Source organism: Hemiscyllium ocellatum, chromosome 4 (assembly GCF_020745735.1).
Source record: "Hemiscyllium ocellatum isolate sHemOce1 chromosome 4, sHemOce1.pat.X.cur, whole genome shotgun sequence".
Taxonomy (NCBI): Eukaryota; Metazoa; Chordata; class Chondrichthyes; order Orectolobiformes; family Hemiscylliidae; genus Hemiscyllium; species Hemiscyllium ocellatum.
The window spans coordinates 33,610,120-33,884,709 of NC_083404.1; the positions used below are offsets into that span (position 1 = coordinate 33,610,120).

Sequence of the window (274,590 nt, forward strand, 5' to 3'; positions counted from 1 at the left end):
ATCTGCCTCTTTCCCAATGTTCACATTCATAATTCATTATTGAGCAGACATATGTTAATACACAGATTCTCATTGAATACTCATTTCTCACAATGCTTATTAATTCTGTAAGAATATTTTTGTAATGTCCAATTATTGTTCAGATTTCAGTACTGATTTTAACATTAAATGGTATCGGTACGTTTAATCAATACATTAATTGATTGATATTACTAATTTGCTTCAATTTACAATGGAGTTTCATATTAAAATGTGCTTTTTCTTTATTATTAATGTAATGGATATTTTTGTGTAGTGGTGTGCAAATCCACATCTACCACTTTCCTTTATGGCAGTGTTGATTTTGCAAATCATCCTCATTTGTTGCTATAAGTACTGTGTTGTTGATGAATCTCCCTGCTTTCTTTATATCATCCATCTCTTCAAATCCTCCAAGAATCCATTCAGTGTCAGGGAGAAACAGCCCAGTGAGAAAGTACAACTGCGCCCCAATTCACCTTTTTGTTTGTGAGTTTGTTCTGGTATCCTTTTGTCACTGCCTGATTCTAGTAAATTTTCTTAATGAATCAAAGGTCTTTCCCTTTACCAAAATCAGAATTTGCCAGAAAAGCTCAGCAGGTCTGGCAGCATCTGTGGAGATAATTCAAAGTTGACGTTTCAGTTCTGATGACCCTTCCTCAGACCTGACTCAACGTTTCCAGCAACTTCAGCTTTTGTTTCTGATTTGCAGCATCCGCAGTTCTTTTGGTCTTTCCCTTTAATATTGATTTCTTTCATGCAGTGATTGTGTTGCACTTGTGTTTTAGCATAATTTGAAATACGTAGGTGGAAGTGGTTTTGCATTTCAATGGCATTTCCTGCCAAGGGTTTAAAAGATAGATTTCATTTAATGTCCTTTTATCTGCTTCAAAGCCAAACCGAGTGTCTGAAATCTCAGATTTTTTTTTCTCTCTCAAGCTAATCATTAAGTTTCTGAGAATAATCTTTATTACATGATTCATTAGGCTGATTGCTTGATGTATCTCATATTCTATTGCTTCAAGTTTTCTTGTCAAAGTGAAAAAGAAACAGATTTAGTTCAATCCTCAGGTTTAGAGACAGTTTATCAGTATTTTAAATCTTGTTGGTGAAAATCGTTATTTTAAAAAAATTCTTAGCATTTGTTATGGGCCTGGCCAGACCCCTCAAAACATGTCAAGAAGCTAGCCTAAACCCTCACTTTTCTAGTTGTTTTTAGCAGGTGAACAGTGAATATTCCAGGAGTGATGCAGTTAGACCAACCACTCGGTTTTAAACAGAACAAGAATTTATTTTACAGACTACTGAATGAAACATGAACAAAAGAGAACTGAATTTAGAATAACTTTATCTGAAAACCCAACTGACTATCACAACATAATGATGCTGTTCCATATATTTGCAACGTCACCATAAACACCTCCTTGGCTAAAAAAAGTAAAATCAACCACAACAGAGATGTCTTCTTTGGGTCCAGCAGCTTCTCTGGGTTCCCAGCTAAAACTTGACCAACAGCTGCAAACGAAACAGCTTGCTAAAGCCAAACCAAACCCTGGGAGAACTGGCCACTCTCTTTCATTGTACAAGTGTTTTAAAAGAAAGACTTAAAAGCTTTCTCAAGTAGATATTTCCAGACATAACGGAATCTCTGCCTTTACTACATCTTTTTAAAAAAACCAAACACAACATAGCTTTGCTAAAGGAGCAGCATTGTCAAACATTCAATAAACTCTTTTGTTACTTCACCAATCTCAGTGTTTTCCTATTCTTCATCTTCTTTAACATAAGTTTCACATTTCTTACAAAATTTCTGGGCCAATGTCTTCATTTTGAACTAGTAGACAAATTACAATGTCATTGCTATACAATTTTTCTCTGTACTTTATAGAATCTCTACAGTGTGGAAACAGGCCATTTGACCCAACAAGTCCATGCTGACCCTCTAAAGTGTAACCTCCCCAGAACCATGCCCCTGACTACTGCATCTAGTCTACACATTGCTGAACACTTTGGGCAATTGCCCAAGGCGAACCTGCACATCTTTGGACTGTGGGAGGAAACTGGAGCTCCCGGAAGGAATCCCACGCAGACATTGGGGGAATGTTGCCCAAGGTTTGAATCAAACCCGGGTCCCTGCCATTGTGAGGCAGCAGTGCTAACCACTGAGCCACTGTGCCACCAGTTTTCCTGGTTTTGTTCTATTCCATTGGAATTAAACATTTTTTTTGCTTTGAATTACCCACTGAAGCTATAAAATGTTCTCATTTCTGAAATATCATTAACAAGTTGGTGAACTTCCTTGAGAAGAAAATTTTCATGGTTTCGATTGAAATATATTTGTCATTTCATCAGTTTTCTTTTTCTTCTCTACCCTTGCTTTTCACTTTTCAGTTCAGTTTGTTGTAGCCTGATTCTGACCATTTTTGCTGCTCTCTTTTCTTCCATCAACTTCATGATTTCTTCTTTAATCCATTTTTGTTTTAAACATTTGTCCAATCTTAATTTCTGTTGAGACATCCTTGAAAATGTTGGACTATCGAATTTTCAGTTTGACATTCATCAGGGCAACAGTTGGTTTTGGATTACTGTCACAGGCTGCTCCAGGGTATGATTTTAATGGAATTTCTGAACCCAACATTTAATATAATATTTTGAAGTCGAGCTGATTTCTATCTTGGCCAACTGGACTTTTCCATGTCAGACTTTGCCTGTGGTGATACTTAAACAGCTTGTTTGTAATAATTTGATTGTTCTGTCAACAACAATCAATCCATATGTCACCTCTGTTACTATTTTTGAAATGGCGGCACAGTGGCACAGTGGTTAGCACTGCTGCCTCACAGCGCCAGAGACCTGGGTTCAATTCCCGCCTCAGGCGACTGACTGTATGGAGTTTGCACATTCTCCCTGTTGTCTGCCTGGGTTTCCTCCGGGTGCTCTGGTTTCCTCCCACGGTCCAAAGATGCCTGGGTCAGGTGAATTGGCCATGCTAAATTGCCCGTAGTGTTAGGTAAGGGGCAAATGTAGGGGTATGGGTGGGTTGCGCTTCGGCGGGTCAGTGTGGACTTGTTGGGCCGAAGGGCCTGTTTCCACACTGTAAGTAATCTAATCAAACAATATTGTGTGCATGAGCAATTCCCATTTTTGCATTGAGACCTCTCTTGATAGCTACATACGAACATACAATTCAAGAGCAGGAACTAGCAACTGAACCCATCAAGCTGCTCTGCAATCAGTAAGATACTGGCTAATCTGATTATAACATCAAATCCACACACCTGCCCACTCCTGATAACCTTTCACCCCTTTGCTTCACAATAATCTATTTAACTTTGCCTTAAAAATATTCAAAACACTCTGCCTTTCCAGGAAGATTGTCCCAAAGACTTGTAACATCTCGAGAGGATGTCACAAAAAGTACTTCCTTTCTGTTTTAAATGTGTGATTAAATGATTTTAAAAACACTGATCCTGAGTTCATAGAGTTATAGAGTCATAGAGATGTACAGCATGGAAACAGACCGTTCAGTCTAACCTGTCCAAGCCGACCAGATATCCCAACCCAATCTAGTCCCACCTGCCAGCACCGGCCCATATACCTCCAAACCCTTCCTATTCATATACCCATCCAAATGCCTCTTAAATGTTGCAATTGTACCAGCCTCCACCACTTCCTCTGGGAGCTCATTCCATTCACATACCACCCTCTGCGTGAAAGAGTTGCCCCTTATGTCTGTTTTATATTTTTCCCCTCTCACCTTAAACCTATGCCCTCTAGTTCTGGGCTCACCAACCCCAGGAAAAAGATTTTGCCTATTTACCCTATCCATGCCCCTCATAATTTTGTAAACCTCTATAAGGTCACCCCATAGCCTCCGACGCTCCAGGGAAAACAGCCCCAGCCTATTCAGCCTCTCCCTACAGCTCAAATCCTCCAATCCTGGCAATATCCTTGTAAATTTTTTCTGGGCCCTTTAAAGTTTCACAACATCTTTCCAATAGGAAAGAGACCAGAATTGCATGCAATATTCCAACAGTGGCCTAACCAATGTCCTGTACAGCCACAACATGACCTCCCAATTCCTGTACTCAATACTCTGACCAATAAAGGAAAGCATACCAAACGCCTTCTTCACTATCCTATCTACCTGCAACTCCACTTTCAAGGAACTAATAACCTGCACTCCAAGGTCTCTTTGTTCAGCAACACTCCCTAGGACCTTACCATTAAGTGTGTAAGTCCTGCTAAGATTTGCTTTCCCAAAATGCAGCACAACACATTTATCTGAATTAAATTCCATCTGCCACTTCTCAGCCCATTGGCCCATCTGGTCCAGATCCTGTTGTAATCTGAGGCAACCCTCTTCGCTGTCCACTACACCTCCAATTTTGGTGTCATCTGCAAACTTACTAACTGTACCTCTTATGCTCACATCCAAATCATTTATGTAAATGACAAAAAGTAGAGGACCTAGCACCAATCCTTGTGGCATTCCACTGATCACAGGCCTCCAGTCTGAAAAACAACCCTCCACCACCACCCTCTGTCTTCTACCTTTGAGCCAGTTCTGTATCCAAATGGCTAGTTCTCCCTGTATTCCATGAGATCTAACCTTGCTAATCAGTTTCCCATGGGGAACCTTGTCGAACGCCTTACTGAAGTCAGATCTACTGCTTTGCCCTCATCAATCTTCTTTGTTACTTGTTCAAAAAACTCAATCAAGTTTGTGAGACATCATTTCCCACGCACAAAGCCATGTTGACGATCCCTAATTAGTCCTTGCCTTTCCAAATACAATTTCATCCTGTCCCTCAGGATTCCCTCCAACAACTTGCCCACCACTGAGGTCAGTCTAGATTCTTCCATAAAAGGAAACATCTTCTCCACATCTCCCCAGTCAGATCCCTTCAGGATTGTATATGTTTCTGTCCTGTCACCTCTTACTGTTCCAAACTCTAATGGATACTAGCCTGGACTGTCCAATCTTTCTTCATAAGAGAACCTACCCATTCCAGTTATTAATCTAATAAACCTCTAAACTTAAGAAGTGGGTATGTTTCTGTATTGAGAGAGCACTGTACTGCCAAAGGGTAGTCTTTAGGCACATGGGTGCAATTTGTAATAGAGCACTAGAGTTAAGTGACCAAGGTATTTAAGAGAGGGAGGAAAAGAGATTTCCTTCCACCTTTTCGTAAACATTTTCCACCTCAGGACTGATTTTTACACTGCTACAAGAGAAGAAGTTGGTTATTTGGTGAGTATCTGGTAAGTGACTGGTTTATTCCATTCCTAAGATTCAATGCAATATAGGAACTACTAATAAACTTAACAGGATATATAAATGCACTAGGAGATATAGAATTAAGTATATGAATTATGTGGTTCCTCAGAATACATTAAAGATGGTGGGACAGGTGATGTGTCAGCGTTGCATCATGTGGGAGTTGCAATTGAAGGCAAACACATCTTCAATAAGCTTTTGAAGTTTGAGCAGAGTTCAGAGTTTATGAGTAGGGTATGAACTATAAACACTATCATGCATTAGAGAGAGGGAAAGTTACCAGGATTATTTGTAGCAAGAAGCAGTCAGAATTTTCAGAGTTGAATCAGCTGATTTGGTCAGTATTCAGGGAAGGAAGAGTGTAAGGTGAATGAGGCAGGTAAAGAGACACAGGGCAAGCAAACAGGAGTTTCAGCCTTTACAGTTGTCAAACAGATGCTTTCAGCTTGAATGGATGATAATGAAGTTTGCAGAGTGGATGTATTAACAGACCATGGCACTCTGGTAGAAGAAGCCATTCAAAAGGAATATGTTGGTAGTAAAGGATGGAACAGAAAGGGGATTGACAATGTTGTCTGTAACAAAAAGGAAGAGTCCAAAAAGTTGTTTTGCCTGCCAGGATTTGGGATATCTTCTCATACTTTGAGCAGAACTTGCAAAAGGAGCAGAAGAATTTCCAAAGACATAGACAGGGCAAAGAAGGAGGTTCTGTATAGTTACCATAAGGATGTAGGCACCAAATTAAGAAGAACTTCAAAGGTTATAACCTCTGAGCCACATGCTAATTGGCTTGGGTAGTTACATTAGAAAGACAAATGATGGCTCAAAGATGAGTGTAGGTTTCAGTTTGTGGGGCATCCAAGGAATAGGAAATTCGACGTTTCGGGCATAAGCCCTTCATTTCCTGATGAAGGGCTTATGCCCGAAACGTCGAATTTCCTATTCCTTGGATGCTAACCTGCTGTGCTTTAACCAGCAACACATTTTCAGCTGTGATCTCCAGCATCTGCAGACCTCATTTTTTACCCTTCAGTTTGTGGGGGACTGACACCAGCACCAGGAAAAGTGGAACAGTCTCTACTTGATACTTGATCTGGTATTCTTGTCAACCACATAACTAGGAAAGTAGAAAGGATTTTAAACTAAATAGGGGGGGGGAAATAGGATAACGTTTTGGAAGATGTGGTAAATCACCAAGTGGACAGAAGGCCAAAGAGAAAGATATTAATGCAGGACATTACAAACAAACCAAAACACAAAAGGATAGAGATTAGATATCTATGAATCAATCAACAGAAAGCATTAGAATTTATAAAAAAAAGTAAAAGAATAAAGCTGAAGATTCTTTATTTGAATGTACATTGCATTTGAAAAAAACAATAGATAAACTAGGAGCACAAATATAAATGAATTCAGGGGAACCTCGGTTATCCAGCATTCGATTATCCAAATATCGGATTATCCAGCAAGATCGCAAGATTCTGATGCTTGGTTAAACTACACTGTCTGGCATTCGATTATCCGGAATTTGATAAACCGAACCGAAATACTTCCCGACTGTGTCCTTCAGATAATCAAGGTTCCTCTGTAAATACAATGTGGAAGCTGCTACTGAGTCATGGCTGCACGATGAAATTGTTTGGAACCTAAAACTTAAAATGTACTGGACATTTAGGAATGGCAGAAAAGTAGAAAAAATTGGAGGAATAGTACTGTTTGTTAATGATGGTGTAGGTGACACGGTGGCTCAGTGGTTAGCACTGCTGTCTCACACCACCAGGGTCCCAGGTTTGATTCCAGCCTCGACTGTCTGTGTGGAGTTTGCACATTCTCCCGTGTCTGCATAGGTTTCCTCTGCGTGGTCCAGTTTCCTCCCACAATTCAATGATGTGCAGGTTAGGTAAATTGCCCACCGTGTTCAGGGATCTGTAGGCTAGGTGCATTAGTTAGGTGTAAAAATGTAGGAAAGGGGAATGGGGCCAGATGGGTTACTCTCTTTGTTCCTTCGAAAACAGACAGCAGATTTAGATGGAGGATATGGATCGGCACAGGTTTGGACGCCGAAGGGCCTGTTCCTGCGCCGTAATGAAATGTTCTTTGTCTGAGCACAATAGAGAGAGATTGCCTAAGTTCAGAAAACCAAGATGTGCAAACAGTTTGGGTAGAAATCAGAAATAATAAAGGTAAGAAGTCAATTGTGGGACTAGTGTACCATGCCACCCCCCAACCAGTAGCCATATGATAGGATGGGAAATAAAGGAAGAAATAATGAAAGTTTGTCAGAAAGGCACAGTGATAATCAAGGGAGATTCAAATGCATATATATCAAGTGGAAAATTCAGATGTGCAAAGGTAGCCCAAATGAGATGTAAATAGAATGCTTTTGGGGCATTTTTTCTTAAAATAGCATGTTCTGATGCTGACCAGAGATCAGGCTAAACTAGCCTTGGTATTATGCAACAGAATAGGATGCATTAACCATCTCATAGGGAAGGTGCTCTTAGGTAGCAGTGACATGGTGGCTCAGTGGTGAGCACTGCTGCCTTACAGCACCAGGGTCCTAGGTTTGAATCCAGCCTCAGGCAGATTGTCTGTGTGGAGTTTGTACATTCTCCTCCGGCTTCCTCCCACAGTCCAAAGATGTGCAGGTTAGGCAGATTGGCCATGCTAAATTGCCCATAGTGTTAGGTGCATCATTCAGAGTGTCTGGGTAGGTTACTCTTTGGAGGGTTGATGTGGACTTGTTGGGCCAAAGGGCCTGTTTCCACAATGTAGGGCATCTAATCATCATAATATGTTTCAATTTTATATTCAGTTTGAGAGAGAGAGGAGAGGGAATTTTTCAGGTGTAATGACTAGTGTGCTACAAAGTTTGATGCTGGGACCTGGACCACTGTCTTCTGTTCTGGTTACCACACTATGAGAAGGATGTGACTATGCTGGAGCTGGTGCAGAGGAGATTCACCAGATGCTGCCTGGAGCGAAGGATGAAGAGAGGCTGGATAAACTCAAGTTGATTTCTTTGGAGTAGAGAAGGTTGAGGAGGGACCTGACTAAGATGCGTACAATTATGAGCACCAATAACAGGGTGGATGGAAAGCAACTGAGCCCCCTTTGTCAAAAGGCCAATAACAAGGGGCACACTTTTAAAGTCAAAGGCAGGAGATTTAGAGGGGATTTGAGGAACTTGTTTCTCAGCTCAGAAGATGGTGGGGGTCTGGAATGTACTGCCTGGGAGAATAGTTGAGGCAGGTAACCTCACTACCATTTAAAAAGTACTTTGATGAACACTTGAACAGTTATAACATTCAAGGCTATGGGTCCAGTTCGGGAAAGTGGGACAAGTGTAGGTAGCAGTGCACTTTTTTTGGCGATGCAATTCGATTGGCCAAAAAGTCACTTCTGTACTGTATGATTCTTTGATTCAATGACCTCAGTTGTTTATAACCTAGATAAGTGACTTAGAGGAAGGGACGTAGTATGCCAAAATTACTGATGATACAAAGATAGGTAAGATGTTTAGCTGTGAGGAGGACTTAAGGAGGCTTCAAGAAGATATAGGTAGCTTAAGGGCATTGAAAAAGTTGCCTGAAATTGAGTATAATGAAGGAAAATGTGAAGTTGTCCATTCTGTCAGTAAGAATAAAAAAGAAGTAAGAGATTGCAGAGATCTATGATGCAGACGGATCTCAATATCTTCATGCTTGAATCACAAAAATTAGCATGCAAGTACATTTCTCTGTCAGAAGGTTGAGGGTGTTTGGAACTCTCTTCCTGAAGGGATGGTGGAAGTAGGCCTTGAATATTTTTTCAGGCAGAGGTGGATATAATCTTAAACAAAAACATGATTTGCTGGACAAACAGAGCAAATCCAGCAGCATGTGTGGAGAGCAAGTAGAGTTAACATTTTGAGTCCAGTGACCCCATTCAGAAGAATTTAGATAGATTCTCATTAAGCAAGAAGGCAAAAGGTTATCAGAAGCAGGTGCGAATGTGGATTTTAAGTTAGATTCAGATCAGCCATGACCTGACTGAATAGTAGTGCAAGTCTGAGGGGCAGAATGTCCTATTGCTGCTTCTAATTCATCTGTTCATATTTCAACCAGAGATGCTGGAGATAAAATTAAAAACTAAAAAGAGAGTGAAATGAGGCAGAAGGGATTAGTTACATTCCTGTGAAAAGATTGGATAAGGTTCTTGACATTGTGTCTACTACACTCAGAGTAGTCCGAAGAGAACAGAAGGAAGCCAGAAAGGTTTTGTCCAGCTGCAGAGAGGCGAAGAGATTCCAAGCATCATAAAGAGGATGAAAGAGCCTATAAACATGAAGAAAGTAGAAAGAAACCCACAGGAATGTATGTGTGCTAAGTCAGATCCTGCTGAATTAGAAAGGGTCATATAGAACTCATGGTAATTAAGTAGGTCCAGAAAAGTGTCAGGATAGAACTCACAGGTACTAGTAAGGTCAAAGAAACAGTCGAGTGAATCTAAATGGGTCAGGATGGTACCTGGAAAGAGTCTAGAGCAGATTTAGAAACTGAACAGATCCAGCCAGGTTTGTCAGGGTTACAGAAAGCTGGAAAACGTTCAGGGGCCCACAGGAGGATAAAGCTCCCATGAAAGCTATGCTGGCTCATTGGAAGCTAATTTGATTTAAAAACACAAAAATCAGCTCCATAAAGTTACAAAGTGTCAAGAAGAGATCTACAATATTAACAGAAAGGAAGGTAGTGAAAACTATAAATCAAACCAGTAAGCACTTTCTTTGCTGAATTATACCAGGACCAAAGCAGTTCCCATGCAGGTGAATGGACAGTGCGGGCAGTGGCTCAGTCAAGGAGCCATAGGGCAGAGCAGAAGCTGAGTAGACACTTCTGAGCCAGTGTTCCAAGGTACATGGGACAGAATAGGTACCAGCCTCTCCTGAGTTTCTGTACCTGAGGAAACCCTCGCTCTCTCAGCAAAACTCTTCTTGAAATCTCCCAAATGTCAGTGCAAATGTTGCTCATAACTTGTATGCATTTAAAGCTGATCGCACCGGTCAGCTGACAGACCACGGGGAATGAGAGGCACTGGGAGTATCAGAGGTTGGAGCACATACAGCCAAAGTGAGGCTAGCGGAACTCCTCTTCCCAGGGATAAATGGGTTACAAGAAGTTCCTGGACTCAGATGGAAAATCTGGAAGCAAGGGAGTCCACATCCGTGCTGGATGAGCAGAAAGCCTACCTAACTGAAACGTTTTTCTTAAATCTAGAAGGGGAGCATGGAACGTTCCCAAACAAATACCAAGTATGTGAAGAAGCTTACTCAGAATGAAAGAAAAAGCCAGAATCACAGAATTCTTATGATGTGGAAGGAGACCATTCTGTCCATCATGCTTTTGCTAGTTTTCTGAGTATTTTAATTTTGTGGCAATCTCCAGCCCGTTTCCCTTAAACCTACACATTGTTACTGTGAAATAATGATCTCATGGCTTCTAGAATGTTTCAATTGAACCTGAATTCACCAGGCTTCCAGAGATTGTATTTCAAACCCTAATTACTCACTGTGTGAAAAAGACCTTTCTCATTGCACATTTGCAAGATACTTTAAACCTATGCCCTCTGGTTCTCAGTCACTTCAAAAGTGGGAGCAGTTTCTCCCTTTCTACTCTGCCCAGATCTATCCGGATTTTGAAAACTTCTACCAAATCTCCTCAGCCTTCTCCTTTCAAAAATAAAGTGCCCCAACTTCTGCAAAGAACAAAGAAATGCAGGTGCTGGAGATCAAAAACAGAAATTGCTGAAGAAACACAGAGCTGTGGAGAGAAAGCATTTGTTTTGGGTCCAGTGATCTTTAAAGAGTTTCTCCAGTAATTTCTGTTTATATTCCCAACTTCTCCAATCTATTGCCATGACTGAAGTTTCTCGTCCTGGGAAACTTTCTCAAAAATGATTTCTGTACTTATTTCTATGAGTTCACATCCTTCCCATAATGTGGCCCTCAGAACTCTGCACAGTACTCCAGCTGAGGTTAAAATGGGGTCCTACAATTGTTCAGTGTAACCTCTTTGCTCTTCTACTCTATGCCTTTCTTAATATGCCTCGAATACTGTACGCTTTGTTCATAGTTCTCTCTAATTGACCCACCACATTTAATCACTTATGCATATATACACCCACATCTCTCTCCTCCTACACACCCTTTAGAATAGCACCCTTTAGTTTGTACAATCTCTCTAATTTCATTTTAAGAAAATGTATTATGCCACACTTTTCAATATTGAACTTCATCTGCCACCTATTAACCTCAGTCCAGGCTGCCTTGGAACTTGGGATGGCCTTTTGTTGCTGTAACTTACGAATCCCTTCTCTCATGGACACTCCTTTTAGCAGTCTGATACCTGACCCAAACACACACCCAGGCACTCCTAACCTACCTTAAGCACTCGATCGCTTAACTGGTACATTGGTGAGCAGTGTTCCTTCCAAGCTACATGGGCATACAGCTGCTCCAACGTTCCTCTGAGGTTCCATGCATGCCAACTGACGTGCCAACACATTGACGTCCAGTTCAGATGTTGCTGCTGCTCACAGAGCTTAGAGGTGTGTGCACCGATAAAGGTTTAGTGTGAGTATTGCTGGCAAACAAGCCACCTGGCAACAGGGTGGCACAGTGCCTCAGTGGTTAGTACTGCTGTCTTATAGTGCCAGGGACCCGGGTTCGATTCCAGTCTCAGGTGACTATCTGAGTGGAGTTTCCACACTCTCCCCAGGTATGGGTATCCTCCGGGTGCTCCAGTTTCCTCCCACGGTCCAAAGATGTACAGGTCAGGTGAATTGGGCATGCTAAAATTGCCCATAGTGTTCAGGGATATGTAGGTTTGGTGCATTGTTTAGGGGTAAATTGTAGAACAATAGGGTATGGAAATGGGTTACTCTTTGGAAGGCTGTTTCCAAATGGTCTGTTTCTACACTGTAGGGATTCTATGTTTCACACCCACCTAACAGCCTACAGGCCTAGCACACTGGCATCCTATCTTCCTGGCTCACCTGGCACCCTAAACCCTCAACCAATGGTGCCCTAGCCCCACACATATATTAAATAGCTACTCTTTCACAGCAGCTGCCAAGTGTCTGGTTGAGTTGCTGGATATTTAAATCTGAGGAGACAGTACACTGACTGCTACAACAGGGGTGTCATTTTGGCACCTATTCTCTTCACGGCCCTATTTATGGAATCCTGGACATAACAGGATACCCCTGAACAGGAATACCCAGTGCAGAAGGCATCCAGAGGTAAGTGGGTAAGGTTTCTTCCAATTGGGGTGGAAATTTGATTTCTTACATTCATTGGGATATTTGAACTATGATATTAAAGTAACCATAAATAAAAGTTACTGCTATTGTTATTGAAAACAAGCAATCGAGAATCAATACCATTTAGTTATGAGAACTCACTAAAAACATTTTTCTGCTAGTGATTAAAGTGGATATGAATCTCTTCTGTGTTAATGATCACCCTGTTGTTCTGCAAAATGTAAAAAATAATTTTATGCACCCAAACGTCTTGATCTCCACATAATTTAATCCAGCTGCAAGCTGTGTGACATGATTTAGACAAAGTGGCTGCTACTGATTTCTCCAGTGCTGAGAGTGGAAGACTTTAACCAAGAGTAAATGATTTAAATGAATTTGTGCTGTGAACGAGAACTAAACATTGTTCTGTGTTAATCAAATGACAGCTGCTTGGAGCAAGGAGTTTTGCGTTCACACCGATTTAATATCACAGGCACGGTTTACAAGAACATCCTCAGTTTTTAGCCACATATTCACAAATGACATGAAGGGGTTCTCTCTATAGCCCAAAACAGGGTTTTGGGTTTTTCTTTTACAGAGAGACAGAGTGGAAATTTAATTATCTGAAAAAAAACACAAATTGCTGGCGAAACTCAGCAAGTCAGGCAATACCCGTGAAGAGAGAAACGGAGTTAATAATTCATTTCTGATGACACTTCTGGACATTAACTCTGTTTCTCTCTCCACAGACACTGCCAGATTTGCTGAGTTTCTCCAGCAATTTCTGCTTTTGTTTCAGATTTCCAGCATCCGCAGTTCTTCGTTTTACTTAAAGTATCTAAACAAAGACTAGGATAATAGGAGTCTGAAGGGCAAAAAGAAATAGGACTTCCCAGTATACATTCAGGAAACCTTTCTACAGCACTTTGTTTCCAGTCCAACGAGAAAGGTGGCACTGCTAGATTTGGTTCTTTGGAATAATTCAGGCCAAGTAGATCAAGAATAAGATCAGAAATTGCTAGAGAAAAGCAGCAGGTCTGCCAGCAGCCATGGAAACAAAGCAGAGTTAATGTTTCTGACCCAGTGATCTCTCTTCAGAATTGATTGTAGCTCGGAAAAGGTTGGTATATATTAGATTATATTAGATTAGTTCCCTAAGTATGGAAACAGGTCCTACAGTCCAACAAGTCCACACTGACCTTCTGAAGAGTAACCCACCCAGACCTACTTCCCTACCCTATATTTACCCCTAACTACTGCACCTAACATTATGGGCAATTTAGCATGGTTGATTCACCTGACCTGCACATCTTTGGATGATGGAAGGAAACGGGACCACCTGGAGAAAACCCACGCAGACATGGGGAGAATGAAGATGGGACAGAGGAGAGGGGAAGAAATATATGGAAGGTGGAGATGGAGCCTAGAGAGAGAGCAACAGCTAGGCAGACGAAAGATGGATAATGGTGAGCCAGAGAAAAAGAAAAAGCTGCTCATGTGAACCATTATGAGTGAAAGTGGGTTGGCTGTGGTGAAAGCAACCCATGTGATGACTGAGTGGAGGGATGGGGAAAGGACATGGAAGAAGGTGTTCAGGCCCTAAAATTATTGACCTCGATTTTGATTCCTGAAGGCTGCAGGGTCCCGAAGGGGAGAGAGGATCAGGTGTTTATGGAGAAAAATTTAGGGTATAGTGGTCATTGTATCATAATGTATAAGACAAGGAAGGTCAGGAACAATCTAGAATAACTGTAATAAGTCAGTGAAAAGCCAATTTTAATGAGACAAGAATGAATCAGCCAGGATCAATTTGAATCAAAGGTTGACAGACAAAGGGGTATCTTGTCATTACAGAGAAAAGGTGGTCCCAGGATAGGCAAGGTGTTTTATGTGAGTGGAAAGTTAAGACAATATGACAATATGATCAAGGCCCACACTGACTATAGAATGGTCAGAAAGGGTATGAAAAGCCGGAAATGAGAAGCAAAGGAAAATGGTGAATAAAAAAAGGGCAGTTAACATAAAGGGCATATAAAAATCTAATGAATAGTGAAAGACCAGTAAAAAGAAGAGGAGGGCTCTGATTAGGTTCCAGAGGACTTACACATACAGGCAGGAGGCATGGCTGAGGTAATAAAATAATATTTTCCAGTATTTTTCCAAGGAACAAGGTGCTATGCAGATCATAGTGTTACGAGAGCCAATTAAGATACTGGAAGTACTTAAATTCAATAAGGAGGAGGGATTGAATGGTCTGATTTTACTTAGAATTGATATGTTACCAGAACCAGATGAGATGCTTCCAAGAATACTGAGAAAAGTGGAAGTGAAAATTGCAGAAGCACTGGCTGGAGTTCTCCAGTTTCCTTAAGTTTGGGGGTGGTGTCAGAAGACTAGAGACTTGCAAATGTTAAACCCTTGTTCAAAAAAGAATGTAAGCCCCAACAATGACAGGTCAGCCAGATTAGCCTTGGTGATGACGAAGATTCTAGAATCAACAATTCAGGACAAAATGAACAGGGCCTTGGTCCAATTGATAGTCAGCATAGATTTCTTAATGGCAAATGAGATGCATAGGGTGTACCTCAGTCACCTCATGGGTAAGGTCTGCCTGGTGTAATTGGCCTTTAAGTAAGTTCACTTCAGAGCTATCCAAAATGGACAGGAGACTACTAAGTATGAATCTTGAAGCCCTATACCAACTGTGGGACCTAGTTTGCAATTTTCACATATAAATGGTTAGAACATGCACTACTATACATGTTCCAAACCACTTGCTCTAGAAAGTGGGTATTCCAGTCAGACGCCTTTAAACAAGTTACTGAAAGGAGTTCCAGGAATTGTTTGCAACCTTGCTGGGAGCAGTCATATCATTTAACAAGAAGGCTTCACCTGACTCCACAGTTATGCTACAGCTCACTTTCATTACTGTCTTATGGTTTAACTTGGCTCATCTATTGAGCTGCTAAGTTTCAAGTTGTCTGAAACGATTCACTGGTATTCCTCAAATACTTGGTAACTTGTCAGCCTATACCTGTGATACCCAATGCTGATTCAAACCTCCCAGTGCTGGCTTTTGGAGGTGCCTGATTGCTCCATTGATTCCATTTTATGTGTATTTTAATTACTTATTCAGATCAGCACCTTTGCACACTAATAGCTTGAAATCTGGTTCTTCCAAAAATGAATGTATAAATGATTCCTGATACCAATTACAGTTAAAATCTGACCCTGAGAATAAACTGCAAAAATTAAGGGATAGAGAATTAGACAATAGTGAGGAATTGGTTACAGAGAGTGGAAAAAAAATGGGCAGAATCTTAAGACAGTGATCAGAGTCTCAGCCACTGGCTGAAGGGATGTGAGATCACTAATGTTTCTTCCTTTATTTGCTGCATCTTGATCCATTCAGGTATTTAACAGGCTAATGTCAAGCTTTCCCACAGGATCAAGGACCTTGGGCATAGAGGTCCCGCCTATCAACAGCTGCTGAATAATCAGAGGCCAGCACATCATCTATGCTCAGCAACACCATCAGTGAAGTGGTGGTTACTGCATTCATGCTTAAGCAACACCTCGAGTCAAGGTGGGACCTAGCCACAGGTGTGAAGAGAGATCACAGTGGAAGAGGGGGCAGCAGCCAGTGTAAAGGTGGCTCACGTTGACTGTGCTCTGTTGTAGTGTTAGGTCCCTTGATTAGGAATTGTATGTCTTTGATTCAGGAACACCTCCCTGGTTTGCTCATAAGTGATTCCATCAGGTTTGTTTATCGTGGTCCGACTTTACAAACCGCCCGCGACCATTGGCAGTGCCTGTGGGATGAGATGTTTATGAGGCCATTAGTTGCCAAATGGCTGTCCACCCATCATGCCCTGGGCTTATCAAATTGAAAGTATGGCAGAATCTCCTTTCTAATTATATGTCCCACCACTACACTTACTCAGAGGGAGGCCACAAAACTTTGCTCATTGTTAACTTTTTAGTTAGCAGGTAAATACTACAGAGACCTGGCTTTTCTTCATCCAAGAGTAAATTTATTAGCTTAGTCTTGGCGTAAATTTATGTGCCACAGAACATGTACCTTAAACATGCCAAGTGTCTGTCACCAATATGATAGCCTGGATTTGTGGGTAATAATGATAGCAAATAAAAGCAAATAATATTTGCTTTTACCTTTATTACTTTGTTTAACTGTTACTAATTTCCAGCTCACAGTGAAAAAGGGAAATCAAAGTATTTTCTGCTGCTGAGGCCCTCACAGATCTAATCTATTTATAGATCACAGAATTTGTGCAAAATTCCACTTTTTTATACTGTTCACCTAGTTGTAATATCCTTAAAAATGCTATATCATACTGAATGAGACACAATTAAATTTTTAACCAAATTAAAAGGCATGGTACTATGGCACCAGCTGATGTTATTACTGAACAAGTCAGATTCCAGACTGGTGTCTGAATTCATAGATCATATTTTGTTTTTTTTTATTATTTAACAAAGTAGTCTTTCACTAAAACATGAGCACTCAATGTTGTAGATTTAGTTTTAACTTTCTTTACTTTTGAACAATGAAAGAATATGAATAAACCAAGCTATTTATATTGAAGACAATTTGACAGAGTTTGAAAGACACAGTAAAAACAAAATCCTTACTTTCCAACATCATCATGTTAAAGAAGTCAAACACCAGAGAATTCACATCTCCATCACAGCTGGAGGTTTAACTTAACTATTTCTATCAATTCCTAATCTTGAGACTTTGATAGTCTTTCCTTGTTAGTCACATGCTAGGCATTGACTTTCTCAGCTCCAAATAATCCCTTCCAGATTATAGCCAAAAACTCTGGTCTGAAAATTTTGCACCAAATGCCTTAATCTGAGGTAATCTATATCCTAGCAATCCTAAACAATCTCCTTTCTTCCAGAAACACTATTTCATGCATCTAATTTCTACTAGGATTTCCGTGAACTGAAAAATACAAAAGCTTTCCAAGTTATGGGCTTTTCCTCAAGACAAACAAAATCCTGATCCTTCTAAACAGAAAGCAAACTACGATCCTCAAAGTCTATTCTGTCTGCTCATAAAGCTCTCCCAAGACAAACAAATTCCCATTGTCATCCAGGGATACCTGCTCTCTCAGCTGTTTTATAAACATCATGTTTCCTGATATAATGACAAGGTAACCATTAAGACTTATCATACTTATACATCAAGTTCCATATGCCACTAGTTCAAAATCCAAATTGTAAAATACATGAAATTTAAAATTATATAAATCATACACCCTACATTCTACGTCATCCCAAAGAAAAAATAATATGTATCTTTAAGGGCATTTTCATGAGCTGCAAATATTTCTATGTCATATCAAAAATGGTATTGATACTAAACATATGATAAGTTGCATAAACATATTTTATAGATATTCACAGTCACCACAGCACTCAATGTCTTTCATATGTGCCTTTGAAAAGCTTTTGCTATGATGTATACTATTCTAGATATTTGGACACATTTTAAATTATCTGGATGATGAATTAAACTCCACTGAACTAATTGTAATTTTTTTCAAAGAAAATCAAAGGATTTCGGTAATAACAGTATCTTGACATTGTTGATGATGTGTATTTCAAAATGATGTAGAGCCAACTCAAGACACAATGTCCCCACCTCAATCATTAAATATTTTTGCTAACATGTGGTTAGTTACTTTGAAAAATAATTCATAATTCATTCAATCCTTACCCATTATTTTGCAGTAAAATTGCACTCACGTCAATGTCATTGGCATCAAGAGTCAGTTAGAATGGTGTCTCATAATTCAGTGCAGCTAAAACATGTGCAGTCATCAGCAAAGCTTTCAAATTTTCAAAGGCATTTAAACACTCCTGCATCTAGTCAAATTTTGTGTCTTTTTTAACATATTTGTTAAAGGATCAAAAACAGGGCTGAAGTTTGGAACAAACTTGCACTAAAGCCCATTCATGCAAACATAATATAAAATTTCATATTTTATTCTCAACATAAGAAAATTCAAAATAGCCCTTATTTTCACTTCTCCAGCTGTTACTTGGCCTTGTCCCATATACAGCTCAACTAAATTACTTTGGATTTGGTAAATTCATTATTAGCCAGCTTTCTAACTAAATTGACTTTATGTAGACAATCAAACAGTTCAGTAAGATGATGTAAATGTTCTTCATGTACTTGACTAAAAACAACCAAATCACTGATACAAATAATCCAGTTCCATAATCAATAACTCTATTGGTACTTTTTCGATTCACTGATGGAATTTGAGCATTGCTGGCCAGCATTTATTGCATGCCCCGAGCTGTCCTTGAACTGTGTGTGGCTGCAAGAGCATTTCAGATGAATGGGCAGGTGAATGTCAAACATTTTGCTGTGGGTCTGGAGTCACATGTCGATAAGACCAGTTAACGATGGCAGATTTCCTTCCCTGAAGAATATTAGTGAGCTAAATGGTTTTTTTTCTGATAATTGACAATGGTTTCATGGTCATCAATAGATTCTTCCTTCCAGATTTCTTTATAAATTAATTTAATTTAGAAAAGTGAGTAGAATGCCAACTTTTGAATTTTCAATTTCTGATTTATTTTCCAAATATTCTGATATTTCTATTTCACTGTCTACTCATTTCACTATAGTAAATATTTTCTCTTATCCCTATTGTAATATATGTTTACATATCGACATGACACCATCGATGATTCTTAATCCTGTCTGGAGTACTCACTACACAGTTTACATAATTGCATTTCTGTTTGATTTGATAAGATCCAGTAAATCTTGCTTTTAATTGCTCCCACGGAGACAGATAAAAAAGTTACCACCTGGTGTCAACATTTCAAAAGTTGGCCTTTTTTATCTGCTCTGGCTTTCATTGTTTATTGAGCACCCTTCAAATGGTTTTCAACCAATTCACATGCTTTGGTCAGTTTCACTCTGAAATTCAAAACATGGATGGAAGTGTGGTCTCTGAGTTTTGATTGATCAATTTTTCTCCTAAAATGTTTGTGTGATACTCAGATGGAATGACTACCAGATTAATCACAAATTGTTCCTCATCACTTGCCTGGGTTCAAGGACATCCAACGTTGTTGCTGTCCTACATTCCAACCACTTTAATGGATACGCTGTGATGCTGCTGTGAATAGACAGCCACTGACCCTCTTTTAGTGATAAGACATTTTCTGATCAAGGGACATGAGTCCAACTGCAGCAAGTTGATTACCTACTGCAATTAAAATCAGGGACTGACCCCCCCCAAACTAGCCAAAGCACAACTGGTCCTAATTTTCTGACTGGTGAATGGGCCTCCTATATCACATGATATCTTAACCCTGATAGCAATTTTCATTTCCATCATGTAACTCCTTCTTTGAGGACACATTTGCAAGTATCAATAGTACAGTTTCACTGAGACAGCTGTTCCTTGAAATGCATTTTTCAAAGAATTTCTTCCCTCACAAGAATACAACGGAACATTGGTCTTTGTGTCATTTCATCAAGTATTAAGCATCTCATTAATCGCTCAGTCATACCTATGCTGGAACCTGGATGACAGCCGAATTCTTACAGATGGTACCATTTAGCAGCTGGGGTAATTTCATCATGTCTGAAGAGTACTTCAGATTGAACATCTGGGTACAATATTAGTACACTGAGACACCTCTCCTCTTGCAAAGAGCCTTAGGAGTTCTAGTTCAGGATTCTCTCAAGGCAAACTTGCAGGTTGAGTCTGTAGTTAGGAAGACAAATGCAATGATGGCATTTATTTTGAGAGGACTTGAATATAAAAGCAAGGATGTTCTTCTGAGTCTCTAGAACGCTCTGGTCAAACCACATTTGTAGTATTGTGCACAGTTTTGGGCACCATATCTCAGGAAGGATGTACTGGCCTTAGACCATGTTCAGAGGAAGTTCATGAGAATGATCCCAGGAATGAAAAGCTCAACGAATGAGGACTCTGGGTCTATACTCGATGGAGTTTATAAAGATGAGTGTGGATCTAATTGAAATTCACAGAATACTGAAAGGCCTGGATGGAGTGGATGTTGGGAAGATGTTTCCATTGGTAGAGAGACCAGGACCCAAAGGCACAGCCTTAGAGTAAAGGGAAGACCTTTTAGAAGAGAGATGAGGAGAAACCTCTTCAGCCAGAGTGTGGTGAATTTATGGAATTCATTGCCACACAAGGCTGTGGAGGCCAGGTTATTGAGTATATTTAAGATTGAGATAGATAGGTTCTTGAATGTCGAAGGGATCCCAGGGTTACAGGGAGAAAGTGAGAGAATGGAGTAGAGAAACCTAACAGCCATGGTTGAATAGCAGAGCAGACTTGATGGACTGAATGGCTTAGTTTCTGCTCCTATGTCTTATGGTGTTATGGTTATGGACAAGTGTTAGGCCCAGTGATAGCCTACACCCACTCTTTACATCTTCTAATCCCCATTGGCTAAGTAGACCTTTCTAAGAAGGCAATAAATCCACTCCAAGATCATATATCCTTCCGCAGCAAAGGCTTGGCGTTTTTAAGACTTTTAATGGGATTTACTCTGACTCAGCTGCTATAAAACACTTAACAATATTCTTGCAGAATTGCTAGAGCAGGCCAATAACTCCCACAGATAGGTTAACTTGACATGGAAAGTGGGTGAAAACACTGAAGACTCTCACTGTAACTGACTTCATCTAATTCCTGTCCTCCTCCCCCTCAGGGAAAGTCAGTTCACCACTGACTGCAATTCCAGGAACGGTATGCTCGAGGCATAATACCAGAAGATAATGAACATTAAGATTGGTACCTAGAACCAGATTTTCACAGAACTGGAAGAACTCTAAAGTCACCAGACTGGATTTTAGAATTACTGAGCCCCATTCTCCACGGTCCTAATTTTCACCGGTGAGGGGTAAGGATACAGATAGTGGGTCAGCTCCTCACCCTGGTTTCATTGCAGGGTTAGGTATCTCCTAATCCCCAACATTTTCACAGAAGCAGGCCAGTTTCTCCATGTGTTGGGGTGAACGGTGCCTCAGAAGTATGAATTCAGGCACCTTTCTAAAGGAAATTTCAAAAGCTGTTATGCATAGTGGTCTCTGTCTGTAAACATGAGTTGAATGAGACACAAAATGGAAGATAGTCAGTTTCTTGCCCCCAACCAAAACAGTTTTACTGAAAAATCCTTCAGTAAATACATTTTATTTTATGTACTGCAACTTATTTACTAGATCCATACCAAAGTAACCCAGCAACCTGAGCTCCAGGCACAATGCATCTTTTAAGCAGGAAATCAAATGTGACAAATTGTCCAGTCATATCAGGCTTAATCCAAATAATATAAAAGTAATTGGAATAATTAACAAATTTATCACTTTTAGTGAAGACATCAACCTTTCTATCTCTCACAGTACTGCTAACCTTAAACTCCAGTAGATCATATATTTCTGCTGAAATGTGAATGAAACATTGGGTTATGGCTATCAACTAATTTTGCATGTTCAGGACCCATGTGAAACAAAGTGCTTCTACAAAATTATCTGTTAATGGAAGAACATGGTGAAAGAGGTTTGCTTCATAGTACTCTTACATGGTGAATTGCAACTATGCAGTTCTCTATCTTCCTCACTGCAATACTCCACTCTATATTGCAAAGCTCCCCCTGGTGTATAGTTTCTCTACAGAATGAGGATTGTTCTACCACAGAGCCCGAACAAAGACCATCCCACCTTCTGTCATTCAGCTGGAGTATGCAGACCACACTCAGTATGTGCTCAAGAGGCGAAGCTCCAAACTAACGTCAATACTTTCGCAAAGGTACATGAGAGAACGAGCCTTAAGCTAAATATCTGGAACACAAATTTCCTGTCATGCAACACTGTCCCACCAGCTATCAAAATTCAGACCAAGCCAAATCACATGATCAATTCCCATAACTTAAGATCTCCTTTCAGTCAAGGCAGGAAATGACAATGAAATTCAACATTACTTCTGGTGTTCCAGCTCAGCCTTTCACTATCTGAGAAGCAGACCAATAACAAGCCCCAGGTCTACTGGGTGGTACTGTTACCTGTCCTTCTGTATGCATCAGAGACATGGACAATATAAAGCAGACAGCTCAAATCCTACAAAAATATCACCAGCAATGGCCTCACAAAACCCAGCAAAGCCTATGGTGGGAGAGGGTTAAGGTCCTCTCTGATGCCAACATTGCATTGACTGCCGTCAATCAGTTGTGCCGAGCAGGCTACATTGTCCATATGCCTGACTCTAAACATCCAAAACAAAGTCTCTACTCTAACCAAGACAAGCAGTTACCTGGAAGACAAAGAAAATGCTTGGAGAACATTCTCAAAACCTCCTAAAGAAATGTAATGTCCCCAGTGACTTATGGGAATCTCCTGCCCTGGATTGCCAAAACTGCTGAAGAAGTATTGACAAAGACACCAACCATCTCCAGCATCTGGAATGAATAGATTGCTTGTGAGGCTAAGTTAGACAGACTGGATTTGTTCCCATTGGAGTAGGAAGAGTACTGTGCGAATTTTAGAACTGCATAAGATTCTGAATGATCTTGACAAAATGGACACACATAGGATATTTCCTTCTATGGGTGAGTCCAAAATGAAGGGTCTAAAAATAGGGGTGACCCTCCTAAGAGAGAGATGAGGAGATTCTTTTTCTTCCTGAAGATTGTGCAACTTTGGAGCCCTCAGCCTGAGAAGATGGTAGAAATGAAATATTTTTAAGAGAGGTAAATAGATTCCTGTTTGACAAAGAAATCAAAGGTTATTGGTTGAGTTGGGTAGGTGGAATTTGAAACTCAAATAGATCAGCTCTGATATTATTGAATGGCAGAATAGGCTCGAAACGCCAGATCGTGTATTTCTGCTCCTATTTGGTATGTTTGTATGTATGTTCATTGATTCAACAAGCTCCGGCAGAGGCCAAGTGCAAACAGCAGAAGGATCTTGTGAAAGCCTAAGTATCTTACCCAGCCCTCTCTTCAAACATCACCTGCCTTACTATGACAAGATCGAGAGTGTGTTGCTGGGAAAGCACAGCAGGTCAGGCAGAATGCTCCTCGGATGCTGCCTGACCTGCTGTGCTTTCCCAGCAACACACTCTCGACTCTGATCTCCAGTATCTGCAGTACTCACTTTCTGCTTACCTATGACAGGGTATGCAGATCTGACATTGGACTATTTGGTCACCTCAGACATCACAACAACGTAGTGAAAAGTAATCTTCGGTCTCAAGGGTCTGATGAATCAAGTGATCAAGCTGAAGTCTTTGGTGGGATGGGAACCTGTGATGAATAAAATGACAGAGGACCCACTCCTGGCAACCTTCTGGTTCTGCCCTAGTGGCACATCACAAATAGGTACAGCACCAACACCCTGTGTCTTTGCCAGAAGGATGCATAGGTGAATCATTACGTCAGTCAGTGGACTATGCTATCTTTAAGGCAAACCAGCTACTTTTGCACTTACAGATTTTACCAAGAGGCTTCCTCTAACACCTCTTCACCAACATCACCACCGACCTCCATGCTCTCCCAACCCCACCAGCACTATTTAAATGAGTCACTGTTCACTGTTCGACTTCCAGTTGAGATGATTTTGACCATCTTATTTTTGCTACAGAGTTAGTGGAGATGCCATGTACCATGGAATTGATGGAAATTGCTTTCATCAAAAAGGAGTGATATTGGATCTCTGGAGGGAGAGATCTGAGTTTGAAAGGCCTCAGACATCACCACCTGCTCTCAGTCATATGCAGCTATCCACGTATTACCCCTGGATTGCGGCATTGCAGGAAGGCAGAGCACCGGTAGCAGAGAGAAGATGCTGGTCTACAACGTGTTATGTGCAATCATCTCATCTTTCCAGCTTTCCATTCTGCTAACAAGGCCTAGCACAGTGTTCTCTTGGCAAAAATCTTAAAATAAAAAGACACAATAAAAGAACCAATCAAAACTAATTTTATCAAATAACAAAACCAACCATCCAAAAGCCAATACTATGCATAATACTTAATGCTCCACCCTCAATCCTTTAGTACTAGTCTTGTGACACCAATGCCTATTGTCATGCTCAGATGCAGTGGTAACTCAGTAGTTGCAACATGGGCTGTGGAAGACTGGTGGTATTCATGGAGTAGGGACTACTGATGGCTTTATTTTGTATAAGTACACCAATCCATTATACTTCCTTTCATAGCTGTACATGTGTGGTATCTTTGCAGACTGACTTGTGTGCAGTTTGCACAGAATGTTCGGAGAAAACACTGATCTGCTCCCATCCCCTTCAGTGATTAGTATCACTGAAGTGCCTCCTACTAAACACACCCCTTTCTGCTCCCTTCCCATCACCTGCATTCATGCCTCCAGTGTTAATGCTGAAAACACAGAGCCCTTTTTTCTGGCTTGATGCTCAATTTCCTTCCTGTTTCTTCCCCTGTTTGATTATTTTTTCATGTTCACTTCAAACCCCAACTGTAGTGACCATGTTCCTCCAGTTCAAGAAATACAGGCTAGCTTTAATTGGTGTTAACAAAGCAAAAATGTGGACTCCCGATTGAGCATGCAACCACTCAGAAAACATGTTTAATGCTGGATTGCAATCATTGAAATAAAATTTGTTTGCTTCCTGCATCACTTCCACTGAGCCTAGAATAATCACACAGCCTGATCCCCACACCTCCAACAAGCTAATCCCCTCGCATTTATATAGCATCCTTATAAAGTTCCATTCATACTTGTGAAATGTCAACATTATCATTCAGAAAATGTAGCACTGAATTTGTACACAGCAAGGTGCCACAGATAGCAATGAAGTCAATGGCTAGAAAATCTATTTCTGCAGTGCGGCTTAATAAATATGCAAGCACATTTAAATAGTGTTGTGGGGTCTTTTGCATCCACCTGACAGGGCTTCTCATAGTTCATCTGAAGAACCACACTGCTCTCTGCACTGCACTCACCAATCAGGCGAGATTCTGTTCTCAAGTGACTAAGTGGTGCCATGAACCCACGACATTCTCACTCAGAGGTGCAAATGCTACTATAGAGCTGAGACTAAGTCCCTGATTTCCAGTGAGTGGTTGGTTTGACTACGAAAGATGGTGACACATGGGTACCTTCTGTGAGCTTTAAAAATAATTACAGCCGTTATTTTTAGAATTAAGATTGTCACAACCACATCAATTCTAACCTCCTTTGTAATGCTTTATTATTCAAAGTTTTTAAAGTTGGATTTATTCAAAATTACACACATTTATAATATGACGATCATTACTTTGCATGAAGCAATTATTCCTTTACAAAAATTAAAGGTTTAAAAATTAATTCTTCAGATCTTCCCTGTTTGTCAGCTTCAGACAGTAGAGTTCAATTTGTAGCCTGTGACACATAATAATTTTAAAATCTGTTCGAAGAATGCCATCCTTAAATCCTTAGTCAAGCAATAAATCAACAAAACATTATAATGCTCTTTAACTCATATATGGAGTACTCTTACTGTATTACTCTACTCCCTTTATAAAAGAAATTGCTCATGTAGAGTACAATCATCAATCTGACTCCACTGAACATTAGACTCAGACAGATCCTTCTGCAATTTACAATCTCAAATTAGTACAATTCCTAGTCCCACTCTTTTACCCCAGCTCAGCAATAAAATCTGATACAATTTCCATAGTGCTTGAAACCATTTACTTGTGAGCATAAGACCAGAAAATGGGACGGGGTTCCAGCCGATGTCCAACACACTACCTCATGACACATACCAAACTCGTGGTAAATTTATGATTGCTGGTTAAAATAACATCCAGGTTAATTAAGATTCACCCATAAATGCTTTTAAAATCTGTAATTTCAAAGGCTACTGCATTCCAGATCTGGATCTCCTCTTAATGGGCAAGCTGCAACATTAACAACATTATAGGCCTGCTTCTGTAACCTTCATTCACACCAACAAGGATTCATAAGAGGAACATATGGTTAATTAATGTATCTGTTACTTGATGCCAGCTTTTTCTCATTTACACAGAGAAGCTGACTAAATAAATAAATGAATTGCTACAGGTGGCATGGTGGCTCAGTGGTCAGTATTACTACCTCACAACCCAGGGACCTAGGTTCAATTCCACCCTTGGGTGACTCTCTGAGTGAAGTTTGCACATTCTCCTCTGGGTGCTCCAGTTTCCTCCCACAGTCCAAAGATGTGCAGGTTTGGTGGATTGGTCATGTGAAATTGCCCAGGGTGTGTAGATTAGTTGGATTGGTCATGGGAAATGTAAGGATACAGAGATGGGGTGGGTCTAAGTGGGATACTCTTTGGAGGGTTGGTGTAGGTCTTGATGGGCTGAATGGCCTGCTTCCACACTGTAGGGATTCTATGATGATGTTACCACATTCATAGTGAAGATATTTGTAATATATTAATATACAATGTTAAGATGTTAGAACACAATGAGTGTGCAATGACACATAAACTCAACATGAGAACTGACATTCTTCATGTCTGTCTTTTTTATTTGTGCCACCCAAATTGTGACAAGTTCTTAAGATAGTTTAAGGGATGAAAATTATATGGAGTACAAATGTGACTTTGCAATGTCTGCTCCCAGAAGGCAAGCCTCCATAGCAGATGCCCACTTTCCATTATAATGACAGCACTTTTATTATTATCAATCTAAGGCTATAGGCAGCGCTGGCAAGTTCATATTTATTCATTGTAGTGAACCTTCTTGAGCTACCAGGTGTTTGTGGAGATGGTATTCTAGCGTTGATGTGAGATATAAGATATAAAAATAGATATATTGCCATAACTTTCCATTAATGAGAGTTGAGAAGGTCCAAGTTACATGGTATCTTTATTGTGATTTGTTCAGAGGCTAGGCTTTGCTAGATTTTGTACAAGTAGTTTCACCAGCTAATTGTAATGGTGAACATGGTTTGTTATACCAAGTGGAAAATCCATAAGCCAGCTGCATTTAAAGAACTGCATTTCATTAAAGGAAAAATTGTGGAGGATGCAGGATAACAACCTCATTGTTCATAAAAGTACAAGCTGCATAGAAAGGGTTCACTGTAATTATGGACATTCCTCAGATCTGACTGCAGATGGAAAATATTTCCTTGGATTGGGATAATGTGAGGCTAAGTGTAACAATGAATGTAAAAGTAATATTTATTATTATTGTTGTTCAAGAAGGTGTGGAAGATCTGATGGAGGTGAGAGCAAGTCAGCAGTGTCCAGTTATGGGGTCAGAAAATGCACTCCTAGCACAGCTCTCCCCTTTGCTAAATTGTTCATAATTGCAAATGCTTTGGGCCTATAAAATGGACAGATCAGTATCATGTTGAGATCCTATTTCCTGTAACTGGAGTCAGCATTCCTATCAATTAATTTTTACAATGTTGTTCTAAAGGGGCTTCCTTCTCATTCTGTTTCCAATTCAATGAAGAAATGTTCTGTGCCTGAAATGTTAACATGTACAGAAACTCCTGTGAAGAGCAAACACAGACATAATTGTGTGAATGACCTCATTGTGTGCTGTAAATCAGAGACGACCTGTTCGGTACTTACTGCTTTTATTTCAGATTCTCAGAAATTTCATGCTTCCATTTCTTTTAGACTACATTAAAACGGCAATTTTCATTTTCAGCATTATTAAATTAATAATAACACATCATGAATTCATAATTACATAAGGTATTTACAGGTTAGTAAGAAAATTGCATTTGAGATATATTGGAAATAAATATTTCTGACCCTAATCAGTCATGTATTGATTGCAATGTAACTACAATTTTGAAGAATTTTCTTCTCAAGGTATCTTTTGAATTTTAAAGAACCACAATCACATTTATGTATTATTATCTTTCATATTTCATTTTTGTATTTCAGTTCTGAAAGAACAGTCATTTTGGACTCAAAACATTAACTCCATTTCTCTCTCCACAGCCATCGCCAAATCTGCTGAGTTTCTCCAGCATTTCTTTGTTTTTATTTCAAGGACATAAACTGTGGCTGCAAATGTGATGGGAAGAGGAAAAAGAACATTCTTGTAGTTTGCAGTGAAAGCATTGTTATCATGCGTATTGTAGGGGTCCTTACAGGCTGAGGACTGTTGCATACCTGACTGCAAGGAATTGAGAGGCAAAGCATTATTATAGTTGAAATGCCATTTGTAAAATTATCCTATATTTTGTCATTTGAACCCAACCAGTTCTCTATCTCGTTATCTAGTTCTGCAGCTGTTATCAGTTTTCAGCCGAGCCAGTATGTAGTTAAAACCTATGAAGCTCCTGTAAAAAGGAACACCCTTGCTGGTAACTTAAGATGCAAATATAAACCAGTACTTGTTTGACTAAAGTTGGTTTACTCAGTTTACTCATCTTATTTACAACTGTCTATTCAAATGTCCCTTTATCTAACTGACCAACTATTCAGTTGGCCCCCTATTCAACCAGCCCTCTGTACAAGTGGCCCTCTGTAGAGCTGGTCCTCTATTCAACTAGCCCTCTGTACAAATGGTCATCTGTTCAACTGATCCTCTGTTCAGCTGGCCATCTGTTCAGCTAGCCCTCTGTTTATAAATAATAAAGCAAAGAACAGTACTGCACATGAACATGCCCTTCAATACATCAAGACTGCGCCAAAACATGACACTTTTCTAAACTATAAACCTTTTACCTTAATAGGGTCTGTATCCCTCTATTCCCTACCTATTCATATCTCTGTCAAGATGTCTCTTAAATATTGCTATTTTATCTGATTCTACCATGTTCTCTGGCAGAACATTTCAAGTATTTACCATCCTCTGCACAAAAAAACTTACCTCTCATGTCTTTAAACTTTCTCCTTTTACCTTAAATCAATATCTCTTGCTAATTGACATATCTACTCTGGGAAAAAGACTCTGACTATCCATTTTACCATGCCTCTCATCATTTTGTAAATTTCTATCAGGTCTCCCCTAGTACTTGCCAAACCAAGCAACATCCTATTAGACCTTTTCTGTACCCTCTCAAAAACCTCCACATTTACCTGGTAGTGGCAACCAGAATTGTACGCAACATTCCAAGTGTGGCCAAACTAAAGACCTATACAGCTGCAACATGACTTGCCATTTCTTATACTCTGTGCCCCTACCAATGAAAGTTTAGCTAGCTGGCCTTCTGTTGGGTGGGCCCTCAATTTAGCTGGCCCTCTGAATTACTGGCCTGCATGCACATTGTTGTCCAAACATGAAGGGACCAGTTCCTCATATACACAATTTCAGCTTCCAAATGAAACTGAATTCTCATCAATCAAAATGCAACTTCGGAATACTCCTTTTCTTTTATCTTCTGACAACCAATTATCGGCTCAGAAACACAGGAGAGTTTTAAATCAAAATTGAACTGGGTTAGAATCGGCAGCTGGATTAAAGTGCAAAGAAAAATCCATTTCCTGTCCCCAAATCCACCTCCAACCCATTTAGTTCCAGTTTTAACAGAAGACAGGAGATGGATGGGTGACCAGCCTGCTCTAAGGAGGCAGATTGGATCTCATGATCATTGTTATCATTCTCATTCTGTTTTACAAATTTACCACTGATTGGTCAGCTTCCTCAATGGTCAGGAAAGCCAGCAACTTCATCACTTCAAGGACCTGATGAATTTAGATGGTAGCTTGAGGGAAGCTAGGGAAGAAATTGTGCAGCCTCTAACAGAGATATTTGTATCATCGACAACAATGTGTGAGGAGCTAGAAGATTGGAGGAATGCTAATATGCCACTGTTTAAGAAAGACTGCAGGCAAAAGCCAGGGAACTATAGACTAGTGAGCCTAACATCAGCGGTGGATAAGTTGTTGGAAGAGATTCTGAGAAATGGGATTTGGAAAGGCAATGACTGATTCAGGATAGTCATCATAGCTTTATGCATGGGAAATCATGTCTCACAAATCTGATTGAGTTTTTTGAAGAGGGGGCCAAGAAAATAGAGTAGCAGATTGAAGACATTATCTACATGGACTTTAACAAGGCATTCGAAAAGGTTCCACATGGCAGACTGGTTTGTAAGGTTAGATCACATGGGATCCAGGGAGAGCTAGCCAATTGCACACAAAATTGGCTTGACAGGGGGAGACAGAGAATTATGGTAGATAGTTGTCATTCAGACTGGGGATCCATGACCAGCAGTGGGCTGCAAGGATTAGAAATGGGACCACTGCTGTTCATCATTTATATAAATGATATGAATGAGAATATAGGAGGCATGGATGACGCCAAAATTGGTGGTACAGTGGACAATGAAGAAGGTATCTTAGAGTACAACAGAAATTTGATTAACTGGGCCAGTGAGGCAAGGAATGGCAAACAAGGGCAGGAGTTACACAGTTAATGATAAGGTCCTGAGGAGCGTTGTCAAACAGAGAAACCTAGGAGTGCAGGTATATAGTGTGCAGCATCATAGACAGAGAGGGTGGTGAAGAAGGCATTTGATATGCTTCATCAGTCAAAGCAGTGGGTGCAGGAGTTGGGAGGTCATGTTATGGCTGTACAGATTGGTGAGTCCATACTTGGAGTGCTGCACACAGTCTGGTCACCATTCTATAGGAAGGATGTTATTAAACTGGAAAGCCTAGGTCTTTTCCCCAGAATAGGGGAGTCCAAAACTAGAGGACATAGGTTTGAGGTGAGAAAGGAAAGATTTAAAAGTGATCTGAGGAGCAACTTTTTCACACAGAGCATGATGCTTATCTAGAACGAGCCACCAAATGAAGTGGTAGAGGCGGGTACAATTATACCATTTAAAAGACCTTTGGACAGGTAGATGGTTTGGAGAATTATAGGACAAACACAGGCAAATTGAACTAGTTCAGTTTAGAAAACCTGGTCGGCATGGAAGAGTTGGACCAAAGAATCTATTTCCATGCTGTACAACTCTATGATGCTAAGTGTCTTTCCATCTCCCTCTTGAATCCAAATGATTTCCTAAGGATTCTCTGCAGTTTGGTCCACTCACTTCAAAATTCCCAATCACACTCCCAAGGCCTCCAGCTCTTGCCAGGTTCGCATCCCTGTCACCACCCCGACACTACGAGGTTACCACTCTTAACAGGCCTCAGCTTCTGATCCAACTATTTCCACTGTAAAACTTCTATTTGATCAGATACAAGTTCTCCAAATCTGTCCCATCGTCCAAAGAGTGGCAATTTTGCCAATAAACTCACCCTCTTTCCAATCAATTCCATTCCCATCTCCCTGATCAATCATCTTCCAAGAAGATCCAACTAGCTTTCTTCCCTGAGAGTTATCATCCCTCTGACCTGATGAAGATTGACTGTTTGCAGCTAACTTGGCCCAGTGGCCATCAATAAGCATCTCCTCTCAATTTCTTTCTGCAGTATTTCTCAATTAGCTGTTAATTTGTGGGGGAAATGCTGTGCTTTCGCAATGCAAATTACCAATCCTCAGTCCGGAGTGCAATACAAGTGGAAATGGCAATTTTTTAAGTATATGGACTGAAATTCTACAGAAAATCTATTAAACAATAATTGGCGTCATGCATCAAGGATTTTGGTGCATTTCCTTTGGATTTATATTATAAAGAACACATAAGTAATTGGAAATTGTTTTCAATTTTATCATCTTCTACACTTTAAAAAAAGTCAAATGAGCTAAACGATGCTCAAATATTCAATATATTTAGCTTAAAATTGATACTAAGGAAATATTTGGATTTCTTTTCTTTCCTATTACAATAGTAGCATTCCAGTGAAATTTACGAAAGAGATTATTAGAGCGCAGCCTTTGTAACATTGTAAAAAATTCAGATGTGGGTTTTGTTCAGGGTCCATTATTTTAATGTGAGCAAACTTGAACTTATTTTAACCTTCATTCCTCGTTCACATTGAATTACTGCCATAAAATGCCAGGAACAATTTGTTTTAAAACTGCATTGGGAGAAGTGATGTGTCATGACTAATGAGAAGGAACTTTAAGTCCACCACATATTACAAAAATGCAACTAGTTGAACATGAAGGAGAAAAATAAGGAGAGATAAATACTGAGTGTGGGAGACGGGGTAAAAAAAACATGGAACTCAACACAGCCTGAAATCTAGAAATCACTAGATAGTCAGAAAAGGCATTAATGTACGACTTGGGCTTTTTTTTTTCGCAAGCTTCAGGACCCCAGAGTCAGGATTACATGATAACCCGCCTAATAGTGCAATCTTCCTAGAAGAGGCTTTTTCATTGGTTGCCTCTATGCTCTTTATCCGATTCAGGAAGGAGGGTATGCTCCCACCCAAACTGGAGAATGCACAACAACTAGAGGCACCATTGCTCTGGTATAGTGCAATAAGGATGCACATTGATTGTTGGTGGCACCACTTTCCTCTCCTAGGGCAATGGCAGGAGATATGTATTTTCAAGCACAAATACCCTAGGTGACCAGAAGACAATAAGATGTAGGAGCAGAAGTAGGCCATTCAGCACTTCAAGTCTGCTCCGCTGTTCAGTGTGATCATGACTGATCTGATAAGCCACAACTTCATCTTTTTGTCCCCACAAGCCTTGTTTCCCTTACAACCTCCAATATACTTAATGACTTAGCCATGACAGCTCTCTGTGGTAAGGAATTCCACAGATTCACTATGCTCTGAGAGTTGACATTTCTCATTTCTGTCTTAAATGACCTATTAATCTGAAGATATGTTTTCTGGTTTTAGCCTCTTTGCATCTACCCTGTCAAGTTCCCAAAAAATCTTGATAATTAAGTCACAATAAATTAAGTTTTAATAAAGTTATCTCTGTTCCTTCTTTATTCAAATGATTGCAGGCAGAATGCATTCAAACTCTCCTCATAATACAATCTCCCCTCACTTGGTATCAGCTAGTAAACCTTCCCTGGACTGTCTCCAATGTCAGTATGACTTTCCTCAGATAAGCAACTTAAAACTTTTCACAAGCTAGCTTGGAAAATTCATGTTCTTGTGTAAGGAGAGAAAAATAAATCACATTTTCTCAAATTTTTAAATCTTTTGAAATGAGAATGCGGCTCTGAGGTGGCCTTTCCCATCAATCTCCTGGAGAAAACTTGCTCACAGTTAATATTCTATCACCGAATCCTCTCATGAAAACCTGAGCAGTAAAGGTACCGAAGGAAATGATCATACCCATGGTTGAAGCGTTTTAAGGGAATCGAAACAAATTCCCAATTGTATTTATATTTATTCTCCCTCCCCCACCCATTGGTAACTTTGTGATTTAAAATTCTTTTTGTGTAGAATTCTCTCTTGGCTTTTCCCGTTGTTTAATACAAGTCAATGTAAACAACTGTTTGAAGGCTTCACAACCACATGCTCCCACATTCAACAATGACAATACATTATGCTGCACTGAATTTTGGGGAAGAGTAGTATTCCTTCAGAAAGGTTTGCATTAAGGATGAGTCACTCTGTAGCTTTATTCTACAGAGATGGATATACCTACTTGAAGAACTTAAATTATCACACAATCTCCCCCAGAGCTGTTTGTGTTAAACATAATGCTGAATGTTCCCAAGAATCAGCTGTCTATTTTAGAGGGTTGCATGAGGAGTTCTCTTTATAGCTCTCATGGGTTATATAATTCTCTATTGATTCTGGAAGTAATCCACATTACATAGACAGCACGCTTCTCCAGCCTCAAGTTCACTCTATCTTGTACTCACCAGCTGCAGAAGTGCTTACTGCTGCCAGGACCTTCTGTGCACCAGGTCAAAACACTGCCAGTCAGGAATATCACTTCACAGTATACGTATTGCAAGGAAACCAGAAAGGAGAAGTCTCTGAGGGCACATGGGAACACAGGTGACACTTGACTAGAATTAGAATATCACATTTGTAACTGCATTGCTGGTTTACATCATCAACTACCTGATCAATTGCCCCTGTAACTGCATGGAAAAGAATCATAGGATCCTTACAACACATACAGAGGTCATTCAACCCAACAGGTTTGCACCAACCCTTTGAAGAACATCCCGCCCAGATCCAGCCCCAACCCTACCACTGCATTTCCAATTGCTAATCCCCATAGCCTGTGCATCCCTGGACGCTACCAGGCCATTTAGGATGGCCAATCTACCTAACCTGTACACCTTTAGATTGTGGAGTCCGGACCACCTGGAGTAAACCCATGTAGACACTGGGAGAATGTGCTAACTCCGCTCAGTCACCTGAGGTTGGAATCGAACCCTGATCCCTGTCAGCCAGCAGTGCTAACCATTGTGCTACCGTGCCATCCCTGTAGAATAAAGCTACAGGGGTGACTCATTCTTAACACAAACCTTTCTGAAGCAATACCCTGTCTAATGGAATACTACTCTTCCCCAATATTCAGTGCAGCATAATGTGTTGTCATCATTGAATGTGGGAGCATGTGGTGGTGAAGCCTTCAAACAGTTGCTTACATTGACTTGTATTAAACAACAGGAAACACCAAGAGAGAACAAACAAAAAGCTGATGTGCTTCTGGGATTAAATATGGGCTGCTTGCCTTTCAAGCAACAACACAATTACGGTCAATGAATGATGACTTCATCCAAATCGGATCTTTGGGAATGAATGTCAGTTAAGGCTATCTGGCTCACTGTAAAGGTAATAATCCTCTTGCTCACTGTACTTATCCTCCTCCTCAGGAGACTTTTGCCACTTCTCCAGCTCTTAAACCTCTTCAATGTATCTAACAGCAATATGTCCACCCCCTTAATTGATCACTGCTAACAACCATCACAGGTGGCCCTGATTTGTGGCTACACTAAAAGGTACGGCATAACACAAGCATTGTTAGCCTGTAAGTTATGAATATTATAGCAATACACCAAAAGGGAAGGCACTGCAGAGATAGGGCTTTTGCCCAAAACATCGATTTTCCTGCTCCTTGGATGTTGCCTGACCTGCTGTGCTTTTCCAGCATTACTCTAATCTTGACTCTAATCTCCAGCATCTGCAGTACCCACCTCTGCCACGGCAGAGATACTGTACATCCATGTTAGCACAAAGTAACTGAACATGAAGAAAGCAAGTGAACAGCCCTGAGATCAGTATTCACCCCTGCATGCAAAGTGGCCACTCAGCAGTATTGAAAAGTGTCAGTGTGCTCCAAAGTGCAGCACTGAAGTCATGAAATCTATTATAGGCGAGTTGGAGATGTTCTCTGATGATGTGGTGAGCCTGGTTCATGTCTGATGCCAACCTTCACGAGCAGGATTTACAAGTATCTCCTAAAGTGTTGGGATGTTCTGGCTAAGATGGAGGCCTGGAGGGTTGAAGAAGTTTGGACTAGTGGGAGAAACCCTTTCATGTCCAAAAGCTTTATGGCTGGCTTCACAATTCAAAGCTCACAAGGCTCACTTCCAAAAAAATTGCTTACATAGCAGATTCCACGTGCAACATGCTATTCAATCTATGTGCAGAGCCCATTTTAGTGTTCTGAGTAATATAGTTAGGATTATCCTAAAGCAGTTGTTCACATGGGGATCTGCTATTGACCATTCAGCCACAGGATAAGAGCCCACCACAGAGTGGGTGAAGCCAAGGTTGAAGCACCATTGATAGAGGTTACAACTAATGATGGTGTTTGTTCTTAAAATCTAAATGTTCAACATAGTGGGCTTCATTTAACATACTGAAAGACAAAATCCAGACAATTGTGACAGAATTCATTCCTTCATGGTTATTTTGTGCTTGTCCACTTAAGTGAGGATTTGGTAGTGAAGGCACCTGCAGTGATATAAGTTACACAAGGAAGAATATTATTAAACTGGAGTGGTTCAGAAAAGATTTACCAGGATGTTGCCAGGAATAGAGGGCTTGAGATATGAAAATAGACCGGAAAGGTTGGGATGTTTTTCACTGGAACGTAGGAGGTTGATAGGTGACCTTATTGACGTTTATAAAATCATGAGGGGCATAGATAAGGTGAATGACAAGGGTCTTTCCCCTAGAGTGGAGAAGTTTAAAACTAAGCGGCATATTTTTTAAGGTGAGAGGAGAAAGATTTAAAAAGAACACGAGGGGCAACTTTTTTTACATAGAGAGTGGTTCGTGTGTGGAATGAACTGCCAGAGAAAGTGATGTATGCAAATACATTTGCAACATTGAAAAGACATTTTGACAAGTACATGAATAGGAACGGTTTAGAAGGATATGAGCCAAATACAGGCAGGTGGGACTAGTTTAGTTTGGGAACATGGTCAGCGTGATCTGATTGGACCGAAGGATCTGTTTCCATGGTATATGACTCCAAGAATGTATAACAGCTGGCTGGCTCAAGAGTTAATCCTAATTTCCTGCTGCCATGTTATCTCTTTGACAGGAGACAAACTGAAAACATGCAGCCACCACAGGGAGTATGGCAGAATAGAACATAGATTCAGGGCCCACTGAGTAATTAGTGCAGTTAGTTGGTCACTTTGGTGAAGTTAATGAGTTAGATAAATTACTACAAATGTCAAAAGAGAACACCAGCAGAGTGCTTTGCCACAATCACAGATGTAGCAGCAAAATTTGAAGTTCATTTGCAGTCTTAAGTATTCTACCTCTGGCAGAATAATAGAACATTTTGGAGCCAATGTTTTGAAGTAAATAGAGTCATAGAGTCAGAGATGCACATCATGAAAACAGACACTTCAGTCCAACCCGTCCATACCGACCAGATATCCCAACCCAATCTAGTCCCACCTACCAGCACCTGGCCCATATCTCTCCAAACCCTTCCAATTCAAATAACCATCCAAATGCTTCTTAAATGTTGTAATTGTACCAGCCTCCACCACATTATCTGGCAGCTCATTCCATACACGTACCACCCTCTGTGTGAAAAATTGCCCCTTAAGTCTCTTTTATATCTTCCCCCTCTCACCTTAAACCTATGCCCTCTAGTTCTGGGTTCCCCGATCACAGGGAAAAGACTTTGTCTATTTATCCTATCCATGCCCCTTATAATTTTGCAAACTTCTATAAGGTCACCCCTTAGCCTCCAACTATCCAGGGAAAACAGCCCCAGCCTGTTCAGCCTCTCCCTGTAGCTCAGAGCCTCTAACCCTGGCAACATACTTGTAAATCTTTTCTGAACCCTTTCAAGTTTCGCAACATCTTTCTGATAGGAAGCAAACCAGAGTTACATGCAGTATTCCAACAGTGGCCTGACCAATGTCCTGTACAGCCGCAACATGACCTCCCAACTCCTGTACTCAATACTCTGACCAATAAAGGAAAGCATACCAAATGCCTTCTTCACTATCCTATCTACCTGCAACTCCACTTTCAAGGAGCTATGAACCTGCACTCCAAGGTCTCTTTGTTCAGCAACACTCCCAAGGAGCTTACCATTAAGTGTATATAACCTGCTAAGATTTGCTTTCCCAAAATGCAGCACAACACATTTATCGGAATTAAACTCCATCTGCCACTTCTCAGCCCATTGGCCCATCTGGTTCAGATCCTGTTGTTATCTGAGGTAACCCTCTTTGCTGTCCACTACACCTCCAATTTTGGTGTCATCTGCAAACTTACTAACTGTACCTCTTATGCTCGCATCCAAATCATTTATGTAAATGACAAAAAGTAGAGGGCCCAGCACCGATCCTTGTGGCACTCCACTGGTCACAGGCCTCCAGTCTGAAAAACAACCCTCCACCACCATCCTCTGTCTTCTACCTTTGAGCCAGTTCTGTATCCAAATGGCTAGTTCTCCCTGTATTCCATGAGATCTAACCTTGCTAATCAGTCTCCCGTGGGGAACCTTGTCGAACGTCATACTGAAGTCCATATAGATCACATCTACTGCTCTGCCCTCATCAATCTTCTTTGTTACTTCTTCAAAAAACTCAGTCAGGTTTGTGAGACATGATTTCCCACACACAAAGCCATGTTGACTATCCCTAATCAGTCCTTGCCTTTCCAAATACATGTACATTCCTGTCCCTCAGGTTTCCCTCCAGCAACTTGCCCACCACCAAGGTCAGGCTCACCGGTCTATAGTTCCTTGGCTTGTCTTTACCGCCCTTCTTAAACAATGGCACCACGTTTGCCAACCTCCAGTCTTCTGGCACCTCACCTGTGACTATCAATGTTACAAATATCTCAGCAAGAGGCCCAGCTATCACTTCCCTAGCTTCCCACAGAGTTCTCAGTACACCTGATCAGGTCCTGGGGATTTATCCACTTTTAACCATTTCAAAACATCTAGCACTTCCTCTTCTGTAATCTGGACATTTTGCAAGATGTCACCATTTATTTCCTACAGTCTATATCTTCCATATCCTTTTCCAAAGCAAATACTGATGCAAAATCTTCATTTAGTATCTCCCCCATTTTCTGTGGCTCCACACAAAGGCCGCCTTGCTGATCTTTGAGGGGTCCTATTCTCTCCCTAGTTACCCTTTTGTCCTTAACATATTTGTAATTTGCAATTTTAAATGTTGGGGTTAGAGTGAAGTTATTATAAAATGGCAATTGATGCAGCACAGGGTGAAAATGAGGACTGCAGATGCTGCAAATCAGAGTCTAGCTTAGACTGATGCTGGAAAAGCACAGCAGGTCAGGCAACATCGATGTTTCAGGCAAAAGCCCTTCATCAGGAATGAGGCTGGGAGCCTCCGGGGCGGAGAGATAAATGGGAGGGTGGTGGGGCTGGGGAGAAGGTAGCCAAGAGTACAATAAGTGGATGGAGGTGAGGAGGATGGTGATAGGTCGGAGAAGAGGGTGGAGTGGATAGGTGGGAAGGAAAATTGGCAGATAGGACAGGTCATGAGGATGGTGCTGAGCTGGCAGGTTGGAATTGGGGTAAGATCAGGGGAGGGGAAATGCAGTTAACTTGACTTCAAAATAAGATAAATTCCTTACTTTTATCAGATGCCTTGGCCCCTAAGTACTAAGTTTAATTTACTCTACAATGTTTCCAAATCAGTGTAAAAAGCCATGCTTTCCATTCTCCGCAAATAACCCGATGCAGCTTTACATTATCCTATATTTTTATTTACCTGCTTCTAATATGTTTTCTCCTTTACTCCTTGGGTTATTATCTATTTATTCATTTTCAATTTTTGATTTGTTTCAATATTACAACACTGATGAGATGGGTATAAAGATATATAAACACTTTGCACTTCCATCAAGAAGGGCTTATGCCCGAAACATTGATTCTCCTGCTCCTTGGATGCTGCCTGACCTGCTGCACTTTTCCAACAACACATTTTTCAATGGAGGATTTGTATGTAGTGGTTGTTCATAGAAGGAGTGAACAAATGCTGCTGTCTGTTCCCAGGAAGTTCTGATCACCACATGAGTATAACTTATAATCTTCTGTACATGTGGGAAATCCACGTTGGCTCAAGGTCTACAGCTCTATGATGTGGAGATGCCAGTGTTGAACCAGCATGGACAAAGTCAGATGTCACACACTTGATGAAGTAGCAGTGCTCTGAAAGTTGGTGGTTTCAAATAAATCTGTTGGACTGTATCCTGATGTCGTATGACTTCTGACTTTATAACAAAGATGTCAGAGTAAAAAGTGAGGTCTGCAGATGCTGGAGATCAGAGCTGAAAATGTGTTGCTCGTTAAAGCACAGCAGGTCAGGCAGCATCCAAGGAACAGGAAATTCGACATTTCGGGCCATTCCTGATGAAGGGCTCTGGCCCGAAACGTCGAATTTCCTGTTCCTTGGATGCTGCCTGACCTGCTGTGCTTTAACCGGCAACACATTTTCAGATAACAAAGATGTCAGCCCTTCAGCACTTCTGACTGGGGATTGCTGACCTCCCTGATGCTACATGTGAGATAGTTCATATGTCACCACTCTCCTCCAACCACCCCCCAATTCCCCACCCCCACCTTCGTGGAGCCCTGGAGCAAGCTGGTGGCATTAACATTCAAGGCTGCCAACTTTAATGACAATTGGCATTGGGTTTCCTTCAATTCCACATTATAATAGCAACCTTCCCCAAACAAGAAAAACAGCTCTTTCATTCCAACTCATGAAGCAGCACTGAATAATGATAGCAAAACAGCATTGGTAGAGCGTTTTGGAAATACTGTCCACGTAGAAGGGTTGGAATTGAAAATCACCACTGGAGGAATTAATGTTAGAAGAGGAAAAGGGTGATTCTAAAGGAAACTTTGACAATGTTAATGATTGTTTTAATCAGATGTCCAACATGAGGTCATCACCTGCTGCAATGATCTGGAAGTTTGATGAGTTTTGTTACCCATATCTGTTAATATTGTACTTCAACAAAGGGTCACTCCTAATTTACCTCAAAGACTACTTAATCTGCCCTGTACCAGGTTAAACCTGTCATGAAAATGAAAGCACATGCTCTAACCTGCCTCTAGCTTAATTATAAAGATATAATTTAATGTGAAAAATCTTGAGCTTTACTGAGTATGCCTGACATTAGAACATAGAACATTACAGCGCAGCACAGGCCCTTCGGCCCTCGATGTTGCGCCAACCTGTCATACCAATCTGGAGCCCATCTAACCTACACTATTCTATGTACATCCATATGCTTGTCCAATGACGACTTAAATGCACTTAAAGTTGGTAAATCGACTACAGTTGCAGGCAAAGCATTCCATACCCTTACTACTCTCTGAGTAAAGAAACATCTGTCCTGTATCTATCACCCCTCAATTTAAAGCTATGCCCCCTCATGCTCGCCGTCATCATTCTTGGAAAAAGGCTCTCCCTGTCCACCCTATCTAACCCTCTGATTATCTGTTATGTCTCTATTAAGTCACCTCTCAACCTTCTTCTCTCCAACAAAAACAGCCTCAAGTCCCTCAGCCTTTCCTCCATATCAGGCAACATCCTAGTAAATCTCCTCTGCACCCTTTCCAAAGCTTCCACATCCTTCTTATAATGCGGTGACCAGAACTGTACACAATACTCCAAGTGCAGCCGCACCAGAGGTTTGTACAGCTGTAGCATAACTTCATGGTTCTGGAACTCAATCCCTCTATTAATAAAAGCTAAAACACTGTATGCCTTCTTAACAACCCTGTCAACGGTAGTGACTTTCAAGGATCTGTGTATCTTGACATCGAGATCTCACTGCTCAGCTACACTACCAAGAATCTTACCATTAGCCCAGTACTTTGCATTCCGGTTACTCCGACCAAAGTGAATCACCTCACACTTGTCCGCATTAAACTCCATTTGCCACCTCTCAGCCCCAGCTCTGCAGCTTATCTATGTCTCTCTGTAACCTACAACATCCTTCGTCACTATCCACATCTCCACCGACCTTAGTGTCGTCTGCAAATTTACTAACCCACCCTTCTACGCCCTCATCCAGGTCGTTAATAAAAATGACAAACAGCAGTGGACCCAACAACGACCCTTGCGGTACACCATTAGTAACTGGACTGCAGGATGAACATTTTCCATCAACCACCACCCTCTGTCTGCTTTCAGCAAGCCAATTACTGATCCAAACTGCTATATCTCCCACAATCCCATTCCTCCGCATTTTGTACAATAGCCTACTGTGGGGAACCTTATCGAACGCCTTGCTGAAATCCATATACACCACATCAACCAGTTTACTCTCATCTACCTGTTTGGTCACCTTCTCAAAGAACTCAATAAGGTTTGTGAGGCACGACCTACCCTTTACAAAATCGTGCTGACTATCCCTAATCAAATTATTCTTTTTTAGATGATTATAAATCCTATCTCTTATAACCTTTTCCAAAACTTTACCAACAACTGAAGTAAGGCTCACTGATCGATAATTACCAGGGTTGTTTCTACTCCCCTTCTTGAACAGGGGAACCACATTTGCTATCCTCCAGTCTTCTGGCACTATTCCTGTAGACAATGATGATTTGAAGATCAATGCCAAAGGCTCGGCAATCTCCTCCCTGGCTTCCCAGAGGATCCCAGGATAAATCCCATCCGGCCCAGGGGACTTATCTATTTTCACACTCTACAGGATTTCTAATACCTCTTTCTTGTGAACCTCAATCCCACCTAGTCTAGTAGCCTGTATCTCAGTATTCTCCTCGACAACATTGTCGTTTTCTAGAGTGAATACTGTCATTTAGTGCTTCCCCTATCTCCTCTGACTCCACACACAACTTCCCACTACTATCCTTGATTGGCCCTAATCTTACTCTCGTCATTCTTTTATTCCTTAAATGCCTATAGAAAGCCTTAGGGTTTACCCTGATGCTATCTGCCAACAACTTCTCATGTCTCCTCCTGGCTCTTCTGAGCTCTCTCTTTAGGTCTTTCCTGGCTACCTTGTAACCCTCAAGCGCCCTAACTGAGCCTTCACATCTCATCCAAATGTAAGCTTTCTTCTTCCTCTTGACCAGAGATTCCATTTCCTTTGTAAACCACAGCTCCCGCGCTCTCCAGTTTCCTCCCCGCCTGACAGGTACATACTGTTCTAGGACACACAGGAGCTTTTCCTTGAATAAGCTCCACATTTCTAATGTGCCCATCCCCTGCAGTTTCCTTCTCCATCCTATGCTTCCTAAATCTTGCCTAAACGCATCGTAATTGCCTTTCCCCCAGCTGTAACTCTTGCCCAGTGGTCTACACCTATCCCTTTCTATCACTAAAGTAAACATAACAGAATTGTGATCGCTCTCACCAAAGTGCTCACCTACTTCCAAGTCTAACACCTGGCCAGGCTCATTACCCAGCACCAAATTTAATACGGCTTCGCCCCTTGTTGGCCTATCCCACACAGACTCCGAACCACCTTTAAACCAGCAGAGTTCGGACCCGAACAGGACAAACAGTACAGACTATAGATTCAAAAACACCAGCAACAGTTCTCTTTCAGGATCCTCCGCTCCACGCTTGCAGCAATGCGCTGGCACCTAACCTCTCTACAGTCAGCCCTGCCTCAGCTGAGGGCCACACTCTCTCAGAATTGCAAAGGACTCACTCTGTACTACATCCTCAGGAGAATTCATACTCTCAACAAACAGTATTTCAATTCCATCTCAAACATCAAAAACTGTAAGTACAACAAACTTGTATCCACCCACCTCCACAACCAGCGCTCCTCAAACATTCCAGAAAATTCCCCTGGCCTCGGAAACGCCATTAGCCATGTGGCTGATGCAGCTACCACCCCCACGCTGAGTGATGATGTCACTTCCGCCCCTGTCATGGCCACTCCCACAGCCAATTCCGGCCCTCACATCATCGCTGATGCCACACGCTCAGTGACTTCCGCCACCCCTACTGCTGTGTCTGCCACCACGTCCGCCCCCACCAGCGCCACTCTCCTGCATTCTGCTGACACGCTCCCCACAGACCCCACTGTCACTATCCCCATCCCCCAGAACCCTGAGGGGAACACTACCCCTGCTCATGACTCCACTCCCATTCCCTCCACCATCACACCCACACCAGTTACTGGCTCCGACCCCACTCCCAGCTCCACACCCACACCAGAGCCCAGCTCCCAGCCCTGCCGAGTTTTCACCATCCCTCCAGACCTCCCCCTCACTGAGGATGAATGATTAGTCCTCAGCAAAGGACTCACCTTCATCCCCCTCTGTCCACGCATCAATGAATTTAATACACGCCGTGATGTCGAACAATTCTTCCTGCGCCTCCGAGCTTAATTTCAAAAATCAAGATTCCCTCCCACCTTCCAAGGACCCCTTCGCCCACCTCCAACACACTGCATCCGCTTGGACACCCTGCGCTGGCCTATTACCTGCCCTCGACTTCTTCATTTCCAACTGTCGCCGGGACATTAACCGCCTCAACCTGTCTACCCCCCTCCCCCACTCTAACCTCTCACCCTCACAACGTGCAGCCCTCCAATCCCTCTGCTCCAATCCCAACATCACCATCAAGCCAGCGGATAAAGGGGGCGCAGTGGTAGTCTGGCGCACTGACCTCTACACCGCTGAAGCCAAACGCCAACTCGAGGACACCTCTTCCTACTGCCCCCTCAACCATGACCCCACCCCCCATCACCAAACCATCATCTCCCAGACCATACAGAACCTCATCACCTCAGGAGATCTCCCACCCATTGCTCCCAACCTCATAGTCCGGAAACCCCGCACTGCCCGGTTCTACCTCCTTCCCAAGATCCACAAGTCTGACCACCCTGACCGACCCATTGTCTTAGCATGCTCCTGCCCCACTGAACTCATCTCTACCTACCTCGACACTGTCCTATCCCCTCTAGTCCAGGAACTCCCCACATACGTTTGAGACACCACCCACACCCTCCACCTCCTCCAAGATTTCCGTTTCCCCGGCCCCCAATTCCTCATCTTCACCATGGATATCCAATCCCTCTACACCTCCATCCACCATAACCAGGGCCTCCAAGCCCTCCGTGTTTTCCTTTCCAGATGTCCCCAACAGTACCCTTCCATTGACACTCTCATTCGTCTGGCCGAACTGGTCCCCACCCTTAACAATTTCTCCTTTGAGTCCTCCCACTCCCTCCAGACTAAAGGGGTAGCTAAGGACACACGTATGGGCCCCAGCTATGCCTGTCTCTTTGTTGGCTACGTAGAACAGTTGATCTTCTATAATTACACTGGCACCACTCCCCAGCTCTTCCTCCGCTACATTGATGACTTCATTGGCGCCACCTCGTGCTCCCGCGAGGAGGTTGAGCAATTCATCAAGTTCACCAACACATTCCACCCTGACCTTAAATTTACCTGGACCATCTCTGGCACCTCCATCCCCTTCCTGGACCTCTCCATCTCCATTAATGACGATCGACTTGACACTGACATTTTTTACAAACCCACCGACTCCCACAGCTACCTGGATTACACCTCTTCCCACCCTATCTCTTGCAAAAATGCCATCCCGTATTTCCAATTCCTCCGCCTCCGCCGTATCTGCTCCCAGGAAGACCAGTTCCACCAGATGGCCTCCTTCTTTAGAGACCGCAATTTCCCTTCCCACGTGGTTAAAGATGCCCTCCAACGTATCTCGTCCACATATCGCACCTCCGCCCTCAGACCCCATCCCTCCAACCGTAACAAGGACAGAACGCCCCTGATGCTCACCTTCCACCCTACTAACCTTCGCATAAACCAAATCATCCGCCGACATTTCCGCCACCTCCAAAAAGACCCCACCACCAGGGATATATTTCCCTCCCCACCCCTTTCCGCCTTCCGCAAAGACCGTTCCCTCCGTGACTACCTGGTCAGGTCCACGCCCCTCTACAACCCACCCTCCCATCCGGGCACCTTCCCCTGCCATTGCAGGAACTGTAAAACCTGTGCTCACACCTCCTCCCTCACCTCTATCCAAGGCCCTAAAGGAGCCTTCCATATCCATCAAAGTTTTACCTGCACATCCACTAATATCATTTATTGTATCTGTTGCTCCCGATACGGTCTCCTCTACATTGGGGAGACTGGGCGCCTCCTAGCAGAGCCCATCTCCGAGACACCCGCACCAATCAACCACACTGCTGCGTGGCCCAACATTTCAACTCTCCCTCCCCCTCTGCCGAGGACATGGTGGTCCTGGGCCTCCATCACTGCCGCTCCCTCACCACCAGATGCCTGGAGGAAGAACGCCTCATCTTGCGCCTTGGAACACTTCAACCCCAGGGCATCAATGTGGACTTCAACAGCTTCCTCATTTCCCCTTCCCCCACTTCACCCTAGTTTCAACCTTCTGGCTCAGCACTATCCCCATGACTTGTCCGGACTTGTCCAACCTGCCTAGCTCCTTTTCCACCTATCCACTCCACCCTCTCCTCCCTGACCTATCACCTTCATCTCCTCCACCACTCACCCATTGTACTCTATGCTACTCTCTCCCCACCCCCACCCTCCCCTAGCTTATCTCTCCACGCTTCAGGATCACTGCCTTTATTCCTGATGAAGGGCTTTTGCCCGAAATGTCGATTTCGCTGCTCGTTGGATGCTGCCTGAACTGCTGTGCTCTTCCAGCACCACTAATCCAGAATCTGGTTTCCAGCATCTGCAGTCATTGTTTTTACCTCTGTCCACACAATATGTCAGGAAGCCCTCCTGCCCACACGGGACAAAAACTGACCCATCGTACTATGGTGTTCCCAGTCAATATTTGGAAAGTTGAAGTCACCCATGACAACTACTCTGTCTTTCTCACTCCTATTGAGAATCATCTTTGCTATCCTTTCCTCTACATCTCTGGAACTATTCAGAGACCTATAGAAAACTCTCAACAGGGTGACCTCTCCTTTCCTGTTTCTAACCTCAGCCCATACTACCTCAGTTATCGAGTCCCCAAACATCCTTTCTGCAACTGTAATACTATCCTTGATCAACAATGCTGCACCTCCCCCTCTGTTACCATCTTCTCTGTTTTTACTGAAACATCTAAATCCTGGAACCTGCAACAACCATTCCTGTTCCTGCTCTATCCATGTCTCCAAAATGGCCACAACATCGAAGTCCCAGATACCAACCCATGCTGCAAGTTCACCCACCTTATTCTGGATGCTCCTGGCGTTGAAGTAGACACACTTGAAACCAACTTCTTGCTTGCCGGTGCCATCTTGTGTCCCTGAAACTTGATTTTGGACCTTCCTACTCTCAACATTTTCTATACTTGATCTACAATTTTGGTTCCCATCCCCCTGCTGGATTAATTTAAACCCACCCCAATAGCCTTAGCGAAACTCCCCCTCCCCCCAGGATATTGGTACCCCTCTGGTTTAGATGAAGACCATCCTGCTTGTAGAGGTCCCACCTACCCCAGAAAGAGCCCCAATTATCCAAGAATCCAAAACCCTCCCTCCTGCACCAACTCCTCTCTCTCCCTATTCCTCGCCTCACTAGCACGTGGCACGGGCAACAAACCAGAGACAACAACTCTGCTCGTCCTAGCTCTAAGCTTCCATCCTAGCTCCCTGAATTTCTGCCTTAAATCCCCAACTCTCTTCCTACCTATGTCGTTGGTGCCTATGTGGACCACGACTTGGGGCTGCTCCCCCTCCCCTGTAAGGATCCCAAAAACACAATCAGAGACATCACAAACCCTGGCACCTGGGAGGCAACACACCAATGGTTAGTCTCTCTCATCCCCACAGAACCTCCTATCTGTCCCCCTAACAATGAAGTCCCCAATGACTACTGCTCTGCTCCTCTTCCCCCTTCCCTTCTGAGCAGCAGGGACAGACTCTGTGCCAGAGCCCTGTGCCTCACTGCTTTCCCTTGGTAAGTCGTTCCCCTCCAACACTATCCAAAACGGTATACTTATTGTTGAGGGGAATGGCCACAGGGAATCCCTGCACTGCCTGCCGATTTCCTTTCCATTCTCTGACTGTAACCCATCTACCTTTTCTTGTACCTGAGGAGTGACTATCTCCCTGTAACTCCTCTCAACAACCCCCTTTGCCTCCCGAATGATCCGAAGTTCATCCAGCTCTAGCTTCAGTTCCCTAATGCGGTTTTCAAGGAGCTGGAGTTGGGTACACTTCCCACAGGGACATTAATGGTGACCCTTACCTCCCACATTCTGCAACAGGAACATTCAACTGCCATCACCTCCATTCCCACCATTCTAAATTCCCAAACATACTGTTGAAAAATAAGGAATAAAAAATAAACTCGTTACCTTACCATTCTGGCGCACAGAACCTTTTTTTTGGTTAGAGGAGGAGGATGAGTGGGAGACACTACTCGAGTAGTGGTTCGGGTAGCGCAACTGCACAAATATATGACTTCCCAGAAGTCCTTCGCTCCTCTCTCGCACCTCTCAGCAAATGGAGGCCCGGCTCTCAAGGTAAGTCCCTTTTAATGCGGGAAAACTCACCTTTCCCAGCAGCCCTCGCTTCACCACTCGTTCTCTCCTCGCTGCTCTGGCAAAATGGAGGCCCGACTCCGAGGTAAGTCCCTTTTAATGCAGGAAAACTTACCCTTCCCTGCAGCCCTCGCTTCACCACTCCTTTTCTCCTCACTGCTCTGGCAAAATGGAGGCCCGACTCCCGAGGTATGAATGCATCACCATTCAGCTTCCAATGTTTGCCACCATTGAACTCTGCCCTTTTTACCATCATGTGATCTTCCACAGTATAGAAATTTACATTTAGTGTTAAATTCACATGGCAAACTTGTATTTTTAAACTCTTCTTAATGGAAATAATAATTTGTAATGGTTGTAAAAGGACCATTAAGCTAATAAAAGGCTCAGGAAGATTCTCTGACACGTAAAGATATTGATGTATAGAATTATGTCCTAATAAGACAAGAAAATATATTTAAGTTGTAAAAATGATTAATATTTGCAAATGAAAGATGTTCACAACCCAGTGAAAATTATAGCGCAGCAAAATTGTTTAATACGTAGAAAATTAAAAGGATTTTAGACAAATTCAAATGCTTATAACACTATTACAGCATTAATATTAGTTTACATTACTGAATTAATGAATTAGGGGAATAATGTTTATGGCTTTATTTTAACTTTATTTTAGCATTGCATTTCACAAGTATATATTCACACAAATTCTGGAAAATTCAATCATTATCCATAAATCCTACTTTTTATAACACAGAGCTCTTTTCAAACTATTTTTGTTCTCCTCACGTATGGGAAGTTAGAAGGAAGCTATCTCATTTTGATAACAGCAGTGGCAAAGCCAATTGCAGATTAATGCTCCTTTGCATTGGTAAATAACTAGATTTCCACTTTGCAACACACTGCTCTATATCTGTGCTACTGTCCACCCCCTGCATTCACCCTCCCCCCCAGCACCAAATTATGTACATTTCCCCATTGTTCATTGTTCAACATAAGTATGCAATTCAGAGTTCACTAATCAGAGTCCGCTCACAGATTCATTGGCAGGACCTACTTACATACCTGCAGAAGCCATTTAAAGGGACAATTATAATTGAACAATTTTCACAGCACAGCCTCAGAGTTAATGCATAATCTGATAGAAATTTGCCTGAAGAAAGTTAATAAAGGATATTTGTTTTGTTTGGTACTCCAAGACACACTTCCCACTGAGAGGCACTCGAGTCCCACAAAAGATAAAATGCATCTCTGCTTCTGAAGCAGGACAGAAGTAATGCTTTCACCCCGTCCACCAGTGTGGCAGTCTGTGTATCAATAAACGATATATCTCAAATGAGACTTGAATAGATTTCACTAATGAATTGATTTCAGCAAAATGTAGAACACAACTATGGTATAGACTGAAAAAAGAATTGATTAACGTTGTTGAAGATTGCCCTAATTGTCAAAGTGTGAGTAGAGTTTTCAGTGCAGCTTGTTGGATGTAAATTGGTTTGAGGCCTCCTCAGTAACATAAAACCATGTAATAAGAACATTTATCTTTTTCAACCCAGTTGTTACAGAACATCAATCAAGCAAGGAAATGTCTTAAGATGGAACTGTTTTTTTTAAGAAATTTGAGTTAACACACGTATGCACTCTATTAAGCATTGCTTAAGGACATTTGGATCCATGAAACTAACTAGCAATGACATCACAGAGCAGCACAGCAATGGATATAAACAGCCTAGATGGAACACTTTAGAAGACTCACTACAGTGAGAGTGTCTGAAAGAAAAACAGAGAACATGTGGACATGAACACTCTTAAGTAGATAGATTATTGACTACCTACTGTAAGTATAAGACAGAGCAGGGTATGCTATTGTCATGTTTAACATGTTTAGAAGGAAAATATAATAAATATATAAATAACAATATAATAAATATATTAAAAATATATAAATAAGAATAAGCCTGAAGACAACCCTTGACTTCTCTTGTCCTAGACTGGTCTGGCTTATATCCAAAACTCATCATATGGCATAAAACACATGTTAAAATATTCATTGCCCTCTTCTACACTAAATTTGTATCACCTAGAGCCAGGCATCCATCACTTTTAGCACTAGGCATGATTAGTTAAAGTAAGGTGATGTAGCAGCTTTGGTGAAAAGGGCGGGGTGGGGGGGGGGTGGCTGCAGCTCTTGTGAAAATTTACCAGAGTGTGACTGCTGACTGCAAAATGAAATTTGCTTCTTTCCTGGTTAGTATCCACCTGAGTATTGATGGAGTGGAATCACTTGTGGTTCATGAATGTTGCAGGACCAAAGAAGAGCCCATTGGGAGGCTTTCCTGCCAGTGGTAAACTGTTAGCAGTGGTGGCCAAACCCTTATTTGGTTATATAAGTAGTTCAGCTAGGGATTTGATGGTTGGGTGCCACTTTTCCAACACCAGCAAGATGTCATGGTGGCAGGAACACATTGGGTAGCTTTCCCATTGCTCAAGCACCACCAATGGGCCTGAAAAATTCCATTCAATATTTTTATACTGAATGTTATTGCAATAGTTTTGAAAGCTATGCTTTTATAATGTTACATTTGGGTTTAACTCGGATTTAAACATGCACAGAAGGAGGTCATTCAGACTATTATGTCTACGTTAGTCAATAAAGATCTGACTGCATTAATCCCATTTTCCAGCATTTGGCCATAGCCCTAGAGACAATGATAATGCAAGTGAATATCTAAATGTTGTTTAAATGTCAGGAGAATTTTGACTCAATTATTCTTTCAAGCATGGAGTTCTAAACACCCACCACCCTCTATGTGAAGCAATTTCTCCTCAATTCTCCTCCTTGCCTTCTACTTTTTTCCTTAATTTTCTGCCAAATGGTTAATAGCCCCTCTACTAATGGAAAATATGTTTTCCATCCATTCATAGAATCCCTACAATGTGGAAACCGGCCATTTGGCCCAACAAGTCCATACCAATCCTCCAAAGAGTATCACAACTAGACCAATTCCCCAACCCCATTACCCTACATTTCTCCTGACTAATGTATCTAGCCTACACATCCCTAAAGACTATGGGCAATTTACCATGCCCAATTCACCTAACCTGCACAACCTTGGACTGTGGATGCATCCAGAGGAAACCCATGCAGATACGGGGAGAATGTGCAAACTCCATGCAGACAATCACCTGAGGCTGGAATTGAACCCAGGTCCCTTGTGTTGTGAGGCAGCCATGCTGCCATTATTTTTCTCCTTCTCATAATCTTATACACATCCACCAGGTCTCCTGTCAAGCTTCACTGCTCCAATGAACACAACCTCAGTCAATCCAATTTTTCCTCATAGCTCAGTCACTCCAGTCCAGGCAAAATCCTGGCAAAGCTCCTCTCTATCCTCTCTCATGCAGTCACACTGTTCCCATAATGCTGTGATCAGAATTGCACACAGTACACCAGTTGGGATCTAATCAATGTTTTATACATTTTTTTGTATTTCATGCTTCAGTTAATCAAGGCAAGTATCTCATCTGCAATTTTAATCACCTGATCTATTTGTCCTGCTACCTTTCAGTATATAAATATACACACCAATGTCTCTCCAATTTTCAGTACTTTCCAAGGTCCTACCATTCATTGTATAATCTCATCTCTTGTTAACCGTCCCACATGCATTACCTGACATTTTTCTGTGCTGAATTCCATTTGCCACTGCTCTGTCTATCTGACTAGGATATTTTCCTGCATCCTCTGCACTATTTACCACCCAAACTTGTATATCTGCAAACTTTTGGATCATATCCCATACACTTAAATTAATATCATTAATGTACACTGACAATAGCAAGGGCCCGAATATCAAGCCACGTGGATCTCCAATGGAAACAATTTCCAGCCACAGAAATATCTCTCTACTATCACCCCCTGCTTCCTGCCTCTCAGGTAACTTTGGTTCCAATCTACCACTTTGCTTTGGATCCCATGGACTCTTACTTTCTTGGCCAATCTGCCATAAAGGGCCTTACCAAATACCTTGCGAAAGTCCATGTAGACCTTAAACATTACTCTCATCAACTCCTAGTTACTTTCTCATTCTGTCCTTCTTTCTGATAACTTGCCCACCAGTAAAGTTAAATTGACTGATCCATAATTTCCTGGACTAACACTTCTCTTTTTTAGTAATGGGACAACATTGGCATGCCTCCAGACCCCTAGCACTTCACCCACAACCACAGAGTAGTTGAAAGTTACAGCGAGGTCCTCTCTTGTATTCATACTGTTGTGAGAGACTTCTCATTCCAGACCTGTGGGTTTATCCACTGGTAAGACCGCTAAATCTGCTAGTACCTCCACTCTCTCTATATTAACATTTTGATTTTCACAGAGCTCCATCCTCAATCCTATATCTGCAATATACTTTCCTTCGAAAAGATTTGCTTTATCACTTGAACTAAACATCCACTATTATTGATTTAAGAGAATAGTTCCTTTTGAGTCATATTTAGTTTCAAAATACATTTTTTTTCTGCACAGAGTCCTTAAGATGTCAAAATGCAGATTAAAACTGGATGATGGATGATGGAATACATGATGTAATGGCCTATTAGATAAGGTTAAATAAAGACTATTATACCGTGAGTTGGGAAGCTGTAGAATGAAGTTATCAGGACAAGTGAATTCACTCATCTACAAAATATTTATCAATTATTGCAAAGAATTCTTTGTTAGCTCGGCGTTTCTCATAAGTATGTATGTATGTATCATTCATTTTTGATTAAATCTTGAATTATTACACTGTCCGTTCAAATTTCCAACACTAATAGCAGTTTTCCTTCAACACTGCTGATTAACTGATGCTGCAATTTTCCCTGTGGCAAAGTGTTAACCAACTGTGCCACCTGGTTCCCCACAGAAGCACTTCTATTCTGACTCCCCTCTGTTAACTGTTTTACGCATCTGAGTAGTAACTTAACTACCTGCAAAACTAAGTGAACCGAATACAATGAACAGCTGTTCATAGTTATCTTCCAGTCATAGCTCTGCATGAGAACACCACATCTTCTTTGTTTGTATGTTTCCTTCATCGCTACATGAGTCTCATTGATTCTCTTGAGCCTGTTCCATCACTCATGCAAATCATGGCTGATTTTTTTTTACCTCAGCTCAATTTATTTGCCTCTAAACCATATGCTCCAATGCTTTCATTTAACAAAAACAAAAGTTTGGAGATTGCCAATTCTCCCAGCCTGGGGGGATGAGATTTCCAGATTCCAATTTCCCTGATACAAATTTTCCCAGTCTTGTGGAAGCAGTTTTGAAGCTATCCATGGAGATGCATGAGGGATGGTATTATAATCAAATAGCAATTGGGACAGTTTTGTATTTAGTGAAGCTGTAGGCTGTTTGCTTAAATCTGCCTTTGTACTGTGTTTTCTGCAACACAATTGGATGAAAGATGATATGGAGCTGTCCTTACATGAGGAATATCATTCGATTTAGGAAATACTCAAATTCTCTGTTGGTAGACATCAGCCTATTATCCATGACAAACTCTACCAGGAGTCCATGTATTACAAAAGATGCAAACAGTTTTCCTATCATCATTCCCTTGTTTGATGAATGAACTCTACGCATGTCTGGCCACTTTGAGTGGGCTTCCACAATGTTGAAAGATATTGACCCCATGAAAGGGCTTTGCATAATAAACTTGTAACCAAGTCCAGGGTTTACTCAGCCATTCCACAAATTGGGGATGCTGCAGGCAGTAATTTTTGTCCAATTTGGCAGTCTGGTCAATGCCCCACCAATGCAGCTATGTCTACACCTAATCCTGGCCACAAGTCATAACTTCTCACCAACATCTTCAGTTTAGAAACCTCTGGATGACCCTGGTGGAGTACAGATAGCAATTGGTAGTAACCTTTGCTCGGGCCAATCAATCTTGTTCCTCATAATGAAAAGTCAGTCTCTACTGTGATCAGATCTCTCTGGGTCCAAAAAGGTTTCAGTTCTGGTTGTGATGGCCTTTAGTCTCTTTAATCACCACTAGCTGTTTCCGTTTTACCAGGACCAAAGTCTGGTATTGTCAGCTGTGATTGGGGCGGGGCGGGGGGGGGGGGGGGTACCCCACTCAAATTGCTGCTGACATAAATCCACAGAGATTGTTATCCAAGTCACCCTTTACTTGGAGAGTCCTTGACACTGATCCAACTCCCTCAGAGCCAGCTCTCAGAGTGAACAGGATGTCTAAAACCCCTGTTTTTGTCTGTCAGCAAGTGCTTCCCAATTGGACCAGATTAATAGACTCAATCAGAGAACTCATGTTCTATGAGTTCCACCTAGCTGACCTCATTACAATCATACAGCATCCTGGAAAACTTCATTAGACATATCAGATAAGATTATGCATTAGATAGCTGTGGAAATAACTGGTGGCCTGCTCTAGAAGAGAGACATTTGCTGCCAGCAATGTTGTTTCAACACAAGATACTTTTTCTCTTACGGTCAGTTTAGGGTTTTTACCATGTTCCTGGTTAGGGATAGGCTTTCTTATCCAGCTTTTTCATTGTTAGATCTCTCAATTTTGTCTAACATTTAGAAGAAAACTTGTGAGGACCTCAAATCTGATTCAAGATGTCTACAGTGAGCCATGTTGTCATGTGAACTTCACTGAGTTTACAGTCTTCTTTCATTTGTGGTTATTGGAAAAGTGCCGTGGGATGGTGAAGTAAAAATAATCATGGTATTGCATTGTCATTCTAAAAGCTCAGAAGACGGTGTAATGAAATCTGAAAAGGGATATTAACTCATATAATCCTTTGTTGCTGGTTGCTAATCACCTGAACATTAATGGATTATGAAGGTCTTGAAATTTGCACAGGAACCAACATAATAATGATGGTGGCATTAACATACTTCAAACTTGAAGGATGCTATAATTCTCTCATTCTGCTTTTTATTTACTTTGCAAAAAAAAGGATATTTTGCAATGATGATTAAACCAACAGTGAACTGCCTGATACAGCTCTGCACTATGATTGACCATGTTGCTAATTTCCTTTAGTTAAGAATGAATCAGGTGTATAAAACAGCTGCTTTGTTCTCACCTTGACTGCCACTAGAAAAACATACGCTTCATGTTGTCTACAGATCAGCTTCCAGCATATAGCACAAATTCATCACTATCTCTCTGGAGAAGCAGAGTATGTGATGGCAGTTTTCCACAGGTATTTGAATAAAGTGAAGGCCTTAATCTGCAGATATAGCTGCAACTTGGTCCAATTGAATCTGCCTCCAAAATTCACAAAGATGCGACACTCCTTTGAAATATTGACACATTTCACTAATTCCATTGGGTGGCAGCTTGAAGCCTGTTCTTATAGTCAGACCTTATTAACATTCCATTAGCAAACTACTCATGGATCAAAGGGTGTGATAGATCTATCAGCTCCAATGTGGAATGTAATGGGTATAAAGGGAGGAAGGTACCATTCCACATCAAAGCTTGTGAAGGTGAAGGAGAGTTTTTTTGTGATACCGATGCAGCATTAATGTTCCAACTGGTTCAATTAATACCTTGTCTCAAAACATTTTTGAGTGGCCTGCAGCAGTTCCTTTAAGGAATGCCTGTTAAGCTACCAACTACTAATAAGCAGACCAGTGTTAACACATCAGTATTCAAAACTTGCATCAAGATACTATTGATGTCCTCAAAGTACAATATTCAAGTGTCAAAAGACACTCCCAGCCGCATGTTCCAAAACTAACTATCAAAGTGTGATATTGGCACCAATGACAAGGTTTGTGCTGTGCTGCCTGTCTGATCATGTCTGCATTTCTCCCACTGATTGAAGAGAATGTAAATAAATCCCAGTGATAATTGAAAAAGTAAAAAATAGCTTTGCAGCTGAAGTCCAAGGAAACAAATCCAGAAATCAACCTCTGACAGACTTATTGTACATTTCTACCTGATCTGGATCAGATTGACTCCGTTTACTGTGGCGAATACAGGTGAAAATCAGAAAATTGCATCACGCCGAATATATTTAAACACACACAATTAAGATGAATAGGTTTGCCCCTCCATTAAAGTAGCCAGAGAAAGGTCATACAAGTACATCAAGCATTTCACTTCTATTATCACCAACCACTGTTTCCAGTCAATCTTATTACGTTTCATAGTCAGACACTAATAGAAATCTATAGAATAGAACAAGGCCCTTCAGCCTATTGAGTATGTGCCAATAAAAAACAGTACCTAACTACTCTAATCCCATTTCCCAGTACTTTCCCACAGCCTTGGCATCGCAAGTGCCCATCTAAATACTTCTTAAATGTTTTGAGAGTTTCTGCCTTTACCACCAAGACAGGCAATGAGTTCAGATTCGCACCATCCTCTGAGTGAATAAAAAATTCTCAGATTCCCTCGAAACCTCCAGCCTCTCACCTTGAATTTTTGCCCACTGTCATTGATCCCTCCACCATGGGGCAAATGCCTATCCTGTCTATGTCCCTCATAGTTCTCAATCATGTCCTCCCTCAGTCTTCTCTGTTTAAGGAAAACAACCTCAGTATATTCAATGGGTAAAACTCTCCAGCCCAGGGAACATTGTGGTAAATCTCTTCTGCATCCTCTCCAGTGCAATCACATCCCTCCTGTAATGTGCATTCCAGAACTGCACACAATATCCTAACTGTGGCCTAACCAACATCTAGTCTGAGGTTTGTTTTGAAATGAAAGGAAAATTATTATGCATCTGAAAAGAAACCAACCATAAACAAAATGCAGGAGCTGAAACAGGAGATAACTATTTGCAAAACAGCCTTATCATTGATTACTGGGATCATTTCTTATTTCCTCATTAATGACGACTGCTCTTGCACAGATGGTTCAGGCTGTCCCAGCTGCTAATGGAAATATTACCACCACAAGTGGGTGAACAAACTTAAAAATGTTTTTCTAAGATAAAGAACATCTCCACCTCACCCCAAAAGGCTAGAAGTCCACAATTTTGCAGAATCCTTCTCAGAACATTTAATATTTCAGCAAAAACAGTCAAACCTCACTCAAGATTTTTTTCAAACTTCAGCAGTTCTGCAAATGAATTGACAGGAATACTGAAGTATAGATGGGTGAATGAATTAACGAGATAAATATTTAAAAGTCATTTGCAAAAAAAAGTTATCATTACCATTTTACTAACTTTTTTTACAAAAGTTATTTGCGGGCAGACATTGAATTAACTTTTGTGAAACTAATATCAAAGTATAGGCTTACTTTGAAAAGTTTTAGCCTAAAGTTTGATGGCAAACAATATCAAACAAAATAACATTTAATTCTTTCTGGCAGTCTTCAGCCCTACCCGCTTTTTGGCTTTTACTGTTTATAATCCTGCTTTCCAGCCAGTTTTGTTACTTTAATGGTCATATTTCTTGAAAAACACCAATAAGCTGATACATGAAATGTCTGTCCACTTAAAGTACAACTTTTCAGCATCGGTGAAATTTGACAAAGTTTGAGAGGCAGGCATAGCAAGAGATAATGGAATGAAGTGAGAGGTTTTTTTTCTGATGAATGCTGTCACATCAAACAACGGATTAACAATACAGCTTGGAAATTGTTGAAATCCGATATTACAGGGTGATTGGTCATGGTATGGCCACTCCACTTCAGGAGAAACAGTCTCCTAGAAATTGAGCTATCTTTGCTTGAAAGCGCTGGAAGATTTAATATAAATCCTCCATCTATTACAAGGAAAAGCTGATAAATGCAGTCTGCATTAACAATTTAATTTCACACCATAAGGCAGCCTGAAGCAAGACAGAATATGCAGCTGTTCAGTGTCTGTATTTCATAAATTGGGCTAGAATGACACAAGCGTAGAATAGTCATATTCCATCACTCGAGTAGATGTCAAACACTGAGACAGCTAGGTTAAGGGAGACAAGGGATGAGTAGCATTTGACAGAGATTGCAAGGTTCTATTGCATTGCGTAGGTCACTTCCGAGTCACACGTTTATGAATAGCATCTGACAAGTAACTTCTTCACTCTATGTAAAATATCTGAAATTTGTTTTTTAAATAAAGGAAGGTAGATTTTGAAATTCTGCACCATGTGTTGCATAAATTCAGCCATCACACACTCTGAATACTGAACCTCAATTAAAGGGATTATGACCACAGAATCTTTGTCAGCTTCATTCCCATTGATCAAGGCTTGTTATTAGGAGCATAGAATTGCTAAGCTTCCCATTACATATATTCTAAAACACAATAAAAAGGCAGCATTGATAACACAAGCTGAAGAGCTAACACTGACATGAGTGTGTCAAATAGAATAGTCTCTTTTTGTGCTGTGAATTTCTAAGTTATTTTTCCATTTCAAAACAAAACTCATTCATAGAATCCCTACAGTGTGGAAGCAGGCCATTCAGCTCACTGTGTGCACACTAACCTTCTGAAAAGCATCCCGCCTAGACCTTCCACCTGTATCCTATCCCTGTAACCCTGCATTTCCCATGGCTAATCTACCTGGCCTGCACATCCCTGGATACTATGGGCAATTTAGCATGACCAATCCAGCTAACCTGCATATCTTTGGACTGTAGAAGGAAACCAGAGCACCTGAGGAAACCCATGCAGACATGGGGGCGAATGTACCATCTCCAAACATACAGTTGCCCAAAGTTAGAAACCAAGATTCCAACTGTGTGAGACAGCAGTGTTAACCATTGAGCAACCATGTTACCCATTTTACCCTTTTTTTTCCAAAATTGAGAACAAGTTTCTTTTTTCCTTTTTAATAATATTTAATGATGTGTTGTAAAAGGAAGGGGGAAAGCAGACATGTCTGTGTCTCTTGCTATTCCCCTCCTTGTTCTCTGACTGATTGTCTGAGAGATGATCATGGCTGCTCAAGTAGTAGAAGCTCTGACCGACAGTAACAACAATGGTAGCATCCGCGGCCTGAGTACCTGCGACCGAGAAAGCATCAACAATGGAAAACATCATGTGATGTGGGTGCTATTGAATAGGCCAGCATCTATTGTTCATTATTAATCACTCTTTAGATGATGATGTACTGCCATCTTTTGATTAGATTCCCTACAGCGTGGAAACAGGCCCTTCAGCCCAACAAGTCCACACCGACCCTCTGAAGAGTAACCCACCCAGACCCATTTCCCTCTGACTAATGCACCTAACACTATGGGCAATTTAGCATACCTGATCTGCACATCTTTGGACTGTGAGAGAAAATCAGAGTATGCAGAGGAAACCCATGCAGACATGGGGAGAATGCGCAAACTCCACACAGACAGTTGCCCAAGGTTGGAATTGAACCTGGGCCCGTAGTGCTGTGAGGCAGCAGTGTTAACCACTGAGCCACAATGCTGCCATCTTGGCTATGTTCAGTGCATACTGTGTTATTAGAGAGGCAGTTCCAGGATTTTGACCCAGGGATAGTGAAGGAATGAAAATATAATTCTAAATCAGGATAACTTGTGGCTTGGAGCGGGTAGTATTTTCTTTCATTATACTTTGTGGTATTTGCCACTTCTTAGTATGGGGACTATGGAAGGGTGTTGAGGTTGTTCACCCCACAAACCTCCATTGTTTTTGTTTTGTCTTGGGCCTATCTAGAAATTAGTTGTCCACCACCAGAAAATATCTACAGATGAGGCCCTTGTACACAGACAACAATAGCCTCCAGACAGGTTCTTTGATATCGTGTGATAATAATAAGTAAAATTGCATTTGGTCAGGAATAATTATGAACACTTTAGGGAGGTACTGCTGATCCACCTGAGCTCTCCAAAGGTTAGAGTAAAAGTACCTGTCTCCACCTACACCACTGTGGGTTGTCAGTAGAATGGAGGAAGCCAAAGCAGCATGAACATTAATCCCTTCAGAATAATCAATTTATACAACTAAAAGCAAACTACTGCAGATACTGGAAATTCAAAACAAATATAGGAAATGTTAGAGAAATGTAACAAATCTGGTAGCATCTGTGGAGAGAGAAGCAGAGGTAATGTTCCAAGCCTGAAATCTCTTCTTCAGCACTAACTTACGCAACATCTCCCCCAAAGTTTCTTTATCCCATAGGCAGTCATATAATTAAAACAAAATTACTATTACAAGCTTCTGCCCACAAGTCTCTCACTTCACAGTTTTCACACCTTTCTCAGAATACACTCTCTTCCGATTTGGAAAATGGTGAGTCTTTCATATGAGGTCTGTTCTATGCAGTATGTTTCTGCTGGAGCACCTTTCATCTCCAATATCCTTTGCAGGGAACATTGGTTTTTATAAGTGATATTGTTGATCCATTACCTTATTTGGAGGACCCTTAATCTGCTCAATTTCTTTAATGGGAGACACCTGCAATGTTAAAATAAGTACTTCTTCCATGTAGTATTCTGCATTTGTCATTCAGGAAACCACTTTCTAATTGGATGAAACTGTCTCCTTTTTGCAATGTACTGGATGTTTCCGCAAGGTACGAGTTTTTGACTTAACAATATGGATCTGTATTGGGAAGAATCAGTGCCCTTTGAAAATATCTGTCCAGTTCCTCATGGACCCAGGAGGACAGCAAATTGTAATGCAATTTATAATCTCACCGAGATACGAGTAGGATCTGGAAGTACAGATTTTGGATCAGTGATAGAACAAGTTACAATTTGCAGTCAACAGTGCTTTAAGTAATCCAATGACACTTTTGTTGATACTAGATACAAAAACCGAAATATGATATTTTCATTACTAACATCATCTTACACTCAAAATATTCACCCAAAAACACATGGACTTAATGTGGGCGGCACGGTGGCACAGTGGTTAGCACTACTGCCTCACAGCACCTGAGACCCAGGTTCAATTCCCGACTCAGGTGACTGACTGTGTGGAGTTTGCACGTTCTCCCCGTGTCTGCGTGGGTTTCCTCCGGGTGCTCCGGTTTCCTCCCACAGTCCAAAGATGTGCGGGTCAGGTGAATTGGCCATGCTAAATTGCCCGTAGTGTTAGGTAAGGGGTAAATGTAGGGGTATGGGTGGGTTTCGCTTCGGCGGGTCGGTGTGGACTTGTTGGGCCGAAGAGCCTGTTTCCACACTGTAAGTCTAATCTAATCTAATCCATATTTTTCTAAGATACATGTACCTAATAAGGTGTTCCAGCAATTATTCTCCCTCACTTAACCTTTTTGATACTCTCAACATGTTTTTGTAGGCATTCTTATCTCTGACAAGCCTTATTATTCTTTTCCTTTCCTGTATCCCTCATTAAAACTGAAATGCTAAGTATTGAGATAATGAAATCTACATTTTAATGACCAATTCTTCATACATTGCATTATGAAGTTACTGTGTTGCATTGCAATCCCCTAATACTTTAGGCAACTAATATTTTGTGATTGTCAGTGACATTGGCTCGTTGAGCAAAAATAGCAACGAGAACAACAGCAATAACTTGTATTTATGTAGTGTTTTTAGCATGGTAACATGCCCCAAGGTACATCACAGGAACAATTATCAAACAATTTGACACCATAATACATATGAGGACATTAGAACAGGTGACCACAAGCTTGGTCAGAGAGAGAGACGTCTTAAAGCAGAGCAGAAAGATTAAGAGTAAGATTAGGCTATAGAATTCCCATACTTAAGTCTTCCAGAAGGATTTCAATGAGTCTATTACAGAATGGCCACATCTGCTTCAGCATCTCTTGCAATGAATAAGAAAATCGAAACATGATAGATTTGTAAAGTAGAGTCTTTTTAGTATCATGTGTTAACTTGTTTTCCTGATGTTGATGTTTAGTTTCCAAGAAGAAATGACATTGCAATGGATGCCCTTGATATGATCTTTCAGTGTTTCTGTTCAATCATGGCAGCTTATTCTCTACATTGTGGTCAATAGCCGTGAAGCTTTACTTGAGGCAAAGTATTTTGTCTTGACTGATAAATCAAGGCTTAAAAATTCAAAGGAGGTGATGGACACTGCTTGATAGTCAGATAGACAACATTCAGTCAACCAATAATTAGGTCATGATTTACAAGGAGATAATGCATGTTGTGGTCAAATGATAACTCAAGTAAACAAAAGCAGCAAACAAGAATTTTATATCAATACATGTCTCTTTGGTTATAATTTAAATCAACAACAGACTGGTCAGTATGATAAATAGTTGGCTTTTTAAAGATATTGGTCAGAAATGTAAACTATTGAGGAGCATGCTCAGATACGAACAGGGGTTTAAAATCGTCAGTTGGAAACAAAAATAATATCTCTCATATCCAGGTTTAATGGGACGGCTTTGCAGGTAAGCATAAAATACTCATAGAACAATACTTCAGGATGCAATCAATTGCAAATTTAACACAGGATTCAGGCTTCGGCAGCTGACACACAGGTCGCTCAAGCTATGCGAAACCTTGCCAGTGGTCAATAGGGTGCCAGCACAGCAGGGAAAGAAACACTAAAAGAAATCAAACAATGAAAATTAAAATAGTTGACGAGAGTATGTGAAAGGTATCTATCTGCTCACTGCACTTTTCTGGCAACTTGATATCATTACTTCACAGATTATTTCCAACTTTCTAGATGTCAATTTATCTTCTTGGAAACTTATTAACCTGAATGTGACCTTGACCTGATGTCAGATCCCACTACAACGTGGGAGGGAGCTAACGTGGCTCGACTCAGGATTTTTCATTAGGAATAATACACCAACAAAAAAAAAATCAGCAGGACATGGGGAATTTCAAGACTAGAAACCACATTTTTAAGGCAAGAGGAGAGAGATTTTAAAAAGACATGAAGCAATTTCTTTACACAGACAGTGGCTCACGTGTGGAATGAATTTTCTGAAGAAGTGGTGGATGTGAGTACAGTTACAATGTTTAAAAGACATTTGGATGGATACATGAATAGGAAAGGTTTGGAGGGATATAGGCCAGGAGCAAGCAGGAGGTACTAGTTTAGATTGGGATTATGTTAGGCATGGACTGGCTGGAGCAAAGGATCTGTTTCTGGCTGTATGACTCTATAACTGTGGCACAAATCTTGCAATCTGAGTTGGAATTCCTATTACTGCCACAGTTCAGAGGAAAAAAAAAATCACCAAGTTACATTTCTACGATTTTCTGGACCATTTCAAACAATCACATTGCAGCAATCTTCATAGGTAGCAATGTGGAGAATCTTCATGGAATCCATGCAGCCTTTTTACAGCACCAGCTGCCATTTTCCACACAATAGATAGAGATTGAAGGTCCCAAAGCTAATTTTAGAAGCTACAAAGAGAAAGTAATTCTATGAGGTAAGTGGCTGGGGAGGTAGGGAGACAACTAAGTTAGGTGGTAAGGTGGTAGAGGATGTATGAACAGTGGCAGATGAGGAAAGGGTACGGTAGCAGGAGGGTGGGGTAGGATAGGTGGATGAGGAGTGAGGTGACAGATTGTAAAGGGGCTAGAGTGACAGGTTGGTGAAGGGATAGAGTGGCTGGTAGGTCAGTGAGAGGAGAGAATGGCAGTTGCATAAAGGGTTGGGTGGTAGTTAGGAGAAAATGAGGACTGCAGATGCTGAAGATCAGAGTCAAGAGTTTGTTGCTGGAAAAGCATAGCAGGTCAGGCAACATCCAGGGAGCTTTTGCCTGAAACGAAGAGCTTTTGCCTGAAACATCGATTTTCCTGCTCCTCGGATGCTGCCTGACCTGCTGTGCTTTTCCAGCAATACATTCTTGACTTTGGGTGGTAGCTGTATGATTACAGGGCTGTACTTGTAGTTATTTGCTTTTATCGGTAGGACTAATATTTTTATTTTATCAAGGACTAACAACACTTTTTGAAGTGTTCGTCCCATGAAAGATTTGTAATTTTAACAATAGAGGAGCAGTTGAGGCAAGAGCTCCAAGGCTGCCAGTCACAAATAGAGCAAGATTCATTGGAATTGATTGGAATTAATTGATCCACACCCACAGAGAAAGGAGAAGCTGTTGGTGAGTCTCTGGTATATGGTTCTACTCTTAAGTTTTAACATAAAAAATATACAAATTGGTGCTAAAGTTAACAAAGTATGTAAAATGCAAAAAGGTAAGTAAATTAAATAATGAAAGTTAATAATAATTGAGATTTTATTTTGTTATTGCCATAAAGCTTTGAACTACAGGGAGAGGCTGAATAGGCTGGGGCTGTTTTCCCTGGAGCATCGGAGGCTGAGGGGTGACCTCATAGAGGCTTATAAAATCATGAGGGGCATGAATTCGGTAAATAGAAAAAGTCTTTTCCCTGGGATGGGGGAGTCCAAAACTAGAGGGCACAGGTTTAGGGTGAGGGGACCTAATGGGGAACTTTTTCATGCAGAGGGTGGTATTTGTATGGAATGAGCTGCCAAAGGAAGTGGTGGAGGCTGGTACAACTACAACATTTAAAAGGCATCTGGATGAGTATATGAATAGGAAGGGTTTAGGGATATGGGCCAAGTGCTAGCAAATGGGACTAGATTAAATTAGGGTCTCTGGCTGGCATGGATGAGTTGGACTGAAAGATCTGTTTCCGTGCTATGACTCTATGACTATGTACTCTGATACAATGAAAAGTACAATGAAAAGTGAAAAGAATTTAGATGACATACATGACCTACCAAGCCTGCAGCATATGGGAATTCATTGATACCAGTGAGATCCAGGTAAATACATCAGTAGTAAGTATTTAACATTTTGGCTCAGAATTCATGAGGTTAAGGTTGAACCACAGACATTGCGACTCATCGGGGAGCAGAAGATTACATGGATTCTTTGTGCCAGGACTCATCCAATTCAAATAAAGTCATCTGAATTAATCAGTAGTCAGAGACAAAAGAGTGTGTAACTGTGAATGAGGGCAGGTGAAGAGACCCAGAATGCAGAAATGTCAGCTACTATAGTTGTGCAATAGATTTGAGATTCTCTCACACTCTTTGGATGAGAATGGTAACTGCAGGGTGAATGTACAAACTGACCATGACGCCATAGTTTTAGTAGTGGGTGATCATGCAACAAGGTGTATTGACACCACTCTCTGCTGGGAAGAGTGAACGTTGAAATAGCTGTCTTGCTTGCCTGGTGTCAAGGTTTGGGATATTAGCTCAGAGTTGAAAAGCAACCTGCACTAGGAAAGGGAGGATCCATAATCCATATAGGTTTTAAAGGCGTAAGTAGAACTAGGAAAGAAATTCTGAATAGAGTTTTTGAACTAGGCACTGAATTGAAAAACTGGACCTCAAAGATGATAATTTATGGATCCTTAATTAAACCAGGAGCAAATTAGCATAGGATGCACAACATTAGAGAGGTACACATGTAAATCGAAGAGTGGTGTGGAGTAAGTGGATTCCAGTTATTGGGCCACTGGACGACTGTTGGGGAAAGTGGAAGCTTTACCATTGGGACAATCTACATTTAGCCATGCTGAGCCCAGTGTTCATGTGAACCACATAACTAGGGTAGTAGAGAGGGATTTAAACTAAATACTATCAAATATGGAAAGATGTGATCTACCAAGGAGTGGAGACAATGCAGAAAACCAAATTAGCCATGTGGGACATGAGGATTGGATGAAGGGAGGTACAAAAAAACAGAAAATATCAAGAAATACACCAACAAAGATAGCAAAACAACAAAAAGACAAAACTAAAGGCTTTGTCTATGAATTTGTAGCATTCAAAACAAAGTAAATTAATTGATAGTGACCATTGTGGTAAATGAATCTGATAGTCATTACAGAGGCATGGCTTTAGGATGACAATGCTCAGATCCTAAATATTGAAGTATACATGACATTAAGAAAGATAGGAAGCTAAGTTGCACTGTTAATCAATAATGTCATTTGTGTAATAGTTAGAGATAGCCAGGAGATCAGGGTGCTGAATTGTTTTGGGTGGAGTCAAGAAATAGTAGGGTAAGTAAGTCACCAATGGAATTGGTGAACAGGCCCTCAAACAGTAACCACATGTAGGATAAAGTATAGAAGAAGAGATATTGGATTCTCATGTTAAAGGGACATCAATAATTATGGGTGACATTAATCGACATATAAACAGAACAGATCAAATTGATAGTAGAAATCTGGATATAGCGTTTACAGATGGTTTTCCACATAATTTCTTACAGCAGAAAATTCTGGACTCATCAACAGAATAGTTTGTAGTAGGCTTGGTATTGTGTATAGCACAACATAATAGAATTCGACATACAGTTTGAAATTGGAATAAACTGGGTATCGAGCAAGCATTTTAAGCCTAGGTAAAGGCAACTATGTGGCCATGAAAGCTGAGTTAGCTGAAGTAAACACACAGACTAAGCAAGGGATTAGATTAATAGAGTTGCAGTGGCAAATATTCAAGAGAATATTTCTGAATGCTCAGAATAAATACATATGTGCTCCAAAAAAACTTCTAAAGGGAGGACACACCACCTGTGGTTAACTAAAGAAGTTAGAGAAAGCATCAAATTTAGGGAAAATGCATAGATGACAGAGCGAGAGCGAATGACTAAAGCATTAATCAGGAGGAAGGAATTAGAGCATAAGGAGAAGCTAGCTAAGAATGTAAAAATTATAGCAAGAGTTTCTACTGATAATTTATAAGGAAAAGAGGATGTAGGATAAGTATTTGTCCTTGAGAAGGCAAGAATGGGGAGATTATATACAATAATAAGGAAACAGTGATGAAATTAACAAATATCGTGCTTCTGTTGTCACTACAGAGAACACAAAAAACATTCCAGTAATGACTATATACTATATATCTTAGTGAACTTAGTGAAATTACAATCATTGAAGGAAGATGTATTAGACAATCTGATAGAGTTGTGGGCTGACAATTCTTCAAGTCTAGATGGGCTTCAACCTAGAGTATTAAAAGAGGTTGCTGATGAGGTAATAGATGTGTTAATCTTCCAAAATTCCCTAGATTCAGGGAAGGTTCTAATGGATTGAAAGGTCATGAACATAATCCTTCTATTCAAGAAGAAAGGGAGGCACAAAAACCTGAAAACTCTAAGCTTCACATCAGGTAAGGTGTTAGAATTATCATCAAAAAGATTACAGCTGTGCATTTGGAAAAACTCAAGGTAATTGTGAGGAAAATGCATGGTTTTCTGAAAGCAAAATCATATTTAAACAACTTACTGGAATTCTTTGACATTGTGGATGAAGGAACACCTGTAAATGTACTATATGAACTTCCAGAAGGTATTTGATTAGGTGTCATATCAAATGCTATTGAAGAAAATAAAAGTTCATGGTGTAAGGAACACATTTTAGTGTGGAAAGAAGACTGGCTGACTGGATGAAACAAAGAGTAGGCATAAATGGGTCTTTGTCTGGCAGAGTGTGGCCTACTGAGTCCTGTAGGAGTTTATGCTGGGGCCTCCATGTTTTAGAACTTACATCAGTGACTTAGATGACAGGAGCAAGGACATTGCAGCTAAATTTGCTGATACCAAGACAGGTAGGAAAGTATGTTTTGAAGAAGACACATAGGAGTTGCAGACAGATATGGAGATTCTAAGCAAGCAACAACCTGATAGATGAAATACAACTTGGGAATTTGTAACATTATTCACTTTTTCAGGAAGAATAAAAATCAGAATATTAATTAAACTGAGAATGAATGCAGAATTCTGAGGCAGAGAGTGAATCATGCGTCTGGTAAATGAGTCACAGAAGTGTTCAGGTACAGCACATAGTCACGGAGGTTAATTGGATGTTATTTGATTAGATTAGATTCCTTACAGTGTGGAAACAGGCCCTTCGGCCCAACAAGTCCACACCGACCTGCCGAAGTGTAGACCCACCCAGACCCACTCTCCTACATTTACCCCTTCACCTAAAACTACGGGCAATTTAGCATGGCCAATTCACTTAGCCTGCACATTTTTGGATTGTGGGAGGAAACCCATGCAGACACAGGGAGAACATGCAAACTCCACACAGAGAGACGCCTGAGGCGGGAATTGAACCCAGGTCTCTGGCGCTATCAAGCAGCAGTGCTAACCACTGTCCGCTGTGCCGCCTTTTATCCTTTATTACAAGAGGAATTGAATATAAATGTTAGGATTTTATGCTTCAGTTGCAGAAAACATTGGTGACACCACATCAGGAATACAGTGTGCCGTTTTAGTATCTTTATTAGAGGATGGATGAAAATGCATTGGAGATGGTTCAGAGGAGGTTTATTAGCTAGAGTGAATAGGTTGTCTTATGAGGTTAGACATGCTAGGTTTGTTTCCACTGGAGCTTAGAAAAATAAGGGCTGGCTTGTTTGAAGTGTTTAAAATCTGAATGGGCTTGACAAGATGGATGTGAAAAAGATGCATCCTCTTGTCAGTCAGTCCAGAACTATGACATGCTGTACTAAAATTGAGGGTTACCATTTCAGTGCAGAGATAAGGGGATTATTTTTGTTTCTCAAAAGGTTGTATGACTTTGGAGCTCTCTGCCTCAGAAGTCAGCATAGACAGGGTCATTGAATATTACCAAGGTAGATGTGAATGGATTGGTTTTAAGCAGGAGAATCAAGGGCTGTCAGAAAGATATGGAAATGTGGAATTTGAAACACAAGCTGATCAACCATGGTCTTACTGAATGGCACAGTGTGCTTGAGGGGCCAAATGGTCGACTTCTGTTCTTAATTCATATGTTCGTATTTACAATGAGAAAAGCATCTGGGCTCCATTTCAATTTGATTAGACTCAGACACAAGCATAAATTATATTTAGCTGAAATTATTTATCAAATATGCAAATTAAGAGAATTTCCAATTCAATGGTGGTATTTTTCATGTGAATATTTTCCAACGACTTTAATTAGAATGAATGAATGTGATTATACAGTCAAAACAACAGACGCATTACCAAACAGATTCAACGTCAGAGATAAAAATAACCTCAAACCAACATCAAGCATGACAAGATGATTGTTTAAATAAAACAATCTTGGAAAGTAGATCTTAGATTAAATATAGAATTATTTGATCATAAATTCTCAATCTATGATATTTCCTCTGTGCAAACAGATTATATTTCACATTGTTTCTCTTCTATGTAATTTAAAATTAACTTGCTATGATCAATAATAATTGAAGGCTACAGTACTCACATCTTTTTTCTATGCACTCACAAGGAACACGTACATTTCAGAATGCATTAAATTACCAGAGAATGAATTTGCATCCATTTAAGTTTCTTTCTGATATACTGCTGTGTAGGGTTTGAAATTTTAAAAACATGAAACCCTTGCTGAGAGTATGAAATGATTAAGTGCTTCCTGAGAACTGTTGATTTTAAGGAGGAAAATCCTTAAATAGTTACAACATAATGCTGCCCCGAATATTAGGTAAGATATAAGCATGCATGGGGAGAGAGGCAATAGAAGGGGTCATGAATGAATGACAGCCAAGGAATATGAGCAATGAAGAGGGGAGGAAAAGATGAATTTCATGACAATAGAAATAAATGGATGGCAATTGTGGCAAGAGAAAATTGCTAATAAAATGAAAGGAGAATAAATACGGTGGAAGCCAATGCTTTCATGTGATGGGAATGCAGAATACTGGGGACAGTAATATAGCAATAAAATAGCAGTTATAATTTCAAGAGAGTGCATTGGGAAAGTGATAACCTGAACTAGATGGGGGTTGTGGGGAGAAGAGAGCGTAGAAGCAAAAAAATACAAGCAAAAGTTCCAACATTTGTGAAGAAAGGTATTAGGTCAGTTTGAGCTACTGATATTGACGTCCAAAGAATTGTTTCCAGGTTAAAAAGAGAAATGGTCCAGTTACTGGCACTTAAAGATTATGCTTTCATCCTTCCAGTCAATAAATTTCCATTTACCATTATTCTCTTTCCAATCCTTTAGTCAGCCTCCTACTTATGCTGTTACATGTAACACGTCTTAATCACACATATTCTGAAAAATTGCACAAATAAGCATTGTATTCCATTATTTATTAAAAGCATTTAAATACTTTTCTCAAACATAACCTGCCTTTTATAAAATCCAGTAAAATTCCCATCTCTAATGAATTTCATATCATAGCCTGTAAAAGATTGCCAATAATAAACCTTAATTTGTCTATCCATATTTCCGTTTCTCTGTTTAGAACTGAAGGTATTACATCAGAAATTCTTCAACCGTCTTAAAATTATGGATAATTTTAAAAGTAACGTAGTGAAAAACTCTGTTATTACCTGTATGACTTGCCTTAGAATTCCAAGATGTAAAACAATCAAGGCTGGGTAACTTTGGCGTTTGAATTTCAATATTATTTTCTTATCTAGTTAGTTGCTTCTAAATATAATTTTCCATACAAGCCAAAACAAAATTCGCATTTGATGTCTGAACAGTGGCAATTATAACTGGGTCTCAATGACAGGCTTCGGGGATGAGGGACATGTGGGATGGGTGATGTGGATCAGTGAGAGTGATTACAGTTTTATTAGTTTAGTTTGGAGGTTGGACAGGTTTTTGTCCCTTTAATCTTTCCTGGTTAACCATATTGAGGCAAGTGAGTCAAAACCATCCAAAGGCTCCAACACTAACTCAGAGTTAGTGACTTTTCCCAAAAGATTCCAGATATGAGGTAACTTTCCAACAGGAGCTTAAGCTTCCCAGATAATTATTGTATTGTTTGTGCATTGAGGTCCCATAGAGCATCTTTCATGCTTTATTATTCTTTCATTCTCCAGAAGAATATCTTCTCAAGAAATCGATTTCATACTTTCTAATTGGTTCTCTTCCCAGTAGCAGTGTCTCAGTGGAGTTGGATTACCACTTTCTCTTTGACATTGCAGCAATCCATCCAATTACCCATGATTGCTTAGTTGGAAAATCTCAGAGGTACAGGAACCAGAGGCAGTTGGACAGTAAATAAGACTGTATTGCCCCTAAGGATAGCTAATCTGCCACTATATAGGTCATAATTATATAGGTAATTAGTGGTCAAAATAGAGAGTCACAGTTCCTTTATGGAGATTTTCTCAGATTATATAGCATCCCAGAATTTCCCCTTTTTTTCCTATAACTGGCAGGAATCTGAGGCAAAATGAGCCCTGCCTGCACCACCATTTGCATAAAGCAGATAGGGAAGTAGCAACCAGCAACAATCTCTGCTGGAAAGCAAATTGTGGGTTGAGCGACAAGGCTATAACAGACCTCACCGTAAAAACTCTTCAATAGCTTGCCCAATTTTAGGCAGTTTCATGAATGAGAATTCAATATGTAATACTGCTGTTCCTCTAAGATGCTGCTGACAAAAACAATAAACAAATGCTTAACTCCAGAATGATAGTCTCTCCCATCTTTGCTTATCTGCCCTTTGTTTATCTGCCCTTTTCTTATTCTCCTGTTTTCTTTGCTTCTTCCATGCATTGATTGTCATCTCTTGTCTATCATTTTAATCTTGGCTTTCGTTCCCACAGTAAAAGAAAGGTAAAGTTAGCTTTGCCATACAGAACCATTGGGCTGCTCTCTCAGAGAGAGATGTTGGGCAGTGGCTTAACCTGAGGGGCACCATGCCTCAGGCAAGGCAGAGGCATTGAGAAGGAGAGTCCTTCATCGTAACCCTAGCTGTGCAGAAATTGAACCCACACAGATGGCATTATTCTGCATTGCCAAACAGCCGTCCAGTCAACTGCGCTAACGATCAAACTAGAATCGGTGATCTCAATGTCAAGTCAATTACAGAAAGATAAATAAAAGGGATTAGAATTAAGAGAGAAAGATAAAATAAAACATGGATAGAAACAAATGTTTTTCATTCAAAAGTTTACATTTTTCTAAAAATTTCAAACAATTGGAACTAGAAAGAATGATATTCACCACGTATGCTAGCTTATTTTCTGTTCCAGAGGGGCTGATTATTAGGAATTAGCATGTAGAATCTCATGAAGCGGATACTTCAGTCAGAAATGGGTCAGACTGAATTTACCGTGGTGTGTTTAGTTCCTATTTACTGTATAAATTCAGTACATTCAATTAATTTCAAATGAGAGGAAAATAGCAAAATACTATAGTCACAAAACTTGTAGTTAAGTGTCTCAGTTCAGAGAACAAATTTCAGATATTTGAGTTAAGGCACACATTTACTACATGGTGAGGTTGAACAGCATATTGTATATGCCACCACCAATACCTTCGAGGGTAAACATTTCTCCAGGGCCAATAGTACCAAATCTGGATGGCCAAGACCATCCAAAGTGGAGGGCGAGTATCTGGGAAGGCATCGAGTACCTCAAGACTTGCCGTTAGGGGCACTCTGTCACAACAATGCCCCACCCATCACTTCCCTTGAGCACTTTCTGCTCCAAGTGGAACAAAGCCTACAGAAGCCACATCGGTCTGTACAGCCATTTACAGACTCACTCTGAGAGTGGAAGAGAGTCATCCCTGTCTGCGAGCAACCTTTAATGTTGATGATGAGTCACATTCTGGTTTAACTAGAAGAGTCTTTTGTAGTAAACATGATATAGTTTGCTGTACATCTGCAACTCTTTACATATTTCACGAATATGGTCTTTACAATTACAGAGACTGCAAGGAGGATATCATCTTCGAAAAAACTTATCAAATCATTGAATCCCTACAATATGGAATTAGGCCATTCAGCCCTTTGAGTCCATACCAAGCATCTAGAGAGCACCCCACCCAGACTTAGCCCCCCACCCGATCCCTGTAACCTGCACTTCCAATGGCTGATCCAACTATGCTCCACATCCCTGAACATGCAGCATAGCCAGTCCACCTAACCTGCAAATCTTTAGACTGTGGGAGGAAACTGTAGACAAGGGGAGAATGTGCAAACTCCACACAGACCCAAGATTGGAGTCAAATCTGGTTCCCTCGTGTTCTGAGGCAGCAGTGCTAATGACTGAGCCACTGTACTGCCCTAGGTCCTATATAATTCAAACCTACCCCTAATTTAAAGATTTTGTGCTAAATTGTGCAAAATATAGCCTGGAACAAATTTGGAAATGGAACAGAGAAAGGGAATTTGTTAAGTGGATATTGTGAAGCTAAAATTACTGAATATTAGGAGGATTGTAACACTACTATATATAAGATAACTTTTTAATTCAGCACTCAAAACATAGCTTCCATCAAGAGGAACATAAGTTGGAAATGTGGGGTCAAATTTTCCATCTTTGAGGTGGCTACTTTGAGTTAGTAAATTTACCAGTTTATCATACCCACTTCAGTAGGAGGTACCCTGAATGGTACAATGTTTGCTGCAGGACAGGGTTGAGGTGGGAGTCATGGATCAGGTGCGCTACCCCAGCAGCAGATTGGTTCTCAGGCTTACCTCCATTTTTTAGAACTTTGCCCTCAGTTTTAGTTACATTTAAGCTGTCTAGCCCTTACCCCTCACTCTTATCACTTCACCACCCAGCTCTATGCCCTTGTACCAACCTAATGCCATCTCATACCCCACAGACTTCCATGGTCCCTTGTATCCCATGCCAACTCATGACCTTTCCACAACTCTTCAATATACACCATCTAAAGAACCAAAGGCCTTACAGTACCAATGACATGTTAAATGGTTTCAAAACAAAATTCCATTCATAATTCATTGATGTTTAAAAACTGATGCACCAAAAACACTATAAAAATGTTACTCAAACAGACCAATAAACTATCAATAACATAAGTAGTCTGCTCCTCTTAATTTTGTGCAAATAGATATAGAGACACAACCAAAATGGATCACACAAAAAAGTTTGTATAATCACATAAAACTGCAATTCAAACAAAATCAACAGTTGTGTCAAGAACCCAGATATATAAAAAACTTTAAAATAAAAGAAAGAACAGTGGATGCAGTAAATCTGAAACTAAAACAGAAAATGCTGGAGAAACTCAGCAAATCTGGCAGCATATGTGGAGAGAAACCAAACTAACATTTCAAGACGAGTGACCTTTCTTCAGAAGTTTCCATTTTTGTTGTAAGTAAAGCTTGAGTACATACTGATAGAACTGTTAACTTCACTTGATTGACAACTTTATGTAGCTGTAATCAATTTTTTTTCTGTGATCTCTTCTGGGTGTGCAGTAATATTTATTTGCATGAGATTAAAAGATGTGAAGTATTTCAAAATTCTTTTAATGATTTTTAAAAAGATTTTTTGACTTACACTTTTTACTGGGTTGTACAAATACAAGTTTTTTTAAATGAATAATGAATGGTAGTTTTCTAAGCTATTTCACACATCCTATTTTGCTATCAAGTTCAGAGCTTTCCTACATTGTGAATACTGGATCATTGGGTGCATCTGTTGGTTTAGTAGGTATGAGGCATAAAGGCACCTTGAGAGTGGGGGTAAGAGGCCTGAGGGAATATGTGCAAAACTTCTAGAATTTATAGGCTGTGGTTATTTTCCATGGAATGTTAAAGACTGAGGAGTAACCTTATAGATGTTTATAAAATCATGACGAGCATGGACACAGTAAATAGTCAAGGTCTTCTTTTTCCCAGGGTCAGGGAGTCCAAAAGTACAGGATATAGGTTTAAGATGCAAGGAGAAAGATTTAAAAGGGACCTATGGAGCAACGTTTTCACGCAGACAGTGACACAAGTTTGAAATGAGCTGCCAGAGGAAACGGGAGACCAGTAAAATTATGGATTTATAGATTTTAGATTTTGTCATGTATACTCAAGTACAGGAGTACAGTGAAAAGAGCACAATTTCACCACAGATAGCGCCATCTGTCTCAGAGGTAGAAGACAGAGGGTGGTGGTGGAGGGTTGTTTTTCATACTGGAGGCCTGTGACCAATGGAATGCCATAAGAGTCGGTGCTGGGTCCACTGCTTTTCGTTATTTATATAAATGATTTGGATGTGAGCATAAGAGGTTTAGTTAGCAAGTTTGCAGACGACACCAAAATTGGAGGTATAGTGGACAGCGAAGAAGGTTATCTCAGATTACAATGGGATCTTGATCAGATGGCCAATGGGCTAAGAAGTGGCAGATGGCATTTAGATTAGATTACTTACAGTGTGGAAACAGGCCCTTCGACCTAAAAAGTCCACGCCGACCCGCAACCCACCAAGACCCATTCCCCTACATTTACCCCTTCACCTAACACTACCAGCAATTTAGCATGGCCAATTCATCTGACCTGCACATTTTTGGACTGTGGGAGGAAACCGGAGCACACCCACTCAGACACAGGGAGAATGTGCAAACTCCATACAGTCAGTCACCCAAGGCGGGAATTGAACCCGGGTCTCTGGTGCTGTGAGGCAGCAGTGCTAGCCACCGTGCCGCCCACTAGATAAATGTGAGGTGCTGCATGTTGGGAAAGCACATCTTAGCAGGACTTATATACATAATGGGAAGGTCCTAGGGAGTGTGGATGAACAAAGACCTTGGAGTGCAGGTTCATAGCTCATTGAAAGTAGAGTTACAGGTAGATAGCATAGAGAAGAAGGCATGTGGTATGCTTTCCTTTATTGGTCAGAGTATTGAGTACAAGAGTTGAGAGGTCCTGTTGCGGCTATATAGGACATTGGTTAGTCCACTTTTGGAATATTGTGTGCAATTCTGATCTCCTTGCTATCGGTAGGATGTTGTGAAACTTGAAAGGGTTCAGAAAAGATTTACAAGGATGTTGCCAGGGTTGGAGGATTTGAGCTATAGGGACAGGTTAAGTAGGCTGGGGCTGTGTTCCACGGAGAGTCGGAGGCTTACATTATCTTAGTTACGAAGGCACCCAGATACAAAAAAACTTACGTACGAAGTAGCAAGAGAAACCAGAGTTAAAAGGTTAAACAATAGTTTATAGAATAGTAGAAAAATAAAGAAATAAGTTAAAAGTTATTTCTGGATGGGTGCACAAATTTGAAGGGTTTAGAAGGCTATCTGGTCAGCATAGACCGAAGGGTCTGCTTCCATGCTGTACAATTCTATGATTCTATAGCTTTTGTTATGAACTGGGCTAGACCACTCAAAACATTCTTGAGCAGGCAGCCCAGACCATAACTTTGCAATTTGTTTTGGTAAGTGTACAGTAGAAATTACCCAGTTTAGGTTAGCAAGGTTGACTACCAGGTTTTAAAACTGACAAAACCTTTTTTCACAGAATTACGCAATGAAACACAAAGGACAGAATAAAGAACCCCTACAGAACTCAATCTATCCAAACTAGATTTAATTATGCTGTTCTGAATATACACAACAGTCCCAATAAGCAAACCCCCTTAAAAACCAGTGCAAATGGAATAGATGCTTACAAGTTGAAGTTAAAAGGGCAGAAGGAGAGAGAGTGTTTCCACACTACTCACGGTCGAAAGCCTAACCAGTTCTGGACTGAACTGCTCAGCTGGAGAGCTGGCCACTCCTCTTTCATTATACAGGTCACTTCTAAAGCATGACAACTTTGACCTGAAGTCTCATCTGTTTACATGTAAACAAAAGGCTCTTAGAATCCTTTTCATCTCTGTACCAAACCAGTCTAATTGGAACTCAACCTGTTTCTGACCTCTCTGAAAAAAATCAAGGACACAGTATCCTTGAGAAAAGGAACAGAAAAATAGGGATCAGCTTTGTGACACTTTATGACCCCTACTTTTGAAAGTTTCTCAAATCCAGGCTATAGTTTGCAATTCTTTTGAGATCCATGAACTGTGAGTCATGGAGAAGCTGGTCCAACCCGAAGGAAATTGAAAAGAGGTGAGGAGATACTTACCCCTCCAGTGGAAGTTGTGCATCTACCACCCACATTACTGAAAGCTGAGACTATTAGGACTGGGATGGAATCCAATTCTGAGATTCCCATTCTCACAGTTAATGTTCTGCGGACCTGATTCCCACCATAGCAGATGGTGCATTTTGAATTCAACAAATAGCTGGAATTAAGCAACTAATGATGATCATGAATAAATTGTCAATTAGCAGACAAACCCATCTAGTTCACTAATGTCCTTTAGTGCCATCTTTACCTGGCCTGACCTGTATGTGACTCCAGACCCAGACTCTTAACTGCAATTAGGGATGGGCAATAAATACTGGCCTCATCACATGAATGAAGTAAAAACTCCTATTTTTGAAACCACTAATTTAAACTTACTTTTAAACCACTTTAAAGTCATTTGAAAATCATTCTGAATTATTAATTTTAAATATTGTGATCGTTTTTTTTATTAAGCTAAGATTTTACAGGATTTAACCCAAATACAGGTGTATGAAGTTAGGCCACAGATCAGCCATGTTCTTACTGAATGGTAGAGCAGGCACAAAGGGCTGAATGGCCTACTCCTGTTCCTATGTCCCCATGACTATGAAAAGTAATGCTACCGATTCATAGCCCTTCTGGAAGATAGAGAATCTGGTGGTCTGACTACTATGCCTGAATTCCTGATTGTAATCACATTGAATAAAGTTGGTGCCAGATTCTTTTTTCTCTGCTAGAGAAGCAACAATTTTCTGGCAGCCACAACCACAGCTGGTGAACAACCTGTCTTGAGGATTGCTGAGAAGTCCTAGCAGGCAGAATCTACTTCAGGCAATACCTGGCATCTTGATGTGCACAATTGACTGCAAGAAGAGCAGATATGTTAATGAGACATTTACAACATGTTTTTACATCTGAGCTCTGTTTTCCTAGATAAGGTGGAGCTCACAGGAATAAACAGAAAGCAATTAAAACAGAGAGAAAAAAAAATACAATGGAGGCTGTTTTTTAAAGCTAAAGTGTAAAAAGAATGCAGTATAAGAGAACCATTTCATAGCATGCCCAAAGAAACAAGCACTCTTACAGACCAGGGTAAGAACCGCCTACTTACTTTCTTTCTGATAATTAACACTCACACATTGATTGTGTAGGAAGGATAGCTTTTGTTACTGAAGATGAAAGAGATGAATGCAATATAGGTAGCTTATTATCACATGTGCATAATATTATTCTTCAAAGCAACCCTTTTTCAAATGAAAATTGAAGAATCGACATTACGTATAGTAATTAGATTGCTAAAAATATCAGAAGTTAAGAGCCTCCGAATACAAAGATGATTTTCATTGAAGTATGGAAGGCTGAGAGTTTTAATAAAGATCGTTTTTAAAATACTGAAGGGTTTTGATAGCTGAACAGGCAAGGGCTGTTTTGTTCTTCTGCTTAAGGGGTCAGTGATGAAGTGTCATTGGTTTAGCACTGCCACTGAGATGAAGGAGAAGTCCAAAGGGTTACATGGAATGCTTTTGCACAGGTAAGAAAAGGTTGAGGCAAGGATTGTTGTTTCTCTCAAGGACAATTAGACAAATATTTAAAGTAGAAGAACACAAGACTAAATGGAGAGCAAATGGTCGGCGAGAATAGCAAAGATTCTGTAAAAAGTAATGGGCTAATTGACTTTTTTCTGTGATATGATTCAATAGAAACCGCAGGACACTATCACTGCAACAGCTGCACTCACTAATCTAGCAGTTAAGATCAACATTTCAGAGTGTCAAATCACCCACTTTCTGATCATTAATTTCAAATAAAGTGAACAATGGAAAGATAAGAGTTTAGGAAAGATAAGTCTTGAATAATATTGTAATTCCATTGCATTACTGAACCTAACTGCAAACTATCCTTTAGAGCTTTACTAAAAGCAATATACATTTTTGTTTCATTTCCAGTTCATTAAAATGTCAACGCTGGGGGTGGGGGACTGGGGCAGAATCAGAGATATACCATGCATTACACTCTATGTCAGCATGGAATAAATACAGCACTAGATTCCCAGCTGTGCGCTGTCAACAGCCATTAGACTCAATAGACACCTGTTTAGGTAATGGGTAGAACTGTCTGTAACCCATCATACAGAAAGCAAAAAGGTTAGATGCCGCACCTGGAATTGGCCGAGACACAATTTAGATCCACAATGCCTCACACTAGCCTTGTCTGAAGTTTGAGTTGCGAAAACAGCCCAAAATTCTCTCCAACAAACACAGAGAATACAGGAGAAACTCAGTCGATCTGGCAGCATCTTGGAGAAAAAAACAGTTAACATTAAGAGTTTATCAGAACTAGTCACTGGACTCCAAATGTTAACCCTGTTTCTTTCTCTCTGCAGATGCCGTCAGACCTGCTGACGTTCCCAGCACTTTCTGTTTTCTCGTCAAATCTCCAGTACCTGTAGTTCTTTGTTTTAAGTTAGAAGGCATCCTCTTCCCCCAACCTCCGACTACTGCAGTGATCTGGTGTTTCTAATGCCATCATGTTCTCATTCGCACTAAATGAACATATGTTAGCTCCACAAAAATCATGTTATTATTTTGTCAACCATTCGTCATTTATTGGATCTAGCTGTATGCAAATTGGCTGTTATATGCCACTTAACAGCGGTTACCAGAGACAAAAACATCAGCCATCTGCTTGACAGTGACCTTTCCCACGTTGATGAGCACAAAATTAGCTAAATATTAAGTTTATCTGTGAATGGCTGGCAATTACACAGCATCTTTTCTTACCTCTGTCAGTGAAGATGCGTGCAAGGATTGTTCTCCATTTTGATTGTCCAGATGGTTTGGATGTCAACATAAAATTGGTAAGATATTGGGTATGGTCTAAGGAAGGACTGATTCATTCTTGGAAAATATGCCTATCGGAATCTAGAATTTTTTTAAAGGATCCATTAACATTGGGAAATAAAGCAAATGGACCTTTCTTTTTACATTATGTTTTGGATTGTTCTATTTAGAATGTGTTTATGAGTTTAGAATGTTATGGATTGTCTCAGATTATGGAATGGAATTTGTCAAGGTTGCCAAATGTGAGCAGAATTTTCAGGGCAGGTTGTTGCATGTGGATTGGGCTGAAGCCTGTTTAGACAGATGGAGGATCTAAATAAAAAAGATTGCTTTCTCAGCTTTACAGTTACAAAGCATCACTAAGAAAAGCCTCAGGGAAGAGTTGTGTCATTGTATTAACATAATATTGTAGAAGTATGTATTCTACAAAGTATCCTCCTCACTGGTTTATTAATTCATTCACAGCATGTGGCTGGAAAGGCTAACTTTTATTCGTATCACTAACTATACTTAAAAAGGACTGGGGTGAGGCACTTCCTTTAACTGTTGGAGTCTCTCAAATGCAGGAACGCCCATAGTGTTGTTTTTACCTATAATGCAGAAATAAAATAACAATGACAAAGATAGGCTCTCACAATAATTATTATTTATAACGTGATATCTCTGTAACAATTACAGATAAACAGCAACTTTACATAAATAGCAATATCTAGGTTATGGTTAATTTGAATTCTCAGTCATCCATAACACATCTTTCTATGTTTTTGCCCTTAAGGCAAAGTTTTAAGGATCAAAATTCATATCAACAATAGCATTGAATTTTATTCTCTTTCAGTACTCAGGTACCATACTGTGCTCCAAACCATTTTATGTTTCTTTGTTTTACATTTGCAGACAAAACCTGACTTTGAGACCATAAAATTTGTTTCTATTTCTGGTAAGTGTTTGCCCCTGGATTTCAGAATTCTGCATGAGTTAGAAAGTGGAAATGGCTTTACACTGCACAGTAAGTTGCAGGACACACTGCTTCCATACTACAAGTGTTCACAGGTAATTTACAGAAGCAATTGCCAAGCTACAAAAGGTACAAGGTTGTTTCTCCAACCATTGCCCCAAACCTGCAGGAAAATCAATTGTTAAACAGGTTTTGCGACATAATGAAGTACACCCTAGGGGTGAGGTTTTTCTAAGCATCATCATGAAGCTGGTTCAATCATTTCACATACCTTCAAAGAAAGTAGCTCACCCCAGCCCCACCCCAAGTAGGGATGGGGAATAAATATTAGCCTTTTCATCCACAAGATAGTCATAAATGAACGCAGTCATTTCTGGAAACACTCAGAAGTTCCAGCTGTGGGGAAAGAAACCTTTAAAGAGAAGAAACTTACGTCTTCTCTCGTGGCTTGTTCAGAGGTAAAGAGTGCATTTAACTGGGCAGGAGAATGGCGAGTGAGGACTCCACCACCTTCCTTCCTCCAACCAGATTGAGTCAGGACAGGGAATCCATAGTCTACCTTCAAGCCTGTCACCAAGTGGATACTCAATGACCATTTAAAGATACCATAGTAACTCAGACAGATTACCATGTGGTGTTCAGCCTCTTCTACCCTCCTGCTCTTCTACACTGACTTCCCCACACCAACTACCCTGCAAACTCTACCCTAACAAATCACCCTTATTGTTACTTACCTGTAGCCTGGGTCCCACAGTTCTGCCCTCATCAATCCTCTTTGTTACTTCTTCATAAAACTCAATCAAGTTCAAGAGACACAACTTCCCACGCACAAACCATGTTGATTATCCCTAAGGAGTCCTTGTCTATCCAAATATATGTAAATTCTGTCCCTCAGGAGTCCAGTCTTAGATCAAATGCCTCTCATGGCTGTTGTCCCACATCTATCCTGGGACAGGCTAAGCAAAGACATACCAGAGAATTCCTAGAGGCCTGGCACTCCAACACCAATGCCATAAACAAACGCATAGATCTAGATGCCATATATCAACCCCTCAGAAATCAAACAGGAAATGACATCACCACAAACCCCAGGAACCTCATCCAGGAGAAAGATATAAATAGAAAGCAGTAGACAACAACTTCGCTTCACTTTGAGGTCACCACTGATGATGTTACCTAGCCAGGTAATGAAGCGCCTGGATATCAAACCTACAGCTCAGCGAGCAAACCTACACACTAAACCTCAACCTGAGCTACAAACCTTCACAAACCTTGCAGAAAAATAAAAGCTTTAATAATATTCAAAGACAGGAAAATTCCAATGAAAGCTAGCACAGGTAAGGAAAATGATGAAATGAAAATGTTTGGAATAAAGTTAGAAAGATAGAAATGGGTGAGTCTAATGGGGGGGTGGGGAGAAAAGAAAAAAAATTAGATTTATGTGCCATCTAACAGAAGACCCACAGCATTTCCCAGCAGCATTATTTAAAAACATATGGCATCAAACCTCACAAAGGGGTGTTAGGCAGATGACCAAACATTTGACCAGAGAGGTAGATTAGGAGATTTCTGAGAAGTATACAGGCAAAAAGTTTTGTCAAAAGTTTACCTTTCTCATTCTCAATTATATAACATCCACAATCCTTGAGGTTCTGAATTTAACGAATAGAATCTACTGAGGGAAGAATTTTTACCTCAACTCAGTCCTAAATGAGTAACCTGAGTAAATCAAAGCAAAATATTGCAGATGCTGGAAATCTGAAATAAACACACAAAATGCTGGAGAAGCTCAATAAGGTTGAAAGCATTTGTGAGAGAGAAACAGAGGTAATGTTTTAAGTTCAATATGACTCTTCTTCAGAAACATGAGGACATGTTCCTGTGTTCCAGATTTCCTGGGCAAATGTGAGGACTGCAGATGCTGGAAACCAGATTCTAGATTAGAGTGGTGCTGGAAAAGCACAGCAGGTCAGGCAGCATCCGAGGAGCAGGAAAATTGATGTTTAGGGCATTCCTGATGAAGGGCTTTTGCCCGAAATGTTGATTTTTCCTGCTCCTTTGATGCTGCCTGACCTTCCAGATTTCCTAGCCAAGGGAAACAAATTCAGGATTAACCCTATAAAGCCCCTTCAGAATCTTAAAAATTTCAATGAGATCATTTCTCATTCTTCTTAACTCCAGAATTTGGAGGCACAATTTGCAAGTCACTCAGTTTATGACACCCTTTCATCCCAGATACTAATCTCATGAAACTTTAACAGTTCTGCCTCAAGAGAAACTATATCCATCTTTAGATATGAAATCCAAAATTGTTTAATAGACTCATCGATGTGGTCTCATCAACATCCTATACAATTAACACTCCCTTATTTGTTTATTCCAATTCCCTTGCAATAAAAATGAAACAGAGCTGAAAATGTGTTGCTGGAAAAGCGCAGCAGGTCAGGCAGCATCCAAGGAACAGGAAATTCGACGTTTTGGGCATAAGCCTTTCATCAGGCTTATGCCCGAAACGTTGAATTTCCTGTTCCTTGGATGCTGCCTGACCTGCTGCGCTTTTCCAGCAACGCATTTTCAGCTCTGATACTCCAGCATCTGCAGGCCTCACTTTCTCCAATAAAAATGAAACGTGCTATTTGTCTTTCTAATTGTTTGCTCTACCTGCACACTAATTTTCTGCATTCAGTGCACAAATAAACCTTAGCCCCTCTGAACATTAGCAATTCAGTTTCAAGTCATTTATAAGACATCCTGCATTGCATGTGAATCATCTACACCTCTGCACATTATCAAATACCTGTCACCTTATTACCCATTCACTTAACTTCTCTACATCTCTTTGGAGCTTCTTTGAATTGGCCTCATAGTTCACGTTCTAAGCAATGTAGTAATTCAGCTGGGCGCAACAAAAAGGCGGAATCACACATGTATTATTTATTAATTGAAATGCAGAATATCAAACAATTCAATTGAATTCCCCTGATCTCTAAACATGGAGAGGTTGTTTCCCCTTCAGGGAGAATCTCAGACCAGAATGAGGAGTCCTATTTTTAATTTTTAAAAATGATTTTTATTACTGTTATACAGTGAAAAGTATTGTATTCTTGTTAATCAGACAAATCATGCCTTACATAAGTACATCAGGGTATAGAGCAGAATGCAGAATAGAGGGTTACAGCTACAGAAAAGGTGCAAAGAAAGATTAAGTCTAATATATATGAGTGGTCCATTCATAAGTCTGATAACAGTGAGGAGGAAGCTGTTCTTAAATCTATCAGTACTTGCTTTCAAACTTCTGTATCTTCTGCTGGATGGAAGAGGCTGAAATAGAGTATAACTAGGGTGGGAAGGGACTTTGGTGATGTTAGCTGTTTTCCCAAGACAGCGGGAAGTGCAGACAAAGTCAATGGAAGGAAGGCTGGTTTTCGTCATGGACTGGGCTGCATTTACAATTCTTCGATGAGGAGTTTTTCTTCTCTCAGAGGGTTGTGAATCTGTGGAATTCTTTATTGCAGAGGGCTAATAAGGCTGAGCCATGAAGTATATTCAAGGTTGATACAGAGAGATTTTTAATTAGTAAGGAAATCAATGATTATGGAGAAAAGGCAAGAGAGTGAGGATTATTAAATCAGCCATAATCTTATTGAATGGCACAGCAGACTTGATGAGTTGAATGGCCTGTTTCTTCTTACTATATTATGGTCTAAACCTTCCCGTTCAATTTCACTGCTTGTGCGAATACAAAATGACCTTTTACATCCAGAAAGATAAAAATTTAATCAAAGGAGTTTATAATTAACTGTACTCAGAGTAAGGTATCCAACCTTATTCAGAATGAATATAGCAAAGTTTTATTAGTCATTTTCAAAGCTTGAAGATCTAACCCATCAACATTCAAATGCATTCATGAAGGGTAAGTTTTCATGTTCTCACCTAGACAATTTGCAATGCCTCCTTAATGTATAGGTAAGAAAATCTAGGATTGCATTCCCCAAAAATCTGATGGATTATCCTTTCTATACTTCACCCAGACAATCTTTAATGCTCTGGTGGTAAAGATTATAATCTAACTCATTATGAAAGATTTGTTTGACCATGTGATTATTTTTGAATGTGACTAATGGTTGGTTAAATCTAAATTGCAGCAACTGAAAATAATTTAGATATGCTAAGTTGTTCAAATGGCTGCGCTCAGTTGCATTGGTTCAAGTGAAATCCTCAGTGAAAATTTGCAGCAGTTTAGCTTGGATTAATTAGCAAGACTGAAAAAGAAAAAGAACATTTATGTAGACTAAAGACTCTCCACCTCCTGATGCTGCCTGGCTTGCTATGTTCTTCCAGCTTCCGGTTTGCCTACTTTAGAATCCAGCGTCTGGAGTCTTTTTTTGTCTCTAACTTTGTCTGTCCCATTAACTATTTTGTAGATTTTAATGAGTTGGCTCTCATTCTGAGAAAGTCTAGAGAATTCTGTGAAAGTCTAGAGAAGTCAACTGTTTCGAGTATCACTACCTCACCATTCTGCTACTCTCCCCACCAACCCCCTCTCTCTTTATCTGCAGCTCCCCCTACCCTCACACCCAGTCCTGAAGAAGGAAGACTTATGCAAGTTAAACCAAAAAAAAGTTATTTTACAAAGGAGCAGCTGATGGTGCAGGGGGCAACAAAATACTATGGATAGAAGATTGACTGGCTGACATGAGTCTTTTTTCATTGGCAGGATGTAAAGAGTGGAATTTCACAAGGGTCTGTACTGACTCCTCAGCCTTTTACTGTTTATATCCATGACTTAGGGAGCGAAATTTGCAGACGACACAAAGAGAAGTAGGAAGAATGTTGCAAAGAGAACATAAGGAAGTTATAGCTGAGAATGTGTTGCTGGTTAAAGCACAGCAGGTTAGGCAGCATCCAAGGAACAGGAAATTCGACGTTTCGGGCCAGAGCCCTTCATCAGGAATTCCTGATGAAGGGCTCTGGCCCGAAACGTCAAATTTCCTGTTCCTTGGATGCTGCCTAACCTGCTGTGCTTTAACCAGCAACACATTCTCAGCTCTGATCTCCAGCATCTGCAGATCTCACTTTTTACCATAAGGAAGTTATAGATGGACATAGATAGATAGTTTGAGTAAGTTGGTAAAAATCTGGCAGATGTTGGAAAATATGAAGTTGCTCAATTGCCAAGAAGAGTTTTAAGAAGTAGAGCATTAAATGAACAACAGCTGTGGCATTCCAAGGTACAGAGAGATCGAGGTTTCCAGTATCACAAAATGTTAGTGTAATTAAGAAGGCTAATTGAATGCTACTCTTTATTAGAAGATGAATTAAACACAAAAGTAAGGAAGTTATGCTTCAGTAATACAAGGCATTGGTGAGACCACATTTCAAATACTCACTGCAATTCTGGTCTCCTGATTAAAGACAGAATGGATATGTATTAGAGATTATTCAGAGGAGGTTTACTATATTGATATTGGTAATTTTATGACAAGAAGTTGGGCAGTCTGGGCTTGTTTTCACTGCAATTCAGAAAGGAGTAGAGCAACATGATTGAAGTAGATAGTCCGGAATGGATTGATAACATCGACATGGAAAAATAATGTTTCAGCTCTGGATGAGACTAGAACTAACAGTTAAAAAAGTGTGGGTTGTCTTTTTAGGAAAGAGATGGGGGGAAGCTTTTCTCCCAGGGGATTGTGTGACTTTGGCTCTATGCAGCAGAAGGCAACGTAGACAAAGTCACTGAATAATTTTAAGGTAGAGGTAGCTAGATTCTGGTTAGGCAGGGGAATTATAACTTATTGTGGGAAGATGGGAATGTGGAATTCAAAACAAATAGATCAGCAAAGATCTTATTAAATGGGGGAGCAGTCTCAAGAGGCTGCATGGCATATTTCTGTTTCTAACTGATATTCTTCTCTTAGGTGCATTTTTTACCACTTTCCAACTCTTTCCCTTTCTCCATTGTGCTTAGTGTCAACTCAAGATGTATTATCCTGTGAAGTGCCTGTAGTTATTTTTTGATGCAAAACGAGCTAAAAAAACGCAAGGTTTTACTGTGATAACGGCCTCTGCCTCAAAATGTTTCTTTTTAGAAAGACAGATGGTGAGTTGTTTAATCAAACCAACAGTGAACTGAAACGTGAGCTGAAATTTTCAATACATAATGAGTATCACACCGCAGCAAGTTCAATATTGAATATCACAGAGGGGTCTCGGATGCCACTATAATTCCCATCTGAATTAACTTCTCTTGCCAGTAGAGGAGAATTTCTGCAAGGTGCTGCATAATTCTTCTCACTATTATTTATTTTGGTTTACTTTTATTTCGCAACAAACTATTGCATGGGAGGCGCTAGCACAAATATTCAGAGGCCAATTCATTTCTATATATTTTTTCCTCCAGGCATTAGAATTATGTCTGAATGTGTCAGTGGAAACAACTTCAAACAGTACAGTGCATCTTATTGATAAAAGACGATGTAATCGGCTGAATTTTCCAAGGAACTGCAATCACATGAACATTGCCACTCAGTTCCTTCTCTTGTACATTAAGAAAGTTTTTCTGACAGGAGATGCTGATCAGGGCTCCTTCAGAAATGCATTACCCTAAATATAACAGATTCTTCATAGTGCAGGATGGTCAGGGAAGGATAAAACACACTGACATTGTCACAGCAGTCAGCTGCCATACTCTGTGATTTAAAGGTCCAGCCACCCTTTCACAAGAGCTGTACATCTCCATGTCTCAGTATGATGTGGTTTTCATCAGTTTTCTGATACTCATTACCTGCTTGAACACACTTCTGATGGAATGCCAATTTACAGGCTTTATCGAATTGTTCAGTTGCATATTACCTTGACCAGTCTGCATTGGCAATCTTAGATCAAGATTCAATTTTTTTTGTGCAAATGTATTTGCGTGTTTAATAAAGCACGAAATGAATTCACCATGTTTTGTCAGCAAGCCATGATTTAAAAATCCATGACATTTGGTAACTCTTTTTACAAGCTCTGGCCTGATTAATGTACCATCGTTCAACAAAATTTTGTTAAGGACTCAATAGTCACATCACTCACTTCTTTGTGTATTCTAAATCATCCTGTTTTTCATTGGAAGAGGACTAATATACTGGCAGGGAAATTTGCTAGAACTGCTTGGGAGGATTTAAACTAGTAAGGTGGGGGGTCGGGGGGGGAACCCAGGTAGATACTGAGGAAAAAGATTGATTTGAGACGGGTACAGCTGAGAACAAAAGTGAGTCAAACAGTCAGGGCAGGCAGGGACAAGGTAGGGCTAATAAATTAAACTGCATTTATTTCAATGCAAGGGGCCTAACAGGGAAGGCAGATGAACTCAGGGCTTGGTTAGCAACATGGGACTGGGATATCATAGCAATTACGGAAAAATGGCTCAGGGATGGGCAGGACTGGCAGCTTAATGTTCCAGGATACAAAGGCTATCCAGGAAGGATAGAAAGGGAGGTAAAAGAGTGGCATTTTTGATAAGGGATAGCAATACAGCTGTGCAGAGGGAGGATATTCCTGGAAATACATTTAGGGAAGTTATTTGGGTGGAACTGAAAAGTAAGAAAGGGATGATCACCTTATTGGGATTGTATTATAGACCCCTCAATAGTCAGAGGGAAATTGAGAAACAAACTTGTAAGGAGATCTCAGCTATCTGTAAGAATAATAGGGTAGTAATGGTAGGGGATTTTAACTTTCCAGACATCGACTGGGACTGTCATAGTGTTAAAGGTTTAGATGGAGAGGGATTTCTTAAGTGTGGGCAAGACAATTTTCTGATTCAGTATGTGGATGTACCTACTAGAGAAGGTGCAAAACTTGATCTACTCTTGGGAAATAAGGCAGGGCAGGTGACTGAGGTGTCAGTGGGGGAGCATTTTGGGGCCAGTGAACAGAATTCTATTTGTTTTAAAATAGTGATGGAAAAGGGTAGACCAGATCTAAAAGTTGAAGTTCTAAATTGGAGAAAGGCCATTTTGATGGCATTAGGCAAGAACTTTCAAATGCAGATTGGGGGCAGATGTTCGCAGGTAAAGGAACGGCTGGAAAATGGGAAGCCTTCAGAAATGAAATAACAAGAATCCAGAGAAAGTATATTCCTGTCAGGGTGAAAGGGAAGGCTGGTAGGTATCGGGAATGCTGGATGACTAAAGAAATTGAGGGTTTGGTTAAGATAAAGAAGGTAGAGACAGGATAGATCGAGTGAATACTTAGAAGAGTATAAAGAAAGTAGGAGTATACTTAAGAGGGAAATCAGGAGGGCAAAACAGGGACATGAGATAGCTTTGGCAAATAGAATTAAGGAGAATCCAAAGGGTTTTTAAAAAATAAATTAAGGACAAAAGGATGACTAGGGAGAGAAAAGGCGCCCTCAAAGATCAGCAAGGCAGCCTTTGTGCGGAGCCACAGAAAATGGGGGAGATACTAAATGGATATTTTGCATCAGTATTTACTGTGGAAAAGGATATGGAAGATATAGACTGTAGGGAAATAGATGGTGACATCTTGCAAAATGTCCAGATTACAGAGGAAGAAGTGCTGGATGTCTTGAAATGATTAAAAGTGGATAAATCCCCAGGACCTGATCAGGTGTACCCGAGAACTCTATGGGAAGCTAGAGAAGTGATTGCTGGGCCTCTTGCTGAGATATTTGTATCATCAAGAGTCACAGGTGAGGTGGCGGAAGACTGGAGGTTGGCAAACATGGTGCCATTGTTTAAGAAGGGCGGTAAAGACAAGCCAGGGAACTATAGACCAGTGAGCCTGACCTCGGTGGTGGGCAAGTTGTTGGAGGGAATCCTGAGGGACAGAATGTATATATATTTGGAAAGGCAAGGACTGATTTGGGATAGTCAACATGGCTTTGTGCATGGGAAATTATGTCTCACAAACTTGATTGAGTTTTTGAAGAAATAACAAAGAAGATTGATGAGGGCAGAGCAGTAGATGTGATCTATATGGACTTCAGTAAGACGTTCGACAAGGTTCCCCATGGAATAAAGGAGAACTAGCCATTTGGATACAGAACTGGCTCAAAGGTAGAAGACAGAGGGTGGTGGTGGAGGGTTGTTTTTCAGACTGGAGGCCTGTGGCCAGTGGAGTGCCACAAGGATTGGAGCTGGGCCCTCTACCTTTTGTCATTTACATAAATGATTTGGATGCGAGCATAAGAGGTACAGTTAGTAAGTTTGCAGATGACACCAAAATTGGAGGTGTAGTGAACAGTGAAGAGGGTTACCTCAGATTACAACAGGATCTGGACTATTTGGGTCAATGGGCTGAAAAGTGGCAGATGGAGTTTAATTCAGATAAATGTGAGGTGCTGCATTTTGGGAAAGCAAATCTTAGCAGGACTTATACACTTAATGGTAAGGTCCTAGGGAATGTTGCTGAACAAAGCAACCTTGGAATGCAGGTTCATAGCTCCCTGAAAGTGGAGTCACAGATAGATAGGATACTGAAGAAGGCATTTGGTATGCTTTCCTTTATTGGTCAGAGTATTGAGTACAGGAGTTGGGAGGTCATGTTGCGGCTGTACAGGACATTGGTCAGGCCACTTTTGGAATATTGCATGCAATTCTGGTCTCCTTCCGATCGGAAACTTGAAAGGGTTCAGAAAAGATTTGCAAGGATGTTGCCAAGGTTGGAGGAGCTGAGCTACAGGGAAAGGCTGAACAGGCTGGGGCTGTTTTCCCTGAAGCGTCGGAGGCTGAGGGGTGACCTTATAGAGGTTTACAAAATTATGAGGGGCATGGGTAGGATAAATAGAAAAAGTCTTTTCCCTGGGGTTGGGGAGCCTAGAACTAGAGGGCATAGATTGTGGGTGAGAGTGGAAAGATATAAAAGAGACCTAAGGGACAACATTTTCACGCAGAGGGTGGTACGTGTATGGAATGAGCTGCCAGAGAATGTGGTGGAGGCTGGTACAATTGCAACATTTAAGAGGCGTTTGGACGGGTATTTGAATAGGAAGGGTTTGAAGGGATATAGGCTGGGTGCTGGCAATTGGGACTAGATTGGGTTGGATATCTGGTCGGCATGGACGGGTTGGACTGAAGGGTCTGTTTCCATGCTGTACACCTCTATGACTATAACTATTAACTGAGGAGCTTTCCAGGGTCCTATCTTTATACTAGTTTTCTCATCTGACTCTTTCTCTTTCCGATCACGTCACCCTATATGTATTAAATAACAAAGAATGAGATAGGATTGACAGCACAAAAAAGGAACAGGCCAGTTAGCTCAAAAGGTCTACATCAGTGTCTCTGCTCTTTCATATGAGACTCCTCCATCTTATCCTATACTACCAGCAGATTGTCTGCTCAATTTATTTTAATAAAATCTTAACAGTCAGCAAACAGATGAGATTCGTATCCCCTCAGGTATGTGTGGTCTGAACTCAGATTCTAGAGTTGAATGCTCAGAGGAGAAAGTGAGGACTGCAGATGCTGGAGATCAAAGCTGAAACTGTGTTGCTGGAAAAGCACAGCAGGTCAGGCAGCATCCAAGGAGCAGGAGAATTGATGTTTCAGGCATGAGCCCTTCTTCAGGAATGAGGAAAGTGTGTCCAGCAGGCTAAGATAAAAGATGGGGAGGAGGGACTTGGGGGAGGGTCGTTAGGTGGAAGGAGGTCAAGGTGAGGGTGATAGGCCAGATAGGGGGTGGGGGCGGAGAGGTCAGGAAGAAGACTGCAGGTTAGGGAGGTGGTGCTGAGTTCAAAGGATTAGACAGACAAGGTGGGGGAGGGGAAATGAGGAAACTGGAGAAATCTGAGTTCATCCTTGTGGTTGGAGGATTCCTAGACGGAAGATGAGGCGCTCTTCCTCCAGCTGTTGTGTTGCTATGGTCTGGAGTCCAAGGACCTGCATGTCCTTGGTGGAGTGGGAAGGGGAGTTGAAGTGTTGAACCATGGGGTGGTTGGGTCGATTGGTATGGAGGTTGGCGGGGTGGTAGGTAAAGACCAGTGGGGTTTTGTCCTGGTGGTGATTGGAGGGGCGGGGCTCAAGGGCAGAGGAGTGGGAAGTGGAGGAGATGCAGTGGAGGTCATCGTCGATCACGTCTGGGGGGAAATTGCGGTGGTGAAGAAGGAAGCCATCTGGGTTGTACGGTATTAGAACTGGTCCTCCTGTTGAATGCTCAGAGTCCAGTCAATTTTTGAGTAACGTGGTTCCTTGATAAATATCAATCTGGATTTTCCAATGGTCAGATAGTAATTTCTGCAGCATGGATGGGAGTTAAGTGTGGGAACCCAGGGTATCATGCTACAAGGGTATTGCCAGGAATTTGAAGATTTTCTGCTGGCAGTTTATCAGCGAGTTTGAGGGCTTTAACTGCAGTTATGTAATAGTTACTCAGAAAATACAAGGCTATTAGATATCAAGTCTAACACCTGAGCAACTATTGAAATGATCCCCAACATACCATTTCCACCTACCTCCATTACACCTCCCCAGTTCCTGATCCAACAACCCATCTCATGCTCCCCCCCCCCCCACCCCCACTCCCCCAAAATCCTTGGGAGGCTCCTGCCCACTGGAGCTGACATCAACCCACACACCCCAATAGCTAGCACACCCCACCATCGGACCTGAGACGCAACACCCACCTCTACCTTGGGATCCTACAATCCTCAGGTCCTGACGTCCCATCCTCCTCAGAACTAACTTACTCTACCAACACCAACACCATACTTAACATTATCTTGCACCACTCCAATGATATCTGACCCACCAGACCCAAACACTGCATCATTTCCCTGGTCCCCTTGCCACCCTATGTTCTGGCACCCTACCAACTTGGGACCCCATCCCCTGCCCACCTGGAACCCTTCTTGCCTGGATACTTACCAACCTAGCACCCTGCACCTTGTACACTTAAACATCTCACTCACCTTGCATACTCACTCACCTTACTTCTTACTCACCTTAGATCAAACTCACCCATGCTAACCAGGCATTCTAAATTAATCTAATTTCATTTGCCAGCACTTGTTCAATATCACTCTATACCCTTCCAAATCATATGTCAATCCTGAAGTAGTTTAAATGGTGTAATTATACCAGCATCCACCACTTCCTCTGGCAGCTCATTCTATACATGCACCATCCTTAGCAAGAAAACGTTGCCCTTTAGGTATTTTTTAAATCTTGCTTGCACATGAAAGAAATTATTAATCGCTTCAATTGAATTTGAAAAAAATAATTCTTCAGTGTACAAGAACTACAGAACAGCACCTTCATGTTCATGGAAGATCTAAGTACAGTAAGCAAAAGTCTTCTTAATGGAGTGTTACATTCCTTTTGATATTGATTCATGTGATGAGGGTATTACTGGCTTGGCCATAATTTATTTCCCATCCAGAAGGCAGTCAAACATCAACCACATTGTTGTGGATCTGGAGTCACGAACCAGATAAGGATGACAGTGTCCTTCCCTAAAAGACATTAGTAAACCAGATTTGTTTTTCCAACAATTAACAATGGTTCAATGGCCATTATGCGAATCTTAATTTCAGAATTTTATTGAATTCAAATTCCACCATCTTCAAGGACAGGATTCAAACCTGGAATCCCAGAGCATGACTTGGGTATACAGATTAACAGTCCAGCAATGGTACCACTAGACTATTGCTTCCCCATAATGACACCCTTGTCAATGGTAGCTTATGCCCCACTTGTTTTGCATTTGGCCAAGTCCCTAGATGGTATATTTTCATGTGATTCTACATTGCTGTGGCTTGAGCAGACAACAATATGCCACCAAAATCACAGGAGCTTGGAGGCAGCCATTAAGTTGATTACCTTCTACCCCACCCATACACCTATCCATGCGCTATATTCATCCTGATGTCCTGACCTAATTCAGGTTGGCCCAAAAACTGGTCACTGTAACCTCTATGTGATGCAGCAACCAGGATTCCCCCTCTGACCCGATCACCTGAATTCCCTCCTCAAACCCACTCCCCCAGTGAATCAACCTTACCACACCAAAGCTCTCCTGGCACTTGTTTTATTGTCTGTGAGGCTGCATCAGATGCAATGACACAGTTTGCAGTCCTAGTGAGGACCTGCCATTGCAAATGCTGAGGTGTTTCTCATATGTTCCTTGCTTTATTGACTAAACCCCTGAGAGATCACTAAGACATCAATCAGGTCACCGTGTAATTACTTGAGAGATTGAGTGATAATTGGATAGTATGAAGGGAAAAATATAATCAACTTGTTATGATATACTTTCATGAGATGTGGGTCTTAAACCCAGGCTGTCTGAACCAGAGGTTGGGACACTGCACTGTGCCACAAGATCCCATGAACAGCGTAAGGTATTTTTAAAATCAATCTATTATGACATACCTCTACAGTAGATGAGGCTTGAACCCCGTGACAATACTATGGCGCTAAGAAGTGTACTTTGTAATTTTTTTTAAATGAAGAAAGATTGAGACTGGGGTGAAAGATTGGCTGCTTTAATCCAATAAAGGAAACAGCTTGTTTTTGTTAAAGTTGGAACAATAGAAGCAGCCTGAATGGGTGGGGTCAAGCTCCCCATGAGCCAGTATTTTATCGTTTCAGCTTCTCAGTAGCAGTTGCTGCAGGGATCTTGAATCTGGATGTGGAAACTGTTTCTCATCTCTCGTTTACAGCTAAAAGCTAGAATTACATGTGAGACAATATTTTTGGCCAAATTTGTCTATAACAAGGGTGTGTTTATGGCATGTTACTATATTTGAACGATTAATTTTGTAGTTAAATAATCTTTTAGTAAATTTTCCAATAAAGTTATTCTAATTTCTTCTTTTGTTTGTTGTCTTTTAACTTTAGTGTATGAATAAAGTATATTTTGCTTCCAGACTGGTAGCTTGACCAATAAATTTGCATCTGGAATGCAACACCTGGCACTTGCCTTTAAAATAAGAAAACGTTAGGATCCAGGCTAATTTTTGAGGGGGATTTTGTCTGGTCCATAACAACCCAGATTTTCTGGCTGAGTGGTAGAGAGATTGCTACAACACAAAACCTTGGAAAAATGCTTTTAATGATCCTGTTTGGACATGGTACATCTCATCTCCATGGCCATCACATCCTGACATGAGAGTTGAAACCAAACTTTCTGGTCTCGAAGTAGGCACACTACCACAAGACATTTAAATAGCTAGAGGTACACAGGTATGCTGCTTGAATGGGAATTGAAGGGGGATACTCAAGATTGAATAATCAGTGGATTTCTGAATATTGAGCAGCCCTTCAGTTGGAGACACATTCTTTCCAAAAACTCCACCTGCTTTTAGAAAAATAGATGTTGCTTTGTTGGCAGCCTTGTTGAAATTGAAAGTGCATTGAGAGTTGATTTTTGGATCAATATGGGGAACTCATGATTTGTGTTTATGGGAGTAGTTGCACACTCCCCATGACCCACTATATCAGCCACCACCCGTGGCTTTCCCACCAGTTCACAACCCCCTTTCCAATGACACTTCATTTTCCCCCCGTTCCCATCTCATTTCAATTCCAACCGATTACATTCCAAACAATGTGCTTGCTTTACCCAAAGAGCCCTTCACAATCGAAGGTCCTTTCCAGATCCTCTCCAGATTGAGATCAGAGTCACCTTAAATTTCTTCAACCTTTGTTTCTTTCGAGGTTGTCCACTATCCTCCCTTATTCTACCATGTTCACCACTAGGACATTCAATTGCCTCCAAGATTTTAGCCATTCCCTCAGCTATTCAATATAACCATGTCAATCCCAGACTCTACAGCTCAAGGCCTCAACAGCACCATGCACTGACCCTACAAACCCCTCAGTTTATATACAACCTGGCCTCTGTCTAACTATGGCTCAGCCCCAGTTTGATGTTGCAAAATGATCAATTAAGAAGGCCAGGACTGATTTGGCTGGCTTCCAAACTGACTATCGTCTAACCTCTATACTGCAATGATGCTCATCCACAGATTTACATTGAACCAAATATCTGACTGACCACAACCAACACTCCCAAACCAAAAACTGCACAGTCCCTAGACTGACCAATAGAAGTCCGCCCTAACCGTGCCTCTCGTTTCCTGTTGACATATCATGCTGTTCAGGTATAAGCATGATGTTTGCTGTACATGTTGCAGCCACATGCACCACCTCTGAAGCTGACAGAGTACCGTGGTATTCAGCTACATATACCAACTCTTTCACATTGAAATGTTATTATGCTGTACCACCAGACCCTAATACCTTGCCTGCTGAAATACGTTTCCAGCTCCAGTCACAAGCTGCAATGTAAATGTTCTCTGGTTGAGTTGTACAATGTCCCAGAAACAGATCATGGCTTGGTCACATTGGGCTTTCCTACTTTGCTAGAGCTGCAAGCTCACCAATGAACATTCACAATGTTTTGCTAGAGAGAGAAAAGGCAAATACTTTATCTAGACTGCAGGTCTGAGACCAAGGTATACATTTGCTATGTATAGTTGAATATCTGAAGTGCTGAGGATCTCAACTGGACAGAAGTTAATTAGGAAGGTAAAGTTAACTCTGGTGAGTTATGCAATTAATGAGATGCATATACATCCTCACCATCTTAGTGTTAGAAAGTTGACTCGCCTCCTGAGCAGTAAGGACTTAGAGTCATACGATTGTGACAGTTTATCGCAAAAGCAAGAAACTGATGCTTGGACTCACTCCATTAAGTTGTCATGCCCACCATTATTTTTACCAGCCAGGAGAAGAGAAACTTTCACCCTCAGAAGTCAAAACACACACACATATAAAACACACAATTTTGGGGCTTTTAATTCTGTTTACATATATCTATCAGATAGTAAGTTTTGAAATACAGAATTACAATTTCTTTTATGCTGGCATTAAGATGACATCATATGTATCCAGAAATGGATACTGGGTTGCACCACAAGCAGGTTAAATTTTAACAGAGTTAGGCTCATGTCAAGGTCACAATCGAAAGGTAAAGTCGCGGTTTCACTTTGCTAACAATCCTATGCCAGACCAGTAGACCAAGCTTCCTTTAATAACACAGTTCATGGGCTGGGATTTAGTGCTCAGCGCTGTGACAAGCAACATCAGGAGCAATTAACTACCTACCCCCTTCACTGAGAAAGTTCATTGGATCATGTACCAAGTGGGTGTGTAAGTAGTGTCTGGTCAGTTTCTCATCCAATCATCCGGTCAGTTTCTCATCCAACTGAAATCTTGCCTGAGGCTGCCAACTTCAAAGAGCTGAAAAGCATCTCTGAACATCCATGCTGTGCAGCCTAGAAGAGCTACACCAGTGAGCAGCCTTTTTTGAGGAATAGGCTCATTGGATGGTGCTGTAACAAGAGAGGGTGGGGATGGTAAGAGGCAAAACTAGGTGCTTTCACCAGTACATTCCCCAGCCTCGTATGCCCCCAGATCTCAACAAATGAGCCCCACACACCTCACCCATGAACCTTGCAGAGGGATGGTAACTGGCCACTTTTCTCATCTGCTGTAAAGAAAATGGAGGCCATAATCTGCCATATTGGCTACTCATGGTGAAACATTAATCCTGTTAATTTTGTTTAGAATATTTTGTTAAAAAGTTATCAGAGAAAGAATCATTTTTGCTGATGTTTCTCTTGCTATGACTTTGTGCCTTGTCACCAATTCCCCTTGTTTCATTTGTTGCTGATTCATTGGCTTGTGTATTTATATGCACTGAAACATCTTGTTTGTTAAACTGATTCTTGCTTTAGTTACCATTAAGTGGTTATTTGACTCATTCACTATCTTTGAATTGAATCTGTTATTTTCCAGAATCCTATTTTTCACAAATTGTATTCTGATTGTATTGTTTTTAGTGAATGATTCCTTGTTCCTTGCACTAATTCCTTTTTGTTGAGTCATTTCATATTTCTCCTTAATTATTCACTTTTTAATTGATTCATCTATTTCGCTGACTCTCCTTTAACATTTCCTCTATTTTGTACATATTTTTCTGTTTTCTCTGATTCCATTGATAATTTATGATCTTTATTCTCATTTCTAATTTCAGTCCTTCCCCTTTTTAGCAATTTCTCTTTGTTTTACACATTTATTATCTCTTCATGTTGTTTCATATTTCTTATTCAAGATGGCCACAGCAGAGTAGCAGGGCTAGCCCCATGCTCATCTGATTCCCGTCAGCTTCCTTTCTTTCTTTTTCTTTTCTTCTTTATTGACTTCTCTTTTGCTGTTTTTCTTAGTTTTCTTTTCTTAAAAGTATTTTACTGTGATTCAGTGGCATTAGCACAGCAGAAAGAGCGGGCCATGCATAGAATGGCAGCAGCTTCCCAGCAGTCAGAGGTGATGGGATTGAAGCAGTGGTCTCCAGGTTGACTGAAGAAGGCAGCAGCACAACATCAGAAGCGAGAGCGGGCCTTTCTCATGATGGCAATAGCCTCCTGGCAGCCCTAGCAATTGGATGTGGCAGCATCGACAGCAACGGCAAAGCTCCTGCCAGTGATCAGAGACGGCAGCATCATCATCAGCAGCAACAAGAATGCAGCTCCTCCCAGTTATCCATGCGAGACTCACAGGCTGACCTAGACTCTATGCCATGGCTAGGTCCAGATACCCACAATGGTAATTGATTGTTCCAATGGATATAAGTCTTTAAACTTTAAAATTTGGATGTTTTCTTACATGTTGGTTCGTTTAAATTTTTTTAAAATTCTAGTTTTGTAACCAAGATGGCACCGGAGAATGGTGACTTTGTACACTTTTCACTGTGTTCATGTATCCCTATTCTTGAGTACACATGACAATAAAATCTCATTTTAGTTCTAATTATTGAATGCTTTCAAATTTACATTTTTTCACATTGTTTCATTTCAGGTTTTTTGCTATTCTGGTTCCTGCAGCTTCTATCATTACAAATAAATACTTCTTCTTACAACTTTGTTTTGTCAATTCTTTATTTTGCTTCCCGCATTGATTTCTGATCTTTTATTCTTTCGAATTCTTTCCTTCCTTTCTGTTCTTAAAACCATTTAATAGCTCAAATATCATCTGCTTTTGCAGTGGCTCCATTATTTTCAATCTCTTACGTAGCAATTGTCAATTATGAAGCATGCTGATTCTTCAGTACAAATTAATCAGTCTGGTACTGTTCCTGTGTATTTAAACAAAGGGGAAAATAATTCATTCTGGTTGCACAACTTCAAGGAGTGCCAAATGGACTACATTGATTTCCTGAGCCAGGCATCACTGCCAGATACTACCTGAGCAGCCCATGTGGGATTCTACAATTATAGCTGTGAATGTCGCACAGAATGGAACAGAGTTACATGAACAAATTTAGCGTCTCCCCATGTCTTTAGTTGTATTTTCTTCAGGGAGATGATAATAGCATTCTAAAGCCAAGGAAGTGCACAATTTTTAAAGTAGCAGCTGGTTCACAATTTAACTCACTGACAAAACAGCTCTTTCAGAACTTATTTAAATGCTCAGGGGTTCTTCGCTTAACATCCAGTTGTGTTCTTTAGAAATGCGACTTTAAATGAAACAATTAAGCGGTGAATCAGGCTTTCTCATAACAGGTGTAAAAACTAAAGTTGAGGTCCCCATGAAGTTGCTTCTTGATCTCCAACCAGTCTCTCTCTGATTCTCGTGATTGCCTCTCTGTTCTCAGTTATCTGGATGCTGAAACAATGATAGTAGTTATGACCATTGCAATGAGGTAGGACGTAAACCAGCTAAGCAATGAACAGGGTGGGAGCAAGGCGCAAGGAAGAGTGAAAGTACTGAGATTGAGCAGGATGGGATCAAGCCAGTGAGCAAGTTGGGAGCATACTGATCTGAGAACCTCCCAAGCTAACTTCTGAGGTTGCAGCAAAGCTCCTAACAGTACTCTTCCATTGCTCTGCTAATGACAATGTGCAATACTTCTGATGACTACATTAAAACAGAAATCGTAACTCAGAGAAACAAACTACGGAGAATAAACCAATTTAAAAAGAAATGACACGAAGAAATGTGACCTAAAGTGAGATCTTACCATACAAAGCAGACAAGTTAGTGATCATATAGAAATGACAGTATATGCTCTTGAATTAGCACTACTTACGTCACATATGAGCAAGAAACAGGAATAGGCCATTCAGCTCTTCAAGCTTACTCTGCCATTCAATAAAATCATGGCTGATCTGATTTTAACCTCAACTCTATATTCCTACATATCCCCAATAATTTTATCCCCATGTAAAACAATTATTTTGATTATTTTCAAACCAAAATCACTGGAAGGTCTGATTTTTATTGTCCCTGGAGCTTTCTACTACTGAGTTTTGATTTAAAATTATTTTACTCAGAAATTTTCAAATATCTAAATTCAGTTCTGAGGAAGGGTCACTGGACCTGAATCATTAACTCCTGATTTCTCTTCACTGATGCTGGCAGACCTGCTGAGCTTTTCACAGCAATTTCTGTTTTTGTTTTTGATTTATAGAATCCTCAGTTCTTTTGATGTTTACCTAAATTTGACTTATTTCTTCAGCAGTCGAAAAGTGTGGCACTGGAAAAAGCATCTTATTTCTTCAGCATCGATTTTCACTAGCCTAGACATTGCTTTGAAAAAGAAATATCAACAATATGCACAGAATCAAAATTGCCCTGTATTTTCTTTGAAATATAATGAAATTTGGGTATTGTTGGCTAAGCCAGAACTTACTGCCTATTCTTAATTGTCCTGAAGAAGATGATACTGAGCCTCTTCTTGAACGGTAATCGATCTGGTTCAGAAACAGACATAGAGCAAGCTCGAAATGGAGTTCCAATACTTTTATCCAGCACCAGTGAAGGAAGAGAGATATCGATCCAAATCATGATGGTGTAAGACTTGCAGATGAAGCTGCTCCCATACATCTGCTGCTCTTGTTCTACAAGGTAGCAGAGGTTGAGCATTTGGAACATGCTTCATTGGCAAGTTGAGGCAGGGCTTCTCATAGCATTAAAGATGGCAGTTTTCAGGCAAATCAGCTACCACAGATTTTACAGGCACAAGTTGCAGCAAGTGCTCCAGACCCTGACAACACCTGACTATAGCACTGAAGTCCCGTGTTCCAGAACTAGCTGCATCCCTCGTCAGGTTGTTCTGGTACAGCTGCAACAGCAACTACCAGACAGACAATGTGAAAAATTGCCCAGGCATTTCCTGCCAAAATAAGCATAACAAAGCCAATCCAGTCAATTAAAGAAGGCACAGCAGTTCTTTTTCAAACATCAGAAAAGTGATGCTAAATGTGGCTGACAGTGCAATCAAGGGCAGGTCAGAGTGACTGCTCTTGGCTCCAAATGTGGCATCAAGTAGCCCCAATGAAATTTGAGGTGAATGGGATTTTGCCAAAAATCTTCAATGGTTGGAGACACACCTAGCATAAAAGGGTTAGTGATTCTGATTGAGCTGAACTATCAATGGCTCTCAGAGCTTTGTTTTAGCTCTAACTCTTCTTTTCCATGGCATGGAGCCACCACCTCCTGGGATTTCTGAGGCCCAACTGCCTGGATCAGTTAATAATAGCACTTCTTTAGCTTATCACCCTTCCAACTCTTAATTGCAACTTCTCCCTGCAAACAAACACCTAGATAAATTGAAACCCGGGAATCTTTTTGAATTCTACTCACTGAAACAATGACAGCCTACTTCTGACCAATCCTTAACCTGAATCTTAGGTTTCAGTAACCATTATTTACAATTTCTTGTTTGATCTGATGAAGGAAATGTGTTTTACAGCCTCAGAATTCAGTAAATGAACCTAACTAATTTATCGTAACTCTTAAAACAAATAATCTTTCTGGAATATCATTATTGCAAGCATGCCCTCAGCTCAGCAAGCCCAGCTGCTGGATCTAATCCTATCTTTCTAGCTCGTAACCTCTTAAAACACAATGACCACAACTTGTAAAATGTGATAAATGTGACACACTTCAATTTCATTTATCCCAATTGATACTGTTAAATTTTAATTTCCAAAACTAAACGTTATGTATCAAGCCATAAATTAGATATTTGCAACAAATATTCTGTCTTCTACTAATTTCAATTTCCTGAAAACACACTGAGCCTGAGTAAATTATGTAGACATATTTTAACAAAGCCACTTAGACTTAAAGTGGTGTATTTACTAATTCTTAAAAATGATTGGAACCTTATTTTCAGACAGTAAGCTATGTTGGTGTTGGACTGGGTTCACATACAGGCCAGACTAGTAAAGGAAGCAGATTATTTTTTATCTGAATGAGTAGTGAAGTGGATCTTTTTTTTCAATGAAAATCTGGTAGCTTATACTGATAACAGTTATTTATTCCTGAATGTACTTGTGTTAAGACAGAACTTATCCATATTCACATTAAAATTCAATTTGTCTTTACTTACTTAATTCAGCACAAGGCTAAAATACCAGCCAGAAATTATATAATGGCAGATTTGGCACTCAACAGCATAAATTGGATTTTCATGCTTATCATTGACATTACACTATATTTGCAGTGTAAACATTAATCCAATAACTGAACAACAATATCAATATTGTATCTAAGACCTCGCAAATATTTTGCCCAAAAGTGACTCCTGAAATGAAAGGATAAACAGAGGGAATAATGAGGAAGGGACTACGGCAAGCGAGAGTAAAACAAAATAAATATATGAATAGATATAAACAGAACAGATTGAGAGAATAAAGGAGAGATTTTTAAAAAGTAAGAAAAATTAGAAAGCATAAGCAGAAGACATTGCAACTAATTTGTATTTTGGAATAATGTACTGTGCTGCTACTTCAGTTAATGGAAGGGTAGATGTAACCCAGGAGGTACAGTGTTGAACACAGAACAGGAACAATGGATATGCCAGTGCATTTCTTTCACAGGAATATAACAGCTGCAGGAATGAGACTAAGGTCCAACTAGTTCACTTTTTACCATCCTGGTAGCTGTATCATACAATGGCAATGGAGTTGTAAACTCATCAATCTCTGTCGACCTACAACAGACCCAGAAATGCCAAAAAGAATTCCCCAGTGGTGAGAAGTGTTGAGAACCATCGGTCCAAAGTCACCTTTCTCTTCCAAACATGCTGCACTGAATGCATGTCTCTTATTAGGCACATATTGTGTTCTAAAATGTTATTTTCTGAACCCACGTAACTTGCATTTGGATGAGTGAACTAGTGTTGAAAGTGGAACAGCTTGCTTACTAAAGCAGAGTAGGCTGAATTTTCTAATATTTTGGCTCAGTGTCTATTTCTGGGAGTTTCTTGGAGGGTTTCCCTCTGTGAGCCTTGGTGACTTTTCCCACACATTTCTCTGCTCATCTCATTAATTATACATCCTACCTCCATGACATGGCTCTCACACATTCTTGAGCTCAGCAGAAGCAGAAGTGGTCATCAATACTAGGGTGTATTGGTATTCTTGCCATGGGCACCACCTTTAAGACCTAGCTGCACACCATTTCCTGCAAGCCAGAAGTAGCCTTAGTGTGTTATGCAATTCAGAACAACATAGATGAGAGAGGCAAGTTAATACCCCACTTCATCAACAGGGACCCAATGGTCCTGCCTGGATGGGGTGATAGAGGGAAAATTGGCCTCTTTCTCCAGGACCACCAGACACTGCCAGTCTTTGTCCAAAGCAGCCACCGTTTGACGGAATGTGCAGAAATGCTGCAATCAACTTTATGACCTTCTGAGGTCTGCAAGGCGAGATGTCATATTTCTCTTTTGCTACTTTGTACTCACTCTAACTCTACTACTGCACGTACGTCTCACCAAGGCTCATGGAGTACCACTCTCAATCTTGCATATAGCATCGTCCTTCAATGGCTGTCAACCACCTCATCCTCCCAAACCTACTCACCTTTTCTACCCTCTGCATTTCCTAATCACTCATTCAGGACATCTCCAGATCAATCTAAGCATCAGAACGTCATCTTGAGGAGGCCATTGTACATGTCACAATCACCCTGGTGGAATCATAGACTGCATTGTATCAAATGTTTGACCCCAGGGTGGGAGTTGAACAGTATTTCAGCAGCCATGGTTGGAGTCAGAAGTTTGAATCACCCAACAGCCATTCTCATGAGGCATCTGGATTTTGGAATGGAGCAGGAGGCTAAGAATTATCAAGGTTATAGACATAATGGCAGCTTCCAGCGTACCTGACGCAGACTTCTAAGATGTGGTAGTGATGATCACAGATGACTCATACATTGATAAAATTCAATCCTTTCCTTTTAATGAAGTCAGCTACATTATGACATGCAACGCAACTTAAATACAGTCTATAACACCCTGTACCTGCAGAAGCCAGCTATGTTGGCAAGGCTACAAGCTCAGGGAGTAACACTGATAGCATCACAAAGAAATGTGATGAAACCGTGAGATTTGGCACAAATTATCTTAAAACATTTGTAGGTTGAGGAATATGAGATCCCACACAGATCACTGGATGTCATTGGAAGCAGCCAGTCATACCAAATGTATCACAGACATAGCATGGTCACTCACCACCTCAGATCATAAGCCTAGTTCCAGATGACAAATGGTTTGATTACAGTGCCCTGGGACATTCACACTCAACAGCAGTACCACCCTCTACTCACCCAGAACTCCTTAAACTCTTACCCACCAGAAGCTCCTTTGCAGCCTAACGGGATCTTTTGCCATGATTTCTTCATGTGATTAGCTCAGTTGGTTGGATGGCTGATTTGTGATACAGCATAACACCAACAATTCCGACAACCAGCTGAGGTTACCATGCCTTCACAACCTCACTCCTTGCCTGAGGTGACCCTCAGGTTATACCATCAGTCGCCTGTCTCTCTAATGGGACTACAGTGACATTTAGTTGAATGTGACAGTACTTGACGATTGCATTCACCCCTTGAAGGTCCTCACATTGCCCAGGAGTGGAGCCCAATGTCACACAGGTGAAAACCAAATTTATTCCATGCAGTCTGGGTGTACTAGCAGACATTTTTCATGTTTATTGCACGGTTGTCATTCAGTTAAAGATGGAATACTTTCCAGATTGATCAAGAGGGAGTTATAGGTTCCACATGGTGCCCCCAACAATCTTCATGCTCCATTTTACATTTATGTCAATCCTATCAGGTTTGAACCACCCCCCCCCGCCGCATCCAATGATGCTGGCTCCAATCCCCACTCTCCCCCAAATTCCCCAACACAGCATTCATCCGATAATTCCATCTGATGTTTAATGGCCAAACTCCCAGATTGATTGTGGCCCACTGAGGGTAGATCAACCCCCAACTGATTCCTGTAAAGCTCCCCAAACAGTAATCCCAATCTGGTTGGACTCAAACTGCAGGAATGACTGTGACCAAACTCCACAAGCTGAGGATATGGAACCTGATTGCACCAAATGCCCATCTGACCATGGTCAGCTCCTTAGCCAGAAATCAGACAATGGATTCTGGATCAGTGGTGCTGGAAGAGCACAGCAGTTTAGGCAGCATTCAAAGTGCAGAGAAATCGACGTTCCCTAGACTCACTGTTGGGAGATCCCCTACCTATAGTCCTCTTGACTGAACTAAGGGCTACTCCCCTTCGACATTCAGATGTGGCCATTTGGTTGAAGTGCATGTGGTGTGTTTGCGACACAAGCATCTGGCATATGCTGTGAGTGTGACATGGACGTAGCACAGTCCTGTACAGTAACATGTCCATGCTGTTGACTTTTCAGTGTTGGCACCCACAACAAGCAGTTTGGCTTTCTGTCTGTGGTAACCAGGTAGATGTACTGCAGCCTGTAAGTTCTGAATGAATGCATGATGTGCAAATAGGCAAGACAGAGAAGCTGTGAGTATCCAAGTAAACACAAAATGAGTGATCACAAAGAAATCAAAAGGCCCATGATGCACTCTCTTCCAATGTGTAAGATGCAGCAATGATCTGATGAACTGTGGTAAGTTAGTCCAAGGCATGCCATGATGATGTGGTGAGGCTGGTGCTTTGTCAATGCTAACTTCCATTGATGGAGGGTAAAGGCAGTTGCTGCCCATGGAGGATGCTCTGAGATTATGGCCAACATGGATGGCCAGAGAAAACACTGGTTTCCGCAGCACTGAGTAACCACTCTGACTTTTAAGTCAGGAATTGGCACTGTCTAATATCTTCCCACCAACTGGGACATACAACCTGCAAATACACAAGGCAAGATTTTGGGATAACAATCCCTGCCAATAAGGCCTTCAAATAAAAACAAGATGTGGATGCTGAAAATCTGAAATAAGAACAGTAAGTGATAGAGGGACTCAGCAGGTCTAGCAGTATCTTTGCAGAGAGAAACAGACTTAAACTGTGGAGTCACTTGGAGTTTCCCCAGCCGTTCCTGATTTTTATTTCAAATAGGACCTTCACGAGAGAAATTCCCATCTCATGGTTGAAACCTTAAGGTGGAGATCGGGCTCCCCTCACCACGACATTGAGAATTTTATTATTTCGTTCTCTCCAGTGCCCACGTCGCTGAGTAAATTCTGCCCATTATCTTCAGAGCTGTGGGTGGCAGCCGGCGCAAAAGATGATTTAAAATCTCAGAAGAAAATTAAAACGCTTTCAGTAGCAATTGTGGAGCTGCTAGAGTTCAGCTTCGGTGACTACTTTATCTGCCTCCAAACTGGAGAGTGATTTCAGCTCCATAATTGATGGCATTATCAGGGTTCAAGGCGATGTTAATTCCAAATCTTAAATAGCTGCCGCAGAAATAAATTCTCATATTGTAATTTCACGATCGCCATTAAGCTCAACGGGGAACCTTAACGCGAGAATGTTGCTCAGTTTAGCTTGAATATGAAGTGGTACAAATTGTTCCACAATTTGCAAAGGATTAATTCCTGTCGCTTCTGTTTTACTTTGTAAATTTCTGGTCTAAACTTCATCAGGATACAATTGTGAGTGATATTAAATATGTAATTACAGTAACGTGGCCATATATAATCTTGCCAGAGTGAGATCAGATATAATTCTGACTTGTTTACCACTTGAGCCAGGTTTGCAAATGACCTGACCTTTCAGTAAACGCCGAATCCAATTTTTTTTAAAGATCATTCTTTGGCAGACTAAAACAGTCAGAGCAAAACTCAAACAGAAATAAGCATAATCAAGGATAGAAGAGACGGATTAAGCTTGGGTCTTGTTGCAGACGGCAGGAATGAAAGAAGTGGGTATATTAAGGAACAGCCAAGCGTCAATTTGTTGCAAAGCTGCTGACAGGCAGAAAGTGTGGAACATTTTTTCTAAACTTCCAAACCTGCTGTTTAAATGCCTCCTTTTTAGTCTGGAGCGGCAGTTGGTTAGAAGGATCACTTACCCCAGTGGAGGGCAGGGAACATAGCCATCTAGGGAACATCCTTGGCATTTTTGTTTTGCGCATTGGCAAATCACAAAAGTTAAACCAGTTGTGAGAGCGGGCGGGAGTGTGTGTGCTGAGCAACACTTGCTCGGCGCTGGAGGCTGCCGACTGCAAACAACAACAACAACAACACAAGCCGGGATTCTGAGGGAGACTTTTGATCAACAACAAGTCAGGGCAGCTACAGGTGCTGGGCTGGACAGCAGCGAGGGCGCTGGGAAGTTGCCTCAGCTTCAGCAGCGGCGAGGGGGTGAGGCTGCTGTTCCCCGGGCCAGGGGCTCCTCTCCCCGGACTCCGCTCCCGGGATTGAAGCCTCTCCCTCGGCTGTTCTTATCCATCACGCAGCCGGAAATACGTGAGGAGCCCGGAGGGTAAAAGCCACTGGAGAGACACAGAGAGAGAGAGAGAGAGAGGAATAAACTCCACACAGAGTTGGGAGTTGTGGCCATCGGTGCGGGAGGAAGGAAGCAGCCAGCCGCCGCCAGTCGAGTCATTCATTCATTCTGCAGGCGCCTACCCCGTCCCGGGGCGCCTCCCCGATCTTCGCTCGCTCGCTCGCTCCCGGGAATGCCCTGAGCGGGGAGGGAGAGTGCAAGATGCCAAACCGGGAAATACCAGCGGAGGAGACCGGCAGCAGCCCCGGCGCTGGGGACACAGAGAAAGAAAACGAGCGGCTCGGCGGAGAGACACCCGTCTCCCCGGTTTCAACCCTGAGCCAGAGGGAGTCCAAGGTACAGGCATTGGGGGGTGGGGGGGGGGGGGCGGCGGAATGGAGAGGCTGGCCATTGGGCAGCGGGCCGAGCGGCCTTGGGTGCTGGTATCTCCCCCCTCCAGGGGGATCGGAGTGCAGCGGGGTCTTGTGCTGCTGCAGCAGGGTGCTCTCCCCTTTCACTCAAGCGCCGACACCAAAGGAATGGGCAAGAGAGAGAGAGAGAGAGAACTACAGAAGGGAGAACGTTGGGGGAGAGACTCACTTTTTATTCCCACACTCCAGTAAGGTGCTATGGAGAGAGAGGGGGGGGGGGGGGGGGGGGGGGGGGAAACTCACTCACCACCATTCATCCCCATGCCCTTCTGACTTATACTGTACAGCCAACCTGCCACATCAGGGTCTGTATGGAGAGAAATCCATGTTCCAACCCCTTCAGTAAGGCTCTGTGGGGCAACTAGACTTTCTAGGGAGAGGAAGGTTGTGGGGAGATAGCACCCAGTGAGGTTGTTGCCCCTCTCCAGCAGCAGTGAGAGGGCAATAGGGAGAGATTGGCTTCTCCTCGCCCTCCTCCCCACCACCACCACCAGCCCCAATGAGGGGCGAGAGAGAGAGAACAGTACCCCATCCCCTGCTCCAGCAATGATCCCTAATCTGAAACTGGCTCACCCAGGGCAATAAAGAGAGAGACTGATTCCCCACTCACCCAGCGACTTGCTACAGAGTTTATTCTCCCCCCAGTAGCAAGTAGAAATCATCCCCCATTGCTGAGAAATTATAGAGCTATGTTAGAATCTCAACTTACTAGCCCCCCCCCCCCCCCCCCCCCCCCCCACACACACACACACACACACGCACACTCAAACTGCTGCCCCAACTGTTTTGGCTGACTTCTTCTGAAGACATTATTATTATATGAGCTTTGACAAAGGGCCAGTTAGACTCGAAACGTCAGCTCTTTTCTCTCTTTACAGATGCTGCCAGACCTGCTGAGATTTTCCAGCATTCCTCTCTTTTGGTTTCAGATTGTGGTGCTTTTCCCCACAAACCCAAATGGAACTAACTGGCTGTATCTAATGAAATGTAAAGTTTCTTATAAACAAGAAGAGTTGAATTCGAAGAAATATTAAAAATGAACACTTGCTAATTCATTACTTTGGTTTAGAACTTCTTCCAATTGGAGGTTCATCACAGTCATTTCCAAAATAATATGATTCAAAGCTATTTTGTACCTAAAGCAAAAATTCCACAGATGACATGAATTTAAACATTCTGGAATTCAATCTTCAATTACACTATATATCCCACATTCTGTTAAAATCCATGTCAACATTATAATGGGGAAGCAGATTGCCTGCTCTCTAAAAAAAACAATAGAATTTATTTTGAGCTTTTTAAAATTCTATTGTTACTAATCAATCATGAGTCCTGTTGTCATCAGTCAAAACCGCTTTTCCAGATTATCCTGGTATAATCAGATAACTCTAAATCTCTTTTCTGTGATATAGATAGACTTCTTAAAACTGTCCATTTCCTCCATCACATCCCTCCGACTAGAAGTGCATGAGGCTCTTTATTTCTTTGTCACCAGAACAGGGACTGTGCAATCAGTGGTTTCAGCCAGTCCAAACTTCCACTAACCTATCCTGAACATGCATTATTCTCAATTTACTGTCATACTTTCTTCCCTTCATACTCTCAGCTAAATCTTTCCATGGGACCCATCTCTTCTGCCTTGAGCCAACTGCTGCTAAACAGCTGAGCAACCTCTCTCCGTGGTTCCCATGTTGGTTGATGAAACAGTTCTCACTGACCAGGTACACAGTCTTGCTCTTTAACAAATCTGCCATCATGTGTTTCTGCTCAAAAAAAACCTTGAACCTATTGTCCTTCCAAAGTGCTGCTGCATTTTCAAACTGCCTTTCCTCTCCATGGACCTTCGATGTGTTGTCACTTCCCAAATTCATGTCCATCTTCCCCACATCTCCATATTTGAATCCTACCAATCAGATTTCAAGCCCTGCCACTGTTCCGAAGCATCCCTTTTCAAAATCATAGATTACGTCCTTTGTGATCGTAATAGTGTTAAAGTATTTCTCCTCAACCTGTCTACAGCATCCTTTCCAACGCCTCTCACAGTTGAGTGGGCTGGTACTAGTCTCATTCCATTCTTAGTTATTTAATTGTAGCCATTGAATTGAAGCCTACATTTTCGTCCCTTTCAGATTCTGCACTATTTATTGAGATATGCCCCAAAGATCTAACTATGCATTCTCCTATTTCTGCTCCTTGGCAGCAATATTCAAGAAAACAATGTTATTTTTCGCATGTGTACTGATAACATTCAACTCTACATGATCACTATTTTTCTCAACTTCCGAAACTTAAAACTTGTTTTTTTTTTAACCAATATTGCATGAACAGAAAGTATCTCCAATTATAAATTGGGAAAATCAAAACCATGCCTTCAGTGCCTACTGTAAATTCCATTCCCTAGCCATTAACCATCCCTTTTTGGCATTTATTTATTCTTGTGTTTTGAAATAAGCTGGTAGAGATGTCTGTCCTTGTTTTCAAAACACTCACTTTGTCTAATGGTTCTGTTTGACGGGATATATATCAGTGTCTGGCTATGAGGTATTGCTCAAGTGCACAATCAAATCCCTCCTATTGATTACCTTATTGCTGCAATGTTTTCCATTGTAAGTTGGAGCAGGGAGTCCATTTGGTCATTTGAGTCTACTGCAAATAGATGATGTTTACAACTAAGATTTCAAAGTCATTTTCCAAATAATATGCTACACAACTATGATATTTTAATCATCTATCCCATGAAAGCAACATAAAGGTAACTGTGGAATAGTTTGCATGTCAGAAAAACCTTACGCTACGTTTCAAAGTATGCAAAACATCTGTTTTATTTTATTCCCCATATAGTACATTTGGCATATGCTAAGTAGTGTATCCAACAGTATGCAGTTTTCTTGACAGAAACAGGGAAAAGTTGGAAATATACAGGAGATCAGTCTGCAGCAGTAAAAAGGAAAAGCTCCATTTATCAATACAGAAGAATGGAGCAAGAACTGAATTGTGAGGAAATATGAGAGTAACTTCATTCTTAACTGCTCAGGTGATAACCTTGTAGATTGAATCCTCTGCTTATTGTTGAACATGTCTCGATTTTCATTTCATGTTTCTCAGTGTGATAGGGATAAGGGCTGTTCTTCACTGGACTAGGCTTGAGATCTACCAGTTTAACACCCAGGTACAGGCAATTTTTCTATTACGTGATGGTTGCATTCTTGTGTAACCACTCACTATAGAAACGTCATGCTTTAGAAACAGCATTTAAAGAGTTGACAATATAATTGCATTACAACCACCACATGTTTTAAAAGTTCATACTTTAGATACAGTGTCCCTAATTCATCAGTCATATTGCAGCGAATTCCTATTTAATGAAATGTGCATTATAGCAGAAGGATCTGTATTGCAGTTGAAAATTACCTTTTATTCATCATGATGAAAAGCTGTGTAACCAAAAGCATCTTTTCATAAAAAAGGAAGTATGTAGAAGCCAAAATACTTCCCCCCAGATCACGTCCGGGGGGAAATTGCGCCACAAATTCACCTGCACCTCCATACACATCATTTACTGCATCCGCTGCACCCCATGTGGCCTCCTCTATATTGGGGAGACAGGCCGCCTACTTGTGGAATGTTTCAGAGAACACCTCTGGGACACTCGGACCAACCAACCCAATCACCCCATGGCTCAACACTTCAACTCCCCCTCCCAATCCACCAAGGACATGCAGGTCCTTGGACTCCTCCATAGCAACACGATGGCTGGAGGAAAAGTATCTCATCTTCCACCTAGGAACCCTCCAACCACAAGGGATGAATGCAGATTTCTCTAGTTTCCTCATTTCCCCTCCCCCTACCTTGTCTCAGTCCCAACTCGAACTCAGCACCACCTTCCTAACCTGCAATCTTCTTCCTGACCTCTCCGCTCCCACTCCCACTCCGGCCCATCACCCTCACCTTAACCTCCTTCTACTTATTGCATTTCCAATGCCCCTCCCCCAAGTCCCTCCTCCCTACCTTTTATTTTAGCCTGCTTGGCACACTCTCCTCATTCCTGAAGAAGGGCTCATGCCGGATTCTCCTGCTCCTTGGATGCTGCCTGACCTGCTGCACTTTTCCAGCAACACATTTTCAGCTCAGAGGTACAGTTCCCTCATTCCAGGAACCGCTTAGTGAACCTTTTTGCATTCCCTCAAGAGGAAGAATATACCTCCTCAGCTAAGAAGATGAAAGCATACTTCACTGTTCCAGACAAGGCCACTCTGTGCTTAATGTCATAGAGTCATTACTTGTCCATGCCAACCAGATATCCCAACCCAATCTAGCCCCACCTGCAGTACTCGGCCCATATCCCTCCAAACCCTTCCTATTCATATACCCATCCAGATGCCTTTTAAATATTGTAATTGTTCTGGCATACACCACCTCTTCTGGCAGCTCATTCCATACACATACCACCTTCTGTGTGAAAAGGTTACCCCTTAGGTCTATTTTATATCTTTTCCCTCTCACCCTAAACCTATGCCTTCTAGTTCTAGACTTCCCCACCCCAAGGAAGAGACCTTGTCTATTTATCCTCATGATTTTATAAACCTCCGTAACGTCACCCTCTCAGCCTCTGACACTCCAAGGAAAACAGCCCCAGCCTGTTCAGCCTCTCCCTATAGCTCAAATCCTCCAGTCCTGGCAACATCCTTGTAAATCTTTTCTGAACCCTTTCAAGTTTCACATATCGAATGTGTTTATAGAAACTTTACTCTTATACTTTAATCCTCTTGTAACAAATTTTGAACTACATCCTTCTTTCCTAACTGCTTGTTGATCTGATTGTTAACTTTTTATAATTAACATATCTGGACATCTAGGGTCTTCTAAATGCACATATTTGCTCGTCTGCCATTTAAAACAATATTATGCTCTATTTTTTGTCTGCCATAGTGGACAACTTCACAGTTCACCACATTGTATTTCAGAAACTATTTCCTTGCCCACTCATTCAACCTGTTATATCCTCTACAGCATCTTTACATCCCCTTTGTACTTGACTTTATATCATCACCAACTAAAATATGTTACACTTAGTCTCCTGATCCAAGTCATTAATAATGTTTGTAAATAGCTAAAGCTCAAGCAATAATTTTTGTAGTGCATAGTTACGAGGTACAACCTTCTAATCTAAAAATGTACCATTTGTTCCTGTCTCTGTTTCATAGGCAGTAACCTTCAATCCATTTTATTACATTGCTCCAAAACTCATAAGTCCTAACATTGTGTAGATAATTTCTTCTTGAATATTTTTGGTTATCAAAATATACTACATGCTTATTTTCCCCATATCTGTCTTATTACTTACATCCTCAAGAATATCTTAATAGTTTTGTCAAACATATTTGCCTTTCATAAATATTTATGACACTGACTTTGTTTAGAAATTTTATGATTTCCTACGTGCCCCATTACCAGATTCTAAGCTCATTTTTCCTACTTCTGATTACCAATAGTTAAAATAGAACCAGACAGATACATTATTTTTTGAAAGGGAACTTATTTTTGATGAATTTACTAGAGTGCTTGGAGGATGTAACAAATAGGGTGAGTGAGGGGAACCAAGCGTTTAGATTTCCAAAGGCATTTGATAAGGTGCTACATTAAAGTCTAACACAAATACAAGGTTATGGTGCTGATGTGTATATACTGTTGGAGAACTGCTGAATGAACAGGAAAGATGGAATAAATGGGAGTATTTTCAGAATGGTAGATTGGATTTGGTGCCGGAATCAGCGCTGAGGCCTCAATGGTGTATGATCTAGATTAATGATTGGCTAAGAGACTAACTCTATTATATAGAACAGCACAGCCCAGGAACAGGCCCATGAAGCCAAATTTACTGCTGCTGCCAGGTATGGCAAAGAAAACTATGTAGAGGGTATGAAGAATTTTCAAAGGCGTACTGGTAAATTAAGTGGGTGAGAAAGAATTGACAGAAGGAATATGATTATGGGCAGATATGAGGTTGTCAACTTCAGCAGGAAGAATAGAAAAGAAGAACATTATCTTAAGGAGAGAGACCAAATAATTCCACCATACCGAGGAATCTGGTTGTCCTCGTACATGAATCACAATTAGTACTCAGGTACAGCAAGTATTCTGGAAGGTGAGTGAAACGTTAGTGTTTATTGCAAAGGGAATCGTGTATTAGAGTAAGGAAATTTGGCTGCAATTTATGTGGGACATTAGTAAAAGGACACTTAGAGTACCATATACGGTATAGGTTTGGTAATCCTAAGGAGGAATATATTCGCATTGGAAGCAGTTCAGAGAAGCTTCCTGGATTGAGGCATTTACCTTTTGAAGAAACATTGAGAAAGTTCAGCCTGTCATCATTGGAATTTGAGAGAGTGAGATTTAAACTTATTGAAACATAAGATTTTGATGGAATTTGACAGTGGAGGCTGGGAAAATGTTTCTCCCTGTGGGGTTGTTTAGAACTGGGAAGCACAAATTCAAAATGGGATTTCCCATTAAAGATGGAGACAAGGAATTTCTTCACTCAGATAATGTTTGGAATTCTGTTTCCAAGCTAGTAATGGAGCCATGGCCATTGAGTGTATTCATTGGTAAATAGGCAGATATTTGATTTGAGAAGGGGCTTGAGGATTATGGGGAAGTGAAGTTAAGGTTACACTCAGATCAAACATGATTTTATTGCATGGGGAAAGCAGACTTGAGGGTAAAAAAGACGTTGTGAAACTTGAAAAGGTTCAGAAATGCTTTACAAGGATGTTGCCAGTGTTGGAGGATTTGAGCTATAAGGAGAGGCTGAACAGGCTAGGGCTGTCTCCTCTGGAGCGTCGGAGACTGAGGGGTGACCTTATAGAGCTTTACAAAATTAATGGGGGGCATGGATAAGGTAAATAGGCAATGTCTTTTCCCTGGGTTCGGGCATAGGTTTAGGGTGAGAGGGGAAAGATATAAAAGAGACCTACGGAACAACTTTTTCACACAAAGGGTGGTACGTGTATGGAATGAGCTGCTAGAGAAAGTGGTGGAGGCTGGTACAATTGCAACATTTAAGAGGTATTTGGATGGGTATATGAATAGGAAGGGTTTGGAGGGATATGGGTCGGGTGCTGGCAGGTGGGACTAGATTGGGTTGCGATATCTGGTCGGCATGGTGAGATTGGACCGAAGGGTCTGTTTCAATGCTGTACATCTCTATGACTCTATGACTTTATGAATGCAAGTCTGTCAGGTCCTGAGGATTTATCAAATTTAATCCCATCAAGTCATCCAGTAGTATCTTAAACAAGCCTCTTTAAGCTCCTCACTCCTTTTTCCTCAATATTTTCAGAACACGTTTTTGTATTCTACAAGTGAGGAGAGATACAAGTATTTATTTCTTATCTCTGCCCATTTTTTAATCTTCATTGTAACTTCAGGTTTGATATCATCTGGAATCGCGGTTCTTTTCACTACATTTACAGTTCTGTTTTTAACATGTTCTGCTAGTCTTTTTATTGGTCAGCTCAATATATTGGTACTTCTTTCCTAAATTTTAACATCCTCCTATATCTCAGGTTTGTTTCTCTTTTAGTAACATTAAACCTGCTCCTTCGATCTAACACAATATTTAGCTCATCCTGAAAATCCTTGTTGACCCTCCTTTTCTGTGAGCCTAAACATAAAGGTATTTTTTGTAAATGATTTATTAATCCTTAAATGCTATCTATTTCTTTGTCCACAATTATATGCCTTACTAAAATGCAATAAAGAACTGCAGATGTTGAAGAGCTGCAACAAAAACAGAAATTGCTGGAGACACTCAGCAGGCCTGGCAGCATTTGTGGGAAGAATGTTAACTCTTCGAGTCCAGTGACTGCTGAGTTCCTCCTGCATTTTTTGTGGTTAGATGCCTTTATTTCATTTCCCATATCACCTAAGCCTGTTTATCCTTCATAAATCCCATTGTGGCAGCACAATGGCTCAGTGGTTAGCACTGTAGCCTCACTGCACCAGGCACCTGGGTTCAATTCCTGCCTTGGGCAACTGTCTGTGTGGAGTTTGCACATTCTCCCCGTGTCTGTGTGGGTTTCCTCCAGGTGCTCCAGTTTCCTCCCACAGTCCAAAGATGTGCGGGTTAGGTGAATTGGCCATGCTAAATTACCCATTGTGTTAGGTGCATCAGTTGGGATGAATGTAGGGGAATAAGTTTGCTTGGGTTGCACTTTGGAGGGTCGGTGTGGACTTGTTGGGCCGAAGGGCCTGTTTCCATACTGTAGGGAACCTAACTATATATTTTGTTTTGTTTATATTAAGAGATTGTCTTTATACTCGCTATTTGCAATTTATTAACACCATCTTTTATAAGTAGGTTTTTTTTGTGGAGACAGAGTATATTAGAACAAATAGCCAGATGGTAAAGGATAGAACATTGAAGCTTAATTTCTATATACCTGTAAGCTTTTACTTTAACAAAAAAATCACATAAAACATCATGTACCTCCAAACAATAATTATGCTTCCATAACCATAAGGGTAACAGTTATATTTCAAATTAATGCATATTACCTGTATTCAGGCAACTCCAAGTAATATACAAAAGAAACAGCATGGTTCAATTTTCTGTTTTCATGAGAAATGATGATGCTACTGCTGCAGAAATTAGAAAAGGAGGCAGTAGCAATATTCAGTAGAATAACACAGCAAAAATACTTAAAGTTATTATTCCTCAAAAATACAAAATGGGATACATCCTTAATTGTTGAGCAAAGTTAATTCAAAAATTGATAGATGTTCAGTTTGGCTAGTGTGGCAGGAGTGAAGGGCTGCAAATATTAAACCCTGTTTAAACCAGCGAGGGGATAAACTTATAAGCTGCAGGCCAATTAGTTGAACATTGGTGTTGTGGGAAGCTTTAGCAAACATAATATGCAATGAAGAAAATTGGCATTTAAAAAAGTTAGCACAAATTTGTTAAAAGACTAATTCTGGTTGCTAAACTATCTAGTTCTTAAAAGTAAAGATGAGGATGAAAGAAGGTGGTGCAGTCCATTTCTTTTAAGAAGTTTTTTGATGAAGTGTCACAGGCTAGTGAAAGAAAGCCCATGGAGTTAGTACAGACAGTGGTAAAATGGATACAAAATTATTTGCCGGACAGAAAGCAAAGAATAGTCAAGAATGAATGGATATTTTTCAGCCTGGAGTAGAGTATGCACTGTTGTTTCTAAGAAGTTGATATCTGGATTGGTGATTTATTTGTTATGCATTCGTAATCTGGACCACGGAATCCAGAACGTTATAGCAAAGTTTGCAGATAATTTGAAATTTGGAAGGACTGCTAACAATGAGGAGATTAAGGTCACTCCTCAAGAGGACATTGTGAGATTACTAAAATGCATTGACACGTGGCAAATACCATTTAGCAGAGGTGTGAAGTGATGGTTTTTCGTGGGAATCACAAAAAGCTAGCATCCAAGTTCAGCAGCTAATGGGGAAAACAAATGGAATGCTGGCCTTTATTTCAATGGGAATGATGTATGAAAGTTTGGAGGTTTTGCTAATACACTATTCAAGGCTCAAGTTAGACCACTATTAGAATACTTTAAACAATTTTGGGACCTTTATCGAAGGAAAGATACACTGGAATTGGAGGCCAGGAAAGGTTCACAATGCTGACACCAGGAATGGAGGGACTGCCTTATGAAGAGAGATTAAGTAGATTGGACTTGTGCTCATTGAAATTTAGAAGATTGATGGTCGATGTTACTGAAAGATGCAAGATTTTTAGGAGACTTGATAAGGTAGATGCTCAAAAGTTGTTTTCCCTTTGTTCCCTTGTTGACCAGAGGACATAATCTCAGGATAAGGTATCACACATTTAAGATATAGTTGAGAAGCAATTTCTTCTCTCAGTGCACAGTGAATCTGTAGAATTCTTTAAAACCTGTCAAGGCCAGGTCATTAAGTATATTCAAGGATACTATGGACAGATTTTTAATCAGTAAGAGAGTCAAAGGTTATGGGAAAATTCAGGCAAGTGACGTTGAGGATAATCAACTCAGGTACAATCTCATTGAATAATAGAGTAAACTCGACGGACTGAACAGTCTACTTCTACTCCTGTGTCTTTGCCCTCTTCATCAGTCTGTCAATGTCCTTCTAAGGTCTGCTATGATCCTGTTCACTACATACTGTTCCCTACTTCCCAGGCAGCGTAGTGGTTCACTGGTTAGCACTGCTGCCTCACAGCACCAGGGAACTAGGTTTGATACCAGCCTTGGGTGACCGTCTGTGTGGAGTTTGTACAATCTCCCCACATCTGTGTGGATTTCCGCTGGTTGTTCTGATTTCATTCCATAGTACAAAGATGTGCAGGCTAGGGGGACTGACCATGTTAAACTGTCCCATAGTGTGCAGGCTAGGTGGGTTAGCCATATGAAATGCAGGGTTATGGGAATTGGGGGAGATTCTGTTTGGAGGGTTGGTGCAGACTTGATGGGCCAATTGGCCTTTTTCTGCACTGTAAGAATTCTAAATTTGGAGAGATAATATGAACTAAATAGTGCAACTTTAAAAGGGGTTCAGGAACAAAGAAACCTGGGGGGGAGGGATACTTATACACATCTTTGAAGATGGCAAAATAAATTAAGGAGATTGTATTGGATTTGGGCTCTTTTATTAGAGGAATAGATTACAAAAGTCAGGATGCTACAATTAAATTTTTAGAAATCACTGGTTAGGCCTGAGCTGGAGTATCTGGACATCTGACTTTAGGAAGGAAGTCAAGGTTTTGGAGAAGATACAACAGAGATTTAACACCAATAATTCATTTAGCACTATAGTTATATGGAAAGACAAAAAAAAGCTATGGCTTTTCCAACAGAAGAAAAGATTAAGTAGAGATATTTAACAGAGTGAATCAGGAAAAACTGTCAATAGTGGGAGAAGCAACATTATTTAACAGATTTCAAGTAGTTGCAAGAATTTGGATGAAATTTTTTTTTTATTTACATGAATTATGATCCAAGGCTACCAAAAGATACAGACAGGTTAACTGAATGAGCAAAGATCTGGCAAACAGAAAATTGTCTGCTTTGACAGCAAGAATAACCAAGATATTTTAATTAAATAGTGAGAGATTGCAAAGCTCTAAAATGCAGAAAGTGTCCTTGTGTCAATTTGAAAAGGCTAGTATGCAGGTGCAGCAAGTAGTTATGAATAAATCTTTTCATTTGTCACAAGGGGAACTGAATACAAAAGTGAGGAATTTACACTTCAGTTCCTCAAGTTCACAGGTGACATTGCTGGAGTATTTTGTACAGTATCAGTCACCTGATTTGAGGAAAATTATAAATGAGTTTGAAACAGTTCACAGAAAGTTTCTCAGACTGTTACCCAGAACATCTTAAGAGAAAAATTTGGAAAGGCTAGGTTTTTATCTACTGAAGTTTAGGAGATGAAAAGAAACAGTAACATCCTGAGAGATCTTAACAGGGTTGATGTGGAATGATGAGATGAAATCTCTTCTCACATGTGGTTGCGAATCTTTGGAACTCATTTCCTGAAAATATGGTGGAAACATCGTCCTTGAATACGTTTAAGGCAGCGATGAATCAATTTTTGATAAACAAGGAATTGAAACATGATCAGGGGTAAATGTGAATGTGGATTTGCAATTACTATCAGATCACTCATGACCTTATTAAATGGTGTTGCAGTCTTGAGGGGCCAAATGACCTACCCCTGCTCCTTGTCTGTATGTTCTATGCCCCCATCTGAGAGGATAAATATTCAACAATGACTTTCAAAGATGCATTAGGTAAATTACTTGAAGGGGAGAAGAATTCGGGATGATAGAGGTGGAGCAAGAGGTTGAGTTATCGCAAAGTTGGTTTCAGAGAACTGACAGACACAATGTTCTAGGTGACTTTCTCCTATGCTGTATGACTCATAGCCAGAAGAAAACTAATCATTGATTGTTTGGAACACAACAGGCATAGTTTCCAATGACTTTCAGTGAGATCCTGTTGTTAACGATGCCAACTGTTGGAAAGTCAAATGCATATAAGGAGTGTTTTGAAAACCACTCAAGGTTAAGTCGGAGCCTGGGACTCTACTCAACACTTGTATAACCACCTCCTCTCAATCAGTGGAGAATCTTTTGGCCTCACCCTCTCAACATCTGATCAATCCAAGATGTTTGTCTCCCTGATGGTGCATAATGTAAACCTGAGGCCCATTGAACAGAGGTGTGAACTTGATGGTCTTGCTACAAGTCTTAGAGGTGATTAGAGGTAAACTGACAGTTGTGAATTTAAACATACTGCTCCACTTTAAAGGGATAAAATATCTAACATTTTAAAGCACCTTTCCTGACCTCCAGATATCTCAAAGCACTTTGTGGATAATCATGTACTATGATGTGTAATCACTGTTGTAATGTAAGAAACATGGCAGCCAAATTGTGCACAGAAAGGTCAGTTGTCAAGAACAACAATGTGAAATTGACCAGGTAATGTTGACTGAGAGATATTTCACTGAGCAATTCTTTATATCTGAGAGGCCAAATTGGGAAGAGGCACCTCAACCAGTACATATACTGGAATGTCTGCCTTGGTTTTTTGTGCTCATGTCCCAAAGTAGGACTTTGAACCCATAATCTTGTTTTGTGGAAGTGAGTTTGCCACCAGCTGAGCCATGGCTGTTCTATTCAATATTATTCATGGAATGCAATTTTATGTTTTGTTTTTAGAAAGTGGAAATTGCATACATTGGGTAATTGACAGCTGATCTGCTTCGACCTTCAAATTCATTAGTGATGGGCCTTCTACTGTCTAGACTAATATGAAATATTGTTCTTCAAATAATGCTATTTTAGCACTGGTTGCACTGTGTATGGTAATTTATACCTCATAATTAAATGTCATTTTAGGTTCAGGAATAACATGATTGAGCTGAACATAAGGTGAGTTGGGCCATGTTAAGTGTGTTCTGTATTCATTTGACTTTACAATAAGTACATATTAGTCTGCACATTAATTTGTTATTTTATGTTCTTTACTCTTGTGACATTTTAATTTTAAGTCTTAAGAATTACTTCATTTAAAATGAGTAACATTTGCCTTATTGTGCATATTATCTCACATCTGACAGGGTATAAGTTGTGTATTAATTATGGTACTTTATTTATGGGACTCTAGTGACCCAGAGAATGGAAGGTCAGCTCTCCAAAGTTTGCACTAGAATTCAACTAATCTGGCAATTTATAGCCTTGCGCAAGAACAAATGGGCATAAAAGCATTTTGTTTTTGTTTAAAAATCCAACCCAGAAGGAAAGAGAATCAGCTTTCTGTGACTGATAGTATTTCAGATCTTATCTATTATTCAAGAGCATTTGTGTCTGCTGTTTTTTAAAAAAAACTCATTGTGGATTAAGGCCTTTCCTGCAGTGAAATGTGTTCTGTTTGATCTCAGCATTGACTTTAACTAGTGCTGCTGAGTTTGGGTGTATCATACACCATTCCCTTTCCCACTTGCAAAAATAGGAACCTATCTGAATTTTTTTTCTTCTTGTATGGGATGTGGAGATCACTGGCAAGTCCAGCATTTCATCTCCATCCCTAATTGCCCTTGAACTGAGTTCTTTGTTAGGCTATTTCAAAATTAGTCACATTGCTGTGTGTCTGGGCTCACATGTAGACCAGACCAGGTAAGGATGGTAAATTTGCTTGCCTAAAGAACATTAGTGAACCAGATAGTTTTGTTTTGCAAATAAAAAAAATTGCAGTGGTTTCAAGGTAATTAGAATAGATTTTTATCTCAGGTTTCTACTAAATTCTAATTTCACCAGCTGCCAGGATAGAATTGGAAACCATGTTTCCAGAATGTTAGCTGGATGCTGATTTGCTAGTCCACTAACATTGCACATGCAGTGCTCTGCACCTTCCTGCAACATCTGTTGCTGCTCTCTTGGCATCATCTTGAAATATGATAACCATTACAACTGGCTTGTTAATGTTTGCACAAAAAGTAATCTTAAATTGGTGGCTGATTTAAAGGAGGTAGTCTATCACAAACACAATTAAATGGTGCAGGTGCATTCTAGTTAAGCTGCAGATGATTGATTATTCTGTATTTTCTACTCAGACAGAGTAGAGGCAGCAATGTTCCTTTTGGTGAGTTTACTAAGCTGTCAGGCTATGGAATTCCTTGCATGCAATCATGTTTTGCTGGTGTTACTTCACAAGTATCTTACACAAATGAGATTCCCTCTGCACTTTCTTTACAATCAGACTTGTGAATTTCCTGTCAGTCAGTTCTAATGGTACAATTAGATTTCATCCTAACACCAAAATGTATAAGGGAGCAGGATTAAAACAATGTTGGTGAAGAAAATGTTGAGTTTAGCAGCTGTATCTACATTAGCAGCTGTGTGAAAATACTGTTCAAATAAAAAAAGTAAAGTTGCATATTGGACATGAATCTCCAAAATGGGTGGGGCATAGGTTCTGAGGAAGGAGGGGAATTTAAGAATAAAAAAAATTGGAGATATGTGTCTTAGAGTGACATTAGTTTCCCACCTTCTTCGGGAGTTTTGTTTTCGGTTTGTACAAATCTAAGATTAAAGACACGTACACATTTCTACTTTATACATATTTCTTACTTTAAATTTTAATAAGTTGTTTATGGAAAATGGAGACATTGGCAAGTCAGTGTTTATTGTCTATTTCTGGTTGCCTGTATATACAGAGTCAGGTTCTGCATATCTGTAGGTATGCAGAATCACTCACAATGTGGTGCTTAAATTGGTTGTTAAGCCTAATGCCAGGTAGATGCGGGAGTAAATTACTGCAGATGCTAACATCTCTACTGAAAGCAAAAAATACTGTAGATCATAAAAGGTCAGGCAGCATCCTTAGAGAGAAAGAAAGGCTAACATTTTAAGTCTCTTCCTCAGAGCTTTGTTGAAGAGTCATCTAGACTCAAAATATTGGCTTGGTTTCTCTCTATGGATGCTGCCTGACCCAGACAGATGTGGTTCTCTTACCTGAAAGACACTATTTACATTACCTTCTAAAATCCCCCTTGATGGCAATACTTCAAGAGGGATGGAATTCACCTCTGTAACTTTTAAATTTTCTGTCTTCCTTGTTTAAGATCTTCATTCATCAGATGCGAACAGTGAATCTAATTTCCATCATTACATTTAACTACTGTATCAAAAGTCAAGGTTTTTTAGTACACGGCTGGGAATAGCTACTTCAGCTTGTCAGTTATTTAGGAGACACAAAAATGTGGGTAATTACAGTTGCAGATTTAATTGTTATTGCTGGGTCTGCTATGGAAGTCTATAGTCCAGGGAGGAAACCTGCTCTCGGGAAACACTTTCTTCCACACACATTATAAAAGTTATAAAAATATTTTCAGTCACAAATTAGCAGGGGAGATTCTGAGATTTTGTTTTCAGAAGATAGAAGCTAATATCCCTTCGGAACTGTTTTTCAGGAAATAGTGTACCCAGCATTATGAAGGAGGCTGTGTTGGTATGCAGGACTGAAATCACATGATCACTGATGCACCCAAAATTAATTACAGGGATTACTAATGATACTTTAACCACTCATATCATGTACATTAGCTACTCCGAGACCAATCATTGTTCAACTCTTCACAAAATCAACAGAAACTAGATAATTAAACTGTTTATTCCCTTTTCACATCTGCCATCACATGTCTCCTAAAAAAAAATCCTTGGTTTCTCTCATCTTTGAAAACTAACACCTGGTCTCCATCCTTCTTAGCTTCTGCACAGTTCTTGAATGTATTGTCACCTGCCAAACCTGCTTCATTCTCAGATGCAACTCCATGTTTGAAACTGTCCAGTTAGATTTTTGTCAAAATTAGAGTGGTGCTGGAAAAACACAGCAGGTCAAGCAGCATCCGAGGAGCTGGAAAATCGACGTTTTGGGCAAAAGCCCTTCATCAGGAATGAGACGATCTCATTCCTGATGAAGGCTTTTGCCTGAAATGTCGACTTTCCTGCTCCTTGGATGCTGTCTGACCTGCTGTGCGTTTCCAGCACTACTCTAATTTTGAGTTGAAAATGTGTTGCTGGTTAAAGCACAGCAGGTTAGGCAGCATCCAAGGAATAGGAAATTCGACGTTTCGGGCATAAGCCCTTCATCAGGAATGAGGAAGGGCTTATGCTCAAAACGTCGAATTTCCTATTCCTTGGATGCTGCCTAACCTGCTGTGCTTTAACCAGCAACACATTTTCAACTGTGATCTCCAGCATCTGCAGACCTCATTTTTTACCCTACTCTAATTTTGACTCTAATCTCCAGCATCTGCAGTACCCACTTCCACCCAATTAAATTTCTGCCCTAGTGCTGACATGGCCCTTATCAAAGCTACATTATCATCCTACATGACAATGGTAGTCATGATATGGAGATGCCGGTGATGGACTGGGGTGTACAAAATTAAAAATCACATAACACCAGGTTATAGTCCAACTGGTTTAATTGGAAGCACACTAGCTTTCAGAGCACCGCTCCTTCATCAGATGATAGTGGAGGACATAATTCTAAGGCACAGAATGGATAGCAAAAATTTACAGTGTGATGTAACTGAAATTATACATTGAAAAATACCTTGATTGTCTGTTGTGTCTTTCATCTGTTCGAATACAATGATAGTTTCACTTCTTTCATGTGTTAATCACAAAACCCTTTTTTTTAAAAGTTGCATTCTCAGGTTAGCTGTAACAATGAATGTTAGCTAGACAACATATTGTCTAGCTAAAACTCATTGTTACAGCTAACCTGAGAATGCAACTTCTTTAAGAAAGGGCTTTGTGATTTACACATGAAAGAAGTGAAACTATCATGGGTATTCGAACAGATGAAAGACTCAACAGAAAATCAAGGTATTTTTCAATGTATAATTTCAGTTACATCACACTGTAACTTTTTGCTATCCATTCTGTGCCTTAGAATTATGTCCTCCATTATCATCTGATGAAGGAGCGGTGCTCTGAAAGCTAGTGTGCTTCCAATTAAACCAGTTGGACTATAACCTGGTGTTGTGTGATTTGCTCACTGTGCTTGTCAATCCTTATCCTTGTAAATCTATCAGCAACCTTTAACAAGTTTGATTACATCATCTTCCTTCAGTGCTTTCTTTCTATTATCCTCCTGAGTGTGATTAGCCTCATCTGATTCCATTCCTTTTTCTCTTTGTTAGAATCAGTAAAGCTCTGTCAATGGCTTCCTTTCCTCCTTCTGCAACATTCCCTCTGGAATCCCCATCCTGGTGATCATTTACAATCATCAGTGGTTATATCACCAGAAAACATATAGGTTCCAAACAACTCTGAACACAATCTCACCACCATCTGTTTTCAGCCCTTCACAGCATTTGATTTGTCTCCTTATTTGTTGTTCATCTAGAATTGGATTAAAAGACAAATCCTGCAATTAAATGTTAGGGAAACTGAAGCTTTTGCCTTCCGCTCTCAATACAAGCAGCTGTCAATTCTCACCCCTTCTGTGGTCAGACTTCCCCTGAAAGCCTTACTGATTGATTGTATTTGATCAGCTCATACTTGTTCACATGCCTCTGTCAGTTTATCCCTCCCTCCTGACTGATTCTCATAGCTTTCCCACAACTAATATTAAATCCTTTGTACTGTGTTCTTCATTTTTTTCTAATCCCCTTCAGTTTAACCACTTATCTAAGCTACTTGTAAACGTGGAGATAACCTCTGTTTCAGTCACTCACTCCTAAGTCTGGTCTATAACCTCACAACCCTTTATATAAAAAGTCTCTCTCTTGCCTTGTCAAAAATCTTTCACTTAATCTTTTACTTTGTGTCCTGTCTCTTTTTTCTGACCTCTGCAATTTGTTTCTATCTATTCTAGCCCTGTCTTTTTAATCTTGAACACTTTCACAGAATTACCATATCATCTGAAGTTATTCTAGTATGTTTGCGACCTGATGTATTAACACTGTTTCACTCCATAGATGGTGCGTCACCTGCTTGGTATTTGTTTTAAGGATTTTAAGTTTTTCTTAGCCTGTAATCTCCTCTATTCCAAAGAAAACAGACCTGACTTTTCAAGTACTAGGTATTGAAACCACAAATGTGTCAGTGTAAAGCTATTAAACTTCATTATCACTGCTGTATAAACAGAGATTGAGTGTAGAACTATAGCTCAGCCAGGAGTGGAGTGAGATCCTACATTCCATGATATTGAGTGTAGTAATTAAAATCCTGAATAGTAATGTAGAGACCTAAACTAATGGTCTGTGGACATGTGTTCAAATTCTCTCAGAGCAAATAGAGCATTTAAGTTCAATTAACTAAAACAAAATAAAAGCAGGAAGGTGTAAGGGAAATCTCCTCTCCTTTCCAAGCCTGAACTATATGTACTTCCAGACCCACAGCAAAGTGACTAACTCTTGATTCCCTCCAAAGCAGATTAGAAAATCCCTAATTTGTATTCAGCAAAGTGATTCACCACCATCCTGTGAAGGGTAACAATAACTCTGGCCTTGCCAGTGACAGCTGTTTCCCATGAATAAATATGGAAAAGAAACTGCAGAGTCCGCTTGAGATTTGGCACAGTTAAAGTCAACAAGAAGCAGAAATTGATTTCTTAATTGTACACTTAAAAGATGATAATCTGTTGTTTTATGTGGAGTTTTTTTTTAAATGGTAGGCCCTGTCACACATCCAAATAAATTAAGAACTAATAAGGATTGACTGAAAGAATATATTAATTTTAATAAGGAATATGTTTTATTCTACAACTGAAACAAGTTTTATTTTAGTCTGGGAAAGGTCAAGATTTATCTAGTTAATATCAAACGCAGGGGATATTGAGGAGAATCGGCAGAAGGAATCTATGTTTGTTCCCTTTGCTTTTGCCAAAAAAAAACACTCTCTGGGTTCAAAAGTTTCATAAATGTATTGAGAGAAAAAATACATTAGACATAGCTATAAATTATCACGGCTATATGTGAATAATAAAAGATAGTAACATTTGTTGATGAAACAAATATAAACCTCAGTGTGTTCCAAAGTATCTATAAATCAATTAATTATATTTAAAGTGTCATCACTTTGTAATCTAGGTAAACACAACAACCAAATGGCACACTCGGAAGTCCAATTACATCAATGATGTGCAAAGCTGTTGTTGTTTGTGATCATGTAAAAGAAATGGAGAAACTTCCAAATTAGTATGAAGATCAAGGATTACCCCTATATTAAGAAAGAACCTGTAAATGTTAACATTTTCTGAGTCTCAGGACAATGAGTTCTTTTCAAACTGAGGTAAAGTCACCAGGAATCTAGCTGGAAATTGGGAATATTATTTGATGTGTCCCATTTTTTTCACCCAGAAACAAATTTGGAGCTATGTTAATCTTTCTGACTGCCACAGAAGAGGCGAGGTCAGTAACTTAAATAAGCTGGGGTTTATCATTATGCTGCATAATTGGCACAACCGCAAAGGGATGGAAATTAAATTTAGCACAGGGTAGTGTATCAAGATTGAGTTTTGATTTATTTGTAGCAAAAGTAGGACAATGTCAGCACAAGGAAAGGATCTTGATGTTGGGCACACAAAGAATAATGCTGCTAACAAGGAAAAGGTCATTCCAAAGTTTGGGACTTCTTAAAAATTCTAGACAAAAACATGTGAATTGTCGACTTTTTACTGTATTGGTGAGTTGTAAATTATAACCACAGCATGCAAAGTTTTAAAACATGTTTGCATGGAATATGATTTGTATGAAGTCATTGCAAGTGCATTTGATTTGCTGCTTTTCTGATTCTTTGGTATTACAAACTACGTAGCCAATTAAACATTGAAATGATAGTTAACCTAGTGGTGCTGTGCATAATATATAGAGAGAATGATACAGTGTAACTTTGAAAAAACTTCAAATTTCCGGCAGGGATCTACAGGTGCTGATAACTTGGAGCATCATGGTCCTTAAATATCCCAATGTGGCAATCTGTTTACATTGAGGGAAAAAGTACATTAGACGTAGCTATAAATTGTCACGGCTATATGTGAATCTAAAAGATAGTAACATTTGTTGATGAAACAAGTATAAACCTCAGGGTGTTCCAAAGTATCTATAAATCAATTAATTATATTTAAAAAGCCATCACTTTGTAATCTAGGTAAATACAGCAACCAAATGGCACACTCTGAAGTCCAATAACATCAATGACGTTCTAAGCTGTTGTTGTTTGTGATATTGATTTACAAATAAGTATTGGTCAGCATGCAAAAAGTGCAAAAATATGGCACATATACAGAAATATTAACAAGGAAATAGAAGGCAAGCCAAAATAATATTTCACAGATAGGGAAAGACGTGGGATCATTTTCTCACCTCTCAGCTGACTGCATCAGTTTGTATTTTTGAGAAGTATTCTAATCCATCTTGTAAGTGCAATTACTTTAAAGAATAGATGCAAAAAGGCTTTCTTATAAATTTAAATCAAAAAGAAAGTTAAATGTTTATTTTCTCAACACCCAAAATGTAAATGCAACAAACACTCAGTTTCCAAACTAGTGTGCATGTAAGTGCATACAAGAAAAGATGATCTTGAGAGATGTAACATGAATGATGGAGATTACTCAGGAGCAAGAAACCATCCTTTAAGGTAATGGTTGAAAGTATTGCAGGCCTGTAGGATGCTCTGTTGGTTCTTTGAAAACAGTTAGAGGTTGGAGGATTCTGGCTGTATCATGTGCAGTTATGGCTGAGCTTCTACCTTGAAGAAATGTAACCTTCCAAGTAAAACAAATTAAAAAGCCTCTCTAAACAGTTTCAGTCACTTGATTGGAATGTCAATGAGTTCCATCCTCCCAGTAATGGCTTGAAATTATTGCAGTTGACACACAATGTTTGGTACCCTATCGACATTCTAGTTAAGATCTTATCACTGCATGACTTTGTTTGAAAACCCATCTTATGACACCAGCAGTAACATCCCAAAATTATGTCATATTGGTCTTGGTCTGTCCAGAAACCACAAAAGAAGCTACCTGATCCTCTAGGGTCCATTTTGTGAAGGTACATTGTTATTGTTCTATGTTTATGCTTTTTTCTTAAAAAAATAGACAGTTGGGTCAAGTTCCAAATGTTACATGATAACACTGTGATGTGAATGGGATTTTCTTAGAGGGCAAAAACATTCAGTTATACTGACTCCATCACCAAAACACTTTGGGAGCTAAATTAAATGCTGTTCCACGAGATGTCATGTTTGTAAATGCGTTTTCACATGTATACCTTATGACCAGCAGAGCCACACATCAGACAGATCATGGTGTCAATCTGTGTGAACATTGTCCTGTTACCAGGGCTACCATTTTAAGGTGATTGCCACAGCTTATTCCCTCTCTAGCAAATGTACAATTAAACATGATGTAAAGTGGCATAAAGGATGCCCAACTGTGCTACTTAAAGTGTATGTGGATTAGTTAGGGAGAGGCTGTGACTTGGTAATAATATCACAAACTAAATGCAGAGGTCCAATCCTCTAGGACATGGGTTCAGATCTCAGCTGCTGCTGGAATTTAAACTTAGTTAATTAGACTGGAATTGAAAGCTACTTTCAGTATTGGTGACCTTGAAGCTATTGATTGTGGTAAAAATTCATCTGACTCATTAATGTCCCGAGCAAAGGAAGTCTGTTGAGCTTGCGTAGTCTGTACCATATGTGAATCCAGGTCAACAGCAATATAGTTGACCCTTAACTGCCCTCTGAAAGTCAGAAGTCACATGACATCAGGTTATAATCCAACAGGTTTATTGAAAATTTGTCAGATGAAAAAGGGCTGTGCTATGATGGCTTGTGATTTCAAATAAACCTATTAGACTATAACCTGGTGTCATGTGAATTGTGACTATGTACACCCCAGTCCAATACTGGCACTTTCCCATCATGCCCTCTGAAATGACCTAGGAGGCTATAGTTTAAGGACAGAGCTGAAAATATGTTGCTGGAAAAGCGCAGCAGGTCAGGCAGCATCCAAGGAGCAGGAGAATCGACGTTTCGGGCATGAGTCCTTCTTCAGGAATGAGGAAAGTGTGTCCAGCAGGCTAAGATAAAAGGTAGGGAGGAGGGACTTGGGGGAGGGGCTTTAGAAATGCGATAGGTGGAAGGAGGTTAAGGTGAGGGTGATAGGCCGGAGTGGGGGTGGGGGCGGAGAGGTCAGGAAGAAGATTGCAGGTTAGGAAGGCGGTGCTGAGTTCGAGGGATTTGACTGAGACAAAGGGAGGGGAAATGAGGAAACTGGAAGAATCTGAGTTCATCCCTTGTGGTTGGAGGGTTCCTAGGTGGAAGATGAGGCGCTCTTCCTTCAGCCGTTGTGTTACTATGGTCTGGCGATGGAGAAGTCCTTGGTGGAGTGGGAGGGGGAGTTGAAGTGTTGAGCCATGGGGTGGTTGGATTGGTTAGTCCGGGTGTCCCAGAGGTGTTCTCTGAAACGTTCGGCAAGTAGGCGTCCTGTCTCCCCAATGTAGAGGAGGCTACATCGGGTGCAGCGGATGCAGTAAATGATGTGTGTGGAGGTGCAGGTGAATTTGTGGTGGATATGGAAGGATCCCTTGTGACCTTGGAGGGAAGTAAGGGGGGAGGTGTGGGCGCAAGTTTTGCATTTTTTGTGGTTGCAGGGGAAGGTGCCGGGAGTGGAGGTTGGGTTGGTGGGGGCTGTGGACCTGACGAGGAGTCACAGAGGGAGTGGTCTTTTCGGAACGCTGATAGGGGAGGGGAGGGAAATATATCTCTGGTGGTGGGGTCCACTTGGAGGTGGCGGAAATGACGACAGATGATATGATGTATATGGAGGTTGGAGGGGTGGTAGGTGGGGACCAGTGGGGTTCTGTCCTGGTGGCGATTGGAGGAGCGGGGCTCAAGGGCGGAGGAGCGGGAAATGGAGGAGATTCGGTGGAGGGCATCGTCGATCACGTCTGGGGGGAAATTTCGGTCTTTGAAGGGCTCATGCCCGAAACGTCGATTCTCCTGCTTCTTGGATGCTGCCTGACCTACTGCGCTTTTTCAGCAACACATTTTCAGCTCTGATCTCCAGCATCTGAAGTCCTCATTTTCTCCTATAGTTTAAGGACAGTCAGTGTTGGACAAGGAATGTTGACTTTTGCCATCAACACTCACATCCCACAAAAGAACAAAAAGTTCCAGGTTGAGAACAAAAAATACTATGGAGAGAAAAGGGATATTGGTGCAGATGATTGCAGGGACAGAAGTGCAAGATGAGCTTTTGGTAAGGAGAATGATGGTGAAGTAAATTTAAAAAGAATATCCAAGGATTAGATTAGATTACTTACAGTGTGGAAACAGGCCATTCGGCCCAACAAGTCCACACCGACCCGCCGAAGCGCAACCCACCCATACCCCTTACCTAACACTATGGGCAATTTAGCATGGCCAATTCACCTGAATCGCACATCTTTGGAATGTGGGAGGAAACCGGAGCACCCGGAGGAAACCCACGCAGGCACGGGGAGAATGTGCAAACTCCACACAGTCAGTCGCCTGAGTCGGGAATTGAACCCGGGTCTCTGGTGCTGTGAGGCAGCAGTGCTAACCACTGTGCCACCGTGCCGCCCTTAATAGGGAGCAGTTTACAAGATGAACATAATATCGAGGTCAAGAAGTGGCCAGCAGTTTAATTCGAAAGTGATGAAGAGAGCAGGAAGTAAGTTTCATACTCAGCATAGGAATAAATTTAACATTTTAGGGTTAGCAGGCTGTAAATAGTGATGTGACACTTGAATCGATGTTTGGGCCTTAATTCTCCTTGAATATGTTCCCTTTAGACTTAGAAGGATAGCGGTTTGTTGACGGAGTTAAAAGATAGTTGACTTAGACTGTCTTCCATATGCATTGAGGTCTGTAGTTGCCTTTGCGTGTCTTTAACCATGGCGTTGCTTTCAGGGAGAACTTTGGCGACGTGTGCTTAATCTCTAGGTTCCTACTTAGAGATTCTTCTTTAATGTGATGTGTTTTTTTAGGGACCCTCCTTTGAAAATTGGAGAAGTCAGATAATTTGGTTGAACCTCTCCTTTCTTATTCACCTTAGCAGCTAACATCAAGCATGAATCTGTCAAAATAGTTGTTCACTGCACTGTATTGCAATCTGATTCGATTCCATTGCATCTGTATATTACTATTAAGTGAGTGGTGATTGTAATGAGATCAGCCAGGTGGACTTCATAGAGCAAGAGTTCCCTGATTGGGGCTGTTAACCTGATCCAGTTGGGGAGCCCTGGCTGACAGGTGTAAACAGGCATGACAGGGGCTCTGTTCATTCAAAGAGCTGGCTCTGAGGAAGTCGACCAGTGTCAAGTACTATGCATGTGTAAATAAGAGGTGACTTGGTGACTGGATACCAGCCTCTTCAGAGTGATTTCAACATCCTCTTGAGTGACGTAGACATTGTATTTGTTGCCTCTTCGCGCTATAGTTTGAGCATTGTTGGAACTTGTGATCTGAATTCTTTTCCATTTTTATAGCAATGCAAAACATTTCAGTCATATGTTTAGAGGTATCTCTTCTATGATGCTTCTCTTGATCGTGAAAAAGAATGTTTTTATTCCAACGTAACTAACCTCAGAAAATTCTGTTTTTGGTCTAGGTTATGTCATGACCTTATTAAGCCCAACAACTTTTCTACTGGCTTATTCTTCATATTTAGTTATTTAATCTCCTTCCGCATTTCAAATGAGTTTGACGTTATGGACCCTTCCTTTGAAGAGCAAACATTTTCTAGTATTTGATATTTCCCATGGTAGAGATTTGCTTGTAGCATACCTTTAAAATTAAGTGTAAAGTCCCTTGTATCCTGAAGCTGAGGTTTTATTGCTGCATGTAGTGCTTAGTCAACCTGACAATACTATGATATTAGTACTAAAAATGTGAGATACCCATTGACATAAACGTCTGCATGCTTCATTGTTTAGTTTCCCCAAGGAAAAGGTTTGTATTTATGTTTACCTAATTTATTTCTTAGTGTAGTGTTTGGTATCTTAATTGTCTGTGGTTGTGTTCTGCTTCAGCATATCTTCTGAAAGTGACCGACTTTCTCACAATAAAAGAATTTGATTTCAAAAGCTTAGCATGCTCATGCTGTAAAGTTTCTTTGCTGCATGACATTTTAGTATTTGGTGTCTAACCTATCCACCAAATTAGCTTATTTGGTGTGATTTTTTTTTTAGTTGTCTATTTACCTCAAGAAATGAATAGATTCTGTAGAGCCCTGTGCCAGTTTTTGACTTCTCCTGTCTTAGGATTGATCTGTTTTGTTTCTGGATCTCTACTTCACTCACCATCTGAACAGCTTTGTCTAGACATTCTTTGTGTTATAATAAACCTGACAAAGATTCATCAGTAGCACCTACAACAATCTGGGGTCTCTCCTGAATTCTGACTTTAAATCACCATAGTCTCATCTCTTCACTAGCCTGTTGAGATCATTAATAAAATTATCTATGGATTTACCTGGATGTTGCACTTTTTTTGTTAACTTTTAGCCTTTCAAGAATTTTATTAGTTCAGAGGCTGAATTAATTGTCAAAGGTTTTCAATACCTCTTCATTTTTTTCTGATCTTTTATTTACCTTTTACTGAGCAATAACACAATGTTCTGTGCTCGTTATTGTGAACAGGAATGTATTTATTTATCCAACTTATGTCTTTTCATCCAGTTTTAAAGCTATTGTATACCTCAAGAATTGACTCCTCCAGGATGTTGAATTTCGTGCGCTCTCTGGTCCATTTTTAAATATTCCTGGAAATACTATTTCTGGTTCCATTGTTTCCAAATGATATGAGGTATTTTATCTTAAGTAATTATTTTTACTTCACAGTAAAAACAGTTCTCCCACACTTCTGGCTATACATTACGATTTTCCTATGCTTTGCACATATGCTGTAAGGTTTTCTTAAAGTCTGCAACTTTAGTGGAGGTTTTTCAACCCTTTGCAGCTGGAGTGTAGATTTTCCTCTGTTTTCATAGTCCTACTCTGACTTCCCCTTTGTTCTCCTTGTTTTCCCCCCAAAATTTCAATATTTGACCAGAATCATTAATTTCTTTAAATGTTTTTCTGTATTAAGTGGCTTAGTTAGTGATTTTCATTGCCATATGAGTTTTATTGTATGGTTCTCTTAGTTTTATATTTCCAGTCCTGCCTCATGGTGTACACAATATGGCAGCAACTAGATCTGCAAATAGTTTTGAAATTACTTGCCTTTCAGCTAAATTACTGTAGCATTAAAGTTTTCCCCTTATTATAAAGGGGCTTTTGGTTCAAACTCACACAATCTGCTGATTGGTTAAGTCAGTTATTCAACTTGGATGTAGTCTCTCTTCTACAGCCCACCACCTTGCGATGCTGCCTGTACATCTGCCTTGGAGCTGCAGGTATTTTCTGATCCATTTCTGTGCCTTCTGTCAGATCTGCAATGCTGTGTGGTTTTGTGTTGAGTGTGGCTACAAGGTTCACAGGGCTCACAGCTGTCAGCAATCAGTAAACTCTTTCATAAAGTCTTCTGGGTCACTAGCATCTTTTAGCCCTAATTTTCCTAGGAACACTACATTTCAATTTTCTCTCAACTGGTAACATTTAGAAACTGTGAGTAGCAGTCGTCAACAGCAGGACCCCACTGTCGCCATCATGTTTATGTGCATCTCTTCAAACCCAAACTGGTGTAGTGTGAAAGAAGATATCCATATTTCTGGCCTAACTCGAAGAGCCTTGTTGAATGCACTGTATAAATTTTATGGCATTACAGAAACTATTTAGAAGTTTAATGAACTTGGTCTGCATGTTACATATTATTAGCACACTTTTCACAGATCCACCCTCTCCTACAAACTTCTCCTTTGATACAGAAATTGCTGGTGAAACTCAGCAGGTCAGGCAGCAATTGTGCAGAGTTAACATTTCAAGTCCAGTGACTCTCCTTCAGAACTCCTTCTTTACTCTAACCGGGTGTTACATGTTGCATGCAGTCTTTGTGGCATTAACCCTTTGCAGAGCCATATGCAACATTACTAAAAGGATATTTCACTCCCTCTGGATTCTTCTTCAACACTTCCTGAATGTGGCAATTACACATTAGAAGTTTGTAAGTTTGATCTGCACTGGAATCTCTGATTGATCAGATTAGGTTAAGAATCACTCAACACCAGGTTATAGTCCAACAGGTTTAATTGGAAGCACTAGCTTTCGGAGCGCTGCTCCTTCATCAGGTGGTCGGAAAGCTAGTGTGCTTCCAATTAAACCTGTTGGACTATAACCTGGTGTTGTGTGATTTTTAACTTTGTACACCCCAGTCCAACACCGGCATCTCCCTATCATGATCAGATTAGCTTTGCTGTGGCTTAATGTGCAAAGATTGGGTGGCCATTCGTTGGATCCCACATAAGCAGAGAAGCTGAGAGTGTGGTGAAATAAGGAGCAAATGCAGAAGCACATACAGCAAAAGGAAGAAGCAAAGCCTGGAAGGTGGCAGGCTAGGAGAAGGCCCACATGGTGGCAGGCAGACAAGCAAAGTGTGAAGAGTAAAGGGGCATGGTCGGGAGCAGAATAGTTTATGGAGAGTGGCTGGGAGAAGCTGCTTGTTTTTTATGAAGCTGTAATCCATTCAGGAGGGAAAAAATGGTACATGGTAACATCACCACAAAAAGACACCCAAATTAATCTGAAATTAATCTTTAATTTATTTTATCCATTCTTTATCAGATGATTTAATCATGTAATTAGAATCAGTGTTGAATTAATTTTTCTGATTCAGCGGAATAAAGTTTAAAATTACACTAGGAAGATTAGCAATATTGAAGAATTTCTCAATTTTGATTAAGGTTTGAAAGATATAGATAATAAAGTTAGATTAAAAACATTTAGGTTACTCTACCCATAAAATTAATTTGTTAGCACAGGGAAAGGAGCAGATTATTGCACAGCTAATGAATATTTATGTAAATCTTTACTTTCCTTAATTTTGTAAAGAGTCAACTATAAATGGGACAGGGAATTTCAGTCCCATGGAATGTGGATCCTCTGTCACATTGTAACACTAGGATGTCTCTTATTTTTGGATAGTCACAATTGAGCTCAAGGTCTGAATTCCAGAGTTTGAGCAGCAACTAATGGACCTGTGAGCAACTGATGGTCTGATGAGTACATACAGTTCTGAATGTGGTCACCCCAAATCTTAAAGATATGTAAGCAACGAGATAATCAATGGCCAACTGCCAGACCATCAAAATGGAAGAAGCATGTTTCAAGGAGGCCCCAAATGTATCTTGTTCTTTGACTGGTTAAACTTATGGTTCATCTGGGAAATGTGTGAAACTTTATGTTGCCATAGTCTTACCAGGCCATAGGGCTGCTCTCTCATTAGGGAGAGATGACTGGGTACTGCAGATGCTGGAGATGAGTCAAGGTTAGAGTAGTGCTGGAAAAGCACAGCAGGTCAGGCAGCATCCAAGGAGCAGGAAAATCGATGTTTCAGGCAAAAACCCTCCTTCAGGAAGGGCTTGATTCCTGAATTCACTGGAGGATGCATCCAATTTCTACAGTTTAGAGAGACATGAAGACTTCAGAGGGGTAAGATAAAAAGGTTACAAGAAAGGTTCCAGGAATAATTATCTTCGTGGATAGATTGGAGTAACTGGGACAGAAAGTGCTGGAAAAATTGCTGATGAAGGACTTTTGCCCAAAACATCTAATCTGGAGGTGACTGGTGGTAATTTGACCTGAGGGTCACCACACTTTAGGTGAGGGGAGAGGTTGAGAAGGAGAGCCCTTCGTGGTAACCTCAGCCAGTGATGGGATTTGAGCCCACACTCTTGGCATCATACTGCTTTGCAAACCAAGCATCCAGTGAACTGAGCTAAACTGAAGCTGCTTCCTAGGTACAAGGGCTCAGGATAACACTGAGCAGCTGATGTCCAAGTATTGGAGGTTTTAGCAGGCGTGGTAGTGCGAGAAGATGAACAACCAGAGGTTGTGGTTTATCTCAATACAAACAACATGGATAGAATGAGGGATAACAACCTGCTGACAAATCTAAGGAAGTTGGATGAGAGTCAAAGAAGCAGGACCATAGAGGTATTAATCTGCAGGTTAATCCTGGTACCAGGCACTAATGAGCATAGAAATTGGAGGACTGAACAGGTGACAGAATGGCTAGAGAGTTGATGCAGGGTTCAGGACTTTAAATTCCTGGTGCCAATTCCATGGAAGATGGGATCTGGACTGACTAGACAGATTGCAACACAATAGGACTGGAAACAATGTCCTGGCAGGCAGTCTGCCTGTGCTGTGAGAGAGAGTTTAAACTAATTTAGTTAGGAATCTAGCTGTAACACCAAAAATGAGGAACAATTTACACAAAGATTTCAGATAGTTAATGGAAGAAATGATAAGATACTCCGTGAGGTCTGATTAAGAAGGAATGCAGTAAACTCTAATTCAGATCTAAAGTATCTCTACCTAAATGCACAAAGTGGTGTAAATATGAATGGTGAGCTGCAGAAAATACAAGTATGATGTTCTGGTAATAACAGGGACCAGATTCACAAAAGAACACGATATGAATTCCTTATTCTTAGACACAAGTTGTTCAGGGAAGATAGGGAATGAAAGAAAGGAGGAGGTAAGGCATAAGGAGATCATTCAGTCCTGGAGAGGGTTGTTCTAAAGAGACAGTATCTAGTTGGGTAGAGCTGGAATTATCCTATCAGAACATTCTGAGATACTAACTAGTGGGAAACATATAGAGGAACAAACTTTCAGAGATTACAGAGACATGAATGATAATAAAATGGTAATAATAGGTGGAATTTAATAACGCCTGCTGAAGTGCCCTGTGAAGGACCATGGAATCACATGGAAGCAACAAGTTGTGAGGCCATTTTTCAGGTCTGTTTGTATCTCATCCTGGAGTCAGACTGGTTTTATTTCCATGTAGGAGTTTATAAAATGCCACATTGACTGACTGTCTACAAATTGTATGCTTTTTGAACAAAACAGAATGTACCTGCAAATTCAAATCTGTAAATGCAAATTCACCCCACACCTCACAACTCACACCTAAAATGCATTGTCTGACCTAAGGTCTCATCTTTATTCTGATAAAACCTGACGCTATCTTCTGGTAGGGATTTATTAATCAATCAAAACCTGCAACTCCCGTCTAACTGATTAAAGACTTAATAGCCATCTAGATTTGTTCAATACATTCGCATATGACCCTTTGATCTTTTACTATAAATTCTGTGTCCAATGTATTCTCCCTCACCAGCAGCCTTAGGAAGGCGTGGTGGCTCTGAAAGCTTGCAGTTTCAAATAAGCCTGTTGGATTATAACCCGGTGTCATGTAATTTTTGACTGCGTTCACCAAAGAAGAAAGTGCAACTGGGGTTTTGGTGAATGAGGAGATAGTTAAGATGCTCAATAAGCTAAACATTGATCAAATAAAGAGCTGAAAATGTGTTGCTGGAAAAGCGCAGCAGGTCAGGCAGCATCCAAGGAACAGGAAATTCGACGTTTCGGGCATAAGCCCTTCATCAGGAATGAGGAAAGTGTGTCCAGCAGGCTAAGATAAAAGGTAGGGAGGAGGGACTTGGGGGAGGGGCGATGGAGATGTGATAGGTGGAAGGAGGTCAAGGTGAGGGTGATAGGCCGGAGTGGGGTGGGGGCGGAGAGGTCAGGAAGAAGATTGCAGGTTAGGAGGGCGGTGCTGAGTTCGAGGGATTCGACTGAGACTAAGTGGGGGGAGGGGAAATAAAGAAACTGGAGAAATCTGAGTTCATCCCTTGTGGTTGGAGGGTTCTCAGGCGGAAGATGAGGTGCTCTTCCTCAAACCATCGTGTTGTTATGTTCTGGCGATGGAGGAGTCCAAGGACCTGCGTGTCCTTGGTGGAGTGGGAGGGGGAGTTAAAGTGTTGAGCCACGGGGTGGTTGGGTTGGTTGGTCCGGGTGTCCCAGAGGTGTTCTCTGAAACGTTCCGCAAGTAGGCGGCCTGTCTCCCCAATATAGAGGAGGCCACATCGGGTGCAGCGGATGCAATAGATGATGTGTGTGGAGGTGCAGGTGAATTTGTGGCGGATATGGAAGGATCCCTTGGGGCCTTGGAGAGAAGTAAGGGAGGAGGTGTGGGCGCAAGTTTTGCATTTCTTGCTGTTGCAGGGGAAGGTGCCGGGAGTGGAGGTTGGGTTGGTGGGGGGTGTGGACCTGACGAGGGAGTCACGGAGGGAGTGGTCTTTTCGGAACGCTGATAGGGGAGGGGAGAGAAATATATCCCTGGTGGTAGGGTCCGTTTGGAGGTGGCGGAAATGACGGCGGATGATACGCTGTATAAGGAGGTTGCTGGGGTGGTAGGTGAGAAACAGTGGGGTTCTGTCCTGGTGGCGGTTGGAGGGGCAGGGTTTCAGGGCAGAGGAGCGGGAAGTGGAGGAGATGCGGTGGAGGGCATCGTCGATCAAGTCTGGGGGGAATCCGCGATATTTGAAGAAGGAGGCCATCTGGGTTGCTCCTCCACTTCCCGCTCCTCCGCCCTGAAACCCTGCCCCTCCAACTGCCACCAGGACAGAACCCCACTGGTTCTCACCTACCACCCCACCAACCTCCATATACAACGTATCATTTTCTGCTCTGATACTCCAGCATCTGCAGACCTCACTTTCTCCTCATTGATCAAATAAAAGTTGATTAAAGTTGATAAGTCATCAGGAACAGATCTGATACATCTGAGGATGCTGAAGGAAATTCTAGATGTACTAACATCATTCTGTAATCCTTAATAAACACAGAAGGTGGGGGTCAGTAGATTGGAAAATCACAAGTTGTTCAAAAACAAGAAAAAAACCCAAAGATAAAGGGATAAACCCAGCAACTACAGGCCAGTCAGTTTCACCCCATCACTGGAAACAAACATATTTAAATGATAATCTGGGACAGTATAAACAGTCATTTGAATGTGTCGATCGATTAAGGAAATACTAATGTGGATCTTGGCAAGTCATGTTTAGCCAAGTTGATTGATTTCATAGGGTCACAGAGTCATACAGCATAGAAACAAACTCTTATCTGCTCCCAGGAGGACCAGTTCTACCACAGAACACACCAGATGGCCTCCTTTTTTAGAGATCGCAATTTCCCTTCTCATGTGGTTGAAGATGCCCTCCAACGCATCTCATCCACATCCCGTACCTTCGCCCTCAAACCCCACCCCTCCAACAGTAACAAGGACACCCCCCGGTCCTCACTTTCCACCCTACTAACCTTCGCATTAATTGCATCATCCGCCAACATTTCCACCACCTCCAAACAGACCCCACCACCAGAGATATATTTCCCTCCCCATCCCTTTCCGCTTTCCACAAAGACTGTTCCCTCCATGACTACCTGGTCAGGTCCGCGCACCCCAACAAACCACCCTCCCATCCTGGCACCCTCCTCTGCCACCACAGGAATTGCAAAGCCTGCACCCCCACCTCTTCCCTCACCACCATCCAAGGCCCCAAAGGAGCCTTCCGCAATCATCAAAGTTTCACCTGCACATCCAGCAATGTCATTTATTGTATCCGTTGCTCCCGATGTGGTCTCCTCTACATTGGGGAGACTGGACAGCTCCAAGCAGAGCCCTTTAGGGAACATCTCCGGGACACCCGCATCAATCAACCCCACCATCCTGTGGCCCAATATTTCAACTCCCACCTCCCCCCACAAGGGTCCTGGGCCTCCTCCACCACCTTCCTCCACCTCCAACGCCTGGAGGAAGAATGCCTCATCTTACGCCTCAGAACACTTCAACCCCAGGGCATCAATGTGGACTTCACCAGTTTCCTCATTTCCCCTCCCCCCACCTTATCCCAGTTCCCAACTTCCAGCTCAGCACTGTCCTCATGACCTGTCCTACCTGCCAATCTCCCTTCCCACCTATCCACTCCACCCTCCTCTCTGACCTATCACCTTCATCACCAACCCAATCACCTATTGTACTCTTTGCTACCTTCCCACACCCTCTTTGACCTATCACCTCTATCCCCATCCCCATTCACCTATTGTACTCTTTGCTGCTTTCTCCCAAGTCCCACAACCACCCATTTATCTCTCCACCCTGAAGGCTTCCTGCCTCTATTCCTGATGAAGGGCTTTTGCCCAAAACATCGATTTCCCTGCTCCTCGGATGCTGCCTGGCCTGCTGTGCTTTTCCAGCACCACTCTGATCTAAACTCTGGTTTCCAGCATCTGCAGTCCTCACTTTTGCCTCTTTGGTCCAACCAGTCTACACCAAACATAATCCCAAACTAAACTCGTCCTGGCCTATACCCATACATACCTTTTCCTATTCATGCACTTAACTACGTGTCTTTTAAATGCTGTTTCTGTGCCCACATCCACCACTTTCTCAGGAAGTTTATTTCACATGTGAATCACCTTCTGTGTGAAAAATTTGCCCCCATGTCTTTTTTAAATCTCTCTCATCTCACCTTGGAACTATGAAATGGAGGTGCCAGTGTTGGACTGGTATGGACAAAGTTAAAAACCACACAACACCAGGTGATAGTCCAACAGCTACCTGATGAAGGATCAGCACTCCGAAAGCTTGTACTTCCAAATAAACCTGTTGGATCATAACCTGGTGTTGTGTGATTTTTAACTTAAAAGTATGCCCCTAGTCTTGAAATCCCCCATCCGAGGGAAAAGACACCCACCATTAGGCCTGTCTATACCCAATCTTATAAACTTCTTTAAGGCCTTTATAGAAGTGACACATTAGACTTGTCAGCACAATTGAGAGCAAAATAGGACAATGACAGCATGGATACAAAGTTGGTTGAGCATCAGAAAATGGACAAAAATGAATATTTCATTTTCACCCTGAAAAAAGGTGCACAGTGGAGTTCTCTAGGCTTCCATGATGAGACCCCCCAATTTTTCTTGATTAAGTATTAATAACCTAGACTTGAATACACAGGGTACCATTTCAAAGTTTAGAAATGAGACAAAGCTTGTAACTATTATGAATTGTGAGGAAAGTGATAGCCATCAAGAGACAGGTTGGTGGAATGGGCAAACGAAATTTAATGTAGAAAAATGTGAAGTGATACATTTTGCTGAGAACAAGAAGGAACAACATAATAAAACTTGTATTCTTAAGGGAATGCACAAGCAGGATGACCTTGCGGGTAAATGGAGTCAAATTCTTGAAGGTAACAGGGAGCTTGGTAAATGGCTTAAAAAGCGTAAGGAATCCTGGGCTTAATAAACAGAGGTGTAGGATACAGTAGTATGAAAGTTATGATAAACACTTCATACAACACTGGTCTGAACTCACTGGAGGATTGCATCTAATTTCTACAGTTTAGAGAGACATGAAGACTTCAGAGGGGTATGAGAAAAAGGTTACAAGAAAGGTTCCAGGAATAATTATCTTCAGTTTTGTGGATAGATTGGAGAAACTAGGACAGAAATTGCTAAAGAAATTCAGCAGGTCTGACAACATCTGTGGAGAGAAAGCAGAGTTAACGTTTTAAGTCCAGTGACCCTGCTTCACTGAACCTGAAATATTAACTCTGTTTTCTTTCTGCAGCTGCTGCCAGACCTGCTGAGTTTCTCCAGCAATTTCCATTTTTGTTTCAGATTTCCAGCATCTGCAGTTCTTTACTTTATATTGGAAAAAAGAGTTATTTTCTTTAACAAAGACTGTGAGGAGGTTTGATAGAGGTGCTCTAATTCATGAAAAGTCTACAAACAGTAGATAGAATTAAATCATTTGAGAACTATAGGACATTGATTAAAATTATTTTGCTTTTATTTCATAGGATTCAGCAGCACTAACAAGGGAAGTATATGTTTCCCATCCCTATTGTCCTTTAAGCACTGCAGTCCATATGGAATACGTACACCAATAGTGCTGTTGGGAGGTGAGCTTCTGGATTTTAATCCAGTGACAGTGAAGGAACAATGTTATCATTCCAAGTTAGGATGGCATATAATTTTGAGGGGGATTTTGAAGTGGGTGGTGTTGCCATTCATCTGCTGCCCTTGTCTTACTAGGTGGTGGAAATCACAAGTTTGGAAGTAGCTATTAAAGGAGCCTCAACAGTGCAACTTCTAATTGGTACACACTGCTGTCACAGTACAGTGGTGGTAGAGGAAGTGAATGTTAATTTGGCAGATGGGGTGCCAAACAAATGGACTATTTTTTTTCTGAATGGTAGTGAGCTTTTTGAGTGTTGTTGTGAAGATCTGAATTCCCGAGGGGGGGTCTCTCAGTTCCGTGATCGACCAGTAAACACACATGTAAATGACTCTTTGTGAATCACACAAGCAATCATTTATTCTTTGATACGGCCAGGTCAGTAGACTTTGATCAGCCCAGAAGTATGATTACTCCTAGACTACCAAAAGAATCCAATGACTCAGAATTTGCATAGGGTTCATATGCATTGTTCATAGGCAGGCATGGAGCACGATCACTTGGTAGTAACCAATAAAATATCATAAAGCATTTGTACATACCATCTTATCCTATCATTATTTCTTGTAAACAACCTGTTCTTAGGATCGTCTTTGTCCTGCCTTGTGGTTAGGGTTGAACCGTTACTTCTATATTTTTATCAAGTTTGATCAGTCTGCAATTTCTTGTTTTGTCTGGTTCAGTGCAATCTAATTTAGCAATGCAGAAGCCATTTTGTGCAGCGCTTTCAGCCATTTTGTCCTACCTGTCAGATGCCCACATCTTCAGTTGGAGCTGCACCCATCCAGGCAAGTCAGAAGTATTCAGACTCCTGACTTGTGCCAGGTGGTGGATAGGTTTTGAGGACCATGCAAGTAAGTTAATCATCACAGGATGTCTAGCTTCTGACCTGCTCTTGTAGCTACAGTTATTTATATGGTTGGTGCCTTTCAATTTCTGATCATTGGTAATCCCCAAGATGTTGGCAGTAGGGTGTTCAGTGATGGTAATGTCATTGAAAGTCAAGGGGGTGTGGTTAGACCTTTTCTTGTTGGAGATGGTCATTGCAATTGGTGAAGTGGAACTATTACCTGCCATTTATCAGCCAAAGTCAGAAAGTTACCAAGGTCTTGCTGCATATGGATATGACCAATTAAGAATTTGATGAGTCGAGAAGGAACTGAAGACTGCAGCAAGCATTCCCACCTTTGATATTAAGATGGAGAGAAGGCCCTTGATGAAGCAAGGGTTGGTGGTGGGGTAACAGTCTTAATAAGAAATAACATAATTTGTATATTTGTAAGTGAGGGTCTTGGATCAAAGGATCAAGATGTAGAATCAATTTCAGTGGAGCTACAAAATAGGGGAAAAGGGAAACAAACATTAATGCGCATTGTTAATGGAACACCAAACTATAGTACTAATGTTCGGCATGCTATAAATTAGGAAAGTAGAAATGCATGTAAAATGAGTAATACTGTAGTAACGGGAAACTTCAATTTCCATTTTGGACTGTATTAACCAAATTAGCACTAATGCTGTGGCAGTTGAATTCCTGGAAGGTGAAAGTAATAGATTTCTGAAATTATTTTGAAGAGACAACTAAAATTTGTGCTGTTTTCAAATCGGTGTTATATAACGAGAATGGGCTAATTAATAACCTTGCCGTAAAGGCATCTTTTGGAAATAGTGAATGTAATATGATAGAATTTTTTAAAAGCTTTGAATGTGGCATAATACATTCTAAACCAAGGGTCTTAAAGTGGAGCAAGGATATCTGAGAATATGAGGGTAAATTGGTGATGGTAGATTGGGCAAATGCACTCAAAATGTTGACAGTAGGCAGGCAATGGATAGTCCTTAAAGAAATGCCACAAGGTCTACAACAGGTATATTCCTCTAAACACTTAGGTATCAAACAAAGATTAAAGATTGTATTATCAAAGAAAGTAGCTTATAAGAATTCCAGAAATAATGGTAAACCTGAAGTATGTCAAAACAAAACTGACAAGAAAAATAAGAGAATATGAACTGAAGCTTGTGAGAAACATAAAGGAAGAACATTAAACCTTCTATCAATATATAAGATGAAAATGGTTGGAAGGATTAATTTAGAGCCATTAGAGGTGAGGACAGGAGATGTTTTGTGGAAAACAAGGACATAGTGGAGAAACTAAACAACAATTGCATCTGTTTGTACAGAAAAAGGTATAGAAAATCTCGCAGAAAATCTATCATCCCACCAAACTAAGACACAGTGTAACTGACGAGCTGCATGACATTAGTATTCACAAAGAGGGAGTGACTGAAAAATTAGTTGGATTGAGGATTGAGAAGCCACTTGGACCAGAAGAGCTTCATCCTAGAGCATTGAAAGAAAAAGCAAGAGAGATAGTAGAAGCATCTGTGGTTATCTTTTGTGATACTAAAAATTCTGGAAAGATTCCTGATGGAGGTAGGAAGTATAATCCAATTATTTAAGAAGGAAGAGGCAGAGTGGAGAACTACAGACCTGTTCATTTGATATCAGTATCAGTAGTAGTATCAGTATGAGGAAGGATGTGTTACTGAATATATGAAAAGATATGACAAAATTGTGCAGAGCTAATATGGATTTATGAAAGGGAAATAATGTTTGACAAACTCGTTGGAATTTTTTGAATGTTACTGGTAACATAGACAAAGAAGAACCAGTGAATGTGATGTATTTTGATTTTCAGAAGGCTTTATGAATTTTGATAAGGTACCACACAGGATGGTAGTAAGATAGGTCAGCAAGACTTGATGGACTGAAAGGCCTCTTCTGTCCTGCATAACTGTATGACAGAGAATAGAAATAAATGGATTCCACTCAGAGTGGCACTTTATTGCGAGTAGAGTGCTTTAAGAGTCCGTGTTATGTCCGCAACTGTTCATAATTTATATAAATGATTTGGATTTGGGAACCAATTGTTGTATTTCCATATTTGCTGATAACATCAAACTAAATGGGAATATAATTTATGAGGAGGATGCCAGGAGGCTTCAAGAGGATTTGAACAGGTTTAGTGAATGGGCAAGAATGTGGCCAATGGAAGGTAGTATGTGTAACTGTGAAGTTATTCATTATGGTAGCAAAAACAGCAAAGCAGAATATTCCTTAAATGATGAGAAACTGGGAAATATAGGTGTGTATTAAAAAACTGGGTATCCTTGTTCATAAATGATAAGCCTTTTCTCATGTGATTTCTTGCCACACTGAGTTTGGTTTGGACAGAGTGGTTGAGGAGAAAGCAAATTCAAGAATTATCCTCAGATTGTGATTTCAAAGTAGCATAATTTATTGTACATTAGCATATTTTAATCAATGATATACATGGTTCTGATCTTATAATGACTTTAGATAAGGACTAATCAATTTTCTGCATGTGTTCATGTGAGTCTTCTCAAACACTTCGTTAATCTGGTGTTCTTTCAGGCAGTACAGTGCAGTGCACCATACCTTTGCCCACGCTACATATTTGCAATCAGTGATATGCAACTCAGTGACATAAGCACAAGATTGCCCTGTAAGGCTTTACACAGCAACTAAAGACTAGCAGATAGCTGCGACAAGTGATTAGGAAGGCAAGCAGTATATCAGCAATAGTTTCAAAGAGATTGGAGTATAGAAGTATAAATGTATTACTGCAATTATATAATGTCTTGGTAAAATCTCAGTTGGGGTATGGTGAACAGTTTTGGTCTCCTCATATAAGGACACGTTATAAAGACTGTTCAAAGGACGTTCACTGGATTAAACCCTGGCATGGCAGGATTATCTAATGAAAAGAGGTTGAAGAAATTGTGTCCCTCGAATTTTGATGAGCAAGAAGTGTTGTCATTGAGATTTATGAATCCCGTGCAAGATGAGACCCAGTAGATATGGAGAGGATACTTGCCTTAACTAGTAACTCAAGTATCGGCCATGCATTTTCAGACTGAGATACGAAGTTCCTTCACTCAGAGAGTGGTGAATCTTTGGAATTCTCTTTCCCAGAATGCTGTGCAAGCTCAATCATAGAGCAAGCTCTTGATAAAAATCAATAGATTTCTGTAGACTAATGACATTAAGGGATAAAGAGATAGATTGGAAAGATTACGTTGAGGATTTTGACATTCATGGTTACTTGGTGAACATCCTGGAACTCCCTCCCTAACCACGTCATAGGTGTACCTATAACAAATAGATTGCAGCAGTTCAAGAAAGCAGCTCACCACCACCTTCAGACAAATTGGGTATAGCTATTAGTCAATGAATTTTGGCCCAGCCAGTGAAGCCCATATTCAGTGTCCATTGCTCTCAGTGTGGTCTCCTCCACACTGGTGAGACAGGATACCAACTTACAGAACATTTCAGAGAACATTTCCAGGACAGACGCACCAAACAACCCCACTGCCCTGCAGCTAACCACTTCAACTCTCCCTCCCGCTCCACTGAGGACATGCAAGCCTTGGGCCTCCTCCACCGCCAAATCCTAGCCAACCTAAGCCTGGAGAAAGAACAGCTCATCTTCCACCTAGCGACCCTCCAACCACATAGCATCAACCTCAATTTCACCAGGTTCCTCATCTCCTCTCCCTTCAACTTATCCAAGATTCAACCACCTAACTCAGCACTGCCCGTTTGAACTTCTTCCACCTGTCCAGCTTCATTCCCACTTATCCGGTCCACCTTCCTCTCTGACCTATCACCATCACCACTCCCCCACCCACCACCACCTGCATCCACCTCTTACCTTCCCAGCTACCTTTCCCCCACCAGCTCCATACCTTTTCTATTTATCTCTCAGCCTCTTTGCTCCTCCCCCCACATTCCTGACGAACTTACACACAAACATCGACTCTCCTGCTCTCAGATGCTGCCTGACCTGCTGTGCTCTTCCAGCACCACACTTTTTGACTCTGATCTCCAGCACCTGCAGTTCTCACTTCCCCCTAAAAATAAAAGAAGTTGATTCGTCATTTTCTAATATGGCAGGCAAGCTCACTGTGCTGAATGGCCTCCTCCTATGTGCCTATGGGCAATGCTCTGTCTCCTGAGGAAGTCGGATTATTATGAGGTTCATTAAGATTATACTGATGTGCCTATCTAACATGTATAAGTTACATTTTACCAATCCAAAACTAAAACCACAAACTCAACAGTGTTGTAACAATCAAGCATCTCTTTCAGATCTCTCAATGGGTTGCTATCAATTTTTGTCTTCCTACCTGTCATATAAACAACTGAAAACATCACTTGATTTCCAGTAGCCAAACATGGGCAAGATAGGGGAAGTGGTGCAACATAACATGTGTTTCAAGTAGGAGCAAGTTTTTAAGAGTAAAATAATAATGTCTGATACATTGATGTGCATGCTCTTTTTCTGAAATTACCCACCTTTACTCTTCTTTTTCTTCATGCTTTAATGTGTTGCAACCTTCTTTGACTTCATCAGAACCAGCGACAGGCTGCTGTAACTGCTGAGCTGTCCTTGCCCAGTGACAACTGGATTTTGGAGCTCATGAGGGTACAGCAGTTGAGAAGTGGAAGCACTTTGATTAGAGCTGTACTTTCTCTGTCCCTTCCACAATCACACCTCACATGCCAGAGCTGTACACTCTGCTAACACTGTGGGTGTAAATAACAACACATATTAACACATATTTGATTGCTTTGTTTGATGCTGTCTGCAGTTAGTAATTCTTTTCATGGATGACCAGGTTATCGCAATGGCCTAGCACCATATCCTGCTTGTGTTTGAGATGGATTCCTCCATTGGCAAACATAGATAGTACATGAGACACCTGTCAATACAATAATCATTCACTGCTACATTCTGGTCACAGTGGTGAGAGAGAGGAGGCATCAAGTTTAAAAGAGCGTGCAGAGACACTTAATCTGAACACAGCACTGAGAGAGAGGAGGCAACAAGAATACTAAAGAATGTGGAGAGAGAAGTATGCCTTCATTATGAACATTCGAGAGAGGAGGCAGCACGTTTGAAAACATGGAGAGTGGGGAACAGCTTCAGCACTGAGAGAGGTTAAGTGTGAAAGATAACCCAAGGAAATCTGTAAGTTCATTGGTTGGTGAGAAGCTGTTGATAATGGCTGAGTCTAAGTAGCCTAAAATTCTTAAAAATGTATGATTTACAAAGAAACAGCAGCTACATGAATTTCAGGACGTAGCATGAGCAAAGTAAAACAAACTAACAGTGAAGAAAAATAAATTTTGTAGTAAAGTTGGCATTCATTCTAAGGATAACAAATAGTTTTCAGAATGTCAGGATGGTAAGGACAAGAGAACTATATATCCTGCAGTATGTATGAAATCATGGGCAGACCATGTGTCCCAAACAAACACATCAACAGGAAGTGTCACTGGCTGCACAAGCTTGAGCACGAGGTTTCAGAACTTAGGCAGTGGCTGGGGTCACGACTGTGTATGTACGAGACAGAGGACTGTGTGGATTGCACATAAGCAAATGGTCACATTGCAGGTGAGAAATGTAGAGAGTGAATAGGGAACTATGAGGTAGTCTAAGAAGACCAGAAAATAATGCAGGAGCCCCCTGTCTACATGCTTGCCAATCAGTATTCTAATTTGGTGGTGGAGGTTAGAATGATGTGTCTTCAAGGGAGTGGAGTCTGAAACAGATCCATGTCATCAAAATCATCTCACCTGCAACGGAGAATGAAAACACAATACATATGGTGGATTCCACGGTCAGGATTAAACGAAGGAACAGCACTACAGAAGCTTGTACTTTCAAATAAACCTGTTGGACTACAACCTGATGTTGTATGATTTTTAACTTTGCCCACCCCAGACTAATGCCAGCGCCTCCATATCAAGGATTCAGACTGGCATTTCTGCAGCATGAAATGTATCTTCAAGATTATATGTTCCCTCCTAGGGTCAAGGATGTCACAAGGCAGCTACAAAACATTCTTTTAGGGGAATGGGATGAGTCAGATATTGTGGTTCACATTGATGATGGGAAGAAAGATGAGATCATGAAAGCAGATTTCATGGAGTTGGAAAGAAAATTGAAAAGCAGGACCACAAGGGCAGTAATCTCAGGGTTACTTCCAGTGCAACGTGCTAGTGAAAGTAACAGTAGGATGATTAATTGATTGAACATGTGGCTGGAGAACTGGTGTCAGAGGGAGGGCACCAGATTTACCAGGAATTGGAACAAGGTTTGGAGCAGTGGGAGCTGTACAAGTTGGACGGGATACATTTTAACAGGACTAGGACTGATGTCCTCACAGAGGGATTTGCTAATACCGTCAGGATTAGTTTATGCTTTCTTGTCAGGCTGAATGGCAAACCAAGCTGAAACTTTCCCGTCTTGTGAACACTTTTTGTTTACTCTGGAGCATTACGATACTGAGTTCTCAAAGCTGTACTTCAGGGAAGTGATGATAGAATGTTGTATTCTGTTGTGAATTGGTCAGATGATCAAACTTGAGAGTGAATGCCTATCATCACAGTTTCTGTGTTGGGAGAAAAATATAGCTTATAGAAAATAGATCCAGCTGAATATTAAGAATGTTTCTCATTTGTTCAAGGCTTAGTTTTAATGCCAGAAAGATTCTTTAAGATTTGAATAAACAAGCATGTTTGAGCAATTTAATTAAAAGACATTAAAATTTGTTTGTTCCGGATTGTTTAATGGAAAGTTCACTAATGCTGCATATGTGTATCTGCATTTCCATTTCACAATAGGAGAGTAAATCAGAAAACTGTACCTTTCAGCCTATTATTGTCACCCATAATTTTACAGAGCAGGTAATTTATGCTTAAATATCTGAAGGGAGGAAAATAAAAATAAGAAATAGCTAGCAATAGACAACGTGATGTGGATTATTAAAGACTATAAAAGAAGCAATAGACGTAGTGGGGGGAGGAAAATGAGTGGTAAAAGCATGTTGAGGAATTGGAGTTTAATGGTTTTTAAAAGGATCAACAGCAATTTAATTTGTATCATTGATGAAGCCCAATTCCCTCAAGGCAAGTAAACCTTGCTGTCATGTAGAATTTTCCAGATCCCAGCAAGCCTGAATACTACTCTGTTTGAAAAGCTGTAAAACCTTTTCCCAAGCCTTCTCTTTCCACTTCAAGATTTTTTTTGACTTTATCAGTGCCTTCTAATCCATTAACAACCCTCAGCATTCCCTCACCTAGTGATCCAAGAATGCAGGAGGTGATCCAGCATTCATAGACCCTTCCTCTACAGATTTCCTGGAACCTTTACCCCATTGCTTTCAGAAACTTTCAAAGCATTGCTGCCACTCAACATGTTGAAGCTCCATAGGAAATCTAGGGACTCACCCCATCACATCCTGCTTCTCTGACACCCCAACCAAGCACCAGTTTCCCTGACCTCCAGCCTTTATCCAAACTCCATTCCCAAGCCATCCCCTTTCTCCCAATCCTTAGTCCATTTTCACACTGTCCATGTGCCTAGATGCCTGATCTGGTGATCTCCTCCACCAATCCCGACTATCTCTGACCCTGATTGCAATAGCATGAGCATCCTATTTCTATATAGTCCCTTTAAATTTAGGGGGACGTATCATTATCTTGCATGGAAAATGATCTTAAAAAAACCCTTGATGCCAACTTAAAGAAAAGATATTAGGATAGCTAATAAAAGTTTGGTTCAGGAGGTGAGTTTATTAAGGAGTGTGTTAAAGGAGTGAAACCACATGGAGAGACTAAGAGGTCTAAGATTAGAATTTTAGATTTTAGTACTTAAATGTTTGAATTCACAACCACAAATGGCTGGGCTCTGATGGAAGATGTAAAAGAGGTCAGAATTGAAAAATGCAGAATTATTCTAAATTTCTTAAGATGTAGAAACCAAACATTGGGGAAGGTGAGGTCACGGAGGCATTTGGTGAAGAGTGTGTTTTAAAATTGAGGTGAAAATGGAAGAGACAGCTGAGAGATGCTAAGAAAAGAACAGTAAGAAGAGGAAAATGAGTAAATAAACTGCATTTGATTACATTTACTATATTTTATTTAAAGTATTACCATCATTGCATTCCATGATGGTCTTGAATACTGCATGAAGCATCCAACAATTTCTGATGTGGACCTGGAAATGAATGTCTAATCTAGTTGTGCCCCAAATCTGCATCCCTGAAATTGATGGAGTGAAGATGAAATCCCTCCTTCAGGGAGATCAGTCATTGGAAAGGTGAAAGGCTTTTATAGAAACAAGAGCATTACATTTGGAGGTGAGGGTATGATTAAGCAGATTGACAGTTGAAATGTCATGGAGTTTGAGGACCAAAGGCTGAATAAATCAAGTTTGACAGCTTGGGGAAGGATATTGGGGGAGTGGTGATGACATATGAAACACTGGGGAGGTTCAGGGTCCATATTAAAGACAAGAAAAGGAAAGAAACGTGAGGCAAACAGCAAGATCAGTTTAGTCTTTAAAGTACATGAGCCTTTTAATAATGATATTCAATAAGCTAGTTAATGACACTTCATTTATCTGTGGTGCTGGAACATGAAAAAGAAATGAACGTAAACCAAAAATATAATAAGCCTCAGCTGAATCTCAGCTGAACGACACGGTGGCACAGTGATTAGCACTGCTGCCTCACAGCGCCAGAGACCCGGGTTCAATTCCCGACTCAGGTGACAGACTGTATGGAGTTTACACATTCTCCCCGTGTCTGCGTGGGTTTCCTCCGAGTGCTCCGGTTTCCTCCCACAGTCCAAAGATGTGCGGGTCAGGTGAATTGGCCATGCTAAATTGCCCGTAGTGTTAGATAAGGGGTAAATGTAGGGGTATGAGTGGGTTGCGCTTCGGCGGGTTGGTGTGGACTTGTTGAGCCGAAGGGCCTGTTTCCACACTGTAAGTAATCTAATCTAATTAAAGTAATCTAATCTAATGAACCAAGGCAAGTGGCTGTAGATAGCCTCAGTGATAGCCTTGGTTTGTGGAAGGGAATATTGACTGTGATTTGCCTCTTTATCATTGCCTTATGACTTCTGCTAGAGCATGTTTGTAAGCTCCAGAAAGCAACATCATCTGACTTGGAACTGATCCCATTCACTGCCAAAGATCATATGGCCACTCACTTTTTAGCTATACAACAAGTAATAGTCTTTAGCAAGTCATCAAAAGGTAACAGGTAGTGATAGGAGATTACTGAGAATATTTTAAGCAGATAGAAACAACATTAGTCAATATCTATGCTAGACCCCTGACAGCACTGCCTCATTAATTGAAAACAACAATGAGTGCCTAGAAATGTGATCACTGCATTTTCCAAGGATACAGTTTCAAACGTAGCTCAGCTAAGGTAACCTTGTATACTCTCAGATGCAAAGCTAGAACTCTAGCGTTCAGTACATCTGTTTCTATTTTTCCACATCATCATCATGTCCCTCGTCCACTTAAAAAACATTTCTGTTCGATTGCAGCTGCAGAAGCTAAAGCGGTCACTGTCATTTAAAACAAAAGGTCTCCGGAGTAAAAGTGCAGAGAACTTCTTCCAACGGACAAGCAGTGAGACAAAGCTGCAGGTAGAACTACTGCCTGGAGTCAGTTCCAGCACTGGACAGCTCCCAGTCTCCGAAAGTCAAACGTCCACCCCAACTAAAACTCAGAGGCAGTATGAGAACAGGACGCACTCCTTCCTCGAATACGTTTTCAAGAAACCAACCTTTTGCGATACCTGCAACCACATGATCGTCGGTAAGCAGTTCCCTTGTGAAGTATGCAAGCATGCTGATGTTCTTCATATTTTTAAGGATGACTCTCTGGACAGGAATTGCTATTATTAGATTTACCCATCTTTCAAGTGATACTTTGAGGGTTCTTTTGCACTGAATTTAAGATCTTTCTTGTAGGCAGCATAATTGTTGATAATACCAAAGCGTCGTTGTAAGAATGAATCTGCATATATGTCTCCATCGTCCAGAGGGTCGTTCTCTCAAGCGAGGGAAGAGGTTGAGAAGGAGAGTCCCTAATATTAATGTCAGCAAACCAACTGTCCAGTCAGCCAAACTAACTGACCCCAATTTTAAATTGGTTATCACTTCTATATAGTAATTAATTGTGGCCCCAGCACAAGTACATCACTTCTTACAGTTTATTATCCTGAAAAGGCTCCCCTTATCCCAGTTCTGTATTTTATATTAGTTAGCCAATTCTCCATTTGTGTTAATATACTACCTCAAACACCATGGTTTGGAGTATAATGTGCACCTTTTTAAATGCCTTTTGAAAATCCAAATGTATTACATTCACTGCTTCCTGTTTATCTTACTTGCTTGTTCTCTCCTCAAAGACGTCTAGTAAACTTGCTCAGCATATGTTTCCCTCATAACGCCACGCTGGTTCTGCTTCATCAGGCTATGTATTTCAAAATACTGTGTAATTACATCTTCTATAATATACTCGAATACTTTCCCAATTATTGACATCCAGCAATTTTGTATCATCAGGAAATTTGGATATATTGCAATTTACCATCCCCCTCCTCCAAGTAGTAAGTAATTGAGGCCATAGGACTGATTTTTGTGGCATTCTAGTAGTGGTATATTTTCAACCCGAAAGCACCCATTAGTCCTGCCTCTCTCTCTCATTTGTTAACCAATCCATGTACATATGTTATTTCAATACTACAAGCTGATTGATTGTGCAATAATATTTTTGTATGGCACATTAGCAATCCCCCTGTGGAATTCCAAATACACTACATTTACTGGCAGCCCTTTATCAAGTTGCTTTGTTATATAATCAAATAACTCTAGCAAATTTGTCAAACATGATTTCACTTTCAGAAAACCATGTTTACTCAGTTTGATTGTGTAATGCTTTTCAAATGTCCTGCTTTTTTTTCTCAATAATGAACTCTAGCATTTTCCCAATAATGGATGTTGTATATGTATCTTAATTCTATTTACTTGCTTTACATTGTTATCCCTAAATATTTGTTTATAAAATGAATCTTATTGATCATCAGTCTTGACAGCTCCAATTATGTCAGCAGCCACAGCCTTTTGGGAGAGACAGTTTCACTACCCCACTACCCTTTATGTGGAAAAATGTTCCCTGATGTTGCTCCTTCCTGGCCAGGCTCAGATTTTACGATTTTGACTCCCTTTCTTCATTTCCACACCAGAAATGTTTTTTTTTCCCTATGATCTAACCCTCTTTCTGGTGAATCTGCACAGTATGACTTCCAAGGACAATGTATGCTTTCCGAGGTGCAGTGCCTAGCACTCCAGGTAATATCTGATCAAAGTAAAAAGTGAGGTCTGCAGATGCTGGAGATCAGAGCTGAAAATGTGTTGCTGGTTAAAGCGCAGCAGGTCAGGCAGCATCCAAGGAACGGGAAATTCGACATTTCGGGCATAAGCCCTTCATCAGGAATGAAGGGCTTATGCCCGAAACGTCAAATTTCCTGTTCCTTGGATGCTGCCTGACCTGCTGCACTTTAACCAGCAGCACATTTTCATATCTGATCAAAGCCCAAAACAACTGCAGCAATAGCTCTTTTGTAAGGCAGTCCTTTTGTGATAACGGTCATTATGCCATTGTTTTTTTCCTGCTGGCTGTAAATGAACTGTGCACATAGTCTGTCAAATCTCTTTGCTATCATCCAGTTGGTCGTATTTTCTATTTTAGAAAATACTCATTTTTCTTCCCATACAGAATTCCGTCTCCTATTGGTTTGCTCACCTCCTTCTTAATTAATGTTTCTTGTTAACCTGTAGCCAAAATGTCAAACCAGTTTATAAAAAACTGCACAAAAATTGGATTATTGATTAGTTTGGGGATATTTACAAGTATTGAAGGGTTGAAAGGGAACCAGAATCCCATTTATTAATGAACAATGATTTTTAATGCATAATTATAATAATAATTGAAGCAGAAATATTGATTTTTATTTTTATGTGCAACACTTTGTGGTTTGTAAAGCATGTTTTAAAGGAATTCCATATTTATGAAATGTACTATTGTTGGTATCTATTGACAGAAATATATCCCTCCTTATGATTATTGTAATAGTCTTGACATGCTAAATCATGTAGCTTCATTTGATTAACAGAACTTAGTGACTTAATCAAAGTAAAATACTGTGGATGCTAGAATAAAAACAAAAATTGCTGGAAGTACTCAGCAGATCAAATAGCATCTATGGAGAGAATGAGAGTTAACGTTTCAGGTCAGTAAACTTTTGTCAGAACTCGTCAGGCTAAGAATTCAGTTCATATGAAATGTCTCTGACTTGAAAAATTAATTCTGTTTCTCTCCATTTAGTGGTGTAAAACCCAGCAAAATCAGGCCACACTTAAACAATATATTTCCCTCTGTGCAGCATGCGCGTGTTATGCTCCAATGAATTGTGCCAAGACAAGGTAAGGTGTCATGATCATGATTGGGATAAATCAAGCTGATCCCAGGGTTCCTTTATGGATAGGATATTAGGAGGAATTCTACCAGGTCACATTTAAACAGAGGTGCATGACATTATGAAAAGGTATGTTAAATAGTTTCAATAACTGAGAGTTTTAGGATCTGGCACCATGGATGTGAGATTAAGTCTAGGATATTTAGGCATGGAGTGGGAGAAATGTTTCATATTCATAAATTAGAGAGACTGTAGAGTGCACTACCAGAGTGAGTGATTGGAGGAAGAACATTGTTAATATTTAAGGATAGGTGGCTGAGGTAAGGAAAAGAATGAAGGAATTTGGGGTAGAACAGGTGCCTGTGCTTAGGGCTGTTGCTCACAATGTTGGACACACTGCCTGACTAATTGGATCAAATGGGTTATTCCAGTTTTATAATTTCTATAATTAATTATTGTGTGAGTTAAAACCACGCATTGGAGGAAACAGCGAGTCCAAAACCAATTATAGAAAATTAAGCCCGACATGGTTTTAAGAGAGTTCAATTGTTATTTATTTGCAGTTGTCTGTACTGATATAGCTTCAGGTTAATATGTGCCATTAAATGCACTCTCTGTTCATTCAGATAACTTAATTGCTAACTGGATATATGGAAAATATTGATTTAACTTGTGATGTGTATTTATTTGACAGGCACCAATGCCAAACTTGGGCTGCGCTGCAAGGCTTGTAAGATGAGTATTCATCACAAATGCATTGATGGTGTTGAACAGCAGCGATGCATGGGCAAGCTGGTAAGAAGCACTGTGTATATAGTATGGTTACCATAGAAACAGACAGAACACTGTACGCTCAAAGATTAATCCCTTGAGGGTCGATTGTGATTTGCAGTTTTTAAAATTTGCAGAGATTATCCATCAAAAAAACTAATAAAAATTATTTCACAGAGCACGTTATGGAGCATATTCAGAACCAAAACAACAGAACTGGGAGCTATTGCTAAATTTACATCATTCTTTCCATAAATCAAATTGTATTTTTCATTCTGGCATAGAAAAACTAATATGATCCTGAAAAAGGGTGACTATATTGTTTAAAAGACTCTGAGAAAAAAGAACGAAATGTTTATATTGCTAGAAGACTGATCCAATGGGAAGTGCTTGTGTAAATTTCTCCTGACAGTATGGGGAATGATTACTGAAAGAGAATTAAAAAGCATATCTGGCTATTTGACCAAGGGTTAGATTAGTAAAGGCTAGAGTTGTTCACTGGTTTTAGATTGAAAGTGGATACAGTTGGAGGTTATGTGGTGTAACTAGGGATCTAAATGCAGAATCTACCCAGCAAAACGATAAAGACACGAGTAATGAAAGCAGCTGTTCTGATTTAAATTTGCCAAATGACTTTCTTACTTGGAAAACTTTTTAATTTAAATTGACTCATCTTTTGGATTAACAAACTAAGGGCAGATATGTAATCTGAAGAACTGTACCAGAAGTTTCCATCTCCTTCGGAATCAGTATAATTCAAGAAATTCAAAGCGTCTTTCAACATGGGACAGCTATTGCGCTACAACTGCCACATGTTTCTGGCTAACCACTGAACACTCACACTCAGGTGAAAGTGAGGACTGCAGATGTTGGCGATTAGAGTCAAGAGTGTGGTGCTGGAAAAGCACAGCAGGTCAGGCAACATCTGAGGAACAGGAAAATCAACGTTTCAGGCAAAAGCCCTTCATCAGGACTCTTGTAATCACACTACCAGCTGTAGGCTCACCAGAAGTATTTGTAGATTAATAATACCCTGTTCAGTTGGACGAGGTGTGACATCAGCATCATGCAAAAGCTCATTAGAGAAGTAGCAAAATTCTTCCCAGATGCCACAATCATTGAGCTAGTAAGAAGTTAAACTGACCAGGACAGTACACAAACTTGCTGTTTTTCATCAAATACCACACAGTTCTTCATATCCAGGCCCTTTCGACCCAACCAGTCCACACCAACCCTCCCAGGACGCATTTCACTCTGACTAATGCACCTAACATTATGGGCAATTTAGTATGGCCAATTCACCTAACCTGCACATCTTTGGACTGTGGGAGGAAACCCACACAGACATGGGGAGAACGTGCAAATTCCACACAGACAGTCATCCAAGGCTAGAATTGAACCTGGGACCCTACTGCTATGAGGTAGCAGTGCTAACCACTGAGCAACCGTGATATCTTTGACAACGTAGCTCAGACTCGAGACTATACTCAAATCTCAGATTAGAAAAATCAGTTGATGATTCGTATGAAATGAGTGACCTAAGTCAAAAATATAGGCACCACAATTGACCTTCTTGCTCCAAAGTTAAAGCAAAGAGAATCAACCAATGTCCTTTCTCATGCTTTCTGTCAAATAAATCCCATAGAATTTCAGCACAGATTTGTTCAGAGTAAATTGTAACTAACTAACTTGCTTAATCTTTTTGATGAGGTGGCACAGACAATTGCAGGTATTGAGGCTGGTGTTGTGCACAAATGCGTTGTCACAACAAGTTTGTGTGCAAACTCATGAAATGTAAGAGACGATAGAAACTTAGATATAAAATTGACTAAGTGACAAGAAACCCAAGTGTTTTAAGATTGATGGTTTATTGGCAGATGTTGTTAGAATCTAATTATCTTGATATATAACAATGACCTTGACATGTTTGTATAGGCAAACTATATGAATAACACAAAACTTGGAGGTGTTGTGAACTGTAATGATAGTGTTAAACTTCATTAGGCTAATAGAATGACAAAAGATAATGGAAAAGGTATTGATTTTGGTAGGAAGTATGAAGAAAGTCAATATAAAACAAAATGTACAATTTCTAAAGCAGGCATAGGAACAGAAGAACCTAGGAGCATATGTTCATTAAAAGTGACAGGACAGATTGAGATTAACATGAATACAGCATACAAGATCCTGGGCTTCTGAAATATGGTCATAGAGTAGAAAAGCAAGGAGGTGATCACCAGCAAGTGTAAAACATTCGTTTGATCTCACCTTAGTATTGCATGCAGCTCAAAGCAACACACTTTCAAAAAGGATGTGAAGGCATTAGAGAAGGTGCACAAAGGAATTATAGCAGAGCACCAGGAGAGAAGAGAGCAAAGAATGTAATAGGTTGGAGAAGCTGAGACTGTTCTCTTTAGAAGATGTAATTATGATGTTCAAAATCATAAGTGGGAATAAAATAGGAAATAAAAAGGATTTAGAAGATATTGACTGATGGGGATTGGCAAAAAGGATTATTTCTGCAGCAAGTGTTTAGGATCTGTGACACATGCCCTGATAGTGTGGTGGAAACAGATTCTATCAAGGCATTTCAAGTGACTAGGTCATTATCTAAAGAGAAAATAATTTGCAGGGTGTGAGGAAAGGGCAGGGGAATGCAACTCAGTGAAGTGCTGTTGTAGGGAGCTGATATACACTCGATTGCTCAAACAGCCATTCCAGTTTAGCTCAGGGCATGGTAAGGGTTAATAATAATGTAAAACCAAAAACTGTGAATGTTGGAGATCCGAAACAAAAACAGAAATTGCTGGTGAAACTCAGCAGACCTGGCATCATCTGTGGGAAGAAAGCAGAGTTAATATTTTGAGTCCAGTGACTCTTCATCTGAACTGATAGCAGCTCGAAAGAACTGGTACTTACGATGAAGTTGAGGTTTGTGGTGAGGGGAGGTAAACGAATAGGTGCAGACAGAACTCAGAGTGGGAGAGGGAGAGTGATATGAAAGAGTTTGGCAGATAGTGCCAGAAGACTGGAGGATAGCAAATGTGGTTCCCCTGTTCAAGAAGGAGAGTGGAGGCAACCCTGGTAATTATAGACCAGTGAGCCTTACTTTAGTTGTTGGTAAAGTGTTGGAAAAGGTTATAAGAGATAGGATTTATAATCACCTAGAAAAGAATAATTTGATCAGAGATAGTCAGCACAGTTTTGTGAAGGGTAGGTCATGCCTCACAAACATTATTGAGTTCTTTGAGAAGGTGACCAAACAGGTAAATGAGAGTAAACCGGTTGATGTGGTGTATATGGATTTCAGCAAGGCATTCGATAAGGTTCCCACAGTAGGCTATTGTACAAAATGCGGAGGAATGGGATTTTGAGAGATATAGCAGTTTGGATCAGTGATTGGCTTGCGGAAAGAAGACAGAAGGTGGTTGTTGATGGGAAATGTTCATCCTGGAGTCCAGTTACCAGTGGTGTATCGCAAGGGTCAGTGTTGGGTCCACTGTTGTTCATCATTTTTATAAACGACCTGGATAAGGGCGTAGAAAGGTGGGTTAGTAAATTTGCAGATGACACTAAGATCGGTGGAATTGTGGATAGTGACAAAGGATGTTGTCATAGATAAGCTGCAGAGCTGGGCTGAGAGGTGGCAAATGGAGTTTAATGCGGACAAGTGTGAGGTGATTCACTTTGGTCGGAGTAATCGGAATGCAAAGTATTAGGTTGATGGTAAGATTCTTGGTAGTGTAGATGAGCAGAGAGATCTCGGTATCCAGGTACACAGATCCTTGAAAGTTGCCAGGGTTGACAGGGTTGTTAAGAATGCATACAGTTTTTTAGCTTTCATTAATAGAAGGATCGAGTTCCAGAACCATGAGGTTATGCTATAGTTGTACAAAACTCTGGTGTGGCCGCACTTGGAGTATTGTGTACAGTTCTGGACACCGCATTACAAGAAGGACGTGGAAGCTTTGGAAAGGGTGCAGAGGAGATTTACTAGGATGTTGTCTGGTATGGAGGGAAGGCCTTATGAGGAAAGGCTGAGGGACTTGAGGCTGTTTTCGCTAGAGAGAAGAAGGTTGAGAGGTGACTTAATAGAGACATATAAGATAATAAGAGGGTTAGATAGAGTGGACAGGGAGAGCCTTTTTCCAAGTATGGTGACAGCGAGCATGAGGAGGCATAGCTTTAAATTGAGGGGTGATAGATATAGGACAGGTGTCAGAGGTAGTTTCTTTACTCAGAGAGTAGTAAGGGTATGGAATGCTTTGCCTGCAACCGTAGTAGATTCGCCAACTTTAAGTACATCTAAGTCATCATTGGACAAGCATATGAACGTACATGGAATAGTGTAGGTTAGATGGGCTTCAGATTGGTATGACAGGTCGGCGCAACATTGAGGACCGAAGGGCTGTACTGCGCTGTAATGTTCTATGTTCTATAGATGAGGGAATTATTGATAGTGGGCCAGGACAGAGGAGAAAATGGTTTGTTGATAATGAGAACTGAGAGAATGATTTGCCTGTGTCTGAGGGAGTGGGTAGAAAAAGTGGAAGGACAAAATCAAGCTGTAAAGCTCTTGAACTCAGTGTTGAGTCCCAGGTGCCACAGTGTCCCCAGCAGAAAACAAGAAGCTGTTCATCCAGTTGGCGCTGAGCTTCACTGCAGCAAGCCTTAGACAGTGATGTTGACCAGAGAACATAGTGGTTTGTTGAAGTGGCAGGCAACTGGAAGCTCAGTTACTTTTATGTACAGAACGCAGGTGTTCTGCAAAGTGATCACCCAGTCTGCATTTTGTCTCCCCAGCATAAAAAAAGAGACCAAATTGTGAGCAGGGAATACAATAAACTAGATTGAATGAAGTACAGGTAAACTGCTGCTTCACCTGGAATGTATGTATGGGGCCCTGGATAGCGAGGAGGGAGAAGGAAAATAGACAGGTGTTACACCTTCAGCAATTGCTTGGGAAGGTGTCGGGAATGGACAAAGAGTAGAGCAGGGTATCCCAGTTGCAACAGTCCCTGTGGAATGCTGACAAAGGAGGGGAGGGGGAAAGGTGGAAATTTCTGAGGCCCCCACTGTAGAAGTTAGCATCATCAGAACACTTGCAATGTAAATAGAGAAACTGTGAGAATGGGATGGAGTGCTTACAGGAGGCAGGGCCTCAGGATGTATAGTCCCAGTAACTGTGGGAGTCAGTGGGTTTGTACTGGATATCGGTAGCTAACCTAGCCCCAGAAATGGAAACAGAAGGGAAAGGAGGAGTTAGAGCTGGAACAGCTGAAGGTAACACGGTGGCACAGTGGTTAGCACTGCTGCCTCACAGCGCCAGGGACCTGGGTTCAATTCCCGCCTCAGGCGACTGACTGTGTGGAGTTTGCACGTTCTCCCCGTGTCTGCGTGGGTTTCCTCCGGGTGCTCCGGTTTCCTCCCACAGTCCAAAGATGTGCGGGTCAGGTGAATTGGCCATGCTAAATTCCCCGTAGTGTTAGGTAAGGGGTATGGGTGGGTTGCGCTTCGGCGGGTCGGTGTGGACTTGTTGGGCCGAAGGGCCTGTTTCCACACTGTAAGTCTAAGTCTAAGTAAGGGCAGGGTGGAAATTAGAAGAGAAATTAGAAACTTTTTCAAATTCCAAATGAGAATGGGAAGCTGCACCGATGATGCCATCAATGTACCAGAGAAAGAGTTATGGGTGGGGGCTTGAGTAGGACTGGAACAAGGAATGTTCTATGTACCCCACAAAGAGATAGGCTTAACTGGGGCCTGTTCAGATATCCATGGCCATCCCTTTGACCTGAAGAAAGTGGGAGAAGTTAAAGGCAAAGTTGTTCAAAGTGAAGATGATCTCGGTCAGGCTGAGAGGTGTGGATGCGAATGCTTCAGACCACCTTTCTAAGCTGTAAGACCATCCTGATGGGGAATAGCTGTCTCAAGGGATTGCATATCCATGGTGAGGAGGAGATGGCTGTATCACAGGAACTGGAACTTTTGAAATTGATATGGAATCAGAAGATTAGGAGTTGTAAGTGGGGAGGGTTTGGACAAGGAGAGAAACAATTGAGTCAAAGAAGGAAAAAGTAAGTTCTGTGGAGCAAAAATAGGAAGAAACAATGGATCTATCTAGGTACAGTCCTGTTTGTGGATTCTGAGAGAAGATCAAAGTTGACTATGTAGGGTTTAGGAAGTATGAGTTAGGAGGCTATCTTTGGGAGATCCCAAGATATGATGAGGTTGAAGGTCGATAGTGGGGACATGGTCCAGGTGAGATAGAAGGAGGTATCTACAAGCTAGCACTCAGTTTCTGCAATGTAGAGATCAGTCTGTGAGATAACAACAGCACCACCTTGTTACCAGGCTTGATGACAAAGTCAGGATTATATCCAAGAGCATGGAGTGCAGTCAGGTCAGAGAGAGGTATGTTCAAATGGGTGAGGGGAGCAGAGAAATTAAGGTTACAACATCATGTTGACAGCCCTCGAAGAACAAGTCAAGTGCAGCTTGTGCAGAGACCATTCCATCTGGGATATCCTGCTTCACTCTTTGTACAATCCCAACATCTCCCCACAGTCATAAGGCACCTTCCCATGCAATTGCTGAATGTCTAACACTTACCAGTTTACCTCTTCCCTCCTCACTGTCCAAGGCATGAGACATAACTTCCAGGTGAAGCAGCGATTTACCTATACTTCATTCAATCTAGTCTACTTATTCATTGTTCACAGTGTGGTCTCCTCTACATTGGGGAGATGAAATGCAGACTGGGTGACCACTTTGCAGAATACCTCTGTTCTCTCTGTAAAAATAATCCCAAGCTTCCAAATGCCTGTCACTTCAATATAGCAATGTGTTCCCACACCAACATTCCTGCTTCAAGCTGCAGTGTTCCAGCGGGCCTCAGTACTAGCTTGAAGAACAACATCTCACTTTCTGTTTGGGGGCCGTGCAGCCTCTGAGTCTCAACATGAAGTTCAATAACTTTAGAGCCTGATTTCTTCCTTCACTTTTTTTACACACCAACATCATGGTTCTGTCAGGTTGTTTCCAGCACAGCCAACTCATTCTCTCCTCTCATTATCACTTATTTTCAGATTCTGTCCTGGCTTGGCACACGATCAGTAATCCTCTCACCTGTATCTCTCTCTCTCTCTCTCTTTTTATGGGTTCCATCGGCACCTATCTGCTCACCTCTTCCCCACCACCAACCCCTAAATACCAGTTTGTTTTTTTTCCCTAGCTGCTATCAGTTCTAATGAAGAGTTTCCACACTCGAGATGTTAACTCTCCTTTCTTCCCATAGGTACTACCAGACCTGTTGAGTTTCATCAGTAATTTCTGTTTTTGGTAACTGTCAACAAGGTGCTATTCATCATTGGCAATAATTATGCATTAGCAATAACCAATTAGAGAAGATAACAAAAGATATTCAGGGTACTTAGAACCACATGACCAGAAGGAATCGATACTTTCAGAGGCACAGGAGAAAGAATGGTCAAAGAATGTTAAAACAATGCAAATGAAGCCACATCATTCATTTAAAAGCACTGATTGGATTGCATGAACATTATGTTCTCAGCATTGTGTTTCAATGCATTGACATTTAGAAGGTGACCATTAAATTTTTAATCAAAATAGCAAAAGTTGTGTTTTGTAAGTGAAAGGCAGCTGGGAAGCGATCAGCCTTGTCATTAAAAGAAGATGTCAAATGACCACATTGTACTGAAGTAAAGTGTTTGCCTACATAGTGGTTTGAAATACAAAACCTGGAGGTGACTTCATAAATGTTTCAGTGTTTGATGATAGTCAGACATCATCAGGCCATATTGCATCTAGGAGCCTAAATTAAGCAAGGTTTTTTTGACATGACAAAATGTTTTTGCCTGTCATTTCTGCATCTTTCAGCCATTATGACAATATAGCTAGACACTGCTCAAAATAAGATGTGATGGGAGCTCTTTTATTTACCTTGCACCCAGCTAATTTTAAAATAACGTGTACAAAATTGTAAGTAAGTGTTGGATTGTTGCATAATTACAATTACTTCATTCTGAACACCAATGCATATAATATCTAATCAGCATTGACTGTGCAACTAAATTGAGATGCTAAATCCACTATGCTTTTTGAAGTAGGTGTAATACCGTCTGTTCACCTTACGAATATTGTTCCTAAAAGAAAAGGGCAGTGCTTCAAAAAGCATAGTGAATAAAGCAATTATAATTATGCAATAATCCAACATTAAAAATTTCTTCTAAATGAAAGAGCAGTATTATACCTACAATTTGCCACAGGCTCATTCAAGTTAAATCTTTTCTATCTTTGGTTGGTGAGGTCTCTGAACAGAAAGTTACTTTGGAGGGCCATCGTACAGACGGCTCAATGTGGGCTTTATTGATGCTCTTTGTTTCCCTCTGTTATAAGAGGCAAAAAAAATCCTTTGCCATGATTCATACAAAATGGATGAAACAACATAGAATCTCAGAATATTTACAGCACAAGAGGTGATCATCTTGATGACAGAAACAGTGTGAGCTGTAGAGAGTGAAAACGCTGGGAGCTGAGTTAAATGTGGGAAATTAGGGAAGTGGGGAAGGGAGTCATTACTGTGTCTTGTTCCAACAATTTTTGTGGCCATTTTTGAGAGGGACCACTTTATGGTCAAAGTGCAGCTGGTAGGTCTAAGTGTGGGCCTAGGTGAATACCAAGTTTGGTTCAGGAGGGTAAGCAGCCAAAAGGTAAGGGCCTAAGTGCACTAGTTGTTAAAGGAACAGAGAAGGCAGATAATGGAGTGATATGCTCCTCCTGTGGGAGATCTGGGAGCAGTCGAGTGACCCTGGTGATTATGTCTGCAGGAAATTGCTGCAGTTCCTCTCCGACCACATGGATTGCTTGGAATGGCACTTGGATACACTAAGGAAATACAGGAGACAGGAAGCGTGATAAGTAGTAGCTTCAGAGATGTAGTCACACCGCAGGTTCAGGAGAAAGTGAGGACTGCAGATGCTGGAGATCAGTCAAAAAGTGTGGCGCTGGAAAAGCACAGCTGATCAGCCAGCATCCGATGAAGAACTTATGCTCAAAACATCGACTCTTCTGCTCCTCAGATGCTGTGCTTTTCCAGCGCTACAGTTTTTGACACAGTAAGTTCAGTTAGGTAGATGGGTGACTGCCAGGAGAAGTAAGCAGGTAGTGCAGGTGTTTTCTGCTAGCCTCCTCTCAAGCAACAATACCATTTGGATACTGTTGGAGGGGATAGCCCATCAGTGGAAAATAGCAGCAGCAGCCAGCTCTTTGGCACCAAGACTGGTTTTACTGTAAAGGAGGGTATGGAAAAGTCTGAGTGAACAATTGTAATTGGGGACTCTCTATTCAGAGGCATAGGAAGGTGTTTTTGTGGCTGAGATTCCAGCTTGGTGTGTTGCCTTCCTGGTGTCAGGGTCAAGGAAGTCTTGGAGCAGTTGCAAAAACTTCTCAAAGGGGAGCATGAGCAGCCAGTTGGGACATCACGTTACAGGTGTGCAAACATTGGTAAGGCCACTTTTGGAGTACTGCGTACAATTCTGATTGCCCTGCTATAGGGAGGGTGTTATTAAATTAGAAAGGGTGCAAAGAAGTTTTGAAAGGCTGTTACCGAGACTAGAAGGTTTGAGTTATATAGAGAGGCTGGTTAGGCTGGACCTTTTTTTTCCAAGAGTGTAGGAGGCTGAGTGGTGATCCTATGGAGGTTTACAAAATCATGAGGGGCATGAGTAAGGTGATTTGCAAAGGTCTTTTCCCCAGTGTAGGGAAGTCCAAAACTAGCGGGTATAGGTTAAAGGTGAGATGGGAAAGATTTAAAAGGGACTCAAGGGGCAACCTTTACTCACAGAGGGTGGAGCATTTCTGGAATGAGCTGCCAGAGGAGTGGTAGAGGTGGGTATAATTGCAATATTTAAAGACATTTGGACAGGGTACATTGGGAGGAAGGATTTAGAGGGGTATTACCAAACACAGGCAAGTAGGATTTGTTCAGTTTAGGAAACCTGGATGGCAAGAACGAATTGGGCTGAAGTATCTGTTTCCGTGCTGTATGAGTCCAACTCTGTAAACCTAATCAACTCACCAACCTGATTGGAGTTGCTGCTTTGACACAAGTGAAAAAGTAATATTGTAGGCATGATAGGAAAATTAAGAAGTGACTGAATCCAGTTTGTTTCGGTTAAATACATTGCAAGGAATTTTTCAAAACACCACCTTGATATTTGTCATGTATCAAAAATCAGGTGAACACACAGAGATATGATCTGAACACATATAATATTTACTCCAGGCAGGCCTAGAATATGTAGTCAAAAAAATGAGTGTAAGATACTGTCTTACACCAGCTTCTACTTGTCAGTACAATGTTATCTTGTCAGAGCCGAGGAGGGATGGTAGGGGAGCTTTGAATGTTATAGATTATTTCATAGATATTACACTGTTTATTTTTAATACATTTTGATGCAATAACATTATTGTTGGTAATCTATTTTGATATGGAATTCCAGAATGATTATGCAAAGAAGAATCATAGAATCCTACAGTGTGGAAACAGGCCATTTGGCTCAACAAGTCCACACCAACCCTCTGAAGAGTAATCCACCCAGACCCTATTACTTGACATTTACCCCTGACTAATGCACTAACCTACACATCCCTCTACACTATGTGCAAATGAGCATGGTCAATTCACCTAACCTACACATCTTTGGTTTGTGGGAGGAAGCTGGAGCATACCAGTGGAGACATGGAGAAAATGTGCAAACTTCACACAGACAGTTGCCTAAGGTTGGAATTGAACCCAGGTCCCTCGAGCTGTGAGCAGCAGTGCTAACCACTGAGCCACCATGCCACCCACTGAGTAGTGGCACAAAGGATCCCACTGAGTGAATTGGGCCCAAGATAGCTGTCAGTAAGGTCAACTCAGCTGTTTGACTTCAGTGCCTTATTCAGGCAGCGCTGCAAACATTTCTCTTCAGATTATTATCTCTCACCTTTTAGAAAGCCACAATTCAATTTGTCTCCAGCACTTTTCAGGCAGTAAATTCCAGAATTTGATCACTTGTGGTGTAAAAAAACAATTTTTCTTGTTGTTTTTGGTTTGTTTGTTATTCACTTTAAATCTGGTTCTCGAAGTATACACCAATGGGACAGTTTCCCCTGTTGCCCCTGTCTTCATGATTTTGGGAATCTCTGTCAAATCTCCTCTAAATCTTCTGTTCAAAATGGATCACCCCAGCTTTTCCAATCAATCCTTATAAGTTAAATCCCTCATCTTTGGATTATTAATGCATTTAAGTTCTTCATTCCTGTTATCTAAATTCCTAGACAATACAAATGCAGGCATCTAGTTTTCCTATAAGCTTTAATGCCTTAAATATGATTCATGTGCAATTCAGGAGAAAAGGAAATACCTTGCATTTATATATATGTTTAATATTCAGAAGATGTAGCAACCTGCTTCACAATGAACAGATTGCTTTTGAAATACAGTCACTGCTGTTGTGTAGCTGAACACACCAGCAGATTTACTTTAGATAAATCCCACTAACTGTATTGAGAATAATGACCAGTTATTCTGTTTTTTTGTGATGATTGTTGAAGAATAGAAGCCATAGGAACTTCTTGCTTTTCAGCAAGTACAGATTTCTTTATATCCAGATAAATAAGCAAACACTGTGCTGCTGTAGCATCTTGATTGAAAGGTGACATTATTGAGATTGCAGTTCTAACTTTATACTATACTAAGGTTGAAATCCAGCTCTCAGACAAAACAGACCTCATGACAGTAAAGATTACCCATTGGCCCCTGTTTTTAAAAATTAATTCTTACTCTGTCATTGCTGAGAATGATATGGAGGTAACGGTCCGTATTGGACTGAATTGGACAAGGTCAATAATCACACAGCACCAACTTATAATCTAACCAGTTTATTGAAAAAGCACTAGCTTTCAGAGTGCTGCTCCTTCATCAGGTGCTAGGTAGAGAGGATGACCTTAGACCACAGAATTTATAAGGAAAAGACCCTTTGATCTTTTCCTTTTAAATTCTGTGTCAAAGGTCTTCCTCACTAACTAGCACCTGATGAAGGAGCAGCACTCCAAAAGCTAGTGTTTGTAAAAAAAATCCCATTGGGGCAGCACAGTGGCTCAGTGGTTAGCTCTGTAGCCTCATAGTACCAGGGACCCAGGTCAATTCCAGCCTTAGATGACTGTCTGTGTGGAGTTTGCACATTCTCCCCACGTCTGCATGGGTTTCCTCCGGGTGCTCCAGTTTCCTCCCACAGTCCAAAGATGTGCAAGTTAGGTGAATTGACCAGACAAAATTGCCCATAGTGTTAGGTGCATTAGCCAGAGGGAAATGGGTCTGGGTGTGTACTCCTCTGAGGGGCTTGGTGGGCTGAAGGGCCTGTTTCCACACTATAGGGGATCTAATCTATAACCTGGTATCACGTGATTTTTGACATTGCTAAGAATGTTGGCATTTCCAGTCTCTCCATTATTTCCCTGAGAGACATTGGAAATACTACAGGATATTTATTAGTTTTGAGTTTATTAGAAACGAATGGCTTGCTCAGCATCAGAGGGCAACTTTGAGTCACCTCATATTGGTTTTGACTGCTTTCTGGTCACTTAAATGCCTTACACTTGTTTCCAATGCTACTTTATTAATTACACTTGAATCTTTATAAACTGTTGAATATGAAGACAGACGTTTTAGAAAATGATTTGTCTTTTTGGGGTGTGAAACCAAAAATAAAACACTTGCAGCAATTTAGTTAGTGACTTTCATAACTTCAGGATATCCGAAAAGAAATGATAGGCTGAATGGTCACCTTCTGTAGAATAATTCAGAGTATCATCCTCCACTAATTACTGCTCGTATGCTTATTCTTTCATTGGTAGCCAAAGGGGTTCCGGCGTTACTATAGCTCTCCGCTATTAATCCATGAACAATATGGGTGCATCAAAGAGGTGATGCCTATCGGTAAGTACGTGTTCTTCCCAGTATTGAGGCCGAGGTGTGTCTTGTCAATTTGTGAGACATATTGCTGCAGTTCCGTTCAACTCACTTGCTGCTTTCTGTTTATTTCCCAATACAGCTTGCGGCAGTAAAATAGACCCAGTATATGAAGCCCTTCGGTTTGGAACTTCCCTGGCTCAAAGAACTAAGAAGTCAGGGTCAGGCAGTGCATCAGACTCACCTCAGCGTAATTCTGTAAGTAATCCTTTCGGCTATCAGGTACTTTCACTAACTCCGGTTGACTCAGTCTTCACTTTGATATACTATCTAAGCTAAAAACAAAGACCCTTACTCCTGTTTGTAATGTCCATGTTAACAATAGAGTTGATACAGTTGCAAAAGAAGGATAATTTTCAGCAATGTTGAGTTTCTGGCAGAGCACTTTGCCCAGCAGTCATTAAAATATCCTGATAAGTAGTTGGCAGTTAAGGTTCTCTGCCAGAAACTCAGATCCAGAATGTCAGTGTTCAATCTTAAAATTTTTCTTTTTAGTTTAATTCTTTTCACTGCAAAATTGCCTATGCTAAATTTGCCAATGGTGGTAAAATAGAGAAAGCTGTGCATGCAGCATCACAATAGTATAAACAGATTGTTCAATTTGGCAGACAGCAACAAACTTCAACACCAACATATAGTACATTGGTGAAGAAAGAGACCCAGTAATTGAAAATGGTTCATGGTTATTGAATCAAGAATGTTACAGCACAAAAGGGGGCCATTTAGCCCTTGATGGCTTTTCCAGCTCTCTGCAAAACTAACACAGCCTTCAGGCCTCAGCCTTATCCAATGCCTCCATCACACAATCAGGCTCTGCAATCTGAATCCTAACCAGAGACTGCACAAATATGTGTTTCCTCATGCTGCCTTTGATTTTTTTTTTAGCCAATCACCTTATTTTGATGTCCTCTGGTTCTCAACCCCTCCATCAATGGGGACAGTTTCTCATTATCCACTGTGTCCAGATCTCTCATGATTTAGATATATCTTATCAAATCTCATTCCCTTCTTTAATCGGACAAGCTTAACTTCTTCAGTTTATCAGCATAACCTGTTTAGAAGTCTTGGTGTAAGCATGGGCAAAATCTACTGAAATCAGAACATCAATCCAGCTATTAAATCAGAATGGCATCAAGAAATCAAGGCAAAACTGCACTTAATGAGAATTTGGCAGAAATCTGCTGTTTGGAGTTATACCTATCATGTAGACAGCTGATTGTGGTTGTTGGAGGTGAATCTCATTCCCAAGACCTCATTGCAGAAATTATTTAGGCTAGTGTCTTGTGCCTAACCAACATCAGATACTTTATCAATGTCCACTTCATCATTTGGTCAGAAGAATCGCTGTCATTGAGCACATTCACAATAGAAATCAATAGATAGTTGGAAATAGATCACTGTTCCTTCAATTATGTGTTTAAAATCCAGGAACTCCATCCATAATGGTACTGTGGGTCTATCTATAGTAGACTGGACTCATAGAAGAAGACAACTTATTGTCATCTTCTCAAATGCCACTAAGGATGGGTAGTAAGTGCTGGCCCAGCCAGTGATGCCCATGAGTAAATTAAAAAAAGATTTCTGGAGGCGAATGATATTAAGGTGCATGTACATTATGTGGGAAAGTGGTATTGAGGGAAATGTTCTACCTTGATCTAAATAAATAGTGAATTAGGCCAAGGCTGAAAGGCCTATTCCTGTTCGTATGTTCATAACAGACATTATGTAAATGACTAAAAGAAGTAAGGCCTGATATATTTATATAAAATGCCTATTGATTAACTGTATTATCCATTAAATCTTTCAGTCAGTCTTTCCTTTATTCTGTTTACCTATTCACGTAATTTGCAGTGGCACGGTGGCTCTGTAGTTAGCATTGCTGCCTCACAGCGGTTGGAACCTGGCTTCAATTCCAGCCTCAGGCGACTGGCTGTGTGGAGTTTGCACATTCTTCCTGTGTCTGCGTGGGTGCTCTGTTTTCCTCCCACAGCCCAAAGATATGCAGGCTATATGGTTTGGTCATGTCAAATTACTCATATTGTCGAGGGATATGCAAGCTATGTGAATTAGCCAATCAGAATTGTAGGGTCATAGGATAGGGGAGTGGATCAGGGTGGGATGCTCTTTAGAGGGTCAGTCTGGACTAAATGGCCGAATGATCTGCTTCCACACTGTGGGGATTCTAATTGAAATACTTTTTTGCCCCTTTTCATGACTGTTGGCACAGGTGCCTTTCCAGCATTCTTTTCATTGGTTTTAGATTTCTCAGTTTTGTTTCAAACTAATGTTTTACTGAAGTTGTTGAAACCTCATCAGTGTAATTGGTCTTAACTTCCATTTGTGACCACACACACTTGCTGTTCTCTTCATTTTGACCCAGGCTTCAGACCTGGCTGAAGTCCCAGAAGAAGGTGCTGATACTCCACGTGGGCTATCAAGGGAGTATAGCGATAACGGTAAGCATGAAACTAAATCGGCATTTCAGCTCTTTGTGTTGGAATCACTGAGTCCAGAAGCTTTAGCATCTGAACATTCTACAAATGTGCATCTGCTCTGTTAACAAAATTTTGCTACCAAATTTCAAGCGGCATTTGATTAATGCCTGTAATTGAACTAGATCTCAATGATACATGAACATTATTCTTTGTAACTTATCAGTTTTCACGTTCTATTTATTGTTCTGTTTCACAGTTGGCTTTTTAAGTGTTGTAAATGATTAATATTGAAATCCATCCTTTTACAATTTAATGAGACGTGAAGTACAATGTTACATGCAGAGCAGAAAAAGAAACCAGGGCATGAGTGAGTTTTGGTTATCAGCAATAATGACATTTTTCTTTCTTTTGTAGTATTTGGCTCTCTAGAGAATGGACTTGAAGATATCACGAGGGTAGAAAGGAAGCCTTCCAGTTCTCAGGTAGGAACCTGACAATCCTGATAAGACCATCTTGTAACCCATTTTATGACGCAACAGCTCCAATCACAAAGGCCATGGAAGAGGAGCTGGCATTGATTGCACTTAGGAGTGAAGTGGAAAGCTGGGCTAGGAGAGACGCACGTTTCCTTTCACTGTAAAGAAGTAAAACTCAAATATGTAAATCAGCTGATCCTCTGAATCCATAATTGGGACTACTCCTTTTTGAAGCTGGCTTTCCTTGTCAAGACTGGCATCATTTCACAAGTGAAAGTAGTTTTGAGATTTCTTTAGATCAGTGGATCCCAGTTTCGGTATCTCGGTGATGTTCTTGCCTGCCTGGTTGAAATACATCATTTGAAGTGGCATGGTACTTTTGTGTCACAGGTTCTGGTGAGTGCCATAATTTAATTTAATTTTTCTTACCCACATATTCTGTGTTGCTCAACAAAGAGATCTAGGAGGGCAGGTTCATAGCTCCTTGAAAGTGGAGTCTCAGGTAGATAGGATAGTGAAGAAGGCGCTTGGTATGCTTTCCTTTATTGGTCAGAGTATTGAGTACAGGAGTTGGGAGGTCATGTTGCGGCTGTACAGGACATTGGTTAGGCCACTGTTGGAATAATGTGTGCAATTCTGGTCTCCTTCCTATCGGAAAGATGTTGTGAAACTTGAAAGGGTTCAGAAAAGATTTACAAGGATGTTGCCAGGTGGGAGTATTTGAGCTATAGGGAGAGGCTGAACATGCTGAGTTTGTTTTCCCTGGAGTGTCAGAGACTGAGGGGTGACCTTATAGAGGTTTACAAAATTATGAGGGGCATGGATAGGGTAAATAGGAAAAGTCTTTTCCCTGTGGTCGGGGAGTCTAGAACTAGAGGGCATAGGTTGAGGGTGAGAGGGGAAAGATATAAAAGAGTCCTAAGGGGCAACGTTATCAGACAGAGGGTGGTACATGTATGGAATGAGCTGCTAGAGGAAGTGGTGAAGGCTGGTACAATTGCAACATATAAGAGGCATTTCGATGGTATATGAGTAGGAAGGGTTCGGAGGGATATGGGCTGGGTGCTGGTAGGTAGGACTGGATTGGGTTGGGATATCTGGTTGGCATGGACGGGTTAAACCGAAGGGTCTGTTTCCATGCTGTACATCTCTATGGCTCTATGACTCTATTCCCTTTAGAAAGCAGTAGGGGTCACAGATAGGTGAATGATCTTGGAGAAGGGTTGCCAAAATAATAAATGATAAAGTTTGTAAATCATCATTAATCCCATTGTTTTGAAATGTAGGATACCCCATCCATTAAATCATAAAGATTGTGAATTGTAATTGTTGACTTTAGTATCAGCACTGATATTGCTCTTAAGTAACCAAAAGTTTCTCCAGCTGAAGGATAAGAATCCCATCCTACAAGGCAGAAAAAAGACACTCAACCATTTAGTATGTGAGACATACTTGTCACACACGCAAATTTCTATACTTAGAAGAGCAACAGTTGGCAAAATATAGCAAACAATTTTTAAAAACCTTGGAATTGACTCCCAATGTCCTATTGAGCAAGTAGCTTATAAGTGCCTTCAAATATTATAGCAATTACTTGCCCCTTTAAGGCCATTAATGGTAAGATTGTAAAGATGCAGAGAATAATACACTGTGCTTAGCATTGTTTTTCTATTTTTATAATGTTGCAGTCTCTGCCAGCCCCATCAACTACTGCTTTCCCACTGGACTGCTGGTCAGGCCTGCCTTTGATTGTACTTCGTACTACCATGACCATCAACAATACTTAATTGGAAGGGGCTTCCTGTGGTGGCTTTTCAGTTGGCACTTCTGTGAAGATTGCAATTGATACCCAATCACAGGCATTTTTTCATTTTCAACCTGGAATTCCGGCTCACATTAGCTTCCCAATCCAACCGGGGAAGTCTTTATCATGGTGGACAAAAGCAATACATAAAAATGTTGCATCTGTCCTTTTATCGCCCTCAGTTTATTTTCCAACAGAGGTAATCCAGTCTTGTCAATTCTGTTACCCAAGTAGGTCTCTTGGCTTTCTGGAACACACATGCTAAGGCATACACCCACCTAGGAGAAACATCTAAGGAATATGTCCCAAGTTCTCTAGGTTCTTCTTATTGGTCTTCTGTGTTATTAGCACTTCATCTAAGTAAGTGGCAACCTGGGGTAGACCTTCTAAAATGTTCTTCATCGTCCACTGAAAAATTGCACAGGCTAATGATACCCCAAATGGCAGTCTCGAATATTGGTACAAACCATATGGGTATTAATTGTAGTATATTTCTGGAAAACCTCATCTAACTGCAATTGCAGGTCCAGCTTCTTGAAGGACAGCCCTCCCCAACTCCCCACCTCTCCCCACTGGCATTTCCTATAAATACTCTATGCAAGGGATTGGGTATTTATTCAGCTGCAAAAAGTGGATTACTGTTTGTTTAAAATCCTCACAAAACAGAACCTACCCATTGTGCTTCACAATCGCTACAACTAGTGCTACCAATTCCGAAAACAGGACTGGTTTAATGATTCCTTTGATTTCTGGCCTTCTGATTTCTGCCTCTTCTTTTGCCCATAAAGCAAATGGCACTGGGCCTCCACTGCAAAATCGTGAAATTGCTTCCTGATCAAGATGCAAGGTGAACTTGGCTCCTTTGATAGCCCTTAGGCCTTCCTAAAAAACTTCCAGTTATTTAATCAGTACGTCACCCAGGCAGCCATTTTCTAATTGAAAAATGTTGAGCCAATCTAGATGAATGTTTGTCAACAAATTTTGTCCATTAAGCTTGGGCCCTATGTCTTTTACTACAGTCAGTGGTAACTGAATCAGCTACTTCTCACAAGAGACCAGAACCGAAGTTATACCCTTAACCTGTAAGGGTTCTCCAGTATAGGTTCTCAGTCTATCCAAGGTCTTGCATAAGCCTAAGGATTGGAGTCCAAAGCAAATTTTGTTTGAGGTTGGTTCTGCAATTACTGAAACAGCCGCAGCAGTATCGAACTCCAATAGAACCTGGTGACCATTTAACTGGACATTTATTTTGATTGGTTCTGATTTGGATGTCGCTAAGAAATTTAACTGTTCCAAACCAGATATCGGTGAACTTCCCAAGGTGTGTACTCTCCTGGATACTGGCCTGTAAGTTCTGCTATTCAATTTAGGTCTAGTGGGCTGTTTTATTGTCTCAAGTCTATATAACAGCAGCAACTACAATGGCTTGCTGTCCTGGACCCTGAAGAAGCATTTTGCTCAGGATGGCTTTGTTTGGGGGTTTTGCTGTGGGCTGACCTAGTGTCCCTCTGTTCAGGATATGTCCTGAATAAGGCTATGCAATTGCCTTCACTCAAATGGTATCCCCCAAGTGTAGTCAAACTGGCGAGAGTGTCCACTTCCATTGGAATACCCTGCATTTCATTTGCTTCATTTGCCACATTCACAAATGATAATGTCAGTAGTCATGCCTTTTGAAAGTCCAATTGAGCTTCATCTGGTAGTCTTTTTGCATGTTTACACTATTAATCCCACATATCAAATCTCATTAAGTGTCAAACCAAAGTCGCATGTTTCTGTCAGTCATCTTAACCTAGTCAAAAATCCCAAAACGGATTCCCTTGTTTCTCGAATTGCCAAGTAAGACTGATAGCAACTCAGAATTAGAAGAGGCTTAGGATCTTAAGATTCCTTAACTGAATTCACCAAGTCTTGAAAGATATTTATATTTGGCAACTCAGGAAAAGTTAGAATCCCAATAACCAATAAAGCTGGCGGTCCACAAGCTGCCAGGAGAATTCCTCATTGTTTTTCATCAACCTCAATGTCACTTGCCCAGAAAAAAAACGCACTTTTTCACATACTGGACCCAGTCTTTGACGGCAGGATTGAATGAGCCAAGCTTCCCAAATAACAGTATGATGCCCAATATACTTACTCCAACGACAACTGTCACGAGCAAATTTTTTCAGGAGCGTACTTTTCTTTCGTCGCCTGAAATAACTTCACATAGGCTGGTATCCTGTCCCTAAGTCACCCTTTATTTGCACATAGACAGTCCTTGATACTGATTCACACCATCAGAGCCAGCTCTCAGAGTGAACAGGATGTCTGACACCCCTGTTCTTATCTGTCAGCCATGGCTCCCTGATTGGATCAGATTAACAGCCTCAACCAGGTAACTCATATTCTATGAGGCTGATCTCGCTACAACCATTACAGTAGCAATGAAGAAACAGTGTGTGTTGTTAGTATCTGAGCATTGTTGAATCTCTTGTGCTCCTCCTACTTACCATTTGTTTATAATGTCATGGAATTTATGCTGTACAGCCACCTTCAACAACTTGTGGAACTGCTGCTTTTCTCTGGAGTAATGATTTATCATCTGCAAAAGGTTTACACTTGCACTTGATTATGTCCTGCACTTCTTGGTCATTTTCAACAAGCCACTCATGATGTTTCCTGGTAAAGACCTTTTCATGGGTGCTTGTTATGGTGGGATTTGAGGTCAAAACACACACTCATCAATCACTCAAAACAACTTCCACTGTGCATACCGTGTTGGCTATGTGCCTTAGTAGATTACTGAAGCAATTCTTCTACTGGCAACTCAGTGAAAGCAGGAGACTCACAGGAGAACAGAGGAATTGCTTCGGAGATGTCCTTAAAGTGTCCTTGAAGTGATCAGTCATCCATCCTGACTCATGAAAGTCTCTTGACCTGAGATTGATCAAAGTGAGAGAGGTCATTCAGGAATGGAGCAAACACATGGAAAAACTTTGCCAGGAATGTGTAGTGGCAAGGTTGAGACATCAGAAGGAGTGCACAAATCTCTGAGCACCTTACCTACCCAACCTTTCAATCATTATTTGCCCTGTCAGAGTCTGCACATCACAAATATGACTGATGAACTATTTCAGAACACATTGAACTGTTGTGAAATGAAGTTATCCTTAATCCCATAGGACTTCCTCAGCCAAAGATAGTCAGAATTCTATCTGTATTTGTATTGCACGGGTATCTGTATTGCAAGACAGTAGAAGTGGTTTAGTTTGAAAGTGTGTATTTTGCTGCTGTGGGGAGAGTTGTTTTGTCTGTTTTTTGCAACATTCAGGAAGGAGTCATTGACTAGGTCTGCAAATGTGTTTATGAATAAAATATGTTGCGACACCATATGGGACAACATCATGCACTAATACATCACATGTACTGAGAAGCCAAAAGACAGTAAAAAATACAAATGGACACATTTGGTCCAGCAATATCCAAAAAGAAAAAATAAATTTAAAATTGAGCTTGTCCCACTTTTAGAGATGGCAATGGAAAGTAAAAAAAAACCCATGACAGAGAAAGCCTTCTGATTGAAGTTTACAAGCCAACAGTTTCCTCAAAAGGTAAATTTCAACATTCATGTTAAGCCCAATAACACCTGGAAAAGTGAATGTTAATACCTTAGCGTTCTGGATTTGGTTCAGTTTGACATGGAGAGTAAAACTGTCCATATCAATGAGAGGATATACCAAGGGGGCTCATTCGGCCCCCTATCACACAGAGACTGCTTAAGGCAACATTGAGTTCAGTTAGAGATGAACCTAAAATTCTATGAGCGTTACACATTGTGAAATATTTTGGCTTTAATTTGCAAACAAGTTTGAAAGATATAATCTTTCTTGACTACAAATTTGATTTGATTTTCACACAATCTTCTGCAAAAATTTGGAGAAAGAAATTGACATGATAATCTATTTCAGATTCTTGCTGGATACTGCCATTTGCATTTAATCGACAGCTGTTTTTCATTCTGTTTATTTCTGATTTGTCCCCATGGACATCTAGAAAATGGTCATGCAAATGCAATAATTTCTCTGATTTCACAGATACTCGCCTCGAATATAGTCAGCTCAAATCATACTCAGCCAACAGGGCAAATTTATGTCTTTTATGTAGGTGCATTGGCATTAAAATTTAATCTGTTCTTCTAAACAACCTGTTCAGAGATGTTACTAAATCTCTGGTGCAGGTGGAATTTGAATCTGGACTTCCTGCAGTAGGGTAGGGATACTACCGCAGTACCAGAGGGCCCAGCTACATTGGCAATTCTGCTGGTAGTTGCTGAAGGATTCATTTCTGCTATCCCATTGTTGTGCTGTAATTTGAGATATGAATTTTAAATTGTCCTGCTTTTCTATGATTCTGGTACCGTGATGCCAGCAGTTATGTTGATGGGCAATTATGCTGAAGTGCCTGACTCCAATGCCTTCCATTTCCATAAGGCAATCAAAAGAAATAAATTAATAACTTTTGCTGATATCCAGTGAGAATGGCGAATGTGTTTTACCTGGCAACTGGAACTGGATTAGGTTAGGATATCTGGGCGGCATGGATAAGTTGGACTAAAGGGTCTGATTCTGTGCTGTATGTCTCTATGGCTATGATGCTATGACCTTCGATCCTGTACCCTAAGGCATTTTTATTTAAGATTCCTCATGTTACATAAGATCTTCTTAATTTTAAATTGGCCTAATCTTGAGCAGAGAACTGGATTTGTCTTGCAGTAGAAGGGCTTCTGAGATGATTGAATATTTTGATCACCATCAAACTAAGATAATTTGGAAAATGGCTGTATAATTTCCAGTGGGATTTCCCTTGTTTGCTGTTTTAATGTAGAAGCAGAAAGATCAATGCAGTCTAGGGGAGAGTAGAGGGAGGCAAGTTTTCAAAGAGAACACCAAATGAAATATTAATTCTCAAAGCATTTACAGGTCTCACAGATCAAAGGAACAGGAGAATCGACATTTCAGGCATAAGCCCTTCTTCAGGAAGGATTATGCCCGAAACGTCGATTCTCCTGTTCCTTTGATGCTGCCTGACCTGCTGCGCTTTTCCAGCAACACATTTTTAAGCTCTGCTCTCCAGCATCTGCAGTCCTCCCTTTCTCCTAAGTCTCACAAATCCTATGACAATTTCATTGGAAGTGTTACATTAATAGCGTAGGCTTGAATTTTTTTACTCTTCTGCCTCATTGCAGTTCCCTGGTCCCTTCTCCAGGGCCATCTGTCATTTCCTTCAATAGACAATAGATAATAGGTGCAGGAGTAGGTCATTCTGCCCTTCGAGCCAGCACCGCCATTCATTATGATCATGGCTGATCATCCTCAATCAGTATCCTTTTCCTGCCTTGTCCCCATACCCTTGATTCCACTATCCTCAAGAGCTCTAGCCAACTCTTTCTTGAAAATTCTTCACTTGAATACTTGCTTCGAAATTATCTTTGCAAAGCTTCTGTTCTTAATTTCTATTAATCCCAGATATCTCATTGGTCTGAATGGCCAATGGATAATTATGTTATGTGATTCCAAAGTTTTAAGCAGGCATTCTAGTATACTGAAGCTCAGTGACAGAGATGGCCATCTTTTTCCAGCAAGAATAACCCAAAAGCAGGAACAGCAATAAGAACATTAAAAATAGGAACAGGGTCGTCCATTGATTAAGCTCATGGCTGAACTTCTGCACGTGTGAAGAAATTGTTAGTGGTCATAGAGGACCGACCCCACATAATGCTTTATTCAGAGAATAGAGGTTTTGGATTTAATTTGTTTGAAGATTTTTGCTGTGCATATAAACTCTTTCATTTTATTTTAAAGATAATGAAAGGAATCTTTATTTATTGTCCAGGTTTCTAAGGGACACAGGAAGGTGATGAGAATTTAGCATCTTAACAACATATCATGAAAGCTTCTTAATTTTTCTTGAGACTAAACCCTCTGCTCACCAGATCATCCAAGACTGGGCATATATCTGCAGATGCCCATCAGGACATTGCAGAAATCCTGACATGGGAATCTATATGGGAATTAATCTATGTTTAAACTTCCAATGGACACTTCCTCTGCTCCCTGTAAACCTCTGGAAATGTCTCTGACTCTGAGCTGGATTACTTATTTGGATATCTATCCTGTTCATTAAAATGTAATCTAACGCATGGATAGGCACACATCCCAATCTCAATCAACCTCCAACTGCCTCCAAGCTCTCAAATATCCCCCAACCACCAAACGACTGTTCTGATTCCCAACTGTTCTCCATTCCAATCCAACTATAATTCCCTCTCCACAAATGGTTTATCCTCTCAACTACCACACACATGCCTCACTCACCCTGCTATTCATCCACAACCCACTTATCAGCCCCCTATTTACCCAAAGGGTCAGGCGCTGGAAAAGCACAGCAGGTCAGGAGCGGGAGAGTCCGAGGAGCAGGAGAGTCAACATTTCAGGCATAACCCCATCATCAGGAATGTTGGGGTGTGGGGGCAAGGTGGCTGAGATATAAATAGGAGGGTGTTGGGGCTGGAGGGAAGGTAGCTTGGAAGGCAATAGGTAGATGAAGCTAAGGGTTGATTGTAATAGGTCAGAGTGGAGGGTGGAGTGGATAGGTGGAAAGGAAGATGGACAGGTAGAACAGTTCAAGTGGGTGGTGCCAAGTTGGACGGTTGGATCTGGCATAAGGTGGGGGGAGGGACAATGAGGAAACTAGTGAAATCGACATTGATGCAATGTGGTTGGAGGGTCACAAGGCAGAAGGTGAGGTGTTCTTCCTCCAGGCATCAGGTGGCTAGGATTTGCAGTGGAGGAAGCCCAGGACCTGCATGTCCTTGGCGGAGTGGGAGGGGGAGTTGAAGTGATCGGCCATAGGATGGTGGGTTGTTTGGTGGGGTATCCCGGACATGTTCTCTGAAACACTCTGCAAGTTGGTTTCCTGTCTCCAAATGTAGAGGAGACCACATTGAGAGCAACGGACACAGCAGATGAGGTGTTTGGACATGCAGAAAAGTCTCTGGCAGATGTGAAAGGATCCTTTGGGACCTTGGATGGAGGTGAGAGGGGTAGTGTAGGTGCAGAGTTTACACCCTTGCGCAGCAAGGGAAGGTGACAGGAGTGGAGGGCGGGATGGTGGGGGTGTGTGGACTTAACTAGGGAGTCGTGAAGACAATGGTCTCTGTGGAATGCTGAAAGGGCTGGGGAGGAAAATATATCTCTGGTGGCGGGACCTGATCTTGGTGGTGCAAATAGCGGAGGATAATGCGTTGTCTCCATAGACTAGTGCGATGGAAGGTGAGGACCAGGGGCGTTCTGTCCTTGTTGCAGTTGGAGGGGTGGGGTTCAAGGGCGGAGATGCAGAAAGTGGAAGGGATGCACTGGAAGGAATCATCAACCACAAAGGAGGAGAAATTGTGGTCCTTGAAGTAAGATGCCATCTGGGATGTTCTGGAGTGGAATTGGTCCTCCTGAGAGCAGATGGGGTGGAAGCAGTGTAAGCGATAGCATTTTTAGAGGAGGTGAGGGTGAGAAGAGGTGTGGTCCAGGTAGCTGAGGGAGTCGATAGGTTTGAAGTAGATGGCCATGTTAAGTCGGTCACTGGAAATGGCAATTAAGAGGTCCAGAAAGGGGAGGGGGTGTCCGAGATCGTCCAGGTGAACTTGAGGTCTAGGTGGAAGGTGTTCATGAAGTTGATGAACTGTTCAACTCCTCATGGAAGCACACGGCATCAATGTCGCTTTCACCAGTTTCATCATCTCCCATCTCCCTCACTTTATCCCAGATCTAACCATCCAACTCTGCACTGTCCTCTTGAACTGTCCTATCTGTCCATCATCCTTCCCACCTATCCACTCCACCCTCCACTCCAAGCTATCACCATCACCCCTCCCACCTTAATCTACCTATTGCCTTCCAAGCTACCTCCCCCCCAACCCCATCCCCTCGTATTGTCTCTCAGCCCCCTTAACGACCCCACCCCCACACACATTCCTGATGAAGGGCTTATGCATGAAACATGGACTCTCCTGCTCCTCAGATGCTGCCTGACCTGCTGTGCTTTTCCAAGCGCCACACTTTTTGAGTCTGATCTCCAGCATTGGCTGTCCTCACTTTTTCCTACCTATTTACCTGCCTCACCTACCTATTCATTCATCCTTTCATCCATTCGTTAACATGCAAAAGCTTACCATTCAGTAAACGTCCTGTCTCCCCTCAACTCCGCTTTGCTGGCTGAGTTCTTAGATAGATGCTGTGCTGCATATTTCTGTGAAAGCCAGGATTGGTAGATCCAATAAAAAAGTACATAGCAGCATAGAGCCAGAAATTTATGAGCAGAGCAGCAATTCCCTTGTCATTGACACTGCTAAGAAAATCATGGCCATCATCCACAATATTTTGTAGGGATTCTTCTGATGCTGCAAGTTTAGATTAGATTAGATTACCTACAGTGTGGAAATGTGCCCTTCAGCCCAACAAGTCCACACCTACTCTCCAAAGAGTAACCCACCTAGACCCATTTCCCTCTGACTAATGCCCTATGGAACAATTTGGCATTCATCTAACCTGCACATCTTTGGACTGTGGGAGGAAACCAGAGCACCCAGAGGAAACCCACGCAGACACTGAGAGAATGTGCAAACTCCACACAGACAGTCGCCCGAGGCTAAAATCGAACCTGGATCCCTGGCGCTTTGAGGTAGCAAAGCTAACCACTGAGCCACCATGCTACCAATTGCGCTGTGTTATCAGCATTCTTCAAGTTTGTTCTTTTGTTATCCACAAGTATATCCAACTCTGACTATTTGTTCTCTGTACATATTGAATATTTTTCGGAGACCGGAGAGGGCTCTTGTTGTATTCCTCTCTTCAATTACATTTCCACTTCTCCCTCTCCTCATCTGCTCATTATTTGTTCTGAATATGGCTCTAGTTACATCTCACATTTTTACTGTGAATGTCACTATTCAGCAGCATGTTTATTAACTTTTGGTGATGAACACAATCAAACGCTTTTTCCATAGTCTTATCAACCATATAGATGTTCTTGTTTATTTCTAGATATTGATTGAAGGTTGTTCATGGGTTAAATATTCCTTCTCTTATTTCTTCACCATCTAGACTGTGTTTCACCAGTTTCCGCTTCAGGTGTGTTATTTCTTTAAATGATAATTTTAAAGATCATTTTAATGAGATAACTAATTCAGCTCAGAGTTCTGTACTGATTGCACTTCATTGTTTTAGGTTTCTTATGTGTCTTAGCAAACAATGTCTCAAGTCATTTAAAATATATCCGTTGATATATATTCAATCACAAATTCCTGTTACCACTTCTATTTCTGTTTCTCCAAGGCTTTCTAGATGTTCTGTAGATGACCTGGACAATAAATAAAGATCTGTGGAAGAAAACAGAGGTCTTTTGAAATGTGGATGCTAAGGCGTATGCTTAATATTCCATGTATAGACCATAAGTGAAATGAAGAGGTGCTTGAAATCTCAAGAGCAAAAGGAATTCTGAAAAAGTGACATCCAGAAAAGAAAATGTCAGTATTTCAGCCATTTGACCAAAGCTGAAAAGCTGCAGAGATCTGTACTGGAGGGCAGCAGAAGGAGGAGTAAACCTAGACGTAATTGGATGATGGACTTCACAGAGTGGTTGCAGGTGAACTACTGTGGAAATGGGAATATGGCGCACAACAGATAGGCCTGACAGCTCCTTGACAGCAGATCCCTTGTTAGGAGTAGCTAGAAACAACAGTGAAGAAAACTGTCAATTTCATATTAATTGTATTTAATTGTTTGTAAGTTGTGGGCAGTAAGTGGGCATTCACTGTCTATAAGTCGATATAGACTGATACTGTAGTTCAGAGACAAATGCTTGTAATGCATAATTTTGTAAATAAATATAAAAATATGTAAACGTTGGCTCCAGTTCTATCATTCACCATCTGGGTTTCTGGCATCGAATAACCCCTGGGTTTGTTTTCTCAAGTCTGCTAATTGCATCAACATTGATTGTGAATATCTCATTCAGAATGAACAGTTACTCAGCTTTGCAGCCTTGACTGGTTTTCCAAAGGTACAGGACACCATTGAGTATCCATGTGTGCCAATTCAGGCAGCCCCAGGACAACCCCAGGAATATTTATCAATGTCAAGGGCGCCCACTCCCTCAATATGCATGACTACAATAAAAAAGTCCTGATGTGATTTTGCATAAGCTGCCATGATGCTTCCATATTGTAGCAGTTGCAACATCGCTGAGGTCTTCAATCCTGAAAGCATACATGTAAGGTGGCTTGTAAGTGACCAGGGCTACCCACTGAAAACTTAGCATGACATCATCAGAAACTGGTCCACTGTAGTGCTACAGTAGACATTAGATCCTATAGAATGGTTGTGGCATTACAACAACTGTGCACAATACTGCACATCAGTGAGGCTTGGACATGCAGGAAGAACAATAAAAGACCTCCAATCCTGCTCTGACAACTTGAGAAACGAGGGCAAGAGGAGACTGATACTTTTATTAATGTTCAGTTCGCTTAACTTACAACAGTTTGCCAATAGTGTCAGGAAGTGCATCCATCACTCTTGATCCATTCTCTTTCCCTCCACTGACAAAAAGCAGTTCTTACCAAACAGCCACCCTTTAAGTCATCTTTTCACATTCAAATGAGAAGGCCACTTTGCACTCAGTACTTGAGAAGGAGAAAGTAGGAAAGTGGAGAGAAAAAGTAGAATTTATGTGAGCTAAGTAAAAAAAACTATCAAAACAACACTTCGTTTTGCACTCATGTTGAACTTGTTGAACCAATTGTCACTTTTGTTTCTTCTCCTCCATGCTACTACTTCTATGACTTCAACAAAGGCAGAAGCAACATATTTAGATCTCTTCAATTGTTATTGAGATCCTTGTGTCTAATGTGGGCTACTGATTTGGAGAGGGGTTTTGGGGCACAAATGGAAATGCTTTCAATGCAGTACACATTCCATGATTGTTCAACATCTTTCTCAGTCCAGATACATGTCAATTTAGCATTGTGTTCAAGATCACTTTGGTGCAGATCATTGTGTCTCTATAAGTCCAAGGCTAAGATACCTGCCAAGTTTTTTGTGATGGACAAGACACCAGCAAGCTGAAAATGTGTTGCTGGTCAAAGCACAGCAGGCCAGGCAGCACCAGCAACCCAATTCTGTACAGATGATGAAGACATGTATGGATTCATTAGGTTGGCTGAGGGTGCCACGAAGGACTTGCCCAATTCTGTACAGATGATGAAGACATGTATGGATTCATTAGGTTGGCTGAGGGTGCCACGAAGGACTTGCCTGAGGTGAAGTGATTCCCTCAGGTTAAACGACTATCTGTCATTTCTCTGTAACAAGAATGCAGGTCTGTAGTCTGGTAAGACTGTAATGACTTTACCTTAGATGAGTTCAATGGCTATTCTAGTCATGAAAGAAGAGATCATTTTAGTGGCCTCTGATAGCACACCCCCATGCTAAAATTGATTCCTTCAATCTCTCTGCAATTACAGTGGTCTAATTTGAAGGTCCATCAGTGTATTGCATATTTCTGCTGCTCTCCGATGATTCATCTCTTCATCTATGGTTCTTTGATTACATCAAAACCATGTTGTGTTGATCAGGGCTTAGAAGCATTGTGCCATTTAACATGAACTGCTCTTACTCATTTGTGAAGTGTGGATTACTAGGAAAAGGTCTGACTATCTACCTAACTGATGTCACTGAAGTGCAAGTTCCTGAGTGGATGCACATTCAGAAGACATCCTGTGATGTTGCACTTTCAGAATGACTCCTCTCCTCTGGGGTCTCTGTGCCTACAGTGCCCATTATCTACTGCTATACAGGTGAAAGCTTTTATTTTTCACAGATGTTCCCTGACTTGAGTATTTCCGGCATTATTTTCTGCTTCAGATTTCCAGTGTCTGCAGCATTTTGCTTTCCTATGAGTACATCAGGCAAGTTGTCATTAAGAAAATGATTATATCTTACTCCTTGTTGAAGTCACATTAACATGAATGACCTAGAGATTTTATTTTAATCATGTCAGTATGTGACTGAGATCATCTGTGTTTCCATTTCCAAAGATTTGTGTGCCCCTCTCTGTAGCTCTGAGCCCAGTAATCTATGTAGGGTGACCTCTATTTGTCTCCCTGTATTTTCTATTTTCCTTTCCTACAAGGGACTGATTAATTGAAATAGCAGGTCTTCATCCACTCTATAATTCAATGGTGGGGCAATGCATGTTGTAGATTTGTTTTTTGTTCATTCATGGGATGAGGGCATCAGTGGCTCGATCAACCTTCATTGCCTATCCCAAATTGCCCTTGAGAAAGAAGATGCTGGTGATTTGCCTTCTTGAACTGCTGCCATGCTCATAGTGCTGTTAGGAAAGGAATTCCAGGATGTTGACCCCGTGACAGTGAAGGAACAGTGATATATTTCCAAGCCAGGATATATGTGTAGTTCGGAGGGCAACTTGCAGGTGATAGTGTCCCCATGTATCTGCTGACCTTGTCCTCCTAGCTGGTAGAGGTTGTGAGGTTGCAAGGTGTTATTGAAGAAGTCTTGGTGAGTTACCACAGTATAGTTTGTAGATGGTACACATTGCTGCAACTGAGTGGTGAATCTATTGAACGGAAAATGTGGTTGATGTGGTGCCAGTTCAGCAGATTGCTTTCTCCTGGATAATGTTGAACTTCTTGAGTGTTATTGAAGCAGCACTCATTGAGACATTTGGACAACATTCTATCACACTGCTGAGTTGAGTCTTGTAGATGGTGCATTGTTATTAGAGGGACAGGAGGTAAGTTGCTCATTACGGGATTACTAGTCTCTGACCTGCTGTTGTGATCACAGTATTTATATGGCTGATCCAGTTCACTATCTGGTCGATGGTAACCTCCAAGGATGTTACTGGTGGAGGATTCAGTGATGGTAATGCTATTAAATATCAGGTGACTATCATTGGATTCTTACTTCCTTGAGATGGCTACCATCGAATGCTTGTGAGACAAATGTTACTACCTATTAGCCCAAACATGGATGTTGTCCAGGTTATCTTGCATATGGCCATGGATTGTTTCCATATCTGAGAAGTTGTGAATGGTGCTGTAAAATTGTGCAGTCATTGGCAAACATTCCTACTTCCAACCTTATGGTGGGGTTATTGGTAATGGAGCTGTTGATGTTCAGACTGAGGATACTAACCTGAGGAATTCCTGCAGAGATTTTCTTGGCTGACCCTTTGGAGCAAGAGGTTCATCCAGGCAAAGAAGGCTGTACCAGCAGTGCAGGCAGTACCACTGGCCCAAACAAGTGTACGTTTGGATAAAACAAAGAATTGCGGATGCTGCAGATCAAAAACAAAAACAGAAATTGCTTACAGGATGTAGCAGGTCTGGCAGCATCAGGAGAGAAAGCAGAGTGAACATTTCAAGTGTGGTGACTCTTCATCAGAACTGGTATTAAGCGTAAGTTTGGAAATCCCATTCGGTGCTGACATCAAAGGCCACTGGAAAATCCAGCTGAAAAATGTTGAGATACCCATCTAGTGTCTGACCACCCCTTTAAAAATCACTCAGGGATTAAATTTAAAAAATCAACTTTTTGAAAAGCATGTTATAATGGTTTACAATTTCTGACCATTGGCAGACCTTCAACGGCATTGCTCATAGTGGCTGGGGCTTTCCTGTACAAGGTCAGATGTCAGAGAAAGGGAAGCTTAGATATCACCCCAAAGAGTGTTTTTCATGTTTATGGATCCTCACTGCCTCAGAATCAACTCTCATCTTTTTCTTACTATTCATCCATCAGGTATAGCCACTTTTCGTCCCTAATTGCCCTTAAGAAGTTAGTGATGAGTCACATTCTTGAACTGAAGCAGCTCATGAAATGCAACATTGCTACTGTGCTGTGAAGGAGGAAATATGAAACAAAGCCACTGGACAGTATGACAGTACAACCTCGATTATCCGAACATCAATTATCCGAATTTCGGATTATCCGAACAAGATCTCAAGGTCCCGAAATAATGGCATTAGGCAAGTCAGCATTCAGTTATCAGTTAAACAACATTATGGGGTGCATTGCCAGATAACTGAATAATGTTCTATAACCGGTAATCAAATTACTTTTTGTTTATGATAGATCAGTTATCAGTTAAACAGCATTATGGCGAACATTGCCGGATAACCGAGAAATGTTCGATTACCAGCGCTCAGATTACTGCTTGTTTATGATCAGATTGATTATCCAAATGATCAATTATCTGAACAAAATAATCCCTGCCCATCTCATTCAGATAATTGAGGTTCTACAGTACTTACAAGTTGTGATAGCTTTTGAGTTGGAGAGGAACCTTGCAGGTGGGGGTGTTCCCATGCATCCTCTGCCATTGTCCTTCTTTGTGGCAAAGGTCTTACATTTGGAAGTTCCTTTTGAGGAAATGTCAAGTTGTTGTATGCATCTTGTAGATGGTATTCAATGCTGCCACAGTGCACTGGTAGTAGAGGAAAAGTGGAGCTTTAAGGTGTGGATGGGGTGCCACTGAGGTAGGCTGCCTTGTCCTGAATGCTATTAAGCATCTTGATTCTGCAGCAATGTTCATGGACTGAGACAATTGGCCTCCAATCAGAACAACCATCTGTCTTTGTGCCAGGTATGACCTCAGCGAGTTTTTCTCCAATTTTAAATAACTTTTTGACAACACATTGCTCCCTTAATATCAAGTGCAATCACTTGCACCTCATTTGTGGAATTCAAATGTTTTGTCAATGCTTGACCCCGGCTCAAATGAGTTGTGAAGCCAAGTGGCAGAACCCAAACAGAGCAACAGGGAATAGGTTACTTATTATTGAGTGCAACTTGACGATACTGTAAAGGTCCATTTTCTACATTTTGATGATTGCGAATAGGCTGAGAAAGTAGTAAGAGCCTGAATTGATTTTTTCCTGCTATTGTTGGGCTGGGCATAGAATGGTTAAAGCACAGAGTGAGGCCATTAGATTCTGGGTAAGCTGTGCAAACTCTCAGCAAGAGCGGCTCATGAGTACACTGTCTCTGCCTTTCCCTGTTACTCTGTAATTTCTGTTTTTTCTTCAGAAGAAGATCCATGGCAGGAACAAGTATTCAGATATTTTTAAAATATTGTTTTTATTCATAGATGGAATGTGAGATTTGCTGGCTGGGTTAGCCCGAGAGAAAGTGATGAGTTTTCTTCTTGAAGTGCTGCAGTCCATGTGGTTAGGACCATCTCGAATGTTGTTAGAAAGTAAGTTTCAGGATTTTGACCCAGGGGCAATGAAGGAACAGTGATACAGTTCCATCGGGATGGTGTGTTGAACTTGACCTTGTGTCAAAAAGAAGTTGAGCTTTGAGTTGGTACCCTATTCCCAAAACTGCACTTAGAGAGATCTGATAAATTTGAAGTTCCTGGTATTTCATCTCTTAATTCAAAAGCATGGAAACGCAGGTCTTGCGAGGTTGCAAATCCACTGTGAGTGCGGGAGTGATAGAGGGAAATCAGTCCTTACACATCTCAAGGGATAAAAGTACTCCGTCAAGGCATCACTTAGCACAAAGCTGTCGATATGGTAAGTTGGCCCTTGCACCTATCCGTGAATAATTGTGCATCATAGTCATTGAACATGTATAGTGTGAAGAGGAAGTAGCATTGGGAGAGCAACATCACAGTTATCTATGTGCCAGCAGTGGCTTAGTTGGCTGTACTCTTGCAGCTGACTCAAAAGGCTACAGGTTCAAGTCTCACATAAGCTGAGGTTCCAATGTAGTGCTGGTGGAGTGTAGATATTAGAGGTTCTGCCTTTTGTCCTCTCTGATGTCTGTAAAAGCCCCCCCAGCACTATTTGAAAGAAAGTTGGGAGTTATCCAAAGTAGCTTGGCCAATGCTTATCCATCAATTAACATCACACGAATATCTGGTCAGTATAATGTCATTATTTGCAGGAGTTTGCTGTGAATATCAAACATATAATTCTTGAGCAAGAGAAGGCCATTCAGTCTTCTAAGCCTGAACTGCCATTTAATAAAATCATGGCTGACCTGATAGTGGCCTGAATTCCTGCCTGCTTCTTATATCCATTAACCTTTTTGTCAATAATCCATTAAACTGTGCCCTTCTCCACTGCTCTCTGGAGAAGAGAATTCTACAGACCAATGAACTAAAAGGAACGAAGTTCTCATCTCTCTCTTAAGTGGGAGATCCTTTATTTCTAAACCGTGTCTCCTATTTCTAGTCTCTCCTACAAAGAGAACATCTCTGCTGCACCACTTCCATTCCGGTTGAGATCCTGATATATATCAACGAGTTTACTTCTCATTTTTTAAAACTCTGATGGATGCAAGCCCAACCTGTCTAAAGGTTTGCTGATAAGATAGACCCTCATCATAGGAATCAGTCGAATGAATTTTCTCCGAACAACTGCCAATGGTATTATATCCTTACTCAAGGTGAGATGAAAATTGTACATAGTATTCCAGGTATAGTCTTACTAACAGCCTGTACAATTTTAACAAAAGCTTCCTTTCATAGTATATTCTTCTTGGAATAAACAGCAATATATCATTTGACTTCCAAATCACTTGTTGCACCTTCATGCTAGCTTTTTCATGTGATTCATCTACCCACCAAACTGTGCCATTTTCCTCCATTTAAATAATATGCTGCTTTTCCATTCTTTGTACCAAAGTGGATAACTTGATATTTTCCCATTGTCTGTCATCTGCTAGTCTTCTGCTACTCACTTATCTATCAATATCCTTTTGTTCTCTTAACAATTTTCTTTTCTCCCTATCTTTGTGTTGTCTGTAAATGTAGCCATCATGTACTCAGTCCCTTCATCTGTTCCTATATGCACATATGTATATTTAATAAATATTTGAGTCTCCAGCACTTATCCTTGTGGCTCTCTGCTAGTTGCAGCTTGTCAAACTGAAGATAAAGCATTTGTCTCTGCTTTTTGTTAGTCAAACAATCCTCTATATAATAATATGTTGCTCCCTACGTCATATGCTTTCATTTTACATAGTAACTGTTGATGTGACACCTTATCAAATGTCTTTTCGAAATCCAAATCCACAATATCTAATGGTCCCCTTGTTGACTGTGCCTAGCTGTATTAAGATTGTCCAAGCACCCTGCTGTAACCTCTTTAGTAAAAGTTTCTGGCATTTTCCCTTTGACACATGCTAAATTAACTGGTCTGTAGTTACTTATTTTCTTTTATTTTGGTTTCTTGAAAAGAGGAATTGCTCCTTTCCAATCTAAGGGCAATTAACATGATACCTTTTCTGACTCAAGGGAATTTTAAGCAAATTAAAACAATGCTTCCTTTATCTCCATTGCCACTTCTTTTAGGATCCTAGATAAGTCTGTCCAGTCCTGGATGCTTGTCAGCCTTATTTCTCAGCGCCCTCACCCTGTTGATAATAATTGCTTTCAGTTTTCCCCTCTTCCTGTTACTTCTTGATTTACAAGTATTTGTGGAATGTTATTTGCATCTTTTATAGTGAAGACACAAGATATCTGTTAAATGCTTCCACCATTTCCTTATTTCCCATGACCTCACTAGACTGTCCCTCTAGTGACCTATGAGTTTGATGGTTACTCTTCCTTTTTAAATAATTGTAAATACTCTTGCAACATGTTTTTATTTTTTGACATAGCCTATTATTGTACTCTAATTTCTCCCTTCTCATTAAATTTTTAGTCATCCTTGGATGGTTTTAAAATTCTGTCTAATCTTCTGACCTACTCTAATCTTTACATCATAGAAACATAATAGCTGGGAGCGGGAATAAAACCATTTGACCCTTGAAGCCAGCTCTGCTATTCAAAATGATCAAAGTTGATTCACTATCTCAATGCTATATTCCTACTTCCTCCACACATCCCTTAATGCCTTTAAAATCTGAAGAAAAATCTATCTCTTTCTTGATTGGATTATTGCATTATGCGCTGTTTTTCAATTTGGTGCTATTCTTAATTATCTTAATTAGCCATGGATATGCATTTATCTTATATAGTCTTTCTTTCTTATTGGTGTATATTGTTGGGGAATGTCATGAAATATCTGCTTTAATGTCAGCTGCTGTATTTCTATTGACCTAACGCTTGGCTTATTTTCCGAGTTCACCTTAATCCATCATCTTATTAATTGCCTTTAAGTTTAAAATATTAGTCTTTGACCCTCTCATCTCTTTCTTGAATGCTGAACTGAATATGAAATTCCAGTGTTCACTGCCACTTAGAGACTGCTTGATTATGAGGTGGAAATTGTATGCAAGTTAGCTGCTGCTCTCCAGTATTACAGAAGTAATGTAATGTGTTACATAGGAATATAAGTAGGCAATTCAGCCCCTCAGGCCTGTTCAGCCATTCAATGAGATTGTGTCTGATCTATGGCCTAACTCCATGTTCCTGCCTTAGGCCCATATCCCTTAATACCTCTTAACAAAAATGTATCTATCTCAGATTTAGAATTAACAATTGCTCCAGCATTATCTGTGACTTGAGGAAGAGAGTTCCAAACATATACCACCCTTTGTGTGTTGAACTGCTTCCTACCATCCCTCCTGAATGTTGTGGCCCTAATTTTTAAACTATATCCGCTAGTTATAGAATCACCAACCAGCAGAAATACCTTGCATTTTACTGTTAATATCTTGAAGACATCAATCGGATCACCCCTTAATCTTCTAAACTCTAAAAGAAAGCGGGCCTAATTTGTATTATCTCTCCTCATAACTTAGCCTCTGAAGTCCAGATATCAATCTTGTAAACCGCTGTGATACTCCCTCCAAAGCTACTATATCCATACTAAGATGTGGTACTCCGATCTGCTCCCAGTACTCCAAGTGGAGTCTAACTAGGGTTTTGTATAGCTGAAGCATAACTTTTGCATTATATCCTGTGGATATAATGGCCAGCATTCCATCAGGCTTCTCAATTATTTTCTGCAGTAATTCATGAGAGATATCATCTGTAATGTAGCCAGTTTTGAATAATGTTGTTGTCTACCATTAACAGTATAAAGGATGTAGACTGTGCTCCCAACCAGCCTGCCCAAGTGAGGCAGCGACATGGACTGATGCCAACAATCATGACCAAAGCAGGCAGGAGGAGCTTGAAACAAAAGGGGTTCTACACAAACCTTACAGATAAAGGTGGGAAGGCATGGCAGGGAATTACACGAAAAAGGCAAGGTTATTAGGGGTGCCAAATGAATCTTGTGGAATGGAGTTAGCAACGAGGAGGCAGAGGGCAGAGTTTTAGTGACGGGGATAAGGAAGAGTTGAAGCTGCCTATTGAAACTGAGGAGCACAATGGGATCATGATATATGATGGTGAAGATGAAGGCGTTGTTTAATTGAATAAGAGGCGGCGCAAGGCTAAGGGTGGGTATAGAGAGATGAAGGAGTGTGGGCTTTGGGTAACTTGGGAATATCAAGGAAAATAGGGAATGGGGTCTCAATTTTACAGATGGCTTGAGGCATGACAAAGCGGACACTAGCAGAAAGAAGAAGGCAGAAGAAATGTGTGTGTTGAAGGAAGCTGCTTCATGATATAGAAATCAAAAGAAAAATGTACATGCACCATTCTTCCCTTCAGTTAGTTCAATACAGAGGCCCTAGCTGAGCTTGCACAGTAGAATTGGCAGGGCCTGAAGTCTATTTCCATGTGTTCCTGCGTGACTCAAATACTCAAATATATGAGGCAAAACAGAAAACAAGAAAACAGATTGCACAGGCATTTAATTGAGGAATACACAGAATACAGCACTCACTGCGGCATAACAGTTAACAGGCTCAAGCCACCTTTAGTACTGACATTGCAATCAGATTCCATAGTGCATTGAGCTCTAAGCTGAAGAGCAACTCACACTGACCATTAATGCATTAATGTTGCTGAGGTGTGCGTCTCCACAGCCGAATGTTATGGACACGGAATAAGACTGCAATAATTCCAGTGTTTGTATATGAACAATATTAAATATACCATTGATCCCAAAGGCTGTGTAACAGGGCAGAATGAAGGCCACCAAGTGTCAAAGTGAGCCACATACCACATTCATGGAAAGCACGATAATGCTCAAATTCCTGCATATGGCTGACTGAGGAAGAGGGCAACTGGTCACCCGTCTTGCAAGATGGGCCTTACCATATTCGGGGGGGGGGGCAGGGCAGGCTTTTGGTTAGGAGAGAAGCAGCCTGATAAGGGCTGAACCATTAGGTTAACTAAGTTCTCAAAAGGAAGGCCAAACATCTCTTTTCTGTTAAAAGAGAGTGCTGAAGAAACTCAGCAGGCCTGTCAGCACCTGTAGAAAGAAAGCAGTTCAGGTTTTGCATCTTTTACTCAAAAGTTTCAGTTCTGAAGAAGGATCAATGAATTCAAAATGTTAACTGTGTTTCTCTCCACAAACTGCTGCAAGATCTGCTGAGTTCCTCCAGCATTTTCTGTCTTTGTTTGTTTTCGATCCTCATCATCCACAGTTCTATGTTTTATCTCTTTCCTGCTATTTTTTCATAGATCCTTACCTCAATGCAATATGTTTGACAGCTAAACCCAGCAGCTGCACTGACTTTGTTGTGCTAAAGAGGAGAAGGAGAAGAAGACGAAGGAATGCCTACTGACAACAGCACCAGAGACTCAAGCTTAAGGCACTCCAGCTGTGGGTGCATCAAGCACAGACTAAAGAAGGGACCCCATGCATGTCCATCAAGCAGTGTACTGCACATTTGTGACTTCCTGCTGGAAGATCTGCAGCCGTGCAGCTTCGGAGGAAATACTATGCCCACAGAGCTGAAGCTCACACTTCCTCACTGCCAGATCCTTTCAGACCACGACCGGGGAGGTGTATCTAATCTCTCAGTCAGTCATGTATAAGAGCATTTGAGTTTACAGACACCCTTCTCAGGAAAGCACACCTGTTTCGTCCAATTCTCCATGGACGCAGAGAGCAAGATGCCCAATGCCTCAGGTTTGCAGCATTATGGGTCCTTGGGCCAATGACTGTATACCTGGCTCTCAGAGCTTTCTGGCACCATTCAAGCAAGAAGAAGAATGGATCTCAGTCCCTCAAAATCTAACCAGCTTTTGAACATAGAACAATGATTCCTGCACCAGTGTGCCTCTATACTGGGCATTATCATGTGATTCATATTCTACAAACTTTCAAGTACCATGAATTTACATTCCCCCACATCATCTTCATAACTGGTTCATGGGTGATGAGGGGTACCTGCAAAAGACACAGCTTAGTGTACAGTCTGATACTGATGATGCTATCTATGCATTCATGGAGGTGATCGTTGAACAGACAGTTGGTTTCCTGAAGATGTGCTTTCATTTTCTGGTCTGCTGGGTTGGAGCACTCCAATAGTTGCCAGACCTGTCTCCAGAATAGAGATTGTTTTCTGTATCCTGCACAACCCAGCTCAACAATAGACTGACAACATAGTGAGGGGTGATGACCAGTCACATACAAGGAAGAAGGGAACTCTGACAGAAACACTGAGAGAGGTGGCACCAATCATGTCACTGTTGCTGAAGCCAAGACAGTAGTGAGATGTGAAACAAAAGCTGAAATTGCTGGAGAAACTCAACAAGTCTGGCAGCACCGGTGGAGAGAAAACAGACACAACACTTCACATCCAGTGACCTTTCTACAGATGCTGCCGGAGCTGCTTCGATTCTCCAGAAATTCTGTTTTGATTTGTTTCAGATTTCTAACATTCACAGTTCTTTGTTTTTGGTGTAGTAATGGCAGATAGGTTTTCTGGGGCCTACTAGCAGATAGATTTGAGACCAAATGACTTTGGTCTAATATGACTGGTCATTGAGGTAAGAGCCCATTATGGCTGGGAGGCATTGCTGCCCTAAAGGGAATGTTTGATTTCTAATACTTGGACATTCTGCTACTTTGTTTGACATTCAGGAAAAATGACTATGTTAGCTTTGCCTTAATGACCTCCTGCTCAGTTTCCAGGTCACAGCATCAAGATGAAGGTATGATGGAAAACAGCAGAGGTGTAGTTGCGGAGATTTAGAGATCAGTTCACGATCCTGAAGTTGGTGCTTTCCCAAGATCATGTACCCCCTAGAGGGCAGGAGAGAGTGTAACTTAGTACTCTGGGCACAGCTCCAAACGTGACTGCCGAGAGTAATCAATGCCGGTCACAGTTGGCATTGAAAAACTCAACCAATCAGAAGCCATATATATAGTACAGACTCGGCTGATGTAGGTCAATGTGCTTTGGGAACAGTGTTGGTTCCTTGTGATATTGACACCTGTGCACCCAAAGTGATTTTATGGTTCTTTAGTCTTTCTTTCACTATCACTACATGTGGGGGCTACCTCAATAGCCACATCTGAATATCCTGTGCTGGCTTGCCTCAGGTGAGTTAGACAGGCATCCTGCAGTGGCCAGAGGCTCAAAGGCTCTGGCTACAGGAGGTTTCCTACACAGAAACAACCTTCTGGCCCTGACCTGATGGAGGCAATTGGGTCTTTAGCAGAGGGCAGGCAGAGAGAAAGGGTCCTGAAGTGATAACCCCTGGGTGGTTGACTGTCACTTCTCCTTGCTGCCAGTGTGCAATGGCACCTCCCTCTATGTTTGACAACATGGAGCACCTGGAGCAAGGTCAAAAACCCTCAGCTACTTCCCCTTTAGACAACGACTCGGTGTATCGGTGGCTGGAGTGATGGAGTGGAGGTCCCTATGCATTTCCAACGCATACTGACTGTTCTACTGGACCTGGCTCTCCATAGCAGCCAATCCATGTTCATTGGAGGCAGCCAGAATCCCATATCAGACAGAACATGGTAATGTCTTTGTCACTTTGTTCCAGTCTGCGCAAGCTCTCTGGTACTCTGCCAGATCTTCTGTAGTTGCATTTGCCTATCCACAGCTCTTCAGTGGCTGAATCCAGAAGCTCATCTTCCGCAGCCAGCTCAGTAGGGACCTATTCTCCAGCAGCCACATGAGTCTCAGAGACCTTGGCTGTAACTTTCTGCATGAGCTGTGGGCCCCTGTCAGGCTGTGCTCACCAGAATGTATTTACAAATCACCCCGAGATTACCACTGAAGTGAATGTCTCTGTGTTAGTGGAGGATGCGGAGCAAGGTGCATCATCTGAGAGTGCTGACTCTTCCTTCTCTGAGGAGTTGCACAACTTGGTACAGAAGCTATACCTGGGGGATAGGGCTCCTTCTTTCTCCTGAATTAGGAATGGGTTCTAGAGGCTACACAGAAAAACAAAGATTACTTACTATTGCAAGCCACCTTGACTGCCAAGTTGTGTTTAAGCCTTTATTGTTTGGTTGTACATCAAATATCCAACCTCCTCTTTAGTACAGCACAGCTATGGTACCTTTGCCTCATGTCAATTCCCGTGCCTGCTTCTTGAAAGGGATCGGGAGTCTTATGTCAGGAAGACCTCCAACTATCTAGATACATTGGCACTTGCTATATACATTCTTTTCCTGCAATAGAAGATGCATTGAGACATTAGCATTGGGTACTAGAGCACGTACCCTGTAGCCATAGATGAGCATTAAGATGGTAATCCCCAGAACTATGAATGTGTATTTTAAACTTACTGGTAGAAACAAAGTGTTATAGGGCATGTGAGAAGGGTTCTGAATTAGCAGTGTCTCTGTTTGGTCAATTGTGAGAGTAAACCAAAGACAAAGTATTATGTATGATGTGTGTGCCTGAGGTACCTCTGGAGTGCTCTAACCAAAGCCACCTATTGTAATTGTGTCCTTGTTTCATTTAAGCTTTTGGTGAAAATGTATCAGATGGGTAAGTTGTCCTAGTTGGTTTCAAGGCTCAGTGACCTGTTGATATATGAGCTGCTGTGTGCTTTAGCTGCGTTTATGTATTAACTGTGAACCCTAATAGAGGTATGAGAGCCACCATCACTGAAGCGATAGTAGTGCAACATTGGCAACCCTCGTTAATTGCATCATGACGACAGATCAGAACTTTGAAGTACCATGCACATGAACCTTTCACTCCAAAATGTATTTTTTAAAAGACAGCTGGTATAGCTAAATAAAAACTGCAGATGTACATTCAGTCACTGTCCATCAAAACCTGGTCTGAGACTCATGGAATGTCACACCTGTCGTGTGTCAGGGAAACTACCATTAGAGAGAAATGTAGCAGGAATACATTGCAAGGGGCTACCTAACTCTATCATCTAAGCAGAAAGCCACCTCTTGCAAAATGTTTAGGTTTTGGCCTTCATGAAATGTAGAAAAAAAGGAGTTAGAAAATGGCTGCAATACTAACTTATGTGTGTGAGTGGCCTGATGTCTTACTAAGTGGACCAGCGTATTGTGAGCATCACAGATTTGAGAACAGCCATTTAAACATCCCTTCACTGCAAATAAAGCTAAAAAAAAGACATTCTCTCATACTGAGTGCTGGAAGCAGACTAGGCAGCAAGCCAGTGAAAAGGAAACATGGCAATAGAAGGGCTTACTCATTCTGAGTGCTAGAAACCAGCTAGCCAGCAAAGACTATCAAAAGGAATCAGGTCAAGCATTTTTATCAACTCACAAATCCATGAAGAAACTGATCAACTACCAACTTTAATTCTACCAGCAGTCTCCACTATAACAGTCACAACATTCAATTGTCCAGTTAGACTCACCTCTTTCTTATCTATGTGTATGTACGTTGTGTTACTACCTCTTATTATATGTGATAATTAATCAATTCATCTCATTTTGTTTATTCAAAAAAGCCTAGTTAGCTTGGCTGTCTCTAAAACATAAGATCATTTGTGTCTAGGAGAAAGGTATCCACAAGGGAAGGAGTCCTTTTAAAATTAATTTTGTTGTGACCGACTGAGGGGACAGGGTGAATAACCAAGGAGAGCCAGTTCACCTCTCCCCACCTGGGAGTTTTACGGTTTGAACTGTAAATGGGAGCCATAACAAAACTGAGGAGCTTCACCCGGGTATGAATCACAGCCATTGAGGCATATGCAGTACACATGAGTTCTCTGCAGTGACAAATTCACAATGTGAATTCACACTCATTGCAGAATGAAGCATTGAGTAGACAGTGGCACTTACCCTGTGAAACATTCATCCTGTTGCAGTGTTGGATCTAGGATCCTGAGCCATTTTTGAATATCAGAGTCATAGAGTCATACAGCATGGAAACAGACCATTCAGTCCATTAGTCCCATTCCGAATATAACTCCAAACTAAACTAATCCCATCTGCCTGCACTTGGCCCATATCCCTCCAAATATTTCTTATTCATAGACTTATCCAAATGTTTTAAACATTTAACTATACCCACATTGACCACTTGTTGACCTATATAACAAGCTCATGTAGCCATTCTGCAATAAGGAGGTTCTATCCAATAGAAAATTAATTTATTTGGAAATCAAAGAGACTTTTGTTAAGGTTCCACATTGGAGGTTAGTGGCAAAATTAAAGGATTGGAAAGTAACGTACTGGGCATTGATTGAGAATTGGTGGACACACAGGAAACAGATTGCAAATAAATGAACTTGTCCAGACAGTGATAGTGGGGTACTACAAGGGTTGATGCTTGGGCCAGCCATTCATGATATACTGCAGGAGGGAACAAAGTGCAATATTTCCACATTTGCAGTTAACACAAAACTGATGGGGTTATGACATATGGCTTCAAGGTGGCTTAGATAAGTTAAGTGAGTTGGCAAACACATGACAAATGCAATACAAATACAAAGGCCGAATGGTGTTATGCAGTTTGGTGTGAAAAACAGAAAGGAAAAATGTCACTTAAGTGGTGATACATTATCAAATGTGGATGTACAAAGGAATCCTTGTAGAAATGTGTATGTACAAAGGTGCCCTTATACACTAGTCAATGAAAGTAAGCAGGCAGGTGCAGCAAGCAAATAGGAAGGCGAACAGTGTATTGACCTTCATTGCAAGAGAACGTGAGTTCAGAAGTAGGGATGGCTTGCTGCAGTTACACAGGGCCTTACTGAGACCACAGCTGGAGTATTGTGGATGCCCATCAGTTGAAGATTTAAAAAGTTTGGAATGTTCCATTAGAGTTCTCAGATGAAGCTTGCAACAAAGATTATTAAATGTCAATATGCATGATCAGAATCAGGTCTAAATATTTTTGAGGGCTCCTTTGGAGATTTTCTTGAGGGCCACCTTTTGGTTTTAGGGACTCTTTTTCATTCTCAGTAACTTCTTCATGAGGTGATGCAGCCTTGTAATAATATCCCCTGTATTTGTATCGATTTTCTTAGGGTTTCCTCCCTTAGATAAATAAGATGGCACAAGTACCAAAGCAGCATTTGCTAACCACTGCTAATGAGGTGTTAATTGGTATGATCAGGGCTGGAGATATAACACCTTGTCCTGTGACCACAGTTTTCTTGATACTTACGATCAGAGAGAACAAGCTAAAGGAGATTGGGAGATTGTCCATGAGTCTTTGGAGCTGAGTGGCCTTGTGGGTGACAAGCACAGCATTGTCAGCATTAAGAATGCAGTATGCTTTTGATTTCATTTTCAGTCTAATAAACTGTAGAGTCTGCTGGTAGTCTAACCTGAAAATACGAAGCAAACTGACTCACACAAGCAGAAAGCATGCTAATCCTTTTCTCCCATGCATCAGATGCATCACATTGACCTATAGAAAACAAGAGAGTGAAGGGATAAAAAAGGTGGAAAGGAAGAAAGTGTTGTGCAGATATTGATAATGGATCCAGAGTGATCCTTGCGTTATAAATGATCATGTACTGGAGAAACAGCCTCTGCCAGTGCAAGAAGGAGTTCGCATTTGTACAGTTGACAGGCAGTAAAGTACACTTATAGTTCAGACTTTGAATAGAAAAGAAAATGAAAGGCCATGGATCAGCCCCTCAATTTGATTGTCACTAAAACCTGAGGCTAAACTAATAAGGAGCCCAAACAAAATAAATTAGATTGTAGTGGAGAGTTGGAGTGTATTCTGAGCTATCAGTTACTGGATAACCAGCTTTACCAGCAACTTGTGCTGAAAATGTCTTTGCCATTGAGACCTATGAGGCTAAACTGAGACTAATCATTAGGGGCTTTGAACAGCCACTGGATGATATAGTAATTACACTGAATTCTCTAACAGTTGGACAATTGATTTTGAAAATATTTTTAATTATTTTGGTCAAATCTTAATGTGGATCAATCATCATAAAAAGTTACGTTTTCACAGGATCAAAGAAACTGCCCAAAGAGACTGGAAATGCAGAAGGAAGGGAATGGAAGCTAAATAAATGTGTCCACAGTCTCAATAAAGCTTTCAAGATGTAGTCTTCTTAGTAATGCTTCTCATGTCGTTGATTTCACAATACTTCTTGAAAGTGGAAAAAAGAAATGATTCAAGAAAATATAAAGAGTTCTTGAAAGTGCTTTAGCTGTGGAAGCATTGTTTATTTGGACACAGTTCATGTAAGATTCTACATATCAATTATTTTAGATGTGAGTCCATTCAATTGAAATGGAAGATAATATACTCATTGAATGTTATGTAGATAATCATTTGTTGTGGAATGTGCAAACTGTACAAAAAGTGTGATGAATGGCTAATAAATTATTGAATTTGCTGATTTGAAACAAACTTTGGAGAAAAGGAACAACGTTTTGATTGCGTTGCAAAATAGAAATGTGAACAAAGAACTTGTTAGTAGTTATAGAGGAGGGTCAATCACATTATATTAGTTTGTACAAAAGGTGCTGGTTTTTATTTTAATTTGTTTTGACATTTCAAATGTTCATACTACCATTAACTTTTATGTTGAAATAGGAAAATAAATATGCTCACTATATATGAATTGTTTCTAACTGTACACCCATTAACTGGGGATTCAGTTGTGCACCTCTTGGGGGCCCTTTTGTGGTGTCGCTATCTTTGGACCAGGAGGTCTGTGTTCAAGTCTAACCTGCTCCAGAAGTGTGTAATATCATCTGTGAACAGACTGGTTAGGGAAAAAATGTAATTGTACCCCTCTAAACAGACACTGAATTAAACTGAAATAAAAACAGAAATTGCCTGGAGAAACTCAGCAGGCTTGGCAGCATTTTTGGAGAGAAAGCAGAGTTAACATTTCAAGTTCAGTGAGCCTTCTTCAGAACTGGTTTCTGTTTTTTTGTTCCACATTTGCAGCACAAGCAGTTCTTCGACTTAATTAAACTGTATTTGTTGAGATAGGTGGTGCTCACCAGTGGTCTGCAGCTGCAAATAAGTGTTGATGAAATTATATAAGAAATTGCTTTCAGCTATATTCCTTACTAACTTTACTTTTGGAATACAGCACCTATGAATCTAACTTAGCAGCAGTGATGACTACCTCTTCAACGTAAAAGGGCTTGTTGCATGAGTGATTGGAGAATTGAAATTGTCTTGTTTGAGAAAAAATGGTATTGAGTGAAGGATTGAAATCATAGGAAAATAAGTAGGATAACATACAAGTAAGGATCTGAAACTACAAGCGAAATGAAGATGTCTAAGTCAAACAGTCTGATTCCTCATGACACCTTTTTCATCTAACTTACCTGTATTTTTCATTTTATTTGATAGCTGAAAGCACCTGAAAACAAAGACACCTTGCAGCATTTCAATTACGTTGCTTTGTACAGATTCATACCACAGGAGAATGATGATCTGGAAATGCAGTAAGTAATATTGTCACTTGCCTAACCTCAGTCTAATGTAGCTAAAGTGATCTTGTATTTTTACAGACACCAGGAGAATAGCTAATGCATAACATAGTAATCTGATCTAATTATCTGTGTCCAGAACTTTACTCTGTCAAACTATGCATGATTTATTTTCTGTGTTTGAATTCAATAACTGCATTTACGGCATACTAATCTGGTGCATTAGATTATTCCACACATTCGCCAGGATAGATGCTAACCGTTCAGACACTGAAGGCAGTTTCTGTTTTGCAGTTTAAAGAATAATTGTAATTCTCCAGAATGTATTGATTGCAAACACGTTATTCCTTTGTTCTTTAGATTGATAAAACACTATTCACAACCTTATTTCCTTTTGACTAGCTCATCATAGAGAATGTTTTGTTAAAGTTGAATTTGCAGCTGAAGACATAACAGTAACACAGACACAATGTTTTTAATGGCCTCCTTCTGTGTTGTAATGTCTATGATTCTGTGATTTATCAAAATAAAAGCAACATGCAATAAGTGGTGTGTTGTGAAATTTAATTTGACCTTAAAAAGAAGAGATGAAGGAGGAACAAAGGCACAAGGGAAGGTTGACATATTTTCCTCTCAGTATTTATTGCACTGCCATGTTGCTTTGTTTTTTTTCTGTGTGAGACTCAGCAGGATGAGCTGACAGTGAGGTCTGTGTTGTGTTGGTGAACCAGATGGTGTAGTAATGAGGTATTCATTTAGCACAGCTCTACATATATAGGCACACATAAAAGCAACACTAAAAGCTTTAAGCCACATTTGCCTTATAAGTAAGCATGATGGCTCAGTGGTTAGCACTACTGCCTCACATTGCTGGGGACCTAGGTTTGATTCCAGCCTTGGGTGACTGTCTGTGTGGAGTTTGCACGGCTTCCTGTGTATGTGGGTTTCCTCCCACAATCCAAAGATATGCCAGTTAGGCGAATTGACCATGCTAAATTGTTCAGAAATGTGTGGGTTAAGAGAATGGGTCTGGGTGAGTTCCTTTTTGGAGGGTCAGTGTGGACTTGTTAGGCCAAGTGCTCTGTTTCCACATTGTAGGGATACTCTAATTGAGTAGGTTTTCACAACAAACAAGCTCCTTCAAAGATCCATGTCTCACAGGAGTACATTTCAAAAGATATAGGTGTTTGACCCAAAAGGTTCCTCTCATGGAGTCATAACTTCGTAAAATTAGCCCACTCCCACCTATCAACTCACAAACCAAGAAAAGAGGGCATCTTTCAAGGGAGAATTTACTCTGTTAGATGCTAACTGAGCTATTGTGTAATTTCCAGTGCTTTGTTTTCTGTTCAGATTTGCAGTACTTGTAATTTCCTTTTTCACCCTTTGCTTTCTATGGTAATGGAACTGATTGGTGGCAATGATTAATTAAATATAAAACCATGGTAAAGACTTCAAAGCAGTGCAGGTGCATTAGAATTCCAGATTTAGCAGTGGCATTTTTTTGAGAAGGAACACAGTGACAGCACATTGATCTTTTGATGGCCAATCTCAGTGTAATCAGGTGATTGAGTGGAAGGCTAGAACTACCCAATACATTATTTTTCCTATTCTACTGCCCACAACTAATTTATATATCTTTATAGACACTCTGTATCCTCCTCATAACTTGTTATCCTTCCCATTTTTGTATCATCAGTGAATTTGGCCTCCAGTATACATTGTCCCTTCATCCAACTCATCAATGTAAATTATACATAGTAAGCACCAGGTACAGATCCCTGTGGCACTTCCCTTGCTACAGATGTCTGCCTGAAAATGATGCATTTACCCCGACTCTCTGTTTCTCCTTAGCCAATCCTCCATCCATGCTAATATAGTACCCCCCACCACAGTGAACTCTAACCTAATGCAGTAATCTTTTATTCAGCATCTTATCAGATTACCTTTCATAATTTGAAATACACTACATCTATTTGTATCTCTTTATCTACATCCTCAAAGAATTCCAGTAAACCGTCAACCTAAATTTTGCATTTACAAAATCATGCTGGTTCTGATTGTGTAGTGTTTTCTTAAATCTCCAGTTACGACCTCTTTAGTACTGGATTCTAACATTTTCCCAATGATAGCTGTTAGTCTAACTGGCTCATTGTTTCTTGCTTTTGGCTCTCTCCTTTCCAGGATAGTAGTGTGACATATTTGTCCAATCTTCTGCCACATTCACAGAATTTATGGATTTTTGAAAAAATGCAACCACTATCATACAACCACCTCTTTTAACAATCTTGGGTGCAGATCATCAAGCCCAGGGGACTTGTCAGGCTTTTATCCCATTAGTTTTTCCAATATTCTTTCCCTAAAGATTGTAATTATTTTAATTTCTTCCCTTTGTCTCTTGATTTCCTACTTGAGTTTCTACTATTGTATCAGGCTTTTCGTATTTTCTACATTGAAGACAGATGCAAGATATTTGTTCAAAGTCTCTGCCGTTTCCTTATTTTCCATCATTAATTTCCCAGTCTCAGCATTTAAAGAACCAATACTCATTTAAGCTACTTTTTTGTTGACTTATGGAAGGTTTTACTGTCTGTTTTTATATTTCTTGCTATATTTCTTACTGCAATTTCTCCTCTTTTTGTTTTCCATTGCTGGTTTCAACATTTTCTGGACTATGACTCATTTAGATTTTTCCTTTCAATTTGATTTGGAATGTATGTGCACCAAGTATGATTAACAGGGTGTGAGAAATCAGCGGGAGTATTTTGTAACCCTAGATGGGTCAATTGCAACCTGTTCCTCACTCCTATCATGTTTAAAATATATTAAACATCACATGTGAGCAACAATTCCTGGCTATAAAATCGTAATTATTCTTGCTACAGATTTTGTTATGACTTGCACTTACTTTGACCTATGAAGACCAATATCATAAATGAAATAATCTTCCTAAATGACCCCAATGAAAGAAACTAATTGCATGATTCCACATTTTAAACCATTACTGTAACAATGTAACCAAAATTAACATAAATGTGAAGCAACAAGCAAATCATATTCAGTAGAAGCTATAAATTACACATTAAACAGATGAAGCACCAAGGATAAATCTCAACATGCAAAATTCCTACTAGCCCTTTCTTCCTGAGTAAATTTCGACAAATCTTCATCATGTAGGATGTGATTGCCTAGTAACCTATGATGACACCATTAGTACAGAGTTGCATGGTTACATTCATCACCAGTAAGGCATGCCTCTGTGAAACTTCTTTCAGTCAGTTATGACAGAGCTGATGGTTTGGTTTTCCCAGAGACATCTTTATCCAACCATTCAGTGATACCAAATATATGTCATGATAAAAGCTACCCAGTTCCAATCTGAAACTACAGTAAGTGTACCCCTTATTAATGCCTTAATGAAACATTAGAGCATGCTGTCCACTGGGTTGCAGTCTTTATGGGAAAAATCCACAGTCAATTCCCCAGCTTCCAATTGGTCTACATCTCCCCATTTTGTTCACTCATAACATCAAGTGACTATCAAAAATCCTTCCTCCAGTTTTTGAAGAATCCTGATCCGGATACATGCAGTAAGGCCCACATTAGCAAAATGTCCTGCTGGCCTCACCAGCGTAATTCTTTAGATCATTATTGGATCCATCTCTTCAACCGGAAGCCTCCTCTCTCCCACATTTCATCTGGTAGCTTGCAGAGGATAATTGACTTCCTGCCTTCTGTTGACCACACCAGAGACTTTTGTCTCTGAGGAACTTTTCTCTTTTCTTTCTTTATGTGTGTGTCAATTGTTGATTCAGCAGATCTCAGTATTGTCTCTGAACATGTTACACCTTGCTTCTGGTAAACGTTAACCTGGTCCCTTTGATCCCATGATAGCCAAGCTACATGTTGTCTGGCAGAAATCTTAACTGGTCGTATAAGTCTTGTCATTACTTTGTTCGACCCGACATTAAAGAGGCAATCCAAAACATTGTAATCTTACAGTACATTGCATTTGTAACAATATTCAAACTGGAGCTACAACATTTAGAGGTGAAGTCAGGGAGCATTTTCATACAGAGGACATTTATAATTTTCTCCTTTAAAAGTCTGTAAATACTAAGACAATTGAAGCTTTCAGACTTAGCCAGGAAGAATTGTTTGACTAATGTATCAAAGGAATTGAAGCAAAGGTAGCAAAGTGAATTTGACATGTAGATCAACCATAGTCAAATTGGAAGCCTTGAAGGAATTAAAGGCTTACTGCTGTTGCAAATATTTTAAGCCAGTCTCCACAGGAAACAGCAGATCCAACCTTGCTGAAATGAACAATGCCGCTACAGGGTCTTGGAGTCTCACAGAGAAGTCTAGCCTCATCAAGAGGAGAATCCAGCCATGAGGCAAAACTCCTCCAGACAAGCTTTGCGTTACTGGAATGTGTATCAGGGTCACATATCAGTAACTGGAGCATAGTCGTGTGGGTACATTGTCTACCAGCTTTGGTTCCTAATGTACGTTCCACGATTTGAGAATCTGTACATCAACAGCACAGTTTCATTTTTAAAAAAGCATTCTATGCCTTTACAGTAAAATAGTACCAGTTCTCAACCTTTAGTTTACCAGTTTGATCTGAACAGGACTAGCCAGTTTCATCTCCACTCTTTCCAGATTACCAGGAGGTTTGATTTTGCCTGTCAGATTTCTCTTGGCATTACTTCAAACTAGTGCAGCTTGAGTTCCAGAGACGGTGCTTTAAGGAGGCTGTAAGGTTTCATTCTAAGATGTATGGCACTATATCCAAACCTCTGATGTAAATGGCCTGCTCTCCTGAATATGATTTATAATGGAAACTTTACGTGTGTCTGTGAATGTTCCATTGCTCATCAGAAAGTAATACTCAACAAATAGATGGAAGAACAGCACTGTGGTCTGCTTCATTACCTTGATTTAGGACAGAGTTACAGAAAGCAATAATCGCTTCAGTATATTTGAGATGCTGAACATAACTAGCCAACATGGCTAATTTTCTCATCAGTGTGATAGCAGGAAGGAGCTTTACCCACTTTTGGCTATCAACTTCTATTTATATTTTCATAAATTGCACACATTATCACTGGAAAAGAGATGATTGTGAAGGGATATGATTGCAGTTGTTAGCATTCTATACGAAGTCGATAATACAGCTGTTGATGAGCTATTTTATGAGTCCAGTGTAATGGATCTATATGGCACAATTCATCTTTAAGAAGCAGGGAAAGGAGGGGGAAGACGATAAATTCAAAATTAATCTATGGAAACAGTGAATTGGTTATTACCTGCCCAAGTATTTTCAGCAAAGGTTGAGGGGTTTCAAATAAAATAGTGAGGGTGCGCAGCCAACCACCATCCTGTCTGAGGCCACCCCAATCACATGGAGGGTGAACAAATGCCAAAATTGGCAGCCTACCCAAAATTTCTAAGTAAATAATTCAGAATTAAATGGAATGGTTAACAGCTCAGTTGACTCCTTTGTTACCCTCCACCTGCCATAGTATGGTTGACGTGGGCAACTCTTTAAAAAGTTTTAACATTGCAGAATGGAAGGGCACATTCTAATTGTGAGGAACCCATTGTACTTTTTTAAAATTCACTTTGGAATATGGATGTCACTGACTGGTCAGCACTTATTGCCTCTACCTAATTGCCCTTGAAAGGTGGTGAGCTGCTTTCTTGAACTACTGCGGTCCATGTGATACAGGTTGAACTTCCAGGAAGGAATTCCAGGATTTTGACCAAGTGGCAATGAAGGAATAGCAATACATTTCCAAGTCATGATAGTAAGTGGCTTGGAGGAGTCATTGCAGGTGGTGGTGTTCCCATTGTTTCTGCTGCCCTTATCCTTCTAAATGGTAGCAGACATGAGTTTGGAAAATGCTATATAAGGAGCTTTGGTGAATTCCTACATTGCATTTTGTAGATAATACACACTGCTGTTCATGAGTGTCAGTGATGGAGGGCGTGGATGCTTGTGGATGTGTGCCATTTGACCAGGCTGCTGCTATCAGTTTCTTGCATGTTGTTGGACCTGCATCCACACAGGGCAAATGAGTTCTATCACACGCCTGCCTTGTGTCTTGTAGATAGTGGACAGGCTTTGGGAAGTCAGAAAGTGACTTACATGCTACACTACAGAGGAACCTCGATTATCCGAATATCAATTTTCTGAATATTGGATTATCCGAAGGAGATCCCAAGGTCCCAATAGAAACATTACATCAAGGACCTGTTTCAACTCTGTCATGTCTTTTGTTTACAATGTAATTCTGCAAGTACAAATTCACCCCACAAACATGTATGTGTGTGTGTGTGTGTGTGTGTGTGTGCGCGTCTGTGAGAGAGAGTGTATATATGTGTGTGAGTGTAGAATGGTCTGTGAGAGGATGCATGTGTGAGTGTGGGAGTGTGTGTGTCTGTAGGAGCGTACGTGTACAGCAGTGTGTGTGTGTGTGTGTGTGTGTGTGCGTGCGCTCGCGAAGCACTTACCCCACAAAAGGGACAGCAGACTGTCTGTTGGTGTAGAGTCCGGTTGCTCTAGGAGTGGAGGGGAGGTCGGCAGAGGGAGGCGAGGAGTGTGGATGGGGGTTAGGAGCTTACAGGGGCAGGGGTGGATGGGAATGGGGGCAGGGTGGGAGCGGACGGGGTTTGGGGGTGTGGGGTGGGGGTAGACATGGTTGGGGTGGGCGGGGCTGGACGAGGTTTGGAGGGCGGACGGGTTTTGGGGGATGGGGAGGTAGCAGGTGGGGTTGAGGGGCTGTGTGGGGGCGGACAGGGTTGGGGCTCAGGGTGAGGGGTGGAGAGGGAGCAGACAGGGTTGAGGGGGCAGACAGATGGGTGGTCAGGGTTTGGGGGGTGGCACAGGGGCTTGTGCACAGTGTGCTTTTGCCTCGTCTCCTGAACGGGAAATGACTTCACAGAAAACTCCGAGCCCCAGAGGAAATCAATTAACCGAATAATCAATTATCCGAACGAAATAGTGCCCGCCCATCTTGTTTGGATAATCGAGGTTCCTATGTATTCCTATCCTCTGACCTGCTCTTGCAGCCACTGTGTTTATGTGGTGATTCTAGTTGAATTTCTGGTCAATAATAACCCTCAGAATGTTGATGGTGAGGAATTCAGTGATGGTAACACCACTGAATGTCAAAGGGGTAGCTTCTAATCAGTGATGGTCATTGCCTGGTATCTGTGTAGTCCGAATGTTGCTTGGAATGTTACCTTACTCTCCCGCTCCACACATAGACTTTAAAAACCAACCCTTAATCCCCCCATTTACCCCTTCATTTGCAGTTTCCTGAAGGTCATCAAGCTGTCTCCACCCAATGCCCTTTACTTGAATGGGCCAGGGCACATATGGAGCCTTTACTCAGAGACTGATTGCCTACTCTGGAGCTTTAGTGTTGCAAGGACTGGGGCTTCATCCCACAGAACAGCAGAAGTCTCACTCTGTACTAGTTTAACACACCCACAGCTCACTATATCTGTTAGGGCCAGGTTGTTCAGAGTCCATCAACCAGCTGCCGGCTTAAGGGACATGCTTCCAGGAGACTGTGAAAGCAGTTAGTATTGATACATTCAAAAGAAAATTCAGTAGAATTCATTCACATTTCAGGAAGATAAGAATTTTGTGGGTGTCAAATATCTGGAACAGATCACTTCCCAACTCCAGTGAATTCAGATGAACAGAAACTGTGTGACCACCAGGCAAAGGCATCAAAAGGGAGGCAGTGCAGGAATGTCCTGCAAGATTGACACATAGAAAACAAACTTCAGTGGTGAATACTAATCAAGGTGATGATGCCTTGCAACAGTATAATAAGAAACAAATTCATGGCAGTGTGGGAGACTTGGATGCACAAGGGAAAGCATGGGACACTACAGGAAATTTGATGGTCAGGGAAATAAGAACATCTGCTGATAGTATCCATCCTTTTCTAACACATGCTGAGATCAATTATTGTTGCTTCACCATTAGCCAAGTTACCTCGACTCGACCTCTATCCAGGATCTTTCTGGTCTGTATGATTAATCTCACATTACACAATGTATTTAGTCAGTGAGTCATCACAGTCAGCCAATATTTTCTGAAAAGTAAAAATATATTTCTTGTAATTTGCATCTTCTCCCAATTACATTCTGGGTTCCCCAGAATAATTTGGAACCAGTGAATGACTTCTGAACTGTCATCATTGGTATTTTGTAGGCACACCCAGCAGCCAATTTGTGCACCGAAAGATTCCACAAACAACAATGTCTCTGTAATTTATTTTTGTTATGATCAGGAGAAAACTATTGACCAGGAGAAATCTACTTTTCTTTGACATCAGTTTGAGCAGTCAGCAATTTAATTTGAACTACATAGTTTCTGACAGTGCATATGTCCTTAATATTGATATGTACTGCTGTGAGAAGTAGTATGCACGACGTTGATAGAACTTGTCTTTCTCTAGCATTTGTGGAAACTTTGTTGTTCAGTTCAACTAAAGGCTCACAAGATCTTTTTTCTTAAAATCACAGTGCTGGAGACAGAGTTTTTCTGCTGGATGATTCAAATGAAGAATGGTGGAAGGTAAGTCTTCTTAATTTTGTGGGTTACAATGTTAATTAATTCCAGCAGAATCTCCTGCCGTAGCATTGGCAAAAGCCTGAAAGAGACCCCTGGAAAATGGCTGAGGCTAATCGAAGGTATCAACATGCCCAAATCAAGCCCCTCCCCCATTCCCTCAATCATCCCCAAAATGCAATGAAGGTTCTATCAATCAGAAAATTGGAGGTACACTGAAATGTCCAACTGAAGGACAAATTTCCAACCACACATTCTCAGCATCAGAGCCAGGAACATACTTTAGAAAGTTAGACCTATGCACGTAGCTGAATTCAATTAAAAAATTCTGAACATGATTGTGTAATTTCAGATATGCCTGGTGAAAAGCTAGGGGGAAGACTCCCATGTGTATTATGTGTAATTAAATCTTGAACACATTTTGTCTGGTGCATTTATATTTTTGCCACACAATTCACATAGAGGATTATTCCTGCCGGCTGTTAGTAGTTAAGAAAGGGGAATAAAAGTATCTGGAAATAATAAAAACATGTTCCAGCTTGGGTTCAATTCCCACACTGGTTGAGGTCACCATGAAGAACTCTCTTTCTCAACATCCTCCTTCTGCTGAGGCATTGTGACCCTCAGGTTAAAATGACACCCAGTCATCTCTTTCTAATGAGAAGGCAGCCCTATGTCATAGAGTCATAGAGCATGGAAACAGACCCTTTGGTCCAACCCCGTCCATGCCGACCAGATATCCCAACCCAATTTAGTCCCACCTACCAGCACCTGGCCCCTATCCCTCCAAACCCTTCCTATTCATATAGGTAAAAAGATTCCTAATGAAGGGCTTTTGCCCGAAACGTCGATTTCGCTGCACTTTGGATGCTGTCTGAACTGCTGTGCTCTTCCAGCACCACTGATCCAGAACCATTCTATTCATATACCCATCCAAATGCCTCTTAAATGTTGCAATTGTACCAGCCTCCACACATCCTCTGGCACCTGATTCCATACATGTACCACTCTCTGCGTGAAAAAGTTGGCCCTTAGGTCTTATTTATATCTTTCCCCTCTCACCCTAAACCTATGCCCTCTCATTCTGGACTCCCGAACCCAGGGAAAAGACTTTGTCTATTTGTCCTATCCATGCCCCTCATAATTTTATAAACCTCTATGAGGTCACCCCTCAGCATCCGACACTCCAGGGAAAACAGCCCCAGCCTGTTCAGCCTATCCATATAGATCAAATCCTCCAACCCTGGCAATATCATTGTAAATCTTTTCTGAACCCTTTCAAGTTTCACAACATCTTTCCAATAGGAAGGAGACCAGAATTGCACACATTATTCCAACAGTGGCCTAACCAATGTCCTATACAGCCACAACATGACCTCCCAACTCCTGTACTCAATACTCTGACCAATAAAGGAAAGCATACCAAATGCATTCTTCACTATCCTATCTAACTGCGACTCCACTTTCAAGGAGCTATGAACTTGCACTCCAAGGTCTCTTTGTTCAGCAACACTCCCAAGGACCTTACCATTAAGTGTATGAGTCCTGTTAAGATTTGCTTTCCCAAAATGCAGCACCTCCCATTTATCTGAATTAAACGTCATCTGCTACTTCTCAGCCCATTGGCCCATCTGGTCCAGATCCTGTTGTAATCTGAGGTAATCTTCTTCGCTGTCCACTACACCTCCAATTTTGGTGTCATCTGCAAACTTACGAACTGTACTTCTTATACTCGCATCCAAATCATTTATATAAATGACAAAAAGTAGGGGACCCAGCACCAATCCGTGTGGCACTCCACTGGTCACAGGCCTCCAGTCTGAAAAACAACCCTCCACCACCACCCTCTGTTTTCTATCTTTGAGCCAGTTCTGTATCCAAATGGCTAGTTCTCCCTGGATTCCGTGAGATCTAACCTTGCTAATCAGTCTCCCATGGGGAATCTTGTCAAACGCCTTATTGAAGTCCATATGGATCACATCTACTGCTCTGCCCTCATCAATTTTCTTTGTTAATTCTTCAAAAATCTCAATCAAGTTTGTGAGACATGATTTCCCACGCACAAAGTCATGTTGACTATCCCTAATCAGTCCTTGCCTTTCCAAATACATGTACATCCTGTCGCTCAGGATTCCCTCCAGCTTGCCCACCATCGACATCAGGCTCACCGGTTTATAGTTCCCTGGCTTGTCCTTACCACCCTTCTTAAACAGTGGCACCACATTAGCCCACCTCCAGTCATCCGGGACCTGGCCTGTGACTATTGATGATATAAATATCTCAGCAAGAGGCCCAGCAATCACTTCTCTAGCTTCCCACAGAGTTCTAGGGTACACCTGATCAGATCCTGGGGATTTATCTTGTTTTAACTGACTGCATTTTTCAAATCAATTGCCCTGTAACACACATTAGAATTTGAACCGTTATCATATGATTATGAGATCTTTCCAGTTCCTACCGTAGGCTGCAAACTAACAGTTATGGTCCATCATTTCAGCTCTCTCCATCTCTGTCCCCATACTTACAAATGTGGAAATGGGTGAGTTGGAGAGCTCTAGGACTATTCCCACTGGGAAAATTTAGAATTTTTGCATTCAAAATGTAGTCTTTCGTTTAGTTTCTATAAAAGACTTTAAGACACAGTTGATAGATCTTTAATCTGAAAAACAAAAATAAGAAGCTATATAGGTTTTTACTAGACAAACCAATTGATCAAAGGCTACCTCAACAGTCATTGTCTTATGTTTCTATACGTCATGCCTTGTCCTGCTTGCATCCGATTCACTCCATCCACAACCCACCAATTAATTTTAATACTCTTCTGCCTCTATACCACCCACACCAAATTCCAATTTACCCTGACCTTCTGTTCCTCTCTAGCTCAGGTTCAAATGCTATTCTTTTTTATTCTGTCCAAGCTGTAATTTTTTTTTCTCAATTCAGGCAAACTAATCCCTTCTTTAGGGTATCATGAGATTCAGGGAAATCGTGATGATGTAACTCACCACAGAACTCTAACATCAAAAGGAGAGAAGACATCAGCTTAGAATGAGTATATGAAGAGAGAGGTCTTAGGCATGTCACTAGAGAACTGTTTCTCATACCTTTATTTCCATCTGTATGTAGAATGTTGGGACTTAATATGGATAATTTTGGGTAGACTAGTCCTCAAAAAATAATTGTGTGAAGGAGCGGGAAAAGATGGAAGCATTTGAACCATTATTGGTTTGAAGACCATTTACCTTTTGGAGTGACAAATCAAAAGGTCAAAGTTTGTTACAGTTACCTACTGTTTACAGAAAGTCAAGCAACTTTGCATGGAAAAGGCAAAGTTGAGATCAAAGATGAGATCAATTTTATGATCTTAATTGTTTAACAGACTTGTTTTGGAAGAGATTGGGCCTTTGGGCTGAAGGCTCCTTAGCAACACTGTCTGAAGTTTTTCTGTTCTTTCAGGACAGCAGGGGGCTGGGGGCTGCGTGTGAGTGTATGGAGACTTCAAACAACGTATTGCGATAAAGATAGATCTTTCTCAGTGATGTCATCCTGGGATCCTCTGAATATTCTATAAATCAATATCGCTGACTACTTCAAAAAACCTGGAGCTGAGCTTTTACATCAATCCAAAGATTTGTATCCAATTGACTTTCCATTCAGACCTAAGTCTGATTTGAGGATCTCATTCTATGATTGTCAACATTTCGATCTTGTTGACAGGAAACTGACTGGATTGAAAAGTCTCCCATTTTTTTTTGAGTTTAGACTTTTGATTTAATTTTATTTGATTGATTTGATTTGATTTGATTATCATGTGTTCTCATGTACAACAGGAGTACAGTGAAAAGTGTATAATGTCGCCACACAAGGCGCCATCTTAGGTTCAAGAACCTAGGTACAGAAGCTTGAGAACAAGCCAGAAAGAAAGAACACATTGCAGTAATTATGGTAGAGTGTAAAACATACAAAATAAGGTTAAAAGTTACACATTGTAGATCTCCTTAGTTTTAAGAAGCAAGTAAATAAATAAAGCTAAAAGTTCAAACATTACTGTCTTTCGTAAGTGCTTAGCCATGGTAGGACTGCACTTCATGCTGAGAGCAGCCCAGGCCAAGAGACCTCCACATACCGCCAAAAGATCAACTGAGAGTCCGCCACACCGAGCTTACAGCCCAATATGCTGAGCTGAGAGTCCGACACACTGAACTCTGGAGGAAAGGGTTTATTTTATGCGTTAACTTTTCAGGAGAGCACGTTTCCATTCAAGGCTGAGAAATGTACAGTGGACTGCTCATATGTCCACTGTTCTCCATAGCACATTGGTCGACCAACAAAAAATGCACAAATGACTGCTTTCCAAAGATTCAGTGCGAACAGACTGGGCAGTTTCAGGGTCAGTTTTAAATCTAGGCACACACTAACACTGAAAGCTTACTGATGATGGAATGGTCCAAAGGAAGGTCCCTTAGTATTCCTGTGCTGGGTATCATAGAGTCTTGATTGGGCAACATGGATGTAATATCCTGATGGCAGCCTTTAAAGCTATCTAATCTTAATGGCATGTAAAGTTACTGCATTGTCTCACTGCTATTTTTTCTCTAGAGGTCAGCCGGGTGTAGACATTTGAAAGTGGGATTACCCAAAAATATCAAACATACAATCAGATAGGAAACCAAACAGTTATTCTGTAAAAAGGAAAGGTCAAAGACTGTAAAAGTAACAAGGTCTGTGAGTCCTTTGCACAGCAAGGTAGGGTTGCTTGCCCTTTACCTTTTAGAATATTAAGCAATTAAGTGAAATCCAAAAAGTGTTAATTAATCTTGTAAGTGGATTTTAATGAGATTCTTTCTGGCCTCTCAGACCTGGTGATGCGTTGTTCTGTCTTGTTGTCTTCTTCATTCTCAGGAGGTTGCCACTGGTCCCTATTTTATTTGTTTCTGGAACATACTCCCTTAGTTGGCACTTGTTGTGGAGGGAACTTGATAACACAATTTAAAGGTCTGCTAAAGACGTCTAGTTATGGAAACTTTACCTTAAGGAGAGCCATGATCTATTCCACTATCACCATGATGGAAGAGTGAGCAATGTTGTATCTTTCTTCTGCGTCAGTCTGAGGGTTTCCTCAAGGTGTCATGAGTCATGTTTGGAGGAATTGGCTCTTGTCATTCATTGCTTTGCCCAAAGGAAGAATTAAAGAGGTGGGACCCTGTGAGTTCTCTGGTATTTAAGAGACAGCAGCTCACAGGATATCTGACACAAGCCTCCAAACGTTGACGTCAATGGTCACATTTAATTTGAATATTGATGAAGTAGAAGACTTTTCTGTTGATGAATCATCTTTGGTGATTGGGCATTGGCAATGAAACATAAGTGCAGTCAATATTGTCCTGCATCTGGGGGCTGTGGTAATGGTGGGGAATCCCACTGTCCAAACTGTTTGAGTCCCCTCATCACAGGACAAGGATATAAACAAGTGCAATCCAGAGAAAAGTTAATGGATTGAGATTAAGAGATGTCACACAGGCCTTGAGTTGCACCTTGAAATAAGCTACTGGCATAAAAATTCAGGGCAGCTCTGACCTTGATGGCCGCTGGGATGGGATTGTCACCCAGTCCTTCTGAGCACAAGTCCTGCTCCAATAGATAACATTTCAGTTATGATGGGGTCAAGATATTCTTATTTGACACCTATGCTATCTGGGTCTAGCCAGCTCAGAGTCCCTCAAGGGAGGAAACTCTCTGAATCCCCTGTTTATATCCTGATTGTCCCAGGATAAAAGTCCCAATCAAGGATCTCATGGTCAATGAGATCCATCTAGTTCCAGTCACTGCAGAGGCATAATTTTAAGATGAGAGGAGAAAGATTTAAAAGGGACCTGAGGGGCAAATTTTTCACATAGAGGGTTCATAGTGGAACAAGCTGCCAGAGGAAGTGGTAGATGCAGGTACAGTTACAACATTTAAAAGACATTTGAATAGGTACACGAGCAGGATAGGTTTAGAGGGATATAAGCCAAATGCAGTCAAGTGGTTTAGTTTGGGAAGCTTGGTCAGCATGGATAAGTTGGACCAAAGTGTCTGTTTCAATGCTGTATAACTCGATGACTCCATCTGTTGGACTCTGACACAAACCCAACAGGGCAAAGACCAAGATCCCTGATCTTTATAGTACCAAGCACCTGATTAAACATGGCTAAACCCTATATTGTAGTTGGATAAATCTCTTGAATAACTGTGGCAGTACTCTTGACTGACCGCAGTTTCCAAGTAACCATAAAGTAAGTGAGTAAAGGAAGCTAAGACCCTTAAGATATATCCTGTGTCAATAGGGGCTTTAAGCCATATCCTGTATAGATGCATGAGATGCACATGTGACCCTGCATTCAGCATGATCTGGTAAAAGTATCAAAGAACCAAAGTAGTTGGTAAGTTGGTCCAAGAGAAGGCACAATGTGATAATGATGGTGGTTTGTTGTTGCTGACTTTTGCAGGCGTTAGATCAGAAGGATAATGGTCATGGATCATGCAGGGATTGTGGATAGTTTCAGAGAACATCTCTGGGATGCCCAAAGCAAACAACCCCACCTTCCTGTGGCGCAACACTTTAACTTCCCCTCCCACTCCACCAAGAACATACAGTTCTTGGGCCTCCTCCACTGCCAAACCCTTACCACCTGACACGTGGAGGAGAAACACCTCATCTTCCACCATGGAACCCTCCAACCACACAGGATCAATGTGGATTTCACCAGTTTCCTCATTTCCCTCCTCCCCACCTTATCCCAGACCCAAACTTCCAACTTAGCACCACTTCTTGAACTGTCCTACCTGTCCGTCTTCCTTCCCACCTATCTGCTCCAACCTCCTCTCTGCCGTATCACCTTCACCCCCACCTTCATCTACCTATTTTATTCCCAGCTAACTTTCCACCATCCTCAAGACCCCTAGTTATCTCTCAGTCCCCTTAGGCCACTAGCCTCATTCCTGATGAAGAGCTTATGCTCGAAATGTCTGGGGGGCAGAGTTCAACATGGGTCAGGCCAAGCAACTCTAAAATGAGAGCAGGGCCTGCCCAAGTCAGGAGATGGGCTGTGCAGAAGGCCTGCTTCAGTGTGCCAGCATTGCACTAAAGGTTAATTTTAAAACAATTTGAACCATTCAGCAAAGGTGGGGGAAAGGGAAGAGATTGATTAAGATGGGAAAGATGGAATACATGAGTCTATTTGCAAGTAACATAACAATAGACTGTAAGAGCTTCTGTAAGTGTGTAAAAGAAAAAAAGTATTAATGAGGAGAGATGTAGGCCTCTCGCAGTCCAAAATAGGAGGTGTCAATGTTTGACAACAAGGAAATGGCAGAGCAATGAAACAATTGTCTTCAAGAAGACACAAATAATCTTCCTGAAATGCTAGAGAAATGTCTTTTAGGAAAAAGGAATTGAAGGTGATTTGCATTAGTAAAAAAAAATTTGAGAAATTAATGGGATTGAAAGCTGATAAATTCCCACAGTCAGATAATTTATATCCCATTGCACTGAAAGAGGTAGCCATAGATTTGTTGGTTGCTATTCTCTCAAGATTTTGAAGATACTGGAACAACCGTGGCTGATTGCAGGGTGGAAAAATAACCTCAATATTTTAAAAAAGGAGGGATTGAAAACAAAGAAATATAGACAAATTAGACTAATAGCAGGAGTAGAAAGAAAATTTGCGTCATTTATAAAGATTGTGATGATAGGACACTTAAAAAATACCAACTGGATTACACAAGGTCAGCATAAATTTATTAAAATCATTTTGACAAACCTATTGAAGGTTTTTGGGGATGTAACTTGTACAGTAGATGGGGGAGAACCAGTGGGTGTAGTGTATTTGGAGTTTCAATCTGCTTTTAGTAAAGTCTCATATAAGAAGATAGTGTACAAAGTCAAAGCACATGGGATTGGTGTTAATATACTGACATGAATTGAGCATTGGTTAGTAGACAGGAAACAGGAGTAAGAAGAAATTATCTGGTGTACTGCAGGCATTAATGCTTGCGCCTAGCTATTCACAATATATCTCATTGATTAGGATGAGGAAATCAAATATAATATCTCCAAGTTTTTAACTACAGCAGGTCCCTCATTTGCACATGTTGGACTTACGAATACTTGTACTTAAAAATGCAATTCGATACAGAAGTTTAATTTTAAAGATGAAACATACAAATCTTTCCAGTACTTACAAATGCTTACTTTGTATCATCCTGTATTGTGTTCCTATTTGCATCCAAATTGACTTGCAAATAGATTCGCGAACAGAAACCATTTGCAACTAGGAGACAGTCTGTACATAACATTAGGTGTGATTGTGAGTAGTGAGGAGATTGTAAAGAACCTTCAAAGCAAATTAGACAAGTTGAAGTAATGAGTAAATGAATGGCATATGGAGTGTAATGTGGATGTGTGTGAAGTTGTCCATTTCAATAGCAAAAACAGACTGGTAGCATATTTCTTAAATGGTGATAAGTTGGGAAATGTTGATGCACAAAAGGACCTGGATTTCATTGTATGCCCATCATTGAAAGTAAGCATACAGGTATAGCAAACATTTGGGAAGGCAAATTATATGCTGGCCTTCATTGTCAGAAGGTTTGAGTACGGGAGCAAGGAAGTCTTACACCAGCTCTACAAGGCCTGGTTGAGAGCACACCTGGAGTATTGTGTGCAATTTTGGTCTCTTTATCTAAGAAAACTTTTACTTGGCATAGAGGGCGTGCAGTAAGGGCTCACCAGACTGATGTCTGGGATTACAGGTTGTTGTATGAGGAGAGATTGAGTTGACTGGACAGGAGATCACGGTCTCAGGCCATTTCAATTGGAGATGAGAAGAGATTTCTTTACTCGGAGGGTGTGAACCTATGGAATTCTCTGCCATAGAAGATCTACAGAAACCAAGTCACTGACTTAAATGGAAAACAAAAATGGACAGAGCCCAAGTCACATGATGTACATCTCCCTGTCCATTGCTGACAAGATAATGTGACAACACAGTTGTGCCAATGAGGAGTTTACCAAGTTGTCATTATTGGGTCAAAGTTACAGCCATGACAGTATATACCAATCCTACTGTAGCAGTGGAAAAATGTGAAATTATCCATTTTATTGTTTATTTATCTTTTCTATTTCCCAGGGTAAAATTGCTGATCGTGTTGGATATTTTCCTGCAACGTTTGTTCAGAAAGTGCTGGTGGGTGAGAAGGTCTTCAGATGCACCAAACCATTCTCAGGCTGTAAAGAGGAAGGACAGATAAACGTGAAAGAAAATCAGGTCACTTTATTTCCAATGTTCTTAATGAAAAATTTAGCTTATGCAATTGCTTTCCAAATTAATCTTATTTGGAACTAATTGTAAAACATGGATTCAGAATAAGGTAGAGTAGGGGTAAGATCTCTGAATTAGGAAAGGCTGGTTTCACTGGGCTGACATCTAATTTGATAAACTTGAACTGGAAGCAGCTACTTGAAGGTAAATCGGGAGAGTTCAGAACAAGTATATTCCCACAAAGATAAAATGACTCCCCAATCTAGAGTTCTCTGGATGCCAAGGGGCATACAGGGACCAATATGGTGCTTAAAGTATGGCAGAAATGGCAGCTCTACATTCTCGGACCTGAATTTTATGCTAGTATAAAAGCTGGAAATGAACCCACTCCTCTTGGCCAACTAGCCCTCCAGTCATTTAAACACCAGGAGCTCTCTTGTCCTAGCAGTATAGCCAGGAGTGGTGCCCACTGCTGAGACTGCAGTAAGTCCCTGAGGAAGATGGGTTGTGATAGAACCAGACTTGGATGAAAGGCTGTGGCCTCACCAGGGCCAAGCTGGCAAGATGTAGCAAGGAGGAGAAGGGGGCGTGACCATCACCAGTGTAAACTAAATCCAAAGGTAACTGGAGGTGACCCTTAACCTTCCATCAATTATCTTTAATATTCTCCCAGAATCTGGATACCATTGGCTAAGTAAGGATTTATTTACCATCCTTAACTGGCCACTTAAAGGTATCAATTAATCCTTATCTGAATGGAACAACTGACACCTCCCCTCAGTGCTGGGAACATTGCAGTGGGAATGGGATTAGTTCAGTAGACACCAAGATGTGGCACTAGTATAATACCTGGTGGTTGGTGGTGGTGGTGGTGCAGAGGTAGGATTTATTTATAAGTACTGAGGCTGTGTATATCAAATGGGTATCAATGGAAAAGCACAATGGAAGGAGGGGCAGAAGCAGGTCAGCAAAGCAAGTTTGTAAAGACCAACCCACCAATTACAGACTTAAATTTTAACAGTAAGGAATAATTCTAGAAATAATACTTCAGGATAGAATTAATAGTCACATGGGAAATTGTGAATTCATTTGAAACAGTCTGCTTAATTTGTTGACAAAAAGTTATGTCTAACTAACTTACTGGGGTCTTTTGAACAGGTTTGATCGAGGGTAACATAGAGTTATACCGCACGGAAACAGACCCTTCGGCCCAACTTGTCCACACAAAATAAATATCCTAACCTGATCTAGTCCATTTGCCAGCATTTGGCGCATATCCCTCTAAATCTTTCCTATTCACGCACCCAACCAGATGTCTTTTAAATTTTACAATTGTACCTGCCCTGTCTACTTTCTCTGAGTTCGTTCCACCACCATCTGCAATAAAAAGTTACCTATCAGATTCCTTTTAAATCTTTCCCCTCTCTCCTTAAACCTGTGCCCTCCAGTTTTTCAAAGTATCCACGCTGCTCATGATTTTACAAACCTCTATAAGGCCACCCTCCAACCTCTGACACTTCAGGGAGAAAAATACCGAGCCTATTCAGCCTGTCCCTATACTTCAAACCCTCTGGTCCCGGCACGTCCTTGTAGTATTTTCTGAACCTTTTCTCCATGAATTTCCAGAAGGCATTTGATATGGTGCTACAGACTTGAGGGAAGTTATTGGTGATGGAATGAAAGGGACAACAGCAACATTGATACAAAACATTTAGGATATGTACAGTAATTGGTACTAGCTATGTTGTAGGCTGGACTAAGGTTTGTAGTAGAGTTTAAAAGTGTGGTTTTGGAAAAGCACAGCCAATCAGACAGCATCCAAGGAGCAAGAGAACCAACGAAGGGCTTATGCCCAAAACATCAATTCTCCTGCTCCTCGGATGCTGCTGACCAGCTGTGCTTTTGCAGCACCACACTCTTCAACTCTGATCTCCAGTCAGATCTCCAGCATCTGCAGTCCTCATTTTCTCTTTGTAGTAGAGTTTTCCAGGAGTCTGAACTGGGGCCCCATTGTTTTTCTCTATATATGCTAAAGATCGAGTGTTGGTGTACAGGGGACAATTTCAAAGTTTGTGGATGATAGAAAATTTGAGAGAATTTTGTAAATGGTGAGAGGATATTGTGGAACTTTGAAAGACCCTAATTGACCAGGTAATGATTCCTGAAAGGACGTGATACAACTAAATAGTATTTTACAGCAATTGAAAGTGGTTATTTGGTCACCATTAAGCTCACATTTTATTCCAGAATTTTATTAGTCAGGGTTCAATTGAGGTACTCTTGAGGACATTGAATGATTACTTTAAAAGAAAAACAGATTACTGGGAAAAGCAGGAGATTAGCAATCCATAGAAAATGCTCAGAGAACCAGGGCAGTCATGATGGGTCATATTCTTCTGCACTGTAACAATTCAGTAATTCCATGATAGGAAAAGAAGTTCAACAGCTGGGAGAACACAGGCATTTCTGTTGGTGCAGGTGTGATCCCAGGGTGGTGTGTTATCTCCCTACTACCAGATCTGAAAATCACTGACTGGTTGCAGAATATTCTGAAGGGAAGACTGAACATTGTACAGATGCTAACGGTACAGGTAGAAAGAGGGATGAGGCTCTACAGACAGATTTTAGGGAGCTGGAAATAAATTAATAGGTATGACCTCAACAACAATAATCTCCAAATTAGTCTCATTGCATGTGTTAGTCAGTACAGATATAGGGATACTTATTACAGAATCATAGAATCAAGCAGCATGGAAACAGACTCTTCCATGCCAACCATTCTAATCCAGTCCCGTTTGCCAGCATTTGGCCCATATCCCTCTAAACACTTCCAATTCATGTACCTGTCCAAACGTCATTTAAATGTTGTAACTGTACTCACCTTTACCACAGACTCTGGCAGCTTGTTTTACACACACACCAACCTCTGTATGAAAAGTTTGCCCCTCTAGTCTCTTTTAAATCTTGCCTCTCTCACCTTAAACATATGCCCTCAAATTTGAGTTTTGGACTCCCTTACCTGAGGAAAAGACCTTGGCTATTCAACATACCCATGACCCTCATGATTTTATAAATGTCTATAAGGTTACACCTTCAGTCTCTGACATTCCAGGAAGACTAGCCCCAGTCTATTCAGTCTCTCCCTATACATTACTGGTGCAGAAGTCTGTGGATGGTGGGAGGGAAGACTTTCAATTCCTAGGTAAAGGGATTAGTTCTGAGAAAGGTGGTATTTGTAATACCTGGAATAAGGCTGACTAGGTAGAATGAATGATGCTGGAGGGCTGTTGCCCTAAACGTCGATTTCTCTGCACTTTGGATGCTACCTGAACTGCTGTGCTCTTCCAGCACCACTGATCCAGAATCTGGTTTCCAGCATCTGCAGTCATTGTTTTTACCTAGGTAGAATGAATATCAATTGGATAGCATTTTAAAGGTAGTGATTATAATTTGGTTACTGTGGTTTTGCAAAAGGACAACGGTAGACCAGGAGCAAAAGTTCTTGCTTTAGGAACAACCAGTTTTATAAAGACAGTGAGATTTAGCAAAGGTGAACAGGAAACAACTCATAATGATCATTAGAACTAGAGAGTAGAAGCATTCAAGTAGACAATAATCAGGATTCAGAATGAATACATTCTCACAAAGAAGAGCAGCCCAGCTGCCAAGTGGAGAGAGAGGAGAGTTCTATCCGATACCATGTGTTTAATGCAGCAGAAAGTCTAAGGGAGTATAGAAAGCACAAGTTAAAGCAAAAAGGACACTAAGAAAGCAAAGAGAAGGCATAAAAATATTGGCAAATAAAATTGTGAGTTAATTTATAAATACATAAAGCACATGAAGGGAAGAGTAGAAAAGGGTAACTTGTGTTTGGACAAATGAGTTGAACACCCAGGGTGAGGTGAGAGTCACTGATCTTAACACCAAAGTAGCCTTTGATGAAGTATAGCATCAAGGAGTCCTAGCAAATGTCATTGGGAATCAGGGGGAGAACTTTCCGCTGGTCGAATTCATACCTACCAGAAAGGAGGTTGGTTGTGGTTGTTGGAACTTAATCATCTCAATTCCAAAACATCGCTGTACTGGAGCTCCATACCAGACCCAACCACCCTTGGCTGCTTCACTAATGACTTCCCACCATTAATATATCAGAAGTGGGTATGTTCATTGTGTAAACATCAATGTTCAGCACCATTCATGACTCCTTAAATACGGAAACAGTCCATGTCCACTTGCAAGTCCTGGAAAACATCCAGGCTTGGGCTAATGAATGGCAAGTAATATTCATACAGGTAAAGTGCTAGGTATTAGGTGTCTCGAACAAGAGAGAATCTAATTATTATTCTTTGGCTTTCAATGAATTGCCATCATTAGATGCCACATTATCAACATTCTGGGGGTTACCATCGACCAGAACCTTAACTTGGCCAATGATATAAATACAAGAGCAGATCAGAGGCAAGGGCTTTGCAGCAAGTGAATCCCTTCTTGTCTTCCCAAAGCCTATACACCAGCAACAAGGCACAAGTCAAGAGTGTGATGGAATAATGCCCCACTTGCCTGGATGGTGCAGATCCACCAAAGTCACCCAGGACAAAACAGCTCACTTGATTGGCACTGCAGTAGCTCACCAAGGTTCCTTTGACAGCACCTTCCAAAATCACAAATTCAAACATCAAGAAGGACAAGCATGGGAACCCCCCACCTCCTACAAATGACTTGATTGCATATTTTGAGGGGCTACGAAGGAAAGTTGATGAAGGTAGCACATTTGATGTCATCAACATAATTTTCATAAGGTCCCAAGTCACAAACTAGTCAGAAAAGTAGACAATGGATGGATCTAAGGGAATGTAGCAAGTTGTATCCGAATTAACTTATCGAAAAGAACCAAAGTGTCAACACATGTTTTTGTGAGAGGAAAGCTGTTTCCAGTGGTTTTAGAAGACTCAACAAGAGATCCCTGGTTTATTGTAAATATTGATGATTTAAACCTAAATGCAGAGAGCATCATTAAGAGTTTACAGATGATAGAAAAATTGTCTTTGATAATGAAGAGGAAAGCTGTAAATTGCAGAAAGGGATAAGTGGACTGGTCAGGTGAGTGGAAACTAGCAAATAGAATTCTGTCTGGAGAAGTGTGAACCAATGCATTTGGAGAGGATAAATAAGGTACAGAAATACAGTAGTCCACTATACCTGCGGGGGATATGTTCCAGGACCTACCGCAGATGCCCGAAACAATGGATAGAAGCGAACCCATTCATTTAAATGGGAAATTTATCTCCCCGTCAGCCCCCTGGTCCCTGGTTCTGGAATGTTCCATGTCATATGTTTGGGCCGTGGTAAACCGCAGGTGACTGAAATCGCTGTTGTAGGACCCACGGATACAGCAGTCATCCTCTATGCAATAAATAATAGGTAACTGAGTGCTGTAGAGGGAGAAAGGGACTTTGGAGTCATGTCCATGGATGCCTGAAAGTAGCAGAGCAAGTAATAAGCTGATTAAGGAGTCATACAGAATATATACCTTTATTAGATGGGGCATAAATAGTAAGAGCAGGGAGGTTATGCTCTGTTTAGCTTGAGGACTGTGTATATTTCTGGTTATTGTATTACAAGAAAGTTATGGCCCACTAAAAAGAAATCAGAGGAGATTTACACAGATGTTACTAGAACTGAGTTAATCTTAAATGTAAGGGAATATTGCACAGGCTGGGGATATTTTCTTTAGACCAGAGGAGGCTGAGGGATTTTTACCTGAGACTTAGATTTAAAATCATTGGTTGAGGATTAGAGGGGAGCCAAGGATTAATTTTTTCTCATTCAGATGGTGGTGGGGTCTGAGCGTCACTGCTTAAAAGAGTAGCAGAGCCAGAACCTCTCGATGCATTTAAAAGAACTTAGATATGCAGTTGAAGTGTTGTATATCAGAAGACAGAGTTAGAAAGTGGTATTCGACTTGACAACTCTTTTCTGGCCAACACAAGCATAATGAACCAAATGATGCCTTCTGTTCAAATAGTTCCATGATTTTATGTAATTAAGTACCTTAAGCCTTGGAGGTCTATCATGGGGCCTTTAGTAGCACGATAAGTGGCAAATGTCTAGCACAGAAATGGATATCTAATGTCACCTGCCATTTGGGTCCTCACATGTCCACTTTCCATCTCTGAAACTGAAAACTAATTGTAGCTGAATCCTTTGCTAGAGTGTATAGATTTATAATCCACAACTCCTTTCAAAGGAAAAACACAGCTATGGACATTCAACTCCTGTGATGTGTCTTTAGAAATTTCACTGCATTTAAGGCACAATATAAATACAAATTGCTGCTTTCTGCTCAATCCACAATTCACAGCCATTTATGCTTGGTCATGAGGTCATTTACTATTGTTGAACCCTTTACTTTTGTACCTTTTAAAAATGTGAACCTTATATTTGCACTATGCCACCTTTGAACCATAAAATGCCATACTGCTGTTATTGCAAATATTCAAGTTTGACATAGATGATAACTTAGAAGTAATTTCCAAACCTATCCTCTCAGTGTAGAGCCTCATCCATCACAGCATCATTTTGAGAAAGTTGGAGTGAACTGCAATGGCATCATCCAGAAAGTATTTAGAGTGATTTCCTAGTCTGCCCCCAATAGACAATGTTACATATATTTGAAAATCAACTGTCTTAAGCCAAAGAACAGGTATAGTTTACAAATAAAACAATAGCGATTTAAACCTCTTAACTGCTCCTGTGCTAATGCAAATTGGTGTAATGTGGTAATATTGGACAAGTCAGATCCCAGAATGAAATCTGGCTTATTAGATTGTAAGTTTTAGTTTCTCTTTGTTGATCTTGGTTGCCAGACAATGAACACATTCACAGAAGGTTGCCAATGCACTTTTTCTGTTACCTGCAGAAGAGAGTCAAATGGAAACAAATTGTATAAATTCACTCCTCCAGGTTGCTGTACAGACTGTGTGGTTTAAAATCAACCAAGTTTTTCAGATCAGATGATTAGCCTTTGGTATTGTAACATGTCCAAACTGGAGTAAAGAGAAGCAAATTTGATTTGCATTAAACCATCTATCACATGTGCATTTATATTTTCACAACTAATGTAAGTTAGTATTTGGAGTATTGTTGATGGTTTTAATGTTGTCACATGAATCTTTTGCAACTTGCTGTTTTACACTTCCTCCTATTTGCAGATCTGTGTGGACAAGGGTGAAGAAACCAATGGATTCATTAAAGTGTGCAGTGGAAAAAAGAAGGGTTTTGTGCCACTTGACATCCTTGTCAATATCTGATGTGACATTGGATCTATGTAGTGAAGGCGATGTTACTTCCTGTGGTACTTGCCATCCTTGTTTCACATTATCAGCAAAGATGAATTATCTTGTGGTCCGTTGTGGACAGTCAGACTGCTAAAAAGAGAATGTTGAGTCAATGGAGGAGTTCAGAATTGCTTCATGAAACCCAAATGTGCTGAAAATCTGAGCATTCCTTTTCCAGACTGGAGAGAATATCTGCAGTTGTATGAAGGTTTGGTAATAGCCTATCTCTATAAAACTTGACAATGGCAAGGACAGCTTAAATGTCTATATTGTCCATTTACACGTTATTGGCATCCAAATAGAAAGTAGATAATCCAATACGGGGATTTTTAAAAAAAATTGTGTGTGTGCTCAATAAGTATGTGTTGTACTATGTTTTTTCCAAAGGACAGCTGTTCCTGCATCACATTTTCTGGTTATGTTATCTTGTGACCAACATAGAGTTTTGTGTCTAAGGTGAGATATAGTTTAACCCCAAAATTATTTGCCTTATTGGTGTTTGAACAGCTCACAGAATTACACATTTACCTGGAAGTCCAGGATCATAATTATGGTCAATCTTAATTGACCAAAAGAAATCTGCCTCTCATCTAAATGGGAATTATACTTTCCTTCATGCTATATATATTAATGTTATATAATGCTATATATATTAACGTTATAATATTGGAGTAAAAAATTTCCATTTGTAGCAACTTGCAGTTTTTGAAGATGGTCTGATCTACATTGATGCCAGTATAACTAGTGAAAGAAACTGGTCATCACTTACATAACAATTAAGGCACCACAAAACAGAAAAGTTTCTTTGTTTTGTTATTAAAATTGATCTGGATGTTTTCGTTTGGTTGGTCAAATGTTCAGAGAATCCCTACTGTGTGGAAACAAGCCATTCAGTCCATCGTGTTCACACTGACTTATCCAAAGAGCATCCCATCATGACCCCACAACCTGCACACTACAGGCAATTTAGTATGGCCATTACACCTAACCTGCACATCTTTGGACTGTGGGAGGAAACCAGCGCACCCAGAGGAATCTCACACAGACACGGAGACAATGTGCAAACTCCACACAGACAGTCAGCTGAGGGTGGAGTCAAACCCAGATCCCTGGCACTGTGAGGTAACAGTGCTAACTACTGAGCCACTATGCCATGATATATATTATAGGCATAAATTAGCAAAATGCTTTACATTTTTAGTTACTTGTAAAATTATTTCTGGGTTGATATAAATAAAGATGCTGATTACCTACAGACCAAAATCTACATACCAAAAATAATTTGCCTCCAGATGATGAGTATTTGGTTTCAGCCACATTGCAAAATGGAGTGTGTGGAAGTCAAACACATTCTCATAAGAGATCTAAGAAAATTGGTGCAAATCCCTAGATTGTTCCCAGCTTCCTCCCAGCTGTCAGTGACAATGATGAAGGTAAAGGGATAGGTTGCTCAACTGCTCTCTTGACTTAAATAAAGTCCATTCAAAGAGCAGCCGAGAAATGAAAAAATAGAAAAAAGATTTTCAAAAGTATTTGAAAAGTAACAGCCTCTTTTTAACTGAAACTACTACAACCCTATTTGAAATCTCATCTGTGTGCTTCTAGGAGGCATTATTAAATAGTTAAATATTTGGCAGATGCTGGACCTGGAATAATGCTTTTTTTTATATTAGGGGTCGAACTAGTCATGTGTTTTCGACAATCAAGTCCACTTAAGAATTGTGAGCAATTTTGTTGGGTGTGAAACCAGCCTTTAAACTTCACTAATGGCCAATTGAAAAGTCATATTTCTGGAGTTACGATTTCTATGGATAAAAAAAAAATGTGGTAAAGATATTAAAAGGTTTAATATTTTAAAAAAACTAAAATAAATTTACTAATTTCATTAAAATGTTAGAAATTAAGAGAATGAAAATAAAAGAGAGAACAGGTTGTGTAGAATTCAAGTGTTTATATTTTTAATTGTAGATGTGTTTTCTCTGATTATTTTTGTAGGATGAATGTAATAAGATAACTCCTGACTGTTTGGTAGCTTGAACTGTAGAAGTAACTGTATGCTTCACCATTCTCAATGTATGGTCTGAAAATCAATGGAACTGGCCAGCCTATGAGGGAGTCATTTCTCTAGAACTGTTTGGATGTTTCAGGATTAATAAAAATAAACTTATTGGAAATCAAATAATGTATTAATCAATAAAAGATAAATACTTACTTTTAAACAGTCATATGACAATTATGCTTTTTGATTACTCTGTGCTAGACCAAACAAAGAGTTTCTCTTTTTTTGTCATACAGTCATAGAGATGTACAGCATGGAAACAGACCCTTCGGTCCAACCCGTCCATGCCGACCAGATATCCCAACCCAATCTAGTCCCACCAGCCAGCACCCGGCCCATATCCCTCCAAACCCTTCCTATTCATGTACCCATCCATGTATTTTTGGGAAGCAAAATGCTACTTTAAAAAGAAGTTTAAAAAAAGGTAAAGTTACACAAGTGTTTTCAGATAATGCAGCATGTTTTGATATTGCGTATTAAAATGCCAGCAGATTTATAATAGTTAACTTTCAAATTAAAGTGTGTGAACTCAAATCCAATAAATGATGGCAAATTTACCATCCAAGTCCTGTAGCAATGAGAGGGTCCAACAGATCATGCTTAGGGAAATTTTGTGAAATAAAAAAGGAGAGAAACAAACCATTCCCTGCATATCCTGAAAAGAAAACATGTTTACATGTTGAATAAGTATTACATGTTGAATAAGTATTCATAACTGACCTTTCTTTGAAGCATTTCCCTATCCACATTGTCAGTTTCATTAACATTGTTGCTGACATACAAAGTTGCCCATGTATTGTGTGTATATTGGTTAGAATGCTGGTCATAATCTAATATGTGACATATTCTTTCAATATGTCTCAAAGATATGATAAGGCACAATGTGGACTCAATTAATTGAGGTGGACTGCTGTTGCTGTACTGGAGGAATCCAGCTAGCTGGCCATGATCTTGCACCAACTGGTCATTTAGCAAAATTGAGGCACAGGGCCTATCCAGTCTTGGCACCGGAATGTGCTACATGACACCAACCTCAGCATCACTGGATGTAAAGGCAGATATTGACACCATTTTTTAAGAACCTGCCAACCCTACATTCAGTTCTGCTTCCACATTCCAAATAGCAGAGAGCATTCTTCCAGAATGGAAAGCCTCCGATCTGAAGGCTGACCCTGGTGTAATCAAGAAACCTAGAAGCTGGCCATTGTTCAATACATTGGAAGGCTTGCAGAAACAAAGGCAATCAAGAAAACTTCAGGTTCTCTCCCAACTTTAGACAAAAGGTTGGGTCTAGGACATTACTCTGATTAATCTTTCGGGGGCTCACATGCTGTGGCAGTAGTGTCTCTACCTTTGAGAGGAGATTTTCCTGCTCTTTGGATGCTGCCTGAACTGCTGTGCTTTTCCAGCGTCACTCTAATCTAGAATCTGATTTCCAGCATCTGCAGTCCTTGTTTTTACCCTGTACCCAGCTTTGAGCCAGGATTCCTGGGCTCAAGTCTCAGTTGCTCCAGAGGCATGTAATAACATATCTAAATGGGTTGATTAGAAATGTGGAACTCCTGCAATGTTGTCTTGGGGTTAGAATGACTGAGTTGCAGCAAATATAACCATGTTCTTTCATGTTGGGTATAACTCCAACCAGCAAGGGTTCCTCCCCCGCCCTGATTCTCAATGACTCCAGTTTTGCTAGGGCTCCTTAATGTGGGTAAATGCTGCTGTGATTTAAAGTGCAGTCACTTTCACCTCACCTCTAGAGTTTGTCTCTTTTGTCCATGGCTTTGCAGCTTATTTAAGATTCTTTCATCCTGTTCCCTTTCGGCAGCACAGAGGAACTTCAATTACCCAGCATTTAATTAACCGAATTTCAGATTATCCAAATAAGATTGCAAGGTCTGGTGCTTGGCTAACTATGTTATCCGGCATTTGATTATCCGGCATTCGATTAACCGAACAAAATACTCCCCACCCATGTCCTCCGGATAATCGAGGTTCCTCTGTAATTGGCTGCTCACAGTAAGAGTAAGAGAGTCCTTGATCTGCAACACAATTATTGGGTGATCCTTCAACCTTCACAATATGTTAGCACTCGAACCCAAACTGTATACATGCGGATTTCAGTCCACCGTGACATGTAAACATTTCAGCTGACTAGGATAGCTTCTTCCATCACCATACACAGACCAAGATTAAACTTGCTTTTAACCTTCATTCTTCTTTGTTCTTAAAAGGAGAGGAAACAAAACATGCCTCTCACCAAAATGCTATTTTTTCTCCCAATCATTTTAAAGCCTGAAATAGGTCAGAGGAGATCAGAAGATTATGATTCAGTTCGTAAATGCATTTTCTCCCTTTCAGGTCCATCCTTGTGAAGCTTCCTTGACAACTCATCAGTTGTGACTCATCTAGGATCCCTCTCTCTCCCTCTCACCAGACAGCCACTGAACTTACACCGTAGTCATTGTGGCTGCAGCTCCTTTGAAAAAAACCCATGCTGGAAATAAAAGAGTAATAAAGTTTTAGGAGATTCGAGGTTATGATTTATGGAAATGACGATTTCAAAGTCCATCATCAAGAATGGCTCAGTAGCACCACTATCAACTAATCTATGACTTTGGGGGCCATAGTATCTGTTAAAACTTTTAATTGGAGAACTGTAGATGTTTGAGGTGTGTCTACTATGCTCTTGGTCATGGATCAGCTCTACTGGGTCATCCCTAACGTATTCTCCATTGTCATGAATGGCAAGAACCTTACCCTCCCATGCTCTCTCCTTCCCTTGTACTCTGGGACCTTGAACCCTTTTCTCCTCTGTGAACCTTGCTGAGTGGCCACGAGGGCAATCGATTCTCATTGTTACTGACAGCCACACCAGCAGACTACTCTTCTACCTTAAGAAATCTGCTGCTACAGGCAGTAATTGGTTCTGCTCCGATATCCACCACTTCAAGTCAACCGTAAGTCAAGCAACCAGCTCAATATGGCTAACTTCCAGAGATGGCACCAAGGTCTAAGGTTAGAACTGACAACTTTAACCAACCAGGGATCTGACCACCTGAGATTGCTGTGTGCCACTCCAGAAATCCCAAACTCTATATCAAGTGCTGATAACTGTGTACAGTTTAGTACCTGCTCAACAAGTTGAATTCCAATTTGCTGCATTGTAGTCTCAACACTGATATGGTGTTTTCTAGCCACTGGTAAAATACAGGACAGGATTCATGATGTTAGGATTCTGGGCAAGAGATTCCCCTCATGATTTTTCAGGAGCCCTTCTCCACACAGCCACCACTGTCCCCACCCAATGGACAGAACCTTGTTGAGGTGTTGAGGGTCAGGATCCAATGGGCTGAAGTGCTGTCCAGCAAGAGCTGTCAGGCGGTCAGAAGCTAGTGGCTCTTATCTCAGCAGCATCTTGGAGGATGCCAGTGTTACAGTGGGAGGAATGTCCCTAAAGTCCCAAAAACATACTTAGAGACCCAGAGCAACGGGTGACATTTTATGGGGTGAGTGTGGGATAAACAATTTGAGATTCATAGGATGGAGGTGGGGGAGCTGGTCAAAAGCAAGAAATATTCCCTGTTCCCAGTCCCTGAGGGTCTTCGATAAAGGGGATTTTCCCACTCACCCATCCCACCACAAGGTGACCATCTGCCCCGCAAAGGTTGACATCACATGGTTATTGGCCTGTTTTCAGCCGAGTTAACCTCAGCAGCAGCCTCCAGCCCCTGGGTGACATGTAATTGGAGAAAGTGAGGACTGAAGATGCTGGAGATCAGAGCTGAAAATATGTTGCTGGAAAAGCGCAGCAGGTCAGGCAGCATCCAAGGAACAGGAGAATCGATGTTTCATGCCCGAAACGTCGATTCTCCTGCTCCTTGGATGCTGCCTGACCTGCTGCGCTTTTCCAGCAATACATTTTCAGCTCTGACATGTAATTGGCCAACTAACAATTAGCAGTAGTATAGGAAGATCAACCTTGCACTAGAACTTAATTCTGGTGGAGGTGGCAAGGTGGTAGAGTTTAGGTTCACCATCTCCCTTCCTAATTAAGAATCCTTCCTGCCTCCAAGCCCTTAACTTCCAAGAATAAAAGCTCTCCACTATTCTGGATGAATGCTCATTTTTTTCTCTCTAAATAGTGTTGCTTCTTTCAATTCAGTCAATTCATGTTGACAGATTGACCGTGTATGTTTGTATTGATCTCCATTACAATATGTTCTCATTCACAGCATGATATCCATCATGTGTGTTAATTCGAGTCTTAAGGTTCTGCTTTTCAGTCACTAGAAACATTTTTACAATAAACTTGTTTTATTGGTGAACAGTAACATTAATTTGAGAGTATACACAAGATAAATATAGGCAATTTATACATTCAATTCATCATTCATTCAATTAGGCTGTTCAGATATCGAATCAATTCAGCCAACAAATAAACATTGGGAATGTTCTATAGATTTTGAGAAACAAAAATGCAGTTAGGAGTCAAGTTTTCATTCTACCTTTTTATCTGCAGAAGACTTAGAATTACAGAATCCCTACAGTGTGGAAGCAGGCCATTTGGTCCATCAAGTTCACAACAACCCTCAGAAGACCATTCCAACCAGACAAATCCCTCTACCCTCTCCTTGCATTTCCCACAGCCAATCCACCTAGCCTGCTTATCACTGGACACTATGGGCCATTTCGCATGGCCAAACACCTAAGCTGCACATCTTTGGACTGTAGGAGAAAACTGGTGCACCAAGATGTAACGCACACAGACACAGGGAGAATGAGCAAACTCCTCACAGACAGTCACCCAGGGGTGGAATCAAACCCAGGCTTTTGGCACTTTGAGGCTGCAGTGCTAACTACTGAGCACTGTGCCAACACTACTTGTACAAAGCAGACTCTGACAACAACAGCTCTCAAACAGGCAAAGCAGCTAAAATCTCATTGAAGGCAAACAAGAAATAAAAAGCACTGATTTTACTTTACTTTATAATTGTCTTATAGAGACGTACACAGAAAATTGAGGTGGGAATTTTGATATCAAGATCAAACCTTAAAATATATATATTTATTATTTTTTTAAAAACCTGTGCATTTTTTACCATGGTAGAGAAATTTTATAATTCAGTTATAAAGTTGTTTCTTCTAGATCCAAGCAATAATTATAAATTTAATTTGGCATTAAAAGCCCGGATACACTTTATTGAGAAAGATGAACTTCATATAAGTTATTTCTGCAGTGAAATTAACAGTATAAATATGGAATTTTGCCACACATTAATAGATTTCTAAAAATCCATTCATGAGAACCTAAACATGGAAAAACAGGGACATTACTGACAATAGCTTCTGGATTTCCACATTTTCCAGTGTGTGCAGACACCAGAGATCTCTGTCAGTTTTACACTTGTAATAACAGTAAACTTAGAGAGTTATGGCATTATTATAATTAGAAACACTGGGCCAGCAGCAACACAATATTGCTTAGATCCAGGCTAGATGCACCACAAAACCATTAGCTTCTATGAATTGTGATAGACACAATCTTGGTTAATTTCTAGTTTTCCCCAGAGTATTTTTTAAAGTTAAGAGATTTCTTTTCTCCTGACATGAATGGAGTTGCATTGTCATTGTATCTATTAGCAGGATGCCAATGGTTTTATAGTATTGGATTGCAAACGTTAAACAGTGAAAGCACAGGCAGCTTAAACTAATCCTAGCCTCAGGAAGGAGCATGCAGCCAGTTAAGAGAAAGAGAGTATTGCTAGTAGCTCCCAGATCAGCAATGTTGGAGTTGTTTGTATCTATAGTATAAATCTTCTGAAAGATGTTGGGGCCATAAAGTGTTTCATTACTGAGACATTTCAAACCTAGAAACTACAGCTCAAAAGGCCAACTGGCCAACTCCTGCTTCTATTTTCTATATTGTAGTAAGTGAATTATTCAATGCAACTAACATCAATGGGGCAGGGGTATAGACACAGATGTAAATTTTCACTTGATTCATTCATAAACTGAAGGACTTACCTGGCCAGGAGTCAAACTCTGGCCTCTTTAGAAATGTGGGATTGTCTTCCATCAGCGTCCTTCATCATAACACAAGCCATACCCCTTTTTTCACAATACAAACTTTCATGTTCCGATATGTCTTCACTCATGGACACAGTGAAAATACTTTGGTGTACCCAGATGTTGGTGGGAATTTAGAATTCACTACCTGGGAGGATACTTGAGATGGGAAACCTTACAAACTTTAAATAAATATTAGGAGAACACTTTCAAGGCTAAGTAACGGTCAAATGCTGAAATATGGGTCTCGTGCAGATTTAGGGCAGTTTAATCAGTGCAAACTTGATGACCCAAGGGGTCTCTTCACCATATGATTCTATGAGTGTGAGTTAGATCAGTGGGAAGGGGTTGAGGGTCAGGGTTGGTGGTGTTGCTGGAAGGGCGACAAGTTGAGTAGGGTACCAGCTGAGTGGGTTTGCAGGAGGCCAGGTGATGAGACTACAACAGGGAGGTGTGGGGACTGAGCTGTTGGAGCCTTGGGATGAGAGCTTAGAGAGTCAGAAAGCTAGAAAGTCAGAGTTGATCAGAAGGTCAAAACATACAAGATAATGAGAGGCATAGATAGAGTCGATAGCCAGAGACTATTTCCCAGGGCAGAAATGATTAACACGAGGGGTCATAGTTTTAAGCTGGTTGAAGGAACGTATAGAGGGGATGTCAGAGGCTGGTTCTTTACACAGAGAGTTGTGAGAGCATGGAATGCGTTGCCAGCAGCCATTGTGGAGGCAGGGTAATTGGGGACATTTAAGAGACTCCTGGACATGCATATGGTCACAGAAATTTGAGGGTGCATACATGAGGATCAGTGGTTGGCACAACATCGTGGGCTGAAGGGCCTGTTCTGTGCTGTACTGTTCTATGTTCTATGTTCTAAAAGGCAGTTGGAATGTTTGGGGAGTCAGATGATCAGGGCTGGAGTGTCAAAGGGGATCAGAGGAGACAGGAAGGTTGAGGTAGTTGGAGTGCCATGAAGGGTCAAGGAAGTCCAAGGAGGAGTTTGGGACTTGGGGTGGGCAGAGCTCAGTAGGAGCAGGGGTGATATTGGTTACATGGCTACACAGGAGATTTGTCTTAAGATTTCTGGGTCATTGCACAAGACAGTTGGTCTGATCTCAAAAATCCAAGTCGAGCTCCAAGCTAGAGATATTTGCATAGGATTTCCAGTGAGTGAGGAACCTCACTGGGAACTCCATGATAGACTGGTGAGGATAATATAGAGCAAGTTGATTCACCATTGGCAGTAAGCAAGCCCAACTGGGAGATACGTTCTTCAAGATTTGGACAGTTTGGTCATGAATGGTTCTATGGAGCTACTCTTTGTGATGGACATTGAAGTTCCAAGACAAAGTATATTTTAGTCCTTTGCCACCCTCAGGACTACTTCTAGTGTCAGTAGGTGAAAATCAAAGAGTCTCATTTAATCTGAACAATGCTATTTTATCCCTACTTTTATCCATTCAGTCTTAATGTGTCCTAATCTTTGTTGCGAGTCTAGCCCTGTCTATGCTTTCTTATACCACTTCAGAAAATTTTAACGGGTTAGTTAAATGTGATTCAGCTTTTCAGAATCCATGGTGACATTTTTAAAATTATATTTTCCATCATCAATGTGTCACTTGTTCCTTCATCGCATTAGTTGTCTGACATGCAGTACTGCATGAACAAAAAATTTCCATTCCAAAATATAACAATTGTCTTCAGTTTCCACCACAAATTCTGATACCTAGCCATTGCTTCCATTACTCTGCCTGGTAGCTCTCTGAGGGTGAAATATACCATTCCTAATCTTGGTGTTATAATTGACACTGAGCTACACTTTCAACCCCTCATATCCATTTCATTACCAAGAACACCTCCTTTCACCTCCACAAAATTGTTTGAACCATCCCTATTTGAGTTCATCTGCCACTGATACCTTTATTTCAGCCTTTGTTATTTCCAGACTTGACTATTTCAACTCTCTTCTGTTGGTCTCCCAACTGCAGCCTACATAAAGTTGTGCTCACCTAAAATTATAGTTCTTTTCACCATCACCCCCTGCTCACTGGTTTTAAAAGGATCCCAGTCTGATAAAGTCACTGTATTCAAATTCTCATCTCTGTTTCAAATTCCTGCAGGAACACACCTCATTAACCTCCTCCAGCTCCTAATCTTTGTGCTCCTCTAATTCAGGTCACTTATGAATCTCTGTCTTTACTCATTTTATCATTGGTCACCTTGCCTTCAGCTGCATAGATTTGCTAATCAGATCTGAAATTTATTCCCTAAATCTTTGCCTCTCCACTTCTCTCCTCTTATAAAATGATCCATGATACCCACCTCTTTGACTAAACCTTTGGTCATTTGTCCTAATATCCTCTTGGAATCAAATTTTGTTTGTCAATGCATCTGTGAGTGCCATAACACACAAAAGGTGCTATAAGAATGCTGTATTTGTTATAGGTGTTATTCTATCTGTCCTCTCAGTATAGATTCCAAACTCTGTCTGGTTAGTGATGTTGATTAATCTTAGTTTCACGTTGTTGGTCTATCTCAAATTTTGTGTACAGAAACAATATTAGTGATCTGCGAGTCTTCTCCGGAAGAATGTGTTTTGCTATACATGCACTGTTACCTTTCAATCTGGTGTTTTATTTAAATTTTGTTAGTTTGTTATTTATTTGTTCCCTTTCTATCTCAACTGTATTAACATCTTTTAAGCTCATTCTTTAATGACGTGTCTATTTTGTTCTTTCCTTTAAAAGAAACAAAGAAGGAATTCAACCTCTCCCCCCCCCTTTCTTTGTCATTACCTGTGAGTTTACTATCATAACTCGTCTTTTTAGTAATCCTGCTTTTCAGTTTATTACTTAGCCTTTACAGGACCTGTTCCCTAACATCTCCAATATAATCATCTCATGAAGCAGAACAATTACACCTTCTATAACCACAGCTGTTTTATTCTGTAGCTGGACAGACTCTTGTTCCATACTATCTGGGCTGATATTTTGGATTTCCTTCTCCTTCTCTTTATAATTTTGTAACTAACAGGCAGTTTCTGCTGGAAATCTGCCATTCATTGAAGTTGCATCAACCTCCATGAACTGTCGATGAATTGAAAGTTCTGTGGGGGTGGGGGCAGGTACATACTTGGTCTTGTAGCCATTAGTCTATAGACATTAATGCAAGATATCATTCAGCAAATTGATATGCATTACTTTCAATGAGTGGTAGAAGATATTCTGGCCAACTTGATGGATAAATTTGCTTTCGAGGATGATGTCAGTTAAGGGTTACACTATGTTCTTTCCTTCAATTAATTGTTAATTACCTATACATCATGGATGTCAATCAATGATTAATTTGTGAGGTTAATTTTCTTCTGTAGTTTTAGTGAAATCAATAACATTAGTTATTTGAAACTGGTTGAACAGGATCCATCCCTTAAAATGTTACTTTCTCATTTCTTAAGCGCATAGATGGGTAGACTCTCAGCAAATAGATGAAATCAAAATCAAGTTTGTTTGGAATTGGGCTTCTAGATTGTCCATTCCATGAACTAACTCTGGGTGCCAGTTCGCATCTAAATGCTCAGGAATTATTCAATTATTCGTACAAGTCAGAAAAATTAATGACCCTAATCTTCCTGACAGTTGGTGTCCAGGTATACCTCGGACCACACATCAGAAGTTCTTATGCATTGACTCTGCTGGAATTGCCTGCCAAATTTAGACCCCAATGGAACCTGATGAAGGGCTTTTCCCTGAAACATTGATTTTCCTGCTCCTCGGATGCTGCCTGACCTGCTGTGCTTTTCCAGCACCACTCTAATCTTGACTCCCACGCCCCCCAACAACCCCCCCTCCCATCCTGGCACCTTCCCCTGCCACCGCAGGAATTGCAAAACCTGCATCCTCACCTCCTCCCTCACCTCCATCCAAGGCCCTAAAGGAGCCTTCCACATCCATCAAAGTTTTGCCTGCACATCCACCAATATCATTTACTGTATCTGTTGCTCCCAATGCGGTCTTCTCTACATTGGGGAGACTGGACGCCTCCTAGCAGAGCGCTTTAGGGAACATCTCTGGGACACCCACATCAATCAACCACACCGCCCTGTGGACCAACATTTCAACTCCCCCTCCCACTCAGCTGAGGACGTGGAGGTCCTGTGCCTCCCTCACCGCTGCTCCCTCACCACCCGATGCCCGGAGGAAGAACGCCTCATCTTCCGCCTCGGAACACATCAACCCCAGCGCACCAGTGTGGACTTCACATTTCCTTGTTTCCCCTCCCCCCACCTCACCCCAGTTCCAAACTTCCAGCTCAGCACTGTCCCCATGACTTATCCTACCTGCCTATCTTCCTTTCCACCTATCCACTTCACCCTCCTCTCTGACCTATCACCTTCAACCCCACCCCCATCCACCCATTGCACTCTTTGCCACCTTCCCTCACCCTCCTCCCTGACCTATCACCTTCATCCCCAGTCCCATTCACCTATTGTACTCTATGCTACTTTCTCCCCACCTCCACCCTCCTCTCATTTGTCTCTCCATCCTGCAGGCACTCTGCCTGTATTCCTGATGAAGGGCTTTTGCCCGAAACGTCAATTTTTCTGCTCCTTGGATGCTGTCTGAACTGGTGCTTTTCCAGCACCACTCTAATCCAGAATCTGGTTTCCAGCATCTGCAGTCATTGTTTTTACCCTGTGTTAAGAGAAGGTCATTCCTTACAAATTTGATAGAATTCTTTAAGGAAGTGACAAGAAAGATCATATGGTAGTGCAGTTGATGCTGTCCATGTGGATTTAGTAAGCAATTTTACAAGGTCCCACATGGCAAACAGATCAAAAAAAAAGCTCATGGTATAAAGGATAAAGTGTTAAATTGATTCAAGTTTGGCTTAGTAACAGGAAACAAAGATAATGGTCGATGGCTATACTTGCAAATGGAAAGCTATTTTTAGTGATCTTCCATAGTGCTCTGAGCCAGGTCCCTGCAGTTTGTTTTATACAATAATGATTTAGATTTGAATATGGTGGTATTCAATTGGGAAATTTGTCGATGACACAAAAATTGGTCATGTAGTAGAGTGCAGCTGTAAGCTCCAAAATGACATAGATGGTTTGGTGGAGTGGGAGGGGAAATGGCAGATGTAATTCAACTCTGGTAAGCGTGAGGTAATTACATTTAGGGAGGTCAAACAGTAAAAGGGAATACACAATAATGCTAATATACTGAGAGAGGTAGATGAAGTGAGAGATATTAGCTTGCAAGTGCACAGGTCCCTAAAATTACCAGTGCAGGTAGATAAAATTGTAGCAGAGCCATAGGGAATTCTATCCTTCTTTGACAGGAGTATAGAATATAAAAGTAGAGGTTTATTGATGAAACTGTATATGACACTGATGAGGCGACAACTGGAATATTGTGGGCAGCTGTGCTCACCGCATTACGGGAAGGATGTAATTGTTCTGGAGAGTGTGCAGAGAAGATTAACTGAAGTGATGCCAGGGCTGGAGAGTTGTAACCATGAGGAAAGTTTGGAGAAGTTGGGGTTGTTTTCCTTGGAACAGAGAAGGCTGAGGGGCAACAAGGGGCAAAATTGTAAGGGATAGAGGTAGGGTAGACAGGAGAAAACTGCAAGGCTATGGGCTATGTACAGGAAAATGGAAGTAGAAAGGACATTGGGGCTGCATGCACAAAAAGAACCAAATTGCCCCCTTCTGTATTGTATTTTTTCTATGGTTCTCTGGTTTCAATAGAGCCAAGGAACCCAAGCCACAAGCAGTACTAGGGCCCATGATTTCTGTCCCTGCCCCTGGCCTCTAGCCAAACTGTTCCAGTACAGCTATAAAATTACCATCTATCTAATAATGTGAAAAATTGCTCAGAAATGTCCTGTCCCACAAAAGTCAGGATGCATCTAACTTAAAAATGATGCCCTACAATTAACAATTAAATGAATGAACATTAAATTTGTTTTTGGCAATACTAGATGAAAATTAAACATTGGCAACGATATGAGAATAGCTGTTCTTCAAATATTTTTGTAATATTTTACCATCTCCTGAGCTGACAGATGGGAGGCTGATTTGGAACTTAGCAGTCTTTATAGTTAGGGACAAATTTAGTATTCTACTAAGATATCCTACTGAGATTTGAAATCATAATCTTTTGAGGAACTGTGATGAACTAATGCCAAACTGGCACTACTTACAGTTACTGCATGAAGAAATTGAATACAACCTTGAACAACATTCTGCAAAAGTGATGACAACCTGCATCAAACCAACAATTTCCACCTACTTATCAATTGGACAATAATTGTGCATGTTATTTTCAATTCAATTACTCTCCTTGGGAGACTGATTTCTACATATGCAAACATCAGGTAAGATCTTTTGCGTAAATCAATTCAATGTGAAAGCTAAAAGCACTTAACTTGAATGTTCTCTTCCCTCAGTAATGCAGAAAGCAAGGCATGCAACTAACGCAGAAAATGTATCAGAATCTGGATGCCAATTCAAGACTATTGGCTATAGTTCAGGGAATGTTTCTACTGGGAGAGCACTCTAATTTGACGATTAGAGTCTCAATGTTTGAAGAGTCCTAAAAGCAGAAGTTCGTACAGTCTAGAGGTGCAGAAATTTGCTCCTAAAAGAATAAAGGTTTGGTCAAGCAATGCCTGGCCCTGTCGTTAGTATTTGCAGGCTGGAAGCTAAATAAAATGCTTCTGTAACCAGGTATTTGCAGAGTTAGATGCAAACAACAGTTCCAATTTTATAAAATGAAATACGTGCTCATTCTCACCTTGAGAACAGAGTAGTTAACCAATGAGCATGTTGGATCAGACATTTAAAGATCTTAGCTAATTCAGATTGAAATGCTACATGGAGATCAACTGATGTATAACAAGCTTATAAAATTAATCAGTCTCTCAAAGCTGAATGAGGTGAAGAAAAGACTTTCTGGTTCCAATAAATATTATCCTTCTTCTTTGATTCTTGACTCAGAACTTGTAGAAGAATACAAACCTACGTTTACAGTTGTTTCTGAGTCACAAATCAGAGACAAAGAAAAACTCATTTGCAAGCAAGAACTGGAAAAAAACCTCTCTCCAGCTCTTTATCTTGTAACTTCAAAAAACAGTGCCCACTGAAATTATAAGTGGAATACTGTTCACTGACAACTCAACAGCTACAAACTTCACAACTGAAGAATAAAGCTAGTTGAGGTTTAGATTTAAAATCTAACACATTTAGACTTTAAAACCATGAAACAAGCAATTGCCTTTACCTTATTATTGGTGCAGGTACCACCCCACCCCCATCTTACTTTGAAGTTCATGAACTCTCATTGTGTGTATTTAATGTCACATTTTTATTATTTTCTGCCGGTCATAGGTAATATAATTTCTCTTTCTTTCACTCAAGTAAACCAATAAATTGGCTCCTTCATTTTATCTAGCTAATTATGTTTCAATGTGAAAGCTGCACATTAAAAAGAAGTAAAAATATTTGTTGTGAATGATCAAGAGAAGATAAAGGAAGAGATTTTGCCTCTTCATCTGGTCATGACAATAAATGTAACACTTGCAATGATTATTCCAAAACTGGATTATAGGAATGCGAATCAAAGCTGTAGTAACCTTGGTAGGAAATTAATCTTTTACTGAGCAAAACATTTCCCATTCAATGCAAACAGATTTATTTATATTTTTATTCAAGGTAAAGGAAATAATGCATTGTCACATAGTATCCTCTCAACTGGAGGCACTGCTGAACATGACTGCAAATGCGTAGTCCATCCACAAAACTAAAAAAAGGCCAAAAGTAGTGGTAACCTAAACAGCTCAGTACGAAAATAGGGCAAATAATGAGGATCGGTAAATGGAGACTGAAGGCAGACCAGATTCTGAGTACAGAAATTCTTCTGCAAATTACTTCCAACCAGGAGGAAGTGGCAAGAACTGTGACCATTTCAACCTTGGGACCCTTGCAGCAGCCCATTGCTGGGGGCAACACTAAGAGGACAGAGAATATCTCAGCCAAACTGACAGGGGACAAGTGGCCATAGGTCTATGGCTGAAACTGTGGTCTCATCCAGCCCACGTGAAATGATTCTGAGATAAACAACATCTGAAGGTCCACTGACTTGCCTTTGATGTGCTTATTGAAGGCTGAACTGTGAGTTAACCAAATGGTCATGTTAGTTTTTTTAGCGTTGAGGAGACTGCACCACAACAAAGATGGAGGTATATGTAATGGCTGAGCCAGAGCTCAACCCCACCATCAAAGCTGTTACACAAACTCAAGATGGCCAGGCAACGAGACTTTGGGTATGTAATTGGAGGCTATTTAACAATTGATGGGGATCTGGCTATTTTATATGGTTCCCATTGCTTTTATAATTTATTGTTCTTGATGTTACCATTTTTATTGTTTCATATGTTTATAGATTTAATTGTGTTTTTTATCAACAATGGCCTCAGAGTGAAGGGATGACCTTTAGAACTGAGATGAAGAAGAATTTCTTCAGCCAAAGGGTGGTTAATCTGTGGAACTCATTGCCACAGAAGGCAATGGAGGCCAAGTCACTGAGTACATTTAAGACAGAAAGATTCTTGATCAGTAAGGGAGTCAAGGTTTACAGAAAGAAGACAGGAGAATGGGGCTATGTAACATATCAGTGATGATCGAATGGTGGAACAGACCCGATGGGCCAAATGGTCTTATTCTATTCCTATATCTTATGGTCTACATTTGATCCAACAGGGTTTGTTGTTTTCTGAGAACTGAACACCAGTCAAGACCAGGAGCTGATCCCCATGTGTGATGTCTTAGCACAATCCAGCAATTTAAATGTGGTTAGTGAAAAGGGAATTTCCACAGCATTTTATACAGTCAGCTCAATTCTGTGATACATTCCTCTTTGGAATGACCACTTGCCATTCTGCCAGAGTTTGACCATGCCACACATGCATCTAAAAAATGAACATCCTTGTAAATTTCATCCATGAAGCTCAGTTGTAGATCCTAACCTTTATCAGAGGTCAGCTGACAGGGTCCAGCTCCTCCGAGTGCTCTGGTTTTCTCCCAACAGTCCAAAGATGTGCAGGTTAGGAGAATTGGCCATGCTAAATTGTCCATAGTGTTCAGGGATGTGTGGGTTGGGTGCATTAGTCAGAAGTAAATATCGGATAATAGGGTAGGGAAATGGATCTAGGTGTGCTACTTGTCAGAGGGTTAGTGGGGACTCGTTGAACCGAAGGGCTTGTTTCCACACTGTAGGGATTCTATGACTCCGAATTTAGAACACAAACCAGTTGGGGTTTAAGCCGAAGATGAATGGACTGTAACATAATTGTGATCCTGCCTTTCACACGGATTTACTTTTTCACCTTACCTGGATGAGCCACTTGCTCACAGCACTTGCACAGAAAACCTTATTACATGCACAGACTCTAATGACCCAACAAGAAAAGAAAACTGTAGCAATGGTGGGTACTACAGTGTATCTAGATTTCATCTTTCTCAGGTGAGGCTCTTGATGCCTAGGACTGCCAAGCTGTACCCGCGCTGTATCCTCAGATCCTAGTCTCTACTACCAGTGGAAACATCTTCTCTGTGTCCATAATGTCAAGGTCTCTCAGTATTCTATAAGTTTCAGTGAGTTTCACTCACCCTTAGTCCTTCTAAACTCCATCGAGTGCAGACCCAGAGTCCTCGTCTGCTCATTTTATAACAAGCCCTTCATTCCCAGGATCATTCTCCCAGGCCAGTACATCTTTCCTTAGATACAGGGCTCAAAACTGCTCACAATATTCCAAGTACAAGGGAGCCTTATACAGCCTCAGCAGTATATCTTTGCTTTTGCATTCTAGCCCTCTCAAAATAAATGTTAACGTTGCATTTGCGTTTCTAACTGCCAACAGAACCTGTACATTAATCTTAAAGAGTATCCTGAACTAGGACTCCCAAATCCCTTTGTGCTTCAGATTTCCAAAGCCTTTCCCCATTTAGAAAATAGTCTCTATTTTTCCTACCAAAGTGTGTAACCCTCACACTTTCCCAAATTGTATTAAGATAATCAGAGGGTTAGATAGGGTGGACAGTGAGAGCTTTTTCCTTGGATTGTGAAGGCTAATACAAGGGGACATAGCTTTAAATTGAGGGGTGAGTGATTTAGGACAAATATCAGGAGTAGTTTCTTTAGATTAGATTAGACTTACAGTGTGGAAACAGGCCCATCGGCCCAACAAGTCCACACCGACCCGCAACGCACCCATACCCCTACGTTTACCCCTTACCTAACACTACAGGCAATTTAGCGTGGCCAATTCACCTGACCCGCACATCTTTGGACTGTGGGAGGAAACCGGAGCAAACCCACGCACACACGGGGAGAATGTGCAAACTCCACACAGTCAGTCGCCTGAGTCGGGAATTGAACTCAGATCTCAGGCGCTGTGAGGCAGCAGTGCTAACCACTGTGCCACTGTGCCGCTCACAGAGTAGTAGGGGTGTGGAACAGCCTGCCTGCAACAGTAGTAGACTCGCCAACATTAAGGGCATTTAAATGGACATTGAACATACATATGGATAAATATGGAATGGTGTAGATTAGATGGGCATCAGATTAATTTCATAGGTCGGTGCAAGATCAAGGGTCGAAGGGCCTGTACTGTGCTGTAATGTTCTATGTTCTATGTGGGTTGCTAATGCTTTTGCTGTCAATTGATGCCTTTGAGAGTTTCCTTCGGATGCTTCCCTTTGAAGCCTTAGAGAGATTTCTTGAGGCATTCGAGAGCTTCATTTTGATGCCTTTGAGAACTTCAAATCGATGTTGATGTTTTGATGCCAGTTGGAGAGCTTATTCAATGCCTAAAATGTCTTAGTCACACTTTGCTATCTTTTGAGTTCTTCATTCGTTCCCAGAGGATTTGATAACTGCATGACCCTTAGAAGCATTACAAGCAAAACCAATGTCAAAATGTTGGTGAAGAGAAGGTCAATGCAATAGATGCATTTAATTCTCAAACATTACCATTATGATTATTCTACTTATTTATAATAGGCCTAAGCTATTTTTATGTGATTTCTGGTGTTTTTAGCTCCTCTTCTTATCCATCAGCTTTTATCATATATCTATGTCCCAATGTTTACACTTCTAAATGTAATCAATTGTAAAGCATTTAACACATCCTGACAGATGCTATATAAATTCAAATGCTTTCCTGCTCTTGTTCCCTTCCTTTAATAATTCAGAAATAATAATATATTCATGTATTGCAATGACCTTGTGTTCTAATTACCACTAGTTTCAACTATACTAACTATAGAGGTTTCCTGCCTGGTCCAGTAAGGACAAATCATTCTGAATTTCTTGATTTAGAAATACAATTATTTGCACTTGATATTGGAACATGGACCACAATTAATGCTCATCACTTGATAGCCTGAGAATCCTGAGCTGCATATTTGACTGGAACTTCTCCAGACCTGTGGCATTCCCTTGTAGTAGTTGATGGATAATGTTTAACATGTGGCCATACAGGAACAACAATGTATGTCCACACTCCATCTACTGTGTGCTTTTGGTGAAGGAGGTGTACGTTGAGTACAGTGATTGGGGCACTGATCTATCAAATGGTACTTTCAAGGTTCACCATGAAGCTTGAATTGTGGAGGAAGGAATGGGCAGGCACAGAGCAATAGGTGCCATTTGCTCATTTTCCAATAAGAAAAGAGAGAAGGTTAGCATTTGGATCATTTAAATACAGTTCCTTTTCTCATCCATATGACCAAAATGTCAGTGTCTCACCTTGGCTGGGGAATGAGGAAATGATGAAGGAGACTTTAAGGAAAAAAGAATACATCTTAATCATCTTTTCTTGAAAGGATGCTGCTATACCATATGTTCAATCTCTTTGTTCATTAACTGAGACAAAGAATACAGTTACAAATTTTAAACATTTTAGAATCTATTCTAACCAATCTAGCAAAGATTGTACAGCAGGGAGATAAGCTGGCTAGAGAGAGATGCTGCACTCTTCAGGTTTTGAAAGGAGTAATGTTGGAGACTGCATTAAGCCCTACCCAGTCTGATGATGTCATACGAAATTGCATTGGAAAAGACAGAACATTTTAGGGTCTTGTACAGTGAAGACTTATAACCATAGGTTTACCATTAGTATTAATGGTACCTAAATTGTTAATGTAAGTTGTACCTGATTGCTGTCATGCAAGAAATGACAGGTTATGTAAGATGAGAGCTTCTCCTTGTTAAGACTCACTAATAGTTTTCCTCCATCACAGTAAACCAAATAGACTCTTCGACCCAGTCAAGGGAACCCACTCTCCCCTTCTCACCACTCCTCTCACCACCTTTCACCTTGCACCATCTTAACTGATCTTAGTTCAGGCATGGAAGGGTTTGCTTACTTCACATGGAAAGATTGCAGTTCAATGATAGGATTAGTCCCACAATTTTATTCTAGTTGAAAAAAAACAGGAGGACAACAAAGCCCAAATTCCAGCATCATGGTCAGGTGTGATATAGCACAGAGGCCAAAACATTCAAGCTTAGTTTCTAAATTTTACCTTTTTGTGAAAGCCTTGTGAGTCAAAGGTTGCTAATGCATGCCCTGCGACGACTCTTTGCACTTCCACAACCCTATGTACTTCTCTCCCACCCATCCCTAACCTCCTTCATCGGGACCTGTCCCTTTGATTCCTGCTGCCCACAAGCTTGATACCCAGTGCTGTGAAATTTGAATGAGGCCAGGGAATAAAGATGGTTCATGCCCCTGTGGATTGAGGGGGAGGGCAAGGTGTCCCTCTCACTCTAGTCCACCAAAATTAACCCCATCACTTCCAATTATCACTATTTCACTATTCATTAGTCTATTCTGCAGGATCAGTGAATCACTTATATTTAAAAGTTGGACTTGTGTTTTCCCAAAAGTAACAGTTAATTAATTTTATAGTGTGTTAAAGCAACGATGTAATCAGTAGTGAATATGGAATTCTCCATGGTACACAATATACATATCCTGCAGAATGTTCCATCAATCTTTGATATGAGGAATATTTCGAGGCAAAGTGGTAAGGCTAGAGAGAGTTGTCTTGTTACAGGCTTTTCTAATGTCTTCTCTGGTAGGCAAAGTGCTGACATGAGGCCATTGCATGAGGATTATCAATAGAAACCTGTGAAAAAAGGTCGGTACATCCTTCACATACACGGTTATTTGTACATATAGAGAAGACATTGGGCTCTGCATCTTCCATTTTTTTTAAGCACTGTTTGGTCTTTTAGCATTCAAACAATCATTCTAAAGTTTGCATGCATAATTTCAAAGGGAAATGCACTGGATGCAATTTGAACGAAGAGGATTTATTAATGGCAATGCTAGAGTCAAGCCAGCATTGCAGACTGATTGCCATCATAATCAGCCATCTCTCTTCCCAGTGGGTGATTATTAAAGAGCATTAACAAATTAACTAATTAATAGATTAATCAAACCTCTTTTGATTTGAGTCACCTATCGTAGCAAAACATGATTCATGATTCCAGTCCAGAATTCATTCATATCTGTTAGCTGACAGTGAGGCTTAGGTGAGCAATGCTGCTGCAAGGAACAATAAAGACTATCATCATTGCAGTCCTCAAATAAAACCTTTGCTGTCTGGGCTGCTCTGGGGGAACTCTTGTGATATTCAGCTGAGCACCAAATTTTGTGGTAGCATACATGCTACCAGTTTAAATTAATTCAGCAGGGAGATGGGAACCAGAATTGTAGATTGAGTGGTTGAGAGTAGGAGCTGAAAATGTGTTGCTGGAAAAGTGCAGCAGGTCAGGCAGCATCCAAGGAACGGGAAATTCGACGTTTCGGGCATAAGCCCTTCATCAGGATAAAGGGCTTATGCCCGAAACGTCGAATTTCCTGTTCCTTGGATGCTGCCTGACCTGCTGCGCTTTTCCGGCAACATATTTTCAGCTCTGATCTCCAGCATCTGCAGACCTCACTTTCTCCTGGTTGAGAGTTGGAGGTCATATTAAGGTTTCAAGGTTGCAAGAATGTGCCAGCAGGCAGGAAGATGGTTGGAAGTGCATTGACTTAAATGCCAAGAGCATCTGGAATAAGGTGGGTGAACTTGCAGCATGGGTTGGTACCTTGGACTTCAATGTTGTGGCCATTTCAGAGACCTAGATAGAGTAGGGACAGGAATGGTTGTTGCAGTTTCTGGGGTTTAGATGTTTCAGTAAGAACATGGAAGGTGGTAAAAGAGGGGAGGTGTGGCACTGTTAGTCAGGACAGTATTACGATGGCAGGAAGGACGTTTGATGAGGACTTGTCTAGTGAGGTAGTATGGGCAAGGGTTAGAAACAAGAAAGGAGAGGTCACCCTGTTGGAAGTTTTCGATACTCCTCCGAAAAGTTCCAGAGATGAAGAGGAAAGGATTGCAAAGATGATTCTGGATAGGAGTGAGAGTAACAGGGTAGTTGTTATGGGGGACTTTAACTTTGCAAATATTGACTGGAAATGCTATAATTCGAGTACATTAGATAGGTCAGTTTTTGACCAATGTGTGTAGGAGTGTTTCATGACACAGGATGTAGGTAGGCCAACAAGAGGTGAGTCCACATTGGATTTGGTACTGGGTAATGAACCAGGCCAGATGTTAGATGTAGAGATAGGTGAGCACTTTGGGTGATAGTGACTTCAATATGGTTAATTTACTTTAGCAATGGAAAGGGATAGGTATATACCGCAGGGCAAAAGTTATAGCGGGGTAAAGGCAATTATGATGCGATTAGGCAAGATTTAGGATGCATAGGATGGGGAAAGAAACTGTTGGAAATGGGTGCAATTGAAATGTAGAGCTTGTTCAAGGAACAACTACTGAGTGTCTTTGATAAGTATGTACCTGTTAGGCAGGGAGGAAGTGGTCAAGTGAGGGAGCCGTAATTTATTGAAGAAGTTGAATCTCTTGTCAAGAGGAAGAAGGAAGCTTATGTATAGATGAGATGTGAAGGCTCAGTTAAGGCACTTGAGAGTTACAAATTAATCAGGAAGGGCCTAACGAGAGAGCTAAGAAGAGCCAGGAGGAGATATGAGAAGTTACTGGCAAGTAGGATCAAGGAAAACTCTAAAGCTTTCTTTTAGTATATCAGGAATGAAAGAATGACTAGAGTAACATTAGGGTCAGCCAAGGACAGTAGTGGGAAGTTGTGCATGGAGTCCAAGGAGTGGGAGAGGCGCTAAATGAACATTTTTCATCAGTACTCTCACAGGAAAAAGACAATGTTGTCGAGGAGAATGCTGAGATACAGGCTATTAGACTAGACAGGACTGAGATTTATAAGGAGGAGGTGTTAGCAATTCTGGAAAGTGTGAAAATAGATAAGTCCACTGGTTCAAATGGGATTCTCTGGGAAGTCAGGCAGGAGGTTGCTGAACTTGTAGCTTTTGTGAAAGGTAAGTTGTGCCTCACAACCTTACTGAGTTCTTTCAGAAGGTGACCAAACAGGTGGATGAGGGTAAAGTGGTTGATGTGGTGTATATGGATTTCAGTAAAGCATTTGTTAAGGTTTCCCAAGGTAGGCTACTTCAGAAAATATGGAGGCATGGGATTGAGGGTGATTTAGCGGTTTGGATCAGAAATTGACTAGCTCAAAGAAGACAGAGGATAGTGGTAGATGGGAAATGTTCATCCTGGAGTTCAGTTACTAGTAGTGTACCACAAGGATCTGTTTTGTGGCCACTGCTGTTTGTCATTTATATAAGTAACCCGGATGAGGGTGTAGAAGGATGGGATAGTAAATTTACAGATGACACTGTGGTCAGCAGAGTTGTGAACAGTGTGGAAGGATGTTGCAGGTTACAGAGGGACATAGGTGAGTTGCAGAGCTGGGCTGACAGATGGAAAATGGAGTTCAATGCAGAAAAGTGTGAGGTATTCATTTTGGAAGGAATACAGAGTACTGGGCTAATGATAAGATTCTTGGTAATGTAGATGAACAGAGATATCTTGGTGTCCATTTATGTAGATCCATGAAAGTTGCCATCCAGGTTGATTGGGTTGTTAAGAAGGTGTACGGTGTGTTAGCTTTTATTGGTAGAGGGATTGAGTTTCGGAGCCATGAGGTCATGTTGCAGCTGTATAAATTTCTAGTGTGGCCGCATTGCTCTAGTTGGAGCATTGCATACTGTTCTGGTCACCATATTATAGGAAGGATGTGGAAGCTTTGGAAAGAGTTCAGAGGAGATTTGTTAGGATGTTGCCTGGGGGTATGAAGGGAAGGTCTTATGAGGAACGGCTGAGGGAGTTAAGGCTGTTTCCTTTCGAGAGAAGAAGGTTGAGAGGTGACTTAATAGAAATGTACAGGATAATCAGAGGATTAGATAGGGTGGACAGTGAGTACCTCTTTCCTCCGATGATGATGGCTAGCACCAGGCGACATAGATTTAAATTGAGGGGTAATAGATACAAGACATATGTCAGAGGTAGGTTCTTTACTCAGAGGGTAGTAAAGGTGTGGAACACTCTGCCTGTAACATAGTAGACTCACCAACTTTAAGGGTATTTAAATTGTCATTGGATAAACATATGGATGATAATGGAATTGTGTAGGTTAGATGGGCTTCAGATTGGTTTCACAGGTCAGTGCAACATTAAGGGCCGGAGGGCCTGTATTGCACTGTAATGTTCTATGTTCTACGCTATGCAAGCTCACCATTAAGAAGGAATAGATGCTATCTGTACTCATCAAGTGAATAGCTAAGGAGCAGGCACATGAGGAAGTGAAGGATGAGGAGAAGGTCATGAAGAAGGAAATGCATCAAGAACTGCAGAAACAGAATAGGAAAAAGAGGTTGCAAGAGATAGAAAGTCTCTTTATACTCATCTGAAATATTTAATGAGTGAGACTAATAACCTCAATCGCAATTTCCCGTTCACCAACCACTGACAATTTTTGTACTCTTATGGACAACAATAAAATAAAAGCCACTATACAGTGGCTAGCACTGCTGCCTCACAGTGCCAGAGACCCGGTTCAATTCCCACCTCAGGCAACTGACTGTGTGGAGTTTGCACATTCTCCCTGTGTCTGCGTGGGTTTCCTCCGGGTGCTCTGGTTTCCTTCCAAAGTCCAAAAATGTGCAGGTTAGGTGAATTGGCCATGCTAAATTGACCATAGTGTTAGATGTAGGGGAATGGATCTGGATGGGTTGCACTTCGGTGGGTCAGTGTGGACTTGTTGGGCTGAAGGGCCTATTTCCACACTGTAAGTAATCTTAAAAAAATGTGCATTTCAAAAGCTTTGATAAACTCAATCTTGACATAATGCACATAGTAATCACCCATGGTAGATTTCCTTTGTGATTCTTTTCTCTGCATTTCTGTAGTCAGGTACTGGACCTCATGTATGACTGTGAAAGACTGTTGGCCTCCAATTGAGCAACTGGCCCTTGGTAGTGATCTCAAACAACTCAAAGCCTAAAATGTTTTATATCTCACCATTTAAGCCTGGGGTACCGCAATTAGGGCTGGCTGGCGAACAGGTAATAACAAGAGCACCACAGAATGGCAGGGTGGGAGCAGCAATGCTGTCACTTTGACAAAGGAAGCCCCTGTCCCTGTGCAGAATGGCTTCTCAGTCATCCCATTGATCTATCGGAAAACTGATTGATAAGGATGATGAACTGGGATTGTGCCCTGGAACATCCTTTAAAGACTGATGCCCAGAACCATGGTAACTTCAGTCTGACTTCCCACTACAGCACTTACACCTCTGAGAGAAACTGTCTATGCTTCATTCAGAGCCTTAATATTGGCCATCAGACACAACATCATGATAGATTCCATGGGTGTGCTAGTGGAGATGGACACCTGTTCTATATTGGTAAGGACTGGTTCCAAGATCCTTGCAAAGCTGTGCATCCATGAAGTCCTGGATTCTTATGTGCTCATTAATATTCAGCACAAATGGTTTACTGACCAGTTTTCCAGTGTACTGAGCACTTGGTTACATTCACTGAACAGCTTTCTTCTTCATCCTGCTGCATTAAAGCCCTTACCTGATTTTCTGCAGCAAAACTAATGTGTGGCTTTATCCTAAAGCACATTAATACCTTAACTAACCTTTCCCTTTTCTTGGTTCAATCACTTGTGTCAAACGTCTCAGCTTGAGTGAGCCCACCCCTACTCCAGTTTATAAAATATGTGCAGTCTCAATATCTGAACTGTTGCCTGTGACTGTAAGATTAAGCAACATCAACATTGTCTTATTCTTTGTTCACTGTCAGGGAAGGGTCTAGTTCTTTGGTGTCTCAAATGAAAAGGGGAGAAAGTAAGGCAAGTGGGCTTATACCACCTGCAGCTTCTCGGTCAGAAGAGATTGAAACATAAGACTGAATTCTAGGTGAGACAGAATAGATGCAGAAAGTGCAAACTCTTAATCGTTTACAGCTTCAAATCTGTCATTGACGACAGTCCCATCGATCTCTATTGAAATGATGATAATATTGACTTCTTTATGGTTGCTAAAACATCCAGGCATCTTGCATGCCTCTGGTTCTTTCCTATTACTTACTGTTATGTGCATTTCCTCTGCAACAAAGACAGAAGTGCATCAGTGAGTATCCTGCAGTCAGCATTTTTTAGATTATGTGGCTGCCATCATTCACAGTATGTAGATGTTGCTGGTTAGACCAGCATTTATTGCTCATCCCTAACTTCCCTCAAGAAGATGGTGGTGAGCTGATTCTTGAACCACAGCAATTAAAGAAGTTAGGGACACCAAGATTGTCATTAAAAAGAGAGCCCCCAGGATTTTGGACCAGTGAAGGGATGGTAATGTAGTTCCAAGTCAGGATGATGTGCAGTTTGGAAGTGAAACTGCAGGTGGTAATATTCTCATGTATTTGCTCCCTGGGCTTCCAGGTGGTAGAGGTCAGGTGTTTTAAAGATACTTATAAAGGAAAATTGGTGAGATGCTATAGCACATCTTGCAGATGGTACATACTGGTGTGTAACAGTGTGCAGAGAATGGATGTTGTGATTGGAACATGGAGTGACAATCAAGTACACTGTTGTTTCATGGTTTGATTTTCCTGGGTTGTTAAAGCTGCATTCCTGTAGGTGAATGGACAGTATTCCATCACACTCCTAGAATCCCAACAGTGCAGAAAGAGGCCATTCTGCCCATCAGGTCTGCACTAACCCTCTGTAGATCATGCCACCCAGACCTAACACCACCCTCCTCACAATCCTATCCCCATCACCTCACACTTATCATGGCTCATCTTCCCAGCCTAATCACCCCTGGAGTAAAAAGTGAGGTCTGCAGATGCTGGAGATCACAGCTGAAAATGTGTTGCTAGTTAAAGCACAGCAGGTCAGGCAGCATACAAGGAACAGGAAATTCGACGTTTCGGGCCAGAGCCCTTCATTAGGAATGCATCCAAGGAACAGGAAATTCGATGTTTCGGGCCAGAGCCCTGGACCCAACAGGGCAATCTACCGTGGCTAATATACCCGATCTACACATCTTTAAACTGTGGGAGCAAACCACAGAACAGACACAGGGAGAACATGCAAACTCCACACAGTCAACCAACCAAGGCTGGAATTGAACCTGGGTCCTCAGCACTGTGAGGCAGCAGTGAGTAACCACTGTACCATCGTACCCTCACATGCACCTTGTAAATAGTTGGCAGGCTTAGGGGAGTTAGGAAGTGAGTTACTGCAGGATCATGCCTGACCTCCTCATGTAGCCAGAGTATTTACATGGTTAGTTCAGTTTGGCCAATGATAACCTACACAGTGTTGACGGTGGGGATTTCAGGGATAGCAACACCCCTGAATGTCAAGGGGTGACTGTTAGATTCTCTTTTGTAGTAGATGATCATTTTTCGTACTTGTGTGGTGGAAATGTTTCTTGCTACTTGGCTATTGCTCAAGTTTTGCTACAATTGGACATAGAATGCTTCAATTTCTGAGGGGTTTTACAATTAACACAGAGATGAGAAAGGATTTCTTGTCTCAGAGGGGAGTGAGTCTGTGGAATCTTTTACCAAAGAGGCCTGTTGAGGCTGAGCCAGTAAGTATATTTAATGTTGAGATTTTTGAGGAATCAAGGTTTATTAGGAAAAGGCTGGAAATAGAGTTATGATTTATCAGATCAACTCTGACTTCATTAATTGGCAGAGTAAACTGGATGGGTTGAAAGGCCAACCTGCTTGTCCTCCTATGTTGTATGGCCATGTGGTTTTAAAATTACAAAATATAAAGATACAAATGAAAATTCTACTCACTCTCTCTAATCATTTCCTTTAAATCTATGCTTATTCTTGACTTCTCTGCTAAGGGAAATAGGTATTGTCTATCCAGCTCCCTAGGTCCCTAATAATTTTATACATAAGTACATAGTACAAACCTGTACCATCTATTGACACAGTGAGATATTATATGAACTTCATCTATTCCAAATACTATTTACACACCCAAGTTTCCATAGCTTAAGCAAAAATGTCAACTCAAGACATGTTTACTACGCAGAAGAATCAACCTGTTCTATGTCTTTCGTGATCTGTTTATTTTCTCAGCAGAGTGCAGGATGGTCACGAACACATTTGGGCTTAGTCCCAGCATTTTTCTCATGTTGAAGGCTAGACTACTCTTTCCATAAGTAGGTCGAATTTCTTATTGCTAGAAAGCTGTGTCTTATTATCTGCCAAATTTAAATTAGCAAAGCTCACACCGAATAATTAATCCTAAATCATACAAAATTAATGAAAGACGCATGCAATACTCATCATGAGGTCGATTTTAACCTTGAACGATAGTGTAATGCGTTAGGAACTTGATCTTAAATCAATTTTAATTTCTGTTTCCATTAACTGCATTTTCTTTTCCTGGAGTGATATCAGGCTAACAATGCCTCAGTAACCATATCATTAATTGTATTACTGCGACTAGTGTAATTTTAAAAGAATCCTACCTTCAGGTATCCAAAGTGACAGGCTGTTTCATGCAATAGGTCTCTTTTAACATAGAAGTTGGGTTTCTTGTGCTGTAAATGAAGCCCAATTGGCATTTATGGTAGAAATGGTTCGTGTATATGCAGCGTAGCTTTTTTCTAATTCCAAAAGTAAAGGGCAGGAAGATGACTGAAGGTAAACTTGAATTATTTTTGTGGTCCTTTTTGTTCTGAATAAGTCCTATAATTAGGAAGTGGATATAAATACTCGGCAGGACAGCATTTTTTATGAGGCCTGGGTGAGATGGCTTCAAATGGCTAGAAGACATTACTGACCGGCTGTTGAGTTAAAATAACAGTTGGCTCTTGATAGGATAATCAGAACAAACTTGCATGTGTAAATAAAGAAACCAGTTCGAGATGATGTCCTTGCAACTTGCTCAGTAGAGGTGTATTTAATCAGAGATGTAGAGCTCACTTGGCTTCAGAATCACTAAGTGACCCATTTTTGCTAGCTTTTAAGCAATTACCCCACCACCATTACATGAAAACAAGCTGAGAATGATAGCAAAGTGTGGAAAATGGCTAATTCCCACAGTTATGTTCACCTATTGTGTAATTGCCTAATATCTTTGTGACTTGCATGCTTATGTTTGTGCTTCCTTATGTCTTTGCTTGATATATGCAACAGCGCATAAGAGAGTAATTAGAGCAAGTTACATTATAGTCAGAATGAGTGGTAGTTTTCTGCAAAACCCCCATAAGCATCCTCCAGGCAATCAATGTTAAAGTGGGGAGGCTGAGACCAACTGTCACAAATTTCTCAGTCTAATGTGAAAAATCATTTCCTCAGCATGCACAGGCATGATTAGGTGCTAAAAGGAGAGCAGGCATGACCAGAACACTGTATGCAGTCATCTACTGTGGCCTTTCAAAGACGAATAACTGCTTCACAGTAAGTGATGACAGCTGGTGAATGACTTGATGGAACTGAACAGCCCCTTCCCATCATCCTAATGGATTATCATTAGCAGTACGAATTTCAGCAAAATGTCAGTGAACTTAAATTGTGCTCCTCTCTGCGAGAATCACAGCCTGTGCTCAACACAAGCATTGCTTGTGTAATTTTCATGCTTAAAAAGCAATCTACGCCTACTCAGTCATTTCTACAGTTTATACCGAATTATACAGGGGTCACTGTTAAACATCGCCAAGTTCCTCATCCTGTGGGCAATGAAGCCAAGAGGGGTTAAGTGGCAGGTTGAGAGTTCAGCCCCAACTCCAGCAGTCTTATTTGCCTGTTCTAGGGCACAGAAAATCAGCACAGCCCAGAGGAATGAGAATCTGAATTAAATGGCACAGTCACTACTCCATTATATGATTTTAATCATGGGTCTAACTGCAGTCTACACAGAGTATGGCTCCGCCAACAAAATCCATTGGTGGGAAAAATTCAAACAAGGGGCAGGCAGGAAAGTCTGGGAGATCCCACCTTTGAATATTCACCAGTTAGGCTTGGTGAGATCTGACTTATCTCTATCATCTGCTGCTCTGCAATTGTCAAATTGGAGATGACTGGAGCACCACCTCCAGATATGTGCCACTCTCTCATGTTCTCGTAGAGGCATAATGGCAGAGAAAGAGGCCATTCAGCTCATCACATCCTTGCTAAATCTTTGAACAATCAATCTAATTTCTCTGTATTAGTCTGAGAACACAAGTTTATTTAGCTCGAGTGTCATCCCAACTTCCTTATAAAGCATGGATCAACTCTTCTCCCATTCCTTGTAAGCAACGATTGTTGACCATTGCCAATTGTCTGGGCCATTGCTCAAAGGTGCTGAGTACCATTGATTGAGGAACAATTGCCGCACTACAACCTAGAGGGATCAAGCTGCCTGCAGGTCATAGACTCATACATTCATATAGCACGGAAACAGACCTATCAAACAAGTCCATGACAAACATAATTCCAAACTAAACTAGTCACACTTGCCCCTTCCTAGCCCATATCCCTTCAAACATTTCCCATTTATGTACCTATGCCCACGTCCAACTGGAGGAAGAACACCTCATCTTCTGCCTTAGGACCCTTCAACCACACGGCAGCAATATCAACTTCACCAGTTTCCAAATCTCCCTCTTCCCACTTCACCCCAGATCCAACCCTCCAACTCGGCACCTCCTTCTTGACCTGTCCCACCTGTCCATCATCCTTCCCGCCTATCTGCTCCACCCTCCTCACCCACCTATCACAATCACTCCCCACCTGCATTTACTTATCACCTTCCCAGCCCCAGCCCTACCCCACCCTCCTATTCATCTCTGAACCCCTCCCAGCCCTACCCCCTACCCTCCTATTCATCTCTGAACCCCCTTCCCCATCACCTCACCCCCATAGTCGTGATGAAGGACTTATGCCCGAATCATCGACTCTCCTGCTCCTCAGATGCTTCCTGACCTGCTGTGCTTTTTCAGTGCCAGACTTTTGAACACAAATTACAGATAGCCTATTAATCATATTAAAGGATGTCTCCAGACCAATGTCCATACATCAACTTGAATTTTCTACTCAGCATGCGGGGCACCACTGTGGCCAAAGCACAACCTTAAAGTGGAGGCAGCTGACTGTCTGTAAACTCAGGGAGCTAGAGGAGGAAGGTATTATGTCTTCTGGTTCCCATAGGTTTGAAATTTTCAGATTACAAGAATCAAAATGCTGCACATTCATGCAATATATTTCTTACAGTTCTCCACGTGACTAGTGGATTCATGCAGTACAAAAGTGAATGTACCACACTGAACGTTCATTCCCATAACAATTTGTTTCCAACACTTTACAAATAACATAACAAGCGACCAGCAATCCATCCACCTAGGAAGTCATCCCCAGTAGCTAATCATTGGGCCACAGTTGTGTTCAATAACCATATAGTGTATGGTTTGCCCCTTCATGTTGGCAGTTTTAACATTTTAAACCATTAAAAATACTAACAATCACCTTGCACAACACCTTGACCTTCAAAGGTACCTTTCTTCCTTTACCTATAAAAGTGACCACACCTGTCAGTCGCTGAGTGCTAGAGAGCTGTGAAGTATTTATTCTCCAACCGTGGGTACCTGCCCTCTGTCCATAATTGAACAGGGCTGTCAGAGGTAGCTATTTAGTTGGTTATCACTTCAAAATTCCTAAATAATCAAAGAACCCTCCTACCCTGGTTATACTCTCTTCCACCCTCTTCCATCAGACAGAAGACATAAGAATTTGTATACTCCCATGAATACATTCAAGAACAGCTTATTCCCTGCTGATATTAGACTTCCGAATGAATCTCTCAAATGTTAAATTTAATGTTGATCTCACTCTCTGTGTACCTCCCCTGCAGTCGTAATATTGTAATCCTCACTCTGTTCCAGTACCCTAATGCACTTTGTATGGTTTGACCTGCCTGTACTGCATGCAAAGCAAAACTTTTCACTGTACCTAGGTACATGTGACAATAATAAATCAACTCAAATCAAAATTGATCTGCTGTGCCCCTATAGCAGCACATGCAGATTCCAGTTTCACATTTCATCCTGACAGTGGGATCAGAATTCACAAATGAGAATCCAGCCCAATAGATCAGAACCTCGATGAACAACAGAATGCAAGATATGACCCCTATTAAAACACTTCAGGTATCAGGTTGTATTCCTGTGCAGATGCTAGGTAATTGTTTTCACAGAGACCGGTTTCCTTAAGATAAAAATGGAGTTCCTAAATTATAATAAATTCCCCTGGAACAGTAAGAAATACAACATAAGTTTCCAAGTTTTTTGCCCTGAATTTAGAGATTAAGTATACTTCAGAAAATATTTGAGAAGTCTGCTCTGAAAGTATTATTGGACTATTATTTTACAATATGTGGAATTGACTCTCTGCCTTTAACGCCAAGTATGAAAGTTTAGAGCAAAAATGTAACATTGTAAAGTAGCAAATGAAACAGAGGAACCCAAAATTTGGGGTCATAAGTATAAGACAGATATTAATAAACCCAATAAGGAATTCAGGTAAAACATCTTCCTTCAGAAACATATGGGAACCATTGAACTCACTACTGCATAGCTTGATTTGAATGGTATGAAGGTGTTTCTATGTTAATTTTATTCCCACTCTCCCACTCCTACTAATTCCACCCGACACCCTACCCCCACACCCCATCCCACCTCACCCCCAAACTCTCATCACTACCTTAACAACAATGGGCATTTTAGGCTAGTTGTAGCATGCTGATTGCACTTTGCATATCACTGGAAGATAAGGCAAGGCATCGAAGAATTGTGGAAGAGATAGCTGATAATGCCATTGCAAAGGAAACAGAAAATCCGATTTTGCAGTAGGGATACTGGTGAGATGAACAGTACCCTGTTATTCACATGAAAATTGAATAGCATTTTCCAGTAATCATACTTGCAGTTAGATGTGGAAACCATCTGAAGCTGTTTTCTGAAATGCTTTGCTCCCGCAAACGCTGTGAAATGGCAGTATCCTGCTATCTGACTCACTATTCAATATACATTGCACAACGTAAAGGTGTATTTAATATAAGAATTAAATTCTTCGGAGAAAGTCAGGCTTTTATCATTCTAGTGCCAATTTACCAATGTTAAATGATAAATACTGACAAATCACCTCACTGACACTGACATTCTACTTTAATAATTATGGAGGTTTAGTCTTCCATATTTTATTGTTAGATATTAATACAAAAAAATCTTATTCTAACAGGCTTTGCACATTATTTCTCTCTGTTAATCTTCTTTCTTGTTTTTAACTTTTCTTGATTTGAAAATGAGTTTAATAGTCTGACAGTTTCTAATTTAACCTCTGTACTGCTTGTTAACAATTTTACAAATTAATTTGTTTTCTCGATTAGATTACTTACAGTGTGGAAACAGGCTCTTCGGCCCAACAAGTCCACACTGACCCTCCAAAGAGTAACCCACCCCCTACATTTACCCCTTCACCTAACACTACTGGCAATTTAGCATGGCCCATTCACCTAACTTGCACATTTTTAGACTGTGGGAGGAAACCGGAGCAAACCCACGCAGACACAGGGAGAATGTGCAAACTCCACACAGACAGTTGCCTGAGGCAGAAATTGAACCCAGGTCTCTGGCGCTATGAGGCAGCAGTGCTAACCACTGTGCCACCGTGCCACCCAGATTTGTTAAAGGGATATCCAGGTGCTTGCCCCATTTACATAAATGTTTACCAGAAGGCAATGCCGTTTTTGTCTCACCAATATACAACCAATTCCAATTAAAATTCCTATTGGAAATCTAGAGGCAAGCACAACAAATGGCTGGGCTAATTATTTCACTGCTGAGGGTATAAGCCAATCTAGGGCATCTGGGATTTGAGTGGTTTTTCACTTTATGTAATTGGGGAAGCAATTCTAGTTTGATGTTGAGGCAAACAATCCATGACACAGCTTCAGCTGAGTGGTTGTGATGCTACCAAGAATGGATGTCTGAGCAGAAATTAAGTTATAGTTAGTGATAGTCTGATTGGGAATGCTAGTCACAATTTCAACTGCTCCTTGTATTCCATTGATGGAGCAACCAGGTATGTCTCGCTCGGCCAGCCCTGAAACATTTGAGAGTTGCCCAGGTTTTCCGTGGAAGGTTGAAAATTGAGACTTTATCACTTGAGTCAGTTAACTGATTGCAGTTAATGATATTTGCAGTTGATCAGGAAGAGTGCCATCATGACTTAGGATAGCGATCAATTTGTAGGGTGTGTTTCAGTAGGCACTACAGTGACAAGGAAGATGCTGGAAGAGTACAACAAACCAGGCAGGATCAGGAGGTGGAGAAGTCTGGCATTAAGGTCCAGCCTGACCTTACAGCCACCACCTATTTCAATTCCCCTTCCCATTCCCTTTCGACATGTCCATCCTCGGTTTCCTCCATTGCCGCAGTGAATCAGACTGCAAATTAGAGGAACGACAACTCATCTCCCACCTGGGCAACCTACAGTCTGGAAGACTCAACATTGAGTTCTCCAATTTCAAATAACCTTCTCACCCAACCCCTGGTTCCATTTCCAGCCCCTCCCCCTCCCTTCCATTCCCAACTGACCCCTCCTTCCAGCTACCAACCGGTGCTGTGGGTTATTGAGGGCATGAATAGGAGGATAGAGCAGATAAATGCATGGCTGAGGAGCTGGTGGATGGGAGAAGGATTCACATTTTTGAATCATTGGAATCTCTTTTGGGGTAAAAGTGACCTTTACACGAAGGATGGATTGCACCTAAATTGGAAGGAGACTAATATACTGGCAGGGAAATTTGCTAGAGCTGCTCAGAAGGATTTAAACAAGTAAGGTGGGGCGGTGGGGGGGACCCAGGGAGATAGTGAGGAAAGAGATCAATCTGAGACTTGTACAGTTGAGAACTTTGGGGCCAGCAACCATAATTCTATTAGTTTTGAAATAGTGATGGAAAAGGATAGACCAGATCTAAAAGTTGAAGTTCTAAATTGGAGAAAGACCAATTTTGACGGTATTAGGCAAGAACATTCGAAAGCTGATTGGAGGCAGATGTTTGCAGGTAAAGGGACAGCTGGAAAATGGGAAGCCTTCAGAAATGAGATAATGAGAATCCAGAGAAAGTACATTCCTGTTAGGGTGAAAGGGAAGGCTGGTAGGTATAGGGAATGCTGGATGACTAAAGAAATTGAGAGTTTGGTTAAGAAAAAGAAGGAAGCATATGTAAGGTATAGACAGGGTAGATCGAGTGAATCGTTAGAAGAGTATAAAGGAAGTAGGGGTATACTTAAGAGGGAAATCAGGAGGGAAAAAAGGGGACATGAAATAGCTTTGGCAATAAAATTAAGGAGAATCCAAAAGGTTTTTGCAAATACATTAAAGACAAAGGGGTAACTAGGGAGAGAATAGGGCCCCTAAAAGATCAGCAAGGCGGCCTTTGTATGGAGCCACAGAAAATGGGAGAGATACTAAATGAGTATTTTGCATCAGTATTTACTGTGGAAAAGGATATGGAAGACATAGACTGGAGGGAAATTGATGGTGACATCTTGCAAAATGTCCAGATTACAGAGGAGGAAGTGCTGGAACAGGTAAAGGTGGATAAATCTACAGGACCTGATCAGGTGTACCCTAGAACTCTATGGGAAGCTAGAGAAGTGATTGCTGGGCCTCTTGCTGAGATATTTGTATCATCGATAGTCACAGGTGAGGTGCCGGAAGAATGGAGGTTGGCAAACATGGTGCCACTGTTTAAGAAGGGTGGTAAGGACAAGCCAGGGAACTATAGACCATTGAGCCTGACGTTGGTGGTGGGCAAGTTGTTGGAGGGAATCCTGAGGGACAGGATGTACATGTATTTGGAAAAGCAAGGACTGATTAGGGATAGTCAACTTGGCTTTGTGCGTGGGAAGTCATGTCTCACAAACTTGATTGAGTTTTTTAAAAAGTAACAAAGAGGATTGATAAGGACAGAGCAGTAGATGTGATCTATATGGACTTCAGTAAGGCATTCGACAAGGTTCCCCATGGGAGACTGATTAGTAAGATTAGATCTCATGGAATACAGGGAGAACTAGCCATTTGGATACAGAACTGGCTCAAAGGTAGAAGACAAAGGATGGTGGTGGAGGGTTGTTTTTCAGACTGGAGGCCTGTGATCAGTGGAGTGCCACAAAGATCGGTGCTAGGTCCCCTACTTTTTGTCATTTACATAAATGATTTGGATACGAGCATAACAGGTACAGTTGGTAAGATGTTTGCAGATGACACCAAAATTGGAGGTGTAGTGGACAGCGAAGAGGGTTGCCTCCGATTACAACAGGATCTTGACCAGATGAGCCAATGGGCTGAAAAGTGGCAGATGGAGTTTAATTCAGATGAAAGTGAGGTGCTGCATTTTGGGAAGCAAATCTTAGCAGGACTTATGCACTTAACAATAAGGTCCTAGGGAGTGTTGCTGAACAAAGAGACTTTGGAGTGCAGGTTCATAGACTCCTTGAAAGTGGAGTTGCAGGTAGATAGAATAGTGAAGAAGGCTTTTGGTATGCTTTCCTTTATGGGTCAGAGTATTGAGTACAGGAGTTGGGAGGTCATGTTGCAGCTTTTCAGGACATTGGTTAGGCCACTGTTGGAATATTGCGTGCAATTCTGGTCCCCTTCCTATCGGAAAGATGTTGTGAAACATGAAAAGGTTCAGAAAAGATTTACAACGATATTGCCAGGGTTGGAGGATTTGAGCTATAGGGAGAGGCTGAACAGGTTGGGGTTTGTTTTCCCTGGAGCATTGGAGGCTGAGGGGTGACCATATAGAGGCTTACAAAATTATGAGGGGCATGGATAAGGTAAATGGGCAAAGTTTTTTCCCTGGGGTCAGGGAGTCCAGACCTAGAGGGCATAGATTTAGGTTGAAAGATGTAAAAGAGACCTAAGGGGCAACTTTTTCATGCAGAGGGTGGTACATGTATGGAATGAACTGCCAGAGGAAGTTGTGGAGGCTGGTACAATTGCAACATTTAAGAGGCATTTGGATGGGTATATGAATAGGAATGCTTTGAAGGGTTATGGGCCGGGTGCTGGCAGGTGGGACTAGGTTGGGTTGGGATATCTGGTCGGCATGGACGGGTTGGACTGAAGGGTCTGTTTCCATACTGCACATCTCTATGACTCTGTGACTCTATGTTAACAGAAGGTAGAAGATATGAGTATCCTCCCTTCCACCACTCCCCATCCAGTGTTAAACAAAAGGATCACCAACCATTCAAGTTAGTTGCTGGTTATTTTACTGGCTGTGTGTGAATTCAAAGAAGTGCTTGGTGATTTGCAGAATTCTTCAAAGGTTGATGAAGTTGACTGGCAGTTGTACTCGTTAGTTTTAACTTCAAGGGTTTTGGTCAGATGAATTGGTTGCAGTCTTAAGTACAATGGTTACTACCCTCACTGGTCCAAAAATCAAAATGGTGCAGAGGCAGCAGGGAAAAAGACAGAGAAGGACATCTCAGAAGGAAGCATTATCTACCCAGGATCTTCATCCTCAGACTAAGATAGGGAGAATGTGTGCTCCAGTGTATGAAAATATGTCATCTCCTGCAGACAGTTCTGCAGCCACACAGCAAGGCAATGATAGTATTCCGTAACTGTGAACATGACCATGGTTGTAAATTCGTGTTAGACTCATTCTATTTTATAACAGATGACATCAGTCACATCGCCTGTTTCAAGTCCATTGCTGACTCAGGGAGGTGGGAGATGCTATTCATGCCAAGAGAGAGAAATTCATTGTCTGCTTTCCTCTGATCACAAAAAAAACACTGAGCATCCTGCTCTCAATAAGCAGCAGGGTAGCTGATAGGAAGGGCTGATAGTTGTGGAGGCGGACTCCTGTAATATCTAATAATGGGACGGCACGGTGGCTCAGTGGTTAGCACTGCTACCTCACAGTGCCAGGGGCCCAGGTTCAATTCCAGCCTTGGGCAACTGTGTGCAGTTTGCACATTCTCCCCGTGTCTGTGTGGGTTTCTTTTGGGTGCTCCAGTCTCCTCCCACAGTCGAAAGATGTGCAGGTTAGGTGAATTGGCCAAGCTAAATTGCCCATAGTGTTAGATGCATTAGTCAGGGGTTAAAGTAGGGGAATGGGTCTGGGTGGTTTGCACTTTCGAGGGTCAGTGTGGACTTGTTGGGCCGAAGAGCCTGTTGCCCCACTGTAGAGAACCTAATCTAATCTAATGTAATCTAAAACACCCACTCACTCCCCACCACCTCAGGAATAAGGTTCTGAAAAGGAATGTCTGTTACTTATGTTCCTGGCCAAATTAGGTCTTGTCAATGGTCAATTAATAACCACTTAAGAGCTTCATCCCCCCTGGGTCCGTTCCTCTGCACTAACTCATTCAGGTTGGGGGATTCAACCCAGAGACAAGGTTGCGGGACTGTCAAGTGCTGGAGTGATCACCTCTGATTGGCCAGGAGCTCAAGGGACTCAGTCTGAAAATTAATAAATGCCACCCAGAGGCTTTCTCCATGATGGAGGGTATCACTGATGACAGGCATATTGATTTTGCAGATGCATCATTTAGACACTGAGGTGCAACAGGATTGTAGTGGTTCCAGCTCATGAATCTTCAGTTAGCACATGACCATGCTCAGCCGATTGTGCAAGAAAATAGTCTACATCCTGGCAGAAGCTATGCTGCATTTATTCTACACTAATCTGCTGTTCCCTCAGTATGTGAGACACCATGTCAAGGAGCAAACCATTGGGATGCTGAGACAGTAGTTCAGTTATATAGACCACTCTGGAAGAGCCTTACAAAAATGCCAGAGCACACATCCAGATTTGTCAAGGTCTGCTAAATCCTTCACAATGTCGCCAACCAGAACACAACTTATTCGAGAGTTGCAGGCTGGCTTGAAGTAGTGCAGGCTAGCTTTAAAATATGTATACCTCTCAAGAATCTGAGTTCTCTCCTGAAGAAACCAGTCACTCAACAACATTCCTGATGAAGGGCTTATGCCCGAAACGTCGAATTTCCTATTCCTTGGATGCTGCCTGACCTGCTGTGCTTTAACCAGCAACACATTTTCAACTGTGATCTCCAGCATCTGCAGACCTCATTTTTTACTCAACAATAGTATGCCTAACAAGAAGCTGAAAGTTACCATCATTCTCAGGGTCAATAGAAATGTAACCAGTGCCTTGCTTTGAAGTTAAGCAATACTATCTGTTACTGACAAGAGATTTGTGCCCCAACTCCATTAGAGAAACCGTAAATAGAATCAAAGAAACCTACAGTGTGGAAACAGGCTATTTGACCCATTGAATCCACACTGACTGTTCAAAAAGCATCCCACCCAGATCCCTGTTCCCCATAACCTTGCATTTCCCAAAGCTAACCCACCTAGCTTGCACATCGTTGGACACGATGGGCAATTTAGCATAGTCAATCCACCTGACTTGCACATCTTTGAACTGTGGGAGGAAACCAGAGCTCCCAAAAGAAATCCACACGGACATGGGGAAGAATGTGCAAACTCCACACAGACAATCGCCTGAGGGTGGCATTGAACCCAGGTCCCTGGTGCTGTGAGGCAGTAGTGCTAACCACTGACACCCCTAAATATAGGGCTGGATTTCACCATTGGGCCAATCTGCATTAATCGGTCTGTATAAATGGCAGGCAGAACCTGATTCTAGAATTCATAATCTTATTCTCATCACTAGCAGATATGATTAGCTTTGGATAAGGGGAAGCTTTGTGAGCTGCCTCCATCGCAGAAGTGGACGTTTGAAATCACCTTACTTTCCCCACCCATCAATCCTCAGAGTTTTTATGGACTTGGGTTTGATTTTGAAGGCCATGTAATGCATAGCACTTAAGAGATGTTAGGAGACCTTGTTTAGAGCCAAGAACTACATGACAGGTAAATTCAAAAGATGATGCAAAGTTCACGGCATAATGGTATGTTATTTTATTAGACATGCTGTATCTTTTTTTTAATTCAGTGACTGATGGCAGGGGTTTAATGGAAAGGATAAGGTGACCATTCACTTGAATAGCTTGTAAAGGTAAGAAAGCCTTTGATCCAGTGGATGAAACACTATCCTGCATTGTACAACATTGAAGTTCCAATGTGATTGTAGCATTGACTTCAGTCTAACCCCACCACCTGACCTCACGATAATTCAGCAGAAGGCAGAATTCTGACATGGAAATTGGCCTGACACACGACTTCCAACTCCAAGATGAAAGTTCAGTCTTATCTATCTGAAAGGTGTTTATGCAACATTATGATCTGGTTCTACTGTAGACAGTGCATGCGCAATGCTGGAAGTTCACACAATCATAAAATGATGCAACATGGAGGAGCTCCTTCGACCCATTGTGCTTTTGCTGGCTTTTTAATAAAGTATCCAATTAAATAGTCTGCATTATTTTGAAATAGATGGTATTGCTCATGTATTTTAATCCAGTGTTTTAAGATTTTAGTGAAAAACCTTCTATAATTATCAAATATTGGCATAATAAACAGAAAAATATTCACCACATTTTGGAATTACTGCAGGTTCTCGGTAACATCGATGCTGTGATATTATCTTTAGCTCAGGAGCGTCATCCTGTGGCCAGTTGCATTATTGGCTCTTCTTTTCTGTTCCTGTGTTGAGTTGCACAAGCAAAGTACATATTTCCATCTTGGAGGTCGCCACTGATGATGTTACCTAGCCAGGTAAAGAAACATCTGGATATCAAACCTACAGCTCAGTGAGCAAAGCTACACCCCTAAATTTCCATCTGTTTGCATTGCAGGTTATTCCTGGAACAGGTTGCTAGCCTGTTCTTTCATGTTGCAACATAGATTCACACAAAAAAATTCTGTAAAAGCCTTTGGAATGCCTGAATTTATGAAACGCACCACTTAAGTCAGAATTGCTTTCTTTATTGATCTGATATACTAAATATAAATATCAGAGTCAAAGTTACAGTGGTGTTGGAAAAACACAGCAAGTCAGGCAGCATCGGAGGAGTCTCAACCATCTCCTCCCCAGCCCCACCCACCCCTCCAACTTATCTCTCCACCCCTGAGGCTCCCAGCCTCATTCCTGATGAAGGGCTCCTGCCAAAATGTCAATCTTCCTGCTCCTCAGATGCTGCCTGAACTGCTGTGCTTTTCCAGCACCATTCTAATCCTGACTCTCATCTCCAGCATCTGCAGTCCTCACGTTTGCCTAAATATAAATATTGTCAGTTCTAGAATGCCTTTGAATGTCAATGCATGTGAATAAAAATTAAGCTTTTTTTATGCATCATCCTTGATGCTTCCTACTATTAAGCTCGTTTTTAGTCAAAGTTATTTTCATATTCTAATTCTGTGATCTTTTTAACCATTGTTAAAGCCTTCTATAATCTTATGACATGCTATTTGAAAATCATACTATCTGCAAACTGGTTTTCTGAATGCAGGCACAAGGCATTGAGTGAGTTCACAGTCTCCATCATTATTCTTATTTATAATGATTGGAAAAGCAATCTATGGATATGCAGGACCATGGTGTCCCACTGCATATTCAAGGGCCTTCTCAAGTATTTGATGAGGCCCTGGTTCAATTCACCCTGGTACCACCTTACTCTCTCTGCTCCACATACCCAAGTTCTTACCCAACAAAAATATACCTGGACAGCTGCCCTATCTCAGTATCAACTATCTTTTTTTGAGGGGAAGGAGAGAGTCAAACATCGATTTATACCGTGCTTTGTGTGACAAAAAAAAGTTTATAGCCTTCATTCATAAGTGTTTTCACTCTAAATTTATTTCCCAGCTTATCAATCTCTGCAGCCAGAGGAAATTGTTTCTCTATATCGATGCCATCAATTCTTTTCAAACTATTAAACTCCTCAGTCAGATCATTCCTCAACTTCCTATAAATAAAAGCCAAGCAACAATATTAGTAATAACTGATTGTGCAAGGAATTGGGATGCAGATTTATGGAGACAGTGAGGACTGCAGATGCTGGAGATCAGAGTTGAGAGTGTGTTGCTGGAAAAGCACAGCAGGTCAGGCAGCATCTGAGGATCAGGAAAATCGACGTTTCGGGCTGGAGCCCTTCATCAGGTATTCCTGATGAAGGGGTCCAGCCCGAAGCATCAATTTTCCTGCTCCTTGGATGCTACCTGACCTGCTGTGCTTTTCCAGCAACACACTCTCAATGCAGATTTATGGATTTGAGTAAGTGATATGGGAGTATGTGAGGCAAAATCTTCTTACTCAGCAACTAGTAATGACCTAGAGTTTGCTGCCTATGTTTTTGGCGGAAATGGAGAGTATAAATTATTTCACAAGGAAATTGGATGAGCACTTAAGGTAACTGAACTTTCATGGCTACAGAGATAGAATGGGGGCGAGGAATAGGACAAACTGGATTACTGTACAAAGAGTCTGCATTGAGTCAGAGGGCCAAATTGCCTTTTTTGTTGGCCTAATTTCACTGTCAATGATAGCTAGCAGCACTCTTCTAAAGATTAATCTACAATTCCAGAAAAATTCTCCACAATCCTGGAGGACTGGCAATCCAATTGGTCAGTTGGCTGAACGGCAAAATAGATGTTGTTCTCTTTAATTTAGAAGTAACTTGGGCGAATGCTCACAGAAACTGTAAACTCTGTCCCAGATTTACAAATGGAAACTTGTCTTTTCACAGATAGCATTTGACCCTCTGAACATATCCCTCTCCCAAATGGATGAAGGTTGAAGAAAAAGTTTGATTAAAAATACGCTAAGAATTATTTCTTCTTAATTGCTTCCTAATCTTTTCCAAAGTGAACACATTCATCGCATTCATCGCATCACAGCTGTTTATAATTCCATTGCAGTTATGAAATTTTCTCTTGATGATGACAGAGAATATTCACATTCATTTTACAGTATTAATGCTGTAAACTGGGATGTCTAATAAGTAATCTGCTGCAGATCCCCAGAGAAAAGTGAAACTTAGTTGAAGCAACTGCAAACTTATATCCGTTCATTATAAATGTTTGTCCTTCTGAAGCTGCATTGTGTAATCCAATTGATTTTTAGATTAAATGTAATTGTAATGAAAACCTGGTGCTATACCAATCTTTAAAATGTTCCAAGTACACATTAATTTTTCTATATAATCATACATATAATGATCACCAAATAAAGAAAGGCAAAAAAATTTGATGTTATTTAAACCCCATAATGAAAGGTCATCCACTACATGGTCTAATGTTGTCACAGACATGAGCAAAGGGCCACTTCTGAATCATGCGTTAGGCAAAGTGAATGAAGGGTTAGGCTACTTGTCCTTCACCTTTTGTGTTGTTGCATTGGTCTTAATGGGCTCTTCACATAAATTGAGCAATTGGAAACACAGGTGACTTAGTGGTGGTAAAAGTAATTCAGTTGTGTGTTAGCATTTTCAGATATAGTAGAAAAAAATCAGATGTAAATGCCTGCTTGGAGTCCTTGTACAAATTGAGTTGTCATGCAATGCGAGGTCGGATGCATTTAGGACACTACCCTGAGTAATTGCTGCACCAATGACCTAGCACTGAGATGATTGACCTTTAACAGCCACAACTATCTTCCCTTGTGCTGGGTAAGACTCCAACTTGTGGAAAAATTTCCTGATTCCCACTGACTTCAATGTGACTAGACCTCCTTGATTTTACGCTAAGTCATATTGCATTGATGTGCAGTTTGGTGTAAAGAATTCAGCTCATTTCTCCAAGTTTGGGATGTCATGAGATCTGGCACTGAGTAGTCTTGGGGAAGCTCAAATGGAGAATCAGTGAGTAAGTGTTACTCCACTTCTCCTATCAACGATACCTTCTAAAACTTGGCTGATGGTTGAGAGTAGACTGTTCGGGCAGAATTTGAATAGATTGTACTGCTCTTGTTTTTATGGTCAGAACATACATGTGCAATTTTGCATATTTTTGCGTCAATGCCAGTGTTTAATTAATTCACTATATTTAAAGAACTGAACCAAGGTGTGTCAGTTCTGGAGCGCAAGTCTTGAACTGAATGTTGCCAGGGCCCAAGAAGATGGTGGGCAGTTCTTCAGTTATAGCTTTTACACTGATGAGCACAACTCCCTCTCACTGAGGTTTATAGTGTGCATTTCATTTGCACGTAAATACAAAGCAGCGTCACATGTATGGATAAACTGAGTGACACCAGACACAGGGAGTGGCAGTGGGGTAGGTCAAGGTGATGTAATAGGACAGAGGGGTGCATGGCAGAAAGCCCCCTAAAACTCATTTCTCTTGAGATCCAAATTGATGAAGTGGGCAATTTGAAAATGTAGGCTAATAATTTTAAGTAAGAATTTATATTGTGAAATCAATGATCCATTAGATATACACAACAGCAAGTAAACCTCTGAATGTGACTTTACAGGTTCCAGAGTGGGAATTCTCTTCCAATTTAGATTTAAGTGTTGGGAGTGATTGTGAAGAAACAGAAGATAAACTTCATACACAACTTCTATTTGCTCATCATTAATTCATTCTTTCACAGGTTGTGGACATGGCTGTTTAAACCAACATTTGTTGTTTATCTATAACTGCTCTTGAGAAAGTAGCAGTGAGCTGCTTTTTTGAACCATTGCAATTTAAAATAGTTAGAGAGGTCTGTTAGGAAGTGAGTTCCAGGATTTTGACCCAGTGACAATGAAAGAATGATGCTTTATTTCCAAGTCAGCATGTAATGTGTCTTGGAGAGAAAATTGCGGGTAGTGGTGTTCCCAAGTATTGCTGCATTTCTAGGTGGCAGAATTCATAGATTTGGAAGCTGTTGTCAAAGGAGTCAATGTGTCTTGTAGATGGTACAGCTTCTGTCATTGTGCATTGGTAGTGAATGTGGATGAGATGCCAATGAAGTAGGCTTTTCGATCCTAGATGGCACCAAGCTTCTTGAGTGTCCAGCAAGCAGAGACTA

General features: G+C 40.9%; 1 protein-coding gene across 1 annotated transcript; it reads left to right on the forward strand.

Annotated features, from left to right (window-relative positions):
• Window positions 1–107,893: 107,893 nt before the first annotated feature.
• Window positions 107,894–228,973, forward strand: stac (SH3 and cysteine rich domain). Its single transcript, XM_060823987.1, has 11 exons — window positions 107,894–108,028; window positions 153,573–153,846; window positions 157,206–157,306; window positions 170,201–170,282; window positions 170,398–170,513; window positions 172,696–172,771; window positions 173,165–173,232; window positions 203,686–203,780; window positions 212,316–212,367; window positions 221,532–221,669; window positions 228,875–228,973. Exons 1-11 carry the CDS (start codon window positions 107,894–107,896, stop codon window positions 228,971–228,973), a joined length of 1,236 nt encoding a protein of 411 aa, XP_060679970.1.
• Window positions 228,974–274,590: the final 45,617 nt, after the last annotated feature.

Coding starts and splice junctions, on each gene's coding strand:
- stac (XM_060823987.1), top strand. CDS start 107,894: ATGCCAAACCGGGAAATACCAGCGGAGGAGACCGGCAGCAGCCCCGGC. Junction 153,847..157,205: donor CTGCAACCACATGATCGTCG/GTAAGCAGTTCC, acceptor TTTATTTGACAG/GCACCAATGCCAAACTTGGG. Junction 203,781..212,315: donor AATGATGATCTGGAAATGCA/GTAAGTAATATT, acceptor TTAAAATCACAG/TGCTGGAGACAGAGTTTTTC.